Source organism: Cavia porcellus, unplaced genomic scaffold (assembly GCF_034190915.1).
Source record: "Cavia porcellus strain 051 isolate PalLab524CR breed Dunkin Hartley unplaced genomic scaffold, mCavPor4.1 scaffold_12, whole genome shotgun sequence".
NCBI classification, from domain to species: Eukaryota; Metazoa; Chordata; class Mammalia; order Rodentia; family Caviidae; genus Cavia; species Cavia porcellus.
In genome coordinates, this window is record NW_026947495.1 from 26,364,857 (window position 1) to 26,653,214 (window position 288,358).

The 288,358-nt window shown below is 38.6% G+C and overlaps 4 protein-coding genes, 1 long non-coding RNA gene and 1 pseudogene across 6 annotated transcripts; 2 read left to right on the top strand and 4 right to left on the bottom strand.

The window, feature by feature from the left end:
* Positions 1-252: 252 nt before the first annotated feature.
* On the top strand, positions 253-54,437 carry Ubxn4 (UBX domain protein 4). The gene is made up of 13 exons (XM_063259011.1): positions 253-506; positions 10,942-11,044; positions 14,598-14,626; positions 15,400-15,518; positions 16,960-17,137; positions 23,790-23,883; positions 41,886-41,940; positions 42,858-43,022; positions 43,716-43,843; positions 46,836-46,938; positions 48,640-48,771; positions 50,047-50,249; positions 52,244-54,437. Exons 1-13 carry the CDS (start codon positions 425-427, stop codon positions 52,380-52,382), a joined length of 1,530 nt encoding a protein of 509 aa, XP_063115081.1. The 5' UTR covers positions 253-424; the 3' UTR covers positions 52,383-54,437.
* Positions 54,438-57,810: 3,373 nt separating this feature from the next.
* Lct (lactase) lies at positions 57,811-104,922 on the bottom strand. The gene is made up of 17 exons (XM_003478721.3): positions 102,579-104,922; positions 95,359-95,438; positions 92,556-92,639; positions 88,782-88,884; positions 87,207-87,282; positions 83,333-84,059; positions 77,315-77,960; positions 72,818-74,368; positions 71,893-72,161; positions 68,531-68,821; positions 68,236-68,434; positions 66,655-66,857; positions 64,488-64,597; positions 61,998-62,132; positions 61,180-61,403; positions 60,315-60,548; positions 57,811-59,439 (listed from the first exon to the last, which is right to left on the bottom strand). The coding sequence occupies exons 1-17, from the start codon at positions 103,213-103,215 to the stop codon at positions 59,222-59,224; spliced, it is 5,787 nt and encodes a 1,928-aa protein (XP_003478769.2). The 5' UTR covers positions 103,216-104,922; the 3' UTR covers positions 57,811-59,221.
* Positions 104,923-107,098: 2,176 nt separating this feature from the next.
* On the bottom strand, positions 107,099-138,927 carry Mcm6 (minichromosome maintenance complex component 6). Its single transcript, XM_003478720.5, has 17 exons — positions 138,736-138,927; positions 135,443-135,589; positions 133,294-133,404; positions 131,097-131,346; positions 130,237-130,402; positions 129,538-129,683; positions 128,131-128,281; positions 125,431-125,572; positions 122,427-122,568; positions 121,494-121,601; positions 120,523-120,678; positions 119,059-119,187; positions 116,913-117,074; positions 113,105-113,240; positions 112,493-112,648; positions 110,141-110,280; positions 107,099-107,358 (listed from the first exon to the last, which is right to left on the bottom strand). Exons 1-17 carry the CDS (start codon positions 138,840-138,842, stop codon positions 107,242-107,244), a joined length of 2,466 nt encoding a protein of 821 aa, XP_003478768.1. The 5' UTR covers positions 138,843-138,927; the 3' UTR covers positions 107,099-107,241.
* A 24,417-nt stretch (positions 138,928-163,344) lies between these two features.
* Positions 163,345-226,529, bottom strand: Dars1 (aspartyl-tRNA synthetase 1). 2 transcript variants are annotated; one of them, XM_003478719.5, is made up of 16 exons: positions 226,310-226,529; positions 224,413-224,470; positions 221,048-221,140; positions 213,232-213,334; positions 194,366-194,468; positions 191,456-191,521; positions 190,068-190,127; positions 185,689-185,800; positions 183,857-183,991; positions 181,192-181,339; positions 175,793-175,939; positions 173,813-173,855; positions 172,213-172,293; positions 170,708-170,819; positions 170,472-170,543; positions 163,345-163,999 (listed from the first exon to the last, which is right to left on the bottom strand). In XM_003478719.5, the coding sequence occupies exons 1-16, from the start codon at positions 226,373-226,375 to the stop codon at positions 163,908-163,910; spliced, it is 1,491 nt and encodes a 496-aa protein (XP_003478767.2). In that variant the 5' UTR covers positions 226,376-226,529; the 3' UTR covers positions 163,345-163,907. The 2 variants fall into 2 exon arrangements, with proteins under 2 accessions (XP_003478767.2, XP_005007764.1); XM_005007707.4 differs by having other exon boundaries at positions 191,444-191,521.
* Positions 226,530-226,679: 150 nt separating this feature from the next.
* On the top strand, positions 226,680-234,166 carry LOC134478272 (uncharacterized). Its single transcript, XR_010050777.1, has 2 exons — positions 226,680-228,564; positions 230,910-234,166. It is a non-coding gene; the product is annotated as an uncharacterized LOC134478272 (long non-coding RNA).
* Positions 234,167-276,910: 42,744 nt separating this feature from the next.
* Positions 276,911-282,118, bottom strand: LOC100735145 (nuclear pore complex protein Nup88-like; annotated as a pseudogene).
* Between the last annotated feature and the right edge of the window lie 6,240 nt (positions 282,119-288,358).

A 288,358-nucleotide genomic window follows, 5' to 3' on the forward strand; every position in this document is an offset into this window, starting at 1 on the left:
CCACAGTTAACATTTCCACAGACAGGAAGCAATTGTGCCCAAGAAGACAACAATTCCCGACATGCCTCATTGCAGGAGACGCCGACAAGCCATAGCGGTTAGTCATCCTTCCCGCGGCCTGCTTCCACTTCCGGGGCTGCGGTCCTAGCGGGCGCGCGCACGCACCGATTTGTTAAGGAAACAAGGCCCCGAGGCGCAATAGTGGACGGAGGCGCGTTGGCGTCACGTGACGCGGGGCGCGTTTGGTGAAGCGCGCGCTTGCGCGCGTCCTAGACGGTCGCAGTCAGGCGCGCGCGGTTGTGAGCCGAGGGAGGCTGGGGCTGGGCCAGCGGTGGCAGCTGGACTAGACGAAGCGGGAAGGCGGGGCCGGCTCCGGGACCGCGGCGACTACACTTCGAGCGAGCAACAAGGCCTGAGGAGAGCGATGCTGTGGTTCCAGGGTGCCATTCCAGCCGCTATCGCGTCAGCGAAGAGGAGCGGCGCGGTGTTCGTGGTGTTCGTGGCAGGTGAAGGGGGCTCGGGCTCGGGCTCGGGCTCGGGAGACGGCCGGGACACGCCACGGGCCTACCTTCGCTCCCCTGCCGCAGGTGCCCAGGCTGCCCTCGCCTGGCCGCAGGCCCCATTTGCTTCCCGCACCGGGGATCCTATCGCCGTCTCCCCTGGGGTACAGGCCGACGCCAGCGCCCGGCGTCTTGAGCTTCGGGCGTCCTCGGCCTCTCTTCAGCCCTCCGCAGGGCCCCGCTTCACACCCCCCACCCCACCCCCGGTTTGCGGTACGGCGGGCTGAGCCGCCTAGCCAGGCGTCCTGGTGGGAGGCATTGTCAGCCGTGACCCCGCCAACACCTCCCCGAGTGGGGATGGGGGACCCGGCGAGCAGGCCCGCTCGGCCCCGCCGAGCCTCGCACTCGGCCGCCGGGGGAGCGGACCTCAGTTTGCTGCCCGCGCCCCTCCCCGCCTCGGATTCCCCTCTTTCTGATGCTTGGACGCCCGTTTAGTTCTTCCTGTGCAGGTAGGGATAGGAACGGGCCTTAGGCAAGCATTCGGGTTCGTAATTAGTTGTGGACTGTCAGGAAGAAAGCTGTGTCATCGGTAAGTAACAAAGAGAAACCACCTCGTGTTTTCGGTTGGTAAGTAAACTTTTGAGCTTTATAGAGGTTTTATTTACCTTGTGGTAGTGCTGGGTGCGTGTAAGGTGAAATAACTACTTTGTTTTAAGTTGGATTTTTAAATTTATACCATTAGTTTAAGAGAAATACACATTCAGGGCTGGGGTTTTAGCTCAGCGGCATAAGCCCCTGTCTTGCAAGCCCGCGGTCGTGAGTTCGATACCCGATTTAACTACACATTAAATTCCAGATTTTTCCCCTTCGTTATTTTCAGTCCTGAACTCAATATGTTTTTTGTTATGTTTTTGGTTTTTTGTCTTTTTGAGACAGGATCTCACTTTGTAGCCCAGGCTGGTCTGTAACTTGCAACTGTCCTCTTGCCTTAGCCTCCTGAGTGCAGGGATTTTGGTGGTGTGTGCCACTAAAAACAGTTTTTGAGGAAGTATACTAATTTATTTATCCTGTGTCGTTTTGAGTTATTTTCCCGCGTATTCACCTGTTTACTGAAGTCTTGCGGATTTATTGTAAACTATTTGCCTCTGTGATTTTGCTTATTGTCATTACATGGATCAGTGTTTGGAATAATTATTAATTTGAAGTGTATTCCTTCAACTACTTGTGTTTAGTAACTGTTTAATTCACTGGCAACTTCTAGTAGCTTTTTAACTATACACTGCAGTGAAAACAAATTGCTGAAATACGAATATTTGGCATTAAGTTTGAAAGTTTTAGTTATGTTAAATTTTTAGCTTACTGCTGTTAACTAGAAGAGCTTGAGTAGTTTAGATTGTGTTAGGCTGTGTGCGCTGTGGTTACACTTTACATAAATTACTGCTGTAATGAAGTAAGAATAGAATAAAAAGGAAATACAGTAAATGACATTACACTTACGAATTCAATATAGGTTACAAAAAGAATTTACATCTTAGTAAAATAATTTTAGTAGCTTTAGTAGCTTGTTTTTTGCTAAGGAAAAATATTGAACTGTTGTGGATTTTTTTTTTTTTTTTTGTCTTTTTCGGTACCGGGGATTGAACTCACGACTGCCTGCTTGCAAGGCAGGCAATTATGCCGCTGAGCTAAACCTCCAGCCCCGAGTTCTGGATATTTATGTAGCAATTTAAATTAGTATAGAAATAAGTTGAAACTATGGTGGTTTTTTTTGGTGGTACTGAGGATTGAGCCCAGGGCCTTTGCATTGAGCTACATCTCCAGGCCTTTTAAAATTTTTTTTTTTTTTTTTTTTTTTTTTTAATCCGTACCAGGGATTGAACTCATGACTGCCTGCTTGCAAGGCAGGCGCTTATGCCCGCTGAGCTAAATCCCCAGCCCCCAGCCTTTTAATTTTTTAAGACAAGTTCTTAAAGTTACACAGGATAGGCTTAAACTTGCAGTCCTATTCTCTTAACCTCCCAGAATGCTGGGATTACAGGTGTGTACTAACATGGCCATAGTGATTTTTTTTTTTTAAATAAACACAATTGATGGTGTCCAAACATTCCTCAAAGGCTCTCTGAAAATTTTTTATTATTAAGCTTTTTTATTAGTACATGTATATATGTAACACATAATGACTCTATTCATTGTGGAAAGTTAGTACATGTGTATAACTTTTTTTACTTCTCTCTCTTCTTCCTCTATCTGGATTTCCTTAACATTTGTAAAGCATATCTCCCTGGCTGGGCACGGTGTCTGTAATCCCAGCCCTGAGGAAGCTGAGGCAGGAAAATTGCCTGAGCTACAGTGAGTTCAAGGCCAGCTTGAACTGTATAGAAAAACTCTTGTCTCAAAAACCAAAAGGATTTATCTTCGTGTTTCCTACTTTTTTTTTTTTTTTTTTGTCTTTTTCATTTTTATGGGTACCAGGGATCGAACTGCTTTCAAGGCAGGTGCTTACGCCACTGAGCTAAATCCCCAGCCCCCGTGTTTCCTACTTGTTTTGCTCTTTAACAGTTTCTCATGTGTGAGAAACCATTGTGACATTTACGCTTGTGTGTCTGCTTTATTTCATTTAACATCATGGTATATGGTGCATCTGTTTTCCTACTATCAATTTAACTGCTTGGTCTTAATGACACAGTAGTACTCCATTGTGTATACATTCCACGTTTTCTTTGTTCATCTGTTGATGGACATAGAGCATACTTCTAAGATTTATCTATTATCAGTTGTACCGCTGTAAGCATGAGTAGTATGTATTGGTGTGATAGGATACCTTTATCTTTTTCAAGAAACTACCTAGAAGGAATAGCTGGATCAAATGGAAGTTTTATCTTTAGTGTTTCGAGGAATTGCCATATTGATTTCCACAGTAGTTGCATAGTTTTCATTTCCACCAAGTTTAAATGTTTGTTTTTTCCTGTAGTCGTATCAGCTTTGCCAGCTTTTGTTACTGTACAAATTCTTGAGGATAGCCTTTATTTCTGGAGTAGGGTGGAGTCTCAGTGTTGTTTTGTTTTCTTTTCTTAATAGTGTTTCCTTTGATGGTTCAGGCTGCCTTCAAATCATGCCAACCCTCCTGTCTCTGTCTCCCAAATGCTAGGATTGGAGGCATGCACCACTGTGCACCTTGGTGGTGTTTGATTTGCATTTTTCTAATGGTCAGAGTTGTTGAACATTTTTTCATGTAATTATTGGCCATTTGTGCTATGTACTTCTTCTGAGAAGTGTCTGTTTTTTTCACTTGTCCATTTTTTGATTGAGTCTTCTACTTTGGGGGTCTAATTGTCTTTTAAAAATTTTTTTGTTTCTGAGAATTGAACTCAGGACCTCATACTTGCCAGGCAGGCTTTGTGCTGTTGAGCTATATCCCTGGCTGGTCTAATTGTTTTTGTGTTCTTTATAGTCTAGACCAGTGATGGTAAACCTTTTTTTTTTTTTTTTTTGGTCTTTTTCCTTTTTATCGGTACTGGAGATTGAATTCACGACTGCCTGCTTGCAAGGCAGGCGCTTATGCCGCTGAGCTAAATCTCCAGCCCCTGATGGTAAACCTTTTAAAGCTTTCAATGATAGCAAACAACCCACTGCCACATATGAACCAAAGATTTACCACCACTGGCCTATATGTTAGTCCTCTGTCTTGGTTTAAATTTTGGCAAAATTTTTTTTCCCATTCTGTAGGTTGTTTACATTCTGATGGTTGTTCTCTTTGCTGTGCAGAAGCTATATAATTTATTATAACTCCATTTTTTTTGTTTGTTTTTTTTTTGTCTTTTTGAGACATTGTCTTGCTGTGTAGTTCAGGCTGGCCTTGGGCTCACTTTGTACCCTGGGCTGGTCTCAAACTTGCTGTAATCCTCCTGCCTCAGCCTCCTGAGTGCTGGAATTACAGAAGTGTACCACCAAACCTCGCCCCTATTTGTTAATTCTTAATGGGAATTTTTATGTGGGGTACCGGGGATTAAACTCAGGACATTGTGCTTGCCAGACAGGCGCTTGTGCCACTGAGCTAAATTCCCAGCCCTTCATTTGTTAATTCTTGATGTTATTTGGTCTTCAAGAATTTTACCTTTGTTTTCCAGGCAATTTTACCTGTGCATGTGTCTTCAAGAATTTTACCTTTGTTTTCCAGGAGATTAAATGTTGCTGTTTTAATATTTTAGTCTTTTGTCTATTTTGATTTTCTTTTAGTACATGGTGAGCAATATAAATCTTTTACACTTTTTTTTTTCTTTTTTCTTTTTTTTATCGGTACCGGGGATCAAACTCACGACCGCCTGCTTGCAAGGCAGGTGCTTATGCCGCTGAGCTAAATCCCCAGCCCCAAGCAATATAAATCTAAATTCAGTCTTGCCTGTGTATCCACACTCTTGAGATAATAACTTAAAATCAATGTGAAAAAAGAAATAGTTTTACTTACCAGCCAAATCATTTAAATATAGGATGACCAAAAATTGCAAGAATTGATTGGTTGAAATGACACCTGCCCCAGCAACAATCTGGATGTCAGTTTGTAAACAGCTGCTCAAGTGACTCTCAGGGTAAACTGTAAAGCGGGTAGTGCCATTTTGGGAATCCAGCCCACGTTCCTGGTAGTGGTATGCTAGTAATCTACCTATCATTAAGCTACATCTGCAACCCAGAGTGCTAGATTTGATTATTTCAAAATTCATTCAGAAAATAGCAGTGCAAATTATTGAAATAGGGGTTGGTGATTTAGCTCAGTGGCATAAGCCTGGCAAGCATGAAGTCATGAGTTTGATCCCTGTCACAAAAAAAAAAAAAAAAAAGTTGAAATAAAGTTACAGGTCTTGTACATTGGGGCTGTGGGTGTTTATATATTTTTCAGTTAACTTTTTATTGATGAGCAGGTATTACATGTGTTTGGAATATAAATAACTATGTCGGATGTTTGCAGGAAGACTTTTCATGCACTGACAAAGGAGTTTCCTTTGATCTGTTCGAAGATACTGGTAGCTTTTCTAGCCTTTTAATTGGTTAGTCCCCAAGACGAAACAGGTTTAATTTCACTAGGAATTATAGGCACTAGACTCATAAAATTACAACACTTACAGGTTCCCTAGAGCTTTGTTTATAGTTGAAGAACATATCCAGAAGTCAAAATTGTCTTAGATTTAAGACCTCCATAGTAAATAACAATTTAGTAGAAAAATAGATATCTTGCTTGCCTAGCATACTGAAGGCGTTGGGTTCAATCTCCGGGAGCCCCCACTTCCCACACCAAAGTATGTATTGGACACACATGTGTGCATGTGCACACGTGTATGTGTTTATATTTATAATCTGAAAGTCTCAATAGTATACTTTGATTCATAGAACAGTTCAAGTGGGAACCTTTTTAGGCAACTTGTATGCATGTTTGTATATATATGTATATATTTTTATTTTCTGAGAGACTGGGTCTTGCTCTGTTGCCCAGGCTAGCCTGTTTTCTGCCTCAGTTTTCCAAATAGTTTGGACTATAGACACATGTCACTTGGCTTTATTTAATGAAATTTTCATAGGTGAATTAAATAATTCGTACAGTTGATGTCAGAGAGTGTTTCTACTTAACGAAGCAAATTAACATATTTTCTGTTGTAATTGTCTAAAAGAAGCAAAACAGAATGATTTGGTTTTAGTAGAGTAATTTGACAAAGAGCTCAAGCAAAGATGTCTGTCTACTGATCACTTTTGTGAAGCTGATGAAAACTTTTTAATGTCAGACATTAATGCCTTTTTGGACTAATATAGAACATGAAGCATTTAAGTTTGAGCAGCTGAGATTTTTTAGGCTGTATAAGGCTGTGTAAGGGTGTGAAATCTGCTTTAGCGTTTGTGCTCAAGTGTCTTTGCTTTGACACTGCTGATACCAAGTGCATTCACGTTGAATATTGCTGATACCACCAACGTACAGTGATTTCTCCTAAAATTTTAGGAGCACTCAATTTGATTGAGTGGCTGAGAATTTAATTTTTAATTTAATTTAAACCTAAGATACTGAATTTAGCAATGACTAATCCCATAAGTGTTCACTGATAGCTACATGCATGACTGTCCCATTCCACCTGATGGAACAGTCATGTATGTATCACTGGTAGCTTAAGCTAGCAGGAACATAGTATGTCCTGAATGTGTTGAGGAAACTCACTGAGTTGAGAATTCCATTCAGTTTTCTACTCTTTTGGCAAAGCTGTTGCTGCCGCCATAAGGCTATCATGGACTTAGACACTGGCAGCAAAGGTATGTCTTGGGATTCCAACCAAATGATTAGGGAATGGAAACACCAACCTGTCAAGAAGCAAAGCCATCCTTCCAGCTACTTGTGTAACATTCCCATTGAGGGCCAGGGATTTAGCTCAGTGGCCTCAGTGCCTGCCTGGCAAGTACGAAGTCAAGAGTTCAGTTCTTGGTACAAAAAGAAAAAAAAGAAGACGATCATAACATTCCCAACAAGATCCTGCACAGGATTGATTCTCAAGCCTAAAAGTATATTTTTTGGCTAAGCCTGTTTTTCTCCTTATGTTGTATTTCTGAATAGGTAGTATAAGTAGCACTACTGAATATCCAGTTGTGGAAGTCATCTTTGCCTTTTTAACTCTTAGATTTCTCTTAGATTGCTGCCTTTATTCATGACATTTTTAGTTCCACAGTTCTTTGCATACACGTGTATTCCTTCTGTTGAGTGAACTTTTCTGGCTATTGGTGTGGTTCAGCCCTTTTATTCTTTAGGGCTTATCTTAACTATCATCTCAGAGAAGGCTTCCTTGTTGGTTTCTGTCATAGTAGTTTTACTACATGTTTATAATTGTATACCTATTAACGTTTTTTGAACTGTTAGATTTTAAGCTCTGTTGCTGGACGTGGTAATGCAAGCCTGTAATCCCAGCACACAGGAGGCTGAGGCAGGAGGGTCATTATGAGTTTGAGGCCAGCCTGAATTGCATAGTGCCATCTCAAAAGAAAAAAGATTTTAAGCTCTGTGAAGGGCAGTGTTTCATTTGTTTTGTATTTAATATGTAGCCAATGCCTAAAACAAAACTGAGATAGTAAATATGTGAAAGAATGAGTGAAAAGAATTCACAGAGTATGTCATAAGAATGTTCCATATAGGGGCTGTGGATTCTCAGAGGCATAAGTACCTGCCCTGCAAGCAGGCGGTCGTGAGTTCGATCCCGCTACCGATTTAAAAAAAAAAAAAAAAAAGAATGTTCCATATAGCTATTTTCTAGGTTGATTGTTGAATCATTTACTTGGAATTTCATCATCTCTTCTCACCCCATGGTCTCTGAAGATGCTTTCAGAATTCTCACTTGCAAGTGGTAATCTTCCTTTACTCTGCACCTGAGCATCTGGGAGTCTGCCAGAAGAGGTGTTCTTTTTGGTCCTGATCTGTGGGTACGTTCTATCCATGGTCAGATTCTCAAACTTTTATCACTGATATTCCTTCATCTCATCTCACACAAAATACATTCAAATTCACAGCATTAGACTCAAATGTAGACAGGCCAAGACACATACTACACTGTACCTCACATTTAGCTATTCATTCCACAGAATATGTACTGAGTGCTTACTATGCTAAGTACTTAGTGTATTTCTGGTTCTTTTGTAGGGATTTTGTCTTTTGGTAATAGGGAAAACAGTCCTTGCCCTCATGCAACATTCTTTCTGGTTAGGGGAAAAAGAAAATAATGTAATTAAAACACATAATGTATTAGAAAGTGTTAAGTAATACAGAGGGAAAAAAAAAAAGTAATACAGAGGAAAAATTTGAATATCTGTCATCTAGATCTACATATGGAGATTAGGGAGCTTTGGGAGTGTCGGAAAAGTAGTTTTCGGGATTAGATTTAGAGATTAGATTAAATTAGGAATAGCTTTACTGAGAAAGTGTTAATTTGAGCAGAGATTTAACACATTTATAATGAGGTCATAATTCATATCTCTTGTTGTTGGGTGGCCCTGATTTTTTTTTTCTTTTTCATTTTTATCCGTACCAGGGATTGAACTCACGACCACACACTTGCAAGACAGGCGCTTATGCCGCTGAGCTAAATCCCCAACCCCTTTTTAAAAAAATTTTTTTTTGTCCTTTTCGTTTTTACTGGGCCCTGATTTCAACATGTTACATTCTTGCTAGTTGAGCCACTGATGGTACATATATTACTTTCCCGTTGGGTGGTGTGAAACAGTCTCGTTAGGTGGTTTCAGGCTATGCAGTGGACAGTCATGCTTGTACCATGGGTAGTTCAAGCCATTGGGAACACATTAAGGGAATTAAGAGCTAACCATGTAGATAGAGTGGATTTTGATTAATGAACTTAATTTGTTCAGTGATTCTGGAGAAGGTGGCAGTGATCATACTGCAGTTTGCAAAAAAAATAAAAGCAAACAAACACAAAAATTTGCAAGACATTTCAGTTTGTGAACCAAACTGTTTGAAAACAAAAGTCTTAATGAACTAAGGTACCACTATATTTGGAGGAAGAACATTTCAAGCAGAGGAAACTAGTACCAAGGCTATAAAACTGGGATTTTTTTCATATGTGAAGAATAGAGAGGAATTGCAAGAGATTACTGTTTAGGGAAATGCATTTAGAGAGGCATTTGGGAGCCTGATGTGTATGTCCCACAAGACTGCTACTTTGAACTTTGGTTTTACTTTGAGGAAATGAAAGAAGGATATCTTTGCTCAAATTACCCAGCCTATGTTTAAGACCATAGGTACTCATCACTGCACTCTCTGCTGAGGAAGAAAGTACCAGTCGGTAAATAATGACCTCATTTTTGTAAAATAAAAGCTATCTAAAAACATTGTTATTTGTTTGTTCTTTTGGTACTGGGGATCAAACTCACGACCTCATGCTTACCAGGCAGTCACTGTGCTGCTGAGCTACCTCCCCAACATTTTTTTTTTTTTTGTCTTTTTGAGTCACTGCGGTTCAGGCTGGCCTTGGGCTCACTTTGTAGCTGGTCTCGAACTTGCAAAGATCCTCCTGCTTTAGCTTCCCAATTGCTGGGCTTACAGGACTGTGCCACCTCACCTGGCTCCTAAAAACATTTTTAAAGACTTTCTAAATTGATAAAAGTTACTCATCTTTGAGAAAGCTCTTACCTCTGCTAATTTTAGAAATTCTTTTCCGTGATTTAAATTGCCCTCTGCCCACCAATAAGTGGGCAAAGATTATGAGAATCTAGATATGGTTGTAAACTTGAAGCAATCTTTTGATAGGTACCACATTAAAAGAATATTTTTTGTAGAATATATATTAAATGAACAAGTTGATGAAATTTGACCTGTCATCTAGATCTACATATGGAACATTTCCAGTCTTCCATGTTGCTCTTTGGTACCTACTCTTGTGCAGTCAGTACTACCTACATCTTTCCTCATTATGTTATAGCAAGGCACAGCTTTTACAGTTAGCATATCTATAGTAAAAGGCAAGTCCTGAACTACAAACAGAATTGAACTTACCTCTGTAGCTTGAAGGAAGTTTGGTGATTAAATGTTGCTATACTGAGATGTAGAACACAACAGAAAAGTGGTACGTAAAAAAGATTGTTGCACTTTAATTTTCTAGCCCTATGTACAAAAACCAAAATAGGTACTATACATTTCTTTTTGTCTTTTTCATTTTTATCGGTACCGGGGATCGAACTCACGACCGCCTGCTTGCAAGGCAGGTGCTTATGCCACTGAGCTAAATCCCCAGCACCGGTACTATACATTTCTACCCATGACTTGTTCTTTTTTTTTTTTCTTTAACTTTTTATCGGATCGAACTCATGACCGCTTGCTTACAAGGCACGTGCTTATGCCGCTGAGCTAAATCCCCAGCCCCCCATGACTTATTCTTGTGATGCATTGGGAATTATAATTTGGATGTCTCTTAGAAAAATGAGTGGTATTATGAATATTGCAATATATGGTTTTTCATTGCTTTTTTTTTTTTTTTTTTTTTTTTTCTTTTTTTTGAGACTAGGTTTCCTATGTAGTTCAGGCTGGTCTCGAACTTGCAACCAACAATCCTCCTGCCTCAGCCTTCTCGAGCACTGGGTTTATAGGCATGTGCTACCACTCCTTGCTTCATTGCTCTTTATTATGTGAACAGAGTGTATCTAATTTTATGGAAAAAATTTTTTCTTTTTTTTTCCTCCTGTGGTACTGGCAAGTGTGTGTGTGGGGGGGTTTAATTCAGGGTGTCATTTGTTAGGCAAGCTTTTTACTGCTGAACTACATTCTTAGACCTGAAAAGATTGGTTTTCAAATTTGGTAGAAATAGTGTTTGTGAAATTGTACTCTATTTGAAGTTTGGCTTTTCTAGGGAAAAGAGTTTATAATCAACAAACCATGGCTTTATGATGTAACAATCCTTGAAATGTTTTTCAGGTGATGATGAACAGTCTATACAGATGGCTGCAAGTTGGGAAGATGAAAAAGTGACTGAAGCATCTTCAAATAGTTTTGTTGCTATTAAAATTGATACCAAAAGGTTTGCTCATCTTTTAACTATTTCATTACTTCTTTTGTTCTATAATTTATGGTCTTTGGTTGTGATTTGTGGTATACTCTTACACTGTAAGAATGTTGATGTTATGTTTGTAAATATCTATGACATACTGAGAGCTGTATATTGCTGAAAACTTTTCAAGTTTTTATAGATTACCAAACAACTATGTGACATGTGCTAATCTCCAGTTTCTAAGAACTTGGAGATAGCCAAAAACATTGAATTGTGTTGAATACTTTGTAAACTGAGTGACCTGTTTACTCATTTGGATTTTTCTTTTCTTTTTTGGGAGTGGTGATATTTGGAGACAGGGTCTGTCAGTGTTGTTGAAGCAGGTTTTGAACTCATGCAGCTCAGCCTTGAATTTGTAGTAGTACCTCAGCTTCAATGTTGGGATTATAGAGGTGCCAGTTTGCTCAGCTCCACATCCACTCTTATTTATGCCATGTAATTTTGAACAAATAAAGTCATATCACTTTATCCAAAAATATTTCTGTGTGTTGCTGAAGCATAAAGAGTAAGGTTTTTTTGCTGGGCATGGTGTGCTGTGCATACCTATAATCCCAGCACTTGGGAGCCTGGGGCAGGCCTTGTTGCCATGAATTTGAAGCTGGTTTGGGCTGCTTAGTGAGTTCAAGGCCAGCCTGAATTGCATTGCAAGACCCTGTCTCAAAAAAACAAGACAAAAGATGACATTAAGTTTTTAACTTAATTACAGTGCTTCAAAAACAATCACAGATCCTTTAGTATCATTAATCAGCCAGTGTTCAAATTTTCAATTGTCTTAGCAGAGTCCTAGTTTTACTAATTAGTTTTTTGGTTCAGGATACATCAAGTACTATACTATTCATTGTGATCTCTGAAATCTCTTAGTCTTTGAGCTTCTCCTTCATCTGTTTTTTTATGCTATTTTTTTGAGAAACCAAATTATTTGTTTCTCTGTTTAGTTTCCTATGGTCTGGATTTGTTGATTATAATTGTTAGTATATCATTTAGTTTGTTCTTCTGTTCTCTTATTTTCCTGCCAAGATCTTTATATCTTCTATCAGAAAGTTATATTACTTATTGTGTCTGTTTATGATGTAGCAGGCATTGATGATTAATGCCTAAAAATATTGATTCATTAGCAATTGCATAATATTCCTGGCCTTGATATTGATAGTATCAAAATGAACAATGTTTGAAAGTCACTGTCAACATCAAAATATTAAATTTACCTGTAAGTTTGTAAACAATTTTATTTAGAACTTTTTCACCTTAAGCTGAGTGTGTTAGTACACACCTAAATCTCAGCACTTTGGGAGGCCAGAGGATTACAAGTTTGATACCAGATGGGTCAGTTTAATGACTGAGCCTGTCTCAAAAATTTTTCAAAAGGGACTAGGAATTTAGCTAAGTGCAAAGGCTCTGGGTACATAAATAAAAATCCTCCAGTGCTAAATAAAAGTAAGTAAATGTAAATATTGTATTAACACCAATACCATAAAGCAAACCATAGAGCAGCATGTTTCAACACAGCAGTTTTCAAACTGCATATTTATCAGGAAGTGAGTTTTTGTTGTTATGTTGGTTTTTTGAAACAAGACTTACTATGTATGAAATGCAGGCTAGTATCATATCTGCTATATAGTCTAAACTAACTGCAAACTTGCTGTTTAAACCAGCCCTAAACTCTTAGTTGTTTTACCTCATTCTCCTGCATGTTGAGATTATAGGCATGTCCTGCCACTTTGGCTTTGTTACTGTTTGGGAGGACTGAAGCTTGAACCCAGAGCCTTGCACATGGTAGGCAAGCACTGTACTAGTGATCCAAAATCCTGGCCGTGTAATTATGTCATACCATTTTCTGCATATTGTCTTTTACCTTCCCAGAGGCACTTTGGAGAGTTGTTAATGCAGGAAGAATAAATATTGAGGTTTATTTGGAATGTAAAAGACATGAGAATTTCAGAATTTTTAAGGTTACATATAGATTGATTTATATAGCTTTCTTTTTTTTTTTTTTTTTGGTGGTATTGGAGATTGAACCCATGACCTTTGCACTGAGCTAAATCTCAATCCCATTTTTAAAAGCTTTGTATTTTGAGACAAGGTCTGAAGTTTTTGAGTTTCCCAGGTTGGATTCTAATTTATGATCCTCCTGCCTCATTTAATACCATGTAATACTGCTATTACAGATTTGTGCCACCACAGCTGGTTTCCTAGCATTTTAAAAAACAAATTTCTTGAGCTGGAGATTTGACTCAGCAGGCGTAAGTGCCTGCCTGTCAGGCATGAGGTCCTGAGTTTGATCCCTGGTACCAAAAAAAAAAAAATTTTTCTTTTAGCAGATGCATGAGTATGCATTGTGATGTAGATTTGTTTTTATTATATTCTGCCTACTAATAAAATTTAGTGTTACGAGGTTATAAAAAACAAGTTTTGTTTTTTGTTTTCTAAGAGAGGGTCTCACTTTGTATTTCTCCCTGGCCTTAAACTCACTATGTAGCCCAGACTAGCCTCAAATTCATGGTAATTCTCTTGTCTCAGCCTTTCAAGTACTGACATCACAGATGTATATCACTATGCCCAGCCTGAGAAGTAACTGTTATTTATCATATAATAAATAGTGTTATGGGGACATTTGTGTGTGTCTTGGTAGTAAATGCATCTGAAGTGTAGAGTGGTTATTTCTGAGATGATAGCATTCTTTTTTTTTTTTTTTTTGGTCTTTTTCTTTTTTATCGGTACTGGGGATCGAACTCATGACCACACACTGGCAAGGCAGGCACTTAATGCTGCTGAGCTAAATCCCCAGCCCCGATGATAGCATTCTTGATAAACATTTTTCTTTATACTTCCCTATATTTTCAGATTTTTCCATGATCATATTGCATATTTAGAAAAAACTTAAATTCTTCTTGGAAGCATTAATTTGATTCTTAGTATGATTAATCTGTATTGATCATTGTCTCTTGGTGATATTATAAAGTCTTTTCTTCCATCCTTGATCATCTAGTTGATTTCTCAGGAGGAGCCAAATTAAGAAAATACATTTTTTCTGCCTTTTATAGAAACAATAGCATTTGATATACTTTTCTGTTTTTTATGATTATATGAATGTTGATGGATATTTAGTTTGTTTGTAATCCTTTGTTATAGGGTATTATCACATGCACAAGTTAAGTTATAGTCATTATGTCATCTTACAGTTTAAAATTTTTAAATTAATTAATTTTTACAGTTTAAAATTTTGCTTTTAGATGTAGTTGCTGCCAAGTAAACATTTAGATACTCTATTTTAGCTGCCAAATCCAGCCACTACTTTGTGGATTATAACATAAATTGTTCTTTACTCTGAAAATCATAAAAATAACCACCCCTCCCCAAGTCTTGTGAAGAATTATACTTTTCTCCTTGCAACTGATTGGTGATACAGGAACTGGTAGTTTGACAAAAGTATGTGTGATTGGTACAATAAATTTTATTAAAACAACTCAATATTTGGAAAATAGGGCATTCATCTAGTAATTTTCTTTTCGATTTTTTTTTACAGTGAAGCCTGCCTGCAGTTTTCACAAATCTGTATCCTTTCAGTGAAGAATTTGTTTAAATATAGATATGCTATATTTTTACCTTTCTTTTGGCTCATTAAATTTAGTAATTGTTTTTATTAAGGAAAACATACTCTTTTTTGTACAGACATCACATTACAAAGCATCCTTTGAGAAAATATGTTGTAGCTTAATGAGAAAATAGAGGATTTTTTTGCTTTTTTTTAAAAATGAGAATATTGAAAAGCCATGTGGAGCAGTTTTGTTGAAATGCTAGAAGTAGCTGACAGGGGGAGGGATTTAGCTCAGTGGCATAAGTGTCTGCCTGGCAAGCGCGAGGTTATGAGTTCGATGTCTAGTACAAAATAAAAAGTAGCTGACAAGAAGCAGCTGGTAGAAACTTAGGATACAGAAGAATGTAGTATATGATCTTCACTTAAATAGGTTATAAATACTTGTAAATGATATGGTCTCTTACATGTCACACACATTAGCCATGAGCATAATATTATAGTAATTGAAATTATTTATAAACTTGGGGCTGGGGATTTAGCTCAGCGGCATAAGCACCTGCCTTGCAAACAGGCAGTCGTGAGTTCGATCCCTGGTACCGATAAAAATGAAAAAGACAAAAAAAAAAAAAAAAAAGAAAAGAAAAGAAAGAAAGAAATGTGTTTAAAAAAAAAAAAGAAATTGTTATATTATGAAATTCACAAAAGTAATTTGTTTCACTTTCATGTCAGGATTTTTTTTAAATTATACTTTGGTTTCACATTAATTGTTAGACTTAATTGAACTGTACAGATCCTGTAGTGTGTGTTCCATCCAGTTTCTTTATTGGAGACAGTGGTATCCCTTTGGAAGTAATAGCAGGAAGTATTTCTGCAGACGAACTTGTAATGAGAATTCACAAAGTCCGACAGGTAAGAATAGAACTGTTACTTGCATAGATAAAGGAGAATGAAGTTGGGTGTGGCAGTATACAACTGTAATCATAGAATTTGATATTGGAATGTTTTAGAGATTGTCTGTATATTCAGGAACCTGAAATACCATTACAGTTAAAAAGTACTATAGTAAATATTGTCTTCCTGGAATGCTTATTGTGTTTAGTTTTTGTTTTGAGATGGGAGCTTAGGTTGCCCAGTATGGTCTTGAACTTCTGGGTTCAAGCAGTTTTTTTGCCTTTGTCACTTGAGTAGCTGAGACTACAGATGTTACAGATATATGCTAGACCACTTGGCTGCCTAGATTGGTTTTGAAAATAGCATTATGAAGAAACAGATGATGCCAAAGACTGGAGGGACTTCTTTTTGCTTTACTTCTTACTTCAGCCACATAATGCATATCACCATTAGTTTGTTGCAGGAGAGATCTGTTGTCACAGTAAAACTCCAGCTATACATTGTTTGGCATATTTTAAGAACTTCACAGTTTCTCACTTCCATGCACTTATGCCATATGGCAGTATAACCTTGTTTTGTAACTGTTCTCAGAGTTTTAATTTGAAGGGACATAAGTAGTGTGCTTTAACAAATGTTCTTATATTTTTGCTTGCATGCAGTTGAATTCTATAACGTGATCATGTCATGTTTTTTGTTTTTGTTCTTGGTACTAGGAATTTAACTCAGGACCTTGTGGTTGCCAGGCAGGTGCTTGCAACACTGAGCAGCATCCCTAGCCCTTGATTATGTCATGTTTATGAGTATGTTTTTTGTTTTTTTTTTTTTCTTTTGAGACAGGTCTTGTCATGTATTCTAGGCTGGCCTGAAACTCGCTATCTAGGCCAGGCTGGCCTTGAATTTGTGGCAGTCTTCCTGCCTCAGCCTCTCAAATTCTGGGATTATAGACATGGATCACCCTGCTCAGCTATGATTATATATTTTAGAACCATCCACTTGAGAGTTTAGTGTACGTCCCTTTTTTGTTGAATTTTCTAATTTTTATTCGTTGTTTTTGAGATAGATTCTATATATGTAGTCCAGGCTGACCACAAACTTGCTATGTAGCCCAGGCTGGTCTTGAGCTTGTGATCCTCCTGCCTCAGGTCCCTAGTGCTGTGATTAGAGGTGTGCATGCCCAATTTGTCTTGTTTTTGTTTTTAGTCTTATTGAAACAGGGTCTCACTATGCAGTTCAGGCTGGATTTTAGCTCACTTTGTAGGCCAAGCTGGTCTCAAACTCTAAGCAATACTCCTTCCTCAGCCTCCCAAATGCTGGCATTACAGGCGTGTGCCACCATGCCCAGCTGCATGCCCAATTTGTACTTTTTATATAAATTTACGTAACTCAAATTTTGCTCTCATCTGCTTTTAAAAACTTACATTTTTTATGTTTACTAAATTCTGACTTGTTTTCTCCATAGATGCACTTATTAAGAGGTGACACATCAGTGGCAAATGGCAGCCAGTCCGAAAGTTCAGTGTCTACTCCGTCTGCCTCATTTGAACCTAATGACACTTGTGAAAACTCTCAAGCCAGGGATGTAGAGCTTTGCCAGACCCCCCTTACCTCTGCTGATACAAAATCAGATACTGTAACAGGTAATTGTTGGTGTATGTTGTAGAGTGTAATGGAAATAGTTTTTCACTTCATTTTAAAAGGCATGGGTTAATATTTTGTTATTTTTGGGGTGGAAGATTGAGACAGTGCCTCAATATGTAGTTCAGGTTGTCCTTGAACTCTATCCTTCTCAGCCTCCTCACCATGCCTAGCTCAGAGCATGGATTAATATTTTAAAAAGTAAAGAGCTGAGGATGTAGCTTAGGGGTAGAGTTCTTGCCTACTATATCCAAGGCCCCAAAGAAAACTTAAAATATATTGTATGTTTTTTTCCTGAACAGTTATTTAACTTCAAATTGGGGTTAAGGGGCTGGGGATTTAGCTCAGCGCCATAAGCAACTGCCTTGCAAGCAGGTGGTCGTGAGTTCGATCCCCAGTACCGCTAAAAAAATAAAGACAAATTGGGGTTAAGATTTTAGAGTAGTCCTAACATTGAGTGATAGAACAGGAGAGTCATTGAATGTGCCCTTCTTTCCCTGGTAGTGTACAGTTCACAACAGTTGGTTTGTACTTCATCGAATGTCACTGTGACATTTAGAGTTCTGTAAATCTCCCTGGCCTAGAGGATTTTGAAAGATTCACATGAATTAATATGTTTAAAATTGTTTTTTTTTTAACTGTAAAATGCTGTCCACAAAATGGAAGTCTGTTTTTGAGTGGGGGTGGGCTGTCAAGACAGAGTCTTAGATAGTTTGTGCTGGCCTCAAATTCCCAGCAATCCTCCTGCCTCAGCCTCCTAAGTGCTGCGATTACAGATGTATACCTCCATGCCTAGTTAGTGCCTTTTTAAATTGGAGTATATGACTTTTACCAATTTTGGGAAGTTTGGCCTGTTTTCTTTCCGGATATTATGTCCCTTTTTTGCTTGTCTTAGTGGAGCTAATTACACATCTAGGTGTCATGGTACTGTTCCATAGGTTCATTTTTTTCTATATTTTTTTTTCTTTGAATTGGATGATTCTGTTCACTGTTAATTCTGTTATTAATGCCATCTAGTGGATTTTTAAAACTTGACAATTTTTTTTTTTTTTTTTTTGGTCTTTTTCGTTTTTATCGGTACCAGGGATGGAACTCACGACTGCCTGCTTGCAAGGCAGGTGCTTATGCCGCTGAGCTAAATCCCCAGCCCCGATATTTTTTTTTTTAATGATTGAATATTTATTCTTCTGGTTTTTTTTTTTTTTTGGGTACCAGGGATCGAACTCATGACCTCACACTCGCCAGGCAGGTGCTTTGCCACTGAGTTAAATCCCCGGCCCCTGGCATGTTTATTAATAATAGGATTTCTAGTACTTTCTAACTGTAGCCTACTTTATAATAGCTTGATTTATAAGAAGTTGCAAAAGTTGTACAGAGTTCCTGAGTACCCTTTATTTACTTTTTATTTCATTATTATCTTTTTGGTTTTGTTTATGTTTTATTTTGTTTTGTTTTAAGAGTCTCACTGTATAGGTTGGGATGGCCTTGCTCTGAACTTATTGGGTAGCCCAGTCTGGACTTGAACTCATGGCGAACCTCCTGCCTCAGTCTTTCAAGTGCTGGGATTACAGATGTGTGCCACCATGCCTGGCCTATTGCTGCATTTTAAACTGGGCATCCCTTAGGGGCTGGGGATTAGCTCAGTGGCATAAGTACCTGCCTTGCAAGCAGGTGGTTGTGAGTTGATCCCCAGTAACGATTTAAAAAAAAAAAAAACAAAAAAACTGGGCATCCCTCAGACCTGCAGTCCTAGAATTTGGGAGACAGAGGGAGCACTAAGATTAAAAATTTCCAGCCCAAAGCAGCTTGGTAAGAACCCATCTCAAAGATGACCTATGTGTGTAGCTTAGTATAGAAACCCTGGTTTCAGTTTCCAGTACCATAAAAAGCAACAACAGAACTTGGTATGGTTGCCAACAACCAGTACCTGGAGGCTGAGGCAAAAAGAAGGATCTCTGCAAGTTCGAGGCCAGCCTGAACTACATAGTGAGTTGAAGACTAGCCTAAACTCTGTAGTAAGAGTATGTCTTTAAAAAAAACCACCAGCCAACAACAACTTAACACTTACATTTTAAGCAGTTTCCTTTACTTCATTAAATTATATAATCACTCTTAAAGTCCTTGTTTGTTAGGTCTAGTAACTATTTCCTTTCAGGGTTGGTTGGTTTGCTTTTTTAAACTCTGTTTCTTTGAAAATGCATCACTTTTTTTTCTCTTTGTCCTTTTTCAAAAAATTTAGAATAGTGTCTTGTACTAACTGTTGCAGACACTCTGAACTCTGTTACACTCTTGGAGTGTTGATGATTTTGTTTTAATAGGCTGTTAGCTTGCTTAATGCAATTGAAAGCTCTGTTTTACCTGCCGTGAGAAGTAGTACTCATTTTAGTCCTTTTTAGCTTTTTAAAAAATTTCTTTACAGAAATATTTAAATACGTTATAAAAGTAGAAAAAATAGTATTAAAAACTCAGGAGTCTGTTGCCTGTCTTCAACCATTTAACATATGGCCAGTATAGTTATTTCTGCCCCCACTTTTCCTCATTGCTTCTTAACTATTTAAAACAAATCTCAGGTGTTGTCATATTGCTGTGTAGCTTTAAAATGAAAGAAGAAATCTTTTAGGGTCATTTGTTTGTCTTTTAAAAAACTTTTTTTTTACTACTAGGAATTGAACTCTGGACCTTGTGCTTGCCAAGCAGGTGCTGTACCACTGAGCTATATTCTTGCTCTTTAAAAACCTTTTACTATTGTCTTAGTTACTTTTTACTTGTCACTGAGACTAAACACCAGACGCCCAAAGTTAGGGAAGGAAAGGTTTATCTCTTAGAGTTCTTGGAGGTTTCAGTCCATATCAGTTGGCTCCAAGGCAGTGTGGCATGGTGGGGCAGCCATTCATAGCCACTGCAGACAGCTAAAGCAAAAGCCACACCTTCATTACACTATATCCTGGCCTTACTCCTGGGTGGGCGAAACACATCACCAATCCAAGTGGGAGACAATAAACGAATCACAAATGTAAGATTAAGTTATGCGGAGTGAATGAGGCTTTTGGAAGGGGGGGACATTTAAATAAACCACAACTATGGGATTTGCAGGCACTTTTTTTTTTTTTTTTTTTTTGGTACCGGGGATCAAACTCAAGACCTTGCTCTTGCCATGCAGGTGCTTACGCCACTGAGCTAAATCCCCAGCCCTGCAGGTACTTTTAAATGCAAAGAAAATAGAATAATAAACCCATTGTATTCATTATCTAGTTCTAATAATTTTCAATATTTACTCAGTTTTTATTGTGCCTGTGCCATCCTTTACTATCATCCCTATCAAATGAAGCAAATCTCTGTTATTTTGTTATTTCATCTTTTAAAATGTGTTAGTATCAAGCCACGCATGGTGTTGCATGCTTGTAATCCCAGAACTCACTCAGTAGGCTAAGGTGGGAGAATCACTATGAGTTCAAAGCCAGCCTGGGCTACATAGTTTCAGGCCAGCCCGAACCATGTGATGAAACCTTGCCTCTAAAAAGACCAAAAAACCCCAAAAAACGAAAACAGAAAACCAGTATCTAAAAGATATGAACTTAGAAAAATAACCACAATTCCATCACCAAAGCTGGAAAACTGAAGCATAATTCCTTTTTTTCACATCAGTTATCTAGGGCAGTATTTATGCCATGCTTTTTTCCAGTTTGTTTGAATTAGAGTCCAATATATTGTTATTGGTTTTATAGTCATTTAATGTGTAAATCCCTTCTTTAACTTCTTCTTGTAGGTTTTCTTTCCTTTGGTTTCAGGGATCAAACTCACAACCTTGTGCTTGCCAGGAAGGCTCTGCTGCTGAACTATATCCCTGGCACCTTCCTTAATTATTTAGAATTTGGAATTTACTATATCCCATGATGTTTTGTTTGTTTTTTTACTTCCTCTAAATTGCTAGTAAATCTACAGGTTTGATCAGATTTAGGTTCCCTTTTTATTACTTGTTGACAAGACTAGTTTAGATGATAATGTGTATTTTTATCAGGATATTGCATACTCGCTGATAATTCAATTGTCTTCTTAAGCTTACAGTAGAAATTCCGTTGGTAAACTTTTCATTATGTTGGGACTTTTATCTGCTGATGTCATTTACTGAATCTCCCTCCCCGTCTCCACCAATCCAGAACTTTTCATTCAGGAACTGACAGTTAAATAATGTTATTAAGCAGCTATTAAAAAAAATAAGCTATTTCAAGTCAGGAATGGTGGCTCATGCCTATAATTCCAGCATTTGGGAAGCCAAGGCATGAGGACTGAAAGATTTTTGTACCATTTGACCAACTTTGCATGGCCCCATCTCTAAAAATAATAAAAAGGCAACGATGTAGATGGTTTGAGGGCCCTGCTAACACCTATTTTGTGTTACTTGTACAATTACAAATACACATTGTACATCTTCAAGTCCCTTATTAATAAAATACCAAAAACAGAGAATTCTGTAATATACCATTGGAAGTCTATTCTTTGGTTATGGGTCGTAGATCTACCCAACTAAATTACTATCCAGAACTTTCTTTCCTCAGATTGTTCATATGATATCTTTTGAAATTTTGAGGGCTGGGATGTAGCTCCGTGATAGAGCTCTTTTTTTTTTTTTTGGACCAGGGATTGAACTCATGACTGTACTTGCAAGGCAAGTGCTTATGCTACTGAGCTAAATCCCCAGCCAATGGTGATAGAGCTTTTGCTTAGCATGAGTGAGGTCCTGGGTTCAGTCCCCAGGGCTGCTGCCTCCCCACCCTCAAAGAAAAGATGATGAAGAAAAGTTTTGGTAAATTTGTTACTGAACACACTGTAGCTGCCAATGGTTACCACTTCTTAGCCAAGGATTGACTAGAATGATGTGCCTATAAATGTGGGACAAAAGGTTCTGTGGAAGCTAAAAACTCTTAATTTATTTTGTTTTGCTGGAACCAGGAATCAAACTGAGAACTTCACACTTGCCAGACAGGTGCTGTGCTGCTGCTCTACATCCCTCTCCACCACTTTTTTTTTTGAGACAGGGTCTTGCTATGTAGTTCAGGCTAGCTTTGAACTCACTGTGTATCCCAAACTGGTCTTGAACTTGCAGCGATGCTCCTGCCTCAGCCTTCCATGTACTGGAAGGCGAGTGCTGGGGTACAGGAAAAACATTTAATTTTAGTACTTGATAATTCTCAAGATGTAAATGTTCTCACTGTGAGTGATTTTAAGCAATTTAGATGATAACACTAAATCCAGAGGCAGGAAAAGATAGGCTTTGCCTGATAATAATTACTTCTACTACTGCTATAATAAATGAAACATCTATCATGTGCCTGTCTCAAAGTCCTGAGCATTTTACTTATTTTAAAATATATTTCTTACAACACTGTAAAGTTATTGTTTCCCTATTTTGCAAATGAGTAACAGAGAATTTTAAGTAATTAATGGAAGTTGAACTGTCTTTGTGGCTTCATAGTCCTTAGTTTTCCTAAGTTCATAATTAGAGAAGAACCAGATTGGTGGCAAGTGGTAAGGAGGACCATGACAGCGGCTGTAAAAGGAACCAATTCCAAGGCCATAACTTCCTTTTAGGGTGGCCAGCACAAAATTCTATCCTTTGGAAATTCTTAGAAGAATGATGGAAATTCTCAGAAGAATGATTTTACATATATATATATAGATACACACACACACACACACACACACACACACACACACACACACACACAAAGAGGTTCTCTCAGGAATCACTGTAATCAGCAAAAGCAGATTTTTTTTTTTTTGTTTTGGAATCGGGGATTGAAATCATGACCTCATGCTTGTCAGGCAGGTGCTTATACTGCTGAGCCAAATCCCCAGCCCCATTAGCAGATTTTGTGGACCAATATTAAGTCTACAGAGTTACACCCTAGACCAGACATGGCCTTGAAAGTAACACTGTCAAAACCATAGAGCCATGTGTAGCTCTTTTAATTAAAATTAAGTACAATTAAAAATTTTAGCCCTTAAGCTTGCAGTAGCCTCATTTTAAGTGCTCAGTAACTATATGTAGCTAGTGGCTAATGTATTGGAAGCACACTTCCTGTTCTGCACTGCTCTTGAGTAAAGGTTACTTGTGACAATTCATACCTCTTGCATGGCTGATGCCTCTTGGTGTTTTATCTTTCTTTGTTTTGATGAACTTCACTTGAGTACTCACCACCCTTCTACTTTATGTTTTATCCACATACAAACTTCAGGTTTAATAATTGCTCATTTCTTAATTTTGCTCTAAGGGGAAATACGTAATATTTAAGAAATGATACTACTAAAATGTTATAACCCAGGGGCTGGGGATTTAGCTCAGCAGCATAAGCGCCTGCTTTGCAAGCAGGCAGTCGTGAGTTCGATCCCCGGTACCGATAAAAAGGAAAAAGACTAAAAAAAAAAAAAAAAAAAAAAAAAAAAATTATAACCCAGAAGCTTTGTATCTTTTAAAAAATTGTTTTGAGACCAGCTTGAGTTACAAAGCCCAACGCCAGCCTGAACTGCATTAGTGAGACCCTGCTTCAAAACTATGGGGGAAAAAAAGTTATATAACAACAAAAAATAATTGTATAATATATTGTGTGTGTGTCTTTCTCTCCCTTTTTTTTCTTTATTTTTTTTCTTAATAAGGAGGAGAAAGCTCAGGCCATGCGACTCCCTCTCAGGAGCCCAATGAATGTTCAAATCAGAGACCTGCAGAAGACCTCGCTGTCAGAGTGGAAAGGTTGGCTCTAATTTTTGCAAGCATTTTTTTTTTTTAAATGCAGTGTTTTTCTTTCATGCTAAAATGATACAAATGAACTCTCAGAATTCTGGGTTGAAATATTTGTTTGCCTGACCAACTTAATTTGTATTGATAAAAAATTACATTCTAGGGGTAAAACTTTCCGTATCTGCAGTTGGCAGTCAGTTGATTTCTGTTCTGTAGTCTTCTGTGCTGTGCCTCTTTATGTTATATGAGCGAATGGTTAATCAGTAAGCAAGAATATTTTTAATCCTGTCTTTAAAACATTTGGTGTTACATAAAAGCCTTAAAAATTTCTTAAAGGATACTAAAAGGCCCTGGGTTCCACCCCTATTATTGCAAAAAAGGAAAAAATAAATCCTTAGAGGGACTTGATACTTTCTTGTTCATAGAGATGCTTTTGGGGAAAAAGGATTCAAAATCATTAATACTATGAGATCTCAGATTTGGTAAATATCAGCTTTATTTTATTAAAACCTAGATTGTGGTTATTACTGTTGTGGCACAGCTGGGACTTTGAAGAAAGAAAATACATCTCTCACATTGATAAGAAAAAAGTATAAGGATGGAAAAACAGCACTAGGCATCTCAAGTTTTCAGCAGCTCATCTTCTTTTGTTTCTTTTTTTTCTAACACCAGGCCCATCAGTATACACTCTGAACTGTACTATCCTGGGGTGAACTGGGAGTTAGAAATCTAAAAAAAGTGCTTGACAACAAGGCAAAGGGAAAAAAACAAAATTAGTAGCCTTTTTTTGAAAGGTGTGTTGGGTGCCAGCTATATAATTGCAGTGAAAAAGGGAAGATTCTGTTACTTTGCTAAGAGAATGTCAGTTGCTATAGCCTGTCTGGTTCTGTAAATACAGCATTTTAAATTAGGAAGTGGTTTTTTATGTAGACATTCTGGGGTTAATGTGTTATATTTGATATAATGAAACAAAGACACATAAGAATGTGTACCAAATATAGTATCTGTGAAAGGATAATTATGGATTCTTTTTCATTGCTCTGATTTTTTTCTGTAACTCTGTTTTGAGGCTGTCATATTTTCTTCTTTGAGCAGTGTTACTTTTATAGTGTATCAGGACATGGTAGGTCTACTGTTACTTGAGAGTCTATTTATTCTGAGAGTCTTTAAACCAGAGAAAAATTTAAGGTGCTCTTGAAGATAGAGACAAGTAGTTTGTCTTTTCTTTTTTATCGGTACCAGGGATCGAACTCACAACTGCCTGCTTGCAAGGCAGGTGCTTATGCCACTGAGCTAAATCCCCATCCCTGACAAGTAGTTTTCTTAAAGCAAATTCTGTTTGAGTCATCTTTATGGCTTGTGTTTAGATGTCCCCACAAAGCATCATGCTGTCATATGTGGGGCTTTTTCAAAGGTGGCTGGATCTAAAGTGTGTGATATTGGGATTAACTCATGGTTCAGTGCTAGAATCAAGGGCACAGGGGTTTAGACTGTGAGTGCTACTTGCCCTGAGTATCCTGGATAAGATATAAGGGATAGAAAGAGCTGTGGTCATCCTTTGCTTGCTTTGCTACCTTCTGCTTGCCATGACTGTTTCTCTTGTGCATTGCCCTTCTGTCATACCACCTTGCGTTGAAATCAACTGGCTATGGACTGAAATCTCTACCAACTATGAGCTAAATAATCCTTTCCTCCTTTAATTTTGAGTGTTGAGTATTTTGTCTCAGCGATGAGAAAAATAGTTCAGACAGTCATTACTTGAAATATATGTGAGCTTTGGCATTTTAAAAGAGATACAAATACTAAGCTGGATGTGGTGATGCATTCCTGGAATTCCAACATTCAGTAGGCTGAAGCAGGAGGGTTGTACAAGTTTGAGAGCAACCTGGGCCACTAAGTGAGCTCGGGGCTAGCCTGAACTGCCAAGTGAGACTATCTCAAAAATACAAAATGTAAAAGCAAAAACTATAAAAAACAACTAATTTTGAAATTGGATGAAATGTTGACTAACTTGATAATGAAACAGTTTTTGTTGGGAAATTACTTTTTATTCATAAGACAGTCTTTGAAAAATCTATGCATATGGTCATGTAATTAAAATCTTACATAAGCACCTTAAATTCTTGCTGCTGAGATTAATACATTAGACTCAACCAGCCTTTACAGCTTAGGTTGTAGTACTAAGTAATTCACAAACTGTGATCGTGCATTTTTTTGTCTGAGGTCATACCCAATTTTAGAAATCTTGTTTCTTTTGTGGAATCTGATTTATTGACAATGGGAGGAACTTGTAACATCTACCCATGTATTATTTCTATCCCAAATAGCCTCGTAGCTCATCACTTATACTCTTTAAGAATTAACCTTCATCATGGGGCTGGGGATTTAGCTCAGCGGCATAAGCGCTTGCCTTGCAAGCGCAAGGTCATGAGTTCAATTCCCAGTATCAATTAAAAAAAAAAAAAAAAAGGATTACCTTCATCTTCACCATCCCTACTAGATTCTGTGATGTTGTTATACCTGTGTCTAGCCTAATTTCTTACTATCCTCTGCAGGGTTGTTGGACCCTAGCATAAATTGAGTACCACTAGTTTCCCTACTTCACAAAACTGAATTTTTCTCAGCCTACAAAACTTGAACCCATTAGTCTATGTAATCTGGTGGTTTAATCAGATGTTTAAAAATTATGTAACACCAGCTTGTGGCATAGGACTGTAATCCCAGCTACTACTAAGAAGGCTGAGGTAGGAGAATTGCATGTTTTAAGCTAACTTGGGCAGCTTGGTGAGACCCTACCCCCCAAATCAAAACAAAGGGCTGGGATATAGGTTAGCACCTTTTTGCTGCAATCTCCAGTACCAGAAAGAAAATTAAAAAGTAACACTAAGCTCTATAAAAGCTACATCCATACATTTTCCTGTTACCTTGATGATATTCTGAAACATACCTCAACTGTAGTAAAAACAGCCTTACTAAGAACAGTGTCACACATCTGTAATTCTAGCAGTTAGGAGGCTAAAGCAGAAGGGTTACAGCAAATTTGAGGCCAGTCTAGGCTACGTAGTGAGTTCAAGTTCATTTGGGCGTACATAGTGAGATATTGTCACAAACAAAATGAAACCCTTAGCCTATAGCAGAATGCATTAGTAAGCATAAGATTCAAACTTTCGAAATAATACTTTAGTTTGAGAGGTATTTGCAGAGACAGTGTTTTTGGAAAACTAATTATTTCACACTAATTTTTGCCCTCTCCCCCCGAAAACCTAAAAGCTTGCGTTTTTTACCCCCTTATCAAGTTTCAAGGAAACTTAACTTTGTTGGAGGAAACGTTAACTAAGACAAACTGATGTCAGTTGGCTTGCAAACAGCCACCTTTTAAAGTAGAGTGAGTAAACTTTTTCAAAATGAAAGTGATTTAATTATGAAGGGTTTTTTTTTTTTTTTTTTTTTTGTACCAGGAATTAAACTCAAGACCTTGAGCTTGCCAGGCATGTGCTATGCCACTGAGCTATATCCCCAGCTCTATTTTTTTTTTTTTTTTTGTGGGGGTGCCAGGGATCAAATTCATGACCTTGTGCTTGCCAGTCAAGTGCTTATGCCACTGAGCTAAATCCCTGGCCCCCTTATGAGGTTTTTATTGGTACATTTTATATACATAACAACATTTACCATAGGAATTTGTACTTGTACCTGATATATCTTGCTGCTTTTTTCCCCTTGCATTTCCCTCCCCTTCAAGACCTCTTTCCCTCTTTATTTACAAGCTTTGTTTGCATTTTTTCCTTTTATTTCTCATTTTTCCTTGTACCTTCCTCCCCTCCACTGTTCCTCTTCCCATTGGAACATTGTCTTCCATTTCACAGTATCTATTATACATTTTGGTTATTACTACATTTTCAGTTTCTCACATCAGAGAAATGATGGTATTTATTTATTTATTTAAATTCATTTTCCAAATCCATTTTTTTTCAAGGAGAAAAAGAAAAAAAAAAAAAACTACAACAAAATTTTAGAACACATCAGTCAGGGGACCACAGTGCACATTGTCATCCCCAAATTATTCATTCACTCAGAGCACAAGGCATCTGCATTCAGTTGTCTGAACAATACCAACACAAATCTTTCTGCTCAGTGAAATCAGAAAAATCAGTGGTATAACTCTCTTAATTTTTTATATACATACACATAAATTGTTTCTTTCAGCTGCTCACAGAGACCATGTAATGTTTATACATATGTGTCTTATATATTTCACTAATGAATATGTTCTCAAGTTGTATCCATCTACCTATAAAAATTTCCAGTTTATCTGTCTTTATGGCTGAGTAGCACTCCATTGTATAAAAATACCACATCTTTTTTATTCATTCCTCAGTTGATGAGCATTTAGGTTGTTTGCAAGATCTGGCTATTACAAACTATGCTGCTATCAACATGGGTGCATATATATCACTGTTGTATGATGTTTTTAGTTTTTTTGGGAAGATACCCAGAAGGAGAATAGCTGGGTTTAATGGGACCTCTAGTCCTGGATTTTTAAGGAATCTCCAATGCTGATTTCCACAGTGGTTGTATCAGTCTGCATTATGACCAACAGTGGAGACAGGTTCCTTTTTCCCCATAACCCTTCCAGCATTTGTTATTGCTTGCTTTCTTGGTAATAGCCATTCTTTCTGGGGTGAGGTGGAATCTCAGTGTTGTTTTAATTTACATCTCTCGAATGACCAGTGATGTTGAACACTTTTTCACGTATTTATTTGCTGTTTTGTATTTGCTCATCTGAGAAGAGCATATTTGACTCAGACACTTATTTTTGGATTGGGTCTTCAAATCTTGGAGAACTGATTTTTTTTTGAGTTCTCCATCTATCCTGATAGTAATCCTTTGTGAGGAACAGCTGGCAAACATTTTCTCCCACATTATGGGTTGTCTCTTCCCACTGTTGTTGGTTTCTCTTGATGGGCAAAAACTTTTTAGTAGAGTGAGATTCCAGTTGTTGAGTCTCTGTGATAGTTCCTGTGCAGTTGGGGTTTTGGTCATAAAATCTTTGCCTATACCAATGTCTTCAAAGGTTTTACCTAGTCTGTCTTCCAGCAGATTTAATGTTTCTGTTTTAATATTAAGATCTTTGATCCATTCTGATTAGCTTAGTACATGGTTAAAGACATGGATCCAGTTTTAATCATCAGCATGTGTACAGCCAGATTTTCCAGCACCAGTTATTAACTCTTTCTTCTAGTGAATGTGTTTGGCACCTTTGTCAAAGATAAAGTGGCTTGGTGTGTCCACAGTTGTTTCTGCATCTACTAATCTGTTCATTGATCTTTGGATCTGTTTTTTCCCAGTACCATGCTGTTTTTATCACAGTAGCTTTCTAATATAATTTCAACTCAGGGATTGTGATGTTATCTGTCTTGCTCTTTTGCTATTGTCTTTGCTATTCTGGGTCTTTTCTGTTTCTAGATGAATTTTAGGATTATTTTCTCTAATTCTGTGAGATGTGCTATTGGAATTTTGATTGGGATTTCACTGAGTCTGAATAACTGTTTGGAAGTATGGCCCTTTTCACTATATCGATTCTTCCTACCCAAGAACAAAGGATGTATTTCCCTTCTCTTTTTTTTTTTTTCCCTTCCTTCCTTCCTTTTTTTTTTTCCCGCTTTTCGAGACAAGGTCTCACTGTGTAGCTCAGGCTGGCCTTTAGCTCATTTCGTAGCCCAGGCTGGTCTTGAACTTGCAACTGTCCTCCTGCCTCAGCCTCCTGAGTGCTGAGATTACAGATGTATGCCACAATACCTGGCTCTCCATTTTCTAATACTCTCTTCAATCTCCTTTTTCAGAGTGCTGTAGTTTTCAATGTGGAGATCTTTTATGGTATTTCATTCTTTTGGATGCTATTGTGAAAAGTATTGTTTCCTTGATGTCTGTCACAGTGAGCTTGTTACTTGTGTACAGAAAGTCTGTTTTTTTGTTTTTTGTTTTTTTTTTTTTGTTCTGGAAATCAAACTCAGGACCTTGTGCTTGCCAGGCAGGCACTTATATCACTAAGCTATATCCCTGGCCTCAGGCTACTGATTTTTGAGTTTTGACTTTGTGTCCAGCTACCCTACTGAATTTACTTATTAAGTGTATCAATTTTTTAGTGAATTTTCAAGGTCTTCTATATAGGGTATCATGTCATCTGCAAATAGTGATAATTTTCTTCCTTTCCTGTCTTTTTCCTTTTATTTGTTTCTCTTGTCTAATTGCCATGGTGGATATCCTTGTGTGTTGTTCCTGATATTAGAGAGAAAGCGTTCAGTGTTTGTCCATTTAGTGTGATGTTGGCTGTTGGTTTGTCATAGAAATGGCTTTTATCGGATTGCGATAAAGACATCTATTCTAGTATTCTGTAGGGTTTTCATTGTGAATAGGTGCTGGACTTTGTCAAAAACTTTTTCTGCATCTGTTGAGAGGATCATGTGATTTTTGTCCTTGGCTCTGTTAATATAGTGTATTACATTATGAATTTGAGTATGTTGAACCATCCCTGCATCTTGAGTAAATTCCATTTGGTCGCGGTGTGTAAGCTTCTTGATAATATCCTGCGTTCTGATTGCCAGTATCTTATTGAGGATTTTTGCATCTATATTCATTAGGAGATTGGCCTGTAATTCTGTTTTGTAGTTGGGTCCTTCTCTGGTTTTGATATTAGGGTAATGCTTGTTTCCAAGAATAAATTTGGGAGTATTGCTTCCCATTCAATTTCATGAAAGAGTTTGAGAAGTAGTGGTGTTAGGTTTTCTCTAAATTTGTTGTAGAAATCAACAGTAAATCTGTCAGGGCCTGGGCTTTTCTTTGCTGGTAGGTTTTAATTTCATCAATTTTATTGATACTGGTTTATTTAGTATTTTTATTTTTATATTTTCTTGACTCAACTTTGGTAATTCATAGGTATCTAGGAATTTGTCCATTTCTTCTGCATTTCCTATCTTATTTAGAACACAAGTTTTCAAAGTAGGTATAGATCATCTGGATTTCTGCAGGGTCTTTTGTGATTTCACCTTTTTCATTCCTAATTGTGTGAATTTGAGTTTTTTTTTAAAATAAGGTTAGACTAAGGATTTGTCAATTTTATTTAATCTTTCAAAGAACCAACTCTTGATTCATTGATTCTTTGTATTGGTTTTTTAGTTACCAGTGCATTAATTTCTGCTCAAATGTTTATAATTTCCTCCCTTGTACGAGCTTTTGGCTTAGCCTGCTATTCTTTTTGTAAAAATTTGACATTCACCATTGAGTTGTTTATATGTTCTTGTTCTGTCGTTCACCATTGAGTTGTTTGTATGTTCTTGTTCTGCTTTCATGATACGAGTATTTAGTGCTATAAACTTGCCTCTTAGGACTCTTTTATTGTGTCCCATAAGTTCTAGTATGTCATATTTTTATCATTCAACTGTAAAAACTGTCTAACTTCTTAATTTTTTTCTGTGGTTGTTCAAGAGGTTGCTATTTAATTTCCATTTGTTTATGGAGTTCTTGTGGTTTCTTTGGTCATGGATTTCCAATTTCTTTGTATTATAGTCTGATAATATATATGGAATAGTTTCAGTTCCTTTTCATTTATTGAATCACGTTCTCTGAGCTATTGTGTTGTCTATTTGGAGAATGTCCCATGTGCAGTTGAGAATGTATACTCTGATATTATGGTGTGAAATAATTGTAGACATCTACTATGTCCATTTGTTCAAAAGTATTGTTCAGTTCTATAATATTTCATTGCTGACTGTCTAGTTGATCTGTCTTTTTGTGACAGTGAGGTATTGAGGTTCCACAGTATAATTACAGTGGTGCATATTTGATTTTTTCCATGTCCATTAATATGTTTTAAGAAGTTGGGGGACTGGGGATTTAGCTCAGTGGCATAAGCGCCTGCCTTGCAAGCAGGCAGTCGTGAGTTCGATACCCGGTACCGATAAAAAGGAAAAAGACTTAAAAAATAAAAAGTTGGGCATTGATACTTGTTGCATATACGTTTATGATTGTCTCTTCTTCTTAGATTCTTCCCTTTACAAAGATATAGTGTCCTCCTTTATCTCTCGTAATCATTCTTGGCTTGAAAATCACTTTGTTTGCAAGTAGAATTGCTAACTCTGCTTTTTTTGTGAATTCCTGTTGCATGGAGTATTGTTTTCCATCCTTTGAATTTTAGTCTGTGAATTTCTTTTTGAAGTAAAGGTGTTTCTTGCATGTAGAAACTTGCATGTTGTTGGATCTTGCTTCTTGATCCATTCTGCCAGTCTGTGTCTTTTGATTGGTGAATTGAGACCATTAACATTGATGGTTATGGGGCTCGGGATTTAGCTCAGCAGCTTAAGCACCTGCCTGACAAGTGTGAGGTCATGAGTTTGATCCCTAGTACTGCAAAAACAGAACAAAACATTGATGATTATGACATACATACTGACTTATCCTTGTCATGTTATTTTCCTGTTGTTGGTTCCTCTTCTTTTTTTTCTTCCCTCTAATTGTTTGCTTTCCTGGTAGGTTCCTTTTGTTGGGTTTCGTGTAGTTGTAATCCTTGTTGTCTTTTTCTCAAATGTCCTTGAAAACATTTGGAGTCCTGGTTTAGTGGTCATAAATTTCCTTAGATGTTCTTTGTTAGGGAAGTAACTTATTTCTCCATCAGTATGAAAAGATACTTTTATGGGGTTCATCAATCCAGGTTAAAGATTGTTTTTTTTTAGAGCTGGAAATATTTCACTCCAAGCTCTCCTTGACTTGAGAGTTTGTGCTGAGAAATCAGCTGGGCTTTCCTTTATAGATGATCTGTTCCTTTTCCCTAACAGCTTTTAAGATTTTATGCTTTTGTTGAATTTCTGGGATCTTGACTGTGATATGCCTAGCTGTAGATTTTTTTTTTATAGTGGCTAATTGAAGTTTTGTATGCCTCACTTACTTGTATGTCAGATTCTTTTTTTAGCAGGGAAATTTTCTGCCATGATGTCTATGAACAGTTTTTTTTTTTTTTTTAAATATCATTTGTGGTATCTCCTGCTTTTTCATTGATCCAGTCAGTCTTAAGTTACTCTTCTTTGTCTCGTTTAGCTGCTGCTTGGTTGATTTCTCATAGCCCTTTGTTATTTTTGAGAAGTCATTCTTTTCATGATTACTAAGGGCAAGTCTGTTTTCTATATCCAGGATCCTGTCCTCACAATGGCTTAATCTGCTGCAAATATTAAAAAATTCAGTGGAATTTTTATTCTCTGGGATATCTGCTTTAATCTGCCTTGTGGTTTCTATTTCTTTCCTATGTTGAACATTCACAACTTCCATAATTTCCTTAAGCTCGTCTGTGTGTGTGTTTTTTTTTTCCATATCTGCTCTAGCGTCACTAAGTCTGATCTTTATTTTGGACACCACCTCTGCAGTTATAGGAGACATTTCTGATTTGAGCTTTTCCAGAGCCTCATTCAGTTGCTTTGTTACCACTTCAGAGAGAACAGGTGAGAGGCTTTCAGATTGTTCTACTTCATTAACCCTTGTGTTTGCCTTTGGTGAACTGAATGTTGAGAATTGCATCTATAAGTATCTTCTCTCTCTCTCTTTTTTTTTTTTTTGGTACCAGGGATTGAACTCATGACCTCACACTTGCCAGGCAGGTGCTTAAGCCGCTGAGCTAAATCCCCAGCCCATCTCTGTCTTTTTTTAGTGTTAATTCCTTGGAGAATGCTTGTAAGTTGCTTATAGTAGGTTGCTTTATTGGTGGTATTTAGGACACTTAGGTGATGATTATGTCTCTGCAGTATCTTCCAGGTGTAGCTAGTTGTTGGGATTTTGAGTCTATTTGAAGATCTTACCTCTTCATTTTGTTGGAGATGAGAAGTTGTTGCTTGTTTGGCCTAGTCACTTGTTCTTTGGAACTATGCAACGGTGTTTTCTGTTACCCTTAGTTAATCTCAGTCGTGGATTATCAGGGCCAACAGCTGTTTAGAACAATTATGTCAATTTTGGCTCTAGTGGTACCAGTAACATCAAACACAGCTTATAAAACAACAAATTGAGCAAACCCTTAATTTGCAACTTTTTACCATTTGAACTAATTTTCTGGTTATATAACAGAAAAACAAACCAGATAATTATATGTAATATGTCAATTTTGCCCTTGAGGTTAAAATTTAAAATGGATTAAGGGGAAAATAGAGAAGTGGGAAAAGAAAGAGATTACAAGTAAGGTTGGAAGATAAAGATGGGTCCCACCAATTTGGGGAAACTGGTGCAAAAGACTAGAAGAAAAGAGAGTTGGAAGAGAGATAAAAGGTAGAACAAAACAGAACCACACCCACAAAGAAGGGAGGAACCACTGTCGTACTCATAAAAAAAAAAAAAGAAGCAGAAATAATAAACTGAATAAAACAAAACAAACAAGTGAAGAGAAGGAAAAAAAAAAAAAAAAAAAAAAAAACCAACAGAGAGACTAAGACTACTTCCAGGATTGTCTCTGTGTTCATTGGTAGACAGCCTGTGGAGGCAGAGTCCCGAATCATGCCATTGTATTCCAGTAAGCCAGCCATTGCTTTATAGTAGAGTAGTAGATAGCCTTAGCAGACCTTCCCCGAGACCAGACTCATTGGGCTCACCGCAGTCCAAGCAGTTTCCATGGATCCTTGCCCAGCTGGGAGCTGCTGGAGGAAGCCAGCAGAAGTTCTGGTTCTGGGCTTCCCTGGTGCCACTCCAAGATAGCTTCTGGCTAATCGCTTTCTCCTGTGAGAGGACTGAGTCCTCTGCACTCACCTTGAGCCAGTGCAGTCCTCCACATGTGCTGCTGCTCTCCACTGCTGTGTCTCTGTGCAGACTCGGGGGTTCCCAGATGCCACTGTCACTGTTATTGTGGACCCCCAAGTTCCAGCAACTCCTATCACACAGTTAGTCCAGCTCAATGTGAAGGCACTGCCAGCTACTGCCGCCTTCTTCATTTAGTTTTTTTACTTTCTCTCTGGGCTTCAGTTGACACTTCAGATTCTTCCTGGGTCCAACTGACCTACTTCCGTCCTCCCTTGTCTTCCTCATGGTACTGTATTCCAGCATCTCAATGGTGACTCAGAGAAACGCTGTTTTTTCTGCTGCTTACTGCTCTGCCATCTTACTGGAAGTCCTGTTAACCTTTGGATAGATGATGAGACTACTGCATCTTGCTTCTTGTCCTCTAATTTTGTTTTCTTCTTACTTTTTTTTAGTTTAATTTCTTTGTTGATGCTTATAAACTGCTTATCACAAGTAGTTTTATTGTTAGTATGTAGAACCTTTAGGAAATGACTATTTCTCAGACATGTTTTCCAGGTGTAGTTAGCTTGTGGCTTTTGAGTCTGTTGTGAGAGACCACATCTTCAATATATTGGGAATGAGAAATTGTTGTCTGTTTGGTTTAGCTGTTGCTTCTTTGGCACTGACCTATTACTTTGTTTATCTCAATCTTGGTATACCAAGAAGAACAACTGACTAGAACAATTATGTCACCTTGGCTAAGGTTGTACAATCAGCAGTAAAAGTGGCATCAAACAGCCTAGAGAATGAAAAAGTATGGTAACTATTAACTTGCTGCCTTTAACCATATGCAGTATATGTATAGTCATGTAACTGTCTTAGTTACTTTTCTCTCATTGTTGGGACAAAACACCCAGCACTCAAAATGAAGGAAGAAAGGGTTTATTTAGCTTATAGTTTGTGGAGGTGTCATTCCATACTTAGCTAGCTCCAGGACAGGGTGGCATGGTTGAGGGGTAACTGTTCATGGCAGCTGCAGTGGATACCAGAAACAACCATAGCAAAAGGACAAAAGGGAGAAATAAGCCTCTTTTTGTTCCTTATATTGTATGCAGGCTATCTGTCCCAGAATGGGTACAACACCCACATTGCCAATCCCAGCACTAGGCAGTAAGCCATTCACAAACGCTAGATTCAGCCACCTTTTAAAGGCACCCCCCCATGATTGCACGAGACTTTGAGGGACATTAAGACATAAACCATACATTTCACCCTTGAATATTCCCCTACAAACTCATGCATATTCTTCACATAAAAAAGACATTTAGTCCATCTCCAAGCGTTGCCAAAGTCCCCCAAGTCTCTTCTGAGATCTAAGGCAAACTTAGCTGTAACCCACCTGTGCAAATGAAAATAAAGTTAAACATATCCAATATTTTGCAAAGTTTTTTTGACCAGAGATTGAATTTATGACCTTGCTCTTGTCAGGTAGGAGCTTACACTGCTGGGCTAAATCCCCAGCCCCAACATTTCCAAATTCAATGGCACAAGATGGACATTTTTATTCCAAAGGTTACAAACAAGGGTACACAAAGGATTAGGAGAAAAGCAAGTCCAAAATTCAGTAGGGTAAACATTGTTCTGCAGTTCCATGTGGAATATCCAAAGCAATCTGTAGTAAATTGTGAGCTCCAAAAGGCTTGCATGGTTTTACCAATGTGGCACTTTCCAGTGCTTATAGCTCCCATGGCTTCTCTTTTAAGCCTATTCTGCTCAGTCCTTACAGCTTTCCTTAGATGATCCATATTCTTGGCTTTCCCAAACTTCAGAGGTCTCCATTGAACCTTTGGCCTCATCCTCACAGCTATGCATTTTGCCCTTTAGGGACACATTGTCTGGACTTCTAGGCCTTCTGAAGTTAGGATGAAAGCCTTTTTAACCTCAGAACTCCTGCATTCTGTATGTACTTAAAACCAATGCTATGTGGACAATGCCATGGTCTACTGTCAGCTGGAACAGTAGCTGGACTTTCCTTTCTTTTGGCTATTAGGGTCAAGTGCCTGAATCACTGAGCACTCTTTTGTTTTGGGTTTTTTGTCTTTTTGAGACCAGGTCTCACTATTCAGTTCACTATGTGGCCTTGGATTCACTTTGTAGCCCAGGCTGGTTGGTCTCTTAACTTGCAATGATCCTCCTACCTAAGCCTTCCAAGTGCTGGGATTACAGGAATGCACCACCATGCCCAGCTTCACTGAGCACTCTGAACCTGATTGTGAGGAACGGATTCTGCATATGATAGCCATTCTGGAACGAATGTGGCCATTGCTACCATTCTGGAGCATAGTGTGGCTACCACCATTCTGGAACATGGTACCCTGTGGCTTTCTCCTCAAAGCAAAGTTTCTATTTTGAGTCTTCTAAGATTGGAGATTTGCTGCTTCTTGTGATGCTCCCAGGCCATCTTTTCTATTCTTTTGTTCCTTCTCAGCAATCAAGATTTCATATCTATCTTTACAATTCTTCGCATTATTGGAGCTTCTTTTTTGGCCAGATGCTCAATATTTTAAATCATTCTGCTGGGCTATTTGCTCTTGGTTTGCAACATAAATCTGGCTAACAGCCCCTAACAATAGTCATGCCATCACCTCAGTATTCCTTGACATTTCAATATTGTCTTGAAATTTCTTTTGCCAGATTAGTCTGTCACCCTTAATCTCAGTCTGTGGACATTAGCAAAATGCAGACAAACTTTGCCAAGCTATAACACACATCTGGACTCCCAGCGACCAAAGTGGTCCTTCTTCCCACTTGAAGCCTCCCGAGCCTGGTCTTTACTGCTTTTCTGTTCTTTTGAGCTCTGACCAGGTGTCTATACAGAACAGCCTGAGTCGTTCCAGTGCTACTCTTTCAGGCAACATCTCCGTACCTTTTTGAACTCTTCCCACAAGCCATATTTCCAAAGGGTCTTGAATCACATGAGCAGATACATTGCACTGTCTCCACTCCACTGGTACCAAATTCTTCGTTTTCTCTTATTGTTGGGACAAAATAGCTGACACTCAAAATGAAGGAAGAAAAGGTGTATTTAGCTTACAGTTTTGGGGGTTTCAGTCTATACTTAACTGGCTCCAGTGCAAGGTGGCATGGCTGAGGGATAACCATACATGGCAGCTGCAGCAGATACAGAAGTGACCAGAGCAAAAAGAAAAGAGCAAGTGTCTTTTCCTTCCTTATATTGTATGCAAGCTATTTGCCCCAGGGCAGGTGCAGCACTTACTCCATCATTCCCAGCACTAGGCAATGAGCCAATGACAAACACTAGATTCAGCAGCCTTAAGAAGGCTTGCCCTACCAGACCACAAGAGGCGTTGGGACATTCAGACATAAACTATAACAGTAACAAAATGTAAAGCAAACCAGAGAATTGTATATAGTAAATGTTCTCTCAATATGGTGATTTTACTCTCAAGAAAGAAATTTTAAAAGGTGTTAGGAGCCAAAAAAATAGAGAAATAGGAGAAAAGACAAAGATTAGAAGAAAGACTGGACAACAAAGGATGATTATTTGAACTTCAAGAAACTGGTGAAGAAAGGAGGGAAAAGATAAGAAAGAAAAACAGTAGAAGACGACAACAGCAAAAAAACAAACAAACAAACAAAAAAAAAAAACACAAAACAAACCCTAGAAACAATGTTCAATCTTATATACAAACAAAATCAAGAAAAAAAGAAAACAAAATGAAGGCTGGACCTGAAGGTGCAAGGTTGAGTTTGAGGCCAGCCTGGGATACAAAGTGAGTTGAAGGCCAGTCTGACCTGTATAGGGAATCCCTGCTTTGGGGGAAGAAAATAAAACCAAAATTTAAACAAGGCAAATAATGTGTACTTAAGAGGATGTCTCTGCTGTCACTGCTAGACAGAGTGGGCAAATGGAGCTCAGATTCTAGTTGATTAATCGCAGCTAGCCAGCTTTAGCTTTACAGTCGGAGAGCAGATAATCCCAGGAAGCCTGTACCTTTAGTTCCACTGAAGTTTAGACTGGATTCTGGCCGTAAGACTGAAATAATAATTTGTTCAGCCTGTAATATTTCATGTGCCTCCTGCTTGCTTTGCTTGAACTTGGCATCCTGCCAGCTTCAACTCAGCTGGTAGACCTCCTGCCAACTGAAGCTTGGCTCTTTACCTCACCCCAATACTGGGAGACACTAGATGGAGCCAGGCTGCAGTAGCTCTCAACTCATTTGGCCTGTCTCCAAGTTGGCTACTGGCCAGTTGCTTTCTCCTAGGGCATGTCCAAATTTGAATAACTCACCAGCTACTATAGTCTATCATATCCACTATTTACTGTTACACTGGTGGTTGGCTTCTGGGTATGACCAGACCAGTAGTCATAGTATGTGTGCAGATCTGAGCTGCTGCGCTCATGTAGCCCTGGCTCAGGGAGAAAGTGCCGCTTGCCACCTTCTTCATTGAGGTCTTACTTTTCACTCCCCATGGGCTTCAATTCTTGCTTCAGATCCTTGCTGGGTCTTGGGGAATCCACTTCGCTCCTCTTTCATTTCTGTATTCCAGCAGCTTTTTTTTTTTTTTTTAATAGAAAAGAGCAAAACAGAAAAAAGTGTAAAAATAATACAAAATTAAAAAAAAAACTAAGAAATCACTAGTTGATAAATTACATATTGTTATCTTAGAAGTAGTTGCTCAAGTCACAAAATCAAAGCCTAAAAAAGTGGACAAACAATGATAGTACAAACCATTCTGTTTGATGAACTAACAAAAACTTAGTACTGTGGTTATCTTGCACACTTATACATATAGTTATACTCTTTAGAGCACTTTCTTTCCCTTTCATTATCTCAATATCTGTTACACATTTTGGATCTTATTACTCTTGCAGTTTATTCTATCATCTTGACACCCACTCTTGTTTTATTTTTGTTTTTTGAGACAGTCTCACTATGCAGTTCAGGCTGGCCTTAAGCTCACTGTGTAGCCCAGGCTGGTCTCAAACTTGCAACAGTCCTTCTGCCTCAGCCTCTTTGAGTGTTGGGATTACAGGCATGCCACCACCATGCCCCCAATCTTGATTGTTTCTCGGTTGTTTATCATGCTACCATCTTTCCAGAACTAAGAGTTCTTAGCTTTAGTACTAAAATATATGTTTTTTGTTTTCTTTAAATTTTTGAATTTTTTCATTATTATATGTGTTTTATTTTTACTTTTTTTGGTACCGAGGATCAAACTCATGACCTTGAACTTGCTAGGCAGGCGCTTATGCTGCTGAGCTAAATCCCCAGCCCTATATGGGCTTTATTAAAGTTAACCTCAAATATGAATTTACATGAAAACATCTGGGAAAAATAATCATTGAATCCAATTTTTTTTTGTTTAGAAAAGTGTCAGACTTCAAAGTTAAAAGAATCATATTGCTACTTTTTGTTTTTTCTGGTAGACATAATTTCACTTAACCACTGAAAACCTCAGCATGTATCTCCTAAAAATAAGGAACAGTTGGTGCTGGGGATTTAGCTCAGCAGCATAAGTGCCTGCCTTGCAAGTGTGTGGTCATGAGTTCGATCCCTGGTACCGATAAAAATGAAAAAGACCAAAAAAAAAGGAACAGCTCAGGATCTCTGGTCTCATAGCAGGAGGTTTTTTGGGGGGAGAAGGAGGTATCTTTGAGATGGTCTCACTGTACAGTACAGGCTAGCCTTGAACTCACTTTATAGCTCAGGCTCGTCTTGAACTTGCAATGATTCTCCTGCCTCACCCTCCCAAGTGCTGCAATTACAGGTGTGCACCACCACACCCCCCACCTCAGCAGGATTTGTAACCTAAGCCAGTACTTTGGTTCCCAGTTCATATACTCAAACCCTGTCCTTTTCAGTGCCCAGGAAGGCAGAATGGCTTTTAAGAAGTACATGCCAAGATGAAGATGTAGCTTGATAATAGAGCAATTGTGTAGCATGAGTGAATCATGGATTCAATCCCTCTAGAACTGTTTAAAAGAAGAGAAGAAATAGATACTAAATTGGTTCACTGGGCTTGATGGTCTGTATCTGTGACCTCAGCTACTGAGAAGATTGTGGCAAGAAGATCGAAAGTTCAAGGCTAGCCTGAGCTAGCCAAGGTCCTGTCTCAAAAAAATAAAAAAGGGTAGTAGTATAATTCAGTGATAGGGCTCCCTAAGTTCAGTCCCCAGTACTAAGTGGGGAGCAAATAGATACAAATTATAAAATTATACAGTAAGATCAGCAGTGTCAGTATTTCAAATTTTCCCAATTGTCTCAATATTACCTTCTTTAAAAATTTCCCAATTTGGCTGGAATATAGCTCAGTGGCATAAGTGTCTGCCTGGCAAGCGCAAGGTCATGAGTTTGATCCCCCAATAGCCCCCAAATAATAAAAAAATCCCCTGATTTAGATTTAATCATGGATTGTTCATTGCATTTAATTTAGGCTTGCTTTAACCCAAACAATTCCTTTGTTTTTGTTGGCATTTTTCATGATTGGACATTTTTTGAAGGGTGTAGGTGTTTCTAGACTGTCCCATGATCTGATCCATGTTCTGCCATTATTAGGTTTTGGTTAAATTTTCATTAAAAACATTACCTAGGCAATTGTTTGTCCTCATTATTCATACCAAGGGACAACTAACATCAGATGTATACATTATTAGTGATATTAAGTTTAATCATTTGATCGATGATATTTATTGGATGCCTGTTATTAATGTACTCCTTTCTAATAAAATTCTTTGAAATGGTGTGAATATCTTGTTTTTCAGAAACATTGCTTCAGTGTTTTTGATGTGGTTTTTGCTCAGTTATTTCATTGATAGTTAAAACCTTTTTCCCTTCCCAGTTTTATTCCTTCTAAATTCCTTAGCTCATATTCTTTAGAGAAGTGTTTTGGTCCTTTCTCCCTACTTTCTGCATCCTTCTCTTTTTCTTCAGTAGACATACTATTGCACATCAGCACATCTGGTTAAGAAAATTTTGTTATGCTGTACAAAATCAGATAGGTGTCATGGACTGTGCCTGTAATCCTGGCCTTTCTTTATAGTTTTTCATTTTTTTCCTCAATTTTTTATTTTAATATGTTACGTTTGTACCAGAGATTGAACTCACAACCTGGCACTTAGCAAGCAGGTGCTTGTGCTGCTGAGCTCTAAACCCTTAGCCTTTTCAGTTGTTATAGTTAAGTACTTATCTCTTAAATGTGTTTTATTTTTAAGTGATATGCCTCAGTATTTTTTCTTTTAAACACAGACTAACAAAAAAACTTGAAGAAAGGAGAGAAGAGAAAAGGAAAGAAGAAGAACAGGTAAAGTCCATGCACATAGTGTTCTTTTACCTTTCTCAAGTGAGAGAAGTTTTGATTGTTTCGTTCTATTTGACAGACTCCAGATGATTTCCTATGTAAGAGCAGTGTTGTAGTGAAGGGAATTACTTGTTGTCTACACTCAGATCATAGTTTATACTTTATGATTTTGTTTTGTTTATAAATTGCTAGGAATACTATTTTTTTCCCTTAGCAGTAAGTCCTTTACATTAAGTATAAAAAGGACTTGAACTAAAATTATTAGACTGGAAGCAGAAGATCAAATTTACTAATTCCATTTTGTGACAAAGAAATAGGTAGATATTCTCAAGCCAAGTATGGTGGAACATACCTGTAATTTTATCGTTCAGGCGGCTGAGGCAGGAAGATCACTGTGAGTTTAGGGCTAGCCAGTTCAGCACCAGCTTGAACTACACAGCATGACCCTCTTTCAAAAAAAAAAAAAAAAAAGACATGTAGATACTCTGCTGAACTTTTTTGGTCATGTCGCTGTATCCTAATGCACCCTTTTTCTCACCATGTGCACTTCACTGCATCATCTCTTTGTAGCTCTAATATGTGTAAGTTATCATTTCCTTTCAAGTCGCTAAAGCTAGGACACTGCCTTGGTCATCCCTGGAAGGATGCATATTTGTCCTAAAAACCAAAAGACCTGTAATTCTGCTTGCCTTCAGATTACACTGACTGTTATAGTCTGAAAACAACTGGCAAAAATTTCAAAGGTTGGTAGCCATTTGTCTAATAAACTCTTAATAAAACTCTTAATCTTTATTTTTATGAAGTTCTTCTGTTACAGCTGTATCCTACAGTCCACTTTCTGTGCAATCAAAATAATACCTGGGGCGCAAATTACCAACTTTTGTTTTTGGCTCATAAAATTTACTTTTTCTTTGATTCAGAGAGAGATCAAGAAGGAAATTGAAAGGAGAAAAACTGGAAAAGAAATGTTGGACTATAAAAGAAAACAAGAAGAAGAATTGACAAAAAGAATGCTGGAAGAAAGAAACAGAGAGAAGGCAGAAGATAGGGCAGCACGAGAACGTATAAAACAGCAGATTGCACTGGTGAGCCTTTTTTTTTAAATTCCACAGTTTTTGTGATATTATTTTTCCATGCATAAGGGCTTTGGGTTATAGCCAGCAGTACACACAAAAATAGTGGGCATTAGTGTTTTAAAGAATATTAGTCCTGTGTTTCTGTTTATTAGAAATTATATATTGGATTAAAATAGTTAAAATTAGATTTTCATAAATTACTTTTCTCTTGTTACGAATTTGTCAGTAAAGACAACTTTCAAAGATTGCCTAGAAAATAAGCTAATAATTGATTATGTTATTATGTAACAATTTCAAATAAAAAAATGTTTTTGGGAGACATCAAAGGATTTAGGCACATCATACCCACTCCCCTTTGGATGGTTTGTAGCAATTGTTTTTAGAATTCAGCAGTTGGAATATATATATAAAGATAAACCTACCTTAATACCAGTTGCTCATTTGATCAGTTAGCAAATATTTATTGAGCATTTACTGTGCTAGACCTTGTTCCAGGTTGTAAGATACAGTGGTGAGCAAATTCATGTCCTTGTCTAATAATAACTGTGGTTTCTGACACAGTTGATAAAATTAATGTCAGATTCAGGATGACCAAAGTTCACATAGATTGAAAGGATATATTTGTTTCTTGTGTTGGAAATGTGTGAATAGGTCATTCTGGTAGTGAAAGATAATTACATCTAACAATGTTTTAATTAAAAGGATCGTGCAGAGAGAGCTGCTCGTTTTGCAAAGACAAAGGAAGAAGTAGAGGCTGCCAAAGCTGCTGCCTTGCTGGCCAAACAGGCAGAAATGGAAGGCAAGAGGGAATCATATGTCCGAGAAAGAAGGTATTTCTCGCTGGATTCATTGATTGATTGATTTGAGGTGGGATTGATTGATTTGAGATATAGTTTAGGCTGGTCTTGAATTCACTATGTTGGCCCCAGGTGGCCTCAAACTCTTAGTGATCCTCTTACCTCAGTTTCCAAGGACTTTTAAAAAAGCAGTATCTTAAGCTAGGTGTGGTGGTGCATGCCTATAATGTTAGTCCTGTGGGAGGCTGAGTCAAGACTCAGCCTGAGTTCAAGGCACTCCGGGGCAACTTTGTGACTTAGCAAGACCCTGTCTCAAAAATTGAAAATTTAAAAAGGGTGGGAGGTGTAGCTCAATAGAAAGGCCCTGAGTTCATTCCCCAGTGCCTAAGAAAAGATAGTTTTCTCTGTCAAACATGATGTTGCACTCATATAATTAATCCCTGTTTCTGATGAGGCCAGGGCTAGAGGATTGAGATTTCTAGGCCAACTTGTGCAACTTAGCAAGACCTTGTCTCAAAAAAACAAAAAGGAAAAAGAAATTAATGCTGGGCATGGTGACATATCTGTAATTCGAGCACTCAGGAGGCTTCCTGCCTAGGCTATACCTAGACCATATGGTGAGTTCATTGACACATAGCCTGGACAACAAAGCAAGCGCCTGTCTCAACATTGGTAGGTAGATATGTAGATAGATAGATACATAGATAATAAACTTTTAAAAAAAGTATAGGATCGTGGTGCTGAGGCTGTAACTCAGTGGTAGAGTGCTTACCTAGTAGGCTCTGAGTTTAATGCCATAAATAATTATCTTACTACAAAGTTATAGTGACAGAGATATTGTCATGCTGATATAAGGGTGGACATATCAGTCACTGTTAGTAAAGCTGAGTTTCTAGAAATTGCTTTGGTGATACAAAAACTATTAAATGGGAAAGTAATGTTTTCAACCAGTTATGCTTAGACAGCTAGTTATCTACATACAATAGAATGAATTTGGGTCCTTAACTCACACCATGTAAAATGCTAGCTGAAAATGGATTGCCAAAAAATAAGTAAATAAAAAATTCCACCAGGAATATAGCTCAGTAGGCACAGCACCTTCCTGGCAAGCACAGGGGTCGATTCATGGTACCAAAAAAAGAAAAAGGATTATCTACCTAAATGTAAAGCTATGTGAACTGTAAGGTTTTAGATGGAAAAAAGAAACTGATCTTGGAAGAGGCAGTGCATTCTTAGACATTATGCTAAAGGTGTAAGCATCAAAGGACACAGATTAGACTTCATAAAAATTTGAAACCTTTTCGTTTCCTAAACTGAAAAGACAATACATAAAATTGGATAAAATATTTTCAAAATGTATATTTAATAAGGGACTTGTATCCAGAATGTGAAAACTTAGAGCCTAACAGTATGAAGACAGCTCAATTCAGATATAGTGAAAGGATTTAAATGGGCATTTTTCCAAAGAAGAAATGGCCCATATGCATGTGAAAAGATGGTCAATTTCATTGGGGGACACAAAATTATAAGTGATGATCACTTGCCTAGTGTTTTAGTTACTTTTTACTCGTCGCTGAGACAAAATACCTGATGCCCAAATTGGGAAAGGAAAGGTTTATTTCTTACAGTTTTTGGAGGTTTCAGTCCGCACTCAGTTGGCTCCCAGGCAGGCGGGCGTGGCTGAGCTGCCTTTCATGGCGTCTGCAAACAGCAAGCGGGAACCAGCAAAGAGCAAGACACACCTTCTTTCTGCCATTACATCACATCCTGGCTCCACCCCTATGTGGGTGGAGCATTGACACCATCAATTCAAGCACTAGACAGTGAACCATCACAAATGAACAATGCAAACTCATGAAGCCTGGGAGACAGAGACATAAACCATGACCCCTAGCCACAGCAAAAAGCAGAAAGAAAAGCACATATACTCCATAGTAAGATACCACTTTGCATCTGTAAGAATGCCTGAACTTGCTGGGCATTGTAGTGCATGCCTTAATCCCAGCACTTGGGAGGCAAGATTGCTGTGACTTTGAGGCTAGCCTAATGTACATAGTTCAAGGCCAGCCTGGACTACATGGTGAGACCCTGTTTCAAAAACAAACTAACAGGGGCTGGGGATTTAGCTCAGCGGCATAAGCGCCTGCCTTGCAAGTGTGTGGTTGTTAGATCCCTGGTACCAATAAAAAAAAAAGAAAGAAAGAAAAGAAAACTAGTGAGAAAACAATGCCTAAATTTAAAGAGATACTGACAAATGTTGATGAGGAGGAGATCGAGAGAATTTGAAACTTAACCTACATTAACATTGGGATTATAAAATGGCAAAAGGTGTAGCTATTTTGAAAAACAATCTGGCAGTTCCTTAAAACGTTAAATGTAGTTACCATATGACCTAGCAGTCACTCTTAAATACATATCCAAAAGAATTGAAAGCATATATACACAAAAACCTGTACATATGAATATTCTTAGCATTATTCATAATTCTCATATTCAAAATGTGGCAGTAACCTAAGTAGCCATTAAAAATGAATAATAGGTAAACAAAATGTATACCTCCTAAAACTGTAAAATGTTTACCAATAAAGGGAAATAAAGAACTAATGTGTGCATAGATGAGAACCTTGACAATACAATGCTGCATATAGATCATGTGTTGTATGATTCACAAGAGGCAAATCTATTATGTGCCTCTATGATTCACAAGAGGCACATAATTGATCAAGTGCAGGAGAGGAATGAAGAATAATTAGTAATGGGTTATTTGAGATGGTATGGTAAAGTGTTCTAGAAATAATGGTAATGGTTACACAGCTGTATTGAAAATCGCTGAATTGTACATACTAAATGGGTGAGTTACGTGAATTTTGCCTCAATATAGTGTTAATAAAATAATAAATGAAAAACTGACGTGAAATCTATTGCCATTGCACATTTCTTTTTATTTCTTGTACACCTCCATTTCCATTTGTTAATGATATAGTTTGAGAATATGTAAAGGTACTAACTTTAATTTTTTTTATAGCACTGTTGCAAGAATTCAGTTCCGTCTGCCTGATGGTTCTTCCTTTACAAATCAGTTTCCTTCTGATGCTCCTCTAGAAGAAGCAAGGCAGTTTGCAGCACAGGTGAATTTAAGTCTTGAGTTGTGATAAAAATGGATATATAAGTTATTAAAATGTAGAAGGGAAAATGTTAAAGCAGAAATTGACACATAGAAGTAAATTGTGAATTTACCTTTGAAATGTGATCCTATTGGAAATCTAGATAGGGTATTCCAATATTACATTGTATGTCTTTGAAAATAAGTAGTTTCCTTTTTTTTATTGTCTGGTTCCTTATTCAGAATGAATTCTGGACATGTCTTTTTGGATCCAGATTTATATATATGCGGATATTTTTCTCGTATGTTCTTATATATGACTAGAAGGTTAAAATTAGGGAGTTGGGTGTTAAGTTCTCATCTTTCTACCACCCCTTTTCCCCCATTTAAGTCTTGTCTCTCACAGGCTGCAAGAGGATATTGAAAAATCTTATCTTCCTGCATTCTTGAACTGGGTTGGACAGTATAAAAACTTAATATAAAAACCCTTTCTCCATAAGTTTTATACCAGCCCGAAATAGGCATATTTATTCTTTGTCTTGAAACTGCCCCGTGTCCCGTACCCTGTGTTATATTGTTTCTACTGCAGATAAATGAAGAGAGGGTACTTGAGAAAAAAAACTACAACTACTTCAGTACAATGACTTTTTTATATTCTTGTAAGTCCTTATGTTAAAAGTTGAGAACAGTTTATGTATATGATCTGCATATGTTCCTATATATGACTAGAAGATTAAAATTAAAATTGGGAGTAGGGAGTTAAAAACTAGGCTCTTTGAAATCCTCTAGGGAAAAATAAGTGGTGGTTTTAAGATTTTTACAGGTATAGTGATTTAATATTGTAAAGGTAATTGTGGTGTAAGTGCCTGGATCTGAGAGTATGTTTGTGGAATAGGTAGATTATGGACATTGAGACAGGAGGCATTTAACTTATTGAAATTATACCCTTGTATACCTCAGAGATACTACAGGTTTGGTTCTACACCATTGCAATAAAGCGAGTAATATAAATTTTTCGGTTTCCCACTGGATATAAAAGTTGTATGTTATACTGTAGTCTGTAAAGTCTGCAGTCATATCTAAAAAAAGTAAATGTTGGAAAAAAATAACAAAATAACAGACACAAGCGCATGTCGCTAGCAAATGGTGTTATCAAATGTACTCAACTCAGAGTTGCCACAGACCTTCAGCTTACTTAAATAAAAGCGAACAGAAGTCTGTGCAAAGCACATTACAGTAAACTGCAATAAAATGAGGTGTACTTGTGTATAAGGGAAATACTGGTGTGTTCTGGACTTTTAATAGGAAGTACCTATAATCTGTAATACATATTTATGAGATGTTAACATACATTCGCCAAGTAATAATAATAACTAATGAATAACTGCAGCCATACTTAATGGAGATACATAATTGTCCTTTTTTGCAGTGCTGGGAACAGACCCACAGCCTTGTACATGCTATGACTCCTGCTCCACTGAGCTGTACACCAGTCCATAATTGTCATTTTTAGTCAGATTATTTATCAAGTTTTTGAAACTGTTCTTGCTATTTTGTGGTTATCTTATCAACTGTAAAAGCTTTTTAAATAAGTAACTTTTCAGTTTACATTTATATAAACTTTATGAATTAAGACAGTTTTAATTATAGCAATCATTTTTAATGCTTGTGAATGATACAGTATCATAGTTTTAACATTTGTAAGGTTTTTACCGTTATGTTACAGACTGTTGGCAACGCTTACGGTAATTTTTCATTAGCAACCATGTTTCCCAGGAGGGAATTTACCAAAGAAGACTATAAAAAGAAATTACTAGATTTGGAACTTGCCCCAAGTGCTTCAGTGGTGCTGTTACCAGTATGTATATGCTTCCCCCACCCCCCTCCCCTTACACTTTTCTGTTTGTTTTTTTTTATTAGCAGAAGGGAAAAGCAAAGTTGTCCTGGGGTGATTAAAATCCAAATTATACAAAAAAAACATAAATTTTATGCACTTACTCTGTGCTTTTTGTATTTTTATTGCTCATGTCCTTACAAGGCACTAGTTTAGTTTTCAGTTTTTTCTTCACTTATTTTTGTCTATAAACAGTGATCAGGAGAACGATTTGGGGATGACAATGCACAATGTATATACCATTGTTAGCCCAGTTGATGTACTTTAAAATTTTTTGGTCATTTTTTGTTTCTTTTTTCTTTCTCTGTATGTTTGAATAAAATGGATTTGAAAAAAAAAGTCATCTGAAGAAAATAAAACAATACAGAAACCAGGCATGATTGTATACTGTTGGAGGTTGAGGCAGGATCACAAATTCCAGCCCAGCCTGGGCAACTTATTGAGACCCTGCAAGACTTCTTAAAAATAAAAAATGAAAAGAGGCTGGAGATCCTGTCACAGAATTTTTTTAAAAAAGAAAAATATGTACTAGGCCAGGTGTGGTGGTATATGCTAGCAAGCTTGTTTGTAAGTCCAGCACTTGGGATCTGAGGCACAAGGATTGCTGTGAGTTCAAGGGCAGCCTGGGCTACATAGTGAAACTCTGTCTCAAAGTAAAAACAAAACAAAACAAATGTAAAATATCTGTCTAATATATAGATTTAATGTCTTTTGTTTATATATGACTGCTCTTTACCGTATCTTTAAAAAATATTTTAATATAAAAATAACAATTTCAAATATATTATCCTGTTGGATCCTTACAACAATATTTTAATCTCTGATGAAGAAAGGCTCAGAAAATTTGTCACCAAGGTTCCAGGTGACAGAGCTGGAATGAGATCCTGGTTTTCTATGTCCTGGTTAGTTTATTTTCCCATAGTCTGGAGTTCCACTCTCCAACACCCACCTAAAGCAACCCTATATTAATGTTTCATTTTTATTCACTGAGTTTTGAAACATTGTTTCTCAGCAGGAAGATTCACCATTGGGAACTGTTTTTAATGTGTATTTACTCTTTAAGATCAGAGTTCCCAGAAGTTTACATAAATTTGGGGATAGAGGAAAAGTGGTCATTCTTGCAACAAATTAAAATCCATAGGATATCATTTTCCAAATAAAAGATGCAACTAAGAACCTTCGGTGATGTAATTACGGTGATACAATCTTTACCTAGGTTTGTTATATTTAAATTCCTAGGCAGGAAGACCAGCTACATCCATCGTACAGTCCTCCAGTGGAGACATTTGGACATTGTTGGGGACAGTACTTTACCCATTTCTTGCCATCTGGAGACTGATTAGCAACTTCTTATTTAGTAATCCTCCTTCTACACAAACTTTGGTGAGAACACTACCCCCAGAAGCTTCAAACCCTGCATCATCTGGCAAATCAGAAAAAAGGTATATATCTGTTTTCTCAATTTATAAAATACTCAGGTAATGGCCAATATCTTTTTCAACACAAAGAATTGTGTTATGGATACTTTACTTTGTTACTGGTGTATGTGTGTCATCCCTTCATCCCCGTGTGGTAGAAAGTATTCTAAAACCTGTTCTATAGAAAGCAACTTCTAAAAATCATTCCATTAATTAACTTCCCTTTATAACTATCAAGGTAGATTACTCCCTACCCCCCATATGTAATTCCTTTCTTGCTAATCGTGTTTTACCTAGTAAGGTAGTTTGTTCCGTTCCATTAACTAACTTACATAATTTATCTAGAGGAGTCATTGTGTTTAGATAATTTTGACCCATGTGGCTCTTTGATCTGGTGGCTGTAAAGTAGTCTTCTGGATTATTTAGAGAAGGATCAAATTGAGGAAATTAGATATTAAAACAGATGCCTCTAAGGATTATTTTTAATTACTCTAAATCAAGAGGCCTTACTTTTATTGTAGATAGCAAAGTTTGAATGGTAATACAGGTAACACTAACAGTTTTCACTCATGTACAATCTTAACTGAGCATACAACAAGTAAACAGGAAGTACTTTTCTAAAAAGTAAGATTACACTCCCTTTTTATAGTTACTACATTACATACTGGTACCTTTGTTCATAAACTTAATCTTTTCCATGATTCTTGTCAGAGACCAAATTGGACAAGAACCAAATTGGATTTCCAAATAAGGTCAACACTGAACGTAACCATTAAATTTGTTTTGGTTTTAATCCAATTTTTTGGTGACTGGAATTATGAAAAGAATTGTTCACATTGTTTTGTTCACAAGACTTATCATGAGGTACCACTGTATACAGTATTTGTTCTCATTAAACACTTTCATGCCTTTAATAACATCTTGTATCAGTCCTGTGCTATGTACTGAAAATCCTTGCCTCTGTCTCCTATCAGTAGGGAGATGCCTACTCTTGCATTCCATTGAGTCTGTAGGTAATTTATATAGATACTATGACTAGACTGGTTGTCTTTATCTTGACTTATTTCTTGACTACTAAGAACAAAAACCAGTTACATTCTTCTGGCAATACTTAAGTGGAGGACATGGAGGAATTCTTCTGTCTTGTCTTAGAATAGCATTTAAAGTAGACCTTTTTAGTACTGAACTTGAGAACTCTTACGTCAGATTGAGAAAAAAAATGTGTTGAAGATACATCTAAGAGGGTAAAGTTTTGTTCTGTTGTCTCTCCCATTGTTACAAATTTTTTTTTTTTTTTTTTTTGGGTACTGGGGATCGAACTCACGACTGTGTGCTTACAAGGCAGGCACTTATACTGCTGAGCTAAATCCCCAGCCCCCACAAAAATTTTTTAGCATAAATTTCACTCTGATTTCCTTCCTGTTTTCACATGCAGAAGTCCTATTTGTTTTTAGTTGTAAATCATCCTAAAAGATTTTGAGAGGATTAAAAATCACTGATTAACCATTTTTGTCATTTAGACCATGCCCAGAGCTTTGAATAGCCTCCAGGGTGTTATGTAATTATCAGCTTGCATAAATAAAAGAGGAAAGATTACTTAACATATGGTTACACTCTTCTTTTTTTTTTTTTTTTTTTTTTTTTGCGGTACCGGGGATTGAACTCATGACGTTGCACTTGCCAGGCGGGCACTTATGCCACTGAGCTAAACCTCCGGCCCCACTCTTCTAAATTTTAGTAAATCATCAAGAAATACCAGACTTGGAAATAGCAAATATGGTTTGGTTGGTTTGGCTTAGCAAACTGATAAATTACCAAAAGGCTAATACAATCTAGGATACTGCATTGGTAGATAAAATTGTCTCCCTTACCTTGGAGTTAAAAGTAAAAAAAAAAAAAAAGAAGAGATAAAATAAGCTGCTTGTACTCTTCTAATGAAAGTTTGAAGGAATTTATCTTTGAATTACAGTTATTTTCATTTTATATCATCTTCCCTTTTCTCCCTCTTTGTATAACAGGGAGCCAGTCAGAAAAAGAGTGCTGGAAAAACGAGGGGAAGACTTTAAAAAGGAGGGAAAGATATATAGATTAAAGACTCAAGATGATGGCGAAGATGAAAACAACACTTGGAATGGAAATTCTACTCAGCAGATGTAGTGCAATAAGTATAATATGTATAGTAATCATTGTTTCTATTATTCTACTGGAGAAGTGGGTCTGCTTTATGTTTTCCAACTGATCTATAAAGTGTCTATTCCTGCTTAGTGGGTATGGTTAAAGTGTTTTAACTCAAAAAAGCCAAGACATAAAATAACTGGCTGCTAGGTCCTTGCATATAGTAACAATTGCTAGATGCCTAAAAGAATTAAAAGGTCTGCCATGGCCTCCCTCTATCAGCTGCTTCTTTAGTACTTTAAATACCCTTTAGTCTGCACTCTCAGATGACATGTTTCGTGTAGAACACCTTTTTCTTCAAGACTCTTTAGGCCCACACAAAGTAACTGGTATGTCACTGAGTAATTTGACTCCTAGAGCATTTTAACTAGCCAATCAGATGATAACTTATGTTAAACTTTTCTCTCTTTGCTCATTAGCTGCAAGCAAAATCTTGTAGGTTTTAATCTTACTTAAATACTGAATAAAAAATTTTTCCAAAAATCAAAATGATCTTATTTTTGCTTTAAGCATCTTTTTATTATACAGGGCTCTGTTGAGGTCATGCTTCTTTGAACCCCTGTATTCCTAAACTATCTTAGTAAAATAGCTGACTACTTTATCTTAAATATCACTGAAGGAAAGATATTTTCTGGCACTCATTGATGGCATTTACTGTTTTTTCTAGGTCAGTGAGGCATTACTTTGAATAACTTCATGGTCTTTGTTCTCATCTGATACAAAACAGATTAAGAACACCTAGTCTATAACCTGGTGTTCTGTCTCACCTTTATTCTGATGTTTTATACTTAAGTAACCACACTTCTGGGACCTAAAGTACCTGGTGGTGTAGGACAAGAAGTATGATAATACCTTTACTGATCTGATTATTAAGAGATTCTTAGAATTAACATACCAAGTCACATAATTTTGGTAGTGGAGACCACTAAACTATTGATGTTTGAAAAAGGGTTTGTGGTATTTGCTTTGTTTTTAGATTGAACAATACTGCTTTTGAGTCAATATATGTGACGGTTTTGACTTTATTTCGTAATGGGAGGAAGAAAGTCAGCAAGCTTTATGTTTTCACTAGTGATAAAACGGTGAGTTTTAAAAATGGTAATAGTGTTGGCAAGGATACAGTGAAAAGAGGCCATGCTGTTGGTAGGAGTGAAAACCAGTAGATCTTTGAATATTTTGTACACTGTGCTCTGATAATTTTTCCTAAAGAATGATGATACAGATAAAGATTAGTTGAAACATCGTAAAGTGTATTTATTTTACTCACAAGTTGGAAAACTAATGCTTTCTGTAGAAGCAATTTTTGTTGAGAAATGGTACAGTACTAATTCAGTAACTCAGTTTAACATATGGTTTATTGGGCATCTATTATGTGTTGGGGAAAAGAAGCAGGCCACAGAGCTGTAGGTACACTATGATACCAGCTTTGTAAATACATTTTATATATAGATAGAACTACATATTAATATATGCGTAAAGAAAGAAAACAGCAAAACAGTAATAGTGGTAAGAGTGGTTATATGTGATTCTAGTTTGCCTATTTGCACCCTTATATTTTCCCAGTCTGACAGTGATCCTATTATTTACATAATTCAAAAAGTGGATTTGAAAAACTTCCAATAAGAATCCTATTTAAAGTTTTATCATCTTTTAAAACTGCAGCAGTGTGTAATTTTTTAAGTAAACCTGCCAAATGAATGTGATCTTGTTACACATTTATAAAAACATTGAGTACCTCAAATCAGTTTGTTTAAAAGAAAATCAAATATAAATCTTAGAGAAATGTGCATAAAATATATTATCTTTAATAGGAGAATTCCTCCATTTTATCTCTTTAAAAATATGGTAAGATATCCAAAACAGTATATAAGAATATAATATGAAGTCTCCCTCTGGCATTTGCCTCCCATACTACTATTCCCCAGATGTAAACTCCATTAACAGTTTCTTATGTGATTTTTCAGAAAATTTTTATGCATATATAAACAAATATGTAATCTTTATTTTTAAATAAATGGGATCATATTATATATACTACCCTGCATGTTGCTTTTTTACTTATAGTCCTAAAGCTCTTTCCCTGTCATCACATAGCTGCCTCACTCTTAATAATGGGCTGAATGGCATTTTACTTGATGTAAGTACCCCAGCTTATTATCCATGCTCTGGTGGCATTCAGTGGTTATTAGAAATGTCTTGTTTGGTTTTGTTTTTCAATTTCAGTCATTGCTACAGTGAACATCCTTGAGAATGTACTTGTTGAATATGTTTTTATAATTCACTAAGTTAAAGGGTTTTTGTGGCTTAGATTATGAAAGATATCAAATTGGCTACTTGAAAGGCTGTGTAAATTCAACCCTCCACCAACAGTTTATGAAAATGTTTTCTCTTGCCAACACTGTATTATCATGCTTGTCAAAAGGATAGATGAAAATTTACATGCAGTTTATATGCTTTGTGCTCATCTAGAATGAAGCTAACCATCTTTTAATATTGTCATTTTGACTTACTTTGAAACTGCAGTGTTTTCATATTTTTCTTGATTTATAAGAAAGTCTCTTTCTAGCTTATATTGTAAATATTTTCTATTGATTAATATGTGGATGGTAATCTTTTGCCACAGATTTATCAGTTTTTATTTTTTTACTTCTTTTTTGGTGGCATTGAGGGTTTTCTCACTGAGCTATATCCTCAATGCTTTTTTATTTTTTTGAGACGGGATATTATTAAATCGTCTAGGTTAGGTTTGAAATTGTAATCCTCTCACCTCAGCCTCCCAGAGGTGTGTAGTACCATCCCCAGCTCAAGTCTTGCTACCTTTCTTTCCTTCCTTGTAAAAAAATTTTAATTGGGGCTGGGGATTTAGCCCAGCGGCATAAGCACCTGCCTTGCAAGTGTGCAGTCGTGAGTTCAATCCCCGGTACCAATAAAAAAATTTAATGATTGGTATATGTTTACAATACATAATAAATGTTAATCATGAGGAATTATATATTTACATAGTAAATCTTGATCCTTTTTACTACTTCTCTGCTTTTTCCTATCTCCCCCAAACCCAAGACCCTGTTCCATCTCCAGAGTCTGTTTCCTATCTTTTTATTTTGCTCTTTTATTTATACTTTTGTGCTTCTCATACAAGAGAAACCATGATACTTAACCTGTGTTTGATTTATTTCATTTAGCAATGTAGACTCAAGTATGTCCATTTTCCTACAAATGGCTCAGCTTTACCCTTTATTGAGTGAGAAGTGTACCATTTTGTGTATATACCACTTCCTTTTTTTCTTTTGTCTTTTTTGAGACAGGATCTCACTATGCAGTTCAGGCTAGCCTTGAACTTGCAGCCATCCTCCTACCTCAGCCTGCTGAGTGATGGGATTATAGGCTTGTGCCTCTTTGATTTATTTTGATTTTATTTTCGTAAAAGGTGATACAGATCTAGGTGCATTCTTCTGCATGTGGATAACCAGTTTTCCCACCACCATTTATTAAAGAGACTTCTTTCTCCAGTGCAATTTATGGCCCCTTTGTTGAAAATCAGAGGGCTAAAGGTGCCTGGGTTATTTTTGCATTTTTAATTCTATACCATTGATTACCATGTCTTTTTTTGTGCCAGTACCATGCTGTTTTTGTCTGTCTTGAGACAGGGGCTCACTTTGTAGCCCAAACTGGCCTCAAACTCACAGTGATCCTCCTCCCTCAGCCTCCTGAGTGCTGGGCACTACAGACCACCATACCTTGCTGCTTTTATCATTATAGCTTTGTAATATAACTTCAAATCTGAGATTTCAGTGCTTCATGCTTTGCTCTTATTGCTCAAGATGGGCTGTTCAGGGTCTCTTCAGGTTCCATATAAAATTGTATTCTCTAGGTCTGTGAGAAATGTTTTTGTATTTTCATTGGCATTTTTGCTAAGTAATATGGCTATTTTAACAGTATTGCTTTTGCCTATCCAAGAATAGGTGATACCTTTCCATTTTCTGTTGTCTTCAGTCTCTTTTTTTTTTTTTCAGAATACCATAATTTTATTATAAAAGTTTTTTTTTTTTACTACTTTGGTTAATTAATTCCTAGATATTTCTTTTTTTTTTAAGCTATTGTGAATGGAATTGTTTTCCTAATTTCTTTCTCAGTTTATTATTGGTATGTATGGAAATGCTATTGATTTTCTATCCTGCTACTCAGCTGAATTTTCTGCATCTTCATATTCTCATAGTTCACTTTTTTTGGTTTACCTTATCTGTATGTTTAAATCTGTTTGCCAGTGAAGGGGTCTGCCTCCCTCAGACCCATGGCTGATATTATCAAGAGCTAACCTGTGGACCCCCACCAGTTAGACGATCATCTATCCTGCCCTGGTTCGGCATGCAACCTTTGTCTCAGTCTGTTCCCATATTGGAGCTAGGTCTAGTCTTCAGTGGTCTATTCTGTACTACCAAACAACCTTTAAAATCAGCCTTTCTCCTCCCCACCCCCCTTTTTTTGAGACAAGGTCTTGCTTTGTTGTCCAGGCTGGCCCTAAGCTCTTGACAGTCCTGCCTCAGCCTCCCAAACGCTGGGATAATACGTATGTGCCCCCAGGCCTGGCTAGTTTTATAATATATTTTAAAATTCTATTGTCCCTCATAGATTTACCCTAGTTCTTACAACTTAATATGTGAAACTTCTATCTCACTGGTGCCCCCACACCCATGTTATGTTCAATTTTGAGATTAATTCAGGTATAATGGACAGGTAATGATACTTAATCTTCCTGCCAAGAAGTGTCTGATACCACTTTCAGAATCACCCCATCTGACAAGCTTTTTCTGTTACTAAACACACCACTTTAACTGCCAGGTTGGGACTCATGGCAGTAGAACATTTTGGTAGGAATTTCTTACAGACAATTCAGGTAAGAAATGCTTACAGGAAATAGTTTTGAGCATGTCACTTTTAAATCCAGCCAAAAGTCAGTGTTTGTGTATGGTACTAAGGACTAGACTTATGGCCTTGCACATGCTACAAGTACTCTACCACTGACCTACATCCCCTGCCCTTTTCTTTATTAGTTTTTGGTACCGAGGATCAAACTCACAACCTTGTGCTTGCCAGACATACACTGTACTGCTGAGCTATATCCTAGGCCTCTACTTTGATTTACTTAGAAATTAGATCTTCTCTAAAGTTCCAGTAGAATTTTACAGAGAATTTCTCAGGATCTGGACTTTTTTTCCCCTTATTTTATTGGTACATTTTAGCTACACATAATGATCACATTCATCATAGGGAGTTTGTTGTATCTGTGCATGATATATCTACTTTTTTCCCTATTCTCATCCCTTCCCTTCCACCCCTTTTTTCCTATTTATAAAAGCTTTGTTTCCATTTTTTTTACTCTTTTTTTGTCCTTTTCTTCCTTTCCCCTTCCTTGTTCTCCTTCTCATGTGAACATTTTCTTCCCATTTCCCAATATCTGTTACACATTTTGAGTATCTGCGCTTTTTTCTACTTTTATTTTCAAAACAACATTTTGTAATTTTGTTTTGTAAGCTACCTAAGTATCTTAAATCTCATTCACACTTGAGATTTCAGGACCCCAGTGTAGAGGCTCTCAGATCATTCCTTGTACTATTAAAAAAAAAAAAAAAAGCAACAACAAAAAATGGCACCAGAGAAATACATAATTTCAGTGTAATGCAATCAGGCTTTACTGAGGGACATTTATAAGCAAAGTAGGGAAAGGAATGTCTGCCTGGGTGAGGAGCCATTCAGAGGAAGAAGTCCATTATTTGAGTAAAGACTTGAAGGCATTTTCAGAAGACAATACCTCCTAGGCAGAAGGAATACTATTTGCAGAGATAGCCTGACACACGAGTTAGTCAAGAACCTACATGCAGACAAAAAAAAAAAAAAACCAAGGGCTGGGGATTTAGCTCAGCGGCATGAGCGCCTGCCTTGTAAGCAGACAGTCATGAGTTCGATCCCTGGTACTGATAAAAACGAAAAAAGGCAAAAAAAAAAAAAAAAAAAAAAAAAAAAAAAAAAAAAAGCCTATACATGCAGGCTGGGAATACAGCCCAGCAGCACAGTGCCTGCCTGGCAAGAGTGAGGTTGTGAGTTCAATTCCCAGTACCAAAAACAGAAACAAACCTATGTGCAGTTCAGAGCTGTGACAAATTGATGAAGAAAGGAAATAGGCTAAATGAACAAAGGTCCCTTGCTCAGGGGCTTAGCTATCTGATAGGCAAGAGAACCAAAGTCAACATCAAATGGGCAGTGGTTAGAAATGAGGAGGGTCATTCAGAGACCTGTCTTCACCTGTTTCAGTGTCTGCTTCAGGGAAAATAAGCAAAAAACCTTGGTCTAGTTCAGAAAGTTCAGTAGGAGCCCAAATAATTTGTATGATTTCATAACTTGTTGAACCTACTTTGTCAAGGAAATAGGACACCATGCATAGTACTTTATTTTCTGAGTAACACAAAAGTATGAGGATAGCAGAGTGTGAAGACAGGCAGGAGATAGCATTGCAGTCCAGCAACATAGTGGAGTTGATTTCTTAACATTTATAATTCATACTTCCATCTTTAAAAACTTTGAAACTTAAAACAGACATGTTCAGTAACTATACATAACCATAAGTCACCTGCAGTTTCCCCTAATCTCCAAATGAACTAGTAGTATAACAAGATGCAGATTATTTCCATTTTAATCGAGATCTCAAATTCTGGATTGAAATCATCTCTTTAACAGTGAGAAGCCTCAGTGAAGCAGTCCAGTGTGGGCAGAATACCAAACCATAAGTAAGTTTGCATTACAGAATTTGAAGAGCTGGAGACATGTCAGAATGAAGAAACAGGACTCAGTTCCTGTTGACTTGGTTGTGTTTTTCCTTGCTTGGAGAGCTTGCAGTATTTGTATGTTAGAAATGCCAAGCCACAGACTCCAAGAAGCATGAGAGAAAAGAGTGTGTACAGAGCTGTTTGTGCTTCTGTGGTGCCGAGCATCAACCCCAGGAATGGCACGTCCTCTCTCTCAGGGCTGATGGTGGAACCAGCATCTAGGAGAGGACAGCAAAGGGTGGTTTGTGTTCCAGTGCTGATCTGGATAGTTGGCAGATCTCCATAACCCTAGAAAGGCCCCAGCTGGATCCCTACAGTTAAGAAACCACATTACCCCAAATCTGCATAGCCAGAGCCATTATTGCTGCTGTGGTGCCTGACCCCTTTCACTGAATGTTACGAGCTGCTGAATAAAGTTAAGTACCTTTATATTTTCAATTTCTATTGGCTATTAGAATATAAACTAAATTGGATGTCTAGTAGTTGCATAATTCATAGCACCACACTGCAGAGGACTGTTTTCACATTTCTCTTATTTGGTCCTCATGACTGCCTAGCTCTATGAAAGATGGCAGAGAGATTACAGCAGGCTAGAGGCTCCCTGAGATAGTCCACTTAGACCTCATGACTGCCTAGAGGCACAGAGGCACATGTTGAGTTATTTGCCTGGGGTGGCACAGCAAGTGGCAGTAGGGCTGGAAGAATCATCTAGACCTCAGTCCTGCTTTAGGGTCCCACTATCCCAGAGACGTTTCTTTTTTTTTCAAGTGGTACTGGGAACTGGACCCAGGGCCTTCACAGCGAGTTACATCTCCAGCCTATTTTCAATTTTTGTTTTCAAACAAGAGCCTTATAGGTTCACTACATTGCCCAGGACGGGCTTACACTTGGGATGCTCTTGTCCTAGCCTCCCAGTGTGTACATCACCCTGCCTAACCTGTCCTTTCATCTCAAGAATGTCTGCAGCACTCACAGAAAATCTTGGTTGAATGAATGAAGGGGGTGAAGGAAGGTAATAAACTAGACAGAGACTGAAAAAACTCTCCATGTGTCCTTTCAGCCTTTGGTTTTGGTCCCCACCACAGCCCCTTACCTTCTGGCTGCTGGAGACAAGGGTGAGGCCCCTCTGCCGGGTCAGGGAAGCCATTGCACCGGATTATGGAAGCATAGAACTTAGCTGATGCTCTAGGGATTCTTGGCAGAGAAGGGTCTGTGTGGTTCACATAGTACAAGCCAAACCTCTCTGAGAAGCCTGTGGCCCACTCGAAGTTGTCCATCAGAGTCCAAAGCGTGTATCCACGGAGGTCCACATTATCATCCTGCACAGCTACCCACAGGCCAGAGTGTGAACTTGTCTCGGGACACCTTGCCACCAGGCCTCCTGCAACCCAATTGCCCACACTTCTCCCGTGCTCCCGACTTGCATAGTGAATGTGGGCAGCCCTCCCTTTTCATGGCTGTTGGCAGGCTAAGCCTTGGTGGGAGTTGTGAACGTGGAACCCCTCAGCTAACCTCTGTGCCACTGCCCCACCTTACCCCTCCCCCAGCAGGGTCAGGGTCAGGGTCAGAGCCGTAGAGCAACAACTCCTGCCTATGGAAAATCAGTAGCAGAACACTAAGCATTTCCTTGGCTGGAGTGGCTGACTCAATATCACTTTCTTTGCTCTGTCAGTCCCATCCAAGTTATTTGGATAGAGCTCAGGGTGTCCAGTTTCTGCCTGCAGAGCAGATCCTGGAGACCACTGCCCAGCCCCCTTAGACCTTCCTCCAGAAGGCCCTGCTGTTACGACACCAGGGATGGTCAGGGGCAGCAGATAACTCAGGCCAGGGACTAAGGTCTGGTAGCAGCTGGATTTGTTTGCTGACATGGATCTAGGAAAGCTCCTATGGGGCAGGCCTCCCCTCCTGTAGACACTCCATTGGTGAGGGGCCCCGTGGAGAAAGGGGTGGCCTCTCACCTTTCAGAGCCTCATTGATGTAACTCCGGAGATAATAAATCCTCTCAGTGTCATTGAGATCTACCTCTCCACGCTTGGACACTCCATTCTCTGTTACATAAATTGGAGGGTTGTTGTACTCCTCCTTCAACCAATTCAGGATTCTCCTGAAACCAAAAGGTGTTATCTTCAGCCAGGAGGAGCCAGAGGCTGGCCAAGAGCGATCTGTAATGACTGCAACTCCCCTGTGAATTAAAAACTGAAGATTAGGTCTTGTTCTATAGATCTCACAAGGTTATTTACAAAAAATTTAAAGCAGATTTATAACAGTAAAACACTTAGGTTTCATCTAAGCTTAAGGGTCATACTAAATGTAGAAGGATCAGTGACCTGAAAACCTCTTTGCACAATCTGGCTGCCCCTCAGTGTTGACGTGACTTTGGGTAAGCCACTTACACTCTTGAGTTTTCTACCTGTGCAAAGGATTGGCCTTGTTAAGCACTGCCTTGCCCTCACAGGCTCCCTGTGTACCCTGAGGTTAGCTCTGATGCTCCCTTTTCCAGTCTTTCAAAGGATGAGAGTGCCTTCTCTCAGCTGAACTGAGTGTAGGCCATTTTGTAAACTGCCATATAAAAGTTTTTCAAAGAACCGAGCAGTCCACTCTGTGGGAAGGACCTGGGAAAGGAGACAGCAACTGGGCTCTCAGGAACTGTGAGCACCCTGCAAACTGTGTGCGCAGTTAGTAGGCCCTTTCTGAGGCTGCGCAGGCCTCCAAGTTAAGATCTGGGCCTGGGCTTTCTGTTGTCAGAACTGCTCCAGCATCCTGTAGGCAGACTTACCTGTCCGCATCAAAGGAAGAGACAGAAGAGGGATAATCGAGGTTGTAGGCCAGGACAGTTGTGTAGTGATTAATCCCAAAATAGTCGTAGGTGCCATTGATCCTTCTCTTCTCACTCTCTGTAAACTCTGGGAGCCTGAGTGGAGGGAGCCAATAAGGGTGAGGACACTGGAAGCATCAGCCTTTGAAGCAAGGATGCTGTGGGTCAGAGGCAGGAAGTACATTGAACTCTAGGCCACAGCCATGACTTGACTGCTACTGGGGAGAGTGCCTCTCCAGGATGTGGGGAGCCCAAGTCTTCCTGCCCAGCACAGCCTCTTTTCCCTCTGTCCCAAAAGACCTCCTCTTGGTTGGTAACTATGCCCCATCCTCTTGCACAGAGTTTTCTTCAAACGTTAACACAGAGATTCTGGTATTTACCATTTATGATAGATTTCAAAATCAAGAGCATGTCTGAGGTACATACCTTGAGATGACTTCTCTGTTATATAATTTGTCCTTCATAAGTTTGTTTCTGTTGTGGTTGGTTGACCAGGTGGCCCTTTTTGTCTCTAAGGCACTGGCTTCACTATGCAATTGAAACTGGCCTTGAACTCACTTTATAGCCCAGGCTAGCCTTGAACTCACAGTGATCCTCCTGCCTCAGCCTCCTGAGTGCTGAGATTACAGGCTTGCACCATCATGACCAGCCTAGAGATTGGAGTTTTTATGAGGGTGTGAGGATGTGGACCAAAGGTGAGACAGCCAGTGTGATTAAGGAATGTCTTTTTCCTAGGTCATTTATCGCCTTGTAGTTATAGGAGCAGTTGTATTATTTAAAGTTATGTGTTTATAGTTGCACTTTGACAGGACGTTTTCCTCTAGCTTCCAGAGGCCTTTAAGCTTTAAATAAGGTCTGTATATTATGATCTTTGACGGAAGATGGGTCAGGACACATTGGAAGGAAGGAATGGGCCTGGTATCGAAGGGTTTGTGTTTCCATCAGTGTTATGTTATGATTGCCTACTTAAGAGGGCAGCTTGATCTGGAGTTTGTATTTTAATCATTTTGTGGTCAGTGGGCAGCCACTACAAAGGCCCTTTGCCCTACACCTTGTGCCTGGCGCCTTACAGGTTCAGCCTGCTGTTAGCTGCACACACCCCTCATACTTCCTCATGAACCCAGGCTCTTTCCTGGCCCTTAGATGGAACAATCTCTGCTTTCCCAAGTGCTGGTCACTGTCAAAGCCCGGCTCAACTGGTGGTCTGCCTTGTCTATGAAGTTTCGAGACCTCCCCCTCCCAAACTTATCTGAGTTTTCTTCATACTGAGGAAATTGGGGAACAGGATTCCAGGACGGACTTTCCAGTGAGTCTTTCAGCAGTGGGAGTATCAGACTTGGGATCCTCTTGATACATGAGAGGACACATAGTAGGTGCTTAAGCAAAGTTGTGTAAATGGACCAGAGTTCTCACAGACTTGGCACATCAGATCTTTAGGCATAGCCTGCTGAACAAGATTTGCTCTAAATAGGCCAAGACTGTTGTGAGGTGGGAACTGAATTTTTAAATCTTCACACCTGGGCTTTATGGGACGTGGAGCTTAACAGAAACTCAAAAATGCTAGGAACGCCTGCTTAGTTTCTTCTGTCCTCCTCTGCTTATCGTCACATGAGCTGCCTTAGAACTTGTATGCTTCTTAAGGCCAGTGAACATCACACATCTCTAATGCAAGCAGGATGATTCTTTAGCAGCACATGGGCCCTGGAGGCAGCGTTTCAAATCTCACCTCCGTCACTTTGTCAGCTGACCGTGCCCCTAATCTTTGTGTCTCAGGTTACTCATATCTAAGTGGAAATAAAAATACCAGTGAGAGATTTTAGAAAAATAAATGATTAGCTGCCCTTGATGTTGCTATTCCTTCCTGACTGGAAACGGAGTGAGCCGGAAGTAGGGATATTTGGTGCAAAACATCGCCACCTGCTGGCCAAATGACAAAATGTACATGTCTGGTAGTCACCACTAATGAAGGGATGAAAGAGGACAAGATAAGCTGAGGAATTTGTACCGTCACACCTTGGTACTTAGCTGCTTCAAAATTTGTCAGACTTTGTACCCTATGCATTTTGTCACAAAATCTTGTCCCAGTTCTTGTTTGGTACTTATCAGCTAGAACTTGTGATGTCAATTGCTGCATAACTCTACCCTTTCCAGCCAAAACAATTTGACACGATTTTTGGTACCCTTGTAGCACCTCTGAGAAGCAATTCAGTACCAAGTTACCGCTGTAGTAGGGATGCTAAGAGGAGGTTTCCCTTGGGACAGATCCCTTGCTATTCTGAAGTGCAGCGATCACAGCAGCACTGTGGTGCCAGGTGCTGGGCTAAGCGGCTGTCATGTACCATCACGTGGAATCTTCCCGGCAAACCAAGATGTTTAGAGGCCTGGCTGTTTGTCTGAAACCTGCCTCTCTCCACAACCCATGTGTCCACCACTGTGGACATAAGACCTTACCGAGACTTGTTGAGGCCCTCAGCCAAGCTCCTGTCACGGATCCGTGTCTTCATCACATCAGAGTAATCGCCATTCTTGAAAATGGGGTGTGCAAACCAGCCTCCCATGAACTGCAGGGAGCGGAGGACAGTCAGCCTTCGCCTCACACAGGTGGGTGCACTAAGCACTGCGCTCAGTCCTGCGCGGCAGGCACATCCCCTCCCCAACCTCATCCTTGCTCGGCCCGTCACTGTGTGCATGTTGCAGCCTCAGCGCCCTCCCTCAGGTCTGTCTGTGTGTGGTCTGCTTCACTGCACTATGGCTCTTCGGGCAGGGCCATTTCTCAGTAATGAATGCTTGCTGTGAGGAACTGAATGACCACGGGCCTTAGCACTCCACTTTCTAGCTGCCTTTGGGAGGGCAGAACAGAAGAGGAAGGGGCTTCCAGCAAGCTGTAGGCTCTATTCCCTCTCACCTCAGAGCAGCTGAACTTAGGTCCTGATCATTCCTCCTCAAAGTACTTGAGTAACCACCAGAACATGTGGGGAAGGCTGAGCTGCACGGTTTTCCTGGCTTCCCAGGTTGCTTTATTTTTTTTCCAGGTTGCTTTATAAGCATCAGTTTTAAAGCCGTAAAGTAGAAACAAACTATTTAGCTTTTATTTGGTGGGATTTTGGTGCTGGGGATTGGCAATGTAGCATGTATTCTACACCGAGGTATAGCACAGGTATAGTTTTTCCTTTTGTGTGGCCTAGCCATCCCTACTGTTAGGGGGACACACACAGCCAAATATATAATTCTGGAGAGCCTGAGCGACTGTTTTGGTCTCCATATGCTTCCCTCATCTGCTGCCTGATGCCTGAAGAGTGAGGTGAGGACAGCCTTCTGCTCAGTGAGAGGAGGCTTGCGGAGCATGTGTGTGCTCCTGGTAGAATTTACTTTAAGAAATTGTGCATGTCTGCAGTACATTACGATTACATTCATAGTAGGGAGCTGGTACATGTGCATAACTCATAATTCTTTTTATTTTACCTTCCTCTACCTTTTGGTCCCCTTCCCATTTGCAAGTTAAATACTCTCTAACGTAATAAACCAGATCTTTTTGTGGAAATTGATGGAAACAGATATGCCTGTCACAGTCTTGGGCTACAGGATCATAGCTCCCCAATACATGGCTTAATCTAATGATATAAGCCTACAGTTTCCTGAATTTTGGGAGTTTGACTAAAGGGGGAGAATTAGTGCTCTGATTCACCAATTCTGTGAATCTGAAATGAGGGATGCACTTTTTAATTAGACCACCTCTGTCAAGCTCTCTTGTGACATTTGGCAAACCAGGGCTTGGTGTCCCTCCAAAAGAGTCCAAGTGCCACAGTCTGCAGACTTCTTGATGCCAAAACATGAAAGAGTGTGCCTTCTAACCCCCGAGAGGCACTAGCAGGATCCGGAGGAAAGCCATACTGTGAATGAGGCCATTCCCCTCCTGCTATCTTGTCAGGATTCCAGACTGAAACACAGCTGAGCTATATAAACACCTGCTTAGTACTAGTAGTACATGTAGTCCTAGGGATGAAATTCTATAATCAAAAGATGTCCTATTTCAAACTCATGTAATTAACAAATTAGATGTGGTACTAAGTTCACAGAATCTAAATTACTCAAAGAAATTCTTAGGCTGGAGCAAACAAGTTGAAATGGCAACATCTAGAAGTGAAGTGTGCAGCCCAGCTCATGAGCTGGAGAGACTGAAGAGATGGGATTTCTTTTTGTAGTTATTGCCAGTTATGTTACATCTAGTAAGATCTGTCTGTACAAGTAATTTTCCAGTACTTAAAACCCAACCCTTAAAAATTGATCACTTTTTGGGGCTGGGGATTTAGCTCAGCGGCATAGGCGCCTGCCTTGCAAGCAGGCAGTCGTGAGTTCGATCCCCAGTACTAATAAAAAGTAAAAAGGCAAAAAAAGAAAAAAAAATTCATCACTTTAATTACAGTAAACCTATGAGGTAAGACATCTCATCTCCAGTTCATAAAAGAAATGAGGAACAAAAAGAAAAAGTTACGTGGTTTTATGCTCACACAATCAAGTAATAGCAAAGCAGAGCCTACATCCCAAATCTTGACTCTCAGTCTAATTCTGTTTTCATTAGACCATGACAGGAATAAAAAGTCAGAGAAAAAAAATGTACCTCAACATATCTCCTAGCTGCCTCCACATCCTTCTGGTTGGAGGGGTTCCGGGGCTCAGCCCAGTCACTGTTGATGGATATGGAAATGGTGCCACCTTGACTGGCGCGGTACACATCGTTGTACAGATGCCAGGCCTCAGCGTGAGCCTTTAGCAGGTTGTGCCCAGCAATGTACGGAGCAGTGCCAGGCCTATTGGAGATTCCTGCAAATGTAGGTGCCAACAGAATGAATGCAGTTAAGAGCATTAGCTTTCTGCATACAGATGTCCCCTCTGGGTGAAAGATCTCAACATCTGGAAACTAGAATTCAAACCCTTGACTACTGCCTCCTACTAGTTGGCTATCTCATTTTGGTCAAACAGTGTAGCCTTTTAGCTTTTTTTTTTTTCTTTTCCTTAAATGGATGGCAGGTAGTGGAAAATTAAAGGAGGGAGAAGGGAAATAAAACATGTTTTGTACGTGTAGCAACTCTTCATGTTGAATGTAACCATGTTCTGCAAATGTGTTAGTAAGACATTTTTTGTTTTGTTTTTTGAGAACAGGCTCTCACTGTGTAGTTCATGCTGGCCTCAAACTCACAATGATCCTCCTGCCTCAGCCTCTAGAGTGCTGGGATTTCAGGTCTGCACCATCATACCCAGTCAACATCTTTAAAAAGAAGGAAATTAAATAGTGTCTGGCAGAGAGAAGGCACTTGGGTAATGTTGGCTTCTGTCCCCCTACTCCAAAAGAATGGCCCCTATGTCTCAGGCAAAATGCCTACAATGTACATGCCTCGGGTTGGGGACTATCACTAGCTGAAACAGCAGCTGAGGTGGAGACTCGGAGCAGCACAGAACGGCTGCTCATACGGGTGCTGCCAAGGTCCAGCGAGAGGCAGCTGCTGATGGTTTGAGGCCTATCTCTCTACGCCTCTTCTCAGCTTTTATACATGGACCCAAGGAATCATCACACAAATGGACACAGATTTACCTCATAGGCTTACACAGGAAAGAGAAGTCAGATGGCTTTCAAGGGGTAAAGATAGGTCTGTAGCCCCTACTCAAAACTCTGCTGGGAAATAAATATTTTTTGTGTTTGAGAAAAGTGACAAATCGCATGTGTACTGTGTGTCACCCCAGCAGAGGTCAGGACATACTCCCTAGTGAAGCACCTGCAGCAGAACTTAGGAGTGCTGGCACTGAATAAGGTGAGTCAGGTTTCGCTGTTACTAAGTGGGCTCAGGTCATATGACTCAGTGACGGGAACTTCAGGAAAGCGGGATGTGGACCCCGACACGCTGCCCTTTCCTGCATGGATCCGCACACATCCCACACTTGCAGAGCTTCCCGCCTAAGGCAAATCAGAGTCACAGAGCAGAGGAAGGAAGTTAACCTGAGGTAATGAGATGTGAAATCTGTGTTTAATGTATGTGTCACAAGGGAAACCCCTGCAGCCTTGAGCAAAAGGTAGGGTTTCTGAGGCACTGCCATGGGACTTGGCTGGCTGCCTCCTCCTGTGCCCCCTGGATTTCACCTCTTCAAGGTGCTAAGAATGCCATGTTCCCACGAGCTTGTAACAAGTCAAGCCCGGGACCCTCACCTGGAGCTGCTACCCCGGTGCTGTAGCCCTGGTAAGCAATGACAAAGGGCTCGTTCAGTGTGATCCAGAACTTCACTTTGTCCCCCAGCCTGCGGAAGAGCACATCTGCGTACTCCTTAAACCGCTGCACAATGGTCTCGTTCTCCCAGCCTCCAATGTCCTGCAGCGCCTGAGGTAGGTCCCAGTGGTACAGGGTCACCTGTGAAAGATTCAGATCAGCAGTTCCGCCAGCAGCGCTTTCCACGTGCTAGCGGCCACCTGAGAGTGTGGCCCTCGCCGGCCAGGTCCCCCTCACCTGGGGCTTGATGTTGGCAGCCAGCAGCGCATCAATGAACCGCACGTAGAAGTTCAGGCCTGGTTCGTTGATGTACTTGGTGGTTCCATCAGGGAGGATGCGAGTCCAGGAGATGGAAAATCGGTAATGGGAGACACCTAGGTTCCGTAGGGCAGCCACGTCCTCTGCAATCTTGTGATAACTGTCACAGGCCACATCTCCAATGTCATCGTTTTCAATCCTCAGTGGTGTGTGAGAATATGTGTCCCAGATACTAAGTCCTTTGCCATCTGCTCTCCACGCACCCTCGATCTGAAAAGGACAAAACATGGCCTAATGCAGTCATTCTGTCAAACCCAAATCCCTTTCCAGCAGAGAGCACAGCCCAGGGCGGGGCTTTTCTTAGCAGCTCCTCCTCTGGGAGTCTCCTCTGGCCCCCTCGAGTTCCTGAAACCCCCCCACCCCCGCTTTCTGCCCACTCTGTTCCTTGTGGCACCATCAACCGTGTTAGCTGCTGAGCACTACCAATTGCACCACAAACCTGGAGGTCGACGAGTCCTTCGCTTTGCCCTGGTAGTTAACAGTGCTCACTAAAGATCTGAAAAATGTCACACCTGCTGCCATCCCTAGCCACAGCCAAACCGTAAGGACACTAGGTATGGAGGCAAAATTTCTAGTCAGGACATGTCACTGTTTCTGTTTACCCCTCCTCTCCTCCCACCTATTCTGCAATAAAATGACCACAGCCACTGGAAAAACTTACCTGCACATTTTGGTAGTCCCATAGGTACAGTTTCTGTAATTTCACACACTTGGGTAAATATGGACTGAGGGGAGGGAGAGAAGGGAAAGGATGAACACAGCAGTAAGATGTGTTACGTGCAGGTACCAGCTGCCTGCAATGAGTGCAGTCGCTACGTACTGCACACACATACCAGCAAAAATATTTTTAAAAAATGGAATGACATGAGACTGCACACATCTCAGCTAGCATCAGCATTTTCATCAAGAACACATGTCCAGGCTTGGCAGTGAGAGGGGCAGGGTCCAGCACCAGCAGGATCACCCACCAAATGAGCTGTCTGTGTAAAGTGATTAGGTCAGGCAGGAAAGTTGAATAAATAGACTATATTGAAGAAATTAGAAGCTAAATTCTCACCACTACTGGAAAAAGGAGATACAAATAGGGAAAATGGAGCCAAGCGTGGTGGCACATAATCCCAGCACTTGGGAGGCTGAGGCAGGAGGATCACCATAAGTTCAAGGCCAGCCTGAAATACATGAAAGACCGTGTCTCAAAAAAAAAACCACCAAAAATATGGAAAATGAGAAGGTTGGCATCAATCCTATGAAACTGAATTGGTATCAGAAGTGTGAACTCATGGCTTCATATATACAATGAGATGGATAGATGTAAAAATATATGTAAATGTGTATCTACACATATTTCCTAGCTCTGTCCACCCAAAGGGCCTAGAAGTACAGTAGTAATGCCCTGGAAGCAGGGTACACCTCATCTCATGTCCGGAGATGATGGTTTCTAATTGCCATTCACCACTAAAGCAAGCTGGGGCTCATTGGAGAAAGGCAGGCACTCCCATTGTTCCAAAGGGGTCAGCAATCATTCTAGTTAGGGACCCCACACTAAGCACTTCTCATCTTGGTCTTTTGTTCTGTTTTCAAGACAGTCCTGCTATGTATCCCAGGCTGGCCTTAAACTTCCAATCCTGTCTCAGCAACTCAAACGCAGGAACATACTCCACTTTTGTCTTTTTTTCTCTTGGGGTTCTAGGGACCCAACTCAGGGGTGCAGCATCAGTAAACTGCATCCCCAGCCTTTTTTTTTTTTTTTTTTTGGAGACAGAGTCTTGCTAAGTTGCCTGACTGGCCTTGAACTTGAAATCCTCCTGCTTCAGCCTCCTGAGTAGCTAGGATTACAGATGTATGCCACTACACCTGGCTGTTCCATTCTTAGTTCATGGCCCACACTTTGCTAATGAGGACAATTAGGTGGTGAGGATTATATGCCTGACTGAATGGAAAAATTCATGGTGTGAGTTGACTAAAATATTCTCAAGACCCTACTTGCCCTTGTGTGGCGAGGGTTTTATGAATTCAACAAGGCCTACAGGCCAGGGATATAGCTCAGTGGCAAAGTGCCTCCCTGGCAAGCACAAGGTCCTGAATTTGATTCCTAGTTTGAAAAAAAAAAAAAAAAAAACAAGGCCTAGAAGAAATCCTAATCCTTCCAATGGTCAGCTGTAAATCTCTGGAGCAATGGTTCTCACACGGGTTCTCACACGGGTTCTCACACCATTCTTCCCAGAGGAACAGCTGGCAATGTCTGCAGACGTTTCTGACTATCGCCATGGAGAGTAATTACAGACTGGCATCCAGTGGGTAGAAGCCACAGATGCTAATAAACATCCCGTAGTGCATACGACAAGGACTTATCCATCCACAATGTCAATCAGGCCCTGATTAAGAAATCCTACTACAAAGCCGGGCGTGGTGGCTCATGCCTGTAATCCCAGCACTCAGGAAGCTGAGGTGGGAGGATTGTTTCGAGTTCAAGACCAGCCTGGGCTACAAAGTGAGCTCAAGGCCAGCCTGAACTGCATAGTGAGATCCCGTCTCAAAAAAGACAAAAAAGAAATCCTACTACAGCAGGCTCAGTTTGCCTGACATGTAACAAGATCCAGCCTTTGAAATCTTGCCATTTGCCTCATAGGAGTCTTTGATGTTAGGTGTTAGCCAGAGCAGCAGGAAAGACCAACATTTGGGATTTTCTTGAGTCTGCTGGCCAGGACACATGAATAGTTTTTCTAATTTTCCAACAGTTTAATTGCTAATTAACTTTTTTTTTTTTCAGTGCTAAGGACTGAACTCAGTATTTGCACTGAGCTACACCTATAGTTCATTTTTTATTTGCAGATAGGTGTTCGGCCACTAAATTTTCCAGGCTGACTTTGAACGTATGACCCTTTTGTCTTGGCCTCCCAGAGTGCTGGGATTACAGGTGCCCTATCTGAGTGACTCTTAGTTAACAAATGTCTGTGCACTGCCTGCTTGGAAGGACTGGGTGAGGAGTGAATGCATCCAGCAGAGACACTGGACAGCTGATGCCTCTGCCCAAGTCTTTCTGCCCACGCTACCCGCACTGCATCTGCAGACACCTGATTCCACTGTTCTGCCAGATCGAGGTGGTGAAGCAGCGGGAATGTCCAGATGGAGAGTCGCCTGAATCCAGTGCACATGCCTGGCTCCCTGTGGTCCACCAGAATCCCCTGCTCACATACTTGTACTCCCCAGCACCAAGCTCAAAGCTGGCACACAGTAGGCGGGCAGGCAGTTATGAGAAAATGGTGGTGAATGGCTCTTACCTGATAGGCCGCAGTAGCTGCACTCCAGGAGAAGCCCTTGGGGAACTCTCCGTACAGGAACTCATCCTCCTTGGGCAGCGGCATGCCATTGTTGGTAATGACCTCTGTATAGTAGCTGGCCGAGGCTCTTGCTGTGCGAGGCCTGTTCACATCCTCAAAGTCCACATGGTACAGACCAAACTTGACTGTGTAACCAAGCAGCCACTCAAAGCTGTCCATCAGAGACCAAGCGGAATATCCTCGAACATCTACACCATCGAGCCTGTAGGCTGGGGAAATCCCAAAGGGAGCAGAAGAGAGAGCTTTACCCCAGAAGGCAAGAGCTACAAGAAGCCAGCTGCTCAGTCAAGGCAACAGCCCCAAACCGTCAACTTATTCACAGAGTAAGGTGCTTGAGAGACAATCCATCACCTTGCTGATCTTACTTTTGGCTGGCTCTGATGACATATACAAAGTACTAGTATTCGATCTTTTCGAAATCAAATTCTTTTGTTAAGGTAAAGAGCTATGCCTCAAGTTCAAGAGCCTGAGTCTACTAGATCAGTTAAGCACAACAGTGTGAATCTGAAGACGAGTTTCTTATTCCAGAGTGCACAGAACCCACCAGAATATAAGTCCCATAAGGGCAGAAATGTATGTTTCGTTCTTTGCAGCATTCCTAGGAACTAGAACAGAACTTGTCACATAGTAGTTGCTCAACATTGAATAAATGACCTGTGGAAATATTTCTTTGGGGATTCATGAACATACATTCTTACATTTTGAGAAAAACAATATTTTTAGCTTCTTGATGTGCTATATATAAACCCAAATAGGTAAAGAATTACCGAGTTAGGGCATAAAAGAGATTGTAAGGCAGCCTAAAGAACAATTTCAGGCCTCTGCCATATGGGACGCTGGAAGATTCTGCAAGGGGAACACACACCTTTCAAAGCTTCATTGATGTAGGTTTTGTGGTAAAATATCCTGTCCGTGTCTTCCACCTCCGCGCTGGTCAGCCCCACGCCGTTCGCGGTGATGTAGATGGGGACGTCGCCGTACTCCTCCTTGACCCAGGTCAGCAGTCTCCGCATGCCCCAGGGCGCGGCTCTGTGCAGTGCCGTGGCCACCCACGCGGGGTCCTCCTCCGCGGTCAGCTCCGGGTCACTCTGGTAGGCGGGCGGCGTCAGCGCCGGCGTCGCGTGCCGCACGAGCCTGGCCGAGTGGCTGCCGAGGCAGAAGACATCGGCCGTGCCGCGGATGAACCGCTTCTCCGCCTCGGTGAAACTCGGCAGGCGGGAGGTGGCCAGGCGCTGCAGCTCGCTCCTGTTGCCCACCGTCCACTTCAGGGCATCGGGGTAGTCTCCGTTCCGGAAGATGGGGTGGGCGAACCAGCCCAGGGTGAACTGCAGCAGTCGGTCAGCCGCTTGCACGTCTCTGGGGAGCCCTGGATCCCGGGGCTCGGCCCAGGGTGTGTGGAGGTTCAGCGAGACGACGCCCTGCTGCTGCCGCCGGTACTTCTCGTCGTAGGTGTGGTAGACCCTGGCGTGGGCTTTGATGATGGCGTGAGCGATCTTGTACGGGCCCCAGCCTTCGTCCCTCACGCTGGGGGGGAAGGTCCCCGAGCCGTAGCCAAGCCACGCCTGGCGTGCCGGCTCGTTAAAAGTCATCCAGAACTTGACCCTGTCACCAAAGGTCTGGAAGCAGAAGTCTGCATAGCTGTCAAACAGCTCGGTCACGGAAGGATTTTCCCAGCCTCCAATATCCTGGAGAGCCTGGGGCAGGTCCCAGTGAAACAGTGTCACCATGGGAGAGATGCTGCTGGCCACCAAGCCGTCAATCAGACTGTTGTAATATTCAACACCGGCTCTGTTGATGGAACTGCTGGTCCCGTCGGGGAAGATCCGAGGCCAGGATATGGAGAAGTGATAGGCCTTCACCTTCAAAGCGCGCAGCATATTCAGATCCGCTGCCAGGTGGTGGTAGCTGTCACAGGCTATGTCTCCGGTGGCGTTGTCTTTCACTTCGTTCCCGGGTGTGTGTGTAAAGCTATCCCAAATGCTGGGGCCTTTGCCATCTGCGTCCCAAGCCCCTTCGACTTGATAGGCTGACGAGGACGCGCCCCACAGGAAGTCGTTCCGGAAGGTGCCATGGTAGAACAGGTCCCTCTCAAACCTGGGTTGGTTGGAGAACTTCTCCCAAACTATTTTAGCCTTGGAGGGCACCTCAGATGGAAAATCCAAGTTTCGGATTTTGGAGGGGAAGTTTGCCATCTTAGATGGTGGAGATCTTTTTTCTCCCTTAGGGAGGAAACCATTCTTTTCAATGATGCTGGTAAAAAAGTAAGCAGATTTCCTGGGAGTCCTTGGCTTGCTGCTGTCATTGAAGTTGACATGATGAAGCCCAAATCTCTGGCTGTAACCAGAGGGGCCTTCGAAGCCATCAATGAGAGACCGAGCAATGTAAGAACGAACATCCACGGAGTCCTCCTTGATAGCTGTGCAGGAAAACAAACACAGCTTTTTTTCCAGTACTGGAAATTGAACCCAAGGCCTTGCACTGAGTGATGTCCCTGGTCCTCTTAAATTTTGAGACATGTACTCACCAAGTCTCCAGGCTGGCCCGGAGTCATCCTCCTCCCTCTGCCTCCCAAGTAGCTAGAACTACAGGTATGTGCCACTGCACCCAGCTGAGATTATATATTTTAAAACAAAGTTATTTTTATTGAAAAATTATACATAAAGTCTGTCTTACTGATGTTGATATTTTAAAGAAAGTTTTCCTTTGATATGAAAGTTTTGGAGGTGACTTCATTTTCTTCAAAATTCAACCCTTTTCTTCCCTAGAATGAATAAATGGAAATGTACAACACCTTTCCAAAACATCAGGCTACTTCTGTGGCCATAAATCTTAAATCTCAACCCCAAAAAGCATCTCTAATTTTTTTTCAGTACTAACCACTGAGCCCAGGGAGCCCTGAGCTACACCCTTACCACTCCTCTCTTTCATGCGTTTGAGCCAGTCTCACCAAGATGGCGAGGCTGGCTTTGAGCTTTCAGTTCTCCCACCTCAGACAAACAGCTGGGATTGGAAATGTGTCCCAACTACCCACCCAGCAAGAAATGAATAGAACACACTCCACCTTCTTGTAGTAGGATCCTTTAGTTGGTATAGAATGCATAAATCACTTAATCATTTAAATGTATTTTGCTTTCAGTAGTATTAAAACGAGGATATACTCCATATTAAAAAACAAATACTTAAGAATGTACAGTAGGTTGAATGGTGACCTCACAGAAGAGCCGTCAAATCCGAGGTATCTGTGAATGTAACCTTGAAAGTGCATGTTGGTAGAGCACTTGCCCAGCACGTGCAAGGCCCTGGTTCCATTCCCCACCACAAGGGGTGGGCAACTGTCACTAAACTAATAATCTCAAAATAAGACCACTGTGGATTAACCAGATGAACTATAAATGTAATGAAAAGTGTCCATTTTTTTGTGGTGGTCACAGGGCTTTAGCCCAGGGTCTTTATATCGAGCTTCATTTTATTATGAATAAAACATAGGGGGACAGGGGACATGGAGGATGGAAATCAATCCATTAAGTCTCTTAAAATTATTATTTTTAAAATTTTGAGACTAAGTTGCGCATACTAAGTTGAACTTGTGATCTTCCTGTTTCAGTACCCTAGGGTGCTGGAGGCATAGGCCTGGGTCGCCAAGCCCAGTCGACAGATGTCCTTGTAAGAGGAAAGGCCATGTGAAGATGGGGGCAGAGATGATGTAGTCACAAGCCAAGGAATGCAAGGAGCCACCAGAATTGAGAGGGGGCAAGAGAGTCTCCCCATTTACAGCCTTTGTAGAGAAAGTAACACTACCAACACCTTGCTTGTGGATTTCTAACCTCTACAACTGTGAAGCAATAAATTGCTGTTGTTTTAAGTTGCAAGTCTGGATAATTTGTTAAGCAGCCTCAGGAAGTCTACGCCCCTTACCTCTAACTTGTCACACAACAACCTAATGAGTCAACCAACAGAGTCAAAGTAGAAACCCATGGCATGGGCAAAGGATTAAGGCCTATTTTTATCAGACTGTGTAACTTCCCAACGAACGGACTGACCGTAGGAACGTGATGGCACACACCTGGGATGCCCATGCTCTGAGTGGCCGAGTCAGGAGAAAGGCAAATTTGAGCAATTTAGCAGTATATAAGGAGCTAATCAATCAATCAATAATATATAAATATATATATAAAACAAAGGGCAGAGGATATAGCTCAGTGTCAAGACCCTGGGTTCAATCCATGGCACCAACCTCCCACCCATCTAAGAAGGAGGTAGATAAAATCGCTCATTTATAGGCACCTATTTTGTGTGGAACTACAAAGACCTTCTGCAGTCGTCCTGTGAGGATATTATCTACTCCTTACTTCATGAGGCTATTTCAAAGGTCACCTGAGATGAAGGAATGCCAGGGTCGTTAGGAATTATAATAAATGCTGAGAAAAGCCCAAATGTAAGTACAGTAAGGGTGTCTGGCTTCACGAACTGGGGAGGTGCCCAGGACAGGTAGGTATCATTCATCACCTTTCTCTCAGAATTCAGATAAAACCTTGAAACCTCAACATGGCCCTCTATGCAGACAGCTCACTACTTGCTATCAGTTGACTAGGACTGGGACAAAAACCTATTTGCTATTCTTTTTCCACTTGGAATAAAAAGATATTATGAAATGTACATTAGTAAGACTGAGCCTGTAGCTGGGGATATAGCTCAGCAGCACAGCGCCTACCTGGCAAGTGCAAGGTCCTGAGTTTGGCTTCTGATACCAAAAAACAAAGATTGGGTCAACTGGCTCATGGTGAATGACATGGAATGTAGATGTTTCTGACAGGTAAAGGACACAGAAGTGAGCTGGGCTGGGGCAGTGAGAGGAGACTTAAGGGATCCCTTTTCATGCTGTGTTTCTGTCTCTGTCCCCCCTTAGATTGAAGGTGTTCAGTATTGTACCTCTCATGTTTCACGATGTCTAGCACATTAATAGGCACTGCACCCTCTTTACAACTAAAGTTCTCTATACACACACACACATGCATGCACACACGCTTTTTTGTATACTAACATAGTTTTAGTGCTGGGGCCTTGCACATGCGAGGCAAATGCTCTTCCACTGAGCCATGCCCCCAGGCCTCAGTAACTGTTTTTACTTAAACATATTCAAAGGTAAGTCTGGCTGACTGGTTAGGACTCAGATGGGCAGGACACAGGAGAAGATGTGGTCAGGAAGAAGAGCCCAGAAAAAAAGAACAGGAGGAGGCCTGCGAGAAGGATGGCCTGCCAGTGCTGCTCCTGTGGTTTTTCCCCCCCTGGGAGTCGTCTCTGTCCCACTAAGCCGAGGACCTGCAGTGTCCCCCCTCCTGTCACAGCACGGCCACATCCTCACCTTTCAGCACCTCGTTGATGGTCCTGTTGAAGTAGCTCACTCTGGCGGTGTCATCAAAGAGACTGTCTCCTTCCGCTGTGGGCACCCCACTCCCAGCCAGGTAGATGGGGACTTTCCCCCTGGTGTACTCTACGGATGCAAACCGCAGCAGCCTTCGGATACCCCAGGGCGCCACGCGGATCCAAGGAGACGCGGTCCGGGGCCAGGCCGGGTCCACGTGCTGGGAGAAGCCGCCTATGTTCTCATAGCTGGCGGCGCAGGAGTCCTGCGGGCTCTTCCCCACCAGGCGGGAGGTGTAGTGGGACAGACCCAGGAAGTCTGCGGAGCCCTGCAGGAGCCGCTTCTCGGCCTCGGTGAACTCCGGGAGCTGCGCCACGGAGCCCGGGCAGCGGCCGTTCAGCTGCCGGATCCGGGCCTTCATGGCAGGGGGGTAGTCTCCGTCCACAAAGATGGGGTGCGCGAACCAGCCCAGCATGAAGTGCAGGAAGCGCTCGGAGGCGGCCAGGTCCGCGGGCTGCAGTGGGGACAGAGGCTCCGCCCAGTCCGAGTTGAGCACCAGGCCCACGCGGCCCTGCTGCCGGGGCCGATGGCGACTGTTGTAGAGGTGCCAGGCTCTGGCGTGGGCCTTGAGGATCGAGTGAGCCACCTGGGGACGGAAACAGACGGCTTAACACCAAGGTTTCAAGCTTAGTACTAACAAGGTCCCAACCCCAACCAGTCACAGCAGTGTCAACACCAACAGTATCAAGTGGCCGACAACAAGGACATCAGTGAGTCACAACATGACAACACCAACGCTAATTTCAACACAGCCAGGAACAATTCCACACTTACACCAATGCCACGAGTCAATAACAAGCCAGTGAGTACAAAACAATGTGTCAAGATGTTAGCAGGGATGTCAGCAGGTCGACATGCATAATGCTGAGAATTACCAACATCACTGTTAAGGAGTGCTAGGTGCTGTGGTGCTCGCTGGTAATTCCAGCACTGTGAGAAGCTGAGGCAGGAGGATTGCAAGTCCAAGCCCAACACAGGCAATTTAGTGACTTTTTGAGCTTGTCCCAAAATGAAAAATAGAAAGTCTGAGGAAGTGCCTTGTCCATATTCAATCCCAGGTACAAACAGAACAAGAATAGATAAAGATAACAGATTAATAATTCAACATCAACAATAACAGTATTGACAACACGTTAACAACTCATATGTGTTGAGGACTTGCAGCTCAATTAAATTGTTATGTAATCCTTACAACTTCATTGACAAGTACAATTATTCTGTTTTCTTTCTTCTATTTTGGTCTTTTTGAGACAGAGTTTCACTATGTAGTTCAGGCTGGCCTTGAACTCACTTTGTAGACCAGACTGACCGAGAATTTGTGGGAATCCTCCTGCCTCAGCCTCCTGACTGCTAGAATTACAGGTGTGCACCACCACACCCAGCATTAGCTCTTTATAAATGAGGGGAAAAGGTCCATATATGTGTAATAACTCTACATGGCTATAGCTACAATATGAAAATTTAAACCCAAAATAGTTTAACTCTAGGCCTGCACTGCTACCCACAAGCCTCTTTTTGCCTCTGTACTCAATAAGTGCTTATTGAAAAATTAGTTCAAGGGGCTGTGGATTTAGCTCAGCAGCATAAGCACCTGTCTTGCAAGCAGGCGGTCATGAGTTCGATCCCCGGTACTGATAAAAATGAAAAAAGACAAAAAAAAAATTAGTTCAAGGCAGAGGCTATTATTTTAATGCACAAAGGAGATAACACCTTTTTTTTTTAAAAAAAAAGCTTACAATACTTGTCTTTTCTACTTAAATCTAGAAAAAAACTTTGTAGACTTAACCCAAGTACATAAGAAAGTTCTCAGCTTCCTGGTGAAGCATTATTGGAAGACAGGGATAACGAGGATGAGTTTGGAGTGTGAGAAGCCTCCTTAGCTATCCTGCCTCCAACCCTAAGTTCCTCTGTGATCCTGGACAGTCTCCCCCCTCAGCTTCAGCTTCCCAGTCTCAAAGAGGCAGGTAATTATGGATGTACCTGGGAGGAGTGGACTTAATGTATATAAAGCACTGAACAAAAGCATGGAATGCAGAATGGAGCTGGATTTAGATCTTAGTGCCAGGGGCTGGGGATTTAGCTCAGCAGGCATAAGCGCCTGCCTTGCAAGCAGGCAGTCGTGAGTTCGATCCCAGGTACCGAAAAAGACAAAAAAAAAAAAAAAAAAAAAAAAAAAATCTATTAGATCTTAGCTCCTTTCCTTCATATCATGTAAAAAGAATGACATTTACTGTTGAGGAATTTCGTCAAAATTTGCTTGAAGGTAAAACTTTGGGCTTTCTTCGAGTCCTGCATGTTAGTCCTAAACTGGGCTCTTTTTAAAAAGATAGCAACCCTTCCCTTCTGAACTAGTCTGTGGGAGGCAAGGTGCTTGGTGAACTAATAAATAGCCCTTAGAAACAAAGTGGGAGTAGTGGTGCATGCCTGTAATCTAGAACTCCGGAGGCTGAGGCAGGGGGATGATTGTGAATTCAAGGCCAGCCTGGGCTACTTAGTGAGTTCGAGTCCAGTCTGGACTACATAGCAAGACCTTGTCTGAAAAAACCAAAAACAGAAAGGAAGTGAAGATCATCATGTGGCTGTGTAGTAATATGAAAAAGTGCTTCACCATGCACTAAGCTAAAAAAAAAAAAAAAAAGAGAAAAAGTGCTAATAAACAATGAACCAAGTAAACAATGAGCACTAAACTGAGGTACACGATGACAGTACCATAAATGCAAGAAGGCTGCTATAGACTGAATTGTATTTCCCTAAAACTTATGTTGAAGCTCTAAGCCCCATTGCAATGGTATTTGGAGATGAGGCCTCTGGGAGGTTAGCTTTAGGTGAGGTCAGGAAGGTGGGGCCCTGTTGATGAGATTAGTATCCTTATAAAACCCCACCACCAGAGGGCGCTCTCCGCTGTCCTCTGTTTCTGTCTGTCCACCAACTGAGGATGCTGTAACAAGTTTGTCTGTAGAACAGACAGACTTTCCCAGAATCTGATCATCCTGGTAACTTAATCTTCGATTTACTATCCTACAGAGCTGTGAGGGAAAAAGTGTTTAAGCCTACAGTCTATTTTATAAGGTGTGACTGAAAAATATGGTGCATGTTCAAATTTTTAAAAAGTTTATTACAGTAAAAGACACATACATTGTCACTAATCCTCCTCAAAATACTTCCCTTAGTGCCAGGTGTGGTGGCGCACTCCTGTAATTCCAGCACTTGGAAGGCTGAGGCAGGCGGATCCTTGCAAACTGGAGACCAGCCTGGGCTACAAAGTGAGATCAAGGCCAGCCTGAACCACATAGTGAAATACTGCCTCAAAAAGACAAAAACAAAAACAAACAAAACAAAAACCAACCTCCCCTCACTTCAAGCACACTTATCCCATTGATTTTTCTACTTTACAAAGCAGTTCTGGAAGTCTTCTGTCCTGTCTTTAGTTGTGTTGTCATGGCTACCTCAATGTCCTGGATATACTCAAAACATTTACTGTTCTTTTTTTTTGTCTTTTTCATTTGTATCGGTACCGGGGATTGAACTCACGACCGCCTGCTTGCAAGGCAGGTGCTTATGCCGCTGAGCTAAATCCCCAGCCCCAAAACATTTACTTTTCAATGACATTGAGGAAAGCTACAAGTTGGAGAGTGCACGATTTGGTGAATAAGGTGGGTAAATACACACCATAATGTTTTTATGAATTGTAACGACATTCCTGAAAACATAGTCAGCATAATGTTTTGAAAAACCTGCCTTTCTGTGGGATGGCTCTCAGCAGCAATATTTACCATAATTTTGATCATGCCTTGGAAAGACCTTATGAAACAGGACTTCCAGAAATACTTCAGGAAGTGGCAAGAAGGGTGGGATAAGAGTGTTTGAAGCAGGGGGGAGGATTTTGAGGTGGATCAATGGTAATGTGTCTTCTACTGTAAAATTTTTTAAACATTTAAATACATCATAATTTTCATCAGCACTTGTGTCTTGTTATAGTAGTCTAAGTTATGATGTTATTATGTTAACAAGTAAACAAAAGAAAGAACTTAAGGAGCTACGGATTAGAGACCAGAGGTACAATACTTGCCTAGCACAGGAGTCTGATCCCCAGCACTGCAGAAAAAAAAAATCCCAACACTCTGGGAGACCGAGGCAGGAGGACTGCACATTCAAGGCCAACCTGAGCAATACAGCAACTTGTCTCAAAACAAACAAAATCCGGCTGTGGATCTGAAGATGTGACTCAACAGCTCTATGTTCAACCCCCAGTAACACCAAAATCAAAACCAAAACGAAAAAGGAGGACAGTGAGAGGAGGGGACTTTCCACACAAGTCTTACAGAAATATGAAACACTGTTTGACCCATCAGTCTCTGTAGAAACACTTATATCTCAGGAGCCACAACAAAAGCCTGAGAAGAAACAGTTTGGAGACAGAAAAAGGGTCAAGGCTTCAATTTGCGGAAGAACCCCCTGCCCCGTGTGCAGTCCTCCAACTGCAGTGCCAAAGGTGACTCATTCCCTCAGGTGCCTGCTCTCTCTGTGAGCACTCTGGGTTTTTATTTTTGTCTTTTGGAGACAGGGTCTCACTCTGCAGTTCAGGCTGCTTGCGTCACTTTGTAGTCCAGGCTGGTCTTGAATTTGCAATGATTCCCTTGCCTCGGCCACCCGAGCGCTGGGATCACAGGTGTCAGCCACCATGCCCGGCCTCCTGTGAGCACTCTGAATGGTTCTCCCATTTCACGTGTATCTGACGCCATCTGGCCCACGCTGAGCACGTGGCCAGGCATCTCTCCTTAACACCTGGCACAGGGCACGGGGAATACTCCAATTTCAGAACAGGATCCAAAGCCACACATTTACCCCAAAGAAACTTTGACAAGGAAAGCTGGTGAGTTTTCTGGGAGACTCTGAAGAAAAGAGAAATTAAGGAAGACAAATATTAAGGTCCTCAAAGCCAGACATGATGGTGTGTGTGCCTTGTGTGCCAGCTACTCAAGAGGCTGACGGAGAAGAGTCACTTGAGCTTGGAGTGTGAGGCAGCCTGGAGAATGTAATGAGACTCATTTTAGAAAAGAAAAATTTGCCTCCGGCATGCATATCCCTCCTGAAATAACACTGTTTGCCATCTGGAAAGCAAACCCCTCCCTTTCTCTCTCTGTCCACGTCTCAGTCAGTATGTTTAGGAGCAGACCCAGGTCCCCAGCTGGGACTTAGCCAAGGCTCTGGGGTGGGCATGTGGCCGCCCAGAGACCAAGGATGTAGGAAGCTTTGACTGGAAATGGAGCAGAGGTGAGCTTTCTTTCTTTCCTGCTGGTCTGGAAATATTAAAGTTGGGCTACTGCTGCCTGGTGACCGAGTAGCCCAAGAATAAAGCCAACAAAGGAAACAAGACAGACCCACAACTAGGTCTGCCGACAGTATCTGTGCTCCAACCATGCTAAAACCAAGACTTTTCAGTTTCCTGAACTGATAAATTCCCTCTTTGCTTTATTGGTGTAGGTTGCTTTTTCTGTCTCCTGCCACTGGAATCCTGGTAACACAAGGGAGATTTTCTTTTTCTTTCCTTTTTGCAGTGCTGGGATGGAACTCAGGCCCCTGCAGGCTAAACAAGTGCTCTACCTCTGAGCTAAGATCCTGCCCACAAGCTTACTTTTAGAGTCAAGGGCACTTCGGTTCAAGTCCTGCTTCTAACTGGCAACTCAATAGTGATGTCACCATGACCACATTATTTATCTTCTCCGAGTCCCAATTCCCTCATCCATTATGCTATTCTGAGCCTACAACAACTATTTTAAAAGAGCCAGCAGTGTCTGGACAAAATAAGGCGATTAACAATTCATGCTTCTTTTCATGCCTCTGATTTCCTTCAAAGAACAAAAAGGAAACACTTTTGGATAAGGAGACAGATCAAATGACTTCCAGCCAAATGTCTTTTCTCCTCCAGTTAGCAGGAGCTACAGGGTTGGGAAATACCTTAAAAGAGGCCACTCCTGGGTCAGAGATGCCTGGTGCATGCTGGCCGGTGCCGTAGCCTGCGTAGCTCACCACCCACGGCTCGTGGAAGGTCACCCACAGTTTCACACGGTCCCCAAAAGAAGAGAAGCAAAAGGCTGCATAATCCAGAAAGGCATCCACCACACTCTCATTCTGCCATCCGCCTAGGTCCTGCAGGGCCTGAGGCAGGTCCCAGTGGAACAGCGTCACCATGGGCTCGATGTGTGAGTCCAGCAGGGCGTCAATCAGCTTGTTGTAATACTCGACACCTTGAAGGCTGGGGCTGCTCCTGTGCCCCATGGGGAAGATCCGGGACCAGGAGATGGAGAATTTGTACACCTGGGCCCGGAGCCCACGAAGCAGGGCAACATCAGAGGCTGCTTTGTGGTAACTGTCGCTGGCCTCTTCTGGGGTAGCTCGGCCGCTGGTGGCATTCAGGCCATACTGGTCCCAGATGCTGGGCCCTCTGCTAGCCTCAGCCCAGCCCCCTTCCACACTAAAGGCCCCTGTGGAGACGCCCCAGAGAAAGCCTTCAGGGAAAGTGTCCTGCAGGAAGGCGTCCCTTTCTGCCCTGGACTGGGAAGCAAAGGCTTCCCAGACCCTCTGATAGGCCGAGTCCAGGGACAGCGCCCTGCCCACAGTGTCATGGTCCTGCTGCAGTTGGTCACTCTGAAGGGTCAGGTCATCGGTCAGAGAGCAAGTCATGCTGTGGGATTGAAATGAGACAAAGTGAAATTATCAACCACTGAGTTACAAATGGCCTCCTACGGATGACAGGTTCAATGTATTTAATCAGTAAAAATCCCAGCAGTCCTGTGCCAAACACCAAGCCTGCAAAGTCACAGGCAGAAAATGACTAAAAATGGAAATAATTATTCCCTCCTCTTGCATGAGAGAAGTGTGACATGTTCTGTGCTAGATCCCTCCCCCTATGACTTATGATGACTCCCTGAAGTGGATGGGGTCACAGGCAGGTGCTCTGGAGGGTGACTGGATGTGATGTGCTAGGACTTGTTGCTAGGTGGGGTCTGGATGGGAGAGGAGGGCCCCCTGATGTTGGCTGGAAGGGTTTCTCTTGTCCTGGCTCCTTCCTTGACTCCTTCTGCTTCCTGTCTGTCATCAGCCAACTGTGGCATCAGCCAACTGTGAACTGGAACCTCTACAAACTGTAACCCAAAATAAACCACTCCTCCTTTATATTGTATATTCTAGCTGGGCATGGTGGCCCATGCCTGTAATCCCAGCACTTGGGAGGCTGAGGCAGGAGGATCACTGTGACTTTGAGGCCAGCCTGGGCTACAAAGTGAGTTCAATAACTGCACAGGGAGACTCTGTCTCAAAAGGACCACAAAAAAAAAAAAAATAAAATAAAAAGGCAGGTTCTGCTATTGTGCCTCAGTGATGATGAAAATAACTAAGACATCCCTAAAATACGGACTTCGGTTCTGGTGCAGTACTTTCTTCTTATAATTTACTGTTTATAAAAACATAGCTAATAATAATTACTTCAATTTATTGAGCCTAGATTTTGCACTGGCTAGAGCAATAAGGATTATAGTGTATTATCTCATTTAATTTTCACAACTAATTTAAGGGATAGGCTCTACCATTATTTCTAATCATTCTATAGGGATGAAACAGCAACTTTAAATGAGCAACTTCTGGGGCTCAGAGTGCAGTGGCTGTTTACCAACTTGCACAGAGATACTCTAATGAACTCACAGCCTTCACACAGAGCTACTTCCCCAGTACTCTTTATTTTAAGATAGGGCCTTAATAAATTGCTTAGTCAGGGCCTCCTATGATCTTCCTGCCTCAGCCTCCCAAGTGCTGGGATTACAGGCATGCACCATCAAGTCTTGCTTCTGTTTTACTCTAGCCTTTTCTCTTCCTCTTTCCCATGTTTTCCCCTCACTTTAATTTTGGTTATCATCCTATAGACTGATTTCACCATGAGCTGTGCCTCACAGAGTGGGAGGCCCCACAGGCCAGAGCAAATTGCAGCCAGCAGGAGGCAGCCTTGAGAGGACTGGCAGAGATGGTCTGGAGGAGGATTGTGTGTGCGTGTGTGTACATGTGCACACGTGTGCGCAGCACAGCACCTTCCTCCAAGGGCCACCAAGTAGAGGGGACGACATAGCAGGTAGGCCCAGAGCACAGAGCTGACAGGGACAGGAAACTATACAAGGGCTCTCTCCAGAGAAGCAATGCCTGGGCGAGGCAGTCCCACAAGGAGCCCTTCCACCCACCTCCTGCTTTACTCTGCATCAGCTTCCCGTATTTGCTAGAGCATCAGGAGGGAAGTGACTCTGGCTGTGAATCCTCTACACCGCTGCCTTGACCTTGAAGTCCAAGGTGCTCAGCTTTACTGTGCACCTGTGCCCTGTAAAGGTCAGCAGGCCACAGCCTTGTTCTAGGCTGACCCCGCCCCTGGCTGTCCTCCAGGCTTGTTGGGAGAAGGTCTGAACACTGTCTGGATGTTGTGGGTCTTGGAGTGGGGAATCTGGGGTTCACCAGCCTTGGAAAAGATCTGATATAAGGAGAAGCCCTGGGCTCTGCCTCTCCTCTAGCCAACTGGGCTCACACTCTGCTGCCTCTTAGGGACAAAGGGCCACACTGCGCTGTGAGTCCCTTGAGGACCTCACACTCACCTGTGAGGTCCAGAATTCCTGGAACAGCAAACTGCGGCCCCTTTCCGAACCCACTTCTGCCCCTCACCCGCTCTCCCCACACCAGTAGTGTCTCCATCCGCCTTCCCTGGACCAGGCCCCATGAGGCCGCTGTTTTTGGCTTCAGGGGAAGAACCTCGAGGCCAGGGTGAGATCAAGAGAGCGAGCTGGTGCTGCCATGTTCTGTAGTTACCTCTGTAATCAGCGTCTCAGGGAACTCGTTTTATTTGGCATTCTTGTTCCCAAGACACAGCCCGGGCTCCTCACTCCTCAGCCGACTGCCAGTGGAGTCAGACAGCAGCTGTGCCCTGTCTGCACTCCCAGCATCCTGCAGCTGCCTGCCTTTAATGGGCTGAAATACTGATTTGAAATGAACGGAAAGGGCAGGGCGACAGGAGGAGGCTAGGGCTCAGGCAGCTGATGGAAGAGAAGTCTGAGGAGACATGGGCACCGATGTTTATGAACCGCCAGAGGTGGACAACGAAGCCTTGGCCAAGCATCTGGAAGTTGAATGGCTGTCTCCAGCCTGGCCTGCCTTAAGGTCAAACAGCCAGCAGGGGCTGAGGCTCTGGGGACACTGAGGGCCGACTTCCACACCATCCTTTCCCTGCTCGTGTGGCTGACATGAGGTGCGGTGTCATTATAGGGATAACCTCCTGTCGGCTCTCCTTTCTTTGAAAGTACAGTGTATCATTTACAAACCTTGATGCTTCAGTCATTGATAAGAATAAATTATGTGCAGCTTCATCATTAATGAAAGCCTCTTGTTAGGGCCCTGTAAAAGCTGGCTTTCCTGTCTCGGGTGAGAAAGGCATTTCAGGTTTCACACTGAGAAAATAGAGGCAAGAACTCACTTGTGAACTTTCAGGGCCGTGGCCAGATCTATTTTTTTTTTTTTTTTCAGATCTATTTTTAATCTGGCCTCTCTTCCACATATTCTGCCTCAGGGATCTAAAACTAGGATGCAGGGGTTCAAATCCCAGCTCTGCACATTATGTGCGGCCGGGTGAACTGACTGGTGAGAAACCTGGACTGACTCAGTGAGGGACGCGTTCTCTCCTGGAACAGTCAGCCTGCTGTCAGAGAGACAGTGGCAACAGTCCCAAGAGAGGGCCCCTGGGGAAGAGCAGCAGGGCAGTCTATGCATCGGTTACTGTAAGCTCAGTGGTCGGTTCCAACATTACCTTTCCTCGGAACCTGAACAGCTCAGGAAGGCACTGACATCAACCCCAAGGGCGAGTGCTTGGTCCTTATTTCTGGCTGTAAAAGAAGTAGTTTAATTAACGTTGCCTGAAGCTCAACAAAAAACACATACATCTGAAATCAGCAGTCTTCCTCCTAAAAACATGCAAACTCCAAGCAATGGTTTTAAGAGCCTCTGGAAAATACCACAGCCTAAGGACTTGAGGTCAGACACTTCTGACTTGCTCGTGACTTAGAACGGATAAATCAGACTTGAGAGCTACTGCTAGAATCGCCCCAGAGTCTTAGTCAGGTCATCTGGGTAGGATCTGTGAGATGCATTCTACCTCCAAGTGATGCTTATCCTATGCTGCTGGTCTGGAATCACAAACTTGGGAATGACTGAGAAGAACCTGAACATAAAAACCAGTGGAATTCTTGTTGCTATTGTTGTAAATTGTAGTTTAAACCAGACATGGTGCCTCACACTTCATAATCCCAGCTATTCAGGAGACTGAAGCAGGAGGTCACGAGCTCAAGGACATCCTAAGAACATAGCAAGACTGTGTTGGGGATATGTCTGGGTAATTGAGAGTACTGAAAAAATATTGTGGTTTAAGTACACATGCACATGAAAGTTGCCATTTTAACCTTTTTTTAGAGGGGGTCCTTTTTTGAGGCAGGGTTTCACTATATGGGTCAAGCTAGTCTTGAACTCACTTTGTAGCCCAGCCTGGCCTAAAACTCGTGACGATCCTCCTGCCTCAGCCTCCAACATGATGGGATCACAGTTATGCGCCACCATGCCTGACTGTTGCAACCATTTATAAGAGGGTGGCACTGGAGAACAGAACTCATGCTAGGAAAGATGAGGTAGAATTAAGGGCATTAAGTGGGGTTTTGTGGACCAACTGTCAGAGACCTGTGCAGCCGCAGTGGTAGGGGGGTTGCAGGTGGTGGGAAGGGCACCGGCTTCCCCACCTTCCATCCTGCGCTAAGGGTGACCAGGACTCCAGCACTGCCAGGCTCCTTCCTGCAGTCTCCAATGACCTCACCTGTTAACAGACCCCAGCTCTCCCCAGCTCAGAATGGGAGCTGCTTCTTGATTCACAGCCAGTCAGACTCACTGTCAAGAATTTGAACCAGATGCTGAAAAGATGATTCCGGGGCTGCAAGTCTTGCTTGTGAGGGTTTTTAGCATCATCTGTGCCCAGCAAGTCCACATGCAAGCTGAGGTAATAGGGACACAGAACAGGGGCACGCAGAGGGCAGGGGTGAGCCTCTCAAGGCTGGAGAGGCAGGAAACAGCCCTTCAGAGTGGGCAGAGATGAAAGAACTTGGAGGGAGCCAGGCAGAGAGATGGTTCCATGCTTGCAGCTCACCCCTGAGGCCTGGCAGTCTTGTTCAGTAAGAGGCATCCTTCATAGACTTTGCTGCTTGGGGCAGTGGGAGCCGGATACCAGGAAGGGCAGGGACTTCATGCTACCTAGGGTGGGCTCCAGTTTCCCTCCTGCTACTAAACCCACCATGCACCAAGTCAGTGCACCAGTGGGCCCCCCTGCCGACAGCCCACTCACCTTCAGCAAGGCTGACCAGCAGCCTGGCAGCCTGCTTCTCGGTAGAGGGACAATCCTGAAGTGTTAGAGTGAAGATGAAAACTGGCACTTTCAGCTCAATGCCCTGAAAAAGATACAGACCAGCAAGTGAACTGATGTTATTTGAAAGTATCTTTTGATAACACTTCTGTTTCCAAGTGAGAGGCTACAGACGCACCAAACTGGCAATGACCTCCAGCCAGCCCAGTGACTGGGACGGCTGCCTCCAGGCTCTGAAGGAGGGGACTGCGCACCTCAGTAACACAGGCACCCTCTCTGGAGTGACATGACCTCAGCCACACGAGGAACCTCTTCGAGGCAGGTATTGCATCAGTCAGGAACACGTTTGCCTGCTCTGCTCACATCCAGAGTCTGTGTCACTGAAGAAGCTTAACTGAGATTCCACCCTCGCCTTTTGCTTCCAAATAATCCCGTTTGGAAGGGAAACAAGGAGTACAGGTGAAGTAACAGGACTTGAAATTGGTGACAGCTACATAGGGTTCTTTAGATTTTTCTCCTTTTAGATGTTCGAAATTTTCCATGGCAAAAAGCTAAAGAGCTGTCATCTTTTTTAAAAAATCTTCATTAGCACACGTTTGCAGTACATCATGATTACAATCCTCTTGAGGAGCTGGCACGTGTACATGACACCTCTTAATTCTTTGTGTGCCCCTTCTCACCTTCATCATGTCCTCGCTGAAATCAGAGCAGGTATAATAATTGCTGTCCCATTTTCCCCCTCGATGCTTCAATATGAAGGGGAGTATCTCCAGGCTGACATGTTTGACTTCATCTCAAATTATCTCTTTCAGGAAGTGGGGGTTCCATCAGTTTTCCCATACTTTTTTCTCCTCTGAACAGTTAAGGCCACTGAGACAGACAGTAGCAGCTACTTACGAAGGACCCAGGTGCTCTGACAGTACTTCCTCAGCTGCCTGAGTCCTCCTCCCTCTGCAGATGTCGCATTAGGGCCCTGAGACACCCATTGAGCAGCCCGCGCCCACAGGCTTAGCAGGGCTGTGACTACACAGCCTTCACCCTCTCTGTGTTGGGGTTTGCAGGACGAAGGACTGGGGTGCATGCATGGGGACAGAACTTTCCTCCCTGCAAGATCCATGCTTGGTGGCGGGCTGGCCTTTTCCAAGACTGGGAGCCAGGGGGCTTTTGGGGCTGTGCCCACTTGCTGCTCAGTGGTATCCTGGGGAGACAGAGCCTCTTTCTAATAAAGGGGTTTTGAGTTCCTCGCAGCCTCCTGCAGTTCAGACTGGGCTCTTTATCAAGGCGCTGGGCCTGGGGGCTCCGGAGACACCTGTGCCCCATTGCTGAGCAGCGGCGGAGGCCACTGAGCTGCAGTAGGTAGGTGCTTGGAGAAAGTGGAGGAAAGGGCAGTGCGTGGCCCTTGTTCCCTACACCGCCCACAGAAGAGGCCCCTTCATGGGGCAAGTGAGGGCACTGAGGGCGCGCCCGAAGTGTGTGAGGAGGAAGCTGTGGGCTGTGTGCTTGGGCCCCTGAGGACGCAACTCGGCCTTTCTCCCCAGGGAGAACTCCTTTCTTCCTGTCCTGGGTGTGGTAACCGTGTACTGGAAATGTAACTAGGCTTGTAACTAGGATCCCAGAGGACCGTCTCTTCTCTGGCTCCACCACTGTCAGGTGTCACTCTGGATATTTTTGTTGTTTGGTGGTGCTGGGGTCTGTACCCAGGGCCTCATGCATACAAAGTATATGCCCTACACTGAGTTATGGCTCCCAGCCCCATTTGATTTTGTTTTGTTGAGACAGGATTTCACTATGTAGCTCAGACTGGCCTCAAACTCATAATCCTCCTGCCTCAGCCTCCTGAATGCTGAGGTTATAAGTATCCACCGTCATGTCTGGCTTGAATTTTTTTTTTCCCAGTAGTGGGAATTGAGCTCAGGACCTTCTCGCTGAACTACATTCCCATCCCCCCCCCCAATTTTAATTTAGAGACAGGGTCTTACTCATATTGCCAAAGCTGTGTTCAAATTTATAATCCTGTCTCAGCCTCCTAGAGTGCTAGAATTACAAAGCAGACCAGGATGCTTGGCCCTATTCTGAATCTTTGAGGCTGCATCTGAGCTGTCAAAGTGTAATATCTGGAATTAATTTCCCACCAAATAAAATGAAAAAGGAACTGTTATAAGGAATTTTTTTTTTAATGATAGTTAAGTTTGTCCACAAAGAATTTTACCACAGTATTTGGCTAGCCAGCTATGGGACAGCAGTGTCACAGGGACAGCAGGAGTAGGCCTTCTTAAAGATGTTCTCCCACAGAGGGAAGCACTGTAAACCAAGTACAAACTTCCTGGTGCTCCCATTGCCTGCCTCTTGAAAATGCTGTACCTGCATGACCAAGATGGTTTTAAAATGTCCTTAGGTCTGAAGCTTGGCCACAGCTCTGGTTTAGTTCCTTGAGGAGGCCAGAAGACATATTTTGTTGTCACAGGCATAATCAGACCTCAAACACACCACAAGGCTGTCTAAGACCTGGAAATCTCATCAGTAAGTCCAAAACTACAGGCTATGGGATGCAAGCAAATTCAGGTTCAGGTGAGATGTTTATAAAAACTAGTAATCAGCCAGCTGTGCTGCTGTAATCCCATGATAGGAGGATTGTAAATTCAAATTCAGCTCAGGCAGTTTAGTGAGGCTCTGTTTCAAAATGGAAAATAAAAAACAGCTGGGGATGTACTGGAGTGTGAAGGCCCTGGGTTCAATCCCCAATACTGACCCCTTCCCACACACAAAACAAAAAAATCAAATGACATGTGATTTTAAAGAATGCAACCTTTGGGGTGTAGCTCAGTGGTAGAGCACTTGAATATGTGAGGCTCTAGGTTCAATTCCCTGCACAGCAAAACAAACAAAAGAGGAAAAAATAAAGTTTTCATAATAACATTTGCAGCATCTCAGACATGTTTGGAGATGCAGGGTAGCATCTTAGAAGGATAAAGCCCTGGCTCAAACCCCACCTCCAGCACTAACATGCACTAAGTACATTAAGTAGTTTTACACTGCTGGAAACTGTGGCTTAGATATGGTTTAAGTGTGGCTATGGCTTGGGTATAGTGTGTGTTCCCCACCAAAGATTCACGTGTTGGAGGCTTGGTCTTTATGGTCACTCTGGAAGGCAGTGGAACCTTTGAGAAGCAGGATGTGATAGGAGGTCATTAGCCCAAAGGGCCCTTGGAAGAGACTATGTGGCCCCAGTCTCTCTTCTTCCATGTTACTCTGTGATTCTGTACATACACATGCTTTCCCCATGATGCTAAGAAGCCAAGAAATGAGCCAGGCTGAGCTCCTGGCAGCACCATACCCTTGAGTCTCTAGTACTGAGAAGTAAATAAATCTCTTTTCTCTATAAAGTTGGCCTGCCTCAGGTATTTTGTTGCAGTAATGCAAAAAGAACTAACGTAGGAACTATCACTACCATTGGTGAACTGTCTTTTTAAACTTAGAATGAACACTGGAATTTCAAGACCCAGTTTGCTATGTGGGGCAGCACAAGATCCATGTGAACATCTTAATAAGTTAACCTTTATTACTTTTCCTAGGAAAGCCTCTAATATCCTAATGTTCTCGAGAGATGCTTTCAATAGAAATTTTCCCAGATGCAACTGGGCAGGTCTTCTGACCGTTGATAGAAGTTCAGTTCACCTGTTAGCCACAGTATTAAATGTCTATTATGCTCAGGAACATTCACCATTGATCACTGATACAGAAAAGGGCTCCAATTACCTGAAATTCACTCAGCTTCTCTGGTAGACTTGCCTCACTTTGGCATTCATAAGACAAATCAAGAGACAGGAAATCAACTGAATCCTAGAAGGAAGTAAATAGTCATTAGAATATAAGCAATTTCAAAGAGCTGCTCAGTGTTTTGTTTCTTCCCTTATGACCAAAGTGGGATTTTACAAAAGAAATAGGCACTGGAAAACCCTGCGATGTGTGTGTGCACAGGTGTTTCCTGTGTATCACTGGGAATATAACATCTATGTCACTGATGGTGAACCTTTTGGAGCTTTCAATGATAACAAAAAGTTGGCTGTCGCACGTGTGCCATAGGTTCACCACCACTGAATTCTTTCTGGCATACAGCACTCGTAAATGTGTGTGATTAAACAAATAACATAAAGAGCCTACCAGGAATGGTGGGCTCCACCATTAGGCAGACAGTAAGGGAGGGAGCTGGAGTCCCGAGCTGTCTTTAGGCCCTCATGATCCCTAGAAACCTTCCTGGGGTTTTGGTTTTAATTTCAGGCCACATTTTGGAGCCCAACCCAGTTAATCTAGCTGCACCCGTTCTACAAGCTGAAGGCACAGCCCTCAGGTCTGGTCACTGACGCTGACTAGTGACACACCACTTCTACTCTGTCTCTGGCCTGTGTGTGCTTGAAGAACTTCGAAGCGTCTAAGATCTTGGAGACGCCACTGTGACTCACTCCCTGCATACCCGAGTGAGCTTGCTGGCTGCTGCATTTCTACACTTGATCTTAGCTGAGAGGCCGAGGTGCGACAGCTGCTGTGTTTCTGTCCCTTGTGATTAGACCACCGCTCACCTCCTCGCTCTCACAGGTTGTCTGCCAGCAGTGGTGAACCTTTGGCATGCGTGCCGCGGCGGGCTGTTTGTTATCACTGAAAGCTCTAACAGGTTTGCCATCACTGACTGACCTATTTCCTTTGACAAGGATGGTGCACCATGGCCAGCAGGTGGACCAAGTGGACCATGGAACTTTCCTAATTGTTTCACTACGCACTCCCCGCTGCTTTCCCAATCATGTTATCATTGCTTTACTAAAGGTTCCACGTATTTGCTCCACGATGGCAAATATCACTTGAACTTTCCCCCTACCGATCCCCTCTGTTCTGCTTCTGTTTCTCAGTTACATACAACACAGAGCAGACTTCCTACTTTTGAAAGTCTCTGTGTTGGGAACAGGAGACACGAGTCACATTTAAAGATGAATAAGATCCACAGAAGCTTTTTAAATAAATACGCCAATTACATTAAGAAAAGACAGAAAATTAGATTGTTATAAGAATAAAACTTCACTAGTAATGGTCAGATCTTAGTGAGGATAGACTGCGATAGACTTGAGACACCTTCAGAGGATCCAGGCCTGTCCCACCACACCAAGCCTTGGTCTCTGTGTTTTTTTAATTTTTGTCTTCAAGACAGGGTTTCATTATACAGTTTAGGTTGGCCTTGAACTCACAATAATCCTCCTGCCTCAGCCTCCTGAGTACTGGGATTATAGGCATGCTCCACCATGCCTAGCTATGGTCTCTGAGTTCTTTACTAGCTCTCTAAGTGATTCTGCTACAGAACAAAGGTTGAGAGCTAGGGGGCTAAACAAATGGCTAAGGATTCCAACTGGGGAAAGAGTTCACTGGATTGAGCAAGGAGTGTTCATAAGGTCTCCTGGTAGAGAGCACATTCACAGGGACACTAATGATAGAAAGAATCTTGCTGGAAAAAGATTTGAGGAAGGTAGGTAGGAGGACAGGAAGGACATCAAATAAATGTCTTGTATTATGCAAGAGAATAGAGAGGATAGGGTGCGTACTGGGTAAAACAGAAGCTGGCCACATAGCCAAACACTGACAATACACATGCATGCTGGAAAGCCCACAGGAATTTACACTGATTCAGGGAAATGTGGCTTCCCGCTAGGAAATCCATCACAATAGTGCTTTTGGACGACTGCTCTAAAACATTGCACAGGATAAATGGGGCAGAAGGACTGGTTCAAAGGCTGTTGCTGGACAAGCATTTTTCTGATCAGCACTTTGGTCTCCTGAATTTATAACTGATAACATTTATTACCCTTTATAAATTAATTTAGATGGCATTCTGGCCATGTAGTCTGCCTGATAGTGGTTTATCTGGAATCTTATCATACTTGAGTTTTAAATCCCTGAGCTGGTAAATCTGAAAATTAAACCCTGACATGAGCAGCCCCGTGACAGCGCAGACCCCGAGACCACGTTGGCAAAGCTGCAGACCCATACGTCAGCCGTTTTTCTAAAAGCTTTGGGAGCAGGTGGGGCTGTTTACTGCTTAGATATTTTCATTTTTCTTTTGTGGTGCTGGGGATCAAACAGGGCCTTGTGCTTGCAAGGCAAGAATTCTACCACTCTGCCATATCCCCAGCTTCATTTTTCTTTTAAAGAATCATAATTAAGGTGCAGATGATGTAGGAAGCCATAAAGGGGACTTATGGAGCACATTTTAAAGCTGCTTTATCCTAGTATCTGCTTTAATATAAACTGCTGTCTTTGAGTAAGCTATGTTGGACTCAATAAAATATCAGAGCAAGCAGAAGCATTTGGCTTCTTTGATAGGCAAGCTGACACTTTACTGAGCAGGAGCTGGTGCTGCTCAGGTTTTGTTTAAAATAATCATGAATCTAGAGAATATATACCACTCAGAAGAGGCATTTATAAAAATGTCTCATTAGCAGACAAAAACTTCACTTGTTTTTAACAATGCAAGCCATAACTTCCCTCAAATGCTGCTGTCTCTTTGCATTGTGGTCACCTTGGTAAGTGCAGATGTGGCTGGTTCCAGCAGGAGCTCTGGGAGGTCTTCAGCGGGGAGGACCACAGAGAGTTTTCCACCTGGAAGAAAGCAGAGGTGTGAACAGCAGTTGAGCACGGGCAGCAGTACGGACCATGGAAGCCATGGGGCATTCATTTCCTGTTAGACGGTTACTAACTTAAAAAAAGATTTCTGAAAAACTCATTTGCATGGCTTAGCTGAAAGAGTTTAGAAAACAAGGTGCCTAAAAAAAAAAAAGAGTATGAATTAGGAGTGTGACACGCAAAGCACTTAGATTTGTCTTTTAGAATAAGATCACCCTGCCCTGCCACCTGCAACACAAAAGGTGGCAAGACAAGGGCTCCTTCCTAACTTCCTCAGAGATAGGGCCGTTTCAGGAAACTGTTAGGTCGCCCTTATTTGTTGTATGAACATCAGTAGAGCCCCTACTATGCACTGAGGGAGAACAAAGGAAATAACATGTGCAGCTTGTTTTGCTTTGAGATTAGGCAGTGTAATGTTTTTCAAACTTTTACGTGCATCAGAATCACCGGCTGAGATGGTTTAAAAAATGCCAATTTCCTTTGGTGTGGATTCAGCAGATTAGGGTGGGCTGAGGTGATTCTGCTGCAGTGGTCCTCAGAACACAGAGTGAGAAATAGGGCTACAGAGCTAAGATTCCTCATTGTTTTAGATTTTTATCTAACTCTTTGATGCATGTGAATCTTTATCCTATGCTGAATTATATATTCCTTAAGCAACACTTACAAAGTTTCTTAAGATGGGTATGGTAGTGCATGCCTATAATCAGCATAAGGGAGGCTGAGGCGGGAGGATCACTGTAAATCAAGGTCAGCCTGAGATACATAACAGGAACCTGTCTTTAAAAACCAAAATTTCTGGGTTTGTATCTCAGTGGAAGACTACTCATCTAGCATGCATGAGAATCACAAAACACCAAAATCCAAACAAAATAAAAACTCCACTTCTTTAATCTCTCCAAGTATCAAGTTTAAGACTGGGATTATAAAAGATATTCAGAATTGTGATTTGAAAACAAACAAAGATTGAGTAAAAGCAGAGTTTAAGACTTAACTAGAAGGTTATATGACTGACTTTTCTTCCACCCAAACTCTACAAGGAGGAAAATATCCCCAGCCAATAAGACCACCACTAATGACCACTACCAATCAGAGCACGCTTTTTCATAAGCATAATGGAACTTTGAAAACCTCTGAACAGGGTATGTCACAGAGACATCTAGTTCTTGTTCTGATAGGAATATCACATAGAGATACTTCATTCTCATTCTGATAAGATAATGTTTTCTTTTTCCTTTCTTTCTTTCTTCTTTTTTTTTTAGTACTGGGGATCAAACCCACGACCTTGTGGTTCCAGGCAGGCACTGTGCGGCTAAGCTATATCCCCAGTCCCATAATGCTTTCTAAATACTCAAAGATTGGCCTGATGGGTTGGCTTGCTTTCCACTCTCCAGTCTATCTTCACATCAGCATATACAGAATATTTGTTCTCAGCCTGCACAATTTATTGTCTATGGACCTATAAAATGACATACAAGTACAGTATTAACAATTCCTATGTGCAGTTAACACACAAATAATTTCTATTTAATTTTGCAAACTTTTTACAGTGTGAACCAATTCCTTTGAAGTTCCAAAAATTCTCTTATCATACAAAATAATCAAATCCTCAAATACAGTTCCTAACCTGTATCCAATGTAAGCATAAACTATACTTTCTAAAATAATGCAAAATGCAAATTATTTAAAACTAGATATTTCCTCTAAGCTTGTAGTTCATGTTTGAGATCAGAAAGGGACCAATTCTCTGGTTTAAGATAATTTTTCTTGCAGTGTTTGCTGGATATGGTTAAAGAAGGTGTTCATGTCTCCAGAACTCAAAAATCAAGTTGAGAATTGATTGTATTCAGCACGTACAGAAAATAACTGCACCACACTGTGGAATCTCGTCTCCTTCAGAGACACTGTTAAATATTTTGCACCTCACTAAGGATGAGGTACTAAAGGATAAGGTAGGCTCACCTCCTTTTTCACCACAGAGGTAAGTTGGTGCTCTGAAAATCACTGCAGCCACCAACAAAAAATAGTCTTTTTTTTCCACCCTGAATGTGTCCGTACATGTAACCTGGCTGCTAAGATTTCCAGTATCAATTCGTCAAGCCTCCACTGCTGGGCTGGGCTGGGCTGGGCTGGGCTGACCAGGTATGAGCATGGATGTGCTGCAGTGCAACGCAAAGACAGGTGCTGCGTGTGACTCTGCGCTTCCAGTCATGGGGACGCTGCCTCCTCTCTCATCCCTCCCACTTTTCAAAAGAACTTCTCTTCCTCTGTACCCTCCTCAGTGGCAGCACACTCAACGAATCGGTGGGTATTTTATGATAACAAAAATTACAAAAGAATGTTTTTTGGACTGCTAAAAATTATGGCAAATAAACATAACAAAAATGACCATTTTAAACATTTCCAGGTGTACAACTCAGTGGCATGAAGTACATTCACATTGCATTTTTGTTTTTACAGAACTGGAAATGGTACTCAGGGCCTCACAGGTGCACATGCTAGGAAAGTGCTGCACTGCTGAGCTACATCCCAAGCCCTTTTTATTTTTATAGTACAACTAAGTTGCTCACCCTGTCTTGGACCGCCAACCCTCCTGTCTCAGCCTCCTAAACTGCTGGGATTACAACAGTACACTGTATCCAACTCCACGAATCTTGCTATCCTGGGCACCCCGTAAAGTGGATTTATACAGGGTTTGTCTTTTTGTGTCTGCCTCACTTCACTTAGTAGAGTAGCCTCAGAGTTCATCTATGTTGTAATATATATTAGAATTTCCTTTCTTTTAAAAGCTGAATATATTTCATTGTATGTACCTCCCACATTTTGTTTATTCATTTGTAGATGGACATTGAGGTTGTCTCTACTTCTTGATTATATTCCATTTAATGAATAATGCTGCTATGTGGTGTTCAAATACTTGTTCAAGAACCAGTTTTCATTGAGACACATAGCTACAAGTGGAACTACTAGGACATGTGGTATTTCTAGGTTAAACTCTTTAAGAAATGGCCAGATAGTTTTCCACAGTAGCTGCACAGAATTTTATACTCCTGACAGCAGTATATAAAGATTGCCAAGTTCTTTATAACCTCACCAGCCCTTTATTATTTTATGCATATAAAGTGTTTTGATAATAGCAGTCTTAATCGGTATGAAGTGATAACGTGTGTGTATGTGTGTGTTCTCTATTCTCTTTTACATTACCAGGGATCAAAGTGAGGGATTCAGCATAGCACTGAACTGTACTCACAATCCCTTCTTGTGGTTTGACTTTTCCTTATATTGTTGTTTTTTGGCAGTACTCGGGATTGAACCAGGGCCTTCACACTCAGCTATATCCCTAACTCTTTTTAAAATTTTTTTTCGAGAGCAGGTCTTGCTAGTTTACTGTCTCTCATTGTTGAGAGAAAATATCTGAAACCAGCAATGAAGAAAGGAAAGGTTTATGTGGCTTACAGTTTTGGAGGTTTCAGTCCATATTGAGCTGGCAAGGTGCTATGGCTAAGGGGCAGCTGTACATGTTGGCCATAAGCAACAAGAGCAAAAAAGGGCAAAGTATGCCGCTTTCCCCTCTCCTATACAGTATGCCAGCTACCTGCCCCTGGGTGGGTGCAGCACTCACACCGCCAATCCCAGCACTAGACAACAAACCAATCAGAAATACTAGATTCGGCCACCTCCAGACTGCATGGGGGTGGGGGTGTCCATCTAAACATAAACTATAACAGTTACTAAATTACTCAGGTTACATTTGAATTTGTGATCCTCCTGCCTCAATCTCCCAGAATATTGGGATTACAGATATGTGATGCCATACCAAATTCCTTTGCCTGTTTTTGGGGTGGAGGGTTGAGACAGGGTCTATGTAGCTCAAGCTGACCTCAAACTCATGATGATCTACCTGCCTCAGCCTCCTGAGTGTTGGGATAACAGTTGTGCATGCACCCCTGTGCCTGGCTCCTTTGCTTATTTGTAATGGGGTTGTTTTTTGTTGTTGAGTTAGGAGTTCTTCATATATTCCAGATCTTTACCTCTTATCAGAATATGTTCTCTTATTCTGTGTGTTGCCTTATCCTGCTGTTGCTGGTGCTGTTTGGTGTACCAGTATTACATTTAATTGTTCAATGTATCTAATTTTTTCTTTTTTGCCTATGCTTTGTAAATTTTTGCCAAATCCAGTGTCACAAGATACCCCACCCAGTGTTGGAGTTTTATAGTTTTTGTAGTCACATTTGGGTCTTCGATCCATTTTTAGTTTTTAAGAATGCTGTATAGTAAAGGTGTAAGTCCACCCTTATATGTGGGTCTCTAGCTTCCCCAGAAGAGTACTATTAAAAAGTTTCTTTTCCCCATCAAATGGTCTTGGCTCCCTTGCTGAAAACCACTTGACCATGTATGGGTTTCCTTCTGGGTGATCTATTCCAGTGCATTGGCCAATGTCTGTTTCTATGTTAACACCATACAGTTTTGATTTTTGTGGCTTTGTAAATTTTAAAGTCAGGTGGTACGAGTCTTCCAACTTTGTTTTTGTTTTTCAAGATTATTTTGGCTTTTTTTCTTTTTTCTTTGCAATAAAATGGATTTGGAAAAAAAGATTATTTTGACTATTCAGGGACCTTTTCTCAAGGCTCAAATGACTTTCAGGTTGGATATTTTTATTTTGGGATTTGGGTAGGAATGTCACTGAATCTATAAGTTGCTTGGGGGAATAATCACATCTTAACCAATGTTTTTCCATTTTTTCAAATCTTTTTTTTTTTTAGACAGGGTCTCACTCTGTAATTCAGGCTGTCCTTGAACTCACTATGGGACCCAGGCTGGTCTTGAACTGTTGGTGATCCTCCTGCCTCAGCCTTCAAGTGCTGGGATCATAGGCATGTGCTACTGTTCCTAGCTTTCCTTTAATTTGTTTCAGCAATGTTCCACAGTTTTTTTGGTTTGGTTTGGTTTGGTTTGTACTGAGGATTGAACTCAGGGCCTTTGCACTGAGCTATATCCCCAACCCTTTTTATTTTTTGACACAGTGTCTAACTAAATTGAGATTCAAACTTGTACTCCTCCTGCTTCAGCGTCCCTAATGCTTGCATTATATGTATGCACCATCATGTCTACTTAATGTTCTGTAGTTTTCAGTGTACATGTCTATTGTGAATCTCCTGGTAACTTGATCTGAGACTTCCAGCTTCCTAACCATGAGAAAGGAATCTCTATTTTTTTAAATTGGACTGGGTGTGGCAACACACACCTATATAATCCCAGCATTCGGGAGGCTGAGGCAGAAGGATCACAGTTCAAGGCAAGTTTGAATTATATGGTGAGACCCGGTCTCAAAACAAAACAAAGCAAAATGTGTAGAACTCTTGAGTTTAATCTCGAGCACCACACATACAAAACGTTTCATTTAAGAGGAAAATACATACTCTTTTAATAGTGTGGGCTGGCCAATGACCTTTTCCTAAACAGTAGAATACAGAAAGGAGAAAAAAAGTAATTTTAAGGAGAAACCTGATAAATACTACCTCAGCCAAATATTTAATAGCAACAGTCATAAATCATGTTGCTAATATACTTTTGATATAGTATGGTGCAAATGTCTCTTTAAGCCAGTGAGGTAGCACGCACCTGGGTCTCAGCTACTCAAGAGGCTGATAGAATAGGATCACTTGAGCCCAGGAGCCTGAGACCAGCCTGGGCAACACAGCAAGACCCTGATTCAAAAAGCAAAACAAAACGAAAATCATACTTTACTGCTAGGATCTTTCTCTTTTAAACCTGGAATCCAAGTCTATTTATGAGAATAACATCAGACTGACCCCACAGTGGGGGTTTACCAAAGACCTTGTGTTAGGGCCAGGGATTTAGCTCAGCGGTATAAGTGCCTGCTTGGTACGCATAAGGTCATGATTTTGATCCTGGGTTTCAAATAAATGCAAAAAAAAAGGTTCAGCAAAAGACCACATGTTATTACTGATGCCATTCAAATAAAATACCCAGACAAGGAATCTATGGAGACAAGGTAGATTAGTGTTTACACAAGAGAGGAAAATGGGGGTGAGGCAGACAGGAGAGTGGTAACTAAAGGGTGGGTACAAGGTGAAGAAAATGTGCAAAGCCTACCGTGGAGCTGTTTACACATACTGTAAATACACTAAAAATCACTGAATGATGCACCTTAAGTGATTGAACTGCATGATGCACAAATTATGCCCCAATTAAACTGCTTTGAAGAGTTCAAGCAGAGGAGCATCCTAGTTGGGCGTGGTTGCGCATCGTGTAATCCCAGCACTCAGGAGGCTGAGACAGGAGGATCACTGTGAGTTCGAGGCCAGCGTGGGTTAAAAAGTGAGTTCAAGGCTAGCCTGAACTGCAGAGTGAAACCCTGTCTTGAAAAGACAAGACAGGGGCTGAGGATTTAGCTCAGCGGCATAAGCGCCTGCCTTGCAAGCAGGCAGTCGTGAGTTCCATCCCCGGTACCGATAAAAACCAAAAAGACAAAAAAAAAAAAAAAAAGAAGCCAATCGAGCAAAAAAGCATTTTTGCAGAAACCTTTGGCAAGTCTTTAAAAGGTAAACATACATCTACCCTACGATCCACTCCTATGTACTTATCCAGGAGAAATGAAGATGTGCCCACATAAAGCTTGTACGAGAATGTTCATAGTAGTTTTATTCATAACAGACAAAAACTGAAGAAGCCCAGTGTCCCTTTAAAGGAGGAGAGATTTAGTCTGGCATAAGTCAGCAATTCTTAGTATATTCATAAACCTGTGAAGCCAGGCCCCCTATCTAGCTTTAGAACATGCCTATCACCCCAGAGAAGCATGGCCATTAGCAGTTACTATCACCCCTCATCCTGGACAACTGCTGTATGTACTCAAGACTGGGAAGGAGGTTTAAGACATAATTTTCAAAAGGAGTCATGTTCTGACCTTCTAGTCTCCACCGGGAAGGCAATACAGCCTCGGCTTCTCATTACTGTACAGCTATGAGGAGTCTACTCAAAGTGAGTGGGAGAAACGCCACGTCCTGCTTTAAAGAGACGTCCTGCTTTAAAGAGACCGACGGGCAGGAGAGTGATGAGGGCTGGCAGTGGGTCAGCCACAAGGGCAGTGGTACTTACCCTGAGCAGCGTATTCTGCATGATAAATCTCATAGACTTTTCTGTGGGCATCAGTGAGGGTTTGGAGACATGGCGCTCTCGAGTCCCCATGGGAAAGGTCCTTTAACACCCCGTCTAAGTCACTAAAGGTGAACCAGATCCCAACGAGGTCCCCAAAGGAGCGGAAGGCGAACGTGGCATAGTCAGCGAAGAGATCTGCGAAGACATCGCTTCTCTGCAGAGCACTTGGGGGTGGAGTCTGGTGGTGCAGGATGACCAGGGGCTCAAGCTGCGCGGTCCTCAGGGCCTGAAGGAGTTGCCGGTAGCACTGCAGGGTCTTCCCGTCTGGACTGCTGGAGGTTCCTGCGGGGAGCAGCTGTGCCCAGGACAGAAACACTTTATAGTGGGTGATCTTACTGGTGTGGAGACTGCGGAAGTACTCCGGCAGGAAAGAGGGCAGCGGCTGGAGGCAAGTGTAAATGTCCTTGTTCCCAGCTACAAAAGAACTCTGCTTTCCCAGGAGGTGGCTCAGGTTGTGCAGTAAGTCACTGGTTAGAGGGCCAGCTGCTGAAAGGAAATTTCTATCAGATTCCCAGCCTGAGCCCTGGCATGGCAAACTCAGGAGAATAATCAGGACCACTTTCCAGGATGACTCCATTTTCCAAGAGCTCTCAAGAGCTAGCTGGAAGGAATCCTGATTTTATAGCTACAGCTGAGATTGTAAAATACTAAGTGATTATCAATACAATATTTAACTGGGTTATCTATGATTTGTAATCAGTACATGACTCACCAATGTAGTAAATACTTAAAAATATAAAGGCCGTAAGAGATAACGCAGCAAAAAAGTTAAGCTTTCACCCAGAGGAGGAACCTATAAAACCTCTGGAAAAACATTTCCACTTTTTGTCTTACTACTTTAAAATATCTTGACATAGTAAAGCAAAGATGAATCCTTCATTAACCTCCTCCGCTCCTGAAAATTCGTGAATGAATAAACTGGGCACGGTGGTGCATGCCTATAATCAAGCACTTGGGAGGCTGAGGCAGGAGGATGAATGCAAATTTGAAGCCAGCCTCCACTCAGTGAATTAACTACATAACGAGACCATCTCAGAAAAAAAAAGCGAATGATGACAAGAGATTCAAACAATATAGAAATATCTCTGAAAATCTTACAAATTCCTCTGTCCACTCCCTTTCCTTTCCTTGGATAAGCACTTCCAATAATACTGATTTTTCCAGTTTTCTTTCTCCACAAAACTTAATGGTCATTTAACAGAATGCCAGGGCTGAAATGGTGAAAATAACTTCTCTGTGCCTATTTCTTCACTTGTAAAAATGATAATTAGTGACAGGTTGTGGATATTAAATGTAACATTCTTAGAACAATGCAACTCACTGGTACTTATATACAAATGCAAACAAATGTGCCTAACATTTAAAGTATGTAAATTATGGATCATGCCAAGTGTATATATTGTTCTTCAGCTTTTTTGTTTCAGACAAGGTCTTCCTATGTAGCCCAGGCTGGTTCTGAATTCACAATCTTTCTGCTTCCGCCTCTGAGTGCTAAGATTACAGGTGTGTACCACCACACCCAGCCTGAAGAGTTCAAATATTATCTTCTAGGCTTTTTTCTTATTTTTCTGTTTAGAGGTGAAATTCTTTTGTTTTTGAGATGGAATCTTACTGTGTTCCTCAAACTGACCTTAAACTCCTGGGGTCAAGTGATTCTTCTGTTTTAGTCTCCTGGGTAGCTTGGTCTGCAGACACTTGCCATGAGGCTTAGTGGCCATTAAAAATATTTTTATGCCATTTCTCATTATTTTATTACTCATATAAAACCCCCAGGAGTTTGTGTATCACACATTAAAACATAACAGAAAACAACATTCGCCAGCTACTGTGGTGGTACATGTGTGGAATTCCTGAGCTCTGGACGGCTGTGACAAGAGGATTACAAATTCCACCATAGGGCCAGGGATTTAGCTCATGGGGATGTAGATCAGTACAAAGGTCTTGAGTTCAATCCCCGTACTGCCAAAAACTTAAGATTTTCCCACCTTTTAATTTGGTTTCAATGTCTTCTAATATACAATATCTGGTACCAATTTCCAAAAACATCCTTTGTTAAACCTACTTCCATTTCTTATTTTTAAATCTTTATATCATTAACCCATTCTAAATTTTAACAGCATGTACTGTGTGGCAGCCCAAATTCTAAAATGTTACTGGATCAGCCATTCTTTACACACTATTTCAAATGCTGTTCTACCAGAACAGCATTTAGATGTGTCTGGACCCTGAGACAGTATCACAGTATTTTAGTTTCTATACCTGTGTATAGTACTTTTTACTCAGACCAGACTTCTCTCATTTTACATATATATATATATATCCATCCATTCCTGTAATATATATATATATATATATATATATATATATATATATTACATGCCACAACATAGCTATGTCACAATTATATAGTAATTGCCTTATTTTTCTTTTTATTGGTACTGGGAATTGAACTCAGGACCTTGCACTTGCCAGGCAGGTAGGTGCTGAACCACTGAGCTAAATCCCCAGTGTAATTTCCTTATTGATGGACATCTTTTGGGATTTGATTGAAAATGTACTAAATTTATAATCAATTACAACATTCTACATTCTGGAATACTATCTATACACATCTAATTTGCTTCATCAAATTTCATACGTTACAGTTGAGTGGGCCAAAAACAGTCTAGGTTCTTGTGGAGGACAAGGAAAAGAATTGCTGAAGTAGTTATTTTTTTTTTTGAGACAAGCTCTACGTAGCCCAGGCTGTCCTTGAACTTGCAATGATTCTCCTGCCTCAGCCTCAAGTGCTGGGATTCCAGGCAGGCACTACTGCCCAAAGCAGTGGCTATATTCATTGAAGATCACAGGGATAGCAGCAGGAACTGGGAACAGATAAAAGGATGAAGTAAACAAAGGGACCCAGCTTCCAGTATTTAAAGGTCAGACACCTCTTATCCTAGGAGCCTCCCTAGTCTCTCACTGGTGTCAGTGACCTACTGCCTTGGGCACCTAAGACTTAAATCTGAAATATCACTGGTGTGGTGCTGTGTTTACATTTGAAGGCAGACAAGAGAGGCTCACACTTCTCCCCATTTCTCTTTGGTTTTGGTTGAGACAGGGTCTTGCTGACCACTGGTTTCAAACTCATGGAAATCCTCCTGCCTCTGGCCCGCAAGTGCTGGACTACAGAGGTGTGTCACCATGCTCTCCCTAACTTAGCTGCTGTTTCTAACTGTACTACATGCTCCCCTATCCACTAACCACTTCACCTCCCTCACAGGTACATGAAGGAAACTGTGGATATGAAGCACTGTATACACACTCAGAAGTGTGAAGCAGACACTGGCAGTAATGATCTTGCCTTGCTCTCCAAGGCCTCACTCTCAGTAATAGCAGGGTAAGGAAGGAGCCAAGTTCACCAGAAAGGAAGGCATTTTTCCTGGGTTTTTATCTTGGGTAAATATTTGGTAAAAGTGACATTCAAGTTCCAGTCAAATAAGCCGTTTTGTTCCAAGGACTCTCTACCCCATCTTAAGTCCGAGTTAGTGTGGCAAAAGCTCTACTTAATGTAAGTGGAGAGGGCCTTCTTGCCATCTCCTAGAACATCCTGTCTGGCTCTTGTTGCACACTTTTGTCTGTAGGCTGGAATTCTGAGATCCTGTACCCTGAGGCTCCCTCGTCACAACTGGCAAGGCCTTTGTTCTGAATATACTTGACGAGATCATGGCCTACACCTGTGTATTTTTCTCCTTTTTCATCCCTCCTCCGCCACCGTCCCCAGCCAGACAAGTCAGTATCTGTTTTTTTACTACCTTTCTCAGGCTGGTCCCCACTCTGGAGTTCAGTGAGCCTCCTGAGTAGCTCAGATTGCCATCTGTTGTTAAAGGCTGAAACAGTAAGATGACATCATGAGTATACACTGATCCCAGCTAAACCTTAGAGCCGTTAGTATAAAAAAAGTTAATTTTTTTCCCTAGAAAAAGTCAGAAAATCTGTAGACAGCTTGTGATATAAAGTGACATTATTCCTAATTGAAAACAATTCTGACCAACTGCTTAAGACAGAGAAGTAAAAAAATTAAGAGTAATAAACAAACTTCTTTGTATAAACCACTTTAAGAAAGACACAAATTAAGTTAGAAAGTTGCCAAGTCCTTTAGCTTTCATTCTATTCTGATTCATCACAGGAACCCAGTTTTAAATCCTTTACATCGTACTTCCATCTTTACATACCAGATTACCAAAAAGGGACTCGTTCACAAGTTAAAGGATGCAGCTGGCCGCGTGGCGGCACACACCTGTAACCTAGCATTCGGGAGGCTGCGGCAGGTGGATCACGGAGAGCCCGAGGCCAGTCTGAGGTACATGGTGAGTTCAAGTCCACCCTGAACTGCATAGTGACTCTGTCTCAAAAACAAGCACCCTCCCCACCATGATGGACACAATAATCAAAGCAGAATAAAAATAAATCCAACAGACTTCAGAACAAGTTACTTTATTCTGATGAATAAAAGAAATAGTAATTAAAAACAAAACAAAACAAACACTCTTCTCTCTGGCAGAGCCACATCCAGAAGGTCCTTTCCTCAGTCCATTAACTCTTGTCAGTTAATCCCAACATCTCAGTCTTCAAGCAAGTAGTTAGGGTTAACCACTAAGTAAGGGTCCTCTTCATAGCTCTCACTTCCCTCTGTGGAGCCTTTCAGCCCGGCCTGGGTGAGCTCAATGAGAACATGATCCTGTGGAACACAAAGATTTGGCCCTCAGGGCTCCGCAGTATCTCCCCCCAACCCCAGTGTCTGCCTCGGGCATTTCCCCACCCAAACCTCCCAGGACAGAGACATATACCTCAAAATCACTACTTTTCTTTGCTAAACTCCCTTCCCGTGCTGCATACCACAAACATACTTTGAAAAATTAGGAGTGTTTAAGTTCATTTACTATGACTTGTTAATTTTAAATTACTGGCCACTGGAGTTTTTCATATATCACCAATTCTTAATTCAGTTAGAAGCAGAATCTAAAGATAACTCATCTGGGAAAATTCCCACCCTAAACTAATAAAAATAGAAGAATTTTTTGCATTAGCTTTTTGCATGTTACCACTAAGCTACATAAAACCCCAAACCCCACTATTTGGCTTAAAATGTGGCACACCAAGCAGCTGAAAATGTCCATAAATGAGACCAGAGTCAATCCCATGTAAAGGAACTCAGGAAACAGGGATATGATGCTAAAAAGTTTGGCAAAGCCTCACAGTAAGAACACCAAAGCCATCAAAGAGAATTGGTCATGTTCAGGCATCTTTTTCTATGTGTTAACACCCACAGAAGCACACTGATGAGCACAGTACGAGCTCACTTGCGTTTTCTTTATTTATTGGGACCGGGTCTTGCTATGTAGTTCAGGATAGCTTTAAACTCAATGTGGCCTATGCTGGTTTTGAACTCACAGTGATTCTCTTGCCTCAGTCTCCTGAGTGCCAGCATTAAAGGTATGTACCAGCATGTCCAGTTTTTTTCTGAGACAAGGTCTTACTATGCAGCAGTTCAGGCTGGCTTCAAGCTTTCGGGCAATCCCTCCTGCCTCAGCCTCATATGGGCTACAGAAGTGCGGTATAAGCTCTCATCTTGTGACAGAAACAAACTCAGGCAATGAGCCAAAGTTTAATTGTTAAATTACATCGATTAGCTTCATGATGTGTTTGTTCTACAGTTCTGATGTGGATTTCATTATTTTACCTCATGCAGTTCCCAAGTGATGCTAGGCAGAGAGGAACTGGCTGATGCAAAGACATTTCCCACTAGAAAGACAAGCCTGTGCACATCCACCTCAGTTCTCATCCCTGCAATTATGTTCACTGCCCCACAGGCAAACCCCTTGTCAGAGTACACAGCCCTGTCACACAAATAGGAATGTTATACAGTGAGCAGTGGGGAATGAACTGGGATGGCTGACTCTGTGCCATCTGAGCAGGAAAACCCACACTGTAAGCCCTGGGGATACAGCAGTCTCTGACCTCGGAGAATGGAGCTAACATTCATTCTGCAGAGACAAACTAAACACCTAAGTAAGGAACGCACTGCCAAGCAAAACAAGCACTACAAAGAAACGAGATCCGAGTGTCAGCAAGTATGAGCCTGTTATTTTGACGTCAGGCAAGGGAAGGTTCTTTGGGAAGGTAACACTGAAGCAGAAATCAGAATGAAGGGTGTCTTGATGAGGAAAAGGACAAATGCAAAAGTGTGCCTAAGTGACAAGGCCAGTCTTACTGGGACAAAAATGAGCAAGAGTGCTGTGAAATGAGGTGGACGAGGGCAATAGGGATTAGACTAGACTGGTGGTGTCCAACCGATGGCTTGCGTGCCACAGCCAGCTGTTTGTGGTCACTGAAAGCTCTGAAAGGTTCACTATCACTGGACTACTAGAGTGTCTAGGAGTTTCCACAACATGACAGGGACACTAGATTTTATTCTAAATGTGAGAAAGGCATAGGTAGTAGGATAAAAAAAATTTATGTTCTGAAAAGACCTGATTGGCTCTTGGCAGCCAGTACCAGGGGGTCAAGGCTGCTGAGGGAGTTTGGGAATGGTGGCTTGGTCAAGGCAGGAAAAGAAAAAAGAAATCAAGGATGTTTCTAAACTGTTTGGCCTACTGCACTGGGGGGTGGAGGTGTAACTTTCTGAGCATACTAGGTAAAAGACGCCTATTAGTTCAGTATACAACTGGCTATATAGATCTGGAGTTTACAGGAGAGGTAAGACTAAGCGTGGGAGTTGTGAGCAGATTGGTGAATTCACAAAACCAAATCAAGTCACCAAGGTAATGGATGAAAATGACCTTTGTATAGTGATGGTGAACCTTTCAGAACTTTCAGTGATACAAACAGCTGGCTATGGCACACGTGCCATAGCTTTGCCACCACTGCCACATAATAAGAGAAAGATTCAGGAAGGGTTAAGAGTTGGCCATACAAAAGACCAATTTTTTCTTTTCTTTTCTTTTTTTTTTGTCGGTACCAAGGATCGAACTCACGACTGCCTGCTTGCAAGGCAGGCGCTTATGCCGCTGAGCTAAATCCCTAGCCCCAAGACCAATTTTATGGAATAAAAAGAAACAAACAAAAACATTTTCCTAATGAACCTATACATATAAAAAAACAAACTATCTGGGTGTGGTGCCACACACCTGCAATCCCAGTCATAAGATGCTGAGGCAGGACGAACCTTGCAAGTTCAAGACCAGCCTGGGCTACAAAGTGAGTTCAAGCCTAGCCTAAACTGCATAGTGAGACCCTGTCTCAAAAAGACAAAAAAGTAGACAAAAAAAAAAGATTAATTAGGGCTGGGGATTTAGCTCAGCGGCATAAAGCGCCTGCCTAGCAAGCAGGCAGTCGTGAGTTCGATCCCTGGTACCAATAAAAAGGAAAAAGACAAAAAACAAACAAACAACAACAAAAAACCAGAAAACTAAAGATACAAATTCCTCCCTCAATATTACAGCAAGCAGTTATGTACGTACATAGCGTGTGAGTCGATGAATGACTTTCTCTATGATTCTCTTTTTATTTATAAGTTCCTCTTCAGAGTCTATTTCTGATTCAATTTCCTTCAAGTACCAGTTAACAAGTTCACTCCTCTTTAATGCTGACTCATCCTCCTCTGCAACAAAAAATAGTTAAAAGAATTATCTTTTAGCACAGTATATTGTCAGTTCTTGAGGTTTGCATACACAAGACAATGTACAAATTATATAACCTACAATTTGTCAGGAATCTACCTAAAGCTTGAAAAAACCTCTTATTGCTTATATTAAAATATACCTTACTTGATCTACAATTATAATTGAGAAGAACCTAATAAAAGAGATTATAACAAACAAGTTTCCTAAAGCTATTGAGATTTCAAAGTGCTGTGTGAGGATCTTGTCGTCTTACGCTTTTATTTGCCAACAGCAACTAAAAATATTAATTAGGAGTGAACTATCACCAAGCAAAATGTAACATTTCCTCTTTAAAAAGGGGAAGATTTTATGGAATGGAGTGACAGTGGAATTCACAGTCATTCATTCAAAATTAAAACTTATGAATTTATTCTCCCAATGTCTATCTATAAACTTAACTGCTGCTTTATAAAGTTTAAGGTGGAACTGGCAAAAAAGGCTATAACCTGGATAACATAACCATCACAGAAATAAAGTGTATAAGAAAAAACTCTATAGCTTTTATTCTATCAGTTGCAAATTAAAAACCAAAATAAAAATTCTAGGGGGCCAGATGTAGAGCCGACAGGCAAAGCACACCTAAGTGTTCACAAGCCCTGAGCTCAATACCCAGCAACACAGACACACATGGAATGTTTAAATTTGAAATTCTATTTCAATTTCCTTCAAGTACCAGTTAATAATAGTGTCTTTGACAAGTTCTAATATGGTTGACTGAAATTTCAATAGTTGTCAAGTGCTCCTGGTAAGTGATTTTGGGGTTTATGGCTATAAAGAGAACAGCTATTTACTTGAGTACTGAGAATAACTTATTTCACTGGGGTTAGGAAATAAGGCTCACTGGAAATTACCTGCCAAATGCATTTTCTAGTTGAAATAGTATCTGCTCCCCCAATGGTTTGCTTTGCTTAAAACTTAATTTTAGCTGTCCGAGCCAGGTGAGATGACACATGCCTGAGAGCCTCAAGAAGGAGGATTTTGAGTTCAAGCCAAGCCTGGGAACTGACTCTGTCTCAAAACAATAATTTTTAAAAAAGAGCTGCAGATGTGTTTTAGTCCAAAGGTCCTAGATTCAAAATCCCCAGGACCATAAAACAACAAACACCAAAAACAAAACAAGGTGAGTATGGTGGTGCATGGCTGTAATTCAAGCACTTGGCAGGGCAAGGCAGGAGGATGCCATGAGTTCAAGACCAGCCTGCGCTACCATCTCAAAAAGCAAAGCCAACCAACCAACCAAACAAAAAATCCCAGCAAAAACAAAAACTTGTATGAAGGAGAGTGAGGGCAATGTATGCCCAGAAGCTAGCAGAATCATCCTTTCAAACAAGAATGACCTGATGCTTAACTATAAGAAGTTTAATTTCTACTCCTTCCCCTCACATTTCTCCGTTAGCCTTGTGACTATAGGATGATAAACCCTGAATTGCATGGTAAAACAGTTAAGGGTAAGAAATGTTCTACTGTCCAGATAACACGCTTTCCTGGTGGATAGATACTTCCTTTCTAGTCTGCCATATCTTAAGCTCAACTTGCTCATGAAGTATAAACATACTGGGAATCCATCTGTTTTGAACAGTCACAATAAGTATAGTAATTTACATCTAACATTTGTAACGAACAGCTGTATGTATTTCTTTATAAATTACTACCCCCCCCCCATTTTTTTTTTTTGAGATAGTGTCTTGCTATGTGGTTTAGACTGGCCTTGATGGGGCTGGGAATTTAGCTCAGCGGCATAAGCGCCTGCCTTGCAAGCCTGTGGTCTTGAGTTCGATCCCTGGTACCGGTAAAAAAGTAGACTGGCCTTGAACGCACTGTGTAGCCCAGGCTGGCCTCAAACTCAAGGTGATCCTCCTGCCTCAGTCTCCCACCTGCTGGAATTACAGGCATGCACCACTACACCTGGCCATATCAAAACCAAATATTCTGCTTCAAAATTATTTAATAGGACAAGGACATTAAGAATAATCCACAGCCCTTTACCTGACAACAAACTTATGGGGAAATGTTCAGGCTGCCAAATTATGCTACTTCATACATTTCTTTTGCTACAATGAAACTATGTAAGAATCCATCATTTCTTCTGGCCAAATGATAGTGTTTAGCAACAGCTTATGCAATGACTAAAGAGACAAGCAATAACCTCACCTTCTTCCATTTTTCTGAGGTGAAGTACAATAAGGTTAGAGATTCGGCAATATTCTGAGAAGCCCAGCCTTAAGGAGGCTTTGGAAGCAGCATCTTTATTTACGTCTTCATTGTAGCCATTGATTCCATTCATAGGTGGAGAGCTGTCAGCAGAGCCTAAGTGAAAAATTAATCACCTGAGTCTTATTTTCATACCTTCAAATTTTCCTTATCAATAATTCACAAATATTATTTATATTTAAAATTAATTCCAGAATACACATATAGTTAAACACAGCACATAATTATTTTACAAATAAATCAAGAAGCAAATTTATAAACTCTATTAGTGAAAACAACCAATTTGGTTGGAAATGTGAGATACACATAATAATACAAAGTTGGAGGCCAAAGGACACGTTTATACTACTATTCTGGTGTATTTTCAGTCTTAAGCATACTTTTTTTATAGCAACTACTGAACTGTACTTTAACTTATAAATACATTTCAACATCCACCATTGCCCTTTTGCTACACATATTTCATAACCACCACCAAGTACACATGGACTATATTACATCCCAAACAAAATTTTGATCTGTAACTCACAAATAGCCAAGTAAACATCTCACCGTTCACACCACCTGGACCCTCATCGACCTCCATCTGGGTCTCTTCTTCTTGATCTAGATTGACATCGGGAGTTTCCACACGGATGATTGACTTATTTAGTAGCCGAAAAGCTTCCTTCACATGTTTTGGCTGGACCTACACCAGTAACGATGAAGTAAGGCAGTTACAACATTAGTCTTGACGTATCAAACAAATAAAAATATGCACACACAATATGAGACAACACTTTATATACAAAAAGTCTGTAAAGAAAAGTTTGGAACACTACTGAGTGAAACAAAAGGTAAGTGGTAGGACAGTGATATTTGTGGTAACCATCAGACTTTCAAAAATTTTTGCTTTTTAAAAAACATTCTGAAGACCTAGCAGGTACTTCACTACCACTAAAGGTATAGCCATGTTAATGTCTCTGGACAGTGAACTGTGAGCAAAACACTCATTTCTGAATAGAAGGTTAAGAGGTAGTAGGTGCTCACCACCTTTTCTCTTCTCTGAATGCGGTCATCATAGAAGCTTATGTTAAGACTGATCCTTTTTATCAGCCCAAATCTTAGTGACACAAAGGGCTATGTTGATTAAACAGACATGTACTGTGAATAAAATAGGTTTTTGTTTAAAGCAGTTTTTTTTCTTTTTAAGTAGCACAATCTATTCTGTTCAAATTGCATTTTCTTTTCTCCCTTGTTTCTTTCTTGACAGGGTCTCTATGATCTAGATGGCCATGAACTTGTTATATAGCCCAGACTGGTCTCAAATGTATAACCCTCCTGCCTCAGTCTCCTGAGTGTTAGGATTACAGATGTGTACCAATATGTCTGGCTTGCTAGGTTTTTTTTGTTTTGTTTTGTTTTTTTGAGAAAGGATCTCACTATGCAGTTGAGGCTGGCCTTGAGCTCACTTTGTAGTCTATCTGGTCTCAAACTCCCAAATCCTTGTGCCTCAGCCTCCTGAGTGCTGGGGTCACCACCCCCAGATAACTGCTAGGTTCTTAAACAGGAAAACGATGTCAACCCTCCCAGTAATATAGCCTGTAATCCCAATACTCAGGAGGCTGAGGCAGGAGGATCGTTGTGAATTCGAGACCAGCCTAGGCTACAAAGTGAGCTCAAGGCCGGCCTGAACTGCATGGTGAGACCCTGTCTCAAAAAGACACACACACACATACAAAAAAAAAAAAAAAAAAAAAAAAAGTCTTAAATTCTTTTATAATCCTACAGGAAAGCCTTTCTAAAATAAGTAATAAAAACTGACAACAAAGATAAACATAAAAGGAAATGAAAACAGCTCTTTCCTAGGGAAGTGGTGGTAATGGACAGGGCCTCACTAGGTAGTCAAGTTGGCCTCAAACTTGTGACCCTCTGCCTGAGCCTTCTAAGTGCTGGTATTACAGCCACATGCCACAATACTTAACTAGGATTATGTCCAGCTAAAAAACTGTTCTTGAATATAAAGATACTCCATTCAGAAAACACTTGTGGATGTATGATATCTGTATTTACTCTCCCAGCATGTGAATTTGCTGCCTATTTAAAGACGTAAGTACAAATGTTACATGGTTTTAAGAATTCCCCTTTTGGGGGCTGGGGATTTAGCTTGGCGGCATAAGCACCTACTTTGCAAGCAGGCAGTTGTGAGTTCGATCCCCGGTACCAATAAAAAGGAAAAAGACCAAAAAAACAAACAAACAAAAAAAGAATTCCCCCTTTAATATGAATCTCCAGATTTCAATATATGCTCCTTTAAATACTCAACCACTTTTGCTTTTCACCTATATTCTAGAAAGCCCTTTACCCAAGGTCCTTCTTCTATTGAAATTTCACACATCCTGCAAGGATTATGTTAAAATAAAATATTGGCACCTTCATAAACCATCCTGCTTCTTTAAGAATATGGAAAGTTATCTCTGTATTTTGTTTGTGATGCTCTTATCAGAATATTTCTTTCATTTTTTACATGCTTAATACATGTCTTAGTTCCACTAAGATTAGGAGCAATAGAAGGCAGACACTTTTATTCATCTTCTATCCATCCCACACAAGTGTCTGTTAAATGCTAGGTAAATCAAAGACCCAATAACGTAGTGTAAAAGTACTTTGTCATCCTAACCAAAAAGAACAGTGCTAGAGGCATCACAATACTAGGTTTCAAAATACACTGCAAAGCCATAATAATAAAACAGCACATTACTAGCACAAAAATGTAGACCAATGGATTAAACAGTGAATACAGAAATAAACCCTTATCAATTAAAGGCATCTGGCTCTAAAGGGACCAAAAACAGATATTGTATAAGATAATCTCTTCAACAAGAATCAACATATAGGATATCAAATTAAAAAGCAAAAGAATCAGAGTGAAGAGCTAGTTATAGGATAGGAGCAAATCTTTGCTGGTTACTCTTCTGACAGATGATTCATACCCAAAACATACAAAGAACTCAAAAAACTTACCAAAACCACAAGTAATTCAATCAATGACTGGTAAATAAATGCAACAGATACTTCTCACACACACACAAAAAGCCATTAAGTATATGAAATACACTTCAATATCTGTAGCCTTTACAGAAATGCAAATCAAAACTAATGTATATCGATTCACTCTAGTCACAATAGCTATCCCAAAAAATATAAAAAAATGCCAAGTGTGGGGATGCACACCTATAATCCTAGCACTCAGCAGGCTGGACAGGAGGACCACAAATCCAGGGCAACTGTGACGACAGAGTAAGTTTAAGGAGCCATGGATAGAACTCAGCAGCAAAAGCACCTGCCTGGCAAGCACAAGGTCCTCAGTTTGATTCCTACTACAAAACAAAACACACACACACACACACACACACACACACACACACACACACACACACACACACAGTAAGTTCAAGGGCAGCTTGAACCACATAGCAAGACTGTCTCTTTTTTTTTGTCTTTTTCGTTTTTATCGGTACCAGGGATCGAACTCACGACTGCCTGCTTGCAGGGCAGGAGCTTTATGCTGCTGAGCTAAATCCCCAGCCCCGCAAGACTGTATCAAAACATCACAAACATAAAAAATCCCAACCAAAAAAACCAGTGAATGCAAGCAAGAATGCAGGAAAAAAAGAAATCTTTTTACACTGTTGATGGGAAGGAATGTAAATTAGGTAATCACTATAGGAATTAGCATAGAGATTTCTGAAAAAACTAAAAACAGAGGTATCATTTGATCCAGCACAAAATAATTAACATCACCATACTACAGATATATATGCATACCAATCTTTACTGCAGAGCAATTCACAATAGCTAAGCTACAGAAGCAGCCTAGATATTAGTTAATGAATGGATAAATAAAATGGGAGTATTATTCAGCCATATGAACAAAAAGCATGCCCATCCAAAGGAAAATCAGACCTGAATTTTATACAAACCTAACTGAAATTAATTAAGCTCAGAAAGTCAGATATCACATGTATGAGCTGGCCATGCTGATACCAACATTGTAAGTCTAGCACTTGAGAGGCTGAGACAGGAAGATTTTGAGTTCAAAGTTGGTATAGACTATATATACAGCAATATTCTATCTCAATCAAATCAAACCAAAAAACATCCAAATCCAAAACCCAACCCATCTCATGTTTTCTCTCAAATGCAGAATCTGGGGGAAAAATAAATAAGCAAATAAAAATTAAAAAAGATGACAGGTAAGTAGAAGGGACAGTGTCAGAGAAGCAGCAGATTCAAGAATGTCTTCTATGAAAGTTAAAAACGTGCCTAGGAGCCAGCAATTCAATTTCTCTTCATCCTCATTATGTCAAAACGACCCTACCTCATCACAGCAATGCATACGGGCCATCGCTTCAGAAAGACGGATCATGCTCTCCAGCTGTCGCACTGTGATCCTCCATGAAGACTTGGTTACCCCAGAACCATCCCGCTGGCGAAGACGTTTATACTGTTCTACAATGAAGTCCTCTGACTCTTTGGAAATCTGTTTCAAAACAATGAAGTTAGAGAAACATTCCTACTTTATGAGAACTGCATTAAACGCAAGTTTAACCCAGGCATGATGGTATATGCTTGCAATCCTAGCACTTGGGAGGCTGAGGAAGGAGGACTGCTTTTAGTTGGAGGTCATTTTGGGTTACACAGGGAGTTCCAGGGCCAGCCTGAGCTATGTAGCGAAACTCTGACTCAATAAACAAAATCCTCACAAAACAAAACAAATGACAAAAACACATTTAAAAGTATTCCAGCTAAAAGCCAGGCTAAGGCAGGAAGATAGTAAGTTTGAACTTAGCCTATATGACATAGTAAGAGCTTGTTTCCAAATAAAAAATAAGAAAAGGATAGGGATGTAATTCAGTGCGAAGCCCTTTAGTTCAGTCTCTAGTATTGCCAAAATAAACAGAGAGGCTTGAGACTTGGAAATCACTGATACCAAATTACTACAGAAACGCCTTTTAAAGAAACTAGTAGTAAGGAGGCCTATGAGCTCCATGTACTAGTTGTATAAACACGACAGTAGACTTGTATTTAACCAAAGGATCATGTATTTCTAAGTGATGTTTAACAAGCTGAAGTAATGGAATAAGATGTAATGACTTTTACACCACAGGATGTCACAACTTATTTGACAAATTAATGCTTAATTATCCTTAAGACTCAAATTAACTCATGCTGCCTTTGGGCTAAAGAAGTCAATATATATGTATCAGTTATTTCAGTCAGCCTTTTGTTTAGTCTTTTGAGACAGGGTTTTAATAGTTCAAGCTGGCCTTGAACTCACTTTGTAGCCCAGGCTGGCCTTTAACTCATAGTAATCCTCCTGCCTCAGCCTCTCAAGTGTTGGGATTTCAGCGTGTCACTACATCTGGCCAGTAAGCCTTTTATCCAAGAGATCTTCAGTTTTTCAGAACAAGGGGCTCAGTATATTAAAAGCATTTCGAGGTCATGGAGCAACCAGTGTGGAGCTAGAGAACACAAAATCACACACAGCCCTTTGGTTTTAAATGACTGTCTTTCTTAAATGACAGGGAGAACCAATATCACAGATTATCATGTGAAGCTGGTAGATAATTATCAGCTCAAGAGAACTCTTCAAAGTCAAACAATAGAGCCGGAGATTTAGCCCAGCTGCTAAGTGCCTGCCTGGCAAGCATAAGGTCATGAGTTCGATACCAGGCACCAAAATCAATCAATCAATCAGTCAAACAATAGTATAAAAATCTCATGTAGAATGAAACAAATGTATTCTTTTTGTATTCTATTTTAGGAAAATGCCATGCAGCAAAACATGTACATTGCGGGCATTTATTTAATATATCCATCCAGTTGAATATCCTGGGGCTAGTACAGATTCAGAACAATGAACTACAATCAATTACTATAAAATATAGTCCACATTCATCACAACAGTTTAGTGGAAATCTCATGTTTTTGTCAAAGATGTAACAGTTTTCAGTATACTATTGATTTGGGCATACAAACAATTTTGAGATTCTTAGTAATAATCGTTAAATAAAAGGATGAACTAATTTGTCAATTTTCCAACACTCTTACAGAAAAAAATCTTTTCATTAGTGCCTAGCAATAAGTAGAATTATTTAGAATTAAACAAGGAGCTGGAGGTTTAGCTCAGCAGCATAAGTGCCTGCCTTGCAAGCAGGCAGTCGTGAGTTCGATCCCCGGTACTGATAAAAAGAAAAAAGAAAAAAAAATAAAAAATAAAAATAAAAAAAATAATAAAAATAGAATTAAGCAAGAAATCTTCAGCACTCCTGCCTGGCAAGTTTGAGTTTGATAATCATTAGAAACAAAGCACAGCACAAGAAACCTCCCTTCTCAAGTATCTTGGAAGAAACATCCTGTCATTCAAAAAATAAATAGAAACTTAAAATTCAGGGAGATTAAAAAACAAGCATAAATTCAGGTGGTTTGCACTATGCCTTATCCTAATACAAAAGGGCAATTACCTTGGGTTTAAACTGTCTTGCAAAAAGAAGGTATCTCCTGATGTCATCAAGGGAATAGACACGATCAATCGATTCCTCCATTCTTGAATGCAAGTCTACTATTCTTCTGGCAATAGCATAATCTGTAACCTAATTCAAAACAAGGAACACCTTTCAATCCGTCACTGCAACTGAGAACCCCAGGAATGACAGAGTTAAAAAATAAGCTCATATGCCTCTGAAAGAAGTATTAATAGATAAGAAGTTTGAGACAGTCTGTAAATCTGACTTAAAAATCAAACTTATAAATGCATATCTATGTTCCAGAATACAAATATACTTGAAAGAGTTAATGAGTTTAATTACTGCAGGAGAACACATATAGAGCCCTTGGTATAAGCCAAATGCTTGTGCTTTAAATATACCTAGTAATAGTAACCCATGCAGGGGCTGGGGATTTAGCTCAGCGGCATAAGCGCCTGCCTTGCAAGCAGGCAGTCGTGAGTTCGATCCCTGGTACCGATAAAAACGAAAAAGACAAAAAAAAAAAAAAAAAAAAAGTAACCCATGCAAATCCTCAAAAACATAGAGATATTAATCCTTATTAACAGATATACAAACTGAAGCCAAGAAGTGGGATTTTGGTTCACAAATTTCATACAGTTTTGGCTGCAAAATGAGTTGGACTAGAACTGAATCAAATTCAATGATTTAGTTCAACATTGCCCTTACGGGGGGGGGGGGGGGGGGGGGAATCTGGTTTAGTTTGTGACCAGAATTGTGGAGAGAACTGAGTTCATGAACTGAGGTACCACTGTAATTTGCCCAAGTTGACTTATGAAGTGGTGAAGACTGAATTTGAACACTAGCCTCAGAATATGTGACCTTAACCATGTGTTATGAAGGTATTCATTACAGAATTGTTAACAATGGGGAAAATTTATAAAGATAGCAAATGATAAAGCAAATGGGGCAAAATGTTACTATGTGAGTCAGGCAAAGGCTATTTGGGTGTTTAATACACTGCTTCTTCCAATTTTTGTTCTATTACAAATTTATTTGTTTCCCTGGTAACAAGAGTTCTGGAATGTGCCCAATGAATTGGAGGACTTCCATGTTCAATACTAAAAGTACAGTCTCCAATACAAACTGTCATTTTGTACTTGTGTGCATCTGAACTGTATAATGTTATTAAATATTTTTAAGTATAAATAACTAGAATGTTTCAGTTTTCTTAAGCAAATGGTTAAAAAAATAAAGAAAACCATAAAACCAAACTCTTTAAAAATACAGTTGGTATGATTATAAGCCAATCATCGATTTTTTCCTTATAAAAATGAAAATCAAAATACTTGATAGTATTCCTATTAAACAGAACCAGCAATCCAAGTAACTTTATTTTGGAGCTGCTAACACAGTCTTGTCACTCATGTATTCAAATTAGAAACAAAAAATGAAGTTAAGAGCAATATTCTATATGATTACCTCATTACATTCATCCACCAGAATAAAGAAGAGATCAAACCGGGACATAATGGGAGCAGACAAATTTATATTCTGTTTCAGTGACTTTGATCTGTCATAGTGTCCACTGATTGGGTTTGCTGCTGCCAAAATGGACGTCCTGGCATTCAGAGTAGCCTGACCACAAAAGAAGAATTGTGAGGTTTACAATGAAACCCAGAATGGCCAATAAACATACAACAACAACAATAAAAAACTTCATTCATAATCAACTAAATGGAAGCCAAAATAATAGAAATCATGTGTCATCTATTTAATTACCAAATTCAACTCAGATAACATAATGCAATAAACAGGAACTCCTTTATAAAGCACCTGCCTCAAGCGGTAGGTCATGAGTTCGACGCCCCCCCCCCATACCAAACAAACAAACAGTATGTGTTATCCTTTAAGTCAGCAGTTAGGAATTTGTCTTATAGTTAGGTGTAGGAGAACATGTACTGAAGGATGTTTACTATAGGTATAATATTGTTCATAATTTAAGACTGAAAGTGTTGCTGCTGTAGTATGAAGAACCAAGCTGTGTAAGAGTTAATCTAGAATGTGCTGGTATACAAAGACTGCCAAGAAAAATTGTAACATTTCGGTAAGGGGAATATATACAATGCACACCTGAGTCTGTACTGTCCTAGGCATTAAAAGGAACAGTTTTTACTTTAGCTTATCATTTAAATTTTAACATTTGCTGCTTTTTTGCTCTAACTAAAAGCTTTGTTCATGAAAAGTGATCCTAAAAATTTACCAATACTTCCTGTATTTTAGGCTATGGCAATATCCCAAACAGTTTGAATGATGAATTCTTGGGGTTGTATTTTCCATTTTAATAAGTAGCATTTTGTCTTAAAGTAATGCATTTTATCAAAGTGAATTTCTCTAGCACTACATTAACCTACTAGACTAAGGAACAATGTGATACAAGTGGACATACATACCTTCACTCCTGCTTTAGTGATGGAAATCGTCTGCTGCTCCATAGCTTCATGAATAGCAACTTGGTCCCGCACATCCATTTTATCAAATTCATCAATACAACACACGCCCTATAACCAAACATTTACCATAAAGCAGCTGCCTTATAGACATAAAATGACAAACTCACCAAGTCTGCTACTACAAAGATTCTCCAAAAAAATCAGAAAACAGGTAAACATGCCTAATTCCCTCTGTTATGCAAGACAGTTTAATAGTCCCTATAGCTAGAGGGAGCAATACACTTTACTCACTATAAAAGCAAAGCTAAAATGCACACTTACTCTACTTTTACTTAACATCAAAACATTTTGTAAACCAGTGTTAAGAAATCCTGTGGTTATCTCAGCATTAATTTTAGGCTGGGGAAGTAAAGGGTAAAGGTAGAATATAATGGGGGTAAGCTTATTTACCTATGCATATGCATTCACAGATCTATGTGATAATTCAGCATCTGGGAGGCTGAGGCAAAATTGCCACAAGTTTGAGGACAGCCTCTGCTGCATAATGAATTCAAGGCCAGCCTGAACTACACAGCAAGACCCTGTCTCAAAAAACCGAACAACAATAAAACATAGTCTAACTGATCTATGTCAAATACACATACAATATAATAATGTGCCTGTGTGTGGACCTACTTAGAGATGTCATTTGCAAAGGAAAAAAATATGGCAAGTACTAGTATAGCAATGACCTATGCTCAGGTTAAACATTTTAGGCAGCACACAAAGTGCTAATTTACGATAATCCCAACTAATTCTAGGTTAATAGAACTGAATTATGTACTAAAGAAAGCCTTTTTCATAAGGACATCTTTTAATGGAGGTTGTAGGCCTTCACTGTTAGGGGAAGGGTATTTGAACTTTTTTGTATCCAAGAGTGTAAGACGTTCTTACATTATCAGCCAGCATCAAAGCTCCAGCCTCAATAACAAACTCATGAGATTCTTCATCTCTCACGACGGCTGCTGTTAAGCCGGCAGCACTGGATGCCTTGCCACTGGTGTAGACAGCTCTGGGGCTGAACTCTTCCACGTGCCTGTTCAAGGTCATCATAAGCTCATTAATATGTGAATATGCAGCATCCTTTCCAGGAGTATCAGCTAACAGGGCCTATGTCAATGAAGAGCCTACGTTTCCAAAAGATCATCTGATAGTAGCAGAAGGCTCAAGCAGTTCTTAACAGGAAGTCTTAGGTCTTTTTGCTCCCTAAAATGATTTAAAGATTACTAGACAAAAATACCAATTTTAAAAGATATCCATAATAATAAATTTTGGCCCAATAATCTATTATAAAATTTTGCAATTAAGAACAAAAGAAGTACAGAAATATAAGATTAACTTAACATCCTAAAAATTAATATGTCATATTAATAAAGGACCAAGTCATACAACCACCCTAACAGATGAAGAAAAGCATTTGACCTTAGGAATACAACACACTACACAAAACCTGATAAATGATTTTTCTTTAACCTGATAAAAAGCATCTATAAATACCCACAGATAAAACCATGTTTAGATATTAAAGGCTGAATGCTTTGCTTTGCCCTTAATATCAGGAACACGACACACATGCCATTCCTGCCAGTTTAACATTATACTGCAATCTCTAGCTAGAGCAATTTAGGCAAGAAAAAGGCATCCAGATCAGAAAGCAAGATTCCCGGGGCTGGGGATTTAGCTCAGCAGCATAAGCACCTGCCTTGTAAGCAGGCAGTTGTGAGTTCGATCCCTGGTACCGATAAAAATGAAAAAGACAAAAAAAAAAAAAAAAAAAAAGATTTCTCCATTATCATTATTTGTAAATACGTGATCCTGTATATAGAAATCCTATGGAAAGTTTCAGTTTGGGAAGATGAACTGTGAACGTAAATAAAAATGATTAAACCAGTAACTCTTAAGTATACTTTACCACCAAAAAAGGTGGGAAGAAAAACCCTTACAATGCTCAGAGCAGCACTATTCATAAAAGCCAAGAAAATACAAACACTCCAAATGTCTATTTTTCTGAGGACTAGATAAATTAATGTACTCGAAACATATATGATGGGGTATTATTTACAATAAAAGGAAATTAAATATTGATCCACACTGTAACATGGCTAATCTTCAAAATTTATGCTAAGAAGAAATCAGGCATTACATATTGTATGATTCCACTTACACGAAGTGTTTTGATAGACAGTGAAGCAGATGACCAGTTCCACTTACCTGTTTATAAAAGGAAGGATGAGGAGTGCTACTAACGGGCAGGTACAAGATTTCTTTTTGGGTAATGACAATGTTTTAGGCTTGGTTCAGTGATGTATGTACAATTCTATAAATGTATTAGAAGCACTGGTATACTTTATAACAGTGAATTTTGTGGTATGTAAATTATATTGTATATTATATTGTATAATTATATTGTAAAGATGCTAAAACATTAGGTAGAAAAGATCCCCAAAAATCATGTACTATAATACTATTACTAGAGGTAACATTACAGTACTTTTTTGGGGGGACTCAGTGGAACAGAGGGCAATGGGAAAAAAAACAGGATTGTACCTTCAAGTCTAAAACCAAGTCTAGAAGAGCACATGACTCAAGTGTCAGAGTGCTTCTCTAGTATATATATAAAAGGCTCTGGGTTTGATCCCTCAGATGGCAAAAATAAAACATAAAGCCCCCTAGTTTATAATAATATTTCAAGGAAATATTAAATAATAAAACTCCAAACCAACTTAAAATGTTCTACCATAGTACCATATTTCAAATTTCCTCAACAAACATAGGGGAAATATCAATATAAAACCCTTTAAACAAGTAACAGATCTAGGGAAATTATTTTGTACATTATACCAATAAAAAAGACAATTATGAAAATAAACATAGGAAACATTTAGGATAAATTAAAATTAGAAATAAGGCAGAGATGGTGGTAAACTCCTGTAATCCTACCACTTTGGAAAACTGAGGCAGAAGGATTTTAATTTTGTCTTTTTGTGTTTTATTGAGACACGCTCCCATGATGTAATTCAGGCTGGCCTTACACTCACTGCAGTCCTCACGACTCAAATTTCCCAAGTGCTGTGATTAAAGGTATGTACTACCCTGTATGGCTTACAGTTCTTAAACCCATTCTGGAGGCTGAGTTCAAGGCCAACCTGGAGAAATTACGGTACAGTTTCAAAAACAAGGGCTTTGAATGCAGTTCAGTGTGAAGGCTCAGGGTTCACTTCCAAGCACCAAAAAGAAAGAAGAAAAAAAATCTGACACACATTTACAGTATCAAAAACACAAACTAATGTATTCACCTATTTTTTGGTCTTTTTGAGACAGTGTCTCGCTATGGAGCCTAGGTTGGCCTTGAACTCACATTGTTCCTCTTGCTGCTGGGATTATCAGTGTCCACTACCACACCTGCCTTCATTTATTCACTTCACTGGCCAGATTATACAAAGAAGACTGCAAAATTGAGATTCTAGGAAAGATTTTTCCTACCTCAAAAAATATTGGCTGGATATAGTAGTGCACACTTGTAATCCCAGCTATTTGGGAGGCTGAAAGCAGAATGATCACAAGTTTGAGGCCAGCTTAGACAATTTAGTGAGATCGTATCTCAGTAAAAAATAGTCAGGTGTGACAGCATACACCTGTAATCTCGGAATTTGGAAAGCTGTGGCAGAAAGGATAGTTGTGAGTTTAAGGTCAACCTACACAAAAAAAGAAAAGAAAAATGGCTTGAAGAGTTAGTTCAGCATTAGCAGTCAGACACTGTTATGTCCTCTTTATAAGATATGTGCAACTCAGTGATAATTTTATACACTTCCTACCCTAGTATGGACTACATTCTTGGTAACACCACAAGTCAGGAACTACAGTCTTTCCTGCTGTTATTCCTTAGGTAAAAACGTACTTGAGAAACTGACTCTTAGCTGTACTTGGGTCACCAACAATGCACACATTTATGTCTCCTCGAAGAGAGGTTCCTTCTCCTGTTGTCTTTGGAACCCCACCAAAGAGCATCAGCAGGACACCCCGCTTTACTTCATCATTGCCTAAAATGAAAAGATACAAATGAAAAACCATGTGTTCAACCTGAAGTTAAACAATTGCAGAGGAAACTACAAGGGCATGTTTATCAATCAAAAGGCAGGAATAGCTGGTGTAAAGCATGAGCCTGTGGTACAAACACCTGGCTGCTGATCTTGGTTCTGTTCTGTGGACTTACCTAATCACTATCATTTCAGTGCCTTCTTCTGTATCACACATGCCCTAAGAACCCATGCTTTATGTCTATGAACCTTTTCTCAACCATAAGTCCTGCTTCCTGCAAAAAACCTTTTCTGATGTCTTAGCCCTCAAAGACCTCTTCTTATTAATGAACTACATCCACCATTACCTACCACATTTACTAGTATCTTTTTTGTTTTTGGTGTGCTCAAGATTGAACTCCATATGCTAGGCAAGCTTTTACCACTGAGCTAAACTACCATGATCATTTGCTAGTTCTTATTAATGGCAGCTTTCCAGTTCTACAGTGTGATCTGGTCCTTGATTTTCTTCTATATACCCGTACTGAATAAACAAACACCCTAACCAAACTGATACAGACTAAATACAGTGAAGGCAATTTATAGCTATTTCTAATAACTATTCTTAAATCCAGTACTTAAAAAAAACAGGTTTCTTTTTTTTTTTTTTTTTTTTTTAGCATTTTTTTTATCGGTACCAGGGATTGAACTCACGACCGCCTGCTTGCAAGGCAGGTGCTTATGCTGCTGAGCTAAACCTCCAGCCCCAAAACACAGTTTTCTAAAGTGATATATATATGTAGGAAAAAATTAAGCCCATGCTGGCTGCACCATGGTTCAGACTGTTGAGAGCTAATTTCTTAATGACAAAAAAGTCCAAATCAGGGCTGGGGATTTAGTAGCACAAGCACCTGCTTGGCAAGTGTAAGGTCATGAGTTTGAACCCTGGTACCAAACAAAGAAAAAAAGTTCAAGTCAACAGAATTCCAGATCAGGTGCCACTCCTAATGTCAGTATAAGTAACTGATGTAACCAAGGTTATTTCTGGCCTGCTGCTACTACTGTGTAGACCCTCATTATTAGTTGGACTGTCAAACAACTGCATGGCTGAGCAGCACCTGAAAATAAAGATGTTTTACCCAGTCCACAGCTCTGCATCTCTTCCTGGGGCTGCCTGAATCTCAAGTGTGAACTGGTGACAAGACACTATGCTAATGAAAGAAACATTTTCTCTTTAAAAACAGAAAATTAAAATCAAGTGGAGTGTATGCACTTGAGGAAGACTGATTCATGAGGATTTTGAATTTAAGGATAGTGTAGGCTACATAGTAAGTTTAAAGCCCACTTGGACTACATAGCAAGACCCAATTGCAAAAATCAATCAATCAATAAATATCCACTCCTTAAACTTCTCCCATTGATGACCTATGAAAATGTGTTGAGAGTGTGGAATTTTAAGATATTCCACAAATTCTTTGATACTATTATTTAGTGGCACTGAAGATTAAGCCCAGAGCTTTAAACTCAGCTACATCTCTAAGTCCTTTTTTTAATCTTAATTTTGAGACAAATTCCCACTAAGTCACTCAGGTTGGGTTCAAACTTGCAATCCTCCTGCCTCAGCTTCCCTGGGTACTGCATATAATACTCTTCATTTAAAACATGAAACTAATTCTCCTGAGTGGGTATCCTTAAGTGACTTGCCTTAACAAATTCATGTGGCTGAAGTAAAGGGCTGTAACTCCTGAGACTAGGTCATAAGAGGCACTTATACTACTTCCTCCTTGTTTTGCTCTCATGTCATAAACTGCTGTGCTCTAAAGATTCTCAAACGGCCCTGTGAATCTTCATGTGGTAAGGAATTAAAACTTCTGATTAATGACTAGTACCAGCTGGTAAGGATAAACATGAAAACGTTGACACCCACTTAGGAGGAAGACCCTCTAAAATGCATGAAGAATTAACATAAAAGGTTTCAGCAGCTTCATTTACCAATTTTTTAAAATATAAAACAAGGTTAAATTTAAATTTAAGTATACTATATAACCACAAAGGAACACCCACAATCTTATGAGTTGTTTCCTTATTCCCCAAAGGGTAAAGTACCAGACCCCCCAAAACTTCAGTCATATTCTTTAATAACACAAAGTAGATTTTAATCCCTAATGGCAAGCAGCTAAGCAATGGACAATTAGAAAAATACTAAAGAAACTAAAGACATAATAAAATTTACCATTTTAACCATTCTTATATTCAGCAGTTGTAAATACATTATGCTGAACAACTGTTACCACTATCCTTTGCCAGAACTTTATCTTCTTAAACAGAAAATTTATTCATTGAACAGTCACTCTTGACTTCCTCCAGTCCCCCCAGACTGATAACCTCTATTGTACTTCATCTCTATCAATCTGCCTATTTTAGGTACCTCATGTAAGTGAAATCGTATTTATCCTTTTGTAAATGACCTTTTCTATACCCACTAAAAACCTCTTCATGATCTATGTGTGTTAAGAAATCACTTACTGCTTTTTACAATCATTTTGATTTCAAGTTTATGCTACAAATAGACATTAATTTACCATGTATGGTAGGGAACAGACTGGTACAAAGGTTGTGGTAGAGATTTTTATCTTGACTCATTTCAAAAACTTTCTCCCACTCCTTCACAGTCATTTGGTTCTTTATGCTCTCTGCTGTCTGTTCCTCATCTCTGAGCTCTTTCCCTCCAAACTGAGGGGTGGAGAAAAAGGAAAAATTAGTACAGAAGCAGCCAAAACAGTATAAAGAAACTTCACTATGAAGAAAAACAGCTTGTATGTGACATGCATGTATAAAAATGTTACATGAAACCCACGATTTTGTGTAACTGATACATTAATGAAAAAATAAAAGTAGAAACATACCGCAGAAGGTCTGCTTCTTAATTTGTTGACTCTATTGGCTTAAAACAACTCCCTAAATTAGAAAGGCTTAATGAAGAAACTTACTGGGAACAGGGAGTTGGCAAGTATACTGATGCATACCTGCAGTCCCTGTTACTAGGATACTGGAGGCAGGAGAACTACAAGTTTGAGGGCAGCAATATAATGAGAACAAGGCTTTTTTAGGGCTGGACATATAGCTACGTGGCAAACGGATTGTGTAATATGCTTGAGGCCCAAAGTTTAACTTCTGGTATCAGACACACACGCACACACACAAAAGATACCTAAGGGGTTTGTCATTCATCCAATGACTTTAAAAAGTTATTATCAGTGTGTATTACTCTACAAATATATCTGAAAGCTCTGGGTTTTTCCTGAACTTTTTTTTTTGTTCAACACAGAATCAAATTAATTGAATTATAACATTGCCACTCTTAGAATAGCAATTTACTCCACAGATCACTAAATCTTATTTTTACTCCCTTCAAGAGCATGACAGAGGAACTCTGATACTTATACAAAATACAATACAGTGTGGATAATATATACTACTGTGCTCAAAATGTACGAGAAAAAACTAAAACTTTTCCTCAAAGTCAAAAAGACATGAAACGACTTAGTTTTAAAATGAAGAAATTGGGCATGGTGATGCATAGCTGTAAACACAGTATTGTAGGAGGCTGTAGCATTAGGATCACAATTTGGGTCCCACTAGGCAACTTAATGAGACCCTGTCTCAAAATTTTAAAAGGCTGTGGATATGGCTCAGTGCAAAGGACCTATGTCAATTTACAGTACAGCAAAGAAAACAAAACAGCCAAACATAAACAACTGAAGAATTAAATCTCAATTAAACACCCTATTTTAAATACCAATTGGGTTACTTATTTGATGAGATGTGACTCTGTGGCAGCCTGAAGGGATTTTCTCAAACTGCCATTTTATTAAGATTCACCCTTAGGGTTGGGATGCAGGTCAATGGTAGAATGCTTCCCTAGCAAGTGGGAGACCTTGGGTTCAATCCCCAGCACTTCAACAATAATAATAAAAATAAAGACTCACACGTGGGTTGGTTGGTGCAACATAACAGGCAAGAAAGACCAGCCTATAAGAAAGATCCCTGACACCAAGGGCTCGCAGTCCCCGAATGCCTTCTGTTTCATATCCGTCAACACCACTGACGCGGGAATTAGTTTCTGCACGTGCTCCTGAAAGAGTAAAACGTGTATTAATACATATAAAAATTTAAAAGATTATATGATAGGCTGTTTCACAGTTCAAAGGTACTAAGAGCCAACAGCACACAAAGCTATAAATCCAAAGATTTAAACTTTAGAACAGCATGGAAAATAGTAGTACATGCCTGAAATCCTAGTTCTCAGGAGGCTCAGGCAGGAGTTCTGTTGCACGTTCAAGATCAGCCTAAGCTACAAAGTGAGCTCAAGGCCAGCCTGAACTGCACAGCAAGATCATTAAAAAAGACCAAAAAAAAAAAAAAAAACCAAAAAACTTTTCAGAGCAACATCTTTTGTAGAAAATTAAAGTTTTTACCCTCATGATAATTTCTTACTTACCTCCTCACTGGAGCCTAAAACACAAAAAGATGTAAGACTTTTTTTTTGGGTACCAGGGATCGAACTCACGATGGTGTGCTTGCAAGGCAGGCACTTAGGTCGGCGAGCTAAAGCCCCAGCCCACACGTAAGACTTTAGATACCATGCAGTTCAGGTAACCAAGAAATTTGATCCAGAAACCACCAACCTGGTGTACTAAGCTTAGAGACATCGGGCACAACAATCAGTGTCCCCGTAAAGTCACACTTGTCACCAGCTTGAGCTGACTCCACAGCTTCAGCCCTCAAGATTACTTCTAGACTGCGGGGAATACTTCCTCGGGGAAGCTCAGCTTGAGTCTCTTGAATACGAACCTGTAACAAAGACAAAGGCAAGAATGAGAAGCCATCTCTCTCACGTGCCAATCTAAATTAAATGCCACAAATACGGCATTTACCCTACGGTTCAGTTACCTTACTTTTTGAAGATTTTATTTCTCTTTGAGATAGGGTACTGTGTGTAGTTCAGGCTGGCCTTGAATTTTCTATGTAGCCTAGGATGGACTCAACTTGTGGCAACCCTCTTGCCTCAGTGTTGAATGCTAGTTTTACAGATGTGTGCCACAACACCTAATGCTTTGTAGATTCATCTTAAAAATTCTCTGCCCTAAAATTTTGCCAGTTTCCTTGGTAACACACTGTTATCTATTAAAACTTCACACTTGGTCAGACCTGCTGACACATGACTGTAATCCCAGTACTCAGGAGGCTAGAACAGAAGAATACTGAGTTGGAGGCTAGCCTGGACTACATAGTGAAACCTTGTCTCAAAAACCTAAGAGCAAAAAAAAACTTTTATCCTCATTTAAAAATACTTCCACTGTTTAAAATGACTATGCAAACATCTGCTTTATGTTCGTCTTTCCCTAAACAATGTACTCTTATACCACCATCTCAATCTACCAACCTTTCATACCTACATAATAGTTATTTCAAAGTTGCAGACATCAGAAAACATACTAAATATTAACACAGGCTAAATTTGACCTAAATAGAAGTAAATACATACCTTTTGAAAATCAACAAATCTTGATTTATTTGTATCCAGCAAGAATCTCCTCCTGTTGGCACAAACTGGATTTCGGCAGATGTTAGGCTGAGTGTATTTGAATTGCTGCTCTACATCCTTGATCACTGTCTGACAGTCCAAGCACAGGAAAGTTCCACTCACCAGCTCAGGGTGAACTGGGTGAGTCCGAACCACCTGCCCACTGATGCGAGTAAGCAAACCAATTCTGGATGAGGTAAGCTCTCTAATCCTGTTTAAAAACGAGTATCCTATTAATAAGAATCAATTTTTCAACTTCTTAGTTTAAAAAAATCTAACATTTCTGTTTCAATGAGGCTATTCATGTTAAGTTATCTTTAAAAAAAAGGAGACAGATTATTCCATAGGTTCCTTCTACAAGAATGATTCAGCCAACAGGCCCATTTTTCTTTTTCTTTTAATCGGTACCAGGGATCGAACTCACAACGGCCTGCTTGCAAGGCAGGTGCTTATGCCGCTGAGCTAAATCCCCAGCCCAACAGCCCATTCTTAAATTATATCACATACATAAATTTGCAAAAACATTCAGATGAGTACATTTAAAAACTAAAAGAACTGCTGAGGATGATGGCTCACACTGGTAATCCCAGCACTTGGGAAACTGAGGTAGGAGGATTGTTGTGCGTTCAAAATCAGCCTGGGAGCTGGGCGTGGTGGCTCACGCCTGTAATCCCAGCACTCAGGAGGCTGAGGTGGGAGGATCGTTGTGAGTTTGAGACCAGCCCGGGCTATAAAGTGAGCTCAAGGCCAGCCTGAACTGCATAGCGAGACCCCATCTCAAAAAAGACAACAAAAAACAAAAAACAAAATCAGCCTGTGCTACAAAGTGAGTTCAAGGCCAATCTAATCTGCATAGTGAGACTCTGTCTCAAAAGACAAAAACAAACAAACAAACAAACAACAAAAAAACTCCTAAAAGAACCCAACGTACAAAGGAAAAACTGCATGACTAGTCCTTTATATTAAGGGGTTATGGACATTATAAAGCACTGTGCTGAAAAAGTCAGACTGAAAAAAATAGTAAGATCTGAGTGCCAAAAACAACACAAAGGATTAAAATCAAAGACTGACTCCATTCTTGTTTTATATGCAAATACATTTTTTCTTACCTACAATTTCTTTTCTTTTTGGTCTTTTTCGTTTTTATCGGTACCAGGGATCGAACTCATGACTGCCTGCTTGCAAGGCAGGCACTTATGCCGCTGAGCTAAATCCCCAGCCCCTTACCTACAATTTCTTAAAATTTTCATAACAAAGTTTCTGTGGAAAAAAATTCTACACTCAAAAAGTTCTGAAACATTTCAGTTACCCATTTTATACAAAGTAACTTGGTAAATTTTTTTTGGTCTTTTTGAGACAGCATCTCACTAAGCAGTTCAGGCTGGCCTTGAGTTCACTTTGTAGCCCAGGCTGGTCTTTAACTCACAATGATCTTCCTGCCTCAGCCTCCCAAGTGATAGGATGACAGGCATGTGCTACCATGCCCTGCTGTAATTTAGTGATTTTATGAAATAACTGTGGCAATTTAAGTTTTCAAAGAGATTAGTTTCTTCTAGTAATTTTATCCTTTAAATAACTTTAAATGCCCTAAGATTCATAAATCTCTGCAACTATTCTTTCATATTTTATCACAGTACTAATTTCCCCCTAAACCTTTGCAAAATGTGACAAGCTTAAGCTTAACTTCCACTTTTATATCCACTGAAAATATATTTCTTCTAACTAAACCTTCTAGGTAACTATGTGTAACTATCAAAAAGCTAAACTTCTACAAAATGTATATGCAAAAAACACCTTTTTCCCTTTTAATTTAGTGGTGTGAGGATCAAATCCAGGAGCATTCTATAAGCAAGCATTCTATCCCTAAGTAACATCTGCAGTCCCTTCTGGCATTTTACTGCATCAACTTGTACTCTTTTTAGAATACTTGCTACCACCAATCATGAAAAATCTTCAGCACCAAATCTTTTTGTATGATTCAGGTAGACTATCTAAGTTCAAGAAATGACTTTACAGATGAGAAAAAGAGGCCAAGCAAAGCAAAAGTGATTTATGTGACATCAAGCATCACCTAAAAACAGATTTAGACAGCTTCCAACTTTCCTAATTACCAAGTAGGATAGAAGGTACCTATACTATTGATAGATTCTTTTCTTACTTGTGTCTAGTAGGTAAGTCGTGGAATGCAACATAAAAATCCTTGGCAAGAGGAATCTCTTTTCGGTCTTTGACAAAGGTCTTCAAGGCCCGACACAGGTAAGGGTAGACTCTGAAAAACAAAAAGGTCAACTGGTATCTGACCACCAGGGACTCCTTCCCTTCAGATCTGCCAACAGTGAAGACCTGGAAATACACAGATTTGGAAGCAGATACTTCTAATAAGGTTCCCAGTTTAGGAGCATTTTAATCCTCCCCCATTCCACTACAAATATATACACCAAAGATAAAAGGCTGTATGTGAGTATTATCTTTAATCACTTAGCTCTCATACTTCAGGCTACTAAGTCCTAGCTGATTTCCATATGAATAATCATCTTGTTTGCATGTCAGTATTAAACTCAATACCACAAGCATTCTCTGAGCTGTTCACAATCTATAAAACAGTCCATTTACATATTTTTTGTTTCTTTTTTCCTATATGCGAAATTGAACCTAGGGTCTTCAAACCGAGCAGCAAGTCAAATCCTTTTTAGACAGTCTTGATAAATTGTTAAACTGTTCACACTAGACTCAAATTTATAACTAGACTCTATCTCTGCGTTCTAAATGCTGGGATTACCATAGGCATGCACCACCATGTTCAGCTTGGTTTTATTTTTGACTCACAAAAAAACAGACAAGGACAGGGAAGAAACCTGTGTACTAATGTGCCACACTCTATTTAGTTAAAATGTACAGCACGTGTCATTTAACCTAAGTTTTTAAAAGCTGTGGCAGTTTTTTTTTTAAGCAATGAAATACAAATCCTTTAAAAAGAGGGGGGGGGTGTGGCTGGTCTGATGGCAGTGGGTTATCAGAACTTATTAACATTAGTGTCACTAAAGTTGGTATACCACCCCCCCATTGCTAAATTTGACTGGCTTTAAAAAAAAAGGGGGGGGGGATCACTTTCAAGACAACTGTTTTGTGCTTGCGCATGAGACATGGTACAGCTATTTCTAATTCAGGCCTAGTTTCCTACCTCCCTTTTACTTGTTAGCACTACACATTTTTTCCCCACATGCATTTACTATAAACCACTGTTTATCTCTCCATTTTTCATGGTCAGTTACTAGTACAGAAAAACTTTTGTCTTTGAGACAGAGTCTCACTCAAACTGATGCCTCAGCCTCCCCAAGCGCTGGGATGACAGGCATGCACTACCACCCTTGGAGAGTACACAAACTGAGACAAGCCCTGTATCTCCCAACCATAAGGGTTGTGTCATTTATTTATTTATTTATTTATTTATTTACTTATGTATTTTGGAGACAGAGTTTCTCTATGCAGTTCAGGCTGGCCTTGAGCTCACTTTGTAGCCCAGGCTGGTCTCGAACTCACAACGATTTTCCTGCCTCAGCCTCCCAATCTTCCTGCCTCAGCCTGCCAGAGTGCTGGGATTACAGGTGTGAGCCACCATGCCAGGCTCTAGACTGTGCCTTTTAATCTCTGGGTTTTAATTCCTCTTTTACAACTGTCCTTAAAGGACATTTCAATCTGCTTACACTGACACACATTTTCAATTATTTAATCCAAATGCAGACATGCATCTGTAGAGACAGATGTTTCTTAAATATAATTAAAACAAATGAGAGCCTAATTTATTAAACATACCTAAAATATTGAATCTTTGCATTTTAACCTTAATTTGTTTAACATTTTCCTAATAGTCATTCAGGAGTTAGAAACAGGAGGATTATTTGAGCCCAAGAAGTTCAAGACCAAGACCAGCTTGGGCAACACAGCAATATCCCAACTCAAAACCAACCAACCTACTTCCTTGGCGCATAATAGGACCTACTCAAACATTGTCTTAAAACATCTATTTCCACAGGAAAAAGAATCAAATGACACAGCAACAGTACTAAACACCTGACAAACTGGAAAAACTATATAAACTTTCAATATTTGCATGTAAAACAAAGTCAACCCCTAAAGCCCCATTAACTTTGGAACAGAACTCAAAGGACAGTGAGCTGTATCAAAGGGCCTCTCTTCGTAAGAAGACTGTGACACCTGCCCTTCAACCACTAAGCAAACACTTTCAGTCCAAGAGGTGGCTTCCCAGGCTCCATCCCTATTCAAGGTAAGAAGATTAACACTCATACCTATAGAACTCTTCTTGAATGGTGGTGGAAAGTTGCTGGTTATATTGTTCCAGATCTTCAAAACTCACAACCAATGTGTTTCTCTCAGGACGAATCAGCTCCTCTGCTAACTGCAAGTACTTAATTTCACCATCGCTGCTCTGAAACCTGTAGATACATTCAAGTCAAATTAAATGGCAGAATTAGTGAAACTGAGAATCTGGATTCCTCATAATTCAGTATGTTGGTTAGGTTAAAGACTGTCAGCTGTCAGGTCAGGCAGGTCCATGTTTACTAGCGCTGTAACCCAAAGCAAGCTGCCTTCTAAACATCCTTTTTGCTGTAAAGATTAAAAGAAGGAAAGCCTATAAAGTGATTTGGATAATGCCTAAAATATTGAGTATTTGCATTTTAACCTTAATTTGTTTAACATTTCCCGAACAGCATTGAAAAGGGGGAGGAACCTGGAGATGTAGCTCTAGATGTGCCTAAGATTCAGTCCCCAGGACAGTAATACTAAACAAATAAATAAATAATCAGGAAATCTGAGGTAAAACCTAAGAGCTCAATTTTCACAGGGAATTTGAAAATTGAGACTAGCTGCCAATTTAAGCAGAATATCTAGATACAGTCATGAACGCTGCCCTTATAATCCCAGCTACTCAGGAGGCTGAGGCAGAAGTACTGAAAGTTCAAAACAGGCAAGGACAACTTAGCAATACCATGCCTGACTGAAGATGCACACAGCCTCAGCATAGCAAAAGGTGTGTGTGTGTGGGGGGGGGGAGCAAGCCATAGAAATAAGGCGTTATCACTGGCTAAGATCTCAAGAAAACTGAACACACATATACAAAAAAAACTGGTGATTTTTCCCCCAAGCAGATTGCCATACCCATTTGTTTTTTCTTTTAATGATATGCAAAATAGCTTTATTAAACAGTATCTATGTACAAAGCACTGTGCCAGAGGCACCCAAAGCACAAAATGACACATTGTTCCTGTCCAAGGGCTGATGCTCAGAAAACAGACATGTAAACAACAGGGAAGAAAACTATTCCTACTAATTACTATTTCTACTAGTAATGTGCTAAAGTGAAACCTGCAACAGTGGCACAAGCCTGTAATCTTGACACTCAGGAGCCTTAGTCAAGGGGATCACATGTTCAAGGCCAGACTGTCTCAAAAAAGCTAAATGCAATACAAATTAATTCTGTTTACAGAAACACTCAGAAAAGACTGATATATATTAAAAGATAGCACTGGAATTCAGCCTTTAAAGACTATTAAAAATTAAATTTAAAGGAAAAGTTCTAGAAGACTGACAAGTTTGCAAGCACATAGCAAAGTCCAAGCTAGGGAAAGATCATGGACAGTAACTTGTTGGAAAACGAAACTGACTTTATTCCACAAGCAGTAGCAAACCAAATGTGGTTTTGAAGAGACAGACAACTTTTTAAAAACAAAGCACAGGCACAACTCATCTTGTTTATCATGATCTGCAGCATCTGGTTACAAGGTAAAGTGAAAGCACTTTATTTGTTGAAATGAAATGTGATGGCTCAGTGGGGTGGGGGCAAGAGCAGAATTCACATGCCAGATGAAGTAGCTAACCGGTAGGGTAGATACTCAGAAAATGGTAGGCTCAGTAAGAGGACTATAAGGAACAAGGGTTTGGTGCTTGCTGTCTGAAAAATTTGTAAGGTTTTAAAAAACATGTCAGTCTTTAGTTGGACTTTCACAGACAAACAGCTTTCAAGTGGAGAATGTTTCCAAAAGCAAGGAAACAGAAATTATGGTTTTTAAACACTGCAAAATTTCTTAAGATACAGGCATTATTTAAACAGACAAAAGGTGGAAGCAATCCAACCATCTACATTTAGGAATGACTGGGTAAGCAAAATATAGCATGCCTCTACAGTGTGATTTTATCCAGCCTTAAAAAAAAAAAGGAAATTTAGGTCCAGGTTCTGAGCAAAATAAGCCAGACACAAAAAGACCAATGCCTGTATGAGGCATCTAGACAGGGGGGTGGTTGTGCAAGTAGGGGAGTTAGTTACTACTTCATGAGGTAGTTTGTCTAGGAAGGTGAAAAGTGTGGACATGGATGTACAGGTCAATGAATTAAGGTCATTTTCATTACACTAAAAACTGATTAAAATAGCTGGATGCAGTGTCCAAGGCTTTTAATCCCAGCTACTTAAGGAGGCTGAGGCAAGAGAATCACAAGTCAGAGCCCAGCCTTTTATTTGAGTCCTTGTCTCAAACTAAAAAAAAAAAAAAAAAAAATTAAAGACTTGTGATGTATCCCAGTGTAGAAGCTTTTTGAGTTTAAATAAATAAAATGAAATACATAAAATAATGCAGACATATCACTGGGAAGGTTCTGGGTTCAATTGCCGTATCAAAAAAAAAGTTACAAATAGTGAATTCTGTGTTATGTGTATTTTCAGCCAGGCACACTGGTGTACACCTATAATGCAGCTGTCCCTCTGGAAGGCTGTGGCAGGAGCATCTCAAATTCCAGGCCCCAGCCTGGAACTAGTGAGATTCTATCTTCAAAATACAAAAACAAAAAACCATAGAGCTGAGAATGTGGCATAGTGTGAAGGCCCTGGGGTCAATGCCCAAGTAATGTCAAAAAGAATTTCTATTCGTAAAACATTTTAAAGTACTTACATTCCACATAGCCCATCCTGAGGGTGTGGCACTATGTACTTTCTTAAAAGAGTAAAGAATGGGTGTTGTAAACCAGTGAGGAGTTAAGAGATCAGAACCTAGGAGGCTACTAAAGACAAAAGAGGGAGTGGGCTACAAGTACCGAGAACGGGGGTTTTTCTTCTACTTTTAAGTAGGGCTGATCTCACCCCATCTGGGCAGCTATCAAACTACAACGCCGACACAAGCACTACAGCAGCACTGGATCCAAGGGCTGCCTGGGCCCGCGGCACTGCGCATCAGGCTCCCGTCCTTGTGGTCCCTCGGGGCTTTGCCAAGATTCAATGCCAGCTGGGCTTCCCAATGACCCCACTGGGCCCCACAGGGTAAGACGCTTGTTCTCATCCAGCCTCGGTTTCCCCAGGGTCACCAGGGCCATGAAAACACCGGCCTCATAGGTGGCGAGCGTGAAATGGTAACGCAAAGCGCAGCGCACAGGGGACTGTGCAATGCACGGTTCCCGCGAAGGCTTTCGCCTCGGAACCGGCCCCCGCCCCAGGCTGTCCGCGGCGGGAGCAGCCCTTCCCCGGCGCGCGACCGTGGTTCCGGAACAGGACTCGGGCTCGCAGGCGGGGGAGGCCCGGGCGCCCCAGACTTACTCCTCCAAGAAGTCCAGGAACAGTTTCTGGCATTTCTCGGCTACTTCATCACGGACTTCCAGGTGCTGGCTGCCGGCGCCCGGTTCCGCTGTCGCCGCGAGGTCCATCGCTGCGAGCTGCTGAGAAATTGCCGCCACCAAAGCTCCACCGCCACTAGTCGCTTCTCCCCAGACGCCGCCGCTTTGCGCGCGCCCGCCGTCGCTTCCGCCCTACCCCAGCGGGAACCAATGGTGGTGCAGGAGTTTAGGGATTTCGCGCCAAACCTGCCCAATGAAAGGCAGGTTTTCCTTAGAGCCCCACCCATTGAACGGAGATTTCGCGCCAAATGCAAAAACCCATTGAAAAAAGCTACAATTCTGTCTGTGCGCCTGCGCAGCTTGGTGTTCGCTGGAGGGTGTTTTGACTAAAAGACTAGAGTCAAGGCTCGGATCTAGTCTAGGTGGTTTAAAAAACATTTTTCAAATAATTTTTCTGATATTGAGCGGTAGAACTAAGGCTCCGTGGAAGAAAAAAAATGAGTAATATTTAAGCCTCCTCTTTGAGCTGTTTAGTTGAAGGGACGGAGCTGTAAACTACAGATAACCCTGTAAGGATGAGTTTCTGGAGGCTGCTGAACGAGAAGTTCTTTTAAAACGCATTCTTGCCTTACGTTCTCTTGGGTTTCTTTCCTATCTCTGGCTGACTTTATCCCGACTTCATTTCACTTGGTTTTCTCCCTTCCTTTCCGCTTAGCCTCTTTCTTAGGCTTTTCTTCTTCGATGAGTCCCTGAAGTGTTTTGGTTCCAGAACATTTTGCAGAGTAGCTGTGCCCCGCCTCTCCAACCTCCCCTGACTTCAATGAACATCTAGAACGCTAATGACTTTCAAACCTACTGTATCATTACTCCCCCCCCCCGCCTCTAAGATATTAAGAAATCTGAGCCACTTATATTTTTTTGAGGCTTTTGCATATTAAAAGATAAATGCCAAAACAGGGTGGACAGAGTTAAAGTGCTTTTTAAAAGTTTTTAATTCGCACCTGTTGTAATACATAATGATTAAAATAATTTACATTTGATTTACAAAAGCTTTGTCTCCATTTTTCATTCCATTCCTTTTTTTCTTTCTTTCTTTCTTTTTTTGGTCTTTCCCCCATCCCACTTCTCGTTTGAGCATTTTCTGTCCATTTCTCAGAATCTATTATACATTTTTCTGCTCCCTCATTTAATATACACGTACACTATTAACAAGAGACCTGGATTAACAGAAATACTTGTTGCTGGTATACTGTACGGTATCTAATTGAAAGTTTTAGCTCATTTAAAGATGAACAGTTAAGGCTATGCCACCCTTACCTCTTCTGGACATCCAGTCTCTGCCTGCCTGCTGGGCCTCACCACTTGTATTTTAGGAACCATAAACTTAACGGTCTTTCCTGGATAGTCACAACATTAGTGCACAACTAATGGACCATCCCAGTGTCTAGGAGCAGTTTACTAACCACATTGTGACTTTTCCTCAAAGGGTCTCTTTTCCTTATCATTTCCCCCTTTTCTCTCTTCTATTCTCAGGGTAGATACTTCAGAATTAGTGTTTGTAGACTATACAAAGACAGAGGAGAAAGAGAGCAAAGAGAGAGAAACAATAAATTCTAGGCTAATTTTTGGCTATGCTTACAGAGTAATGATGGACTTTGTTTTCTCAACCCTTTGTACCTCACAGGGCCTCCTTGTTCTCCTTCACACATGCACTTTCAAAGCAGGACAGTAGATGAGACCTATGATTTGGGGAGACAGCTTCCATAGCAGGAGGATGATGTGGTTATGAAACATAACCCTTTTATGCCTTAGAGGGTTGTATGCTGCTTGTGTGAGGTGACTATAGGCCTGACTGCTAATTTAGGAAGAACTGATTACAAGTGTGGCCCATGGCTAGCATTTGGGAACTTAATTGGTAAACTCTTCTCTACATTGGTTTAATATTATAGCTCTATAGCAGAGATGGCTCACAGTGCCTGAACAATACAAACAATGTAGTTTATCTTGAACACCTTCTGGTAATCTAGAATCTTGACTCATGCTAGGTAAAAGCTGTTCTCAATAACAGCCTCAGCCTCCTCTAAGTTTCTTTGGTAGATGACATAGTACGTGTGTTGTTGAAACTAAGGGAAAATCTGAATAAACCCTCCAGAATTAACTTGCTGCATTTGCATTTAGTTGGCTTAAAAAAAGGAAATGCCACTGGTCAAATATGGTGACATATGCTTGTAATCCTAGTACTTGGGAGATGACAGTAGGAGAATCATGAGTTTGAGTCCAGCCTAGACTTCGTAGCAAATTCAAGGCCAGCCTGAGCAACTAAGTGAGACTGTGCCTCTGAAAACAAAACAAATTTGGAAGTCATGTAGCTAAGCAATATGTGTATTATTCTCCCGCTAGCTTTTTTGTAGATAACACCTCTGTCAGGTAGTTCCTGATAACAGTTGCCTATGATATTTTTTGGAAACTTGGAGGCGATTTTTGTCTTTCTTGAACAGGTTAAAACCACTGATCCTTCACTTATACCTGTGTAAATGTCACTTGTGCCTGTGGGTGACATTGACATCAAAGGGCTGAAAATTCCACTCTAAATTCATGCTAAATGCCAAATTTTCTGAATGAGCATCCTTATCAAGAGCAATGATGTGAAGGCCACTGACTACTTGGCTTTTACTTACTTTCAATCACTTTTCCTCTTACCTTAGGCCACTCTACTTCTTAATTTCACGTCTCATTTTCTTTCACTGTGACAATTTTTGCCGAGTAACATTATATGCTGGTCCCAAGTCTTCCTATTGACTGAATCATCAAAAACCTTTGAGGATGCTCCCTGTATACTCTATTATTATTATTGTTAACTTTCTTACAATAGAGAATTCCAAACAAACAAATGTATAAAAAATAGTATGATAAATATAATAAACAGGAATTGCTGGGCATGGTGGTACACACCTATAATCCCAGCAATTGGAAGCTGAGACAGCAGGATTACCAGGAATTGGAGGCCAATTTTGTAAATATGAGTTCAAAACTAGTCTAAACTACACAGTGAGAGCCTGACTCCAAAAACAAACAAAACCAAAAACAAATAAATAAACAAGAATTTATTCTCACAGTTCTAGAGGGTGAGAAATCCAAAATCAAAGTCTAATACAGGTATATTTAGTGGTCAAATAAGGGCTTGTTTTTTGGTTCATAGAATAGCATCTTCGTGCTGTACCATCATCAGCTAAAAGGGGCAAGGCAGCTCTCTAGGACCTCTTTTATTTTTAATATATTTTATTAGTACCTATTTTTAAATAATATATTAGGTTTCAATGTGGCATTTTCATATGGGCATAGCATGTAGACCTTTCCACCCCTCATTACGCTCCTGTACTCCTCCCCCTATTTCTTTCTTGTCTAATGATAGTCTTTCTTCTACTTTTATGTCATATTTTTTTAGATTCCACATATTGGGGAAAACATGATTCTTTGCTTCTTGAGTCTGGCTTATTTTGCTTAACATGATGATCTTCAGTTTCATCCATTTGCCTGCAGGTGTTACAATTTCATACTTCCTTACTGCTGAGTACTCCATTGTGATAGATGTCACATTTCCTTTGGTTCATTAATCTGCTGATGGTACCCATAGGCTGGTCCCATCTCTCAGCTATTGGGACTTGCACTGCAATAAATGAAGGGATATAGATATCCTTATCATATGTTGACTTTAATTCCTTGGGTATATAATAATGGTACAGCTGGGTCATATGGTTTTTTGTCTTTGTTTTTAAAATTTTACTTTAAAAAGAATAAAATGAAACAAAATAAAACAGAAAGAAACAGTCAAAACAAACCAGTGTAAGTGACACAGAACTTCAAAATAATATGAAATCAGCAATGGTTACCATAATGCCTCTTGTTGTCTTCAAAATAGGGTAGATATGTTCAGACATAGTAAAAATCAAACAAAATAGAACAGAATAGAACCAATAAAAACAAACAATAAGAAAAAAGGATGAGCCAAGCAATGTGGCACAGTCCTGTAATCCCAGCACTCATGAGGCTGAGGCAGGAGGATCGTTGCAAGTTTGAGACCATCTTGGGCTACCAAGAGAGCCCAAAGTGAGCTTGAACTGTATAATGAGACCATGTCTTACAAACACAAAAAAAGCGGGGGGGGGGAGGGGCCTGGGGATTTAGCACAGTGGCATAGCACCTACTTTGCAAGCAGGTGGTTGTGAGTTCGACCCCCGGTACCGATTTAAAAAAAAAAAAAAAGAGGAAAAAGACAAAAAATAAAAAAAGAATGCAATAGAGGACTTCAAAACAAGACAATAGTAAATCCAAAATGGCTACCATAATATATCTTGCTATCTTTGAAATAGCTGCCCGTATTGGACATAACAAAACCAAACCAAACCTAATAAAACAATGAAAATGATATAGGACTTCAAAACAAGATAGTTTTGAATTAACAATTGCTACCATCTTCAGAAAGGAGATGCCACACTGTGTATCATGATCCCCTGAATAGATGATCAGACCACCAGCCCTAGACCTGTAAAATCAGTGAAACACCAAGCACCACAAGCATCAAATTGTACCACACCTCAGTACCTATCCTCCAGCCTGTGTTTCTCCGGATCAGCCAGTTGCTAGGAGGTAGGAAGAGGGACTGACTCTTGTTTCCCAACGTGTGTGTCAGAAGGGGCTGGGGTCTGGTTGTTCCCTGGCAGTGGCAGCCCACACAGGGCTCTGGTTTGCAGGGAGGGCTTGCTTCTTGTTGACTTCTTGTTCTCTTCCCCCGAAGTCTGTGAATGGTCTATTTTTACTTTTTTGAGGAATGTTAATATTGATTTCCATAGCGGCTGCATCAATTACATTCTCACTAACAGCATATAACGGTGTTCTTTTAACACACATCCTCACCAGTGTTACTGTGCTTTAGATTTTTTTTTTTTCAGTGCTAGGGATTGAACTCAAGTCCTTCACAGTGAGCTACCTCTCAAGCCATTTTTAAAAAAACTATTTTATTTTGAATCAGAGTCTCTCTAGGTCATTAAGTTGTTTAGGCTGGGCTGGAACTTCATATCTTCCTGCCTCAACCTCCCAGAGTGCTAGGACTACAGGTGTATGCCACCGTATCTGGCTGTTTTTTGTGTGCTTGATGATAGCCATTCAGAAGGCATGAGATGGAATATTGATATACTTTTGATTTTCATTTCCCTAATAGCAAAACATATTGAACATTTTTCATATACAGTGATACCTGAGTTCACAAACAATATTGATCATAAGGAGAAATTTTATTGGTTTGCAACCAGAATTGTGGCAGAATTTTCATGACCTAAGGTACCACTGTACATATTGGCCGTTTGTACTCTTTGCATGAGGATGTGTGCTCAATTTATTAGTTGCTTGGGATATTTGATTTTTTGGTGTTGAGTTTTTTTTTTTTTTTTTTTAAAACTCGGGAACTTCCATTTTACTAGGCAGGCTCTGTGCCACTGAGCTATATTCTCAGCCCCTTGAATTCTTCATGTTTTAGATATTAATGCTCTGTGGAAAGAGTAGCTGGCAAAGATTTTTCTCCTATTCTGTAAGCTGTCCTTTCCTTCTGTTGTTTCCCTTCCTGTGGAGGAACTTTAGTTTGACATAGTCCTACTTGTTGATTCTTACTATTATTTCTTACACTATTGAAACTCTATTCAGGAAGTCGTTGCCTGTACACATGGCTTCAAATTGTTCTCTTATGTTTTCTTCTAGCAATTTTAAACTTTCAGATCCTATACCTAGGGCTTTGATTCACTTTGAATTGATTTTTGTATGGGGTTAAAAATAAGGATCTAGTTTCAATCAACTATCTATCTATCTATCTATATGTATATGGATAGTCAGTTTTCCTAGCACTATTTGTCTTTTCTGCAACATGGTTTTGGCTCTTTTGTCAAGAATCACATTGCTTTTCTCCAAGTCCCACTTTAGTCCCCTTTTTGATGCTCTTTTTAAACAAACTTTAATAGAGAAAGCATCATCATCATCATCATCATTTATTTTGCTATTGGAGGCTGAGTTCTTATTAAGTAGAGATTGATACCTGGTTAGTGCCATTAGATAGTGGTGTGTCTGTCCACCAGACTCTTATAGCTGACCGAATATTTTTGACAAGTAGAGGTAGAAAACAAAAGAGACTAAGACAAACTCCTAAAATGGGAAGAACTACCCTCTATTAGGGTCTTGAACCCACCAAAAGATGAAAACCAACTTCTCAAGTAGATGCCTGGATATCATCCTTTCCAACTTTGAACTGAGACATGAGCTAACTTTTGAATCTGGCAGTATTATCCTCAATTACCTAGTCATTGTCATCAATCTTTAAGAAGCAGTTAGTCAGATTGAATTCCCCCACATATCTCTTCTTCTCGGACCAAGAGGTAGTCTAGGGCCAATCTATTTTCATAAATGACATTTCTCATCTTTGAGACCTATTGGGCAAGCAGATTTAAGTCTCTTGCCTTATCATTTGGTAATAAGCTCAAGTACAGCTTATAACCTTATAATGTGATTTAGTATATAAAGTGGTATCTGGTATCCTCATGTACTATCTTCCGGCCAGGTGGCTGAGCCACAATATTAGATAGTTTCTTTCACGCCATTTTTCATCTTTTTGGCCCTCTATTTTAATTGTCTTTTGACTTTTACACTGGTTTTTCCTTACACTGGGTACCATAAATCTGGTCCCTGTTTTAAGAGAATTAAAAAGAAGGATGGTCTGTTTGTCCCCAGTATGTATGCCTCTGTCCATCTAACTGGTGGTTGCCAATAAATTCCGTAATCTACAAGTCTGATAGAGGCCTGGGGGTGGGGTGCCTTCTGGTCATTTAGAGCCTCTGCTCTACAAAGAGCAGTTCAAAGAGGGAAAATGAGCAAATGGATTAAGGAGAGATGACTGTGACCACTTTGTTTTCCCCATTGCGAGGTTTGTTTTCTAGAGTTTAATTATAGTACTAAGCAGGTTAGTTCTCCCATGAGTCCATGAAGACTTTTTCCCAGTGGACAGAACAGTACTGCCCTATGACAGAAGTCTTCAAACACCAGATGCTTAGGTTAGTGATGGCCGAGTCAAGAGAAGTTGTTGGTAGGGTGACTTTGTCCTCTGGTAGCAATTGTTTTGCTTTCTTTGGCCATTGGTCTCCCATATCAGTTTCCCCACAGACATAGCATGAGGAGATGTTGAGATTTTTGGGCTATGTTTTTAGCTAACTGGGTAAACAGGTTTTTGGCTAAGGAAAAAGGTTCAGACAACTCTTGTGGAAAATGCTCATAGAATGAGTCAAAATCTCAGAACAATTAACAGGTCCTAGTCTTTTTTATAATGTCTAAATCTATATCTATATACTATGTTTTTGCTTCCTCCTCCATAGCCAAGGTTTAATACCATAGAGTAACCCATAGCTTATTCAGGAAGATCTACCTTTAAAATGGTGACGTTTATATGACAGGTCTTTGACAGTTTGGGTTGGTAGGTAGTCTAATAAATGTTGCAGCCTTTTATCACAGTATTAGGGTTTCATTGTGGGGGTACATACTTGTAGAGCTTCCAGCCAGTAACTCAAGTCACACAGATAAGGCAGAACCAGTAAGTCTTGTTGCAAATAGGAGTAGAGGTAAAGTAGTTTAATGGTTGATTCCTTTTTGAGGTGTAGATATGAATATGGGACTACCTATATAATATCTTTCCCATGATTGTCCACAGCATGTCTCAGCCCACTACAATCTCATTGCTTGGCATACATTACAATACAAAGAAGTAGCCCCTTTATGATTTGGAAGGATCTTTGTTTTGTTTAAGAGGCTATTGTCACCTTTTATCTCTTTTTTGACATGAACTTTGAACCAAGTTTTGTAAGGTAGGGGTTTGGGGTCAATACAGATCAAGATTGGTTATCTCCTGAGTCACAAACTGAGCAGGTTGTCTGATTATGAGTACATGCTCCCCAGGGTGTCCCTGTAATAGACGTGGTGTAACAGGGTCCTTGTAATAGTATTCCCCGACCATGTGATGTAGATACAGTAGGCAAATTCCTCTAGAGAGTTTCCTCTTATCAGGGTCAAGAAGAAAATTATAATAAAAAGGATAAGAGATTTATGATGTCATTACAGCTCCATGTTGATCCTCAAACTTCAACCATGTGTGAACTTGTCAGTTTCCAGAGTGACCAGAACAGAGTTGTTGCTTCCTCCGGCTTTGGCTGTGCAAAGACTAGAGCAAGGCTGTCATTTTTTGTGGTGGCTCAGTCTTGCTGTAGGATCTGCTGGCTTAGATAGTCTGGATCTTGTTGGCTGGTCCACTTGTCTTGGACTACCAGCTTTAACTGACTGAGGTGGATCCAAGGCACAGTGTGGGATTTATCCCAAATGGGTCCCAAGGTGATTGGATTCCATTTCTTGACCCAGAGTCCCTGGGCTTGAAGGGATGTATTGGGTCTGCCAGACTTATGTACCTAACCATGGATATCTTGCAGGGCTATTCCCAAAGCCTGCACCTGCATCATTTAGGTCAATTCCTTTAGTCAATTCACAGAGATCTCCTTTGATTTGACCTATAATTGGGGTGGCCATCTGAACAAGACTTCGTAAGGGAAATACCCAGTTTGTTTGGTGAAGTGTGCTTCACCTGGAGAGAACTATGGTCAGGCCCTGATCTCATCTCACATGAGTCTTTTTGGCAATAATTTTTCAACAATTGTTTGAGTGTCTGGTTCATGTGTTCTACTTTTCCTGAGCTTTGTGGCCAGCAGGCTGTATGTAATTTCCATTCCATTCCATTAATATCCTTGGGAGTTTCTGGACTATTCAGCCACAAACGCTAGTCCATTGTCTGACTCCGAGTTCAGGGATAGTCCAAATCTTGGGATGATGTTTCTTAACAACACTTTTGTTACTTTTCATGTTTTTTCTGTCCAGGTAGGGGAGGCCTCAACCCCTCCTGCGAACATGCAGACGAGCACCAACATGTACTAATAGGCTCCCACTAGAGAAGCTCTGTGAAGTCCGTAGTGAATTTTCACAGGAAGTAGCACCCATTTCTTGGAATCAGAGATCTAGAAGGCTCTTGCTTTGATTTGCTTTGAGCACAGGTTAAGCATTGCCCACAAACAGCTTAAGTGATGGCAGTAAGCTCTGGTACACAGAAATGATGACTTAGTAGTGTCTGTGGTGCCATTTTTCCTAGATAACCTGAACAGAACTGTCTTACAAACCTGGGAGTCATCATTTCAGAGATGGCCAATCTCGCATTGGAGAATTTTCATCATCCTCCCCTCACATAAGCCCTAGACTCCTGGGTTTTTTATTTGGAGAATAATTTGAGGTCTCTGAGAAAGGAGGCTCCAGAATGAGGGACATGGCCAGGACCTCCCTTTTGGGTGGTGCGTCCACCATGGCAGCCCATTTTGGTTTTCTGTGTTTTGGTTTCCCTGGCTTCTATTGTTCTATCCTAGTGGTACACCCTGCAATGTATAACAGCTACTTTTTGGGTGCCCATACAGCATCCAGGAGCTGTGAAACTTCTTTTTTGTACTTTATTTCTTCCCTCCAGGAGTAAGGAGCCCTCTCTCTCTCTCTATGGCTCCATGAACCGCATTATGTATATAAAGAGATATTTGGAATTAGTGTGGAGGTTAGCCTTTTTATCCTTTGCTAGCAAAAGAGCCATTTTGGGCTGACATTCTGGTGGGCAGAGGCTGAGCTTCCATCATAGAGTCCCATGTCACCACTGCATATCCCCACACCAAACCCCTTCTAGTATAAAACTGTATTCATCTGTGAAGTATTCAATGTCTGGGTCTCTGAGAGGGCAATCATCGAGGTCCCCTGACCTGAGAATACTTCAGCCACAGTCTCCACACAGTCATGAAGGGGAGCTCCTAGTTCAACTGGCAGTAAGTGACCAGGCTAAGAGTGTTTACTGCCTCTAGAGTTATGCAAGAACTTTCACACAGGGGCCCCTGATATTGAGTCATCCTTGATATCAACCAATGGTATCCCCTCTGGTCCATTAAGGTAATAGCTGAGTGTGGTACCTGAATGTCAGTTGCCTCAGAGTTAGCTTGTCAGCCTCCTGCATTATCAGGGTGGTGGCAGTGAGTCCCCTGAAACATGAAGGCTACCCCAAGGACACAGAATCTGCCTGTTATTGTATGTTTGTGTGTGTATGGTTTTTTTGAGACAAGTTCTTACTATGCAGTTCAGGCTTACCTTGAGCTCACTTTGTAGCCCAGGCTGGTCTCAAACTTGCAACAATCCTCTAGAGTGCTGGGATTATAGGCGTGAGCCACCACACCCAGTTGAGTCTACTTGTTTTGACAAATGTGTCACCAGGCGATGCCAGGATTCCTGTGCCCTGGGCTAAAACTCCTATGTCTATTTTCTTTTGTTTATGAACATTTAGGAAGAAAGGCCTTGCATATCTGATAATCCTAAGGCTGGGGCCTGAGTCAAGGCCTCTTTGATGTGTTTAAGTATTTTTTTCCTGGCTGGCTTTCCAGAGAAGGGGCTTATTATCTCATTTTGTGGCTTCATATAGGAGCTTAGTCGTAAGTGATCAATTTGGGACTCAGATATGATAGAATCCTGATTATGCATCTGGAGAATAGATTGTATCAAATCTATGAGGGCCTGGGCCTTCTCTGTATAGGAGGGAGTATGTTGTTTCCAGTTAAGGAGGTTAAGGTTGAGAAGGGATTGTAGGCAAAGCTCTGTTATCCCCCTTAAATTTGGTCTTCCATAGCATAATAAATAGGCCTTCTAGTTTCTCACTGGGGCATCTGTAAAGCCCTTGCTCAGCCTGATTTGAGGCAGCTCATCTGATTATTTGGGCTTTCCTCAGTTCTCTCCTGGAGGACTGACTGTGATTTTTCTTTTCAGACAGCGTTTGGGGCTGTCATCTGATTTGGTTTTGTCACCCATTTTCCCATGGGCTGGCCTCAGCAAGGGAGTATAGAGGGAACATAAGAGGAGGGGTTTCTACCTCCTTTGGTAGCTTTTGTAAAACTGGTTTCTCTTTTCACTGTTGTCTTTCTCTTTTGTTCCTGACACTCCCAGAGCAGTCCCAAAACGTAGATTGTTACATTTCAAATTTGACTGCCTGCTGGGGATTTAGCACAGTGGCAAAAGTGCCTGCCTGATAGGCATCAGGTTGCTGAGTTTGATCCCCAGTACCAAAACAAATAAGCAAACAAACAAAAAAAAAAAAAAAACAAAAAAAAATTTGACTGCCTACCAACTAGTAACTTTGAATCTTAAACCAGCAGAGGGCGAATAAAACAGTAAGTTAACCCTATATTTGTAGTTCAAGAATTTTCAATGCACAAGAAATGTTTTATGCATATTAATTAAATAACAATATCAACTGAAATTGGAAACTAAAAGTAAATTTATCAGTTAGTTAAAATTTGTCACATACATTTTAATGGCGTGGGTTTTGATGCATGTCTTCCCGTACCTACCCTGGTATGGCACAAATCACTCTCTCAGTCACTTTTGCTTCAGTCTGACTAGACTGCTCCCCTTGCAGGGGCTTTCCTGTGCTACTTAGTAATTGGAGAGTTCACACAAGCCTGAATCTGACCCCACAATTTACCTGGAGTTTATGGGATACCTCCATATGCCTTATGCAGTTTCAGTTGGCCCCACACTTGTCCAGAATGTATAGTTTGCACTAAGAGACTTGCAGTCCCACAAACTTTACTCTGCTCTTTCACATACAATCACACACCTCCTCCTGTCCCAGTTTTCTTCCCACCCTGGGGGTAGGTTTCATATGAACTAGCCTAGGTTGGACTACTAGGTATAAATCCTGTGAATCACTCGTGCTATGGGTCATTCTCTCGACTTGAGGTTGCAGTTTTGTCTGACTCCTGAATCTGACTACTTGGTATAACCCAGGAGATGATCAATCTTCCTTTTGACCCTTTTGGTCCTACTTGGGCCCCAGAACTTTACAGCAGTTCTGTAGCACACTGTTCCAGAACTGTTTCGGATCCCCATCAGGTTCCATTGCCCTGGAAGGGGAGGATGCTGGCCTGTGGGAGGCCAGTTCCCTCTCCTAGCTTATGTCTCACTTGGTGGCACCAGGGATCTTGGGTTTCCTTTACTTGGAGTGTGGGAGCACACCTGTAGGGAAAGGAGACAGCAAGCCTGTCATCTTCAATCCCTTCGTGGTCATCAGGAAATGTTGCAAAATTTAAGAAATTGGAGAGACTGGGGAGTGTGGGGAAACAGGAGAATTTCACTTGTTTTAGGTGTATACTTTCTCACCTGGATTCATGTCTAAGTGGGATGAGCCTGAACAAATGAAGAAGCTCTGCTTTTATACATTTAGTGGAGGGAGTTGGCATGAAACAGGAAGGGGTGCAAGAGAGGTTACAGACACTGAGATACAAAAGTTATTTACTAAGTGACAGTTGAATGGCTTAGGCTTGAAAGAAGAAATATTCCAGGTGTCACAGAATTCTGTTTACAGGAACACAGTTGTCAACCTTATCAGCATTAGAGCAGAGGTCAGTCTTTTAAGGAAGGAGATTTCTGAGAAAGCAGGACACCACAGGACTCTGCCTACAGGAGCATAAATGTTAAGGTATCTGTAATAGAGAAATAGTCAGCAGTTGGAGGGCACGGTGGAATTTAAGGGGGCTGCTCAAGGTTTGGGAGAAAGAAATATTTGCTTTTCTGCAAGCCTCACTTTAATGTAACTCAGCAGCCGAACATCCCTGGACTTATTTTCCAATACTGAAAAAAATGTAAGTTAGAGCCCTTTTGATTCAATCACTTTCCCAAAACCAATCAGTAACTAAGCTTCCAATACAATGAGACTTTAAAGGTACATTTTGTTATAGTGTATTTGGCTTCATTGCCTTTTAGTTGTTTTTTCTTTTTTCAGTACTGGAAATTGAACTGACGACCTTGCGTTTGCCAGGCAGGTGCTTATGCTGCTGAGCTAAACCCATGGCCCTTTGAGTACATTTTGGATCCCAACCATAACATCGATATTTCAATTTATACTGAATAAAATCAGCAGATTACAATTTAACATGATTCATTTCTTATTCACTTTTTTCGTTGCTGAGACACAATAGCTGACACACAGACCTTAAAGGAGGAGAGGCTTAGAGGTTCACTTCATAATCAGCTGCCTCCAAGGCAGAAAATGACACAGCAGAGGGGCATAACAGAGGAAAAACTATTCATGTCATGGTGACCAGGAAGCAGAGAGAGCAAAATGAGGAACCAGGAAGGGGGATGAACCCTTCCAGGTCAAAAATTAGTATGAGCAGCTTCTAACCAGGCCCTGCCTCCTAATAGTGCATTCAGCTCTGAACTCATTCGTGGATCAATGCACAGATGAGTACAGTGCCCTCACAATCAAGTTGCTTTCCAAAAGCTCACTGCTGAACATGTAACACATGAAGCCTTTGGGGGATAGTATAGATCTAAACGATAACAGTATATTTTTAGTGGTATGTAATATTTTGTAAGATAAACATCTTCATATTTCATCGTAGCCAGAAAATACAGGAGTAGAGCACACCTGTGAGGAAGGGTTTAGGGACCTCATCTAATTAGGCCCCGCCTCCTAATAATCAGTAGATTAATCATTGATTAAATTAGAACCTTCATGATCTAATCAATTTCCAAAGGCCCATCAGCTGGCAACCATCCTGTCAACACTGTATCAGTCAGGGTTCCCATTGGTGGAACAAAATATCAACACCCACATTGTAAAGAAAAGGCTTCATTTAGTTCACAGTTTCAGGGGATTCGGTACATGGTCATCAGGCCTAAGGCAGGAACATTACAGATGGGTGTGGCAGAGCAAAGTTACTATATCACGGCAGTCAGGAAACAGAAGTAGGGCACACCTGGGAGAAGGGATTAGGGAGCAGATATAGTACTCAAGTTCATTCCTCTCTAACAGCCAGAAACAGCCAGAAGTTCTACCAGTTCCCTCGATGGTTACCAAGCCAATCAAGTTGACTCAATAAAGCTTAACTGTCACAAACACTGTAAGCCTTTCTGGGGACATTTTAGATATCCTACCAGGGAGTGATGACAATCTTTATTTATCTGTATATAACTGTAATTTTCCCAGAAACTGAGCATAAAAATTATACACACACACACACACACAAACATGTATGCACATACACAAACATAACACTACAATGCATAATTTTATTTTTCAACTTGAGTGGATCACGGGATAACCAGATTAAACAGTACTTCTGGTGGCATCAGAGTGTCTCAAGAAGACCTCAGCATATTAGTCAGTGAATCCTGAAGATTGTCCTCTCCAGTGTGAGCTGGCATCATGCTGACTGTTGAGGGCCTTTATAGAACAATAGAAGGAGGAAGTCAGAATTCGTCCTTTTCACCTTTTCCTGTTCTTTTGCTTGTGTTGGAACATCTCATGTTATTATCTCCTAGCCTCAGATCAGATTTACACCCCTGGTTTCCCCTTTGCACTAAGACTGTATTATAGCAGCTTTCCTGGGTATTCAGTTTACAGATGGCAGTACTGGATTGTGGGATTTTTCAGCCTCTATAATTGCTTGAATGAATTCTTCTTAATAAATTTTTTCTCCTTTCTTCCTCCATCTATTCATCCTATTAATTATGTTTTTCTGGATAAACTTGACTAATATAATTGCTTTTAATTTTGCGTATGTTCTTCGATTCGTAATAACCTCTCATTTTAAACACACTGAATTATGTTTAAAATAAGTGAGAAACTGCACATAAATTTACTCATTTTATAGCTATTATAAAATGGATGGTAATTATATCTAAATAATTTTAATCTTGACTGCTTTTAATTACCAATTTTACAAAATGTATTCCTCATTTTGTCTTCTAGTAGGTTTTAGATTATTTATTATTGTACTTGAGACTGAACCCAGGGCCTTGTACATATTCTCAGTCCCCCCCCCCCCCGCCTTTTGGTATTGGGGATCAAACGCATGACCTCATGTTTGCCAGGCAAGTGCTCTGCTCCAGAGCTATATCCCTGGCCTGTTACTTTTATTTTTGAGACAGAGTCTCATTAAATTGCCTAAATTGGCTTAGAACTTTTGATTCTACTGAGTAGCTAAAATTACAGGCATATGCAATCACACTCGGCTAACAGTTTACATTTTTATAAACTGTCAAACTGCTTTTCAGTAAGATTGTACTAAAGTACTCTGTTAACAACAGAGTATTATTAATGTATATGACATTTTCATTTAAGTAGAGTAAGAGCTATAAGGCAAATGGTTAATTCCGACGTTAGAATTACAAGGTTCATTCTATTACTATGGTTTTAGAAGCTTTCTAGTACTTCTAAACTCTCAGCTGCCCCCCAGTTTTCTCCATTAATTCATTTATTCAGTCATGCAGCAAATATTTACTGAGTACCTGCTTGGTGTCAATGAACAGAGCAGACAAAAGTTCCTGCCTTACATGTAACTGATACTTTTGGGGCTCGACATAGGCCACAAGACTTGGATATAATTCATTCTTTTTTGATTTTGAGCCTCAAGTACATTGTTTCTGTTATAAGATAGAGATCAATAATTACTCAGTGTTTTCCAGAGCAATAAAACCTTTATCCTTGACTAGAGACTGAAAAAGAAAACTTCACATACCACTGTTGAAGAGATTTGAACCCTTCATTTGCAGGTGTGGCAGGCTACAGAGGCACTATGGACCAACCATCACATCTTTTCATCCCCTGGAAACTCATCCTAGGCACAGCAGCAGATGTGTTGACAGGTGGTTCAGAAAAAGATGTGTTTACAAGCCATTCAGGCAGAACCAAGTGAAATATTTTTCTGATCTGAATGCAAGGAATTCTGAACTAACTAAATAAAATAAACACAAAGCCAAAAGAGCCTGTTCTATTCTTGGAAGTTCCAGAGAGGATTGTGTGAATAATGGCAACTTGGCAACTTTTTTTTTGTATTTTTACCAGTATCAGGGATTGAACTCATGACCACACGCTTGCAAGGCAGGTGCTTATGCTGCTGAGCTAAATCCCCAGCCCCATTGGCAACTTTGTTTAGACAGGGTCTCACTATGTAGTTCAGGATGGCCTTGAACTCATTATGTAGCCCAAACTGCCCCCAAACTCACAAATGCAGCCTCAACCTCCTGAGTGCGGGGACTGCAGGCATGTGCTACCACACCTGGCTATGACAGCAACTTCTAAGAAAGGATTTAGTTGCACAATATTTGGTAGGCAGCAAAGATGACTACCAAGTCATCTTTGACTCGGTGTGACTTCATAAGAACATATTAATTTTTACATGTATTGTAATGGTTTTCTAGAGCACTTTACCAGCTTTCCATAAGCCCAGTTTAGTGGGTTGCACTAAGCCAATATTTCTTTGATTGTTGCATTGTGGCTTGTTTACAATGCTGCCTTCTGTTGCATTTCACAGGAACACTGCTAATTCTGAGATGGTATTTTCTTCATACTCTTTAGTCCTCAGAAATGGGAGTCTAAGACACAGGTTTGTATACAGGAAGCTTATTGGGAGGTGCTCTCTGGATCAACACCTAGAAGAAGAAGTGCTATGCAGTTGCAACAAAACCTGGAAATTTAGGAGCACACTTCAGAGTCACTCCTGATTGGGCAAGGAGACTGATTTAAGGAACCAGAATCAATTGTCAGTGGATGCAAGCTGCCTGCAGGGAGGAAGTATAACTTTGGATTAAGCAGCTTCTTTTCCCAGGGAGGGATATAGCTTGAGCACTCAATGGCTCATGTGTTCATGAAGTGGGTATCTGGGCAGCACATCCTAGCAACCATTGCCACCCAACCTTGGGCCCCCCAGTCCACCTGCTGCTAGCAGTTGCTCCACTGCATCTCAAAAAGGGCACTTCTAGGGGCTGGGGATTTAGCTCAGTGGCTTAGGTGCCTGCCTGGCAAGCATGAGGTCATGAGTTCAATCCCCGGTTACCCCCTCCCTCCAAAAAAAAGGGCACTTCTAGGATCCTGATGGTCTCTTTTCCTGGGGATACTTATAAGAGAAAGGTTAGTAGGATGGACTACAGCTCTTAAAGGTAGAGATGATACTGAGGCTACAACTGATCTCCACTGTGGCTCTTTTCTCGATCGCCCATTCTAAATTCCCCTCATTCTCAGCCAGCACCTGTGCTAGCATAGGTGGCTTCTTACCTTATGAGTGATACAGGTCTCTTGGCCTTTCATTGCTTAAATGTTCTCAGGACATAACTTGCATACTTGTCAAAATCAGTGTTTGTATGAGAAGCCTTACCACATCATCAGAGTGTAATATATTTTGTCCTACTCCCATCTAATAGCAGAAGCCCTGTATCTTCCTGATGATAAGGTCAGCTAGCCATACATGCCAAAACTGAGATCCTTTTCCTTGCCTGCTAGTTCCTAGCCTAAAGAACATAAAAGAGCAGAACTGCAGCTGTAGCTTCAAGTTATGAGGGACTCTTCCTGTATTTCCTGGTGAAAGTGTTAATCCTCTGGGAACCCAAACATCTAGATCCACAGTCTGTGGCACAGACTTCACAAGCAGATCATTCACTAGAAGAAATAGTGAACAGGGTCACTCCTTCTACCTCTGTATCCTGGATCTTTGTATTTTTGTGTGTGTGTGTGTGTTTTTCATTTTTATCGGTACCGGGGATTGAACTCATGACCACCTGCTTGCACGGCAGGCACTTATGCCGCTGAGCTAAATCCCAAGCCCCATGGACCTTTGTATTCTACCTAATGGTAGAAGGTGGTTGTGGTCAAGAACCCAAGGCCCTCTGACTGGTTGCGTTTTTTTTTTTTTTTTTAAATTTTAATTTAGACAGAGTTTCACATTGTAGTTCAGGCTGGCCTTAAACTCACTATGGAGCTCTTATTATTAACAATGTTGTGAATGTTGTTTTGTTTTTGTTTTTGAGACAGGGTCTCATTATGTAGGGCAGAGTGGCTTTGAACTCACTTGTGTAGCCCAGGCTGGCCTCAAACTCATGGCAATCCTCCTGCCTCAGCCTTCTGGAGTGCTGGGATTATGGGCATGCACCACCACACCCAGCTAGTGAATGCATTTTTTAATGCAATTTGTAGACAGGTTGCACTTATGTGTCTCAGGTAACCCTCATAATGTCGAAAAGCAGACATTGTTAACTCCTATTATAGATGTGGATTCTGTACTTAGATAATACACATTTATCAGATCAAGACTTGAACCTGAAATTTTCTGATTCTACATTACATTAAACTGCTTAAAACTCAGATACATAAACAAAATAAAAAGAGATTTTAGGGAAAAATTTGGTGCAAAACCAAGTGGTCTTGATGATAAGTTGGAAAACTTTTATGGATTGAAATAGCTGGCCAACACATCAGTTGGACAGATGGCTATTTAGAAGATCTCAAGCAGCTTCAAGAGCAGGAGCTATTTTTGCAATTATTGAGAGATAGGAAGGCATCAGAAAGGGAGAACTGAAGGAGCTTTGCCAGGCAATAAAAGGACAAAGTTTTATGGTTGAGCAAAGGTAGACCTGACAGATGCAGGCCCTCAGAAAGTCAGAACATCAGCCTGGTGGTTTGGGTTCTGCTGTACTGATAGCTTCTGTCAGATGGAAAAACAAAGAACTACTCTGACTGAATCACTGAGTTTCTTGTGGAGTGATCAACATTTGCCAGAAAACAGCAAAATAAAAATGCTCTTTTTAATCTGAATATAGTTACTTTCAAGATAAATATAACTCAAAATCTAGAGAAATCTTCACGTGCCAGCAGGCTGAACTGAAACAGAAATTATGTGAACTTTTTTTTCTGCTGCCACAGGCAGCATCACTTAGCAGCCTGTAACTTCCCCTATAGAAACAAATTTGGGAGTAGTGATGCAAGGCCGTAATCTCAGCACTCTTTTTTTTTTTTTTTTTTGGTACCAGGGCTCAGAACTCACAACCTAGTGCTTGCCAGGCAGGCACTCATGCTTGCTGAGCTAAACCCCGAGCCTGATCTTAGCACTTGTAAGAGGCTGAGGCAAGAGGACTGCAAGTAGGAGGAGCCCAGGCTATGGAACTTAGAGATTTTGTGAGATATTGTCTCAAAATAATAAGACAAAAGGGCTGGGCATGTACCTCAGTGTGAAGAGCCTAGGTTCAATCCCTAGTAAAAAACAAAACAAAACACAGATTTAGTCACCACAAGTAAGGCTAACGGTTCTAAATACTATCAGAGATTGCAAAAGTTTCTGTTTGCTGAAAGATATATTCTTATCTAGCCTATTTATGAGTCCAATGTAACAATACACTTTTTTTTTGTTTTTGTTTTTGGAGACACAGTTCACTATGCAGTTCAGGTTGGCCTTGAACTCACTTTGTAGTCCAGACTGGCCTCAAACTCACAGCAATTCTCCTGCCTCAGCCTCCCAAGTACTGGAATTACAGGCATGGGCCACCATGCCCAGCAGCTAGCCCATTTATATAGTAATTTACATATGATGTGTTATATTAATATACATAGTAATATATAGAACATATATAATATTAAAAGAAAATAATTTTTCAAGACTTAAGAGGTTCATATCTAGAGTTACTTCTACACAAAAATAAATCTAAGAGAAAAAGAAAAAATCAGAAATGCAAGAATTTATGAGATGGTCCATGATAAAAATGTTCCATGCAACAGCTGAAGAACGAACTTTCCACAAAACCTGCTACTCTCAGTCTCTTCAACCTAAACTATGAGAGTATAAAACTACTGTGTTGAAATATTGTTTAAATATTATTTCCTTCTTTCCTATTACAATCATCTATCTATAGAGGGTCTGGTGAGTTTGTATGTGATAACACCTTCCTTCTATGTAAATACAAGGCAAGAACAGAAAAAAAAAGAAATGAGATGTAGGCAAAAGTATTTTGGAGTCTGATGGGTTCCATTATAAGACAATTTTTATAAAAATTAAATTAATCACAAGCATAAGAGTTAAATCTTCTAAACTTATAGGGGAGAATATTTGACACTGGGGTAGGCAGACATTTCTAAAACAGATAATAAAAAAGACAACTATAAAATTAAAAATGTTTGCTCTTTGAAGAGCAGTTTAAAAACAAAGCCAAGAGATGTAGATAGGGAAGAGGAAGTTAAAAAAAAGTAAAAAAAATTTAAGATGTGTTTACTGGAAGAAAGTATTAATTGTGAAGCATACCTCTGACAAACCAAATTTAAAAAATGGGTAAAAGATATGAAGACAGTTTACCAAAGGAAATACGCAAATGGCCAATAAGCACATGAAAAAATGCTCAAAATCATTGATTATTTGGGAATGTCAATGAATGCCACCATTATATAGCCACTACAGTAGCTATTAACATGTGTTGGTGATGTAGAACAATTCATATTCATTTTCACTGCTAGTGAAAATACAAAATAGAACAACTACTTTGGAAAACCAAACGGCAGTACTTTATCAATTTAAGCACACATGCTATGGTTTGAATGTATGTCCTCTCCAAAATTCATGTTGAAACTTAATTTCCATTATTGTTGGCATGAAAAGGTGGTCTTTGAGGAGGTAACTGAAAGTTCTGCCCTCATAAATAAGTCACTGTTTTGTAAAAGAGCTGGAGAAAATTAGCTGAGGTTTTTTTACTTCTCTCTTCTCCATATGAAGACACAGTTGGAAGATGTAGCCATTTTAGGAAAAAGCAGACCTTTCATGAGATACTTGTGAGAAATTATATATATATATATATACACACACACACACACACACTATACACTACATATATATACTATATATATATTTCCCCCCTGTAGTGCTGGGTGATGGGATTCCCTCATGGCGATGGTTCAAAATGGCAAAGGAGTCAACAATGCCCTGACTGACTTACTCCTTATTCTTCCTTCATCCCAAGACAAACTTCCTGCCTTCCATCCCAGGCATGCCAAAGTGATGCCCAATCTGATGTTAATATGACCTCCCTATCCAGCTGTGGACTCCTCCTCTAACCAGACCTGACAAAAGTTCGTGTGCTCCTTTGTTTCAGTAGGGGGCGCTCGAGTCTCTTCAGCAGCCCTCCTGTGCCTGCAATAAAGGCCTCTTTTACTCCTTTGTCTCTCCCTCTCTCTTGTGCCAGAAGATCGAATCACTGATGACTGGGCCTTTGCAGGTTATGCAAATACTCAATCACTAAATTTGCCCAGTTAAATTTTTGTTCTGGGCTAGGGACATACCTCAGTGGTACAGTTCCTGTCTGGGTAAGAACAAGGTTGTGAGTTCAATTCTCTGTGCCCCTCCCAAACATCTTTTTTTAAAAAAGCTACCCACTCTACAGTATTTTATTACAGCAGCATACAGGGTCCAAGAGTACAGGAATCTTTTTTTTTTTTTTTTTTTTTTTTTTTTTGGTACTAGGGATCGAACTCACGACCATGTGCTTGCAAGGCAGGTACTTTTATGCCACTGAGCTAAATCCCCAGTCCGAGTACAGGAATCTTATAGCCTATAAATTTTACCCTAGGATATTAATCAATTTTCCATTGCTGTTACCTAGGGAAATCAGCCTAAAGGGTAATATTTATTTTGGTTTATGGTTAGAGGTTTCAATCCATGGTAAACTGGTTCCATTGTTATTAAAGGTCTGTGATGGGGATGGGGATTTGGCTCAGCGGCATAAGCACCTGACTTGCAAGGAGGTGGTCGTGAGTTCAATCCCCGGTACCAATAAAAAAAAAAAGAAGGTCTGTGGTAAGGTGAAACATCATGGCCAGGAGCACGTGGGGAGCAGTTTTAGGGTTTTTATTTTTTAAAAAATTTATATTCATTTTTAGTTTTTAAAGAATAAAATCAAGGGGTTGGGGATTTAGCTCAGCGGCATAAGCGCCTGCCTTGCAAGCAGGCAGTCGTGAGTTTGATTCCTGGTACTGATAAAAACGAAAAAGACAAAAAAAAAAAAAAAGGAATAAAATCAAACAAAACACAACAAAATAGAATAAAGCCAAACAGAACAGAATAATGAGAGCAATTCAGGACTTCAAAACAAAATAATAGTAAATCAACAATCGCCACCATAATGTCTCATTTTCTACTAAATAGCTGTCCATACCATGAGACATAATAAAATCAAACAAGATTAAGCAGAATAAAACCAATCAAAAGAATGAAAACGTATTTTAAAGAGAATAAAACCAAACAAAGTAAGACAGAATAAACCCAATCCAACAGTGAAAGTGATACAGGATTTCAAAACAGGACAATAGGAAATCAACGATGGCTACCACAATGCCTTGTTATCCTCCAAATTGTCACCTAGATCATCAGACACAACAAAATAAAACAAAACAGAATGAAACCAATAGAAACAGAACACTGAATAAAATAATAAAACACAACAATATTGGATTTTAAAAACAGAAAGCCAGAAGGAAACCCTCCGTATTTGCTACATTGCACATTGTTATGCTCTCAATAAATTCTTAGACCACTGGCCTCAGGCCTGCCAAGGTCAGCCAAACAACAGAAGCATTGTTGTTTTGGTGCCTCAGATTCTATTTCCTCAGCCTGTCCTCCAAATCATCTGACTGCTCATGGGAGGGTGAGGGGTGTTTGGCCCATGGTAAAGGTAAATTGGTTTCTAGTTCTTGTTACTCCTCCCAGGACCTGCATGCTCATGCCAAGCCCACAGGAAGGGCATCTTGGCTCTTCATTCTTGTTACTTCTCCCAGGCCCAGCATGGCTTCCTGGTTTTTGTTTTTTTGAGACAGTCTCACTATATAGTTCAGGTTGCCTTTTAACTCACTATGTAGTCCAACTCACAGAGATCTCCCTGCTTCAACTTCCTGAGTGCTTGGATTAAAGATGCTTGTCACCAAGTTCAGCTGATAGCAGTTTTGATGGTTTAGTCTAATTACCAACTTGACTAGATTGAGATCCAGAGATGACTAGATCATGGATCAATCCACTGATGCTCACAGCTGAAACGAACCTTCAGGAGGTGTGGTCCAGTTGGAGATGGGTTACTGGGGTGTGTTTTGAAGGGTCTCTCTCTGGCACTATTCCCCTTCCTGGCTGCCATGAATCAAGTATCTTGTTTCATCATGCCCTGACCCTGTGAAGTTTCTGCCTCAGAGCCAGCCTGCTGTAGACCGAATTCCCAGAAATCATAACAAAACCTGCTTGTTGTGTCGGGTATTTGGTCCCATAACAATGAGAGTTGACTAACTCAGCAATTCATTTTATTTTTGGTGTGAATTAAATTCACATAACACTTTTGGGTGCCTACTAGACACTCCACTAGGATATGAAAAAGAAACACTGAGCTTCTATTTTTTTTTTTTTTTTTTGAGTTTCTACTTTTAAAGACCTCACAATCTAGATGGCAAAATAATCAACATTACCTTTAATTCCTGAAAAAGTTAGGGAGTTGTTTTTGGCCCAGGGGATTACTTCCTTTTATGGCTTTATTTTCTTATTTTCTTTTTAAGAAAATATCCGCATTACACTGTAGTGTTGCTCTACATTGTAAAACTATCACTAGCATTGATACATATAATATAGAAAAAGCATTCATAATTGTTAATTCTTATACAGGAATATCTTTCTGGTGGGGAAAACAGGAGGGTATTTTACTAAACACTGATACCAACTGAGAGTTTTGGCCCAAACAGGACACTGTAGCCAGTGAAACCTTAGCGGCAGAACCAAGGAGCTCCTATCTCCCCCACCCATAGGAATTTCCCTGTGACTCCATCTTCCCCACCCCCTAGGAATTTACCTATGGCACCAAAGACCAATGGGCTACCCATGCATCCCTAATGCCCCCTAACGGTTCACCTCAAACCGAGGCTACTTATATACTCCCCATGCCATGAGTCCGCCAGCGAGAAAGCCGGACTCCAGCAGTTGGGGGGTGTTTTGGTTTTCTCTCTCCGTGTTCTCAGAATAAAGGCCTCTTTTGTTTTATACTTCTCATCTTTTGGATATAATCTTATCACCAATTACAAAACAAGAAAATTCTGCAATACTGCACGTGAAATGAACTCTATTAACCAACTCAAGCTTTAAAGCTTCTCTTTAAGCCTCTCCATATCCATTAGAACTGATATTTTTATATGAATACTTATCAAATTTTTTTTTTTTTTTTTTTTTTTTTTTTGAGATAGGGTCTCACTAAGTAACCCAGGCTATCTTAAACTGGCTTCTGTAGACCAGCTTGGCCTTGAACTCAAGGTAATTCTCCTGCCTCAACTTCCTAAGTGCTGGGATTACAGGCATGGGCCTGGCATGTTTTTAGGCATTTACATTGAGCAGCCGTGTAGTTTTCCTTTTCCCAAAGTATAAATGCCACAAGCCAGTTATAAAAATCAGATTGCAGCTGGGCATGGTGGGCCGTGTCGGTAATTCCAGCACTCTGGAAAGCTTGAGCACGAGGACTGAAAGTCCTTGTCTCTAAATAAAACACTTTTAAAAAGGTCTAGAGAGGTAGCTAGTGTGATGGTTCTAGGTTCATACTCCAGTACCACAAAACAAAATGAAAGAAAACCCCACCCCAGATTGCCACAAGGTCACACAGAGACAAACCATAGTTTTAAATTTTTATTGAAATTCAGGTTTAGAATTTAACAATTTAATACAATGTTATTTTGAATATTTTTTAGTCAGTATTTTCACTTGCTTGACATGATTCCTGGGTATAAGTTTTAAGAACTAATACTCTAATTTTCCATGAGTTGCCAACTATAAATTCATTAAAATATTGGATACTTCTCCAATTGCTCTTCTCTCAATGTTAAAAGTTTAAAAAGTCAGTTCAAACACTGAAAATATAAGATGTGAATACTGTGGCAACCATAATATATATAGAAAAAAACCTGCATAATCTTAACTGTTTAAAACTCTTGTTAACATTTATTGTGGTAATGTAATATTAATTTTTAACATAACTATATGAATGTCTTATTAAAACGGTCAAGCATTTCCTACTGAAGCATTCTTAAAGTTATAAAAATCTGTTGTAAATTAACCTATAGTAAATTAAAAAATAATAGTGGCACTTTAGATGAGACATTTATTTTGCTGCATATTTCAAGTACCTAAGGAAAACAGCCTGATCAATAAATTTCTGGAAAGTGTAAAAAGCACAGCTTTAAGGAGTGAGTCGTTTGGGGTCCCGAGGGAACATTGAGGTCTGACGTACATTATGCAGTCCCAGAAACAGCATAGTCACTCGTTCTAATCCTGGAAAACAAAAATGGTCATTAATTTCTTCTTTGAAAAACTCTCAGTGTCTTATAACTTCTAATATTGTATTATTGCTCAACAAAACAGTTATCCTGTATTTGTCTAAGAGATGCTACTAAATGTGGGAAAGACAATATGAAATTTTAAGTGGCATGAGGTCTGAAATGTGAACTACAACACCCTATAGAAATGAACAAAACCTATGTTCTAAACAATAAAAAAAAAAACCCCAATAAAGCCACTTTATAAGCCTGCATGTTTCAAATGATACAAGATTCAGACTACATAGTCTAGACGACTATGAGAGCCATAAATTTGTTCAAGGAAGTTTACTAACCGCCACCATGCATGGTTCAAATTTTCCCTTTTTTTGTCTTTTTTTTTTTGGTCTTTTTTGAGACAGGGTCTTGCTATGCAGTTCAGGCTGGCCTTGAGCTCACTTTGTAGCCCAGGCTGGTCTCGAACTCACAACTATCCTCCCACCTCAGCCTTCTGAGTGCTGGGATTATAGGTGTGACCCATCATGCCCAGCATCATGGTTCAAATTTTCATCTGAAGATGCCTTTTATTAAAAACAGCACTAGAAATGTTCTCTTAGCTAGGTGTGCTGTGAATACCTATAATCCCAGCACTCAGGGAGGCTAAGGCAGGAAGATTTCAAATCCAACTTCAGCCCAGGTAACTTGGTGACTGAGACCTGGTTTCAAAATAAAAAAATATGGGACTGAGGATTTAGCTCAGAGGCATAAGCACCTGCCTTGCAAGCGCGCCATTGTGAGTTCGATCCCTGGTACCAATTAAAAAAAAAACCTCTCTAAAGTTTGGGGCTAGGAATTTAGCTCAGTGGCACAAGTGCCTGTCTGGCAAGTGCAAGGTCACGAGTTTGATCCCTGGTCCAAAAAAAAAAGCACATTACTGAGTATTCTGTGAGAAAACAACCCTAAACTTCCCATTAAAATTTAAACTACATATTAATGTAGTAGCACTGTTGTTACAAGAAAAGGTTGGTAATGGCCTACAAATTCACAGATATGAACCTGATTAACAAGACTGTTGTATCTTTTCAATGAATTCTATGCTGATTTAAAAAGAATAAAGGTATTTTTAATACAGAAAGTTACAAAATATATTTTTAAAAACACAAGGCATAAAATGGTTTATATCACATGCTATATATTTATGTAAAAATATTTCCTGAAAATTGTCTTCTGTATATGCAAATGCTATATTCACAAAGGTAAGGTAAGCTAAAAAAGAGAAACAAGGGTTTCCTGTGGGAAGATAAATGCAAGCTGTTTATAGTGGTTTTTTTGTTTCAAAATTTTTTTGGTACCAGGGATTGAACTCACGACCTCGCACTTGCCAGGCAAGCAGGCGCTTACATCACTGAGCCAAACCACTAACCCCTTTTGTTTTAAATTGTGAGATGAGGTCTCATCATATATAGCCTGGGCTACCCTCAAATGTGCAACCCTCTTGCCTCAGTCTCCCTAGTAGCTGAGATTAAAAGTGTGCACCATGCTTTTTTCCTTCAATTTTTACTATTAAAATGCACATAGAATACATCATCTTAATAATTTTTAAATGTACAGTTCAGTGGCATTAAATATATTTAATGTTGTGAAACTCATTACCATTTGCCATCTCTTTTTAGAAATTATCCTTTTTGTGAGGCTGGGGGGAGTGCAAGGATCAGATCTAGGAGAGGCTGGCCTCAAACTCAAGACCCTACCTCAGCTTCCTGAGTGCTGAGATTACAGGAAGCACCACACCTGGGAAAACTGACCATTTTTACCATTGTTGTTCAGCTATTTTATATCTTTTTCCAGCTTTATTGCTGAGTAGGTTTTTAGTTTGATTCAGTGTCATTTGATTGTTTTTGCTTTCACTGCCTTGGCTTTTGGGGAGAATATATATATTTACATATATTTTGCTCAGAGAGAAGTCAAGAAGTTTTTTCCTGATATTTTCTTCCAGTTGTTTTATAGTTTTAGGTCTAATGTATAAATTTTTGGTTCACTTTGAGTCGATTTTTGTGTATGAAATAAGGGCTTTCGTTCTTCCAGTTTTGCTAGATTTCATTCTTCCAGATTTCTAGATTTCCAGTTTTTCTAACACTATTTATTTATTTTTTTTTTGGTACCAGGCATTGAAATCATGACTTTGTGCTCACCAGACAGGCGCTTAGGCCACTGAGCTAAATCCCTAGCCCTCTAATATCATTTATTGAAGGGACTGTGTTTTCCTAATTGTGTGTTCAAAGTAGATTGAACATTAAAAAAAAAAAGATTAAGCCATATGTGATGGCACATGCCTGTAGTCCCAGTACTCAGGAGGCTGAGGCAAGATAATCAATGTGAGGTTGAGGCTGGTCTGGGCTATATAATGAGTTCAAGGCCAGCCTGAACTATATAGTGATTCCCTTTGCCAAAAAGACCAAAACAGATTAATTTTTGGGTTCTCTAGTCTGTTCCACTGGAGTGAATCCAGGGCCTTGCTCACATATGTAAGAGTTTTATCACATACTGAACTATATCCCTATCCCTTTTCATTTTTTATGACAACGTCTTGCTAAATTGTGCAGGCTAGCCTTGAACTTGTGATCCTTCTAGCTGTTCCCTGAGTAGATGGGATGACAGAAGTGTGCCACTGCATCAAGCTTATAGGTCTATTTTTACAGCAATGTGAGAAGAAATTTTTTAAAATTAGTGCATTAGTTACAGAAAATACGTATTCATTCATGAATATAATGTGATCAGTTTTTCCGTGCTGTTTTTTCATTGCTATAGTTTTTATAGTGTATTTTGAAATCATAGTGCAATGTCTCTAGTCTGGTTACTTTGGCTCAAGATTTCTTCAGTCATTCATTATCTTTTATTTTTATTACAATTTTAGAAAAATGTTTTTATATTTCTGTGAAAAATTTCCTTGGAATTCTTATGGGGATTGCACTGAATCTGTGGACTGCTTTGAGCAGTATGAACATATATTTCTTATATTCCATGAATATGGCTTACCAGCTTTCCATTTATTTATGTCTGCTTTAATCAATATTTTATAGTTCTCAATGTACAGATTTTTCTCTTATTTGGTAAAATTCTCAGTATTTTTATAATTTTTTTGTTTTTTTGAGACACAGTTTCACTGTGCAGTGCATGCTGGCCTTGAACTTACTCTGTAGCCCATGCTGGCCTCAATCTCAGTGATCCTCCTGCCCGAGTCTCCCAAGTGCTGGGATTACAGGTGTGCGCCACCATGCCTGGCCTGTTTTTATCATTTATTCATTCATTTTCCAGTACTAGGGATTGAACTCAGCACCTCTGTCTTTATAACTATTTTGAGACTGGATCTTGCTAAACTGCTAAATTGCCCAGGGTGGGCTTGAACTTGTGATTCTCTTTCCTCAGTGTTGCCATCCCAGTATATGCCACCACATCCAGAAGTACTCTAATTTTTAGATGCCAATTTTTTTTTTTTTGTCTTTTTCATTTTTACCAGTACAGGGATCGAACTCACGACCGCCTGCTTGCAAGGCAGGTGCTTATGCCGTTGAGCTAAATCCCCAGCTCCTAGATGCCAAATCTTTTGGTTAGTTGTTTTTAATGTATAGAAACACAAACATTTTTATAGATTTTATATCCTGCAATCTTACTAAATTCATTTATTAGTTCTAAGTTCCTTGGTAGATCATAATGCTTTTTATTTTGTAAAACTGAACTCCATGTCCACTAAATAGGAACTCTTCTCCCAAATCTCTGGCAACCACCATTCTATACTCCACTTCAGTAAGTCTGACCTCTCTAAAATACCTTATATTAATTAGTACAATTAAACAATATTTTCCTTTTTGCAACTGGGTTAATTTAGTTGACGTAATATCTTCAAGGTTCATTCTTGTATGTCAAATTTTCCTTTTTTTCTTCCCTTTCAGTACTGGGGCTTGAACTCAGGGGTGTTCTACCACTAAGCTATATCCCCAACCCTTTTTATTTTGTATTTTGAGACAGGGGCTTGTTAAACTGCCCAGCCTGGGATCAAACTTCAATCCTTCCTCAGCCTCCTAAAGTGCTGAGATTATAGGTGTGCCTTGGTCCAACAGCAATTTTCTACCTTTTTAGGGCTGAATAATATTCCTCTGTAGGTATATATAGGGTGATCATGCATGTCCAAAATGCTAAAAAGGTGAAACTTTCAAAACATTATGCAGCGCTCAAAATATTTTGATTTTGAAGTATTTCTGATTTGAGATTTTTGGATTAGAGACACTCAGGTGGCAGAGTCTATGGAAATACTTTGAAAACCCCAAATTTTCAAAATCTGCAACATCTCTGGTTCCAAGCATTTTGGATAAGGGGTATACAACCTGTACCACCTTTTACTTATCCATTCACCTACTGATGGATACCTGAGCTGCTTCCATGTTTTAGCGATTGTGAATATTGTTGCTAAGAACACAGCGTATAAATATTTTTTGAGACTCCATTTTTAGTTCTTTTGAGTATATTTGCAGAAGTGGGAATTGTGGGTCAAATGATAATTCTATTTTTAATTTTTTGAGGAACCACAATTCTATTTTCCATAGCAACTCTGCCAAGCCACATTTCTACCAAAAGTATACAGGATTACTAGTATCTCTGCATTACTAGCAATACTTGGTCTTCATACATAGCAAACAGACACAACACAACACAACAAAAAAACCAAAACAGTGGCTATCCTAATGGGTGTGAAGTAGTATGTCACTGCAGTTTTTATTTGTATTTCCCTCGTAATCGACAATCTTTCTATATGCTTATTGATCCATCTGAGAGAAATGTCTATTCAAATTCTTTGCCAACCGTTAAACGGAGTTGTCAGGATTTTTTCAATTGTGGAGTTTTAGTCACTCTCCAATTGGGACAGCCATCTGTGTCAGATATATGACTTGCAAATACCTGCTTCTATTATGTGGCTTGCCTTTTTACTTTATTGATAATTATCTCTTTTTTCCCCTTTTTTTTAGTGCTGGAGAAGAAACCTACCATTTTCCCATTGAGCTACATTTGCAGCCCAAAGACAGGTTTTGTTTTTGGGTATGAGATGTCACTATGTTGTCCAAATTGGTCTCAAATTCATCATCCTCTTGTCTCCATCTACTAAGTAGCTGAGATTACAGATGTATTATTCTATGCCAAGCCTCTCAGTTTTTAAATTTTATTTATTTTTTTGGTGCTGGGACTAAAACCTGGGGCCTTGTGCATAACTGTCTTTTTTTTCTTTATCTTTTTGAGACAGTGTCTTGCTATGCAGTTCAGGCTAGCCTCAAACTCCCAGTGATCTTTCTGCCTCAGCCTCCTGAGTGCTGGGATTACAGGTACGCAGTACTATAACTGTCTTTTTTTTTTTTTTTTCTTTTCCGTTTTTATCGGTACCAGGGATCGAACTCACGACTGCCTGCTTGCAAGGCAGGTGCTTATGCTTCTGAGCTAAATCCCCAGGCCCTATAACTGTCTTTTGATAGCTGGCTGTAACTGTCTTTTGATGCCCAAGCTGTAAAATTTTCATAAGTTCAATTCACTTACTTTTAATTGTTTTATCTGTGCCTTTCATGTCATAATCCAAGAAATCACTGCCAAATCTAATGCCATGATAATTCTGCCTTAAGAGCTTTCTTCTAAGAGTTTTATAGTTTTAGGTCTTATATTTAGGACTCCAATACATTTCAGGTTTTGTATCTGCTGTTAGTAAGAGACCTATTTCATTCTTTTACAAGTGATGCCTGTTTTCTCAGAATCATTTGAAGAAACAACTGCCCTTCTCAGAACCATTTGAAGAAATGACTGTCCTCATACACTCTTTTAATTTGACATTTTTGTAAGCATATTTACTACTATTTACTGTGCCCCTATCAACAACAACAACCTTCAATAAAGCCATACATTCAGAATTCTTAAGACTTTGATACTCTCCAAAGATGAGTTAAACACTTATTTACACCATAGAGGGAATGAGTTACATATACTGCAGAAAAAAATCCTAAAAGGATTTCTATTGAAGTGAAATGTTACACTTCAATGAACAAATTAGAGCAAATTTGAGGCACAATTTTAATTTGAGTTAAACTGAGTGAACTCATGGGTGGAGAGAGAATACAGGATACTCAATTTTTAAAAATTTGGTTTCTAAACTGTAAGAGGAAAAAAAAAGGCTTATCAGAAAAACAAACAAACAAACAAACAAACACATAAATATTTCTGTAGGGCTGAGGACTGAACCCAGAGCTTCATGTATATTCTAGGTAAGTGCTCCAACACTGAGCTTTACCCTCAGTCCTATAGTATTTTAGAACATAAAAAATAGCTATACTATTTTGACTTTGGAAATCATATTTTTATTTAAGTCATAATTCTCTTTAAAAATTCTTGTGATTCAAATTTGCATTATGGCTAGCACTTGTAAACTTATTCATAAGCAATAACAGAATTATTACCAATGCCTCCACCAGCATGAGGAGGGGCTCCAAAGCGGAAGGAATCAATATAAGCCTTAATTTTCTCCAAATCTACAAAAAAAAAAAAAAAAAAAAAATTATCATATTTTTTAAGCTTAAGATTCACAATAGCTACTACCATTCAATGAAGATTAAAACAAAGTTTTCTGAGAAACCTTTAACCCGCTTACAATGTATTATTTTTAGAATATATATTCTAAATATGCATTTGTTACCAATTCCATGATGTAAGGCTCTTTCAGTTAGCAACTGAGGATCATGTATTCTTTGAGCTCCTGACAATATTTCTTCTCCTCTCATGAACATATCATAAGAGTTAGACTGTTTCTGCAGGAAAAACAAAACAAAAATATCACTTTTCAATGGCTATCCTTCTTCTGTTACTAAAGTAGGTGAAAAAAAATCTGTATTGCATGAAGAGCAAGTCTATGTTTCCCTACAATTAACCTTTATTAATTTATTCTTTTGGTGCCAGTGGGGACTGAACCCAGGGCCAGTGTGCTGAGCTACAGTGCTAGAGACTTTAATTTTATTTTGAGATAGGCAGACTCACTAAATTGCCCAGGTGAAACTTGGAACCCATTTAGCACAATCTTCTTTGAAGAACATAATCTGCTTCTCTAAAATACAACTGCTGAGAGTTGAATAATTTTTTTCTTGCCTGAATCAGGTTTTGGAATCTCCTTCTCCCACATGTCCCAGTAACTACTCAGAGCATTACACCTAAAGAAGTGCTGACTTTTATTTCACTGTATTATCTGAAATGTCTAAAAGTATAACATGATTGCAGTCACACTTACTCAGTATTTTTAAAGAAATCTCTTTTACTTTTAGGAAAGTAAACTAGAAACCGATTTACTAGTGCTTAACCTGTTTGGTAACATAAGCTTTAATTTACTTCCCTCCACCTTTCCAAAAACAAAGAGAAAAACACCTTCCTCTCCTGGACCAGTACTCTCAGTACTATCTGGGAACTTGGGAGAAACAAGATTATCAGGACCAAGTATGTAATCAGAAACCTCAAGGGTGGAGCTCCACAGTCTGAGTTCTAAAATGCTCTACAGGTGATACTGATGTGTGTTAAAGTATAGGAACTACTGGCAAAGGAAAAATAATAAAAACATAAGACATTATTTAGACTATTAAGTCTTAAAATATAATGTGAATTTCCAGTTCAAGGTTACTAAAGTGATCTGTTAAAAGTTTGCAAAACTGAGGCTGGGGATTTAGCTCAGCGGCATAAGCGCCTGCCTTGCAGCAGGCAGTCGTGAGTTTGATCCCTGGTACCAATAAAAATGAAAAAGACAAAAAAGAAAATGAAAAAAAAAAGTTTGCAAAACTAGTAGTACCATTTATCACTTATACATTCTTTTTTCCTTATGAATCTTCAGAAAAATGACCAAGGAAAATGATATTTAATATAAGTTTCCAGGACTAACTTTCCAAATGTTCAAATTTCACAGTATCATTTTGCCTTGTAGTAGCAGACACCAGCAGTAATATGTATAACAATGTACCTATTGAAATTATAAATTATTAATGAGAATTATTACTTTCACTATACAATTTGACATGACAATAAAATTTCCCTTCTTCCCCCAACATTTTTTTTGGTACTGAGGATCGAACTCACGACTTTGCGCTTGCCAGATAGGCAATTACGCTGCTGAGCTAAATCCTTGGCCCCCTTAAACATATTATTTAAAACCAATGTACTTACAGGATTTCTTGGGTCAGGCATAGTATAGAAAGGTCTTACAGCCAATGGATATTTATCAAGAATATAAAAATCTGTATCGTACTATAAAAAGAATAAATGCAATTAAAACTTTTTTTAAAAATAAAAAGGCTAATTTAAAAAGTAACTTTTTAAAAATATGTAAATCTTTGTTCTGAATAATTACTATAACTATGTTATATAAAATATTCTGTTTTTTTTCAGGTAACATGTATATCCTATAGCATTGTTTCATGATGTTATAAATTCTTCCGGTATGTAATTTTTGGAAGCTTTACTATTCAATCATAGCTCAAATATCCATTTATTTCTGTACTTTTTTTGACATGTAATCTCTTTCCTATCAAAATTATGCTCCAATAAAAGATTATTTTTGTTTTCTGAGACAGGGTATCACTGTATAGTGTAGGCCGCGACCAAACTTGGTATGTAGCCCAGGCTGGCCTTGAATTTGCAGCAATCTTCCTGTCTCAGCCTCCTAAGTCCTGGAATTACAGGCATGTACAACCATGTCTTGTTTTGCAATAAACAGTTTTTCAATTTTTCCTTTATTATTCTAGGTCATCTAGCCTTCCAGATGTATTATATAAACTATTTGTCTATGATATACAAAAACTTTTTTTTTTTGTACCAGGGATTGAACTCAAAATCTTGCGCTTGCCAGGCAGGTGCTTATGCCACTGAGCTAAATCCCCAGCACAAAACATCTTTTGAGTTTTACAGAAACTTAAATATAGAATACTTTTGAGTTTTACAGATATTATAAATCTATAGAGTACTTTGAAAAAGACTGGTATCTTTTACAGTATTAATCTTCAAAAAAACCTCAGAATTTTCCCAATACTTAGAAACTGTTTTAGTCTCTAATTTTTGGTAGTATTCTTCAATTAAAAATTATATTTGAAAGAAAGGATAGTAGTAACATGAAATTACATTTTTGTTAGAATACTTATTATGTGACTCATTTAATTAAACAGAAATCAATTACATTTCAACTTCAGACATTTTTGCTAAAACTAAAGATTAGAGACAATGTCAAAAGAGTGGGGCAAATTGGAATTATAACTCTGCTGACCTAGTGTTTCAAAAATAAGTTCTCTAGTAAATATAATATGGTTTCACGTACAACCAGCAGGAGGCGCTCAAAGACCTTTTCATTTCATAACATGGTCTTAATTTTTTTTTATAAAAAAACATGACAAATTCAGATTTTATCCTCTTCAGTATTTTAGTTTTGTAAAATAGCAGAAAGGAAGATCATTCATTTTCAAGTTTCATGAGACAGCAAGGGTACTCAAAGAGGATGTTTTAAAAGTAATTATAAATAATCTCTGAGGTTTTTCTACCTAACCTGACAATTTGAAATAGGTATCACTTTTATGGATACTGCAATAAATAAAACACTGAGCCAATCAAACTAGGCAGTGCTTATCTAAATATTTTTTCAATTTTCTGAAAGTTAAAAACAATCCTGTTTTTATTTATTCTGAAAGATTCCTAGAGTCTTCTGTAATTTTTCTCTTATACCAGCATACACGCAGATACAGAAAAAGAAATTTAGTGAATATAAAATAATCCCTACCTTTTCCTTCACCAAACGACCCAACAGTTTTTCATTTGGTGTACTGAAAAAGAAACATGAAATCAGAAAAGTGTTAGTAAGTTAATAAAACATATCTACTACTCTGGTTTTTTTTTTTTTTTTTTTTTTGAGACAGGGTCTTGCTGGGTAATCCAGGTTGGGTAATCATGGCAATCCTTCTGCCTCAGTCTGCAGGATGACAGGACTGCACCACATGGCTTGCTACCTCTATTACTTGAAGTTCTAAAAAGATAAACAAATTTGGCCCTAACTGGGGTCATAAATTCCTATAATCCGAACACTCAGGTGACCAATGCAGGAGGATTCAGTTTGAGGCTGGCCTGGACTATAGAGTAAGATCTTATCTTAAAAAAAAAAAAAAAAAAAAGCCAAAAGATAAATGGGAGTTGTCTGTTCTGCTCCTTTTTCCAAAGGCAAGTACTAGCTAAGTATGGTGATGCATGCCTGTAATCCCAGCGCTCTGAGAGGATAAAGCAGGAGAATCAACTGCCCATCCTCAGCAATTTGGCAATCTGTCTCAAAGCACAACATAAAACAGACAGGGGATAGAGCAAAGTGTGAAGGCCTGGGGGGGAGGGGGTGGAATAAGTAGTAGAAAAAAATCACTTATGAATGAATCTGCTACAATGACTTAGCACTTATAGGAACTGTTCCAATATTTAATTAAAACCAAACAGAATCGAGCAATTCATTGATTCAGAAATATGGGTGAAATATTACCTTTAATAAAAAGTTCATTAGATAAACATGGGATAGTTTTGCCATTAAGCCCCTCTCTGTATTCCCCTCTATAGTCTTTATTAAAGATTTATAAAATAAAAATTGGTATTTTATTGCTCTCTAAAATATAATAGTGTTTGTATGGTTATGTTAAATGTCTAACATTTGGGCTGGGGATTTAGCTCAGCGGCATAAGCACCTGCCTTGCAAGCAGGCGGTCGTGAGTTTGATCCCCGGTACCGATAAAAAAGAAAAAGACAAAAAAAAAAAAAAAAAAAGTCTAACATTTAACTTATACATGAACAATTTCCAAAATACTTAAGAAAATGCTATCCAACTTAAAGTAATTATAAAAGTGATACGGTTTGCCTTAAAATGTCATCTAGAAATGTAGGGGATGCTTAAAATCTTTTTTTTCTTAAGAAACAAACAATGGATTTTGATATATAGATATATCTATATCCTAAAAATGAGCTAGGTATGTTGCCATATGGTTGTAATTCTGGCACCACAGAAGGCTGAGGCAATTCAGCAGGATGCTGTCAAAATTGAAAAAAAAAAAAAAAGAATGGGGATGTAGCTGTAGGTTTACCCTAGTGCTGCAAACAAAACAAAAACAAAAACTGAAGAAATCCTTTAAAAATAACAACAATTATTTCCTTTCCCACTCATATGCATGTTTATTTTGATGACTTAAGTCACTAAAAATTTTTAATGTTTACTAGGCTACAAAATTTGTATTATAAAAATCCTAAATTGTAGATAAGGATTTAGATAACATCACACTACATATCAAATCATTTCTATGCCCTAATCTTTTTTTTTTTTTTTTTTTAACGGCACCGGGGATTGAACTCACGACCGCCTGCTTGCAAGGCAGGTGCTTATGCCGCTGAGCTGAATCCCCAGCCCCTCTATGCCCTAATCTTAACTAGAAACAGATTTAGACTGTTTTCTTTCTACATCACCAACTTAAAAAAGAAAGTAACATATCAGAAGTAACATCAGATAAAAATCACAGACAAACTCTCTATATTCTTTAAGGGTCCTAAGTAGTAAGAGCAAAAATGGAAAAAGTGTTTACAAATGAAATTACCAGTTTAAACAAGTTACACATCTGACATAAAACAGCATCATATTACACTCCAAAGTTAACATTTATGTCAAATAAAAAAACTGTATTAATATACACATTATCTTAAACTCAATTACTAAAGTATAAAAAAATCATAGACAAACCTCAGATCTTCTTCATCTCCCATTTCAACTCCAGCTTCTCTAAGCATAGCCAGTGCTTCGCAGTATTCTAGTCTTAAAGTTGGCTCCAAAAACTTGAATGGTTCACAGGGAAATTGTTTATTCACTGTTTGAATCTCAGTCTGATATCTGTATGTACAGTGATTTAATAAAATGAGTGAGATAAATGTTTCTTCCACAAGAGGTCACTGTGGCAATATATAAAATCACTCCTTGAAAAAGTGTATACACAGGAAAAAGCATTAGCTAAATTATGTAAAAGTTAAACATTTAAATATATGATACTTAATACATTTCTTAAGTTTCAAATTTCAAAGGTATTAAAGGATTAAAATTTTTCTGTGTAATTCATATTGGTTAACATTATAGAATACCTATTTATGAAGCATTTAAAAAGCCAACCTTTAAATACAGTTGTTATCTCCAAGGAAGACCAAATGAATATGTCTTATTTTCCTCCCATTCTCATTAACTGTTGTAAATTTATTTAGGGACATATCAATCGCTTTCCAGTTTTGAGAATCCCTACAGTATAATTCCCATCTTGTATAAATGGGCCTAAGACAAATGTTAACTACAGTGAACTGGATTTCTAATGTAGATGACATTTTATTAACACAAAAAACCTCATACTTTTCTAAAGTATTTATGGATGAATGATAAAGGGGATTTGCTTCTAAGTAATAGGTGGTGGGGGAAATGGGTAAAACTAAATTGGTCAATGACTGACAATGTTGAAATCGAGTGAAGAGTTCATGGGAGTTGATTAGGCTAGTTTTACTACTTTTGTGTGTTTTAGAAGTTTCCATAATTCTTATTAAAACCATGTTTATATCCTATATATAGAAATTCCTCACTTAGAATTATGTAATTAAAATTTGGGGGCTGGAGGTTTAGCTCAGCGGCATAAGCGTCTGCCTTGCAAGCAGGCAGTCGTGAGTTCGATCCCTGGTACCGATAAAAAAGAAAAAGACCAAAAAAAAAAAAGAATTATGTAATTAAAATTTTTATTAGTACATGTATGCAGTACATAACAATTACATTCATCACGGTGAGTTGGTGCATGTACACAATACATTTTTTTCCCCCATCTTCCTTGCCTTCTGCTCCCTTCCCTTGTTCCTCTCCCCATTTGAATATTTTCATCCTACTTTCCAATATCTATCATTCATTTTAATTCTTATTTATCATTTTGGTTTCTCACACAAGAGAAAACAGTGTGATATTTAAACATGTGTATTGGATTTACTTTATTCACAAGTATAATCACAAGGTACATCCATTTACCAAAAATGTCTCAATTTTACCCTTCTTTATGGCAGAGTAATACTCCATCGTATATAAAATCCATGTTTTCTTTATCCATTCATCTGGACTGTTTCCAAAATTTAGCTATGACAAACTGGGGTGCTATATATTGCTGTAGCATGATATTTTCAACTCTTTTGGGAAAAAACTAAGGGGAATAGCTTGGTTAAATGGAACCTCTCATTTCAGTTTTTAATGAATCGCCACACTGGTTATACCAATTTACATTCCCACTAACAGTGGAGAAGGTTCCTTTTCCCCACAGCCTCGCCAGCATTTGTTATTGGTGGATTTCTTGACGATAGCCATTTTTTTCTGGAGTGCTGTGGAATCTCAGCATTGTTTAAGCTGTATTGCTTGAGTGATCATTGATGTTCTTCATATATTTATTTGCCATTTGCACATTCTCCATCTGATAAGCTTCTATTCATTTTAGATGTCCACTTTTGGATTGGTCCTTAAAATTTGGGAGGTCTGATTTTTTTGAATTCTTTTTTTTTTTTTTTTTTTTGTCTTTTTCCTTTTTATCGGTACCGGGGATCGAACTCACGACTGCCTGCTTTCGAGGCAGGCGCTTATGCCGCTGAGCTAAATCTCCAGCCCCTGATTTTTTTGAATTCTTTAAACAGAATGACATAGAACAGATATTCTACATTTTTCTATCCTAGAACATCTCATTTTCTGATGATGCATTGTTACTGTAATTAAATTTAATAAGGTGAACAAGGTAACATCATAACAAATCTACTTATATTTAAGGAACATGGTAAAGAAACAGATAAAATTTATTTTTCTTAAAGGAAAACTCAGTCTGTTGAGACTGACCTGGTAGCATTAGCTTTCTATACAGAGATGAACAACTCTTATGACGTGAATGTCAATATAGAATCTTACTTCTGTGAATACTGAGGTACTTGGCCAATTCCAGGTTCAAGAGAAATATGAAGCCACACAAACACCCCAGGAATAATAAAAACCCTAACGTACTTTCTTCTCTGAAATATCAGTCTCAGAGTACATAGGGTACAATGCTGTATGCAGCATACAAAAGCATGAGTTTCACTTCAACTCTGGTAATTCCAGTGAAGACACACAGGGTAATGGTCTTTCAATATATCTGGCAATTTAGAACTCTTGAAAACGTTGAGAATGTCATACCAGTGTTAGAAACTTTAGCTCTTTAAATGCAGAATTTATTTCATCAAGTTGCATCTTCTTGTTTATACTTTGTGAGTATGGCATAGTAGATAGGTTGTATTTAATTAAGCAATTTGATGTATTTTCTGTATTAGGGGTTTTAAAATTGTCAGTTGGATTTTTTCTGGCCATCTTGTTTTTCACACTTCAAATACCACACTTCTATTATGTGTATTCTCCATTTCTGGTTTTCCTGGCTCCAGATTAACACCTATATTGTCAATGTTGATTTCCTGGATTTGTTCCTTAGTTCTATCACCATCTTCAATATTTTTTGCACAATTATTTTTTCTTGATTCTTCATTGTCATAATATCTGCATATCTGTCTGTTGAATCACTCCAATAGGCCTTCTCACTCCTGCCAGAATGGCCTTCTCATAAACTTAGATATTTTCAATAGGACTTGTAATTGATTCAGTATGTGTAAGACATACTCAATATTTAAATAAATAACAGTATGTGTAAGACATACTCAATATTTAAATAAATAACTTATTATAAATAACAAGTTTTTTAGTACCTGGTTAAGTTTTCTAATCAGGCCATTCAGTGTGGTCATTATTTCTTCTTTTGAACATCCCTTATTAATCAGGTTCAGGCATTCAGAAAACGTCTTGTTCGCTTTGTCAGTAAATAATCTTTATTCACCCTCTTCTGCCATGGTAGTCTAGCAGGATCCCACTGGATTTTCATGTTATCTCTCAGGTGTGGCTGGGTAGTGACTGAGTTCAGAGGCCTTTTCAGCAATCTTTTTCTGCCAGCTCTCCAATCATTCAGACAAGCTCATTTTTGTTTTAAGTTTCAGAAGTTTCCTCCTTTCTTGGACATGGTCTTCAGTTGTCATTACTCTATTATTGGAAATCTGATTTTCCTATTTGTATGTCAAAAGTGTTTTTGTTTCAACAGATATTCCTTGAATTTTTGTCTGTTTTGTTTGGTTTGCTTAGCTTCCTCTGCCACCTTCACCTTGGAACAAAAGACCAAACTGACTTGATTCTGGGGCAGCTGCGAATCTGGAGGCAGTGCTGGGGTATCTTGCGGGGCCTGGATTTCCTTAGGCCACCAGGAGCACGCTCTACCTACTCCACTGTAGCTTTTGGCTTTTAACAGCCTTTTTTAAAAATTTTGTGGCAGAATCTAAATTGCTCAGTCTGGGCTTAAACTTGCAATCCTCCTGCCTCAGCATTCCAGAGTCCTGGGATTCTCACTATGCACCACAGTGCACATCTAATTACTGCCTTCCTGAATGGATTACTTAACCTTGCAATGGAATAAAGTTCACGTTGTAAACTTTTAAAATACCAATGCAGCATATCACATATATCAATGATGAAGTGATGAATGGTTTTAAAATAAAAATCTTCATAAATTATTAAAACGTTAGATAAATCTGTTATTTAATATTTGAAGTACAGTCACAAGGATAGAAAAGGAAAAGAAAGACTGTCTTGGTTTCCATTTTTGCTTTTTGGTGCTTGGGATGGAAACCAGTACTTTACCACTGTACTCAGCTCCTCTCTGAAGACAGATCCTCTGGATTAACTTGACTTAATTTCCACTTTCTTTTTCTATTTTTTTCCATGATAAACATCATTGCAAGTAAACAACGTTCAATGATCTTTAAGGGAAAGACTATTTGCCAGTTCAGATTACACAACATAGGTATTTTACATAATTCAATTTTCCAAAATTCCAAAACACATCTAATAGTTCTGTAAATGTTAACTCATCAACCAAAACTGGTAAAAAGAATCATCTACCTATAGTTCCAAATCTTTACTGAGCACTCAGTAAATTTAAAATTTAACCATTCCTGATATGGGCTTAATTTACATGGACAGATTTAGTAAAGTTTCAAAATTAGTAGACTGAAGGGCTATTTTACCTCTGAGATGAGTAATATTATTTCCATTTAACAACTGAGGAAACTGCATAGAGATAACAACCTGTATAAGGTTCATGCGACAAGTAAAGGAGCTGTAATTTCTTCTCCTGAGATATGGTCTCACTATGTAGTTCAGGCTAGCCTTGAACTCACTATGTAGCCCAAGCTTGAACCTGTGGCAATCCTTCTGCCTCAACCCACACCAAGGGCTGAGATTATAAGTATGCGCTACCATGTGTGGCACAGAACTAGAATTTGAACTCAGGTTATCTATTTATGAATGCTTCTGTTTGCAAACAATATAGTTCATGAACAGAAGCATTTGGCAAAATTTTGCTTTTACTTCTGCATCAGGTGACAAACACAACTGCAGCCATCTTTCCCACACAAACACAAGTGGGCATCTTTTCCAAAATTGGAGAATAAATTAAGTTTCTGAACTGAGGTACCACTGTGTCCAGCTGAATCTAAGCACTTAACTATTTTATACTACATCCTAAATAAAATAAGAAACTGCTACAAAAGCAACAAAGGCTCTGTTTCTTCGGACACTCATGATATTGCTAATAAAGGAAAAAATAAGTATAAATGAGCTGTTCACAAACTGGTAAACTTATCACCAAAAATGCTAATACACTATAGCTTAACTGAACAGGATCCAGAAGCATTATTTTGTGTGCAGTTTCCAACCACAGTCATTTGTCATTTAAGGACAGAGCTACAACCTGTGATTGTGTCACTGTGTGACATAATAGAGTGCATCTCCACAAACTAAATGGCTATAAGGCTATTAGTTTATATGATCTTATGGGATCCTGGTGGTATATGTGATTCACCCTATTGACTGACACATAGAGCACATAACTGTATTTAAATTAATTATTTGTCAAGTATGCCGAATAGAAATTTAATTTATACCTTTCAAGCCCAAGTTACTATTTTAAAAAAATCCCACCAAATTAAGGCCCTTTGGGATATAAAATACTTTACCGTTCTTGAAGTCCTTTGAATATTTGTACCAAGGTATCAGCAATTTCTTCCAAAACTTCATGATAATGATAATTAAAAGCCATTTCAATGTCCAAACCAACAAATTCAGTTAGATGTCTGTGGGTATTGGAGTCTTCAGCTCTGAAAACTGAAATCAATAAAACAAACAAAAAGCAAATAGTGTTTTAAATTTTAGGCAAATTGAAATTTAAATATAAAATTTGGTTTAATAATGCTCAACTGGTATTATATTCGTATCACTACAGTGATGGAAGGACTTCTGATAAACCATCTGTTGGGGCAATCTCCAGGACAGCAAATCCATTACCAACTCCTAAGGTTGCACAGTAAAAGCTGTAACAAATGTAAATTAATTAAAGAGGCTCCTGAGAACCTCGAGGGAACAGAAGATCCCAAGGTACCTTCTGAATAATTAAAAGAGATTCAATTATGACCAACATAGTAGTTCTCAATTTTATTAAAACAAGACTCAAGCTAAATGAAACTTTGTACAAATGAAGTAACATAATCCATACTGTAGCCACTATTTCTACCCAGCTCTCATTACCCTCATTGCACTTCCTGCTTTCAGTGTTCCTAAGTCTAGCTTGGCTCATTTGATACATCATGGCCAGATTATTATTTCTATAACACAACCTTGCTCTGAAACATCCCAATGACTACTGCAGCGCAACATAAAATGACAAAATCTAAAACCTTTATTTTCTTATGATGTAACCTTAACTCGTATTTTCCAATTCTCCTTTTTTTTTGGCTTTTGTTTTTGTTTTCTGAGACAAGATCTCATTATGCAGTTCAGGCTGACCTTGAATTCATTATTTAGCCCAGGTTGGCCTTGAACTCACAGCAACCTTCTGCCTCAGTTGCCGAGTGCTGGGATTATAGGTGTGCACTACCACTCCTCACTTTCCATTTCTCCTTAATACTATTCTTATTTTTGTTTCTTTCAGTAGTCCACGCTCTTTACTTATTTCCTCTGTAAGTAGGGTATCAACTCTATTGCTTATGTATCCTGTTCTGTCCTTAAAGCATATTTTAGTTTGAATTTTCTTTTATAACAACTGTAGCAAATTTCATCTTACATAACTAAAACCCATCTGCTAACTGTATAGAACAATTTGATTATTCTTTGGCTTTTTTTTTTGGTACTTGGGATCAATCTCACTATCTCACACTGGACAGACAGGTGCTTACACTGCTGAGCTAAATCCTGGGCCCTTGATTACTCTTTGTGATTGCTATACATATGTATGTCCTAGGCTTGGAAGCAGGATATTTACTCTCTTGTCATTCAAAGCTTGATTTATAAATCAACAGCATCAACTGTACCTAGATGCTGATATGAACTGCACAATCTCAGGCCTCACCCCAGATCCACTAACTAGAATCTGTATTTTGAAAGGCCTTGAGGTGATTTGTATGTATTAACATTTGAGAAGTGCTGGTTAATTCCTTTTTTTATGTACATGATATCCTGCATAACCGTACTATATGAAGCAGGTATTCAATAAATAACTGGTTAATAAATTTAGAAAATTAAGATAGTGATCTTGCTAACTTTTCTTTTAGCAAGTATTTAACTTTCATTAACTATCAAAAATATATAAAATAACTTGGTAAGTTTTAATGAAATAGGGCTGAGGATTTAGCTCAGCAGCATAAGCGCCTTCCTTGCAAGCAGGCAGTCGTGAGTTCAATCCCCGGTACCGATAAAAAAGACAAAAAAAAAAAAAAAAATTAATGAAATAAACCTTTTTCTCCCTTATAATTAACTTCACAAAAATATGCCATACAATTATATGCTTGTACCTGTCTTTAATAACCTATTAAATGTAAAACATTTCCTATAATTTGACTAGCATAATACCTATTCCAAAGATGGTACAAATATTAGGGAAACAGAACAGCCCTAGAATAACATTATTAGTAAAACAGACAAAAGTAGACTGTAAATTTACAACAGCAGGCGGTTATACAGAAAACAGAATATAATACCTGGAAGAGTGCAACTATCTTTTTTAGTACCAATGGGAAGTTGAAAGAACAGTCCACATGGGCACTAGCTTTATTTCTGATTGCACTTAAGATAAAAAATTTTCTTCACTATTCTTCAAGAATAGATAATATACCTGGTGGTGGCACATGCCTGAAATTCTAGCACTTGGGAGGCTAAGGCAGGAGGATCACTGAGTTTGAGCCCACCTGAGGTTCTGTAATAAGTTCAAGGCCAGTCTGAACTACATAGTGAGACCCTGTCTCAACAAAAACAAAAACCTGCCCCCAAACCAAGGCAAAGCAAGAATAGATAATACTTATGATTCTATACGCTCAAATGTTTAAAAAACTATAAAGTATATTTTAAAAAATGTGTACTTAAGTACACTGTCACTTCTATCTCAAAGTCTATGTGTTGTGTTGTTTTTTTGGTACTGGGAATCAAACTCAGGACTTTGTGCTTTCCAGGCAGGCACTGACTGCTGCTGTGCTATATCCCCAGCAAAGTCTATTGTTTTTATATCCGGCAGATACAAGAATTTGAGCCTTCAAAATGCCTGCACATTATATATATAAAATGTGTATCTAATACCATAAATGAGCTTAGAATTAATGAGCTTAGAAAAACCGTAAGTAGACAAAATCTTACCTGGTCCAATACAGTAAACCTTGTCAAAATCTGCACAAATGCACATTTGCTTATACAGTTGTGGGGACTGAGCTAAGTATGCATTATTCTTAAAATATGACACAGTAAATACATTGGCGCCTCCTTCACTGGCAGCTGAAATGTAAACATTTATATTATTATAATCAATTGTAAGTTCATTAATGCAAACTTTTTGCAAAAACAATTTATACTTTAATTCAACTAATTTACTTCGTGGAATAGAAGAAAGACTGAAAAAACCAAGAACTGTAGATAAATCATACCACACAAATGTACTTCTACTTCTATGGATATTAACGTTCCCTTTCTGCACCAATTTGAAATATATCAAAAGAGATTTTAAAGTCGCAAAATTTTTTAAAAAAGGAAATAAAATATTCTTAGTCTTCCAAATAATAATAATGTAATGCTTAGTTATTTGCAACTAAATACCACTCATAATGTACCCTTTTTTTTTCTTTTTTCCTTTTTGGTCTTTTTAGACAGGGTTTCACTATATGGTTCAGGCTGGCCTTTGAACTCACTTTGTAACCAAGGCTGGCCTCGAAGTCTTGATAATTCTCCTGCCTCAGTCTCTTGAGTGCTGCGATTCCAGGCGTGTGCCACTGTGCTCAGCTAATGTATCTTTTTTTTTTTTTTTTTTTTTTTTGGTCTTTTTCCTTTTTATCAGTACCTGGGATTGAACTCACGACTGCCTGCTTGCAAGACAGACGCTTATGCCGCTGAGCTAAATCCCCAGCCCCTAATGTATCTTTTTAAAGTGTTACTTAAGCAACTCCAAAAAGAATAAGATAATTAGGACATGATTTTCATATAAGAATGCAAATTTAAAAACTCCAGCTATTTGGGAAATGGAAGGAGATTAGCTTCCCTTGCAAATTCAAGGCCAGCATGGGCAACTTAGTAAGACTCTGTCTCCAAGTAAAATATAAAATATAAAAATGTCTGGGGATGTAGCTCAGCGAGACAGCACCTCTAGGTTCAACAGGAAGTAATGCAAAAAGAAAAAAAAGGTGTGTGTTTGCATGGGAGACTATTAATATGAATGTGCTTTCCCCTACCAGTATACATTCAGTGATTTTACAATGCAATTTGTACAAACAGAATTTCAGTATCAATTTTGAAAGAAATATACAATAAAAATAGTGCTTTGTCTAATTTATATAACTACAATTAGACTTTATGTATTACTGCCTTATTTTATGATTATATCACAAAATAACTCACAGAATACAGATACAGTATTATATATATCATATATAATATACAATATAATTTAATAATTTCATATTATATAATACGTATTGTATTATATAATTTATATTATTTTAATATATTTATATAATTTATATTATTAAACTATATAAATTATATTATATATAATATATAACTTATATAATATATATAATTATATAAAATATATATATAATGTAATTTAATAATTTTTTTTTTTTGAGTGGTGGTGGTGAGACTGGGGATTGAACCTTGAGCCTTCACACTGATTTATAACCTCAGCCTCCCTTTCCCACTTTAAAAATATATTTTTTAAGGGAGGATTTAGCTTAGTGGCTCACTGAGGATTTAGCTCAGTGGCATAAGCACCTGCCTTGCAAGCAGGCGGTTGAGTTCGATCCCTGGTACTGGAAAAAAGGAAAAAATTTTGAGACAGGTCTTGCTAAGTCATTAAATCATCCAGGCTGAGTGCCATCTTCCTGCCTCAGCTTCCCAGAGTGCTAAAAAGTAAGTTTATTTCTAAAAACTAGGGAAAAAAAACCCCTAAAATAAAAAAATAAAAGTATTTTGAAATATACCTGAAATAATTTTAGGAGTCTGGATTTCCACAAAACCTTTGTTATTTAAAGTTTCTCGGAAGAGATAGCAGATGCCAGACTGGAGACGGAAGATTGCCTGACTAGTTGATGTCTATAAGACAAAAACAAAATCTAATTAAATTAATTTGATACATTTATTAAGCACTGCTGGAAACCTAAAGGTAAATAAAATTATTGTTCTCAACATTTTAAAAGTCTAACATTGTAGTAGAGGAGAAGAAAAAAGCACACAAACATAAAGAAAGGCAAAAGGTGGTGAAGGTATGCTGGAAGGTATGGTGGAAGGTATGCTCTACACCACATGATCTTACAAAGATATTCTCATAACAAATGGATAGTGTGGGGCCGGGAACACAGCTCAGCAGCACAGCAACTGCCTGGCAAGCACGAGGCTGTAAGTTTGATTCCTGGTACGAAATGTGTAACGAGCAGATGTTTTAATTTGTAAGCATTCCATAAAAGAAAAATATTTCTTAGTGAATTAATGAAACACCTTACTTATAAATTTTTAAAAAGGCAACTCATTAAGTTAGATGTACCAATATTTGTGCAGCATACAAATGCATTCCAAATTAAAGTAAAATTTTAGCATTGAATAATAAATAAAGCTGACATGTACTTAATTATTATCATTATCAATAATATATTAATTACAGATAGTCATGTTTTTGTTCCAATTAAGAAAAATAAGAGGTAGGCATCCTATGACAGATTCCCCAAATGACACATAAAGCAAGTAAGTGTATTACTTTGTCTTCCATTTTCTCTCCCCTTTTCCTCTCCTTTCTCAGTTGCTGAACCCTCCCTTTCTTTCAGGTTCAGTCATCTCTAATAGTGGTAAAAAAGATCTAGAGATAATTATCTTAAGAACTGGTTTCTATCCGTAGGTCTTGCATTTATCTGTCTATCTTATGACTACATAGGTGTTGCGGATAGCTGGGTTAGTATTCAGCAATTTCAATTACTTGCCCCATGCCAAAGGGCTCACTCCTGACGTGGTGCACACAGCCTTCTGAATTTAGACAGTAGAGCCCTTTAAAAGAACTGTTAATGATGGCTACCCTGTTTCTTTTACCATAAAGAATACTATTTAGTAATCTTGACTTTCTAGAGATCTAAGATAAATAAATTTATATCAACCAGGACATACTTAAGTGATCTGATTTTATAATTCAAACTGAAATTCAAGATGCAAATAATTGAAATTCAATATACAAATGAATAATTCTTCACAAAGTAATGGGAATCATGTAAAAGACCTGTTTGATTTGTTAAGACTACCCACATTTGAATACACCTACATTTAAACTAGAAAGACTTGTGACTTTTTTTTGAACATTTTGTGATTCAAGGGAAACATTTGGTTTGTCCAATCACAATGAATTGCATAATATATTTTCAAAAACCTATCAATCTACTTAAAACCAAAAGCTATTTAAAGCTACTTCACCATTTCTGATATGCATACAGAGACATACGTCTCACAAAAGTTCCTTAGGTATGTAGTTAGAATTTTTTTTTGGTTTGGAAAAAATCTGTTTAATTAGCAATGAGTTAAGAAAAAAGCACTAGATACTGTCCACAAGTCTCAAAATAGGCTAATTACTGAGTAATAATACAAATGCTCAGACAGCCACTTTCTTAACTATTCACTATTTCTTATATATGCACATACAGAAAGGAATATACTATAGAAATACACAGTACATGCTGCTGTTATAGTATCATTTCAAAGACAATGTGGTTTCACATTAATGGGCATAACATGGTGTACTGATGAATCAAGGGAAGTTTAGGAGAACCATGGAGCTTTTTAAGGCTGCCTCTGAGTTCTAAACTGCTCACTCCTTTGGCCTGTCAAAACAAGTGGCAAAAGAGGTATGATGACACAACTTTCAAAATGGTTCAGTTTCTATATTCACTTGGTAATACAAGCAATGAAATGACTGTACTAAATATATAAAAAAGTCTTGTTCCCTCAATAAAATTATCTTTGAAAGTAAGCAATATATACTTCATAGTATTTACATAAAGAGATGTGTAATAGAATATGAGAACATTTTGTAGACTAAATGGCTTTAGTACAGCACTAAATGGCATTAGTAAACAGATTATACAGTTTTGACCCAACTAAAGGAATCCTTACCTATCTAGGAAAAATATTTCAAGAATGATTTTCTAAGAGGGAAAAATAAGTATATGTTACTTTGACAACATTTAGTTCTTTCTACAAGTGGGGAGAAAGAAGAGAATACCTATGATTTAAATATAACTCTCCTGAACACATTTCCAGAAAATCCTCATAGTAATTCCTATCCTTAAGATGAAGCTATTTTGCCATAGCATTCCAGAATATAAATTAGGTGAGTGCTCTATACAAAAAAAGTGACAAGATAAGTAATTTAATTCACACTTGCCAGGTATGAAAACTGCTTTAACATTTTAACATTCTTGAGGCCAGATGATGAAGCATTTTTAAATTAGGCTACCTGTCTAGAAACTTCATAGAGAAAACAATTCATTACATAAGAGAAATGTTAGGCTACACTAGACTATGAAGATGTATCTTGGAATATTTCATATTATAGCATAAAAGTAATTTTGCCTTTTACCATCAACCATTCACTATCCAATCCTTGACTTTGCAAAATTGGGAAGTTGTTTTTGTAAACTAAGTTGCTTAAAGGATTTAAAATTGCCAGTGTACACAATGCTTGCTAAATATAAGGTTAAACTAGAGGTTAAAAGCGAAAGTGTTTTTAAGGACCATATAAGTAGCATGAATGAATGATACTTCCTGAGTGATGCAGGACAAACAAAGGACACATGCCCCATCCTGCATGCCAGCCCAGAATGGGTCCAGAATTTCCCTATTTTCCTCTAGCTTTTCTAGAGAAATGTGAAACTTCCATTTTTTTCTTTTTTTTTAAATTGGTTTCTCACCAAGTTGTCTGTGCTGGTCTTGGAACTCCTGAGTTCAAATAGTCCTCCTGATTCAGTCACTGGAGTAGCTGGTACTACAAATGTCTATCACTCTACCCAGCAAAACTCCCATTTCTCAATGGTGGCAATGAATTTAAATTAAAATTACAGTCACCAAAACCAATCCAAAACTCTCTGGGCCAAATTCTAGAGGCACCAACTAGTAATAACTACCTTTACAAACATCATGGGCAAATACAGTTTGATACCTAACTCCTGTGGCCAAAATATATGAAAAATCTGAGGTTTCCAGTCAACAGCAAAACTTTTTATTAGTGTTCACTTTTTCTACATAAATTATAATGGAGAAGGTAAAAGCAGAAAACAAATAATGACTAAAACTGAGTGCATTACAAGGCAGACTTACATAATTGCAGAAGAGTTGGAGAGAATTCTTAAGGTAATAGAGAATTTAAACATCAGGTAGAACATTTAAATAGAGGAGGAAGATGTGGTCAAATGTTAAGAAAGAAAGATGACACTGGCTTTACTACAGTGATGAAACCACTGAAGTCTTTCACTTGCAACCAAACCAAAACGGAAACAGAAGACCCACATGATTACTACATAAACCACCAGGACCAACTACATCTTTTTATAAATTCTCTGTTTGGATCAAATGAAAAGGATTGAGGCACTAATTACTTATCTGCACTTGGTTGTTCTGAAATATGCATACAATTTTCACAATTCTGTAGTGATGTTAATTGTTACATTTCCACTTGCTGACTAAATGTGTACAAAACATGTATCACCTGGAATGAACCCATACATTGGCTTTTTTTTTTTGTACCGTTTTTTTTTTGCTACCAGGGACCAAACTCACGACTTCATGTTTGCCAAGCAGGCATTTATGCTGCTGTGCTAAACCCCTACATTGGCTTACTGATCATCTGTTTTGTTTGTCTATTTGTTTTGAGACAGGCTCTCACTATATAGTTGAGGCCATCCCTGAACTCACTATGTAGCCTAGGCTGGTCTCAAACTCATGGCAATATTCCTGCCTCACCCTCACAAGTGCTGGGATTACAGGTATGTACCACCACACTCAGGGTCATCTATCATTTTAAACAAAGTGATTTAATATTCTGTGAACTACTACTTGACTGTTTTTGCTTTCAGCAATTCATTTTAGAGGACAGGTCAGTGAGAAAGTTAAAATGTTTCTTATACAGGCTAATGCTAATATAGTATCTCTGACTACCTCAATTTTGGCACAGTGACATCACTTAATAAATAAATGGGGGCTGGGGATTTAGCTCAGTGGCATAAGCGCCTGCTTTACAAGCAGGCAGTCGTGAGTTCGATCCCTGGTACCAATAAAAAAGAAAAAGACAAAAAAAAAAAAAAAAAAAAAAAAAATAAATGAAGCATACCCTAAGATCAATGACTCTGTTGTCTAATCTTGTATCTTGGTTAACCGTAGCTCTTCCTTCCTAAAAGAAAAAAGATAAAAAAAAAAAAGAGATTTTTACTAATTTTTTGATGAACACAAAAAACTATTAATTAAAAGTAAAGCCATGTTTACTTTTAAGTAAGACTGGGTATATATATGTTAATATTATGCAAAAAAAAATTAGGGGTCCAAATTAATGGCAGAAACAAAGGGAAGGCCAAAAAGTAGTGTTAACAGAGAAACAAAGATAAATGAGAAGAACAGATGCTAATGCTTTCTTTCCCTCCCCTACCCTCACCAAAGCCTTGTTTCATTATTGGGGCACATCAGAGGAATTAAGCATCTGCACCATTATTGATTCCTGCATTTAACCTGTCAGCCTCAGGGTGACTGCACAGATACAAGCTGACACAGAGTATGGTTCTTAGAAATGTGGTAAGGAACCACTGAAGGCTCCTGAGACTCAATGAATCCATGAAGTCAAACTTATTTTTCTATGATAACACTTTTCATTCATTCATCATGAGTGGACTGGGAAATTCTCTAAAGGCAGTATGATGGGTACTATCATAAGACAGCAAATCCAGAGGCAGTAAGAGAATCTAGTTGTTGCATATTAAGCCAGACAGCATAAAGATTTGTATGTATGTAACACAGTCACTCTTCATATTAAATTATTTTTTGTCTTGGAAAATGTTATTATATAAAATCATACATTTAAATTATTTTAGTATATTGATCTTTTTTTGGAGGGGTACTGGGGATCGAACTCGTGACCTTGCACTTGTTGGGCAGGTGCTGTGCCAATGACCTAAATCCCTTACCTAACACATTGATCTTTTAAAATTTGTTTTAACTTCTATTTCTATAAGTAGCGGTAGATAGATCATTAAAACAAATGCTGGGGAGGCTATCTTCAGTTCTTTTTTTTTTTTTTTGAGGGAATTATTTTTGGAGACAGGGTCTCAGTATGTAGTACAGGCTGGCCTTGAACTCACGGGATCCTCTTGCCTCAGTCACCCAAGTGCTGGAATTATAGGCATGCACCACCATGCCCAGATACTTCTGTTAATTTTAAGTGTTGTCCTTAAGACCAGTAAGTTTGAATATTGCTGTTGTGAGAGTATATGACTCTATTTGTTTACTGGAGCTGAAGGTGGAATTCAGGGCCTTGTATGTCCTAGGCAAATGTTCTACAACTAAGTTACAAACTGGGCCCCTACCAGAGTAGATTTAAGTGAAAATAGGCTGAAAGTAACTCATAAGCACTTTTAGTATAGAAGCAGGACACTAGGTTTTTAATGCATTGCGAGTTAGACATACAGCAAGAGGATATCTCATAAATATAAATTTTACCTCTTCTCCTACCTCAGGTCGAACAGCATCATCCAGCTGTAGGGGTAGGCGGGGTTCAGCCAAACTAATGACATAAATCTGAAAGTGAAAAATTGCCAAAAACAGCAGAAAGCACACAAAGCTGGATTACTTTTTGCTTAAAAAAACTACTACTTGCTTAAATCATACAGGCTGATACACATTTTTTACCTACAAAATGGGAATCGTAAATTTTTTCTAAAGCTGTTGTTAGGAAAGTCAATCTCAGAATTCTATTTATAATGAGGTCTGCTGTAAGAAATCAAACCATTATCAGATGAGTTGCTATTACTGCTAACAGCATTTGGCTACTGCTATCCCTAGGACTAAATGTAGTCCATTTTTGCTACACCTCTTCTTCTTCTTCTTCTTCTTCTTCTTCCTCCTCCTCCCCCCCCCCCTGCTCTTCCTCCTCCTCTTCTTCTTCTCTCTCTCTCTTTCTCTCTGTCTCTCTCCCTTTCCTTCCTTCTCTCCCCCCCCCTCCCTTCCTCCCTTCCTTCTTACTGGGAACTGAACTCATGACCTTGTGCTTGCCAGGCAGGTGCTTATGCTAAATTCCTGGCCTTCTACATTCTTGCTTTTTCAAAGTATTTCTTCATAATCTCTTAGCATCAAACATGCTGCATCTCATTTTCTGATAACTCTCCTAGTGGGAAACTGATAGAGGATGTTCATTTATGTTGTTAAAGTCCCTCAACATTCACTGACATAAACTTCACATTTTGGTAATAATAAAAAACATTAGGTCATAAAGACTAAGTTAAGGGTTTGATCACACTTTAAAAATGTTGTTTCACTTATATTCCCAATTACTGCAAAAAAACCTGCTATAGCCCCAAAGGGAAACAGGTTTTAGTTAATTATCTTCCTCATCATAAAATAGGTTTTGTCACTATTTCCTCTTAACCCTAAATTATAAAGTTTCCTTTGATAACCTGACCTTCAATCCAAAGAATTACTTCTATTTTGATAACTAGTGGAAATTTATCATCTCCTTCATCAAGTTGCATCATGATTCCCAGAACTTAACACAGTGTTTGGCACAAAGTAATCAATAACTGTTATGGTATAAATCAATGAATGAAAAAAGATTGCTCATAAGATTCTAGTTAGTCTGAATGCTCTATGTTTGTGAAACACATTATAACTATTTTTATTTGGGCATAACTTACCTGTAAATTTTTTAGACTTCATAACTTATCAAGGTTGGTACTGCGTGTTTGATTTTTAAGAGTACTTGCTTTTTTTTAAAGCAGATAGGAATTGAACTCAGGGCCTTCAGTACAGTAGGCAAGTGCTTTACCACTGAGCTATAACCCAGTCCAATAATAGTATCTTAAAAATACATTTGTTTGCTTTAGTCACTAAAATTTCCTACATTAAAGTAATGAAAAAGATATTTGGAAGATGGAGACAGGGGGCCTTGTTGGCCACTATAAATGGACTTCTTTATTAGGTTAAGACTTCCTAGAAGTAGAAATCAAAGTAAGATTTACATGAAGAACAAAGTAATCTGTCAAGTTTGGTTGGCAAAAATACAACATGTTCTATGTCTCAAAGAGTTCCATGACAGTCAATTCCTGTTAAATATAACCTTGCTCCCAAGTTAGTGTGTATATATGTGCTAATCTTTGCAAATGTGTCTATTTGTCTGCCTATCTTATGAACCTCTGTGCTTGGCGACACACACACACACACACACACACACACACACACACACACACACAGATAAGGATAGAACAAGTCACAGTTTTTTGAAGAATTCTCTTTTTTGTTATCAGGGATCGAACTCACAACCTTGCACTTGCCAGGCAGGCACTTGTGCCACTGAGCTATAACCTTGGCTGAAAAATTCTTTTTAAGAGAAATTTAATGATGCATATTATAATATGAATCTCTGATTAAGTCTGACAGCGCTAGGTTTAAAGTTGCAGGGTTATTTCAATGGCAGTAAATATGTGTAAATTTACACAGGGCATGTTAAGTCAAGGATAATGAACACTTTCTGTTTTTATGCTACCGAGGAGATGAGGGATAAATTCTCCACACATATGTGCACACATACAAAGTTACTATGTGGATGTGAGACCAGTATGAGAATGACTCTTTTGACTTCTACATGCTGCAAAAATAGTGGAAGTATAATCAACCTTGTCAGTGTCCCAGAAAAAAAAAAAAAATCCATAACAAGACAGGTTTCTAAATGAATAAAGGTTTTCAGGTATGTTTTATATGTTTCCTGTATGACTAAATTCTTCCTGTTCCTGTATGTATGGTCCTTAGCAATGATGTTGCCTTTCTTTCCAAGAGCAAGAATCTATTTCTCCATCCCTTAAATTTAAGTTTTGCTCTGTGACTCTGACTCACAGAATATGTAGCAAATGTGAAATAAGCAAAAACTTAAAAAGTACTTATGCACTGGGCTTTCCTCACTTGTCTCTGGGAGCCATCCTGGCACTATATAAATATGTCTGGGCTGGGTGCTGGATAAGGAGGCCATAGGAAAAGATACCCCAGGTACATCAGTGAACACAATCAATGACAGGTGTAACAGACCCTCAATAGCTCACAGAATTATGCGCAAATAAATGTTATTTTAAGGCAGTAAATACTGCAGTAATGTGTTATATAACACATATAAAAAGCTAATTGATTCAGTAGTCATAAATGTCAATATTTTACACGAACTTGAATTATTAACAATATATAGATTTGACATAAAAAGCTGTAAGATCTACTCAATTCTTATACATGATTATAGTATTTCTAGACACAATTTTACACACATATACACACGTTTTCTTTTGGGATGGAATTAAATGTTGGGCTTTGTGCATGTTAGGTAAGTATTCTATTGATAAGCTGCATCATTAATCCTTACAATTTTGTATTTCTAAGTGTTACCTTCTGAACATGCAATTCAACATCTTGCTGTGTACAGCTTCCAATTTTCTGATTCACTTTTCTCACAATGCCTTCTACATCAACGATGCTTTCTTTGTTGATGCTATCAAAAGAAAAAAAATTCCCAACTTCAATTATCTTATTGGAGGTGTCAATTCATTTGGCTTTTAAACATTTTTTTAATACAGTCGCCATTTGAGATAAAGCCAGTCTACTTACCTACTATTATAAGTTATTATGACGCATATCTTTTGAGATTCCTTGAAGAGATGATTTTTTAGATAACATAATTTAGCTACCATTTATAAGATACTCTGGGAATAAAAGGCAACAAGACCAATTGAATTATGAACTATGGTAAAAAGTCTTTCAATTATTAATTAAAGAACATTTTCCTCCCTATACTTGAGATTCACTAAGATCAGCATTTTCTATATTGAGAAATACTGGCTTCAATAAATGTAATTACTAGTATGTAATGGCATTAAATATAGAAGGTCAACTGAAAACATTTCAAGATAATTAGAGGGCATTAGGGTTACCATTTTGCAACTAAATCTTTACTGCCTATAGTTTTCTGCGTATACTTTGTCACTGGATTTATGACAGCCTAGAAGACTGTGCTCCTGTTTTAAAAAAGGCCTTTGTAACAATACACAATGAGTGTAAAATAAATGCATCTCTGGGCAGTTCATTCTTTGACTGTTTATTACTTAACAAACTTGAATTTTGAATGTCAGACACTCAAATTCTGAAATACAAAACTTACTAAACAGTTTATTAAATACTTGCTTTAAATCCTTAATATATAATCAAGAAAGAAAATGTATACTCTGAAATATTGATTTCCATAAAAAATGTACTAGTTTTACTTTTGTATATATTCTTATATTGACAGAATATGTCACAATGTATTTGGTAAAAAGGGTAAGATTTAACTTTCATGAAAAAATTCAGTTCATTGTGATGAGGGCCTGAGATTTTAGTAGATATTCCAGAAACCCAACAGGGCTTTTTTAAACAAGTGGACGGCTCAATCAATTTCAATGAACATTTACTCAGGGCTATAAAGCGATCAAAATGAGGACAATGGGTAAAGAATGCTAAAGAAAGAACAAATACATTTTCACTTCACTTTGCTATACTGCCTAGAAGTCTATGTAACCTTTACAACAATTCAATACTATACATATCTCCTGCATTGGAGCTAAAATTTTGCGTACTGAAGAAACTTATAATGTCTTATGGTAAAAAGTGACAAACGAAGATAAGGCTTTTTTGAGACCCGAAGAAAGCAAGAGGCTTCAGTTCACTGTTAAAAGGCCTTCCCAATACTGGAAATCCAATGTTACTAGGTGTGTCTTCGATGTGACTGCCACCTACCATTTGCCTCATCTGTTTGCACGAGTATACTTGATATCATTAGAATTCTATTGCTTATTTCACACCATTCCCTGAAAAAGGTTTTTTTCCTCCTCACTCTTCAGCATATTGCTGCTTCAAGTAACCTCCAGTGCCTATACTCGAGCTCCACCTGGCTACCTTTCCACTCTGTCCCCAGCCCTCTCTGTTCTCTTTTCTTATCCCTTTTTGCTCCCTTGTAGAAGGGATTTGATGGTCCTTTGGCCCTTCCATTACCATATAATCTTTTTCTTTTGGTACCGGGGATTGAACTCATGACTTCATGCTTGCCAGGCAAGGACTTGTGCCACTGATTTATATCCCTAGCCCCATATAATTTTCTTCAAGATATTCAAATATATCTACTCTTAAGGACTATGTTGTATCAAGTTTCCTCCTGAAAATACCTGAAAAGTGGTCAGAGACAGGGCTGTTTGGAAATTCAGTAAAATAAAAATTTCTTTCTTCTTCAAAAATACCACATGAATTCCTTTTATTTTTTAAACACTGCATAATTTAGTTCTAATATTACATACACTTAAATCTATGTCTATATTCCTATACATTTGTAGAAATAAGTGAATTCAGAGGAAAAAATATTAAAACAAAAGTCAGATTTTTAGGAAAGGATCCGACTAAAACTGGTAACTATAACTAGCTAGTAAGAGGCTATAATAAGGGGTTTATGTGTACATACACATACATAATGATAGTCAAAACAAGGAGAGGAATGCTTAAGTATGTTTTTTACAACAGAAGGATAAAATTCCACCTTGACTGTAAAGTTTAGTATAATTTACTGACTTATATGTGAACAGTCTCTATGCTTAGTGTATATGTTATAGCTTAACTGCTATCATAGATTATTCAGGTTTGAGCTTTACTTTTTGAAATTAATATGCCACTATGTCCATATTTTGAAAAGGGTTGTATGTAACAAACGAGAAGTAATGCATTCTAACAGAGGATGTGGCATGGGAAAAATCCATGGTGGAAAAGTAGAGCACTCCTGGGAGCTATTTCATTGCAGGAGAAATCGATGAAGCAAATTATACATATTTTCAAGAGCTAAGTTGGCTTTCTTTTATCATTACCAGTCCCTATCCCAAATACACTATCATTGCATTGTGTTTATATGTCTTTTATTTTCCAATAATCCTCTTACCCTACACATAATCACCCAACAAAAGATAAATTAGTATAGTCTTGATATTAAAACTCCAGCAAATACAACAAATCTCATGTCATCCATTAGTGACAACTATCAATTTAATAGTTTAGTTCTAACTAAACAACACAATAAAATAGTAAAATGCACTGCCTGTTATGCAAAGCATTTTATAAAAATTATTGAGTTGATAATCAAGCTTTTAAAAATAAAAAATGGAGCCCATTGGCTCACTGCAAGTGAAGAGAATAAGAAGTCAATAAGAAGCAAGCCCTCCCTGTGAATCAACGCCATGCATGGGCCACAGCCACCAGGGGGACAGCCAGAACCCAGCCCCTTCTGGCATGGGGGCTGGGAAACAAGATGAGGACCACCCCTTTCCCCACTGTAAGCAACTGGCTGATCTAGAGAAACACAGGCTGCAATGATAGTTAATGAGGTGAAATGCAATGTGATGCTTGTAGAGTTTGGTGTTTCACTGACTTTGTAGGTCTAGGACTGGTGGTCTGATCATCTCTTCTGAGGATCACGGTATGCAGTGTGGCATCTACAGGAAACCTCCTTCAGAAGGTGGTGGCCATTGTTAATTACCTGTTATCTTGTTTTGAAGTCCTGTATCATTTTCATTGTTTTGTTTGGTTGGGTTTTATTCTGTTTTATGTCCAGTGGCATAGGCAGCTATTTCAAAGATAACAAAATATATTATGGTAGCCATTTTGGATTTACTCATCTTGTTTTGAAGTCCTTTATTATACTTATTGTTTCATTCTTATTGGTTCTATTTTGTTCTGTTTTGTTTGGTTTTTGTCTGAAGGTGTCTATAAGCTATTTTGAAGACAAGAGGCATTATGTTAACTATTGCTGATTTCCTATGTAAGTGCTGGGTTGCTTATACTGGTTTGTTTTGATTGGCTCTGTTCTGTTTTATTTTGCTTGGTTTTATTCTCTTTAAAATAAAAAAAAAAGGGCTAATGAACATGGAACCTGGAGGAAGAAAAACAGTACCCAGTTGTCTAATGGAAAAGAATTTCATCTTTTCAATGTGACTGACATAAACATTACTCACTAGATAGGCCTGGTGGTCTACATCTCTAATGCTAGCATTTGTGAAGCTGAGCCAGGAGGATCGCTGTTTGAGGCCAGCCTGGAGTATGTAGTGAATTCACAGACAGCTTTAATACATAGTGAGACCATATCTCAAACAAAAGAAACAGAAAGAAAACCAAACAACCCCTCCCAAAAAACCAAAAACAAAATGTAAGAAATTTAAAAAAAGTCTAGTGGAATTATTAAAAGTGAGCATAACTGTTGGATTAAAGAACAGTTGACTGCTGTAGGAGAAAAGAAAAAGTATGTATATATACACAAATACAAAATGGGAAAGAGGAGGTGTCACAATTAGCATGGTATTAGATGTTTGTGATAAAGGTCTTTTGTCAACTCAGTTAAAAAGGAAGAATGTGTAAAACAGACTTCAACGATTCTGTTAAAAAGGTCAAAATAGTTGTGGTATATAAAGTTTATAGTCAAAACTAATTTACTAATGAATAATGCCTTGTTCTTTTTTTTTTTTTTTAATTTTTTTTTTTGTCTTTTTCGTTTTTATTGGTACCAGGGATCGAACTCACGACTGCCTGCTTGCAAGGCAGGCGCTTATGCCACTGAGCTAAACCCCCAGCCCCTAATGCCTTGTTCTTAAATGCCTACTTTTAAGTTCTCAGTCTATCTCTGTAGTAGTATTAGTCATCAGTCTCATGTCTTTAGGTGTTACAGTAATGGTATTCATTCACACACTTGCTATGGCTTTAAGAGAAGCAGGAAGTACTTCTCTGCTCCTTGATTTTTAAGTTTGGCCATGTGACCTGCCACTGAATGGTTACAGTATCCTTGTCAAAAATATCTAATCAAATATGTTGGATACACAAAGGCTTACCTTTGGGTCTATCTGGTACCACTGGTTTACACATGCGTCTATATGCTAATACCACAGTTTTTATTACTATGACAGTTAAGCTTAATCAAGAATTTAACTGGCTGCCTATAAAATTAATAAAGCACACCTGTGGGTTTCTGGGTTATGGAGCTTTGACCTTGAGGACTATGTATAGACCTCCCGCTCACTACTGCTCTGTTCTACTTCCTGGCTGCCATGAAACAAAGTAACTTATTATTATTTTTTTTTTTTTGGTACCAGGGATGAACTCACAACCTCCTGTTTTCTTCTGAGACAGCAATATATAATATATCAACTAGTGATGATATCTTAATGTTATTTTTTCCTAAAATTTTTTTTTGGAAATCCTGTATCATTTCTACCCTTTCATCTGTTTTGCTTCCTTTAAAAAAAAAAAACTCCGCCACACCCTTCTGCCATGATATTTCTGCCTTGATGCCAGTCAACCATAAAGTGAATATTCTGAAACAGTGGGTCAAATTAAACCTCTCCCACTTTTTAAATTTTTTAATTTTTGGTACTGGGGATCAAACTCATAACCTCGTGCTGACCAGGCAAGTGATTGAACCACTGAGATAAATCCCTGGCCCAACCTCTCCCACTTGTAAATTGTATGTATTTGTTATTTTATTCCAGCAACAGGAAAGCTAACCATTAAAAGTAAGTTTTGAACTCAGAAATTTCAGTCCTTCAACTTTGCTCTTTTGCAAAGCTATTTTGGGAAATCCTTTTAGAATCCAAATACATTTTAGGGTAAGTTTTTCTACTTCTGTAAAAAATGCCACTGAAACATTTTTTTGGGGCGTGGGGTGGGCGCTGGAGATCAAACTCACTACCTTGCATTTGTCAGGCAGGTGCTGTGCTGCTGAGCTGTACTTCCGGCCCACTATTGAAACCAGCAGTCACCATCTTGCACATAAATAGTACAGAAATAAATGTGAGGAAAAAGTAGTTTACCTATTTCTTAATAATATGTCCTAGTGAAGTACAGACACTAGAAAGTTCTCCAATTCAGACTACCCTAATTAGTGATTCATGAGAAATGACAGGGTTTGTTCTAATGATTTTATACAATTCTTGGAAAAATGTTTTAAAAATATTCCTTTAAAAATTTATATTTTTCTTGTTATTTATTGTTTAGGATTCAAAAATTTTTAAATTTTCAATAGATTTGCAGTATAGAAAGACTATATTCATTGTAGGGAACTGGTATACATACATAGCCCATTTCTATTCTTTTTTTGGTCCCCCTTCCCTCTACCTCAGAATTCAAAAGTTAATCCAGTCATGATTTCTCCACTATTTCCTATTTGGTTCACACTTTTCCACATTTTTCCTTATTTGTAGAAAATAAGTATGCTTTGTAAATTTGTGTCACTCTCCTATGGTAGTTTTGCTCATATTTTCTTTTTAATGTTGGAGCTAACACATTTATTTTTGTAACTTGAATGAAAGTGATCTTAATATGAAATCCCCTAAAATATTACCCTATTATCATTTAGCAATTTCTTGTAAAGTTTTTAACATACATCATCTCATTTCACAAGTGCCTGCAAGGTATGGATTATAGATGATAAAACTGAGACTCTTAAAGAGGTTTATATGGTAATTAGCCTACCACCACATACTAAGATTATCTGCTGATTTCTCCACTAAATAGTGCTGGTGTAGACTCACAGATGACTGCTAAACTTAAATACCTCAGAATCCATTTTTAGCTCACTCTAAAATAATACATTCTCATTTTTAAAAGCTCAAAAGTGGCAAGATCCCTTCATATTTAAAACGACAAAAAATGGAAAAAATGAATTCTCTGTGCATAGTTTGCCAAATGCCCAATTGTGTTTCTCCCCAGTAATACTGCAATACTGATGTATTTTGATCCTGATGTGGAATCTTTGTATAAATCAGGAAGTCATCACATAAAGTTATTTTAGACCTAGATGAGTTAATTTCATAATATCAACACTAGATTTTAGACTGTTTTTAAGCACATCTTTTTTTCCTCCTTTTTTTCTTTTTTGTAGTGCTAAAGATTGAACCCAGGCCCTTGTACATGCTATGCAAGCATCCTACCATGGAGCTACACTATAGTCTCCTTTATACGTCTGAGGTCCTAGAGATCTGAGGTCCTAGAGACCGAATCTTGTGATTACAGGCATCCATCACGCACCCAAACTTTTAAACACATCTTTAGGTTTTGAATCTTGAATTGGACAGGGCTACATATAGTTATTTCTTTTCTAATAGATACCTTGTTGCAACAAAGAGTTCATGCAGGTGCAACTGTTCAAAGAGTTTCAATACTAAACAGTATAATTGTTAAGACTATACTTAGTAACTGATCCATGGATGCCCACACCTCCCTTCCCGCCTCACAGCCTCACACAAGGCAGCTTGTCTTTGTATATAGTTTTGATTCCTCTTTCCCTCTCTCAAAATTAAGTTTTTTATGTAACACATATGTGTCTTACATAAACCTCTGTATATTTAAGTCCAGCATAATGCATGGACCAGAGCAGGTGCTAAATAAAAGATGAAATTAGTAAGACTTATGAGTTCTATTTTTGCCATTGTTCAAACAGATAATGCAGTAGGCTGAAATTTTAACCTACCAACTAAAGAAATACCTATTTATAGGTGAAAGATTTAGAAAGGAAAGAAAATAAACAAAGCTAGTAAGTAGCTAGGAGGCTCATTAACAAATGAAAAACATTTGTGATTCATCAGGTACCAATACATCACTTAGTCACAATGACTAATAGGAAGAAAAAAAAATATATAATAATGGTATTGAGTTGACTGTATTTTCAAAATCAAAACATCTGTATTTGGGGGAGAGTTGTATAAGCAACCATAGTAATACATAATTTTTAACTTAAAAATTACATTTATATTAATTGCAGCCCTTTATAAAAATTCCCATAATTTTAGCCTTACTTTAGAAATTGTTAAAACAAAAGAACTTTAAAATCTGCATTTACAATTATTGCTGTCCTCTATGGCAGTCAATAAAAATAAAGTGAAAAAAAAACTGATTTGACAAGACTCAACTCTAACAAAACTACTCTGTGATTTTTCAATGGCAATAAAAAAGAATTTTAAAAGGAAAAAAGTAACTTCTTGCCTTCTCTTTAGTATTAGCTATGAATGCTGATAATTAATATCAAAACAGGGATCCAAAAACATAAGCATAGATAGGTTTTACATCTTGCTTCTACATACATCTCACTTAAACACCTCAAAACATTTCTGATATATAATTAAGAGTCTCTTAAAAACCCACAGAGAATGAGATGTGCCACCCTCCCAATGCAGCTCATTTAGTATATGCATTCAGTCAAGAGGAAACTGACCCGATCTCATGCATTTATTAAAATAATGTGTCGAATAGTCCTGTGGCACTTCAATCCAATAAGAAGTCAACTTTTCAGATTAGTATATTGATGAATTGGATATACTTAGATAATTTAGGGGAAAACGTCCTACTCCATGTTAAACATATTCCAACGTTTGTTTAAACTGAAAAGCTAAAAACTGTTAGCAGCACAGTCCAGTCAGAGAACGGATAAGCACCTCACATTTAATATCTAAAGTAAATGCTAAGATCATGATCTACTTAAGATATTAAAAGTGACCTCACACTTTGCTTTTTAAATGATTAGGAAACCCCAGCTGCAACTCTGTGATCTGATATTTTTAATAGTGGAGACCTAGCTTATTTCCACCTGGTATGTGACCAGAGGGAATAGAGTTAAATGTATGGCTTCAAGGATTAACATATAAATACCATTATTTCTCCCACGCTGTTGTATATGAGTTCACATGTTTTGATGTCCAATATTTTGTGGTACCATTCAAAACAGAAACATCTAGATCATAAACAGACCTTAAAGATAATTGAAAGCATTTCATATATAAAAATCAATCCAACTCAAAATGAAAATTAAGTGGGGATTAGAAATGGCTTTTTCCTCATGGACTGCTTCTTCTATACTATTTCCAAAACCAGATTTGGACAGAATGGTTAGTTGGTTCACTAACTAAGCAGCTGGCTTCTCTAAGAGAATGTTACATTATTTTGAATCAGTGCATGGTTCACTGGCCCTCAAATTTCTAACTTAGGATTTTTGCTTTTTTTGGCAACACAATCTACCAAACTGGTCTGGATATTGTTGTTGCTGTTTTTAATCATAATAGAAGGTTAGTATTATATAACAGAACTCAAAAATTTCCAAACTTGCCTTTGTAATTATGCTTAGAAACTAAAAGACAAAGAAAGAATTGACAGAAAAGTTGTACACCAGATATGAATGGATGAGGATCGTAACACAGGTCACAGGTAGTTGTCTGAAGTTATGTGTGTTTTGAATATTCCTACATCACTGAGTTCACCTGTGTACTGCTGTCTGCACTGACTTGGTGTTTCACATTGATTAAATTTGGCACAGGCAAATACAAAATATTCTTGCTCACATTATTCCTAAAACATCAATTGTATTTGAGCCAATTCACATTTTCAAGACATGTGTTCTACCAAAATAGTCCTCATCAAATAAATATTGGTGTCTGCTCAATGATTAAGTAAAACTTTAGCTTTTTATCTGTTTGCTGCTCATGTGTAGGAATAAGGAAAAAAAGTAAAAGATTACTTCACATTTTCTAGTGTGGGAAACTAAGTAGTAACAACATTCCTCTGGAACAAACTGCCACCGTGGACTGAGACTAAATATCATTACTGTCTCCAGAACTGAGGTCAGATTACTTCCTCTTACTTCACTGAACAGGAGGAGTGGGGCTCTGATTGGATAGGTGGCCAACAAAATTTCCCAAACTTATCTGCATTGAATAAATTGAGAAGTTCTAGCCTTTAGTTCATGAAAAGTTCTAAGTCTGAAACAGGTTTTTACCAAAAACCATCTTATTTTTCTGAGTGAGAGTATTCTGCTTCTTTTACCCTGAGTCTGAACCCTTATTCTAATACCTTCAAGTGTTAGTTTTTCTACATTATCTTCAATATCACTTCATTTAATAACTTACTGCTATAGGCATGCTTTGAATTTTGCCTCTCAGATTTTCACCATTTTAAAACTCCAGTGGCCATAATCTGTCTGCAGTCTCTACCAGTTTGCCTATCCCAAACCTCCTGATCTTCTAATTGGACTTGGCTAAGACTTCTAACCTTGGACTGGATATGTAACTCAATGGTAGAATACTTGCCTACTACACATGAGGCTCCAGGTTCAACCACAAGCACAACAGAAAAATTTTTAAAGCTTTTTTCTTGAAAAAGACAACTAGTCTTTTTATGTCTTCTCATTTTTCTCCCACTATTTTCAGCCTTTTTCTAACCTTACACAACTCCATGTTCCACTGCTGGAACTACTGTTATTGTACTCTTATCCACAGTTGCCTGTCTCTTTGTTTTTCTTGCTCTGCAAATACCTTACAAATTCCTCCATTCCTCTGATTCTCAGTACCGTAATTGCACATGGAGGTTTGAATATATGTGTGTGCGTGTATGTGTGTGTCTGCGTGTGTGTGTGTGTATTTAAATAGCAAACATTTATTTCACATAGTTCATCTAAGATCAAGATGTTGGCAGATCGTTTGATAGTATTTTATAGGATTTGTGGTATGATGACTGGTTTCCATTCCTCAGCTGAGCCTAGTTACTCAAAATAGGAAAGTACTCTGCACTGAACTACTGCCATCCATTTCCAGCCTCTGCTGTTTTATTGGGTATCAGTAATTGAACTCAGGACCTTGTGCTTGCTCAGCAGGCACTGAGCTAAATCCTGGGCCTTTAAGAAGGCAACAAATATATGAGACACAAACTCATTAGTATTACTAGTGGTTAGAACACTTCTAAATGTCTCCTTGGGAAATGTTTTTTTCATCAACTTGTAACTCAAATATAAAAATATATTTTCATTATTTTATAATGTTATACTTTTTAAATCCAAAGATCTTCCCTCCAATTTGATACTTAGTAACTTTGGGAGAATGTGTAACAGTTTGCATTCTAAGTAGACCTATACTGTAGAAGGCTTTCAGTTAACATTACACTGTTTCAGAGAGGCAGGATAATACAGAGGCTACAGTGTGAGCCTTAGAGACAGAAAGACCTTAATTAAAAGGTCTCTTAATGTTTCAAAACTCAACTTCCTTATCAGTAGGAAAGACCAAAAGAAGCCCCAACTCCAATTAAAAAAAACAAAAAACAAAACCAAAACAAAAGTATGCCTCATAGAGCTGCTGTGAGGATCAGGTGAAAAAAATGCAAGTAGAACACTTACAGGATATAAAAATATCAGTTAGTACTGCTCTTACTGAAAATAAATCTGAAAATGAACAGTTTATAATTTTTTGTTATGTGAGAGAAAGTTTGAGATTTGTAACTAGGAAAGGAATTTTTAAGTGGCTACTAAGATTCAGAAGTAAATAGTTTGTTCTATTTAGTGATCTGTAAATAACTGGAGCAATGTAATATATTTAAATGTTTCAGCATGTCAGTTATTACACTGCAAGTGTATTGTACATAATGTTTCTATAGATGTTATCATTTATTTCATGTGTAATTGTAGGTCTTTATAAAACTGTATTATAAGATAACAAGCAGCTTTTGTAATCCATGTTTAGGATTTGTGAGAATATGATTTGTTTTTTCTGTTAACTTTTAAAACCTTGAGGAGACTCTGTACTCTCCTTTTTAAGAGTGGTTTTTATGTGATAATTTTCTGACAGTAAATAATTTTTCAAGTAAGAAAACTTAAAAAAACAAAATTAAAATCTGTAATACTAAAGTTTTATTAAAACCAAATTGCAGACATTTGGTTTACTGTATAGTTACAGCCTCAGTATCAGTTTTACATTTTATATACTTCTGTATTTGACTTTAATGCTGGTAAAGGATGCTTGCTCGTAGTTACATAAAACATTAACTTTGAGCATAGTTTAGAATGATTTGGCCTAATTAAGCAAACTTCCATAAACAATCCAAATGGCAATTTAATGTATCAGTTGATTACTTTATAAAACTCTGCTGTCTATGAGAAAGTAAAAATGTAGCATTGCTAACTAAAATTTGCATCCAATGTCTACTTTGATAACACTAATGGTAGAAACAGAATCATTTTTGCTTGCATGGAAATTGCTATACTATTAGTGATCTGTTGTCCCTGTAGAGATAAAAATAGGACTCAATACACCAGGCTTGAGTGATACACATTTTCTGAGTTCAGTATGTCTCTGTACTATTAATTAAACCTGATAACTCAATTTACATCTCTAAGCTGCTGTGAAGCTTCACTTATATAGAAAGATATCATGTGGCTTGAAATGGCACAAACACAATTGTAAATATAGTAAGTGCTAATGGAAACTTGAGTCACAAGGCAGTTCTCAGCTATAAACTGGCCTTTAAGATAATGTGGATAATACCCTTATACAGTTTTAGGATTATTATCAAAACAAAATTTTAAAAGTATATTCAAAAAATTTTTTCTCTTGTTCATCAAAAAGAACAGTTTGTGCTGTCATTGTTTGATTGATCACTTTTGTGTCTAGATTTTGTAACCTAAACAACTAGTTCTGAGATAACAATATGTAATATATTAACTAGTGTTAAATTCCTTATTTTTTTCTTTTTTGAAATTTCGTATCACTTCTATCTTTTTTTTCCTGTTTTCTTAAAAAAAAAAAAGAAAAATTCCATCGCCCTAAGAATATATACTTGGATTCTTAAGAAATGAATAGAGAAATCAACCAATAATGATCAGGAAGGATAAGGGTAAAAGCAAATGCTGCAGTAAAAATATGAAGTAAAGTCAGAAAAGAAGTCAGTACAGGCATGGAAAGCTTTCCCAATCCAAAGAGTACATATGAAGAAGGAGTGGAAGAAAGAGTGCAGAGCAGGAACCAGCAGGCAGAGTACTGGATAAGGTTAGAAACAAAAAGCCATTAAAGCTACAGAAAACTAGCATTGGAAAAGAAAGTTCTGGCAAGTATAGTATTAGCTTAATGAGGGTGCAGAAAGAACATGCATGCCTCCAAAATATTAGTTTAATTAACAACTGGACTATTTATATATATATATATATATATTGGCCTTTTTCCTTTTTTTTTTTTTTTTTTTTTAATTTTATTTAAGGAGAAAAGAAAAAAAAAAGCAGGGAAAGGGTACAAGTTATACAGATTTACAGAAAAAAAAATGAACAGTAGGAAATCACTAGTTAATGGATTACATATTGTCATCTTAGAAATAATTGTTCAAGTCACAAAATTAAAGCTTGTAAAGTGGACATTCCATCAATGATACTGCAAACAGTTCTGTTCATTGATCCAATAAAACTCTGTGATATCATTTTCTATCTTATACACTTAAATATACATGCAGTTATATAGTTTGGAGCACTTTCTTTTCCTCTCTTTTGTACCATGACTATTACACATTTTGGGTTTCATTGCTCCCACGGTTCTTATTACTTTTTTGGAAGAGAGTAAAACCAAATGTGACATAACAGAACAGAATCGGTCAAGTCAAAAGGGTGGACATAATAGATAATGTAAAAACATAATACAAGGTGATCAACAATGGTTACCATAATGCCTCCCGCTATCTCTAATAGAATTGCCTATATCGTTAGTTATAATACAATTGAACAAAACAGTAAAGAATAAAACCGACAAAACCAAAACATTGGAGACATTGTAGGTCTTCAAAAGTAGATAAAAGTCAACAAGAATGGGCGTCATAATGAGTCTCATTATCTTTACAGCTGATGCCTAAACTTTCGAACCTGATACTATCCAACAAAACAGAATAGGGGAACATCAGTTAAAAACCAGATGGTGAGAGTAATACAGGGCTTTAAATCAAGGTAATGAAAAGTCAAAGTGGGTTACTATAATATATCCTGCTATTTTTTTCCTTTAATTAAAAGGATAAAGATAAAAAAGTAAATAATGGAGTGGAGATTGAGATAAAAGAGGGCATAACAACGAAACAGCGCAGATCAAAACATAACCATTTAAGCAGAATAGTGTTTCACCACCAGATAATCCTAACCTAAAAGTAGTTACCATATTGTCTCTTTCTTTGAAATCCTTGAGTACAACTTCGTATACTGTAGCATTAAGTATATCAAAACAATGTAAAACCATTCAAGAGAATGACAGCATTACAGAGTATTTAGAATCGACTAACAGAAAATGAACAATGGTTTCTGTATAATCTCCTTGTCTTTAAAAGGTTTTTGCTTATACTATCGTACATAATAAAATCCAATAAGATACAGCCTATTTAGACCATTGGAGACAGAAGGACAAAAGCTAGATGAGACTTCAAAACAAGATGATACTAAATCAGTATTACCTATTAAGATGTCATTTTCTCCAAAATAGCTGTTCCTATCATCCAATCTTCTCTGCCTCATTTCTGTTGAGCTCTTTTTCTGTCAGTAGCTGTCAGTTTGTCTTCTTCATTTTGTTCTCTGCTCCATTCGTTGTGGCCTCCCCGCCACTATTTCTGGGTTCTTTGTATTTTTCTTTTTTTAGAATATCCTGCAATACTCTCTTTAGAGTTGAATTGGTGGTTGCAAATTCCCCCAGTTCCTCTTTATCCTGGAAGCACCTTGTTTTTCCATCAATTTCCAGGGACAGTTGTGCAGGATATCTCAATCTTGGCTGGAGATTATTATCTTTCAAAGCTTGAATTATTTCCCCCCACGCTCTTCGTGATTTGATGGTTTGTGCAGAGAAATCTGCTGTAATTCTGATGGGTGTTCCCTTGTAAGTGGTCTGTTTCTTGTCTCTTACAGCTTTTAATATTCTGTTCTTGTATTGAATTTCTGGAATTTTTATTATTATATGCCTGGGTGTTGCTCTGTTTGGGTTGTAGGTGGCTGGGGTCCTGTATGCCTCATACATCTGAGTATCTTTACCTTTTGCTAAATTAGGAAAATTCTCCTGGATTATTTCTGTGAGTAGCTTTTGTAGTTCACTTGTTTGTGTCCCTACTTCTTCTTTTATGTTCTTAATCCTTAAGTTATGGATCCTCTTATCATCTTCTTGTCTTTGTATTATTGCTGTTTGTTTCTTTGTTATTTTTAAGAAGTTTTTCATTTCATTCTCCCATATTACAAGTCTGCCCTCCAGTTCAGATAGTCTGTCCTTAGTTTCTTTCAAGCTGTTATGCCAGTCTTCGATAGACTTCTTAGTATCTTGGTAGTGCCTTTGAACCTGCTTCACGTATTCTATGCTTTCTCTGTTTTCTCCATCAAACAATTCTCCCCTTTTTTTCTGTTCTTCCATTCCATCACCTGTTTTTTCTTGGGTGGTACTTAGCATTTCTCTAACTATTCTGCCTACTTCTAGCTTCAGGTCGTTGATAACTTCATTCCTGAATTGGTCTATGAGGCTCTCTATATGGTGCCTTATGTGTATTGGTGTGGTGTCTGCTATTGCCTGTTTCTCAGAATTGGGAGCCGAGGAGCCTTTCTTGTTGCTGCCTCTTCCCATGCTGCCTCTTCTTCTCTGTTCCTTATATATGCAAGCTTATATAAGAGGCCCAGCTTCTCTCCCAGTCAGCCACAGCCTGATGGAATTGCGCCAGTTAGGTGTTCCCGCTCACCGCTGCGCACCAGGGAGTTACGGACCAGGCAGCCTACGCGTCTCCCCTCCTGGCCACCGTCAGGCTCTGGGATCTGGGTTGGGACAGCCTACCAGGTCCGCCGGCAGCGCCACGCAGGCCAGGCACTTTTCACCAATCCCGCCCGAGAGGGGGATGTGTGGCTGGAGTCGCCACAGCGCCCTGCTCCCGCAGGACTGCTCGGGCCCAGAAAGTCCTCTGCTGGAGTCAAACTGTGGTAGAGTGTCAGTTTCTCTCACTCACCTCACCACAAGTCAGTGCACGCCTCCCTGCCGTTCGCAGATTGCCGTTCTCAGAGCTTCTGCGTGTCTCTCTCCTTGCCGAGCCACTGTAGAGGTAGCCAGCCGCCGCGCGATGGGAAACCCAAATCGCGGCTTACAATGGCGCGGGGTCCAGCCTCCACACCGAGGCTTTTCTCTTCATGTTTTAGCACCAGGACTGCATTCCAAGTTGGTTTCTCTCAGCCCAGTTCGTTCCTGAGTCAGCAGAGCATATCTCCACCTGCTTATGTCTCCTTAATCCGCACCATTCCTGGCTTCTGAGCCAAGTCTTTCAGAGAGCCTCCGGTAGTTGCTGTTATCTGTCCGCCATGTTCTCCCGGAAGTCGGCCTTTTTCCTTTTTATCGGTACTGGGGATCGAACTCACGACTGCCTGCTTGCAAGGCAGGCGCTTATGCTGCTGAGCTAAATCTCCAGCCCCAACAACTGGACTATTTTGTTCTAATTTAAATTATGTGTGGCAAAAATTATAAAGAATACTACAAAAATTTTGAAGCCAAATATGTTAAAAAGTCATTTACAGGACAAACAGCAGGATTTACCTAAAATGCTTTTAAAATTTTAGAGTATTATTTTAATACTTGCCATATAAAAATCGATTATCTTCCATGCTAAAAAAGTCAACATTTTTTACAATACAGTACAGTAAGTGAACACAGACTATAGTAGTTTGTAAAAATTTTTATTTTCATCTATTTCTATTTAAAGAACTTCTTTTTACTATTATGCCACTAAAAACTCACACTGTATGTTCTTTTATAGAATTTCCAGGTCACCAAACAATGTCAGAGCATGTGACCTCAAAGTTAAATGTGTGAAAGCTATTTTAATCTTTAATTTCACCAATGAAGCCAATAAGTACTCATTTTAAATAAAACACACTGTTCAGTCATGAGAATCTTCTCTTTTCATAAGGTAACAAAAGTCATCACACACATCTACTTTTAATTACCCTTCCTTAGCATATTAGTGTCAGAAGTTATATAATTAAAATTTAAGTACCGCATGTTAAACTTATTGTATAAAACTGGCTCTGTTTACTTCCATATAATCAGTCACAGGCTTTATGATTTGCAGTAGCTCAACCCTTTCCCACACATTGGTAACTGTACAACGTCTGGTTTTTAGGGACTAAAAATAAATATATGTTCCTTTAAAAAAAACTAAGTTATAATTAAATCTGAATTACCTAGGTCTTAAGTTGCACTTTAGAAATTATGAAGTCAAAAGACTAATTCTTCCTTAGTTTGAAAGGTCATTCTTGTATCATTCCATTTGAACGAAGGCCTGGATTTTCTTTGAAAAAATATATTGTGAAGACACTAGTAAACTAAGTTCTTTTTGGTGATCATTTGCAAATAGCAAATTTTGGTTGATATTTTGGTTGTTACTTAGTCAAGTGGGAAGAGTTTTGGAGAGGTCCCAAAATAATGAAAATAGCTTATTTGTGGACTACTATAATGTATGTACTTATAAAGACATCACAAGGATTGACTATCCTCTTGTAAGTACAATGCCTTGCTGTGAATTTAAACATCTATGGGACTTTGCTCAAATTTTTTCCAGTACTGAGGTTTGAACTTATGGGCTCATCTATGATAGCTAAGTGCTCTACCATTGAACTAACTACATCCCCAGCTCTCTCTCTCTCTTTTGCTTGTTTTGAGACACAGTCTAATTAAATTGCCCAGCCTGACCTTGAACTTGTGATCCTCAGTATCTTCAGTAGCTGAGGTAAAGTAATGTGCCACTGTAACAATCAAAAGACTTGTGGACTAGAAGTATTTTTTTAGGAATATAATCCTGAGGTTATCATGCAATGTAAAGGAAAAACATTCTCTATAAAACTGTCAGTTTCATACATAGTATTAGTTTGCAGAACCAAATTGATATATAAAAGATAAAAATTATAACAATTGTTTGGGGCTGATTTTTTTCAAGTATTTTTCAGTATATTAACTATAATTTAGCACATGTGCTATGGTTTTGTTTGTTTTTATTTTTTTGGTAGCAGTGCTAGGATTGAGACTGGAGCCCAAAGGTCAGGCAACTGTTTCACCCAGAATTACAATTCTGTTTTCTTTTCTTTTCACAGAAGACTCTCTGTAAAGATAAAGTTTATTTCTAGATATCAAGCTCATTTACCCTAATTTACAGGATAAACACTGACCTTAAAAGGCTGGATGACGTAATATATTTATTTCATAAGCACATGATCTATGAAATGAAAAAAAGCAAACTAATTATCAGAAGATACAGGAAGAGGACAGGAAAGTGGCTATTCCTGAGGTGCAGGACTAGGAGAAATGGACAGGTATACTACCATACTAGTAGTACTAAAAATACGGAATTAATCAATAAGCTGATACAACTAAAACATTTTTAATGTGGGCTCAGGTATTATTATGAAATAATAAAAAATAAAAAGATTTGATAAATCTCTAAACCAAAATCAGAAAGTGCCCAAACATACAAGGAGCATTTTATAGTTTCTTTGTAATTCCAAAGTCTGTAATTCTATCTATAATAACCTATCATTGAAAGCACACATGCAAAGAACAGTTTTAAAAAACTCAATAGAAAAACAGAGCATTTAGTCTAGATTTAATTTGTCTAAAAATAATTTATACCTATGAAGTATTCTATTATTTAAAAAGTAAATATCCATTTCCCATGTCTTCTTTGATCACTGCCATGGGACTAAACTTCCAATTGAAAAAAAAAAAACCTAGCCATGTCACAACCACCAAGTGGATTAGTTTCATTTCCTTAGAGCCACAGTATGCACTGCACCACTATCACTATTTTCTCTTTCTATATCTTGCCTCTTTTAAGCTGAACAAAGCAATTTGTTTCTGCAAGAATTCTAAATAAGACCGTAAGTCCTTTAGAGCTGGGGAAAAAGCAAATTTTACTTTTTTCTCATTAAACTGTTTTAGTGTCAATGTTAAAAGTTGCAACACACTGTAATGTATGTTTTACTTTCTTCAGAGGAAATTATTTGAAAAACTACATTCTTTCACATACTTTTATTATTCAATTTAAAAACCTGTTGCTCGACATATGAATCTCAAACTGAGGGAGGGAGGAAGGAAACGAAGCTCAACAAAAACAAAATAAAGTTGCTCTGCTATGTTTAGGCTGCCAGGCTTTTTGTTACTCTACTTGAGACTAAATGTGCCTTGTCTGTAAAGAGTGCTGCTTCAGCAATTCCAAATGAATTTTAAGCCTGTGCTCCATATTTTTGCCTTTGTAAGTTTAATGTATTCAGCAACACTAAACTGACAATTTAAATAACTACATTTTTAAACAAACGAAGCATTGATGTTAATGTATGAAAATGGTCCAAACCCCTGGGAGTCTTGGTTCCCACCATTGTTTATTCTGACAACAGGATATAATTGCTTACTTACTTGGCAGCAAACTTAACCATCTGCTTGCTTGCATGGTCTCCCACTGCAACAAGAGCCTGGACATTAAACTGCTGCTGACGTAGGACTAAGAAACACTGCTTCCCTGAATAAGACAGAAAGAACACAAGTGTGTTAAAGACATGCTACTTCAGGTCTTACAAAGCAGAAAAATACTTCTCTACTTTTAAAATCAGGCAAAAATTTACTATACTCATTAGACACATACACATAAGTATCTGCTGCCTTCTACATACAAAATACTGACATGCAATTGACAAGCTGTAAAGAAATCTAAGTTCCTATCATGAGTTACCAAAAGTGCTTTTAGTATGTTCTTTATGAGAACACAAGCAAATCACTGGTAAACAAATTTCAAATGATATCAGATTACTTTCAACTTTCAACTTTTAACTTTTAATTCAGTCAACAGCTACTATATTTTATAGGCAAAGGCACTGTTTGGCCTACCATGAAACTTCAAGGATGCAACACAAAAGTGCTAATATAGTGCCTAACAAGATCACAAGCATTTTATGGGGGTGGTCCACCTATAGCATTCCTAGCAAAGTGCATTTTAAACCATATGTAGATTGACATGCCAGTTCTTTACATCTTGTATTTTTCTTCTTTACAATCTTCCCAATCCTTCATTTTCTGTAATAGTCTCATATGTTTAAACTTTGAATAATTTACTTTGTTTATGAAAGATCATTCTCTTCAAACTTTATAGCCTGTTTTATTTTTATATATCCCAGGCCTGATTTCCTTCCCTTTTATACAACTGCCATCATTTATTTTTAACCTGAAAAATAGTTTGTAATAATTTCAATCATTATGTATTCTTGTGATATCCCTTTTCCTCTAAAGCATATTCTTTTTAGAGTCTTTGATTAAATTCTAGAAAACTTCCTCATAAAAATGAGTTAAGTCTTTTCAAGATCATTTTTCTCATCAGATTGTCTTGCAAAACATTAAAAGATGATTTTTAAAGTGAGATTGTCTTTTACATTAAGAATTAGCCTTGCAAAAAACAAGCACAAATGCAAGCCAACTTGTTTTCAACATATGGTGTTTTAAAAGACAAGTCGGTTAGTGATCATGAATTTAAAAAAAGATAGGTTGCATTTAAAGTGTCAACACTGACTCGGGAGTCATCTATGACTGACAGGTTTTTATTATTAAAAAAGAATAATTTTCCTTTTTTCTCTGGTGTAGGATCTAGCACCAAAATAAAATCTTTTTTTTTTTTTTGGTACCAGGGATCAAACTCACAACCATGCACTTACCAGGCAGGCACTTAGGCCACTGAGCGAAATCCTTGGCCCACAAAATAAAATCTTTTTTTAAAAAAAGTTGTATAAACAAATTCAGAAGGATTTAAAACACTGGATTGTAAAAACTGAATACAGAGAATTTACAGGTGGATCAAAATTACATTATCTTAAGAACAACGCCTGAAATCACAGACAGACACTAACCCCTTTAGAATACAAATGCTAGACAGAAATGCAAGAAATGTACGTACAGCAGTGCTAGGCTAAGCCAGGATTTTATCAGAGTATTTTAGTGGCCTCAGATGGAGCCAACCTAGACCTAAAACTGTATTACAAAGCTATCCTGTAATGAAATTCAGTATTCAACTCCAGTGCTATACAAAGACACTGAGACCACCAACAGTTTGCAAGGGAAAATGTCTATGGGTTAGCAGTAGGTAACACTCAGTTTAATGTTTTAGTAGACAGTAAAGACTTTGAAATCAAAAGACTGGGGGGTATGCTATCACTTTCTATGAAGAAGCTTGTGGGAAATTATTAAACTCGTTTCTGTATCAACTCTGCATCTGTAAAATGAAGAAAAAATAGTATACTTCTCACAGGATTTTCTTAAGGTTTCTTTTACAGTCATGAGGATTATATAGTATGTTTAAAGTTGAGGGACAGCCCCTTTAATGTTAACTGTTTACTAATATTTGCTATAATTAATGGTCCCACTACTACTGGGTACTTATTTGAGGAATGATTACCATTCCTATTTTGTAGTTTGGTTTCCATGTACACAAATACTATGCTGGGTGCTGACAACACAAAGATAAATATTTGCTAGATACTTAAAAGAGCTTATAACATGAAACAATGATAAACCCCTATATGAAGCATAATCTCAATTTTATTTGAGTAAGAGATGTCCTAGGATTGATTGTGAAGCTCTACCTCACTCCCTCTCCAGAACTCTAAAAAACTGGAACTTAGTGTTAAACTACAGTGGAAAGAACTTGCTAAATTTGAAAAATCACAGAACATCTGTATATAAAAAAATGAAAGAAAAAACACTTAGATTTGCTGAATGACATAATTTACATAAGAACTTATGTTCAATAACAAAGATCTAAAGATTTATGAGAAAAGAACATTGAGATTCCCATGAATAAATGGGCAATAGATTAGGACAGATAATTTGAAAGAAAACCATAGCAATATAAGGAATAAAATACTATTGATAATAAAAGTAATGTAAGTTGAAGCAAACAATGATGACATTATTTACGTCAAATAGCAAGGACTTTAAAAAATAAATTCTCCATCATAACTTATTGATTACAAAGTAAACTTGAACAATGTTTCTAGAGAACAATCTGGCAATGGGCATTAAAAGTCTCTTGTCTCAATAAATACATTTCTTAGGATGTATGTCAAGGGAATTAAGTATGGATACATTACCTAAAATAGAGAAGAAGTATGTATGACTCCAATATTATAGTCTCCAAGCTTTTGGTACTATAGCACTTTGAAATATAAGAGCTTTAATGGTCCACGTAAAAGGATTTTCAAGACTCAAAAAATCAGCACTAGATTTCAGTTAAACAAAACTGTCAGGACCGTGGGGGAAGAGAATAAGTCACCAAGAAGCAAGCCCTCCCTGCGAAGTGGCACCATGTGCAGGCTGCTGCAAGGATAGACAGACACTAGCCATTTGCAGACTGTTGGGGAAGAGAACAAGAAGTCAACAAGCAACAAACCCTCCCTGTGAATCAGTGCCACACATGGACCACTGAAGGGAGAGCCAGACGCCAGTCCCTTCCCAGCACACAGGCTGAGAAACAAGAGCCAACCTCCTCTCTCCAACTCTTCCTGGTAAGCCACCAGCTAATCTGGAAAAACACAGGCTGCTGATAGCTATTGAGGTAAAATATTATTTAATGCTTGTAGTATCTAGTGTTTCACTGACTTTGCAGACCTAAAGCCGGTAGTCTGATCACCTATTCAGAGGACAATATGCAATGTAGCATCTATGGCGATATCTCCTTCTGAAGGTAGTAAACACTGTTAATTCCCTATCATCTTATTTTGAAGTCTTGTATCATTTTCAGTCTTGTTGGATTGGGTTTTACTCTTTTGTTTGAGTTTATTATATCTGATAGCATGAGCAGCTATTTCAAAGTCAAGATATATTATGGTAGCCATTTTGGATTTACTCTTATCTTGTTTTAAAGTCCTTTATTGCATTCATTGTTTCGTTTTTATCGGCTCTATTCTGTTCTGTTTTGATTTTTACTATGTCTGAAGGTATCTGCTAGAAGGTAACAAGAGGCTTCATGATAACCATTGTTGATTTCCTATTGCTTTGAACTCCTGTGTCACACTGGTTTGTTTTGATTGGCTTTGTTCTGTTTTATTTTGCTTGGTTTTATTCTCTTTAAAATAAAATTTTAAAAACTGTCAACTTAAACTACCTATCAAGTACTTTTTTAAAATTAAGTTCTTGCCATACATTATGATAGTAAACACAAACGTTCTTTCTTTGGTTGAGGTAAGTGACAAGTTTCACTAGATGATTTGCTTAGTTCAATGTTTTTCAAGCCACTGTTTTACACACACTAAGAGTAGTGTGCACACTTTATGAACAAATTTAAAAACAAAGGATGTGATCATGTTTGCAAATGCGTATTTCTTTTCTGGAAGAATTAAGAAACAGCAGTGGTTATTTGCAGAGTAAAATTTTGGTAAGATAGAGGAGGCTGTGAGACCCTTTATTTTAATCTTTCTATTTTAGGGGAAGTTTTACATCCATTTAATATTTTTTTATTTTCAGAAATATTTCTTTGTTTAGTAAAAAGTTCTACTGCATTAAGTATAGGAACTTCAGTGGACAGATTAAGTCAATAGTCTAACATTACTCATTTTTCTTCTTGCAACCTTGTAACACAGAAGATAGGGAAAGGGAAAAAAGAAATCAATGCTCCAAGCAAGTGAATAAATTTACCATTTTTAGAATTTAACTGTTAAGTTCCCAATACTTAAATTTTTTTTTTTTTTTTTTTGGTCTTTTTCCTTTTTATCGGTACCAGGGATCGAACTCATGACTGCCTGCTTGCAAGGCAGGCACTTATGCCACTGAGCTAAACCTCCAGCCCCCAACACTTAAAATTTTATGTTGCATTTTGGTTTTTAGAAAAGGTAGTTTATTTCTTAAATTCACATAGGAGTAGTGTTTTAGAAAAATGGAAAGTTCAAAATTATCTTTTACAGAAACAAGTAGTTTACTATCATCTCTATTATGGTGATGACTCAGTTGTGAAGTGACTCTTCATGGGAGAACTAGGTTACCCAAGATATGAGGCAACTGTATGCTTTTGTCTCTTCCCTGTGTCTTTTAGCTTGATAAGCTGATGAATTTACTATGTAGGCAACAGACTTCCTAATATTCAACATTAATATTTTCCTACATCATTTATAAACATCAATTAGGGAATAAAACAAGACTTAAGTATTTTAAAGTACTTCTAATTTATTCTTTCCTCTGACTTGGTGTCATGTAAATACAAATTAAAAGTTCACACCTTTGGTACTAAAAATTTTAAAACCATCTGACTTCCAAAAAACCTAATTATTTTGGAGGTATATGTAAATTTTCAGGAGGAATAGTATAAAAAGAAAATATTTTGTTTTTCAAATATTTTGCAATGACTTTCATATAGTACCATGTGTAAAATCTGAAAGAAATTACAGGCATCCCAGTTGCAGTTCAATATGGACACTGAAGTTCATAGGTTTTTACGCTTGAAAGAAACTAATTTTAAGCATACCAGTAAGATTAAAAATCTCTCCCTGCTTCTATCTAGAACACTTCAGAGATGAATCTACTCTAAGAAATCTGGTTTTAATTTTTAAAATGTTTAAAGTACTGCTTTTAATTTTAAAAAAACATAGACTTTTGCTATAGGCTTTTTTAATTTAGTAAGTCTCTGTCATTCTTCTCACACTATAATTTTACACTTCTATTTCTTTATTCATCATTTCTCAGAGCTTTGCTCTACATAAAACTGCCAGTATGGGTTGATTCAAGTCTAGCTTTCTAACTTCTGGAGTTTCAGTCATCACCTGAATGATTCCAATAAGTCATATTTATTCGTATAATTTTTCCCATGTAAGCTTTAGGAAGAAAGGAATAATAACAATTAGGTTTCAATAAATTCAAAGCAGAATGTTTAGTTACTTGTTTTAAAAAGATAATCTGAATTTCCAGGTATAAGAAACACTGATAATCACTACTGGCAAAGATACCCTGGAAAAACATAGTACTGTGACACACTGGTGGGAACACAGTTGAGTATAGTTTTTTGGAAGATAAACTGGTACTAGAAATTTTAAAGAAACATGCACCTATACTTCAGCCTAGCAATTTTACTTCTAGATGTCTACTTTGGAGAAATATGCCTATGTAGATCTATAATTAGTATCATGAAAGGATTTCTCCACAAACATTATTAACTAAGTATTTTTTTAAAAGTTTTGAAATAATATAAAGTACAAAGTAAAAAAAAAGTACAAAGTAAAAACGCACACATCAAAAATAAAACAAAACTGTGTTGAATTAGAAACAAAGATTTGGAAAGGTAATGGACAAATTAACAAGAATGAACACAAGAATTGGGACAAGGAGTAGAGAGAACAAAGGTAATATTACTATTTCTATATTCACTGAAAATTTCATGTGAAAGTACTTAACGTATTGTGTGGGTAACTTAGTACTGGTTAAGTGTCCCTTATCTGAAATATTTGGTACTAGAGTGTCTTAAATTTTTATTTTTCCCCCAAAGTTTTCAATATCTGTATATAAATAATTATACAACTTGGGATGGGACGCAGGTTGAAAAATGAAATGTGCCAGGGATGGTGGTGCACACCTGTAATACCAGTACTTGGGAGGCTGAAACAGGAGAATTTCTGTGAGTTCAAAGCCAACCTGGGCTACAAAGTGGGTTCAAGACCAACCTGAATTGCATAGGGAGAACCTAACTCAAAATGACAAAAACAAATAAATAAAAATAAATAAAAAAGAAAAGAAATGCACTTATGTTTCATATACATTTTACACATAACGTGACAGTGATTTTATACAACATTTTAAATAATTTTGTGGGAAAAAAAGTTTTACGGTATAGAGATTTCTGCTTGTAGTTTCAGGTTGATGTACAAAAAAGTTTTACATTTTGGAGTAGTTCATATTTTAAATTTTCAAATCAGGGGTGATCAACCTGTACTATAACTTAAAAAAGCATAAAAATGTTATAGATATAAAATTCTGAAAATTGTAAGACTAAAAGGAAAAGTAGAACTTTATTTGGAAAATTTTACTTGCATCTTTAGTAAACTGCTTATCCTGAAAATTCCAAAATGGTGTATAACAAGAAATTCATTTCTATAAATCATTATGATTGCAAAAAGTTGACTCTTGTCATTTATAGCAGTGATATTCTATAAAGCTGCCACAGTAATGTATTAGCAAACACTGAATACTTGCTCGAAGGGAAAATACAGGAGTAGGTTCCTTTGTGCCCATAGGCATACTATTTTTGTCAACTGATCTATACATAACCTTCTTTTATGCTTCTATTTAAAGGCACTTTTTATATAGTGTTGGCTATACACACAGGAATTTTCTCTGGAAGGTGCAGCACAGCTTTTTTGTGCTTAGGACATTTTGAAAAGACACTTGCCTACAGTATAAGGGCTGAGACACAAAGGCAGAACATGACCATGTTTGACTTTAGCTGGGAATCTGTGTATTGGACAACTCAAATTTTTACTGCTCTGCACATGTGCATATCTAGCATACTGGAGAATGTTCAGGAAAGAGTAGCAAGTATTGACTTTGAGGTTACGAATACATTTTACCAATAAATGAATTTGTAAATACATAATCCAAAGTGAGAAATAACAGCATTTAAAAGTTTATTACATAAAAGTTTCAACAAAAAAAGCTAAGTATAATGAACCTCTATATAGAATGTCCCTAAGTATCTAGAAAGGTTTAATTGTAGGAACCTAGTGGATACCAACTTCACAGAGGCTCAAGTCCTTTACATAAAATGATAACAGTATTTGCTCAAAAAAGCTGAATTTCTGGCTTTAAATTTAAATAGCTGCATGTGGCCACTGTCTGCTGTGCTGGACAGCCCAAACCCAACCTTACTTCTTTTACATTTCTCTTCCCACCTGAACAATTACAAATACAAAAGCATTAGCAAACAAGAAGCTTGTCAACACATTTTTCACTAAATAATTAAACAATAAAAAATGCTAAAAAAATTTTAAGTCTTAGATTTCATCAAAGACTTCGGGGTCAAATTATTTTTAAGGCTATCTTACAGGAACCTCACCTGATTAGCCACAGAATAATTTATTTAAGATTTAAGAAAAGTTACATGCTCCTGTTTCATTTTTATAGATTTATTTTGGTCTGTAAACAACCTATAAGATAAAAAACTCAGTATTCTTATCATACAAAAGGTCTAAAGTCATTAAATCAATTTTACCTTTAGCTCTGCTTGTATGAACTCTTGCACGTACCCAAACAACTTCATCAGCTTTTTGTATTGTCAAGTCTTTAACCAAAGCCAAAACTCGATCTGCAATAAACAGTAGCAATTTTTAAAATCAGAATTTATAGGTTTTTTTCCCCTGACAGTCTGAAAACTTATAGTACTTTCTTCTCTATCACATTCAGTAAACAATTTTATCACAATTTTCATGACCAAAACCAAAGAAAATGAAACAGGAATTTCAAAGCCACTAGGCATCACAAAAGGATTTCCACAAAACATTGCCATTAGACTTTATGATTCAAGCCAAATTCCAAATTTACTGTTTAAATTTGGGTAAAACAGTGAAAGAGAAAACTGAGACAAAGCATTAGAACATTTGAAAATGAAGATTCAAAAATCCTAAGACTGAAAAATATCTGGCTTACTGACTAAGCAACCAAAATTGAAACCTAAATGAAATACCATTAACCTGAAGGAGTAGGGTAAAAGAATGACGATTACAATCATTTTTAAAGTTACTAGTGAAGCAGAAGGCTAAGGCAGGCTAAAACTAGCTGGGAAAGTAGATGTGACTAGTTAATTCCAGGAGGGTGTGACAAACAGCTAGGGAAGAAGGTGTAACCTCTTAATTACAGAGTCCCAAGTCACATGTAGAACAGCTCCCCAAACCCTGCTCGTGGACTTCTCTTGAGATGTTTAAGTAAGTTTTGGATAGGATGGTCCCAGACCTTTTGCTAGCATAGGAAATATGAAAAAAATGACAGCCATCACTCAGTTCTTGCTATTGTGTTCCCTCACTGTTGCCCATAAAGTGCACTATCCCATAAAGTGCACTTTTTCCTACTTTTATTTAACCCAAAGTGGTGTCTGCGGAGTCAGCTTTTTGCCACCATTAATAAACATAAAAACTTTATTATCATTTGTGCTTATCTAGACCAATTCTTTGCTCAGGACAGAAAGAATTTAGAAATCACCTCTAGAAGGAGATTCTAGCACCCCAAAACCTGGTAATATTAGCCTTATAGTAAAGGAGTTTGGAAATACGTAAGCAGATGAGAAAGGAAACTATTTTGAGCAAAGTATTAGGATTTTGGCAGTGGTGCTAAAACTCAAATGATAGCACTGCCAAAGGAGCTGGAGAGGACAGAAGGTCAATGACTCTGTGTCGGATGGCCTGAGTTCTAAACCCAGGCCTGGCAGATTCTTGGTAGTGTAAGGCAAGTTTCTTATTTTACAACTTTGATTGGTGAAAGCTTTTTTTAAGGACTTTGTATGGATTAAACAAGAAAATGTTGGGAAAGAGTCAAGCAGAGCAGGAATTTAATAAATAATAACCAAAAACAGAATGTAGCAAATCAGCAAAAAGATCATACATCATGACCAAGTAGGATTCATACTAGGGATGCAGGAATGGTTCAACATTCAGAACATACAGAAATCAATAAATGTAATACAGTCCATCAACAGAACCAAAGACAAAAACCACAGGATCATCTTAGGAGATGCAGAAAAAAATATCTGACAAAGTCCAACACCAATCAACAATAAAAACTCTAAAGAAAATTGGAATAAAAGGTCTTTATTTTAATCTGATAGAAGGTATCTATAACAAGCCAACAGCCAATATCATTCTAAATGGTCAAAAACTGAAAGCTTTCACTCTAAAATCAGGAAAAGGGCCAGGGATATAGCTCAGTTGTACAAGCACCTGCCTGGCAAGCATAAGGTTCAGAGTTGAATTTCTGGTACCAAAAAAAAATCAATCAAATCAAATCAAGACAAAGATGCCTACTATCACCACTCCTGGTCAGAACAGTTCTGAAAGCGGTAGCCAGAGCAACTAGACAAGAGAAAAATAAAAGAAAATAGGAAAAGAACAAGTTAAATCATTATTATTTGCTGACGACATGATATTCTCCACAGAGGACCAAAAAATTCCACCGAAACACTTCTTTAAGTCAACACTTAAAAATCTATAGCATTCCTGTCCATGAATAACTACTGAGTCAAAAAGGAATTAGTGAAACAACATTTTTCACAATAACATCAAGGAAAATTAAATACTTAGGAATCAATCTACAAAGGCAGTAAAAGAACTTTACATTGAAAACTACTGTACTTTGCAAAAGGAAATTGAATAAGATACCAGAAAATGGAAAGCTATCCCTTGCTCTTGGGTAGGAAGAACCAATAAAGTGAAAATGGCCATACTTCCTAATACTGTTACACACATTTAATGCAATTCCAATCAAAATTTAAACAGCATATTTCACAGAATTAGTAAAAACAATTCTATAATTTGTTTGGAAACTAAATAGATCTAGAATAGCAAAGACAATTATGGGCAACAAAGACAAGGCAGGGGGCATCACATTTCCAAATTTGGAGTTACAGCTACCATGATAAAAACAGCATGATATTGGCAAAAAAAAAAAAACAAACAAACAAAAAAAAAAACAAAAAAACCCCACCAAAACCCTAAAAAACAGATTCAAGGATCAATGGAAGAACAGAAGATACAGAAACAAACTCCAAGCACATTCAGCTATCTTATTTTTGACAAAGGGGCCAAATACCTTCACTGGAAGAAAGACAGCCTCTTTAGTAAACAGTGCTGGGAAAACTGACTTTCCACATGCTGCAGATTGAACCTAGACCCATTCTATGACCATGCATTAAACTGAAATTGAAATGGATCAAAGACCTAAATATAAAAACACAGACAATCTGTTGGAAGATAGAATAGGTAAAACTCTTGAAGACATACTATAGGCAAAGACTTTAAGAACAAAAACCTAATCACATAGGACATATTACAAAGAAGCAACAACTAGGATCATATCAAATTGAAAAGCTTTTTGCACAGCAAAAGAAACTACTAACAAAGTGAACAGACAACCCACAGAATGGGAAAAGGTTTTCACCAGCCATTTCTCAGATAAAGGACAAGTATCTGGAATATATAAGGAACTTAAAAAAAATTAGAATGAATAGCAATCATCAAATCAACCAATAATAAATGCTGGCAGAGCTGTGTGGAAAAAGAAACCATTCTTCACTGTTTGAGCATAAGCTGGTGCAACCAATATAGAAATCAGTATGGAGATTACTCAAAAAACTGAAATGAAAGGTTCCATGTAACCCAGCTATTCCCTCTCTCATTAAAATATACCATTCAATAACCTATTTTTTTCTTTTTTAGATCAATACCTAAACCTAGTTATGAATATCATTTAAGCTTTTCAGAGTTATCCCTTAAGCATTATACCTTTATTTATGGCAGGACTACTGAGAATTTCATGAAGAGCATTTCTGGCATCAGAAAAAAATGCTTCTATAGTCACATAGCTACTAACCTGGTTTTTCTTGTGATTGTATCATTGAAGATATTCCATATCTTTCTTTAGCATAGTCCTACAAAAAAAGTTTCTTGCATTATGACTTGTTATTTAAACATAAACACAAACAACCAGATACTAAAATAAATTTTTCAGGATCATTTCATTAATTCACTCAGCAATTTTAAAATATGGCTATTTATTATTCAATGGTAATCTGTCATCTGTTTACATATATATTTACAGAAAAAAGAAAAGCACCTTGTTTCTTGTTTATTTTGGAAATTCAATCCTGGGTGGGTACATCATGCAAAATAGCACTCTCAGATAAAATTGCACACATGTACAACATATCTTAACTACCTTCTTCAAAAAAGGTGTTCAAACTACTTCTGAGCAGGGAGTGAAGGGAGTACTACTTCACTCTTTGTAGGATGAAGTACTACAGTTTTATTAACTTCCTACTTCAGGAAGAGCTGTTCAAAGAGAACCAACGCTTCGGGTAAGCTTTCTGAGCACCAGATGTCCACTTTTAAGAAATCTTAGTTGTTGGAAAGAAATCAACTACAACATTCCTTTTGTTAAAAAAAAAAAAAAATCAAAAAATTCATCAACTTTTTGTTTCTAAAAACTAGCTTGAGAAAAAACAGATTACAAGGGCTCCACAATGATAACATAATAACATCAAATTTCTTGTTATAAAGTTAGGAACAGGAAATGGGGGACTTCAGGTCCAGGCTATTTACAAATTATACTTACTAAACAGGTATGTGGACTTTTATTTTAATCTTACCTCTAAAATGATCTCTTTGAACCTTCAAGTTATCAAATAATATTGCAAGAGTGCACTGCTAATTTATATAATCAAGAATACACAAAATAATTTAGTTAGATTTTTTTTTAGTTAATTTAAGATCTGTATTAGTTTTTGTCATTCTACAGATGCCTGTTTGAGTCTTCTTTTGAACCTGGACAACACAGGATTTTGTATCTACACCAAAGTAAGCTGTAACTGTTAAGGTGCTTACTGAACAACTTTTTTCAAGTATTAGAAAATACACTTTTAGGTCTAATGATTACACAATGAAGGCTGAAGGCAACGTAACGATGAAAATGCGTGGAGACTAAAAGGGTGCCATCCCTTCTAATTAGTATTCATATTTCAGCAATCCTTATTCTACTTAATATCCTGAGATGGCTTATTGATTATATAGCTTATCATAAATTTAGAAAATCTTTCAGTACAAAAGCCAGGACCTAAGACTTAATATTGCTGTAGCACACAACTTGTCGAATAGTTCAAACTTTGGCTTCTCTAAAGTACTTAAAAATCATTGGATGTTCATCTCAAATGCATTCTGCATAAATTTTGCTATTTACTTCACTGGATCACTGAGCAGAATGAGAATAAATATGTCATGTTCTTTAAAGCTGTCACACACAAAATGGTCATTAAACATACTGGCAGATGGCTTTGCGAAGTACTATGATTATTTGACCAAACATTAGGAACACAAGGGCAGAGAAGAGGTCAATTACTAGTAGTTATCAAAAATTTCCCGGGAAAGGGGGGTTGGGGTTGGATGTGCAATACGTGAAGGACGTGTCTAACCAAAGCTTTAAGTCTGACCCCGCCGCTTCTACTTTCGGGGTAGTAGATGCCTCACGTCCACCCTACCCAGGGCATAGTTCTCGCAACCAGGCGAGCCGGCGAGGAGAGCGGGCAGATGCTAGTCTGCCACGCTGCTCGAGCCACAAGCGTGCAAGCCCCGTGGAAGTTCTAGGTGCACGGTTCCGAGGCCCGCGGCTTGCAGAGAAACCGCGTGGGAAGGGCCCTTCTCATCCTACTCCCTCCCTCAAAGCGCGGTCTGGCCCAGAAGCTGCCCTCCCAGGCACGGGGATGAAGGAAACCCACTTCCGCCGCATCCATGATCTCCCGCGGCTTCTCCTGACTCCTGCGGCTGGCGCTGGCGCTGGGCATCGGGAAACTAAACCTGAGAGTTGACACCACCCTCCCTCGGAGGCTTCCGTAGAGCCGGTCAAGGGGCTTCTCGCTCCCGCACAGTCTCCGCCCTTCGACCCTCCTCCGATCTCAGTACTGGCGCGGACTCCGCTAGAGGGTCGGCTCAGGAAAGATCGCGAGATCCGCAGCTCTCTCGAGATCCCGGAGAGCAAAGCGAGCGGAGGCGGGCCGTCGCCCACGCCTCTTCACGTCCCACCTCCGCGGTGTTGTCTGGGAGTTCGAGGGAATCGCCAGGAATTCTGTGTGGCCTCTAAGGGGTGAAGTCCTCGGGTGCTTGTTGATTTTGCTTTAGTGGCCGGCTTCTGGTTTAGGCTTTGTCCTATGCGTGACTTCTGTCCTTATAACTCCTACAGGTTTCAATCGCAGACTGGTCTCCAGAACACCCACTCACGCCCAGGCCTGGGCTTTTCCTCTTGTACGTCTGGGTCTGGTGTTTACTTTTCTCAGCAGAGGGGAGCTGCTTGGGGTTAGAAGAAGCCTCTTGAACCATTGCTCCGCGTATTGGGACACACACCGCTGGGTTATAGGCAGTTGGCTTGCGGAGGTATGATGGTTGCTGGCTCCTACATGATAAGTGGGGTGGACACATGGCAACAACAGGTTGTACTGATTGCCTTGATGTGTTGCATTGTTAGGGGTAGTGAGTGTATCATGTTGGTTGGCCGGTGGATGAAAAAAAAGTTTTATTAAAATTGAAAGTAATTTCAAGACTCGGTTACTATGTCCTTTGCTAGATTTCTTTGCGGCCTGTTAGTGTCAACCATCTTTGTTGTGTATTGGCCTGGCACCGAATGGCATTGTGACTGCTACTTAAGGGGCTCAGGTAGACCCCAGCACAAATGAAAGATCTTTGGAAGTGCCTTCCTTCAAATGTTGGGATACGGTACTGAAAGGACAGATAATTGTCCCTGCTGTATTGTAGCTATTATTTGCAGGTAGGGTAAAAAAATTTTTTTTTTAAAAAGTTTTGTTTTTTTTCTTAATAGTGCTCAGAGCTCAGTCTGTCAGGTTCTCCATCTCCTCAATACATGTTCAAATAACCTCAGAGTAGGCAGACAACCTAACTCTTAAAGTAGCTGACTGAAAGCAACACATTTCCCATTCTACTTCTATTTCACTGGCCACAAGTCACATGGCCATTCCTGATTCCCTGAGTAGGAGATACCACTCGTTCCTTAGGAAATGACACTGAATGTTTGTGATCAATAATATAGTCCACTAAAATTATATTTCATAATATAGAATTCCAACACAAAAGGTGTCTGAAGTTGCTTCATTTTGGTATTTTCAAGGTTTTTATTCTCTCAATTGGGTATGGAGCTAATGTATGAACTGATTGTCAGAAATTTGAATACAAATCCCAACCATTGTCCCTTTCCTAGGGTAGAGATCTGATCTTTTCATTTGTCCATGAAGCGTGTCCACGAACTTATTCCTTATTCTGGCTTCGTTGTACTGATAGAGTGTTGTTATTTAGGTCATAGCTTGCAGTAACACTGTGAATATAGTCTTGTTTTAGTCCTTTTCCCTGATAGTAATAGAAAAGAAACATGTGGCAGATCAATGGTCACATACTGTGTGCTTGAGGTCGTGTGAATCTGTTCTAGTAAAGATGATAATACAGCAACAACTGGGGCTGTGGGTTTGGCTGAATTTGTCTCCTGTCAACAACCTTGATCTGTCTCATCTATTTGGAGCTATTCTAGTAAAAATAGGAATATGTTAGAGTATTGACTCTCAGATCTTTAAGTACTGCACTAATCAGTATCTAATTTGAGTATTAACAGACCATTTCATGATTCTTACGGAACATAAGAGGATAGGCAGTCACTTCCCACTTATTTCCCAGTGTCCTTAGGAGGCTGGCAGAAGTTTCCCATCACTTCCAGGGTTCTAGTTAGGTATAAGATTTCTTATTTCTCTTCCCTAGGGAATTTTAAAGCATAAAGGTGCTTAGCAAGAGTCTAGAAGTGAGTCCTTAACAGGTTACCCCACAATTCATGTTGTAGACACTTGTTCCATTTTTGTTCTGTTTTGTTTTTGAGACAGTCTCACTATGTAATCCAGGCTGGCCTTGAACTCACTGTGTAGCTGATACTGGTCTCAAACTTTCTGATCCTCCTGCCTTCCAAGTTCTAGGATTACAGGTGAGCACTACCACACATGGCTCAGATCCATTTTGTTTTAATCTTAGCTTCTTGATGTGTGAGAAAGGATCATAGGGAGCTGGCACCTTTTGTTTGTTTTTTTCACTGTCTGTGTAATAAACCATCTGAATCTAAAAGTGGCTTGACTTGTCAATTCAATCAAGCCTTGACCTTGGCCTTGCTTATTTTGAGACCTCCAAAATCTGGGCACTTGCATGGGGTTTATCAGCTTTGAATTGTGCAGTATGATGATCTGGTTGGGCCACATAACGGGCAAGATCAGCTTTTGGTATCTTCAGATCTTGTTTGGCTGATCAGATTGTGTATTTTTAAAAAACCCATTTTTATTTTCTGCCTAAAGAGTAAACTAGCTTGATTGCTAGTATTTTGAGAATCTCAGCATTCCACACTAGTTTTGCATAGTACTAGTTCCTAAAATCAAGAGATTGAGCTGTTTACTCTCTCCAGAGAACCTGTCATATCAAAGTAGGAGAAGATTCTAGCCACAGGAGTGGAGTAGGGAGGGATTCCTTTAGTCTTCTAACATAGGCTTCCCCAAACTCCTTATTATAACTTTCCCTTTGCCTCATATTTCCAGAGATAGTTTGTGCAGCTTGTTTTGAGGCTTTTGAAGTTGTTTCTCCTGAAACTGTAGGACTCATCTTTTGTCTACCACTAGGCTGCCTGCTTTCTAGCAGTCCATATTTTGACTGTTCTTGTTCTCCCATCTTCTTGATTATAGTCTTTCAAGGTTAGTGGTGGAAGCAAAACTAGGTGTGCCACCTCAGCATAGACGTCATTTTTCAGGTTTTATTTTTGTGTCAATGCATACAAAGTTTTTAGCAGATAATTTATACTTATGATAAATACTAATGTTCATTTATTTTTCAATGAATATTTATGGTACTAGGAATTAAACCCAGGGTCTCATTCATGGTAGGCAAATGCTGTACCACTGAGTTATATCCTAGTGCTCAGGGAGGATTTACTGAATGCTGTATGCTAAGCATTAGTTTAGATATTTGCAATATGTCAGCGAGCAAAGTAGACAAAAATCCTTGTTTTAGTGGGTTTTATGTATGTGATGCTGTGAGTGTGAAGCTGAAGGTGCATTGGAGACCCCATGAGTTGGGAGAACACTGCAAGGAAGGAACAGATCTGTCCCAAGAGAAAAGCCATACGAGCTATAATCACCAGATGTGCTATATGAGCAGAGCCACCCAAGCCCTTTGAAGTTCATATCTTGCCTCAGATGCTGCACATGAAACTATAGGCCTTGATGTTTGCCCTGCTAGGTTTTGGATTTGCTTTGGTCCTGTTGTTTTCTATCCCTCTATTTGTACCTTTTCGAATGGTAATACTTAACCTTGTATCATTATATGTTGGAAGTGTTTAACTGTCTTTTCACTTATACAGAAGTTTGTAGGTAAGAGTTTGCCTTAAATCTCAGAGGAGACATTGGACTTGGACTATCCACAATACTGTAACAGTCAAAACTTTGGCAGTTCTTAGAGACAGTCTAACTGCCTTTTGTATGTGCACAAGTCTTTGGGGTGGCCAGGAACAGAATGTTATGGCTTGTGCTTAAATGTCCCTGCAAAGCCTCATGTGGTCATAGGTGGGACTTTTCAAAGGTGGCTGGATCTAGAGTATGGGACACTGGGATTGATTCTTGGCACATTGCTAGGATTAAGGGCACAAGGATTAAGGGTGTAATAAGATCTAAGGAGCAGAACAAGGCTTATTGATAGTTGCTTGCTTGCTCTCCTGTCTTCTGCCTACCATGAACTGTTTCTCTGTGATGCTCCCCTGCTATGCTACCCAACCTTGGAGCCAACCAACTATGGACTGAAACGTCTGTGAACTGTGAGATAAATAAATCTTTCCATCCTTAACTTTGTCAGCTGTTTTGTCTCAGCAGCAAGAGATATAACTAGCACATGGTTTAGAGGGTAGAGGCAGATAATAAATAATAAATGAGTAAATTATGAAAAATGTTAGGAAGTAATAATGAAAAAGAAAAAGTAGAGGAAAGTAGGGGAATGGCAAGTGGTGGGAGTGAGCTGCAATGTTAGGTATGGTCGTTGTCATTAGGGTTTGTGTGGAGAACAATTCAAATCAGGACATGGAATTTATAATATTATGATGGTCACCCAGAGTTAACACAAAGTGCAGGAAATCTATCCACAATGCCAAAGACACAGAATATTCAACCTAGGACCTGAGTCCCACAGCAATGTCCTGTATGAGTCTAGATAAAGACCCAGAGCTCATGACAATGCTTCTCACAAGTCCATAGGAGGTCTAGAGCCCACAAGAAGAACTCACGACAATCTCTTTTACAGATCCATGCTAAAAAGGCCCAAAGGTCATTGGTGGAAGCTAGAAAGTCTATGCCAGCAGAATGAAAGCTGTGTTGGTAGGTTGAGGGTTCTATGCTGGAGCCGAGAAGTCACGTTCAAAACAGACCAGGATTGTCCTAAAAAGAACCACAGTCATGAGTGATATGGAGGCCCTGAGTTCCTCTGACAATGAGCACAGTTGAGTACATGCCAGGAAGTCAGCGTGATGAGTTCATCCTAGAGATTAAGCAGCACACATCTTCCCCTCTGGGGCCAGGAAGCAATGCTCAATGTAAGGATCAGAGCTTCTCCAGGAGAACCAATGTCTCAAACAGCAACGTGTAGGAGAACCTACAATGCCTCAACACCTCCCTTCTCCTTCTCCACGTTTCTATCCTGGCAACTTTCCTCAGGTGGAACATGTATGCTTAGCACCATACTGATGTAATCCAGCTGGCGTTAAATTGACCATCAGTTTTTAATCTGTAACAGTGGTCATGGTAGACCTCATTGAAAAAAGAGACATTTGAAAATCTGAAGGCAGTGAAAGCTGTGGCCATGCATACATCTGGGGGAAAAAGCCATTCTAGGTCAGGAAACAGCCTGTCTACAGTCTTTTAAGATGAGAGGAACAAAGAGCCCAACATTCTGTAGGTAGTGTCTTCAAGGTTTATGAAGTATGTAGGTCTCTTTGTTAAAATACATGACTCTAAAATACTTGTTAAAATACCATGCCTTACTAACAAATTATGGTTAAAAGTATAAAATGTATACTCAACCTTTTTAAATGCACAGTGCTGTTACCTATACAGCATTTAGTGGCATTTACACTGTTGAGTAACAGAGCTCTGGAACTTTTTCATCTTGCAAGCATAAAACTTTATAGCCATGTCCTATAGTTTGGATATGCTTTGTCCCTAAAGGTTTGTGTGTTGAAATCTTGGTCCCCTGTATGGCAGCATTGAGGTAAAGGAGACTTCATGCAGTGGGGTTTGGTGAAAGGTTAATTAGATCAAGAGAGCAGCACTCTTGGAAGAAATTACTTCTTACAAGACAAAGTTAATTCCTGCAAAGGAGGTGGGTGGGAAGAGATCATTACAAATGAGGGAGGCTGTCCCTCCCTGTGCTTGCTTCCTTCTTCCTGCACATGAGTTCTGCCACAGCCTGTCTCCTTTTTCCTTTGCCATGATGTAGCCATATACCATACACAACGCTGTTTGGACTTTCCAACAACCAGAATTGTGAGCCAATTAAACCTCTTTTTTAAAAAAAGTATCCAGACTTGGTGTTTTGTTATAGCAACACAAAACAGTAAGACATCACAGAACAACTTCCTATTTTCCCCACTTCTGTTTTTTTTTGTAGTGGATTTTGGCTCAGGACCTCCTGCTTGTCAGGCAGCTGCTTATGCCACTGAGCTAAATCCCTGGCCCTCTTCCCCAGTTCTTGCAAGTACCATTCTATTTTGTTTGCATCTCATATAAGTAGAATGATATAGCATTTTTCCTGATGTAAATTGCTGGGGTTTTTTTGGTGTGTTCTTGTATTGAGAATTCTGGCTCCAACCTTGCTGCATGCTGAATTTAGCTATTCTCTTGTGCCTACATAGAACTCAAATCATAGCGCTTCTGTTTACCAGCTGAATCAGATGGGCTGCCTTTGGCTATGAGGGAGAGAAGCTGTGACCCAGGTTGTTTTAAACAGTAAAGGAGCATATCGCTTGCACAGCAGAAAGTATGGAGAATAGGAGAGTCCAGGTTTGGGGGGGGGGGGTGTATGACAACTATTCAACAGTGTCCTGAGCAGATGTTTCCTTCTCTCAGCTCTGTAGACTTCATTCTCAGGTTGGTAGCAAGGTGAACTGGAGCTGACTCAGGTCTCACATTCAGTCATGGTATGATAGAAGGAGAAACATTTCTTCAAAATTTCTATGGGAAGATTTCCTTCACAGCTAATTGACCAGAATTGAATCACATACCTATGCCTGAAACTGCTATTGATAAGAGAATCAGTAGTTTAATCAGTTCTGCTCCATGGTTAGGGAAATGAGGAAGAAGTGTTACCTCCATTGAAACTTATGGGTGAATTGAAAGATATGTTAGGGAGGAGGAAGAGGGAGAATGGAAGCTGACTGTCCAGCTACAGGGTGTACTGTATTAACTGTGTGATTTGAGGAAAATCTTTAACCATTTCTGATCATCAATTATTTTAAGAAAATGAGCACAATAATTTTCTCATGTGAGAATTAAACAGTATTTCATGTATAATAATTGAAATAATATATGTAAGAGCACTGAGAACATTCCATGACACATATTATTGCTTAGTTTATTGGTTCTCAGATTGTGATACCAGCATTATACCTAGTGTTATGGGCTGAACTGTCTATTGCAACTGCTGTATCTCTCCACTCATATTTGCCTAACTCCTAATTCCTTAGAATATGGAGTCTTTTTCTTTTGTACCAGTGATCAAACTCAGTTAAAATTAGAAACTGGAATTAGTGATGTCCTTATAACAGGAGCAAATCATGACACAGACAGAAAAAAGAAAACAGCAATCTTTAAGACAATGAAAGAAGCCTTGGAATGAACCAACCCCATTAACATCTTGATACTGAACTTCTTCCAAAACTGTGAAAAAATAGATTCCATTGTTTAAGCTACTCAGACACTGGTGTGTTGTGGCAGCCATAATAGATTTGTTAGATATATTTATAATATATTTGAACTTGTTAGAAATATGAAGTCTTTAATACATGCCAGACCTACTGAGGCAGAAGCCCTTACAGTGAAGCCCATTAATCTGTTTTAATCTTTTAGGAAAGAAGCCCATTAATCTGTTTTAATCTTTAGGAAATTTTCATACACTTAAGAATTGGTCTAGTTATTAAGGCTATAGGAACATAATCAGCCTTTATACCCTAATAAGGTTCCTATCTCAATTGTCTATCATTAGCTACCTATATAATTTGGGATATTTAAAAAATCTATTTTAATTTCCTCATTTATATAAGGGGGCTAACTCTAACCCTTATCTCTTAGGTGGTTGTACTGTCAGATTCATCCATCTAGATAGAATTTAGAATGGCTGGGTACATAGTTGATGCTCTACAAATGTGAACTGTTAAGATAACATGTAAATGTTGAATCTGAATCTCTTAAGTGCTTGAGTTTGTAAAAACAGTCAAGCTTATTGGAATTATTTGTAAACAAGGGCCTGAGGATTTCCTTTAGTAAAGTTGACTATTCCAACCCTTATTGTGGCTGCGTGAGATCTTATTTTCCTTACTTCCTGGTTTTTTCTCATGTAGAAAATTTAGATGGTGCCAAGTTCTTTGGAGTTTATGCAAATAATGCATAGCACACATTGTTATATTGCTTTTCATCCTCTAGGAAGACCCATTGTCATCAATTTTATATCCTGTTCCCATGAGAACTTCATCTTTTTTCTATTTGCATTCTGTTCTTGATGGATTGTCTAGTTTTTTACTTGGACAACTTATCTTTTTTCTCTTATGGCCTATTTAAATCTACCTTCTGTTAAAGAAAGTTTTCCGTCAAGGGCCCTAGATACGCATTTCCCTTATTTTTCATCTGCCTTCTATCTCATGTGACTCCAATTGTTTTACAGTATGCAGCTGCTCCTAGATACTAATGACATTTTCACTGGGCAAGTTACATTTCCAACCTTGTTTCTATATATTTGATTGTCTTCAGTATTTTATGTGAGTTGTAAACACACTGGGTAGAAACAACTCAATAAATGACGAACAATAAAATGAATAATAAAAAAGTTATAGTCTCATAAAATGAAAACAAAGTGATGGGAGGAGCTTTCTCAAATAGATGTAAGCCAGTGATATCAGGATGTCTGACATTGCTGGATGGCTACTACTTCCCCTTAAAATATTCTTTTAGACCCAAACTTGTTACTGTAATCCTCCTGTGCTAGACACAATTATTTTTCTTTTCCATTTGCCTGTTTAATCACTCTAATATACATAACCATTCTTTATTGTACGGGTTTTAAATCTTAGTGTTCTGTCTTATTGCTTTCTGCTCCCTCAAAAATTAAAAAATATATCACAATCTTTCTCCTTTTTCCTTTTTAATGTTATACAATTCTAACTTACCTCAAGAACCAGAATTTCTATAATCATGGGAACTGAAGAGTTCAAGATAAATAATAATTCATTTGGCTAGATTATTGCTAATATTTGTGATTTTATATATAACTGTGGCCATATCCAGAAAAATCCGTAAAGGCCTTTAAACATTTCCCCCCACATGAAATATAAAATGCAAAGCAAATGTATAGTATATCATACTATTTAATGAATTGCACACGAGGGAGGAGGTAGGAAAGATCTCAGTAATAGTAATTATAAGATTCTCCTTGTCTCTTCTCAGCCATTATTCAGGTTCCCTTTTATTGTTTTCTGCTTTGCTCCCTTTGACATACTACCCTTCAGTTGTTCACTATAAACTCATTATTGGCACTATTCACAGAATAGGAGGTATGATTAAAATATATGGTGGATGTGCTCCTGTAAGTCGGCACCATGTGCACTATTCGCAGACTGCAGGGTAGGAGAACAAGAAGTCAAACAAGAAGCTAGGATCTCCTGTAGGTCTGTGCCATGTGCACACTGCCTGGGAGAGAGCCAGACGCCAGCCCCTTTCTGACATGTGGACAGAGAGACAAGAGCCAATGTCCCCTGCCTCCCATGAAGTGACTAGCTGATCCAGAGAAACACAGGCAAATGAGGCAAAATACAACTTATAGTGTTCAGTGTTTCACTGACTTTGCAGGCCTAAAGCTGGTAGACTTGATCATCTATTCAGAGGATAACAATATGCAATGTAGCATATATAGGGAATCTCATTTTGAAGGTGATGGCCATAGTTAATTCTCTATTATCTTGTTTTGAAATACTGTATCATTCTCATTGTTTTGTTTGGTTGGGTTTTATTTTGTTTGATTTTATTGTATGTGATGGCATGGGCAGCTATTTCAAATATAAGATATATTATGGTAGCCATTTGGGATTTACTATTATCTTGTTTTGAAGTCCTGTATTGCATTCATTGTTTTGTTTTTATTGGTTCTATTCTGTTTCTGTTTCATTTGACTTTACTATGTCTAAAGATATGGGCAGTTATTTTGAAGACAGCAACAGGCATTATGGTAACCACTGTTGATTTCTGTTGTCTTGTTTTGAAATCCTGTGTCAATTACATTGTCTTATTTTGATTGGCTTTATTCTCTTTTATTTTGTTTGATTTTATTCTCTCTAAAATAAAATTTAAAAAAGATATATCTTGTGAATATTGAAATTTTTAAAAAATGTATTTCAATAAAAGACACATTGCCTGAGTCTCCTTCAAAATACTCTCCCTTCTCATCTCAAACACATTTATCTCATTCATTTGTTCTACTTTCTGAAGCAGTTCTGGAAATCTTCTTTTTGAATGTCTTTAGTTGTGTTGTCATGCTGCCTAGATGTCCTGAATCTATTCCAGATATTTACCTTTTATGGTCATTTTGACTTTGGGAAAGAACCAGATGTCACACAGTGCCAGGTCCTATGACAGAGTGGACAGAGACACATTTGTATGTTTTTATAACCCTCCCTTCTGTTGCATAGGATTTAGCTACAGAATTCACTATTTTTATTTTAAAGAGAACAAAAATAAAAGCCAATGATACAGAATTTCAAAAACAAGATAATAAGAAATTAACAATGTTTAATATATTGCATATTGTTATCTTCAAAGTAGTTGTTCAGATTACAAGATAGAGGCATGCATAATTGATCAAACCTATAAGCGCAAACTTTTTAAAAATGAACTAAAAAGAAACCAGTAATATATCCATTCCTCAGTTGATGGGTATTTGGGTTGTTTCCAAGATTCAGCTATTACAAATTGTGCCAATATATACAATTAATATACAAGGGTGGAACATATATATATATATATATATATATATATTTTTTTTTTTTTTTTTTTTTTTGTCTTTTTCCTTTTTATCGGTACCGGGGATCGAACTCACGACTGCCTGCTTGCAAGGCAGCCGCTTATGCCGCTGAGCTAAATCCCCAGCCCCAGAACATATATTGTTGTGGTAGGATGTTTTTAATTCTCCTGGGAAAATGCCCAGGAGGGGAATAGATGGGTTGAATGGAATCTCTAATTCTAGTTTTTGAGGAGTCTCTATACTGATTTCCGCAATGGCTATATCAGTCTACACTCCCACCAACAGTGGAGAAACGTTTTCTTTTTCTCACAGCCTTGCCAACATTTGTTATTGGTTGATTTCTTGATAGCCATTTTTTCTGGGATGATATGGAATCTCAGTGTTCTTTTAATTTGCATTTCTCAAATGGTCAATGATGTTGAACACTTTCTCTTTTTCTTTTTCTTTTTTTTTTTTTTTTTTTGGTACTGGGGATCAAACTCACAACCTTGCACTTGCCAGGCAGTGCTTATGCCACTGAGCTAAATCTGCAATCCATATTTTTTCATATATTTATTTGCTATTTGTATTTCTTCTTCTGAGAAGTGTGTATTCATCTCAGATGCCCATTTTTGGATTTGATCTTTGAATTTAGGGTGGCCTGATTTTTAAAAAATTCTTTATATATTCTATGTCTGAGGGACAGTTGGCTAAAGTCTTTTCCCATTCTGTGGGTTTTCTTTTCATTTTATTGATGATTTCTTTTGATATACAAAAACTTTTTAATAAGTTGAGATCCCAGTTGTTGATTCTTTGTAGTACTTCCAGTGCACTTTGGTTTTTGTTTATGAACTCTCTGCCTATCCCTATGTCTTCAAGATTTTTACCTACTTTCTCTTGCAGTACATTTAGTATTTTTATTTTAATATTTAGATTGTTGATCCATTTTGACTTTAGTTTACTGCATAGTAATAGACATGGGCTGGTTTTAGTCTTCGGCATGTAGAAAGCTAGTTTTTCCAGCACCATTTGTTAAAGAGGTTTTTTTTTTTCCCCAATATTCATTATATTTCTGATCATGCCTCACAAAGCATAAAAGGGGACCTCTACTTCAGAAAGTAGCATGAACAATGAAACAAATATATTTAAAGTGAGGTAGAATATTTTGAAAGGGAATAATGGCAATTGTAATGTGTTTTTACTGTAACAATTTTTAAATATTCACTGTATATTTTGATATGCTATACAAATGGTTTTAACATCTACCTTTGTTTTAAGGAAAAGTTGTCACTTCTTATTTCACTGTTAATTATTTTCTCTAACCTAAATCATTTATCTATTTTCATTCATAGTTCTGAATAGGGTTTAGACTTAAAGGAACTATTTTCCATATCCTGAGAAATAACCACATTTAAGTCAAGTATAAATATGTTATGCTAAATTAAAAACATTTAGAATAACAAAATACTTGACACCCAGGATTAAAGGAGGAAAAGTTTATTTGGCTCACAGTTCATAACGGTTTTAGTCCATAGTCAGCTGCTTCTGTGGCAGGGTGGCATAGCAGAGGTGCATCACAGAGCAGAAATAGTTCATGGTATGGCAGACAGAAGGCAGCAAAGCCATGAAGTAGCAGCAGAAGCAGCAGCTTTCCTGCCTTCTTTCTGTCCCTTTGTATCCACTTTGGCTACCTGTTCTTTGGGTGATGCCACCTAGTGTAGGCCTTTCCATTATCCACACCAAGAAGTATGCTAAATCAGTCAGTAGACTAATTTAGTAGTTGTACACCCTCAATCCCAGCATAACACACTTAATTCCAGCATCGCATTTCCTAGATCCAGCCACCTTTGAAAAGCCCCACCCATGATCACATGAAGCTTTGGGGGGACATCTAGATACAAGCCATTAACAGTGATCATGACACCCTCTCATCAAGGAGTCTTTTCACTCCCTTTGACTATACCTGGTTTGACCAATACAATGCAATTGCCAAAGGTATACCTTAAGAAATATTCAGTTTTTTAAAATGAAGATATGGATAACTGCATGAATGTTTAAGTGTATATGATTGATAACCATATTACTAAGTTTTTGTTGGATAGTTAAACAGAACCATTTGCAGTCTCGCTGTTTGAATCCCCACTTTGTATGTTGCACTTTGGTATCTTGAACAACTATTTGTAAGAGGACAATATGTAATCATCAATTAGTAATTTCTTACTGTTTATTTTTTCTTTGAAAGTATGTATTATTTTTACCCATTTTCTGTTTGGTTTAGTCTTTCTTTAAATAAAATTTTAAAAAAATATTCAGCTTTTTCTTTGACATCTTGAAATGTTCTTTTGTGGAGCCAGCTGCCATGCTGAGAGGAAGCTTAAGACCATACAAATAGAATTCACAGAGGAGGGCGGGTATAGCACTCACATCTATAATCCCAGGACTGAAATACAAATCAACCACAAACACTAGATTCAGCTTTTTCTGAAACCCATCCCTCTCATGACTGCATTAGGCTTTGGGGAGACAGCTAATCATAAACCATAACAGTATTATTAATATATTTAGTTTTTAGAACAATTTTTTTGAAAAAAAGAGGAAAACTTTTTGAACAAGGTACTATCTTCATTTTACAGATGGAAAATTAAGGCAGATATAAGTAACTTGCACAAAATCAAACAGTCATATCACCTTCAGAACCCAAGGATCTGACTCCAGGACCACATGCTTAGTTCGCTACTGTGATGTCCTACTCCCCATCAATGAAACCTCAAGCTTACTGGGTTAATCCTAAAGTGACGCAAATGACTGGACTTCTTTTGTTGTTTTTAATTAATTTAAAAAAATTTTTATTTTGAAGGTTGTAAAATACAACAGAACAAGACAGAATAAAGCCAACTGAGACAGTATAGTGAAATTGGTACAGAACTTCACAGCAGGCTACCAGGATAACAGTAATAGGTATCACAGGGTATCTTGTTATCTTCACAATAATTGTTCTTTCAATCACGAAATACAGAACATTATAGAACTTATCAAAACAATATTGAATAGAGCAGTACCATTAATCAGAATAAAGCAAAACAGTAATAAAAATATTTGCTTTCAAAGAGATGGTAGAAGGAAATCCCCTTACTTGCTATGGTCAACCTCCCAAGAGATGCTCAGATCTCTGGTTCCCATTTACTAATGGGAGGCAGGGAAAAGGGTTCAGGGTAAGTGGGATGTTTGACTCTCAGTCCGTGCACGAGTAGGCTCACTATTGCTTAGCAGGGAAGCAGGCTGGTTGCTTGGTTTCCCAGCATCCTAACATCCAACATGGCACGGATCTCAGGACACCCTGGTGGTTCTCCCCTTGGAAGGGCCACAGCCTGCCACACCACAGCTGATTACCAGGGAGGGGCACTGCTTGTTTGGTTTCCCAGGGTCCTAAGTTCCAACATTGCGTGGATCTCAGGAGACACTGGTGGTTCTCCTCCCAGAAGGGCCACAGCCTGCCACACCACAGCCGCTTACCAGGCAGGGGAGCCCTTTTTTTTTGTTATTAATTAAAAAGCCCTTCCATTACCTCATTCATTTATTCTAGATCTCAGATTGTGTCCTATGCTGCTAGCTGCATCTAAATGTTTGACTCTTCCTATTTGCAATTCAGGGTAGGCTACAGCCTTGTTGGGTTTTCCAGGGTCCTCATCCCCGTGTGTGGCCACTACTGAGGGCAGCAGAGTGATGATCGAGCAAGCAGATGTGGGGCAGGTTTTGCTGCAGCTGGTGGGTGGGGGTGGCTGGAAGGAGAGCACCAGCCTGCGGTCCTGAATGGCTAATGGGCTTCTCCCTACAATAGGGGTTGGGATGCCAATGCCACATCACTCAGTCTTCCCAAGGCAGAAAGTGTCTCTTCTTGTTATGCAGTTACAGCTGTAAGGCGGCTCCTTAGCATCACTTTTGAACTGCATGGGTCCCTCTTGGGCAGACATTCTGCGGCTGTCACTGCGAAGGGATGTGATTTTGCTTCCAGCCTATCTGCTTTCTATCCTCTGATAACTATTTTGAGGATTCTGAAGGACAGACAAGAATGAATTGTACAATACAGCAGTTCTATGTTCCCATGATGTTTTCAGAGCAAGGCTTTTGAAGACAGTCCTTGGGATAGGTCCCTATCTCTGTGCTTAATTGCTGTATAACTTTGGAAAGTAGCTTTCTTCTCTGAGCTTCTGTGTCTTTAGCAATACTTTGGGTGCTCATTATGGAGAACAACTAGATTGTATAGCCAAAACCCTTGGCCTTGTGCGTACCAACCATCAGGATCTATCATTCACATGCACACTATACATCGTGTATCTTACTAGGTCATTAACTTACAGTGTGGCCTTAGAATGTAAACTGCCAGCGGATAAAGATGATGGTTCCTGGTCCCCTATGTGATATTTCTTCAGGAGAAAGAACCACCACAATCTATTTTAGAAAAGTATTATCCTGTAAAATCTTCATCTTGTCTTAATTTCATCCTTTAAAGTTATGGAGATATGTGGTATGAAATAGACTTTATAAATTTAAAAAGGACCTGGGTGTAGATCAAATCCCATTAATCTGATGTTTACAGTTTCCAGGAGTCTAGAGATTCCTTGAAATTCTATGTGACATTTGTCTATATATGTATGTGCTCCCCCTTCAGGATTGGAGATGAGTCCAGGGCCTCATGCAAGCTAGGTAAATCCTCACCAATGAGCTACATTCCCAGTCTGTTTTGTTCTGAGGGTCTCTCCTCAATCTTGTGACCCTCCTGAATAGCTCCTGAGTACTGGATTATAGACATGCACCACTGCACCCATCTCTGTATGTGTCTTTTTCTTTTTTAAAGCTGCACTGGGGATTGAGCCCAGGGAGTCCTGAGCTTCTTCCCTATTAACCTTTCACATGTATGTGTGTGTGTGTGTGTGTGTGTGTGTGTGTGCGCACATGCATGTAGTACTGGGGATTGAACTCAGGACCTTCACATTTTCAATTCCCAACTTTCAAAAAAAAAATTTTTTTTTTTAAATTTTAAGACAAACCCTCACTAACTCTCTAAATTGCCCAGGCTGGGTTCTAACTTGTGATCCTCCTGTCTCAGCCTTCTGGAGTGCTAGGATTATAGATGTGTACCACCATGTCTACCATATATGTGTATTTTGTGGGAAGATGACTTATACTTATCAACATACTTGAAAGAGTCCATGGTTGGATGAAATTGTTAGAAAATAGGAATATCCTTTTAAATCTTCTTCTGAAAGTAACTTGGAGGCTTTCCCTGATTTAAGACAAAGCAGGGATGGCTCTGGAAAGCACTGAAAGTAGATTTCTCAGCCAAGGATCTGCCTCTTTCTTCCAGTGTGTCTCTAATGAAGTGGTCAGGTGGGCTGTTCCCAGTGGTACAGGTGATACTGTCAAGACAGACTTCATGAATGAGGAGGCACTGCCTGCTCTAATTATGACTAACAAAGGCCAAAGCCTAACCTCAGCTGTACCTTCTGTCTCTGAGAAGTCACTTATGAAGTAGATCTATAATTAGGATCTGCTACCTGAAACGTAATTCTGAGGATGACAAATATCTAAATTATGTCCCCAGACACATATCTGAAGCACAGCCCTGAGGGCTGATAGCCATAATATGGTGTGTGTACTATTCTTTCATCAACGATTAGTAAATGAGGATGACATCACTCAGAATCGTAGAAGGGGCACATGCCCAAGAGGCCCTTTTGACTTCTGCAATGGGGCTGACAGCCCACGCGCTGAGCTCCTTAATTTATGCCTATAACAGAGTCTGCACAAAACAGGAATGGCTGCGTCAGCATTTTGGAATTTAAAGCCAGCTTTTCTTATAAATTACAGACCAGTTCCCTTCAAAGATGTTTTAGCCAGTGGTTTTATTTGATTTTTAAAAGAGAATTAGCATTGGTGTAAATGAAGTAAAAACTTAGTAGAAGTGAGGGAGGAAAGTGTAATGTAATCTAAGAGTTAAATAAATGATGATTATTTTTACAATTGTTATTGTTACAGTTCCTTAATTAACAGATAATTCATAGACCAAGGAAGATGCAAGGCAGTGCTCATGGAAGATGATAGTGAAATATTTTTGACTCATGGAAACAACTTAGATAAACATGGGTGCACCTGTTCCTAGTCATGTCCCGGGAATACGTGGAACTCCAGCACAGGATGAACGTCTGTGGGTGTCAGTGTAACAATAACAAAACAAAGCTGGCAGTGGGGTAGGGAAGTCTTTGGAGGGCGGGAAGCCCTGTCTGCAGCTGATGGCTGCGTGTTTTCACAGCATCAACCAGGAAAGGGAGTCTTAAGTCTTCCAAATGAGTTTCCTCCTCACAAAGCTGCTGCAAAATAAAATACATTCCTTCCTGAAGTCTTCCTAGCTTTCCTTCCTTAAGGAAGTTTTCGGTCAATGGGAAACAAAGCCTTATTCAAAGGATTAAAGCCATAGTCATTCTATTGTTTACAGCTTCAATAATGTGGCTTTCCTTCCACAGACAAAGTTTCCAATTCACAAATCATCTAAAAAACAGGAAATTTGGGGGAAATATGTGCTTATGATAGCAAACAAGAGGCCTATCATGTGATACGAAAGTTTATTCAAAGAGGCATCTGATTTTGCTTAAAAAATTTTTTTTTGACTGTGCTGGGCTTCTGGATGTATTCTAGGAAGATCATTCCTTAAAAGAAAAATCCGTATGGCCTCTAATGTAAAACTACTCAATTCCCACTCTTTACAGAAGCTTGTGGTATATGAGAAGCAAATTCTGGTTACATTTTCATGGCTGTACTCAAGGCAATACCAGAGATGCAACAAATAGATGTCTGAAATGCTCTTCCTGCTGTCCTTAAGCCTCTGTTTCCACTCTCACTCATTCAAGTACTAGACCCTTATTTAAGAGGTGGAGGGAAAAGGACCAGCAACATTGGTTAGGAAGACTTAAGAGAATGTTTGAAGGGCACAAAGGTACAGGGGGCCATCTCAAAGGGCTTGTAGAAATAATCGTTACTTTCCCAAGCAAGGCTGATGTTGTGCAGGGTAAAGCAGCAGTACTAACCTGTAAGCAAATGCAGTTTTGTAAAGTCACACTAGCTGCTTCTGCCTAAATTATGAGAATTATTTTTATGTATAGTTCTTATTTTATGGACTATCTTTTCATCTGTTGACCTGTATGTTAAAAGGAATAGTGTAGATTTTCATGAATGATAAATTTAGTATCTCTAACTCCCGAACATCATGATTTTCTTCAGTTCCTATTTTTCCTATGTCCTTTAACTTTACACTTTTCTGTAGCTGAAGAAAGATAGGACCTATTTTCTCCTACTATTTTCTTCTATGACTCTTGCTTCTCAAAGTGTGGCCTGGATCCCAGATTCTTAGGAGGAATGTAGAATCCTAGACCCCACACTATAATTGTTAAATCAGAATCAGCATTTTTAACAGGACACTTGGTGATTTGTATGCACATCAAAGTGTACAGATGTGATCTATAGACCTGACTCATTCCACTGTCTCCAAAGCCTGCAAAATCCTACAGTATCTAGCTTTGTTCATGTTTCTAGTTTCATCTTATAGCACTATATCTTCATTTCTTAGTTCAAGCTTTTACCCACCCTGCTTGTTCAACCTGCAAACCTTTGCATTCACTGTTCCATCTGCTTGGAGTTCCTCTTACTATCTCAGTATGGCTAATCCCTTTACTTCTTTGTGGTTTCGGCTTCAATGTTACTTCCTTAGAGAAGCTTCTCCAACTACTCTATATTAAGCACCACCCCAACTTAACTTTCCTATTGTGTTACTCTGTTTTCTAATTTTTGTGTGTATAGCGTATATTATTGCCTAGAATCATTTTATTAATTCATTTTGAGGCCTATTTTATTCAGAATTGTATTTTCAGTGCCCAGGATAGTGTCTGACATGTCAAAAGTTCTAAGCAAATATTTACTGAATGCATGACTCAAGTATTGGGAATTAAGAATTATGAGAACCTAGGCCCAGACAATTCTAAGGTAAAAGCTGGTACCCTCTAGACCAGTGAGGCAAATCTGTCAGACACCCAATATCCAAACTGCAACCACTTATTTATTGCAAAGTGTCAACACTGCAATTAAACCCAGGTTTTAGTTTAGAAAAAAAAAAAAAAAAACTGTTATCTGATACTTGCCTGATGGGTCTACTTGGCTCCAGTGCCAATAGAGAGGGCTCTGCATGCCTGCTGTGGCACACACCATAGGTTCACAGCCACTGATCTAGACCAACCTAACAGCTTTCAGTTAATTGAAAAAAATTTTTTTTAGAAAAAGAAAAAAAGTCTCTGAACCCAGCATCTGTGACTGTTTAAGCCATCACTTCAAGCATAGGCATCATTAATTTGCCTGCCTATTCCAGAAAATAATAACTTTTAAAAAGACTGCTCCAAATTGGCAAGTAACTCCCATTTCTTTCTCCTGTCCAACCAACCACCAGACTCATAAATCCAGTGGTATATAAAACATCTGTCTTCGAGATGTCCTGTAGACTCTTAATCTCAGTGTTTCTAAAACCAAGTTTTTTATCTTCTTCTCCTACCTCATCCATTCTTCCTCCTGGATATACCCAATAAGCTAATGACCATAACAACCACTGTGTTATCTTAGCCAGAAACCTAAGCACTGACTGGATTCTTTCCATCTTTCCTCTGGAAAGCCAGTCAGTTCTTTGCTTTTACTCCTTGTATATGTGTTTACTTCCTCTCCCCTCTTTATCTTTCTCAGCTCTACCTCAAAGCCTCATCACCTTTTGGTTAGGTCATCATGATGGATTCCAAAGTGACCTCATATCTATGGCTAGTAGACTTTACTTCCCTTCTGCTCTGCTTCTCACTCGATGCTTCAACACTTCCAAACAGTTTTCAATCCTTCTTTTAAAACATTTTCCATATTCCTGAGGCCCACTACACAGCTGCATCAATGTCGGGTGTGTGAAAGTTTCCATTGCCTTCACAAGGCACTCTTGGGAGTGGAAATTTTAGGGCAAAAGGAGAAGAAAGCTTCAAGGATTTTGGTGGTTTCCCATTAGAAAATTCAGTTTCTAAATGTTTGGACTCTCGCAGCACTGAGAGTTTGTCTGGTACTTATGTGTTGATCTTTCTATTTACTTGGCCTGTGGGTCCATACCTTCATCATCTTCATAACACCTCGTGACAACTAGGTATTGTCTGTTGAGGGCCCTACTCAAGCCTGGTTTGCACTAACAAGGGCTTTTCTTACCCAAGTGTACCTCCCAGCAAGGGAAACAATAGAGTCTGCCTTTTCAAGGTAGCAGTTGGTGGAGAATTTAAATAAATTTCTTGTTCATTTCTATGACTTCTCTGTTCCCCAAAATGAAGAATACATGCTTTTATGTTTCAGCTAACCATTTCAGAAGCAGAGCTTCATCCCCAATCCTTCTTTTCTTTTCTTTTCTTTTTAGACAGGATTTTGCTAAGTTCTCTAGTAGTTGGGACTCAAATTTGTAGTCCTTCTGCCTCAGCCTTCCAGAGGTCTGGGAATTACAGGCATACGCTACTACACCCAGTTAGGAAGCCACTTAATTTTTGTTTGTTAGGCAGGAAGAGAAAGCTAGAAAACCATGACTTATAGAAGAAATAACCTGATACAAGTTTTGAACTTTTAGAAATCATTTTTCCCTTTTTATATACATACTCTACAATATAATGAGATGTTTAATTTAAGCCTTAGCAAAGTTTATTGCTTTGTTCAAGTCTCTATAATAATGTCACTGATTTTCATTTGCTTTAATTCTAAGGTCCAGTCTAGCTTCCAAATCACAGCCTTCTCTCCAAACTAGTAGGGAAATACTGAGTTGTTGTCTGATTAAGTTTTAACTTGTAGTAAAATTTTATGGCCACAAGAATTTTAAGGAAACCCTGAATGCCAGGGAAGTGCTGACTCAGCACAATGCAGAGAACTGACTCAGCAGCATGTTGTCTGTTAGCAGAGGAAAAAAATGGAGTCTGGAAGCATCTATCAATCTATTCCTTTAGCACATACTTCCTGAAGAAAAACTTAGAAATGATTATCTGTAACAAAAGTCTTGAAAAAGTGTTGCTGTTTCCCTTAAAATGTGTTACTCAAGTCTGTGGGCAACTTGAGGATCTTTGACAGGATGGTCAGATTTGCATAGCTGACTCAGTCTCTGGAAGACCCCTACACACAAATCTAAGTTTAGGGCAAGTGAACTGAGTGATTCCTAGGGGAAATAAACTCTCGCCTGAGAACAACAGCTGAAGTAAAATCCCATAAGCCAGGAAAACGGCCACACAATCACAGTAACAGGTGGTCAGTTTCAAAACAGATTTCAAGGTCTGACTCACTGGCACCTGCTGTAGAACCACAGACGACAGCGTAACTCTGTCTGGTTAGAGTTATGTCATCCTTGACACATCATAAGGAAGATTAACAACCTTTATTAGCAGAGTTAAGACATGGTAGGTTAGGTGGCTGCTCTCTGTGGTGGTCACTCTTGTGTTCCCTCCCATCAGACAATAAGAAAGAATGAGAGATATTGGGAGCCAGAAGGGATCTTGATGATTAACTTGTTCAAACTTCTGAACAGTTGAGTAAGGGGAGGTCTGAGAGAACTAGGTAGAAATTCACTCAGGGTCACAAGACCCAGGGGAGCAAAAAGATCTCTCCCCCATTTTACTATGAAACGGTCAAATTTACAGAAAAGCTGAAAGAATTTCGACAAGGAATACCTGCATACCCATTTACTTTGTCATCTATCTGTTCATCTCCATGTCATTCTACTTATGTTTTTTTTAGATGTCTTTCAAGTAGACCTGCAGACTCTCCTCAAGCAGCATAGTGTTTTTTCATTATTTTTCTAGTTATGTGATATCTCAGTTTTATACACATCTTGGGGAACCAGGAAAGATCACAAAGGAAATTAGTAGATCCAATAAATGTAGATTAATATCAGTTAGTCTGAAAGAAAACTCAACTTCCTAAGATCCTACCTCCAAAGCTCTTTAGAATTTTCACTAAGAGCAACTTCCAAAAGTGGCAGAAATACTAGTTGATACACCTCCCGGACTCCTCCTACTACATCTACTGATACTCTCTCTGTTCCTCCAAAAAAATCTCAGACATCTACAAGGAAGATGGTTACTGCTGTTATGAGTTCCTGTTTTAAGAAGAAAGGTTGTCTCAAAACTCTGAAATGACACCCCCTTCCCAATGCCTTTCCCCAACCTAGAATTTTAATTTTCTCATTCAGATGCCTACAAGTCTTCATTGTCCCCTTTCTGTCTCATCTAATCATATTACAGTTTAATATGTATGTGTTCATTTATTATTACTATGGTTACTAGCACCATATTATTACTTATGACCAGTACATTTTTAAAATTTTTATTTAAAGAAAGATTAAACAAAACAGAAAATAGGTAGAAATAGTATATACGTTCAGAGAAAAAAACAGTAAGAAATCATTATTTGATGTTGTCGTTTTACAAATAGTTGTTCAAGATACAAAAATGGAACATTTAAAGTGGGAATTCAAATAGAGAGACTGCAAAAAGTTCTAATCAACTGTCCAACAAAAACTTAGTAACATGGTTGTCAATCCTATACACTTAAACATACATGCAGTTATCCATATCTTCATTTATGTTTAGATTAAACAAACTAAAGCAAGTTAAAATTATTCTGAACAAAGAATGATAGTATTGCTGGATTTCACATCATGACACTCCGTGATCAGCACCGGGTACTACAGTGTCTTCTTTTTAAAACTGAATTTAAAGAAAGACTAAAAAAAACAGAAAACGGGTAGAAATAATGCATAATTTCAAAGAAAAATAAATGGTAAGAAATCACTAGTTGATGATTTCAGATTGTCTTCTTACAGATAGTTATTCAAGATACTAAAGTGGAGCTTTAAATGGGGATTCAAACAGTGAGATTGCAACCAGTTCTGTTCAACTATCCAACAAAAACTTAGAAATATGGTTATCAATGCTGTACACCTAAACATATATGCAGTTACCCATATCTTCATTATGTTGACTTTGAATAAACCCAAGCAGGTTAATATCACTCTGAATAAAGTATAACACTATTGCTAGGTTTCACATTATGACACTCCAGGATCAGCATTGGCTATTTTAGTGTCTCCTTTTCTTCAAAGTATCTGTTCATTTCATCAATTGTCATAAGATCAGTTCTCATAAACTGTTTATAGATTCTACACATGCATGAGTCTTAACATGCATTTTTTTTAAATTTGGAAAGTAGTAAAAATGCAACAGCATAAGACAGAACAAAGCCAATCGAGACAATGCAGTGAAATCGGTACAGGATTTCACAATAGGATACTGGGATAGTAGTAATAAGTACTATGGTATACTCTTTAACTTAACAATAGCTGTTATGTATTGTAAGTCAGTTACGTATTGTAAAATCAAACCAAAAATAGAACATTGTAAAACCAATTGAGAATACTGAATAGAGCAAAAGAAACATAACAAAACAGTGAAAACAACCTATGCCTTCAAACAGAAGATAGAAGGAAATCCCCCATATTTGCTATACTACATATGGTCATCCTCCCAAGAGATGCTGAAACATCTATCCCCAGTAGCTAAGGGGGGAGGGGGCAGGTGGGAGAAGGGTGCTTGATTTTCAGCCCGCATGGCAGTAGGCTCACAGGTAATGGTTCATCTCCAGGCCCAAGCTGCAGGTGCTTACCAAGAGGGCGGGTGAATAAGCTGCCTGAGTCCCTCCATGGCCGGATCTCTGGAGCTCTGTTCTCCGACCAGTACATTTTGTAAGGAACTATATTTTAAGACTTCTCTATGCCCTACAATTCCTTGCATAAAGTCAGTATTGAATGGTAACTTCATATATTATATCAACAAAATTATGTTTGTGCAGATAAGGTCTTAAAAACTCCCTGTATCAAATTTTCCTAAGGAATCTGGTTAGTGTGCAGACTTTTGGACACCAAACCTCTCTTCCTCTGAAATGATGATTCAGTAGGCTTGGGGTAGCAGTCCTTAGTAAACACACTTAGTGATTCCAATCAGGTTGCACAGGGGCCAAACTTGGAAATTTGTTCATAGGTCTGCAACATGGACATTGCAGGTAAGGTTACCTGACATTGACCCTTCCATCACTTTAATACCGGCACCCCTGATCTGCCTGTCCCTTAAAGGGATTTTGGATAAAATAGTGGCAAAAAAGGCACCTGTTTCAGTGGAGTGTGACAGTCACAGTATCAGCCCTAGTCACTGCTTATGCTGTTGCCCTCAAGTTTTCCTTTGTCACTTCCCTCTTGCCACCACCAACTGCCTCTCCTCTCCTCCTTCTTGCCCTTGGAGGCTGAGTCAGATCCAGTGTCAATCACTTGAAGAAGGTGTTTAAGGAAAGGGAATGAGAATGTTGCCATTCTACAAATACAATCCCATATAAATACTTCTGATCCTACCTTCTTTTTGAATAGCATCTTTTTTACTTTTTTAAAAAAAATTTTATTGATATATTTTAGATATACATAATAATCACATTCATCGTGGGGAATTTGCACCTGCACATAATACATCTTTATTCTTCTTGAGCCAGCCTTCTTAAACAGGTTTGCAAAGCTGGTTAGAAAGCAGGGCCCATGGTTTGAAGTTCCTGTTGCCCTTGATTTTACAAGTGGAAAGTGAAGTTGAGTAACAGGTCTCTTGCCTAAGCATTAGGAGCCACCGCAAAGCATAGAGCAGGAGCTGATGACCTGTGGTTGGTCCCTTCTCTGGCCAAGTATCTCTGTGCAGGGCATGCCAGCTGCAGAAATCTCCACTGACTGAGTTTAGCAGAGTGTTTTTACATGTACTTTCTGTTGGGTGCAAAGGACACCACTAAGAATGACTAGGCTCTCTAGAGAGTTGACTCATGAAGCAAAACTTGCCTTATGTTTTGAGCTCAATATATTTAAAAAACAGTTTCTCTAAAACATTCAAAGCCTTGCCATTTTTAGTTCAATATAGAATTCTCTAGTGAAGTAGTTTCCAAACTCTAGCAGCCATCAGATTCATCCAGATGGCTTGTTAAAATCCAGATTTCTAGACATTACCCACAGAGTTTTGATTCTAACTAATGGCTGGATGACACTGTTGCTACTGGTTGAGAGACTATGCTTTGAGAACCTCTGTTCCAGGAGAAAGCAAAATGGTGGAACCTTTTAGAGCACTTGCCTATCTGCGTATCTGTCTTCTGATATCACTATATAACAGTGGCTCTTAGCATAAGCTGTCCAATAGCTCTTTACCTACAAAACTTTTAAAATATTAGGTCTTGGTCGAATGCTAAAACCTTAGACCCAATCTAGGAATAATCTGGATATTTTTAATAAAGATCCCCAGATCATGTTAATGGCATCCAGGATTGAAAACCACAGGCATATAACAAATTCTGACCCTATTGTGAGTTAATATATGATTTCCACTTGACAAATACATACTGACCACATAATATATGTCCTAGAAAATGATAAAATATATGTATGATGGTCCCTGACCTCAGGCAGAGACAGATTACATGCCCAAATATTTAAAAAAAAAAGCTGGTGTGTGGTGCCTGCCAATTAGAGCACTAAACCATTACCTGAAAACAGAATGCTAGATGATCCAAGGTAAATCAGTGCAGCACTTGGTCCTCATATTGTTTGTGATAAGTTCTGTATGCTTCTGCCACACATGAAACATGTCCCTTCAGTGGGGGAAATTGCTCATTTATTGGTTCATTGAGGATGCTCTAACTAATTCACCATGGTAGGTATGATTGAACCATGGAAATGATAGAGCATTAAATCAATAGCTAGTCAGCTGGCAACTATTCCTTTGCTAAGTATGCTATTAAGGTTCTATTTCAGAAGTACTGTGCTCAATAGAGGTGAACTTTTTCAGTGGAGAAATACAACTGAATTAGAAAACAGTTTAATCTGAAGTTTTTAAATAAACATTCCTTGACAATATTAAAAAAAAAACAAAATCTGTCTGTGAATCAAAAGAAAAAGCTGTATTCAAAAATCATATCTTAATTTATTTTAAAAATGTTTTTATTTGCATCCATTAGAATATAAAATAATTTAATGATCAGCAACTGGCATATAAAAGGGGAAAATTTATAGAAAGGACAAAATATCCTCTTCAGGTATTTCTTATATATTCAAGATAATATTTAATTAAATGTTATTTTAATAAGAGTTTTTTAAGATTTTATTTCATGTTTCAGAGTTTTCCCAACAATAGGAGGTCCTATTGACAACAAAATAAAATTGTTTTTAAGTAAAGGAAATAAATACTTTTTAAATTGTTATATTTGTTTCCATTCAAAAGTACTAGAGGCCTCATGTTAACCACTGCAGAAAATAGCCTGGCAAGACAAAGTTGTTCTCAAAGAAACTTATACTTTGTTAGGAAAGAAAGATAAATACCTATTTGAAGCAAAATATTATACATGCCTTTAGAGAGGAATAAATTTTAATGAGGCTTCAAAAAGCTGGAAGAAGAGCAGGTCAAGGTTCAAAGAGCCCTGGATAAGGTGCAGAACCAGAGTTCTGGCACAATGCATTACTGCACAGCCAATTTTCAGAAGCCAGCTGTTCCCAGTCAAATGAAGGCTGAAGATGAGGGTGAGTGCAATCAATAGGAAAATCAGGCCACCCTTCCCTGTTTCCTGAAGATGCTGTCTTGGGATCAATAGTTTTACGATCTCATTTCAGGAAGCCAAATGAAAATGAATCTAATGTATTCTTTTTAGTTTACATCTTACTAATAAAACTCAGTTTAAAAGATCTTATGTGTTGGCCAGATGACCACTAATATTTGATAAAAATGGAAATAAAGATAAATGAAAATTAAGATAATAATTCAATTTTTGCTTTTATTCTATCAAATCTTTAAAGATTTAAAATGAACACTACTGTCTGGAGCCTTTTCTGCCTGTGGAGTATTCCTTGGCTCACTTTGGCCAGGGGACTATCCAGATTTTATAGCCCATCAAGTCTCCTTCTAGGAATATATTCCTAGGAAGTAGTATGGGTATGTGAAAAAACTCTCATACAAAAATGTTCTTCAAGCCAGGGATTTAGCTCAGCAGTGTAATCTCCTGACTGGCTAGCACAAGGTCATGAGTTCGATCCAGGTACAAAAAGAAAAACAAAAAAATCCTCAAAATTTTGCTTATTATTGGGAAGAATAAGTGAAACAAACAAACAAACAAACAGTAGGTTAATAAATAAAAAATGTGGCACCATTCACAGACTAGGGGAAGAGAGAACAAAGGCACAGCAGCAAACCAGATTGGGAATCAGAGGCATGCATGGGCCACCCCAGACAGGGAAAATCCAGCCCCCAGCCCCTTGCAGCATGGGGTCTGACAAGAAGTATCAATCTTCCTCCCAACCAAGCAACTGGCTTATCTGGAGAACACAGGCTGTGATGATAGCTATGGGGGTGAAATGCTAGTAGATGCCTGTTGTGCTTTGGTGTTTCACTAACATTGCAGGTCTAGGGCCAGTGGTCCGATCATAGGTTTAGATGATAGTAGTACACAGTGTGGCATCTAGTGAGGATCTCCTTCTGAGGGGTGCAGCCATTGTTGTGTCCCTCTGGTCTTGTTTTGAAGTCCTATTTCCATTGTTTTGTTGGGTTGGGTTTTATTCTCTTTCATTTTGTTTGATTATATTAAACTCGATAGCAAGAGCAGCTATTTCAAAGATATAGTAGCAATTTTGGATTTACTATTGCTTTGTTTTGAAATCTTTTATTGCATTCATTGTTTTCTATTGTTTCTGTTATATTGTTTGATTTTTACTGTGTCTGAAGATATCTGCAGCTATTTTGAAGATATCAAAAGGCATTATGGTTACCTATTGTTGATTTCATAATGTTTTTAAGTCCTGTATCTTTTACATTGGTTTGTTTTGATTGGTTTTATTCTTTTTAAAATTAAAAAGATATTAAAAAAAATAAAAAAGGTATTCTACTAGAAAAGGATCAGTGGCAGCCCACTACACTTAGATACCTTGTCCAGTGGCCTGAAAAAAATCTTCCTGAATGTTTTGGGTAGTTAGTCATTTCTACTCAAGATCAGTCTGCCCTCTCCTCTATTTCCTTTTCTTCAGATAATCTGTGCTCCTGCCACATAGCATTGCTAGCTATTTATGCCTTGAGCTGACCCTATATGCTTTCTTGCCTCCCTGCGTTTTTCATACTTTTCCCATTGTCTTAATGCCTTTCCTTCATCTTTGAAATCTCACATCTTTAAAATCCAATTTTGTAAGTCATCTAATGTGATGTTACCATGATGATCTCTTTCACCCCTTTATTTTTGGGTCCCCTTAGCAATTTATCTTTTTTTTTTTTTAACCTCCTATCTTACATCAAAATTATCTGAAAAAATATTTTACTTCCCCATTTGATTTTTTAATGGTACTAGGTATAAAACTCAGGGGCTCGGGCATGCTAGGCAAGTGCTCTACCACTGAGCTATGTCTCCAGCCCTTTTTTATTTTATTGAGTCAGGATCTTGCTAAGTTTCCCAGGCTGGTCTCAAACTTTCAGTCCTCCTACCTTAGCCTCCCAACACCTGGGATTACAGGTGTGTGCTACCTACTTGTTTTGAACAAATTAAGGGTAGGAGTTAATCTTGTTCAGATTTATATCTCCCAAAGTTATGAAGCATGCTAGATATTGTTCTTCTTCTTCTTCTTTTTTTTTTTTGAAGCATGCTAGGTAAATAGTTCCTAACTGAATGAGAAAGTGACTGGGTGAATGCAGAAGTGTACTTGCAGCTGAATGCTAATGTTCCCCCGTAGACATGGAATGAACTTGATAAGGACCAAAGGTACTCTTTGATATTTGTGTGGCATGAGGACTCAGGCTGAAAATTTCCATCTGAGTCCCGCAGGGAGATGAGTACAGGGAACACCAAGACTGAGAGGGCGTGTACTGAGAAGGGGAAAGTAGGATAAGATGGCAAACCAAATTGTAGTCTCCCCTACTGCAGACCCCTGAGTCCCAACATTTAGTGGGAGAGAGTAAGTAGGAATTTTTAATTAGTGTGCAAGAATTGTTTATATTTACAGGGTACACTGAGATATTTCTATATATATACATGTACCAATCAAATTAGCATTTTCATTTCATCATTTATGTTTTGTGTTTCATGAAATATAAATAGATTATTATAAACTATAGTCACCTCACTATGCTACGGAACACTAGAACTTACTCCTTTTTGGTACATTGGAATTTTAATTAAGAATACAGCTTGATGAAGACCTCTGCAAAGTAATAAACACCTCTACTCAGTCCTTTTATCGTCTCAGCAACATCTGTTTTAATCAGCTAATATAGATGGCATGTTTATTCACAAGATAAGAATATAAAGTTTAGCTAGGTGTGATGGAGCACATCTATAATCCCAACACTGAGCCTGGAGAATCACAGTGAGTTCGAGGCCAGCCTGAGCTACACAGTAAGTTCAAGGCCAGCCTGAATGATATAGTGAGACCCTGTCTCAAAAAACCCCCCAAAAACCCAAAACTATACATCTATATATTTTATAGATTTTCCATATAGTTTGAAAGACCTAATAATAATGAAACGTGTTTAGCAATTAAAAAGGAATTTGAAGGTTTTGATGATACACATCAATTTATATACATTGCCAGTTTAATATACAGTGAGCATCTCATTTATGTTGATGATGTAAATATTTTGACACTGTCAATGGGTGTCAATGGGGAAATTATTAAACTGAACAGCTGAACTGTTGTTTAAAAGAACCAGGGTTAAGTCTTGTTAAAAGCATATTCTATCCCCTCTTGCCCTACTATACTTAGTGATACACCTGCTGGAAGTAAAGGAAATGCCTTTACTTCCCAAAGAATCCAACAAATTACAAAACAAAACACCACCATAGCCAGCTGTTACTAAACTGAATCATTTTCTCCTTTTGACAGAGTTTGGTACTTGAATGTTTAGTATTTTAAGGTAGTGCTATGGCCAGTTTCACAAAAGAAATTCTTACATAAATGTGGAGAATCTACATAGTAGGGGTTTTACATACTTGTATGTATAAATCCTTTTATGTATACATAATTTCTGGAGGGGTGGAGTTTTCCTTTTTCTGTAAGGATTCCCTAGGGTGGTAATAAAATTAAACATCATTGAAGTGAATTTTTTTCAGTAAGCAACAATAAAAACTACTTTTTACTAAAAATCCTCTCCTTCTGCCAAGGAGCAGTCATTTACAGAGCCGATGTGGGTGAATGGGAAATGCTATATTTCCAGATTTGGGTAATGAATAACTTCTGAGGTCTTGAACTTTTCTTCGTTCCCACAGACTGCATACACAGAGTAGTGCTCTTGTCCTGAAAGGAAGGATTTGCCCCAGTTTGAAAGGAAGTGGAATAAATAGAACTGGAAGTGGCAAGGTCACCTTTAATATATGAACAGTCTCTCAACAAGCTTTACAATTGCTTTGTTTCTTCCTCCCTGGTGTTATAAACAGGCAAAGTCAAAGAAAACTCTTGGCACACATTGTGCGTGTATGTGTGCGTGTGCGTGTGCGTGTGCGTGCGTGTGTGTGTGTGTGTGTGTGTGTAGGAAGCTCCCAGAGCTGCAAGGAAGAGAAGGCTTCAGGCTTCACAGTGTTCATGAGGCCTGCCAGGATTACCATTGTATTTTGCTGTGGTGGCCAGATGGGAAAACTGTTTGTTTTTAAAGGAAGGAGTTATATTGTCCTAAATTCCTGTGTATCAAATATAGGACAAACAAGTTACAGTGGGAATCCTTAATTGGATTATGTAGAATATATAAGATATTTGCCTTTTCACTCCATTTTCCCCTATCTTATATCACATGGTGGTTACATGCATACAAAAATATTACTTAAAGTCATTCTTCCATTAGGACCCTGTTCAGTGGTATTCTAAACACAGGGTCTGTTCTGCAATGGCATTCTGCTTCAGACAGATTCTGTTTTCTTTCCTAGTTCCTTTAGGAACATTCAGTTAGCTTCCCTATATCTCCATATGCTGTGGTTCCCCACCCCTATTTCCGATTTTATCCCTAATCGAGGACAGAAGACTTTGCTAAAAGGTAGGGAAAATTATTCAAAGGTTTTGAATGCCAAAAGCATGGGCAACACATAAGTCTAGAATTTCAGTATTTGGGTTTTGGAGATTTCTTAAAAAGTCCACTATATAACTTATCTTGGAAGACCATTTAAAAGCTGTATTATTATTATTATAAGAAAGATCCCACATAATTTAGAGTAGACTTTAAGTCAAAGACAAATGACTTAATGTGGCTTAAATGCAGATAATAAAACTAAACAAAATGGAGCTACTTTGTGAATTGCTACTCACCCCTCTTTTTGGATTCAGCAAAAGTGTTTAGGAAAACCTTCTACCTAATAATGTGAAAGTGCTGGCGTGCTACGAACTGTTATAATTTCAAAGGTGCAATTAAAAGGATGTGAGATAAATACAGTTAGAACCTCTAAGGGATCGGAAGAGAAACCTAAAGGGCAGCCTCTGTCTAATGTGAGACTTGACTACTTATTTACTGCTGCAAAATAATGTACATTCTCTGCAGATAACAGGTCAAAGTGAGCTATTGTGGGAACTGCTAGATGGAGCTGGAGCTGTTACTTGACCAATTTTTGATCTGTGGATAATATGTAATAGCAAGAGATTCCAATCTCTGTCTGGTAGGTGTGTTAAATTCAGTGTATGGGAGGAGATATAGAGTATAAAAATTCTAACTGATGTGCTCCACTAAAATGCTGTCGGAGAATGGGCCTGACTGCCTGATCATCCTCTTAATGTGCCTGCTGCCTTACAACAGCTAAAGACATTTTCTCCCTGACTGCATGAGGTGTGGGGGAGGGGTGTGGTGGTGGGGGGGGGACACATACTCTCTGCCTTGTCCTTTCACCACCCAGAAAACTGTGGATAATTTTCTTTGTCTAATAATAAGAAATCTCACAATATACTCATCAGTGAGGTGAACCTACACACAGGCTCACACTTACTTCATACTTAATCCTTTCTTCACCTTTTAAAAAATATAGAAGTGATAAATCCGGACCAAAACACTTGCCATGATTTTCAGACATTCCATTTTTTCTGAGGATAGCAGGACTTTACCGAAGGCATCAGCTGTACGGTTGTGTGTTACTTCTATTTTAGTCAACAAAATAGTAACTTGTCCTACTCTGACAAATCCCAGGTTTATTTTTTCTACCCTTTTCTTTTGTAATTCTGTTTCTAGCAGAAATCCGACTTATTCCTTGGGCAGAAACTACCCCAAGTCTGTACTATATAATTGCATGAGCCCTGCTCTTGTTCATTAAGACTGCACCTATGAAACAGAATTGATGAGCTTCAGTAGCCATTTGTAGCATGTGGGATCCATAGGCACCAGGGCTTGATGCATAGCCCTCATCTCCTCTGGCTCCTACGCAATGATTCTCATCTGTCTTAGTTAGAAAGTGAATTAATCTTGACCTTGCACCCTGGGGTGTGGAACTCTGCCCTCTTACAGATCTTCAATTCATTTCTTTATCAGAAGCACTTCTTGTTTCAGGCTCAGGTCCCCTCAATTTCAATCATGTCTAGCCATTTGTCTTTAAATTATATTGCTTTGATTTTAAACAAATCTATATTTCTTCTATTATGAGAAAATTCTTTCTGAGTTGTAATTTAATTATAAGGATCATTAAGGCTTTGAAGGATGCTAATGGGCAAAAATGAACTTAACAAAACAAAAGTTATTATTAGGAATTACAAATCACGTAGCATTTCAACATCACTCTTCTGCTCGGATGTGGGCATTTTGTTGAAAGAGACTTTGTTTTGAACAGTGACAGTGCAGAAGACCTGTGGGAAAAATGAGCTTCTAACTTGACTTATTTTGTTGCAGCATGCATAGCAAATAATCTATTATATTTTATATTAATAAGGTAATAGATTTATAAACATAATTAGCAGAAAACTTGATTGTTAGGTGGTGTTATACACCATTTCAGTCCCATCACTCAACTGTATGTATTTCATCCATCTTTTATTTTGGTGTGGATGAAATTGATATTTCACAATAAAAGTAAAATTGCTAGATATTCTTGTTGATGCATTCATCATGATGAAGAGTTAAACCATAATGACAACATTGTTAATTAAGAAGGCAACAAAAATTTCAGTTATCTTGGGATTATTCTCATTAGTAAGCATTAAACATTAAATTTAGTTGTTCAAGTATGAAAAGTATTTGAACTATGCCATACTGCATAAGGTTACTAATGAAACCTTGTATGACTTCACATATATGTTTACCAAATTTCATTAGTGGCATGTTGATTTTTGTGTATGTACAGTTTAGGCAATGATACACTGAAAATGATGATTGTTTAAACTCAGGATCAGAAATATATTTCAGTTACATAAAAAGTAGACATGGCTGGGAAACACAGATAAGTGGTTATTCATATCAAATTTATAGCTCTCAGGTTCTGCTGATGGATTATGCACAGCAAATGAGAGAAACAGTAGTTTCTAATAAGAACGGCACCCTTGCCCAATCTATGCAATGTGCTCTTACTTAAATGGTGCCTTGCCCCAGGCCACTAAGGGAAGGGTGCTGGACACAAAAGTCAGAACACTTACCAGTTTCTAGCCTTCATGCTGCCCATCAGTTTCACTTGCTAAGGCTATAAATTGGTAATTTGGAAAACAGTGGGGATCATGAATATTATTATTATTAGTAGTGTTATTAATTTTGTCTTTTAAGACGGGGCCTCGCTATGCAGTTCAGGCTGGCCTTGAGCTCACTGTATAGCCCAGGCTGGTCTCAAACTTGCAAGATCCTCCTGCTTCAGCCTTCCAACTCCTGGGATTACAGGTGTGCACTACCATACTTGGCAATGCATATTATTAATATTGGGTTGCAAGTCACTGCTAGTGTGACCAACAAAAGACCAAGTTCTATGACAGTGTATCCATAAATAGGAAAGAATGCAAATAAATGTAGTGGCACACAGAAAAATATTCTCACTTTGAACTACTTGTTTTGTATCATTCAGACACAGGAGAGAGAGAAAAATGAGATTAATTGTGGTAATGGGAAAAGCAAGCAAATAAGGAGAAGTCAAGAATATGAGAGAAGCTAATATAAACAGAGGAAAGGAGGGAAGTGGAACTAACTAGTAATAAATGGAATTGCTGTAAGAAGTGATTTTTGGGGCTGGGGATTTAGCTCAGCGGCATAAGCGCCTGCCTTGCAAGCAGGCAGTCTTGAGTTCGATTCCTGGTACCGATAAAAAGGAAAAAGACAAAAAAAAAAAAAAAAAAAAAAGAAGTGATTTTTGGCCTGGTATAGTGGTTTATGCTTATAAATCCAAGCGTTCTGGGAGGCTGAGGCAGAAGGATTTCAAATGTAGCCCAGAATTGGGATATAGCTCAGGGCAAAGACCCTGCATTCAATTCCCAGTACACACACACACACACACACACACACACACACACACACACAGATTTTCCTTTGAATAAAAAGTGCAGGTACCTTTTAAATACAAAGGGGATAATGACGGGGGAAACAAAAGAAAGCATATTGAAAGTACAGGTAACCAAAAGGCAGAAAATTCAAAGAGGCAAATGCATAAAGGTTTATCAAGTAATTATTAATTTAGCCAAAGATGTCTTTTATAGTAATTGTAACAATTCACTAGCAATAGGTCCCAGCTTTATTGATTCAGTGACCAAAGAGCTAATTAAAGATAAGCACCTCTGAGAAGACATGAATTAAATGGCACCTTCTCTTTTTGAACTTAACTGGTCAAATTGAGTTACTTAAAAATTGTGCCAGAGTGTGTAATTTTACCCAAATCTCAAGTTCTATTTAAACTACTTTAAGGAACTGAGAGTTTATTTTTCTGTAATCTATACCCGAGAGCACAGTAATTTGTGCAGCTTTGGAAGGAAAATGTGAGTTGTGATGGCATCAGCTTGAAACACACAAAGCAGAACCAGAGGTTGCACTCCCAACAAGTCAGGAATTATTAAAGGAAATGATCCTATTTGGAAGACCCTGATGTAAGTCAAGCCTGGAGGAGATTGGTCCCTCTCTCTCTGGAGCAGGGAGAAAAGGAAAATAAAGGAAGAGATACAAAGATGAAAAACAGTTTTACATATTGAGCCTGGATGATTATCTTGTTCTAAATTCTGAATTTGGATGTCATTGATATTTGTTCTGATGTCCTCTGAATCCATTAAACCACTGAAGCCAGAGCATGGTTTCTACACAAATCTTACCATGAAGATTAATATGTGTTTTTATTGTATTGGGATCTCTGTTGCTATGAAGGCTGAAAAGAAAAGGCTGAGGGAAGGTGAGGTTGACTCTGGATGTCTGACTCTTCCCACTTACAGGGGAACACTGTGTTGTTCTCTGTGTCCATGGCACACACCTTCCCCCGGCATTCTTCACCAGCACCAAGTGTTGGCTTTGGTTATTTGTTAGAAGAGTATAGGCAGTGTTTGGAACTGGTTGTTCCTTCTCTGCTATCTTAGATTCTGTGTATTTCTCTCTGATCTTTTCATGGCTTTAGGGCCCTACTGACTTATTAGATGGCGACTTACCAAAATGGCTTATTAAGAATATGGCTTCGGGGGCTGGGGGTTTAGCTCAGCGGCATAAGCGCCTGCCTTGCAAGCAGGCAATCATGAGTTTGATCCCTGGGACCGATAAAAATGAAAAAGACAAAAAAAAAAAAAAAAAAAAAAAAAAAGAATATGGCTTCTACCAATTCACCCTTCCTGTGAGCTACCTGTGTGGGCTAGGAGACAAGACCCTCTCCCGGCCCCGGCCCCGTAAGCAAGTGACCGGCTGATTCTGAGGACAGGCTGAGCTGTTAGCAACTGAGGTACAAATACAGCTTAATGCTTGCATTGTTCGATTGACTTTGCACGCCTAAGGCTGGTAGTCTGAGCATCTATTGAGAGGAAAACAATATGAAATACAGCAAACTTGAGAAATTTCCTTCTGTCTTGTTTTTGAAATCCAATATTGTTCTCACTGTTTTGTTTTGTTTTATTCAGTGTTCTGTTTTGATTGGTTTATTCTGTTTATTTAGTTTAATGTTGTCATGTCTGATAGTATGGGTGACAATTTTGAAGATAACAAGAGGCATTATGGTAGCCATTGCCGATTTCTTATTGTCCTGTTATGAAGTTTTGTATCACTTTCACTGTTTAATTTTGATGGCTTTATTCTGTTTTATTTTGTTTGGTTTTATTCTCTGTAAAATATGCTCTCATTCTTTTTATTGGCTTTAATCTGTGCAGTTTTGTTTGATTTTATTATGTCTGATGGTATCAAGAGCTATTTGAAGAAAACAAGAGAAATTATGGTAGCCACTGTGGATTTCCTGTTACCTTGTTTTGAAGTCCTGTGTCACTTTCATTGTTCTATTCTGATTAGGGTCTGGAGCCATTTAGGTCCACTTCATACTAGATATATGGTAGTGAACGAGTTACTTCCCTTGTGCCTCAATTTCCACATCTGCGGAATAAAGATGCTTAGAATATCTCTTGGTTGCTGTTTGAGTCAATGAGTTAATATGTGCAATGTACTAGGAATAGTGAATACAATTAGCAAAAACATTACCAATTAGTGTTAATTGCAATTTATCTTTTCCACTACAAAGTGAGATTCTGGAAGGCAGAGAAAATTTGTCTATTTAGTAATTACTATAATAGAATATTCATTGTTTATTGAATGTTGCAAGGTAATTTAGGTATGTTTAGTTTTAGAGCTATAACCCAATAGTCACTCGTTTATTCCTTTAGGCAATTACTCAACAAATGTTTCTAAACATTGAAGATCTCACTAAGTTCTAGCTGTAGACAGCAAATCAGATTTCTGCATTTAAAGAGTTCAGCAATAGATATCATCATAAATTTTAAACCAAAAATAAATTTATAATTACAGTTTGTCTTTAGTACTTGGAAGGGAAAGACTATAAACCTATGAAAGGGGAAAACCTTTTGTTATCTTCAAGTATCTGATCTCAGTACAATGGGGAAAAGATAATGGAAGATAGAAGTGAATTTTTTTATTCATGTATTTATTCTACATTTAAAATAAGCTATAATTTAAAACCATAACAATTTTAGAAGATTAAGGAGAATTAGTGAGTGTAATAACAAAATAGTCTAAAGAGCAACATTAAATGTATATTCTTTGTGATGGAAGAGAATTTCTATACATGCATCTCATGCTTAATAAATTTCTATAATGCATCTCATGTTTAATAATCTCATATTTAATTAAATAATATTTAATTAAATAAATAATAAATTAAATAAACAAATAAATAATGGTGACCAAGGTAGAACCATTTGTTTAACCAATCTTTTGCTGATTCTTCTTGGGCTTTGGCTTAATCAACACATAATGTTCTCCGATGTCCATGGGTGGTGAGCACATTTGGTTAGCTAATAAGGTCAGTGTCAGAGGTCAGCATGGATCAGTGAGCTTTTCTCCTTTCTGTGGCCAGATTGCACTCTTAACCTCAGCAACATTACAGAAGTGAACGAGTGCCAAAGGAAGGTTGGATCAAGAGAATTGGGATGGAGGAGTTCCATATTTGCCCCAAATGCTAACTTTGATCATAGGCCTAATGATTGCATTCTGTTTTTTATTATTCCTTGTCAGTAGAGATAATCTAGTCCTATTTTTTACCATAATTGCCAGTAATTTCTGTAACTTTTTTCTCAGACAAAAACTGCCATTTCAAAATAAGCAAACCACTTCTCAACATCATCTTTACTGGACAAATGTAGACTTAAACAGACCTTCTCCAGCGGTGATGCAAAGTCATTTGAGGGTCTTGTTAAAATATAGATTCTGGTGCCAGTACTTCTGGGTAGAGTTGGGAACTTGTGCATTTCTACCAAATTTCAGTGATGCTGCTTTTGTTGGTGCTTGGACAGCATAGTACAGATAACAAGGATTCAAAACTAAGTCTGAATTTTAGAGGTAAAACAAATACTTAGTCAAAGCACAGTGAGCCTAACTGTGGTACAGCTTGTTTGAAGACTGTATTATTTAAGATGTTTCATTGTTTAAAAGCTCTCCATAAATAATTTTCTTTTTTCAGCTTTTAAAAAATGGTATTCTGTTTTCTTGGGAAGGAAATTATAAGGAAGAATTCAATATACTTTGATTTTGGAATGTATTTGTAATGCTTAAAGAGTTGGAACTAATCCCATATTGTGTAACATAAAATGCTTTTTAAATATACACAGAGCTTTTTGTTTTATGGAAGACATTTTAATTTTGTTTTTAACTTATTCTACCATATGTGACAAGTGTGACAAAAATCTTTTGTGCTGGCTGTATTTATTTTTTGGTAATAAAAGCAGACAGCCCCTTTTCCTCTTTGCCCAGAAGAGGCCCTTTCTCCTGCTGATGTGCCTGTGTCACTCCTATTGACACTAAGACGACCATGAGCATGAAGTTGCCAAAGAAACTGCTCTTGAAAGAAATTTCCATGTGTGTGAAATCATGGGAATCAAAAGTGATGGGAAAGTCCCTCCAAAGTTGTACAAACTTCCAGGATCCTTATAGGAAAAGAGCCCAGAAATACATTATCTCCTTAACCATTTGGCAAGATGCATTTCTTAGGAGAAAACTGCCAAGCTCTGCTCAGTGCAAAATGTTTCATTTATTTTTCTGCAAGTACTCTGGGTGGATATATACTTGTAAAATTAGGGCTTTTGTAGTTTAGGTTATTTAGTCTAAGTTTTTTTACTAAATAGGCAAGGAGCTGCAAGCATAGGAGAATTAAATGACCTTCCTAAGGAGTTGTTTCTAACCTAGAGGCAGAACCGGGACATGAACCCAAATCCCCTGCTCCTTCCCAAGGTATTTGCTTGCCTTGGACACCTTCAGCTAGTCACCAGGAGGTTGAAAGCACATCAGTTTGAAAGAAAGCTTAGGATTTGCACATATCTTTGTTTCTCAGTTTATTTAAGCAGTCAGTCAATCGATGAATACTCAGTTAGCTTCTTCTGTGTGCCTAGCAATTTTACATAATGTAAAGTAATTTAATATTTATTTATTGGTTCAGAAATTTCTGTCAATAAACCACTCGGGTGAATTAGGCACTTTGGGCTGCTGAGTTAACTCTTGTAACTCACTTCAGAGCTTTTTTTTAAAAAACAAACTTCTGTGCATTTTAACCCTCTACCACTTTTAATTCTTCTGTTTCACATCTTCCACATCTGTAGTGGCCAATATTCTTTCCCAAGTGCTTCTTACATCACTTCTTTCTTAATCTGCTTGTCTTGAAGGTCCTGTTACCCAACTGCTACCTCTGGTCTGTGGTTGAGACTTGGGGTTCCTCCTCCCAGGCGTCCCCCAAAACCATGACATTTTTCCTCTTTTTCTGCAAAACATAGTTATACTGGTTTTATTTCCCTAAGTTTGGCAGGTAACTGAAGTTAGTTCCTACCATTACCTCAGTCTCCTCCCTATAATCTTTTACCAAATCTCTGCTCTTGATCACAGCTTTACTTTCTCTTGTTTGTCCTATATATGGTTGCTACATTCTTATTTCTGAAGTGTGGTCTTTTTCATATGTGCTCACTGTGCCTGGAACTACACCTGAAACACACAACTAATAAATACTGCCTTTTTCTATCTATTCTACTTGCATAAAAGCTGTAGAATGAAGTCTCTAATGATTCTTTCAGATTCCATATCTAGAACATGGGAATAATAGCAATAATAGTCATACCAATAATTTTGTAAGAGTGTTGTGGAAATTTGGCTATAGAGAAAAATATCAAGCCACAAATAGCTAGTTAATTTTATTGTCTTTTAATACTCATGATCATTTCATGTATCCTAGTTTAATTTTTACTTTTTGGCCAATGGTAAAATATTTTGAGAAAAAGATAATGTTTTGTATTTGGGGGCTCCCTTGTCTCCCATCCAGTTGCTTAGCATGGGGCTGTGATCCCAGTGGTCATCAAGGGCACCATGCAGCTACTGGCCAGCACTCATTCTCAATGGTGGGGATGTATTCTTATAGATGACACTTGTGCTATATCCACTGACAAATATTTGCATATCATCCCTGCTTGACTGGATATGGTAACTAGAGTTTGACACAGAGCATCTGTAGAGGTTAGGATAGATGAACGTCTTACAGGATTTTGTTTTCTCCCTGCCACTCCCAGTAGGATTCTGTATTAAAAAATGATACAAGGGTAAAATTTTAATCGCTCTCGTGGTCTGGCTACCTTATGTCATGGTCCTTGTTGTTTTAACAGTGTATTATGGGAGAGTACTGGTAATAACGAGAGAAACACAGAGTTGTAGATGCAAGGTGCACCCCAATTCCCACACAACCAGGAGCCAAGGCTGATGGGAGGCAGGGCGCGCCTGAGCTCTCACCCCTGGCCTGTGGGTGGCGCTGCGGTGGAGCCGACACTGGGGAACATCGCTGACCAATGGGCGTTTATTTCATATTGAAAACAGTACAAAACAAAAAAACAAAAAACAAAAAACAAACAGGTAGCTTAATGCTAATTTTCACGCACTTCTCCCTCAGCAAGTAAGATGTGTTATTAATAACCAATGCAACAACGCTCTTTGTCCTTGTTACATTGTTAAAAAAATAAACGCATACCTTGGGACGTTTTTCCTTTCCTTCCAGCTTTTACACACATTTGCTCCTAGGTGTAATTAAAAATTTCCCGGGCTGGGGATTTAGCTCAGCGGCATAAGCACCTGCCTTGCAAGCAGGTGGTCGTGAGTTCGATCCCCGGTACCGATAAAAAGGAAAAAGAAAAAAAAAAATTTCCCAGAATTCGAACACGGATGTTGAACACCGGGTCACGGAGTAGAGGCGGTGAGTTACATGTAACTTTTCAGACTGGAGGACTGGGAGCGTTGGGGAACCCCGAGGATGTCCTGTCGTTTTTATCCTCCGATTTTGGGGGGTTTGGAAGAGCCCACTGACCCTCGTTTGTGTTCCATAGCAACAGCAGTTTAAGGAATTTGAGAGGGACGGGGCAAGGGCAGGAGCTGGGGTGGGGGTGAGATGGCTGTGAAAGAGACGAGATGATTGAGTAGGTCTGGGATTTTATGTGAGTGAAGGGCGCGGGTGGGGAGGAGGACTGCAGAGCCCGCCGCCGGTGATCTCATACCGGCCAAAAGGCAAGCGAGGCCCAAACAAAAAGGGGTAGGTGGGTGGATGTGGCTGGCAGAGGGAGGCGGGGAAGTAGACAGCTCGCCTACCCTGGCGGGGCGCCTTCTGTGACAGGCCCGGGTTGGCCGGGGAGGGGACGCATCCCTGTCCACAAAGGCTCGGGCCCAAAGAATGGGCTGGCGTGTAATTCAACGCAGGCGCGGTGACCAAGCTGGCAGCGTAGGCTTTTGTGTTTGCGACAACAATGGAGCGGGAGAAATCAGGCCACAGGCTTGCGCGCCGACTGGCTGGTGCGGATGTGTCTCGGCCCTGGCTGCAACGTGAGATGCCTGGAAGGCCGTTGCCCAGCAACGGAACGCCGCCACCCGAGCCCGCGGAGCCCACTGAAAGCCTCTGCGGCGGGAGAAAGCGAGAGCACCCGCGTTCACAGGCCGGCCAGCGGGAAGAGGAGACAAAGGACAGGGGCCTGGACCAGGGGACGCCTAGCACAGAAGGAGTGGGCATCCGGAGCCTCTTCTTCCCAAGGGCCTGAGTTGGTACCCTGCCTTGGCCAGCGCACTGACTGCTTGAATATAGCTCTTCCTCTATCTGCAAGTTCACAGCGTTCCTGCCCAGATGTTACATTCAACTGTCTGCCTATTGTGTAAAACACGCAAACAACTCCAAACAAACAACAAAAACAAATCCTTTTTAAGCGGCCAGCTGAAATTCATTTCTTAGACAGGAATATTTTCCCAAGTGGGGCTGTGTGCACCTGGCAGGGAAAAAGAGGCTAACAGTACAATAGCAGTTGCTAAATGTGGTTCCTGGGTTGCATCGTGAAACATTATAGTTTGGTTAATAGTCATGTAATGATGTTTATTTCTTAGTTTAGACCAACAGTCAGTAAACGTTCTGTAAAGGATCAGATAGTAAAAACTTTAAATTTGTGGGCCAGATGGTCTCTGATGCTCTGTTGACTACAGTAGTGCTAAAACAATTAAACACTATGTAAAAGAATGGGCATGATTGTAGTCCAATAAAACTTTACTTATGGAAACTTAAAATTGAATTCCATATAATTTTCATATGTCTTGAATTACAATCTTCTTTTGATTTTTTTATCCATTTAAAAATTCAAATACAGTAGATTTATCCAGTCAAGCTTGAAATCATGGAGAGTAAGACCTGGACTTTAAATAGACTATGATTTTTCGTGTACATACACACCTATGATTAAATTTAATTATAAATTAAGCACAATAAGAGATTAACAATAACTAATAAATACAATTGTAACCATATATACTGTACTAAAATTTCCAGATTGCTAGTTGTGCACTTTGAGGCCATTGTTAAGTAAAATAAGAGTTATTTGAACACAGCCACTGTGTGCTACTATGAGTGCATTTGCTACTCTAGACAGCTATGAACTGATAGGAGGGCAGTAAATATGCTGTGGATAAATTGAACAAAGGGATAATTCACATTCTGGGTGTGAAGGGGTAGGGTTGCCTGAGACTTTATAATGCTATCAGAAGAATACAATTTGAAATTTATGAATTACTTATTTCTGAAATTTTCCATTTGATATTTTTGGTCAGAGGTAGACCAAAAGTAACTGAAACCATGGAAAAGGTGAGAGTACTGAACCCTTTGCTTACAGGCCCTACAAAAACAGACAACAAGTCTGCAGACTGCTACAAAGTTTGTCATCCTCTGGCTTAGACAAATAGATTAATGTTATATAAAACTACTTTAGAAGAAGCTGATGAAAGGTGTATGAGAATTCTCTTGGCAACTCTTCCATAAACCTAAGACTATTCTGAAATAGAAAGTTTATTTAAAAAGTGCTTAAATGGAAAGCCTTTTATTTCTTCTCACCTTATCCACAGTTTCAGTTACTTCTGATCAACTGCTGTCTGAAAATAGTAAATGGAGAATTCAAGAAATAATTTGTAAATTTTAAAATATTTATTTTTGGCTATTTGATAGTTTCACTTTGCAGCCCAAAGTGGAACTCACTGTGATCCTCCTGCCTCTTCCTCCCAAATGTTGGAGATTACAAGTGTGCTCCACCATGTTACCATGCCTGGTTTGGAAATAGTTGTAGATGGAAAAGAAAAAGACTTACTTGTAATTAGGCAAACAAGTCAGAATATGAAGTGTGTGTGTGTGTGTGTGTGTGTGTGTGTGTGTGAGAGAGAGAGAGAGAGAGAGAGAGAGAGAGAGAGAGAGAGAGAGAGAGAGGAGGAATGTTTTTTTCCTTAGTATTTGTTGACATATGGTATTAAGACCTCCCAAAAAGAAACTCTTGCTACATTACTATATTAGTAATGAAACCATAAACATCACATAGCCTGGAAACAAAATAGCATTCCAATAACACAGAATTCTTTGACCCTGCAGGCTGGGTGGAAGAATATGCTTAGTTCCTAGTGAACCAGGATGGGAAAAGCCAGTATGAAGAATCAAACTCATTTTGATCTAATAGGAAACTTTAAAATTCTTGACTAGTGCAAATTTAACCACATACTCACATGTGTGCACACACTCCTTTCTTTCCTAATCCAGCTAACATCTGTACTGCAAAGAGAACATGTGAAACTTGCTTTACGAACTGGAAATCTGTATTCCTTTTCTAAGTTTGCTAGTCATGTGAATACAGACTTTCCTTTATATTTGCCTACAGTAATATGATATTTCAGGCTGGGCAATACCAATTTTGAGAATAGAAGAAGATTCAGTTCTAGAGCTTGTATTGTACAACATAGTGACTATAGTCAGGAGATTTGTCTAGGTGGCTCTCCACAGCTGATGAATATGTTTAGTACCTTGGTTGTGGTGATGGTATTGTGTATACATATATGTGTGTGTGTGTGTGTGTGTGTGTGTGTGTGTGTGTGTGTAGTTTCCAATTCATCAAGATGTACATATTCAGTGTACTTGAGTTTTGTACATCATACCTGAAAGTTAAAAAAGAATAAAAAAGTATAAGAAGGCATTTAACACAATGCACCTTGTTTTGACTGCAATACCAAATTGATGTGGGATGCAGTGTAAAGATAAAATAAAAGCCCACAGGTAGTTGATCAGTGTAACCCCAGGCATGGTGGATAGAGGGAAGCTTAGTATTGAGAGTTGCTTGGCAAAAAGCAACTGGGCATTTGGCTTCAGAGATTTTCTGTCTTCTCTATCCTCCAATTTATTTTCCTATTTCATACTCTCAACTACTCCATATTAAGAATTCGACATTTGCTATTTCAGTTGGAACTGTTTCAAGACTCATTCTTTCAACAATTTAGATCAACCATGACTTTCCCTGTGCTAGGTCTGAATCAGAGCTGAAGATATGAAGATGGAATAAAGATAGGTTCTAACCTGGAGCATCAAGGAGCTGAGAGCATCAACAAGGCCAGGTTCTTCGGTGTGGTTGGTGGACATCAGCATCAGAATCACTAGGGATGATGGAAAGCCAAATGTTGGTGGTATCACTCACATGTTGGAATCTAAAAAGTTGACTTTAGAGAAACAGCTAGTAGAATAGTAGTTGTCAGGAGCTAGGAGGTAGGAAATGGGGACATTGTTGATCAAGGGGTACAAATTTCAGTTATAAGATGAATATGTTCTGGAGACCTAATGTACTGCATTGTAACTACAGTTAATAATAAAGTATGCTGGAAGTTTTTCAAGAGAGTAGGTTTTCAATGCTCTTATCACACATACAAAGAGATAATACTTCTCTTAATTAGCTTGATTGTGGAAATCATTTTGCAAGGTATACTTAAAACTAAGTACCACAGCTGTAGGCCTTAAATGTATACAATTGTCAAAATGTCAATTATACTTCAATAAAACTGAAAAAAATGCAAAAGAATCACTAGGGTGCTGCTGGGTCCACCTCACAATCATGGAATCTAAATTTACGCAAAGGAATAAAGCGCAAAGGAATTGTATTTTTATAAATTCCTCTAGTGAACATTATGATCACTAACATTTGTTGTTGTTCACTAAGCTTTTAAGACCTACTGAAATGTGAATGGATATGAAACCTTCTTAAGTATAATAATGAGATTGTGAGCTGGCTGTTATAGAAGAACAGAAACAGGGTAGGAGGCAGCACCTGAAAGGAAGTTCCTGAAATGACACCTAAGGCTAATCCTATTGGAAAGGAAGACAGAGCAGCCATAAAATTGGGGAACAGTTTTCCACTTAGGGAGCAGCATGATGAAGGGAATGAGGAGCAGGAAACAGAATCTTCAAGTATAACAACCACAATTGCTTGTAAAGCTACAATGTAAGGAAGATTGGATCGATGGCAAACCTTCAAACATTGCGGTAGACAGCAAAAAAACTTATTTGTACAAAGGACCTTCTTTTCTGTCACTTTGCCAAATCATATGATTAAGCTCACTTTTTATATAATGGTTTACAACATGGTGTCATGCGAGGGTATGGCTTTTTTCTTCATATTACGGTGTATTCTTTGTAACCCAGGCACTTGGAATGAACATATGCTTTGCACCAAAGCATGATACCAGATAAGGGCTTGTCAGGTCACCAAGACCTACCTGTTTCTAGACTCAAACCTCCTGGAATCTCTATTTTTTGATTAGACTATAATACAAGCTCTATGATCTGTAATCAAGGGAGGATTAGATCATTTTTCAATGGTTTTAAAAGAAGACAAGCAATGCCTATATTTTGGGGGATGGTTATGAAGTAGTTATGAAAAGGATGTGGCCTGCTCTGCCTCTTAACCTCTATTTCTAGTTTGGTTCATTTCATCCTTATTAGCACTTTTGTCTTCTTCCAGTGTTACTTTTCCTAAATCTAAGCAGGTGGTCTTGGCATTACAAGACTAACTTTTCTGAAAACTGAGCAAATTAAGTGGTCAGTCTTATCTTGTTTCCCATAATTTCAAGTTTCCTTCCAGGTTCATCTGATTTTTTTTTTTTTTTTTGTCTTTTTCATTTTTATCGGTACCAGGGATCGAACTCAGACTGTCTGCTTGCAAGGCAGGCGCTTATGCAGCTGAGCTAAATCCCCAGCCCCTTCATCCGATTTTTTTGACTGCCCTATTTTAGGAGTGAGACAGTTTGCTTGGTCAAGTGCATGAGTTGAGTATCCAGGGCAGCTAATCTCGGGGGGGGGGGGGGGGAGTACACAGCACTCAAATCCCTCAACAGCTGCAGAGACCATTATCTAGGCTGTTTTTCTTCACCAGCTAGAGAAGCCTAATTCATCAAAACAGTTGAAGTCACTTGAAAAGTTAACACTTACCATTTGGCTCCTGGAAGACAGCAACATTTGTTTTGTGCTAAAAGTGACTCTTTAGGTCTTCCAGTAGGAAGCCATAGAGTTAGATGAAAGCAGACTGGTGACCAGTTACACAAAGGTAAAGAAGGGGTGTTGAGGTGTGGTAATAGGAGAACAGAAAAATGCATTCCCACCCCATCCTTACTCATATGCAATCTGTTTCTATACAGCAATTGAAAAACAAAAAGTAGAACTTTAGTTCAGTGTCTTAGCCTCAGTGTTACTAACATTTTGGCCAAGATGATTTTTTTCCCCTGTGGAGGGCTGTCCTATGCCTTGTAGGATAATTAATAATGTCTTGGGCCTCTATCCACCACTAGATGACAGTAGCAAACATCCCCTTCCCCAAACCATTTGTGACAATCAAAATGTTCCCAAACATTGCCAAATGTGCCTGGGGAAGGGGTTAAAGTCACCCCATGTTGAGAATCATTGTTATAGTAGAATCACTCACCATGTTAATAAATCAAGCAGTATCCAGTGTTGTGGTAGTGATGGGAGGTCGAGATGTTCCAGTGGCTGCATATTTGTGGTTGGTAGCTTTCATAAGCAGATCAAGCTTAAGTGGACAGGAGCATAGTTTTACTCCAAGATTGTGACAGTCACAGCTGCAAGTTGACAGTGGAAAGAAGCAAATCCTTTTGGATAGCATATCTTGTGAGTATAATATGTAACATTCATTAGTTTTCAGAAGTGACTTTAAAGGCTTTTTTCTTCTGAGGCTTTGTGTATTTGCTGTCCTCAGGCATAGAATTGCAATTCTTCATAGTTCATTGGAGTTGCGGGAAAAAACTTTTTTTCTCCCTTTGCGTAGTCAGTGGATCTCCTGGACAATATGCTGGTATCCATAAGTCAGAGAAATTTACCTGAACTCTGACTTGTGGTACTTGATTTTGCCTAGCCTTTGAGAATGCTCCATACTCCAAGTCCCATCAATCTTGTGGTGAAAATTAAGTTATAGTTGGATACATCCTTCAGTAGGAAATTCCCATGTTCCAGCCTCCCAGGGTGGGACCCTGTGTGGATTTTGGAGGAAATTCATGCTGCCTTCTCCAAACTTTGTTATGCCTTTCCTTTGCTCTTATCAGGCTTTCCCTGACCTTTAATACAATAGGCTCAAACAATGTAAAAGTAATGGTGAGATTTAGACCAAAAAAATCACAAAGGAAGGAAATTTTGAATTACTGCTTTCACTTGGATTCTCATTCAATGGGTCCTAGTGTTATCAAAAGATCAAGGAATCATATATCCCACAGCATATAATTACCTATAAATATGTCATTACAGCTTAGATTCTTAAGATATCTCCGTCCTTGAACTCTTAGGTTAAAAAAAATCCATAGTACTAGTTGGATGTCTTGAAACTCTTAGAAATAAATTATAATGAATACACTTGTAATTAAATTTAACACAATGAAGTTGGGCTGTTGTTAAAAACCTTTGGTCTTTGAACCAATTTAACTTGGTCTAGACTTTAAAGCCATGCTTAGACCTTTTGACCTCTAAATATCATCATCATAGTTGGATATTCATTGCCATATTGACATCGGTATGTAGGAATCAAGTTGCTTTCATCTTCCCGGTATTGACATTAGTTATGTCTCTTTTAAAGCAGCAGTTTAAGCCTCTGGCTTTTGGTGTGAGTCAGTTGTTAAGTCAGTGAGTGTAGTTTTACTCCATCCTCATGAATGTAACTTAACACTGTTGGGTTTACCTTGGCATGTGAAATAGTCATAACAACATTAAACTTCAAAATCTCTAGGATAAAATCTAGGGTTTGGGTTTCTCTAACCCTTTGTAGAGCTGTAACTTAGCTGGAAAATTACATTTCAATATAACATTCTATAACACTCTGAGGAATTGCAGTAAATGAGTGTGAACATGCAGAGTACATCCTATACTGGCACTTCTTATTAAGGATATAACATTCCTGAGTGAAACTAACAGTTCAGAATAACTTGATTATTAAAGTAACAATGGCGTATCTTGTCCTGGTGATAAACTTACCTTTTGTTAATAATTTTTGTCCCCCATGTTAATAACTGCATTAAGGAAAGTGCATAATGAATTTTCTCTGAACAGACTGCCTGTTCCATTTTTCTTCTACTTAATTCTGCTGCTATATCAAAGGATGGATGATGAAGTCCTATCATTAGGGCCAGTAAACCCAAAGATTTCATGAAATATTTGATAAATTAGAGGCTTTTAAAGTCAAACCCAGAAGGATATATTCTAAAGGTGGCAAATTATAGATGACTTATAAAACTTTTTCTGTGCTTATGCTTTCAAAATTTTTAGCAACTGATATTATTCTGTATTTCAAAAGCTTTATAAGAAGAAGGCTAATGTACCAGCTTCCTACCTGCATCAATCTGGTCAATCATAGAAGTCTAGTATAAATTTTTGATCACATGAAGATACTTTAAAAATTTGATTTTATTGCTTAAAAAGTTATTGAAGGCAATTATTTTTCCTCCTAAAGCTTATTTAACAAAGAAAAAAGCAAGCCATTCTCAGCTCTCTGCTTAGGGTATGCCTAGGGAGACGAAATGGTATTATGCATTCATTTAAACATCTCAGGTGGATCACGTTGAAATAGATGAAAAAGTTCATAATGTATTCAGCTGACCTACTGTTTTAGGTAAATGATGCTTGGAATGTATTCTGATACATTTCTGGTATTTTTAATTTGATTGAATATGATTTAAGGAGGTCATATCTATACAAGAGCTGCCTTGTATTATAAAGCGATAGGAAAATGAGCACAGCAACTTGCTTTGAACTTTCCTCACTGCATTTGTAATTTAAATTTAAAGAAAAAAAGAAAGGAAAGAAGGAAAAAATAGATGGGAGGCAAAATGCATATTAATAGCCAATTAGTTAACAAACTCTGTTCAGCAGTATAAATAATTTGCCCCAGTGATATGGGCAGTTTGAAGCAATATGAATTTCCTACGATCACAGTACCTACAGATAATAGCCACTTAATAAGTATTTGTTTTGAGTGAATGCAAGAATTCATGAACGATAAATTGTGATAATGAATTAAAACATTTAGGGCTGAGGACATAACTCAGTAGTAAAGTGTTTACACAGCATGCTTGAGGCTTTGGGTTCCATCCCCACCACTGCTAAAAACAAAAGCAAAACCAAAAACCAAAAACTAGAGAAACTTGACTGTGGTTTTCAGAAGTTTTGACCAAGAAGTAGAAATTCAGTTTGGCTGTGAAACACTGATGGAGAAATGTTTTTTCATAGGTGAAGAAGGGAGAAAATAGACGCTTCAAATGCAAGGCCCTAGATTCAAAAGATCAGCTCTAAGAGGCTGTATTGAGGAAGAGAGGGAGAAAATGGTTAATGTGGGGTTGCTGTTCAGCCACAGAAATGAGCCTAGACTTCTCATTCCACTTCTGCATTAGCTGGACCCCAAACTGTCTCTTCAGGGGGCCCTTGGGCAGGTCTTCAGGGAGTTTGTTGAGGTCTTTAGGCTTGTGTTCAGTTTTTAGATTTTGCCTAACTTCTGATTCTCACAAATGTTTATAACTTCTGCCCCAGCTGGTCTGACAGGTTAGGATACATGACACCTACCTGACTAGCAAGTTCTCACTGGGATGACTCTAGACTCACTGATGCTCAGAGCTTAATAATAACAGGGGAGAAAGCAGTTCATGTGGAATGTTGTGGTTTATTTATATGGGGGAAAATACATAGTTACTACAATATATATACATATATATATATATATATATATATACACATATATATCATAGTCACTATAGGCTATACATGCACACACAAACTTATGTTTCCTTTATGTTTATTTATATGTATTTCACATAACAACCTGTGTGTATTAATAAAATTTACCCTAAACAATACTTATCCTAGTTTCAGATATTTTTGACACCATGGATTGAACTTAAGGCCTTGCATGAGGTACACAAATGTTGTACCACTCAGCCACATCCGCAGCTCCCCTAGTTCAATATCGTGGTAACTGGGGTACATTCTGATATATTCTAGTCTATTTACTATTTCATTTTAATTTTTTATTTAGCAAAAAATTTTATGTGAAAATGTACATGAATTTATTTACTTATACATCATCGTAAAATAGGCAATTCAGGGAGGGGCCATGGATTTCTCTGCTGAGCAGTCATTAGTTAAACTCCTTGAAAGTCATCTAATATGATGCAATTCTTTTTTCATATTTCACAATGATTTATTGTTTCTTTCACAGAAATATTAATTCCAGGACATTAGGGAATTTGGTGTGCAAATTCCAATGCTTAATGGTACATTGAAGTACCATTATTCCAATGTTGTTCTGTTGTCTAGTGGTTGTCTTCTTTTTATTCTTTTAATTTTTCATCCAAAATTTCTCTTTATAAATTAGACAGGGCTACCTGTTTATTTACAAATTGGGTCTAAACCTTCAGTCAGGTGTGACTCTTTTGGTGGTATCAGGTTACGTGGTTTTGGACGTCACTTATTTGCTTCACCATTTCTCTTATGTGTTCATCCTCATCTTCATCGGTGAGGACAGACTGGATGCACTTTTGCTGGTAGGCACTAAGAGTCATGGGGGCGTTTTGAGGACTCAGCACCTTTTCCATCTTTTGCTGCTGATAGTCTTTTTTTCATAGTAACCTGTTTGATGGCACTGCCCAGGTTGAAGTTGATCAGGATCAGCGGTAATTCTTTGTTTTTCTCACTTTGTTTCTTCTCACAGAGAGAACTGGGAGCTGAGAGTGAAAACTGTGAAGTACTTTTTCGTCCTGTTCATCTCTTCTTGTTCTCCTTGGCTTCTTCATATTTGTCAGCTAAGGGCTTGGCCACTTCCCATAGATTTTTTCCCTCTTTTTTCAATGATAATTGAGATCATCTGGTTGTTTCTCTTTTTTTTTTTTGGTCACATTATAATTTGATCCTTCTCTGAATCTCCTCCTTTGCCAGGTCCTGCTTAAGAATGTACTGTTCTCTGAACACCTGGGTGGCTCTGCTGATGAGTTGAAGACATTCTTCAGAAGGAGGAGCCAAATCCTTTCAGATGACTTAAAAAATCCTCGATTGGCAGTACTATGTTGCAAAATGATTCTAATATACTTTTCAAAGAAATCGAGAGTTTCAGTCAGAATATGGAGAGGAGATTCTGCAATTTCAACATCATCTTGGGTAATAAGCAGAAGAGGAGATGCTGGGTGGACTGTACTTAATAAAGGCCTTTTAAGACATTCACTAGTACTGGTAATACGATCATCATGGGCCCCAGAGTATAAGAAATAATCCAGAATCCTTGAATTGGAGCTGCCTGCCTGTATAGCAATGGCTTTGTACAAAAGATGTGCTCCAAAAAGCATTTTTTTTTTTTTTTTTTTTTTGTCTTTTTGAGACAGTGTCTTGGTATGCAGTTCAGGCTGGCCATGTGCTCACTTTGTAGCCCAGGATGGTCTCGAACTTGCAACAATCCTCTTGCCTCAGCATACCTAGTGCACCACCATGCTCAGCCACAAAGCATTTTTGTTCTGCAGTAAGTTCTTGTAACTATCTTTATCTTCATCTGACCCAAGCAATTTGTAACATTTTTATAAACCCAAGTTAATCCAACACTATGTATACCGGCTTCATGAGTACAGTGATATCTTAAAAGACACTTGGGATCTCTATAAAGTTCAAATGGACAAGAAAAATCCCAACCAATGGGGCCCTCCTCTCCAGATGCTAGTTTCAAGGCAAGCTCCAACTCAACACATTCAAACACATACAAAAAGCAATGAGTTCAGCCCTTGAGTCCCAGGATTTTTCTGGTGTGTGGTCATCTTCTTTTTCATCTTCTAGCACAACACAGTGATACAGCTTTCCTGATTCGGTAGCAATCACTAAGCTCTTGGGGACTAAGCAGTTCTTGGGGTAAGCAGAATATAGTACAAGCATCATAACCATAGTTTTCTTCAGCTGCAGGGGCAATGGACCCAGCAGGTTTCCAATATTCCCAGGACTTTTCTTTTAAATTTTATTTTAGAGAGAATAAAATTAAGCAAAATAAAACAGAATAAAGACAATCAAAACCAGACAGTGTAAATGACAAAACAAGATAACAGGAAATCAACAGTGGTTACCATAATGTCTGTTTTTGTCTTCAAAATAGCTGCCCATATCTTCAGACATAGTTGAATCAAACAAAACAGAAACTGAATAGAACCAATAAAAACAAAACAATGAATGCAATACAGAATTTCAAAAAGAGAAAATAGTAAATCCAAAATGGCTACCATGATATATCTTGTTATCTTTGAAATAGCTGCCCATGCCATCAGATACAACAAAATCAAACAAGACAAAAACAGAATAAAACCCAACCAAACCAAACAATGAGAACGATACAGGATTTTAAGACAAGATAATAAGGAATTAAGAATGGCTACCATCTCCCCTATATGCTATATTGCATATTGTTATCCTCTGAATAGATGATCAGACTACCAGGTTTAGGTCTGCAAAGTCAATGCAACACTAAACATTAAGTTGTATTTTACCTCATTAGCTATCATCACAGCCTGTATTTCTCCAGTATGGGGAGGAGGTGGAGGGATGGAGTGCGTTGTGGGGAGAATGTTGGCGCTTTCTGTCTCGGCTAGAAGGGGCTGCGTCTGGCTCTCCCACCATCAGCCCCACAGGAGGTCTTAGCTCTTGCTGACTTCTGGCTCTTCTCCCTTATGGTTACTCGAATGGTGCAGACTCACAGGAGAGAGCTGGCCTCTGGCTCTCCCCTAGTCAGCCCCTGCATGTCGCATGTCCCAAGGCTCTGTAACAGATTAACATATGTAAGGAAAGTCTCCCCATTCTCATACAAGATGTACAGTGGGTATGCCACTATTTCAGCTTTGCCTTTTTGTCCAAATATATTCTTTGTGATTGCTACCAATGGTCCAAAGTCAAAAGCAACTGCAGTCTTTCCCAGAGATGCCATGTATGCCCTTTCTTTATCGAGTATTAGACTTTCTTCTTCTGCTTCTGAAAGTAAAATCACCTTAGTGGGTGTCTGGAGCTCACATAAAGAAGAAATTCTTACTAAATTGTCTGATGGTGGCAGGACTATGTGGGGGATCTAGCATTTCACTTGGATATCGTACAGCATGCTGTGGAGTCAGAGATGTAGAGCTGGTGAAAAATCTCTGTGATTGGAGTGGTGCTACAATTCACTGTTACTTTTCCGCCTTTGAATTCAGAATTCTTCCCCCACCTTTTAGGTAATTCTAACATCATAAGTCCTTTAGTTCCTGTAAGTGCTACATGAGGTTGCGTCAGACTTAGTGAAACTTGATAAATTTCAAAGAGAGGTGGGCTCTTGCAAAACAATGGCTGGAACTGGGAGAGGGAGGGCTCCATCCGCACTGCCACTGCTGAGGCCCCAAAGGCTGGGGGAAGACCAGGCTTCTAGTGAGCAACTGTGGTGGCAGAGGAGGCGAAAGCACAGTGATGAAGAGGCTGGTGCTTAGGTCCCTCCAGAGCTGCGAGAACACGATACGGTTAGGGAGCCAGGTCTGCCACAGGTCACGGCCGCTGATGGGTCCCTTGGCAGCCGCCTCTTGGCCTAGCTTCTGTGCTCTTTCAGTTGCTCAGCCCCTAGTAGTTGCCTTTTCCACATATTTGTCTGTCATGTGATTTGTTAGGGGATCAAACCTCTGCACTATTCCTTCATGCATGTCTGCTACCATTTAACTTCCAGAATAACTTCTTGTCCCTGTGATTTTTCAGCTTTGGAGCATGTGGTTCGCTCTTGGTATTTTATTTTCAAAGTGTTTATTGTGATTCAAGAATTTACTTCATACCCATGACAGATCTATCCATAGACTGGAAAATTTGGTCCTAGTATAACGTTCCTAAACATCAATATGCACTTGAAATACTTGGGTAGTGTTTTAAAATGCTGAAGTTCCTCCCCCATGTGACTTTGACTTATTGCATCTTGGGAAACACCTAGGCTCCTACCTTCTCTTTCTTTCCTTCCTTCCTTCCTTTCTTCCTTTCTTCCTTTCTCCCTCTCTCTCTCTGTCTCTCTCTCTCTTTCTTATTCCAGGAATCAAACTCAGGATCTTACACTTGTCAGGCAGGCACTGTGCTACTGAGCTATATATCCTCAGCCCTTACATTTTCAAAAAATTAAGCACTCCAATTAATAGTTATGGTCTATAGACCACATTTTGAGAAACATGGCATCTAGATATTAAAAAAATCTATTATTTCCAATCCCAGTGTGCTGGCATATAGTTGTAACCCCAACACTCTGGGAGGCTGATGCAGGAGGACTGAAAGTTGGAGCCCAGCACTGTCAAAAAATCCATCCCTGAATTGAGCCAGACCAGACCAAGAAGGATCCTGTTGCTTTGGACCCTCTCATTTTGAGTGTTCCCACTGATCTGGACTCTTTTGCCAATCTGCTTATCTTACTGGACATATTTAAGAATATTTTTTGAAGATACTTGTATTATTCATCAAAGAGTACAACATTCTCTGTTTGAAGACCTTGGAGAGGAAATTAAGTTTATTCTGAGAAATTGGTTTGTTTTTACCTTATTTACACAGTGATTTGTGGATTGGATTGTGTTTTCCACATAGCATGAGTTTTGCATAACAGCCTTACTCTCCACTTTATTTTATTCTCTAAGCATGATTGTTTCTTTGTTCTAGTTCCATAACCAACTTGTTTTAAATTTACTTTACCTAGTATGAATTCTCTTTGGGGAGAAGGGATATATGTACATATTCCTATATATACACATCTATCTGTCCGTGTCTCTCCACACACACACACACACACACACACACACACACACACACACACAGATTTTGTTTGTTTGTTTTGGTACCACGGATTGAACTCACAACCTTGCACTTGCCAGGCAGGTGCTTAGACCGCTGAGCTAAATCCCCAGGCCCCCCAATTTTATTTAATTTAATTTGCTCTAAATTTATCCATTCTGAATAAATCCATCAAAAGATGAAGGTAATACATCATTCCCTTCGTAGAAAGGCCTCTTCCGCCCAGCACCAGAAATAGACTCACATATTCTAGATAAGAACTCTACCATTGAGCTATATCCCCAGCTTTTTTCTTTTAAATTTTATTTTGAGGCAGAATCTCACTAAATTGCTCAGTGCAATTCTCCTGTCTTTGCCTCCTGAATAGCTGGGATTACAGTTGTGGGACACTGGGTCAAACTCTGAAAGTCCTTTCATGATTCTTTACTCTGTCCAAACTTCTTAGCTTTCACCAAGGAGCCCTCTTCAGTCTGATCTCTTTCAGTTCCTGCATAATTCATTGTACTCATGTATTTTCTGTAGATCTAGGCACTGAACGGTGGTGCTTCCTATGTGTTGACTGAATATGATGCAATCTCAAATTTTTCTTCATTTAGCTTCTAAAAATTTTTAAAGAGTTATTTCTTAGTTATTTTCTTATTGTTGAAACACAATATTTGAAACTCACAGCTTAAAGGAGGAGAGGTTTGTTTTGGGTCACATTTTTGGCCCATAGGCAGGAAGTACATGGTGGAAGGGTCTGGTGGAGGAAAAGTGATCAAGTCATTGGTGGCCAGGAAGCAGAGAGTGAAGGGAGGAGCCTGGCAGGCTAGGATACATCCTAGCAGGTCCTTCCCCCAGTAACTCATCTCTCCTAACTAGGCCCTACCTCCCAACAGCAAGTCACCTATAGCTGCCCCATGGTCCAGTCCTCTTTCAAAAGCCCTGTGAGTGCATAGGGACAATATTGATATAAGACACAACAGTTAACAATATTGGGGATGACATACATTCTGTATCAAGATCCAAAGAGGCAGACACTGCCCCTGGCTTCAGTAAGCTCAGAATTTTGTTGTGGAGAAAGTATATACATATGAAAAATAAGCTTGATGGCGCTGAAGACACTCTGCTGAGTTCCATATGGCAGATTCAGACAGCAGGTATTATTGTTTGGATTTTAAGTGCCCCCCAAAGCTTATGTATTTAAGGCTTAGACTCCTGTTAACTGTACTATTTTGAGGTAGTAGAAGCTTTGGGAAGTGGAGCCTAGTGGAAAGAAATTAGACCATTGTGGACAAGCCCTTGAATGGCATGTTGGGACTCTAGCTTCTTTTGCTGTCTCTCTTTGCTTCCTGGTTGCCATGAGATGAGAAGCTTTGCCCCACCATAGGCTCCATGCCGTGGTGTTCTGTGTTGTCCTAGGATCATTGCTTTGCTTGATGTCTTTACCTACTAAGTGTATGTGAAATACACTAATCTTTCTCTATTCATTTTCAGTGGAGTGAAATGGACTTTAAATGCGATTAAGTTAATGATGTCCAGAGGTGACAGGCTGAAGTGAGTTAAAATTCTGGGTAAACAACATTTTGGTTAAGAAATCCACAAGAGGTCATCAGCAAAGCTCCAGGGAAAGACTTCAAAGGTGAGCGTCTTTAAGCCTGGTAGGAATAAATAGAGTTCACGTGCCCAGAATCTAAAACATATTCACACAAAGTGAACCTCATGATATTCAGATGGTGTCTAAAAGAATAGATTATGTTTTCTCATTTTCTTTTTTTAGAACCATAAAAGGCCACACTTGTTTTAAGCAGCTGCAAAACAACTAAATAGATTTTTAGAGCACAATCACGATGTGGTTGGAACATCCTCTTTCTCATCAAATAGTATGTTTAAGCCCCAGATGCTCTGTGAAGCACTCATTAATAATGTGATTTCTGTCTCTAGGAGCTGACATTTGCAAGGAAATGATCAGGAAGAGTGAAGATAAAAAGTATCTTTTCGTAGAAATATAGTGTGTTGTCTTTTGTATAAGAAAATGACCTATTGTCATTTATTTTCGGGCTCTTTTCTCGCTACATACTCTTAACCTGATACCCCATAGCCAAAAACATATTTACTGAGAGAACAATTCATGGAACAAAGAAGATGAATAGGTTACATGAATAAATTTATCACTAATAATTTTAAAGTTTCAATAGTCTGTGATGAGAATTATGCTAACCTGTAAAAGATGCCTCGATTTTAAAATGCCTTATTCTGGCACTGGGCTAAAAGAAATAATTTACATTTTGTAAAATTCAATTTTTCTGAATCTTTACATTATATACATTTTAAAACACTTTACTGAAGTATGATTGATATATAATAAACTGCATGTATTTAAGTGTTAACATTTGATTTTTAGATGTATATACATGAAACCACTGACATAATTAAGGTAATGAACATATCTATTAGGATTTTCTCATTCTCCTTTCTAATCTTTGCTTTCTACCCTATTGCATTTATCTCTCCCCACAACCCCTAAACAACCACGATTTTTCTTTCTATCACTAGATTGGTTTGCATTTCCTAGAATTTTATATAAAAGTAACCATGCAGCATGTACGCTTGTTTTGTAGGACTTTTTGTTGGAATTATTTTGAGATTCACTCAGATTATAGCATTCATCAATAGTTTATTCCTCATTATTACTGAGGAGTGTTCCATTGTACTGATATACAGTACCACAATAGTGTATCCATACACTTGTTGAAGGACATTTGGATTGTTTGTAATTTTTGATTATTACAAATAAGGCTATATGAACATTCATGTATAAAGTTTTTATTTTAAAGAGCAAGACAGAAAAAGGATAGAAATGATACAGAATTTCAAAAGATGTAGGAAATTAACACTAGTTAATACGTTGCATATTGCTATTTTAGAAGTAGTTGTTCAGGTTATAAGATCTAGGCATAAAAACGATCAAACAATCAGACGAGATTGTATATGTTCAGGGTGGTATGGCTGTAGACAAAAAATGATCAAACAAACAACGACAGCACAAACTGTTCTTTTTGATGAACTAACAGAGATTAGTGTAGTTATCTATGTTGCATACATATCCGTACATTTACATATGTATACCTACATACATACAATCTTTTCCTTTCTTTCTTTTCTCCTTTCCCCTATTCTAGTTGTTTCTTCTTTTGAGTGCTTACTTACCCTTTCATTATTACAGTATCTATTGTACATTTTGGATCTTATTACTCTTTCAGTTTTTTATTTTGTTTTTACATTAGGGAGACAATATGATATTTATAAATGTGAGTTTGATTTATTTCACTTATGAGTATGGTCTTAAGTTGCCTCCATTTATCTAGAAAAGCCTCAAGATTATCCTTCCTTATAGTTGAGTAATATTCCATTGTATAAAGATATCGCATCTCTTTATTCATTCTGCAGTTGATGGGCCTTTGGGCTGTTTTCAAGATTTTGCTATAATGAATTGTGCTGCTACAAACATGGGTGCATACATATTGCTGTGGCATGACACTTTCAATTTTTCTGGAAAAATATCCAGAAAGGTAACAGATGGATTGCATGAGACTTCCAACCCTAGGGTTTTTGAGGAATCTCCACACTGATTTCCACAGTGGTTGCACCAGTCTACACTCCCATCAGCAGTGAAAAAGGGCTCCTTTTTCCCCACAGCCCCACCAACTTTGTTATCTGTTGATTTCTTGATGGCAGCCATTCTTTCTGGAGTGAGATGGCATCTCAATGTTGTTTTAATTTGTATTTCTTGAATATCAGTGATAGTGAGCATTTCTTCATGTATTTATTTGCCATTTGTATTTCTTCATCTGAGAAATATGTGTTCATCTCAGATGCCCATTTTTGGAGAGGGTCTTTGAATTTGGGGGCCTGATATTTTCAATTCTTTATATGTTCTAGATGTAAGTCCTTTGTCTGAGAGACAGCTTCCTAAAATTCTTTCCCATTCTGTGTGTTTTCTTTTTGCTCTGTTGGTGATTTCTTTTGAAGTGCAAAAACTTTTTAATAAAATGAGATCCCAGTTGTTGATTCTTTAAAGTACTTCCCATGCAGTTTGCATTTTGTTCATGAATACTTTGCCTACCCCACCTTCAGGATTTCTACCTATCTTATCTTTTAGTAGATTTAGTGTTTCTATTTTAATATTTAAATCTTTGACCCATTTTGATTTTAGTTTAGTGTTTGGTGAAAGACACTGGTCTAGTTTCAGTCTTCAGCTTGTGGAAAGCCAATTTTTCCAGCACTATTTATTGAAGAGGCTACCCTTCTTCCAGTAACATGGTTAGCCCATTTGTCAAAGATAAGGTGGCTAGTTGTCTTTGTAGTTGTATCTACATCTTCTAATCTGTTCCATTGATCCTCAGGTCTGTTTTTTTTTTTTTTTTTTTTTTTGTCCAGTACCATGCTGACTTTATCACTGTAGCTTTGTAGTGTGATTTCAAATCAGGGATTGTGATGCTTCTTGCCTTTGTTGCCCAGAATTGCCTTTGCTATTCTAGGTCTCTTCTGTTTCCAAATGAATTTTAGAATTGTTTTCTCTAGATCTAGAAGGTACCTTAATGGTATTTTGGGAGTATGGCCATGTTCACAATGTTGGTTCTTCCTAACCAAGAGCAAGGGATATTTTTCCATTTTCTGCCACCCTCTTCAATCTTGTTCTTTTTAGAATACTATGCTTTGTTTTGTTTTTTGATACCAGGGATAGAACTCATCACCTTGCACTTGCCAGGCAGGTGCGTATGCTGTTAAGCTAAATCTCCAGCTGATTTTCAACATATAGGCCTTTTATATCTTTTATTAGGTTTATTCCTAAGTATTTCATTTTTTTAAAATGCTATTGTGAAAGATATTATTTCCACAATATCTCTCTCAGTGAGTTTTGTGTATAAAGTTTAAATGTTTTAATTTTTGTGGGATAAATACTTAAAAGTAGAACGGCTAGATCATATTGAGGTCCCTCTCTAACTTTAAGAAACATTAAACTATTTTCCAATGTGGTTGTACTATTTTACATTTCCATTACAAGTTTATCAGAGTTCCTGTGTTAAGCAACTCATCAACACTTGGTATGATTAACCTTTTTCAAAGAGTGTTAATTTTCATATATTTTTGGATTCTTCATCTGTGTTTCTGCTATTGATTTCTAATTTAATTCCATTGTGGCCTAAGAAGATTTTTAAAAATTTGAAATTTTATTTCAATTTTTAAAAATTTGTGTATATTTTGTAGTTCAGAATGTGACCTATATGGATGAATGTTCCATGTGACCTTAAGAAGAATGAATTTTCTGCTGGTGTTGAATAAAGTTTTGTATAAATGTCAATTGGATCCAGTTGATTGACATTGTTATTCCGTTCAACCATGTCCATATTGATTTTATGCCTGTTGAATTTGCCAGTTACTCTGAAACAGTATTGAAGTCTCCAACAATAGTATTTGTCTTTTTACTTGAAATTCTATCAGTTTTTGCCTCATGTATTTCAAGGCATATCTGTGTTAAAGATTGCTATACCTTCTTGGAAAATGAACTTCATTTTTTCACTGTAGTCCCCTCTTTATTCTTTGCTCTAGTTTTGTTCAAAATTAGCCAAGCGTGGTGGCTCGTACCTATAATCCCAGTACTTGAGAGGCTATGGCAGGGGGATCACTGTAAGTTTGAGACCATCTGGGGCTACAAAGTGAGCTCAAGTTCAGCCTGAACTACATAGTAAGACCTGTCTCAAAAAGACAACAAAACAAAAAAACCCTAAAAAACAAAAACAAAATTAATATAGTTACTGTGGATTCCTTTTTCATTAGTGTTAGTGTAATACATATTTTTCCATCCCATTTATCTTCTCTTTTTCTGACTTCTATTTTTTAATTGAGAACATTATATTCTATTTTCTCTTCTCTCTGAGCATATAAATATACTTCTTTAATTTTTTAATGACTGCCTAAGAGTTTACAATAGACATTTAAACTAATCTAAATCCTCTAGGATAGCTATATAGAAAAGGCAGGTATTAACAAGTTTTGGTAATGATTTCAGAAACTTCAGCTTCTGGTGGACATGGAAGTGCTTTAGTAAATACTTTGATAGTCTGGAAGTTTTTCAAACAGTTAAATACAGAATTTTACATGATTTATCAAATTCTACTCTATAGTGGATTGACAACTGGGTGGTCCATTTGTAACCCAGCCCGACTAAATCAGTGAGGTGGTGGGAGTGAAGGGCCCGCCTGAGATTGTTGCCAACAGCATAAAAGCAGAACTGGTGAGGAAGAGGTGTTATTAGTTCTCCCGTTGCCATTGGTTCTTTTGGAGCAGCTTGTCAAGCTTCTTTCCTAATATGAACTTGGCTGCTCTCATCATCAGAGGAATCATCAGAGGAACTCAGGACATGGATGTTATTAAAAATGGCTGTGATTCACTTTGGGGGGCCTCTGGTTTGAGCATTTGCTTCTTGGCTTCGGTGGGGAAGATATGAGCTGTTCAGTGTCCTGGTGAAGCTTTTCACACTGGCTTCCTGATATGAACTCAGCTGTTCTCATCATTGGAGGAGCTCAGGACCTTGTTGTCACTGAGGATGGCTGTGGTACCTTTCAGAGGAGGTGGTGCTTACTTTGAGCATCACTTCCTGGCTCCAGCACAGATCCCTCAGCCCACTGGCACAGACCCTTTATCCTGCTGGTACAGGCTTTCTAGCTTCCACCACTGAACTTTAGGCCTTCCATGAAACAGACTTGCATGAAACATTGCTGTAAGCATCTGTGACAACACGGATAAGCCTTGCAAACATGCTAAGTGAAAAAGCAAGTCACGAAAGACCACAAATGATTGGATATCATTTATGAAAAATATCTAGAGTAGGCAAAGTTATAGATGTGTAACAAAGAACTAATTGTTGCCCACAATTTGAGGGATAGGAAGTTTCTGGGCATGGCCAAGAAGTGTGAAGTAGTAAATGTTCTAAAATTGACTGTGTGATAGATGTACAACCCTGCAAATACATTATAAAAACCATCAAACTGGATACATTGAATGGGCAAATTTTATGATATGTAGAATATATCCTAGTAAAGCTA

What these genes read in the sequence shown, in the direction of transcription:
- Lct (XM_003478721.3), bottom strand. Translation starts at nt 103,215, where the DNA reads ATGGAGTCATCCTGGAAAGTGGTCCTGATTATTCTCCTGAGTTTGCCA. An exon ending in CCACATCTGCACTTACCAAG is followed by an intron (nt 92,640 to 95,358) that starts GTGACCACAATG and finishes ACTTCCTTCTAG; the next exon opens with GATTCAGTTGATTTCCTGTC. An exon ending in CATCAATGAAGCTTTGAAAG is followed by an intron (nt 72,162 to 72,817) that starts GTGTGTGTTCCC and finishes GGATTTCCCCAG; the next exon opens with CCTACAGGCTCGATGGTGTA.
- Dars1 (XM_005007707.4), bottom strand. Translation starts at nt 226,375, where the DNA reads ATGCCCAGCGCCAGCGCCAGCCGCAGGAGTCAGGAGAAGCCGCGGGAG. An exon ending in AGATCATGGATGCGGCGGAA is followed by an intron (nt 224,471 to 226,309) that starts GTGGGTTTCCTT and finishes CTTTTTTTGTAG; the next exon opens with GACTATGCTAAAGAAAGATA. An exon ending in TCATACAAGCAGAGCTAAAG is followed by an intron (nt 213,335 to 221,047) that starts GTAAAATTGATT and finishes TGTCTTATTCAG; the next exon opens with GGAAGCAGTGTTTCTTAGTC.
- Ubxn4 (XM_063259011.1), top strand. Translation starts at nt 425, where the DNA reads ATGCTGTGGTTCCAGGGTGCCATTCCAGCCGCTATCGCGTCAGCGAAG. An exon ending in AAAATCAGATACTGTAACAG is followed by an intron (nt 17,138 to 23,789) that starts GTAATTGTTGGT and finishes TTTCTTAATAAG; the next exon opens with GAGGAGAAAGCTCAGGCCAT. An exon ending in TAAAACAGCAGATTGCACTG is followed by an intron (nt 43,023 to 43,715) that starts GTGAGCCTTTTT and finishes TTTAATTAAAAG; the next exon opens with GATCGTGCAGAGAGAGCTGC.
- Mcm6 (XM_003478720.5), bottom strand. Translation starts at nt 138,842, where the DNA reads ATGGACCTCGCGGCGACAGCGGAACCGGGCGCCGGCAGCCAGCACCTG. An exon ending in ATTCAAGAAGAGTTCTATAG is followed by an intron (nt 133,405 to 135,442) that starts GTATGAGTGTTA and finishes TTTGTTTTTCAG; the next exon opens with AGTCTACCCTTACCTGTGTC. An exon ending in GCTAAGAGTCAGTTTCTCAA is followed by an intron (nt 122,569 to 125,430) that starts GTACGTTTTTAC and finishes GACCTTGAACAG; the next exon opens with GCACGTGGAAGAGTTCAGCC.